Consider the following 287,738-nt stretch of genomic DNA (forward strand, 5'->3'; position numbering starts at 1 on the left):
TGACATGCTGAGGTGCCTGGGTTTTATAACCTTTCTTGGGATTTGAATTGGAGCTTGTATTCTGATTGGTTGTCAGACTCCCATGGGGCCATGCAGGGGCAACTTGTAGGCTGTCCTGAGTTCCAGGCTTGGTTGAGCCTTCTGGATGATGATGTGCTGAAAAGGGCTTTTGGGCAATTGCTATAGTTTTACCTGGATATCTTTGTTATGTAAAGTATTCTGGTCCAGGCCTTAATGGCCCACCCATTAACAAAAGTTGGGGAGAGCTTCTACTTCTGAGGTGAGTTTCTGCTTCTGAGTTTCTACTCTTTTTAGATGAAATATTCTGCCTTTTTAATATTTCCGAGGCTATTTCAATTTTCTAGGAGAGGGGTGGGTGATCTTCACCTTCCAAGGGAGGTATGCTTCACAGTTTGAGAGATATGCCTTATTGGGGTAGGTTGCCACATCTGAGTCATCCTAACATTTTGTTTGCCAAAGAAAAAGCTGCATTTCCATGTGTATCTAGTACATTTCCAATCTGTAACTATAATGCAGTAATATTTTTGACTAATAGCCCATAATGTAAATTGGATTTGTCATTTAAGGCTGTAGAAATTCAAAACTTCTGTTTCCTCATTTTCTGAGTAGCTTAGCATACTGAAGAAAGGACTTGAAAGTTCTCCCCAAATAGGTAAGTTTTCCAACAGAAAAATATTGTCATCTTTCCACAGTCAAATGTGATACAGCTCATACTACCGATAGTGCTCGATGAACTTCACTAAAATAGAATATCAATAAGAGATACTTGGATATTTGTCATCATCTTCAACAGTGGTCAGTTTAGCAGTCTGTGCTAAATCAAACATAGTGTACAAAATACAATTGTTTGGATTCACAACATGTGCTAAGCAAAGCCCAAACTACATCATGCACCAATAGATTCTATGGGCCCCAGTTGAAAAGTACCATAAATATTGTGTACAAAATACTGTTGGAAGAATTATCCTTCTGGGTTCAGTTCCAAATGGGGAAAAAGACACTGGAAACATGGTGGCTGTTTGGAAGGTTTAATAATGGACAGGACCACATGGCCTGGAGCTCTTAAAGTGAAAAGGAAGGATGATCAATCACATGCTTCAAGGTGAAGGAAGAGATCAAGAAAGGACTGATAATGCTGAGAGTGCCTGGGTTTTATAACCTTTGTTGGGATTTGAATTGGAGCTTGTATTCTGATTGGTTGTCAGACTCCCATGGGGCCATGCAGGGGCAACTTGTAAGCTGTCCTGAGTTCCAGGCTTGGTTGAGCCTTGCTGGATGATGATGCACTGAAAAGGGCTTTTGGCAATTGCTATAGCTTTACCTGGAGATCTTTGTTATGTAAAGTATTCTGGCCCAGGCCTTAATGCCCCACGCATTAACAAAGGTGGGGGTGAGTTTCTGCTTCTGAGGTGAGTTTCTGCTTCTGAGTTTCTACTCTTTTTAGATGAAATATTCTGCCTTTTTAATATTTCCTAGGATATTTCAATTTTCTAGGAGAAGGGTGGGTGCTAACTTCCTACAATACAATTTTTTACATTCATACGTGGTAAGTAAAACTAAGCAACATCCGGCACCAATAGGTTGTATGGACCCACTTAATAATGGAAAAGTACATTGGACTGCCTAGAAGAAGCTAGGTAAAGTGCAAATGTTTTAAACAATTTTAAAACCAAGACTTAGAAGTGCTACAATGGAACAAAAACACAGAGTAACCAAGTGCTTATATTTATATATTTCACCACCAGATGGCAGAACATACTTTAGTATCTTAGATCTTATGTGATAAGTGAGATTTTCATCATTTCCCTCTTTTCCCTACCAAATTGGTCAATATTTCATAGTACTTGACTCTCACTGGAACAGATGAAACCCTGCTTTTCTGCAGTCTGTGGTGAACTTAAGCAACTATGTTGTGATATATACTTCTTGTTTCCCCAAAAGAATCTGACATGATCAATCCCTTGGTCAACAGCTTGCTGAAAGGAAAGTAGCTTCATAGTATTGCTGGTACACACGTCTAGAGTGATTGAGGGTGGGTATTTCATAGGAAGAGTGGTGTAAAAATCAGCAAAAGAAGAGTCATCCTGGGGAAGTTTGAAAGTCCACCACTATTTATATTGCTTTGGATCCAATCTAGATAGAAAGGCACTGATGTATAGATGCCAAGTTGGTTGGGTTGAGCACAGCCTTCCCCCCAACTCACCACCCCAGCCAGTGTCCACACCCCATTGGATTTGCAAACTAAGGGTCCTCCAGAATCTCCCTGTGAAGAAAAAAGAGAACAAAGGGGTTACCTCCTGATAAAAAATATTCAGTGGAATAGGAATGAAGTTTTCAGCACATCTATTTCCTGTAGTTCCTATTTCAATATACAATCACTGCTTTATCCATGACTTTTACCCCTTGGTTCCTTCTAGACAAGGAACTGCCACAGTGCAATAAAATTTGCATGCAGAAAGACCTAGATTAAATCCCCTTAATGGTTAAGATGAGATAACAAGAACTTTATTGTCATTGTACAAGTACAACGAAACTGTGGATGTACCCCAGCAACTGTTCGCAATACAATAAAACCAGAGCACTTAAAAATGAAGATAAGAAAAATAGAGTACCCACGTCACTTAGGGTTAGACTCCCAATTTCTAAAGGAAGAAGTAAATCTGTCTCTTCTCTTGGCTTTGCTTCTGGACTGGCATAGAAACTTCTTCCGGTTACTGGGATGTGCTGAGGGATCTCTTTAAAAATAATGCAGAGTGTTGGCTCTCAATGAGATACATAGCACTAAAACTGCACCTCAGTGAAGGCAATCACATTTGTCTGATGTTAAAGCACCTTTAGGCAAAATATGGCAATCTTTCCCAGGCCTAATATTCATATCAGGGCTCTTGTTCATATGAGGAGTGCACTGGGCAGCAAACACAAAAGGAAACCTTAGCTAAAGCCTGGTGTTTGGCCAGCAAGTGACACACGGGGCCATGTGTAAAGAGAGAGAATTAAATGGCATCATTCTGAGAGTTTCTCCAACTCTGTCCACTTCATATGGACCTAATCCATGGAAAGAGCTGCTATGCAAAACACCCGTGACATTTTCAAGTGGTTTTTTTTTTTAGTTGCGGGTAGTCCTTGAAATTACAGTGGTAATTAGGACTGGAATCGCTGTCATTAAGTGATGTGTTTGTAAAGGGCGATGTCACAGGACTGTATCATTTAGTGATAGTAATCCAAGCAGTACCAGTTATTGTTGTAACCCCAAGACATGCAGGTTAAGTGAAAAGTGGTGGGAGTCCTAGGTAATGAGCACAGGGAGGTAGAGTGCTTTGTGGGGTAGGTGAATGAGGCTGGGGAAGGCCTTGAGAGGGTGCCTGCATGTGAGTTGCGGGAAGTGCGGGAGCGGGGGAGCCTTGGAGATCTGGTGATAGTGCAGGAAGGCTGGAGGATGGATGGCACTGTGAGTGCCAATGCAGGAAGTCTTAACAAAGAGACTTGCCATCTTCCCTGCCAAGGGAAATTGCCAAGAAACTACCAAGATTTTCCCATGAAGTCAGGAGGCAAGATGTAGTTTAATTTGAAGAATCTGAAGAATTTTATATAACTTGAAACAAATCATGTCCTTTTTTTCCTACTATATCCTAATTTTGTTGATGGTAGCATACCAGTTTTAATTTTAAAATATTTTTTAAAATAACTATCAACTTTGCTGATGGGAAATAATACCTTGTAAGATGAGAACCTGTATATATCATTGAAAGAGAACTTCAACTTCCTTAAAGCTAGCAAGTTTTCTTCATTTGAAAAAAAAGTGGAAAGAATTAGAGCAGAATTTTATGGTATATTCTACTGAAAAGGAATGGATTTATTGACATTTATTAGTTTTGGAAGATTGCAAAATTATTGGCATGTATTATATTTATTATATTTGTTTTTGCTCTCAGTGAAATTCCTGAGAAAAGATTAGTTAACTATTCATCTTCTGAGTAGATTAATAAACCCTATTGAACCCTGAGGGCATGAGTAAGTACATATCAAATCTTGATGTCAATCAGCAATTGACCTCCAGTGTACAGGAAGTGACCACATGCATGCTTTTGGATGTGGACTACACTTTTCATCTGTTTTAAACTTTTAGAAATCCAATCTCTGTTTACAGATGCTGTAAAAAATATAATTGAAAAATCTCAGGTCATTTTGTAAAAGTGCATCTCAACAATTCCAAAATTTGATAGTAAAAATGAATATTAAAATACTCACTTATGTAATTTCTGCATCTTCCTTCAACCTTGTTGCCAAAGTTGATTGGGAGGTGGAATGTGCCAGAGATTATATATATTGCTGTCCCTCAATTATGATGGGAATAATACAGACAACATGTTAAGCAGCACTGTGAATTTGAATCCTCCCAAATGCCTTGGAACATGAAGGCTGTGGATGTGGCCCATGTCTGCAATTTCTTAAAGCAGCTGTGGGAAGTGATGTACACCAAAACTACTTCCATCCTGTCATCCTTCTGAAATAGCCTAGACAAGATGCACACCCAGGAGGTCTAACTCTATTTTTATTATAAGGTTACATTAACAATCTATCAATCTGGAAGTACATCTCTTCTCCATGGTCCCTTCTGAGACACTTGTCATGCTCCATTTATTCAGAGGGTTTGGTGCCTCTTATCTGATTATTGCCTGGTCTGTGATTGTTCTTCCTGTCTCCCACATACCATTATATCCCCACTGTGCTCTTAAGCCTCTCATGGCCTTTACAAGGTCCTAATACTCCTAATATTTAAGCTTTTATAATAGTTTCCTAATTTCCTAATATTAAAACTTTTATATTGGCTGAGTGTTGTTGTGGCTTTGCATTCTGTATCATGCTAACCCAGCCCCTTTGATGTTTTTATGATTCAGTGTATTGTAAAAAAGGTTATTTCTTTAAACAGATTAAGCATATTGTATGATTACAGCAGGATGGCCTACTCATAAATTAACATAACCGAGTTTAATAAAGCTTTTTTCTAGGTATATGAAATTGAATGACTGACTGCCCCACACTCCCAAACTTACATGGTTATTGATTAAGATTTTTTTTCAATTGGTTGGAACCTGTTTTCCCTTTGCTCTTCCAGAGGGTAAAAGAGAACTGATCATTAGAGGATGGCTTCTCTAAGATAGGAAAGAAAGACTCCATGGGCCTCATACTTTCCATCAGGTTGAGGGTCACAGCAAGCTTTGCATTGCATTTCAAGGACCACTCTTGAAGTGGTTAAGGCCAAGCCCATTTTTGCTTTTCAAGATTGAAGTCATCCATTTTGCCTCAAGGCACCTGTTCTCTATGACCCCTCCTCCCCACAATTTCCTACTCAAAAAGAGGGAGATCCTGATGGATCATATTACTTAATATCACTTTGAATAGTGATCATTTCTCTCTTCATGTTCAGGAAAATCAGCATCCAAGAATAGATTACCAGTGGTGCAGATGTTTTTTTATGTATTTGAAAAAGTTTTATCATTGAAGAGAGGTAGACAGGTTACTTTTAGCCTGAAGAACCCCAAAGAAATTGTGGCCCATATTTTTGCACTCCTGGTCTTTTGAATCAGTTTAACAAATGCCTAATACATTTAACTCCTTCCAGAACCGTGAAGATACCTATACAACTTTCTTTTGGTTGTCCAGTATTTATCTTTGCGTGTCATTTTGACTTTCTAAAGAATAGATTTTAGAATATCCTACCTGGCAGGCATCCTTTCCACCTTCTTTGTACCCTGCACAGATCATATCAGCTTTGACAATATCAGTTTGTAACTGATATTTTTTGCTTATGTTATAGAGATTGTTGCAGGTCTTGCGATCTATGATTGGTACTTCCAGTTCCTGAAGGATTTGGGGTGATGCCAAGTTTACTGTAGAAGAGAAAAATGGGACAAGTTTCATTCCCAGAATGCAAAGACAACAGATTTATCTACAATACGTAGACTTCCAGATGTTGCTAAACCACAACTCCTAGCAGTCCCAACCAGGAAGATGACTGATTCTGGGAAATCTAATGTATTTCAGCAACATCTGGGCAGGTTTATAATGTGTACTTATGTGTGGAATATACCTTGCCACTTGTGTAATCTTGTTTGTTATTGTATATAGTTGGAGTCATGAAAAATTGTACTCCCCATTTTTTTAAACAGATGTATTTAAAAAAGACTTCCATTAGTTTGCCCTCAATGATACCTCAAAAAGCTTCTTCCAAACTAGTACTCTAACCATTTCCAGGTCAGTGCAAGCAATTCATCTGTACTTTGAAATCTACCATTCTCTTTACCACCTCTCCATGTATAGATTCATTTGATAGACACCACCTAAATTCTTTAGTTCTACAGTTCTATTAGGCTTCTTTATTCAAAACAAATTCAGTAAAACCAAACTTTTCATAGAGATGGACTTCCTCACTCAGTTTAGCAATAGCAATAGCACTTAGATTTACAGTATATACTGCTTCACAATGCTTTACAGCCTTCTCTAAATGGCTTACAGAGTCAGCATATTGCTCCCAACAATCTAGGTCCTCATTTTACTGACCTTGGAAGGACGGAAGGCTGATTCAATTTTGAGCCTATGAGAATCAAACTGCTGGCAGTCAGCAGAATTAGCCTGCAATACTGCATTCTAACCATTGCACCACCATGGATCACATTACTTTACTCCATGACAACTCTCATAAAGATTTTGCTGTCTATGATGCAACCAACACACATCAAGTCATGTTGAGGAAGACTATGGAAAGGCTTTAAAACCCACATAGGAAAAGCAACCTCGGCAGCTTTCTTTTCCTAAATAAAGATGTGTATGGCTGGGCACCAGGAAAGGAAAAAACAAGCAAGCAAGGAAGGAAGGAAGCAAGGAAGCAAGGAAACAAACAAACAAACAAACATCACACATAACCCAGCCTTCTGGGTCTCTTTGAGAACAATTAAACATGCTTCCTCCAGGTTTCCTCACCTGAAGACCCAATCTGTCCCCATCCAGTGACCCAGCACTTTGTATTTGCAGGAAACTCCACAGAAGATGCTGGCAAGCAGATGGGAAGGATATAGTTGTTGAAAGTCACTGGGGAATTCAGCTCCACTAAAGCAATGTCCCCACTGGAGGCCGCCTCTTTCGTGTAGTCAGGGTGGGAGATGATACGTTTAACATCCAATGTCACCATATTAGGAGAAGGGTCCAGGAGTTTATAAGCACCCAACTGTATTTCATAGGCTGCTTCAGGACTGAAAGTTGAGAATCAAAAGTGAAATATAAGCCTTTGCAAGAGTGTTTGCAGAATGTGGTTAAAAAACAACAACCAAGATCGTGACTGTGACAGATTGATCCAAATTCAATTCACTTTTTATATGCTTCCTTATATGGCCCATATAAAAAAACGAGAGGAATTTTCACTCTCAGAATTGCTATCTTGGTTTTTTGAAAACATATTTGTGAATAGCAACAGCACTTAGACATATACCACTTTACGGTGCTTTTACAGCCCTCTCTAAGCAGTTTTACAGTCAGCCTATTGCCCCCAACAATCTGGGTCCTCATTTTACCAACCTTGGAAGGATGGAAGGCTGAGTTAACCTTAAGCCTGGTGAGATTCAAACTGCCAAATTACAGGCAGCCAGCAAGCAGTAGAAGTAGCCTAAAGTACTGCACTCTAACCTGTGCCGCTACGGCTCATACCCTTGGAGCTAAAAACTCATCAACTCTTTAGTTAAAATTACTGTTGTACACAACTAAGATAGTGAATTAAGTTTCCTGGATCCAGTTGTGCATAGGGAATCTATTTCTCCCCCACTGCAAAGCCATGGATAGGTTATTGCTACTCAGGAAATAACTTTTCTTATGTATCATCAATGTCCATGATATTCCATTATTTCTTGCAAAGAGTCAATAAAGTTGTTCTCTCCCTGAATTCAAGCTATGATGTTGAATCCTTGTACATGAGAAATTATTGAGGGCCAATTTATGATTCTTTTCTCTTCAATGCAACCAAAGGAAAAAAGCTGTCTTCTGAAAGAAGTGAAATACTGCATGTTATATTTGTTAATATGTTTTATTTTTAAAAACCATAATAGTCTGAATCTGCTTTTCTCTGGGATATTTTCACTTTATTTATCAAATTTATTGGCTACCTAACTTACCACAGAGTAACTCTGGGAGACTTACAATATTAAAAGCTAAAACTATATAAATAAAATTCTATAAAAATATAAAAAATGCTCTTTAAGGTGCCTTTAGTTTTAACGAGTGTTTCTCAAATTTGACAACTTTAAGATATATGAAGTTTAATTTCAAAATTTCCCAGCTAGCATCAAGTTGATGCCAGGGTTGAGAAACACTGATTTAAACAGAAAGTATTGCATTTGGGTGGATTTTGCAAAGCATGACATTTTAGGTTTAAAAATGAAGAGAGGTTATTTTCTTCTACAGGTAGTCCTCAACTTACAACAGTTCACTTAGTGAAATTCAAAGTTACTCATTAGAAAAGTGAGTTATGACCATTTTTCATACTTTTGATCCCCATGGTCATGTGATTTACATTCAGAGGCTTGATAACTGATGCACATTTATAATGGGTGTAGTGTTCTGGGGTCATGTGATCATCTCTTGCAACCTTCTGACAAGCAAAGTCAATGGGGAAACCAGATTGACTTAACAACTTGTTAGCCATTTAACAACTGTAGTGATTCACTTAACAAATGTGGCAAGAAAAGTCATAAAATGGGGCAAAAACTCACTTAACAAATTTCTTACTGAACAATTTGTGTTCGGTTGTGGTCATAAGGTAAGGACTACCTGTATTCCTCTTTTCTGATACTCTGTCACTTTGCTTCCACATCAGTGTTTGAGGCCAAGCCCTCCACTTCCATTTACTGTATAGAAGATGGGTGTCAAACTTGATTGCGTCACGTGACCTATCACAACGTATCGTGACAATTTTTGCCTTTGCGGAGCCAGAGTGGGTGTCGCTTGCATGTAATGCAGCTGGACAGCAGGCCATCAGTTTGACAACCCTGGTATAGAAGCTGAATGGACTGGAAGATCTATCTTACCTCCATCTAGTTGGCTAATTTAGGGAGTTTCAGAAAGCCTGTGTGACTGACCCAGTTTATTTTTCTGGCATTATATGGTAGCTTCAGTATCTTTTGAGCAACTACTGCCTGAGGCAGTCTTGTTGCTCTGCCTGATGGGAAGACCATCAACCACCACACCCAACAATCTGCTTCTTTTGCCTTTCCTCAGTTGCTTGATTGCACTTCTTGAGACCCACAACTCTGATGACAGAATCATTCAGCCCAATTTCCAGCTTCCTCTGGAGCAAATCTCTGCAGTACCTGTGCCATAGTGTCTAATGTTCTAATGTCTACTCACAAATTGAAGCAGTGAGCGGCAGATATTACCCAGTTGGAGCTGATGAGGGAACCTCCACAAATGAGTTTGTTGGCTTGAAAAATGCTGACTTGCCAGGGCCATGTCCCCTCAAGAGCTGCTTGCCCTCCAACAATCCGTGATATCACAGGCTGCCCACAAGCTGGGAGGAAAGAAGATTTACAGCAAAAAGAATACTATGACCATCCAACAACATTTCTACTGGCAAACATTTCTACTATTTTCCCTTTTAATGTTAATTTGCTTTGAAATATTTCTATTAACATTCCACATTATGCATGAAAATCTTGGCTGAATGCTGTTAGAATCTAATGCCTATGCTACAGAACAGTGCTGGAAAACTTTGGAAAATGACACAGAGCTGCAAAAATAGGGCATTGGTGCAAAATAGCCAAAACTACATCAGGTATGGAGGCATGTGAGTGTTTCTCTATTCTTCCAGTTTTATCATTTGTTTATTAAAACAATCTCAAGTCTATTTTAGGGTGTCCAGTGATTTTGTTTTGGAATAACAAAATTGTTAATTTTCATTATTCATCCTAGAAGGGATTCTGAAGTCTGGAAAAATGGATTTGGGCTGGATGTAGCCTTGGAGCTATTGGTTGTCCACATTCAGATTTGATAAATAATCCCCTAATATGTTACTAACTTAAGCCTTTTTTCTGTGTTTGACAGTGAGTACCTTCAGTTACAGCTGGGGGTGATGAAGCTATACTCCAACGTGTTTAGTGGCTATCAGATTGGAGAAAGTGGTTTTATATTTGATAACCAGGATCATCAGTATCCAAAATTATATTTTTAAATTATATACTTTGGGATTCATCTAGTCCACAGGCAGAAATCTTGCTTGTTTCTGATTAATAACACGTCAATGTGATGTGTGGGCCCCAGTTAAAATTTAGATAGGAAACCACTAGCACATCCAATACTGTGAACTAGATTGGGAAGTTGAGAAAATGTCATGGAAAAAGTCAAAGACAAATCCCTTCCATGTTTCCATGGGAAAATCACATGGATGTATTTGTGTAGTCATCAGCAGTCAACCGTGGGTCATGAGAGTATATTGTATGTCAGCAGAATATCTGAGAAGAATAATTAGGGACATTAACAATGTCACTGAAGAAGATTGGTTGGATCTTTTAAGTCTGTACAATCTCTAATGTTTTATGCAATTTAATATCCATTTCTTCCTTTGCAGAAAGGTTTTCCACTGAAGGATAACACCTACCTGCTTCTACCTTAGCAGCACCTGAAGAAACAAAAACAAAGGAAAGTTATTTCAAAAATAGAATAGAAAACTACAAAAAGAGAAAGAACTGTATATGCAAGAGACTTTGATTGCAAACTCTTCTCAGTGGGTTATAAAATTAAATATGCCTGGCAATCATATTGCAGGTTTACATTTCTAGCAGAAATGTCAGAGTGCATGCAATGCCGAATTTCAACTTGGGTGTGTCAGAACTTGATCTTTAGGTACTTGATTTTAATTTTGGAAAATGACAATAGGAGTGTGTTCATTTGTAGACTGAATGGTGGTAATCCCATGTTGGCTTCTTCTAGGGACTTTAGGATCCCATCACTCTGGGAAAAAGCAAATGTATTTTATATTGATATAAAATATAAATATTTTATATCAATATAAAAGATAAATATAAAATATAAATTATATAAATATTTATATATTTATATGTATTTTATAGCCATATAAAAGTATTTTATTCCTATCTTCAAAAAGAGAGACTCCAGCCTAGTTGAAAATTATAGACCAATCTCATTATGATGTGTCATCTTCAAAGTCATGGAATCAATCATCAACCAATCCATTACCCTCCACTTAGAGACAAACAACTTACTCTATAACAAACAGTTTAATTTCAGGAAAACTTTGTCCTGTAATCTACAACTCCTACACTGCAAAAACATTTGGACTACACAACTCGACCAGGGTAAAACAATAGACCCAATTTACATAGACTTTTACAAAGCCTTTGATTCAGTGGTACACAACAAACTACTGTTAAAACTAAGTTCTTACAGCATTTCTGGATCACTGCACAAATGGATAGCTGCATTCCTGTCAAACAGGCAACAAGTAGTCAAAATAAGGAGTGCTCTATCAAACCTAGCACCAGTTAACAGTGGTATCCCCAAGATCACCACTGCCCCACTCTCATTCAGCATTCTAGGACACACACTTTCTAATTTACATAAATGACCTTTGCGATCATATTAAAAGCAACTGAGTCCTCTTAGCTGATGACATAAAACTATTTAACACCACTGACAATACTGCCCTACAAAGCGACCTTGATTATGTGTCAGAATGGTCGAACAATTGGTATCTTCAAATCTCAACCAACAAATGCTCTGTCTTACACATTGGCAACAAAAATTAGAACACTAAATACAAACTGGGAGGAAACAACTGCGTAGATGACCCTCACTCTGTCAAGGACCTAGGAGTACTCATTTCAAAAGATCTAAGCCCCAGTGTGATGACCTGGGGTGTGGCACAAAAGCAACACAGTCAAATAAAGAGTCCCTTTATTAGCTCCAACTTTGCCCCCAATGTCCAGGTTACCTTTGGCTGGAGAAAAACTCTCCCAGGAACAGTCTTTAAATGGAGGAAGTTCAATCTGAAAACAAAGTACATACAAACTATAACTAAAAATCCAAACAAACCAAGCTGCAGTAATTAATGTGACAGGACAGAAGAAGGAATTGCAGACTTGAAAGCACAGTAACACACACATAGTTGGGAAGATGCCAGGAACTCAGGTAAGCCTCAACGAAACCAGATAATTAACAATTTTGTTAGATATTTACAGAGTCACTCCTGATTGGTTGGTCCGTGATGGTGGGAATTTACAGAGCCATCACTGGTTGTAGCCGCGAGCAGCTCACCTGTAAAAGGAGCTGCCATGGCTGCCGGAACAGTCCTGGACAATGCAATAAAGAAGCTAAGCAATCTGAGCCTCCTGCGTGATCTCTCACCCACAACCTAACACGTGCGACGAGGATGGGATGCTGAGAGAAGCGGGACCATGAACACATGGCTAACCAACCAGACAAAGAACTCAACATGGCCAGGAACAATACGTCACCCACACCGTTCGACCCGACGACTGAGGACTGGGAATCCTACGTTGATAGATTCCAGATGTTCCTGGAAAGCAGCGACCTGAACATTACAGAACAGAGGAAATGAGCCATCTTCCTCACGCATTGTGGCCCTGCCGTTTTCAAGATGGCTAAAGCTCTTGCAGCCCCAAGAGATGTAAAAACAATGGCCTGGCTAGATTTAGAGACAATTCTGAGGGTCCATTACACACCACCGGTATCCAGTCTAATCAAGAGACACGAGTTCTACCAGAGAGACCAGAAGGATGGAGAGAGCATCAACGATTTTGTTGCAAGCCTGAGGGACCTTGCCAGAGCATGGGAATTCCTGAATGTGGACGAGATGATGAGGGATCGTGTAGTTCTCGGACTTAGGGACCTGACACTACAGAGCCACCTCCTAACAAAGCCTAAAATAAACTAAAGGAGGCCATCGAAGGAGCATCAGCCGTAGAAGCGTCCCAGAAGTCCGCCACAGGCATGAGGAAGATGAATAAGACTCCGAACCCCCCCCAGAAAGAGGCCGCCACCATTCACCATGAGGACCTTGAGTCTGAGTCAGGATCGGCCGACGATCAGGAAGTGAACCAACTACACCCAGAAAGGTGCCAGAAAAAACAAGAAAAGAAGTGGAAGGAATTTTGGTGTGCGGGCTGCGAGGGAAATCACCTCCAATCGGAATGCCGTTTCTGTGATGCCATCTGCCAATGATGCGAGCGAAGAGGACATTGTGAGGGCATGTCGAGCATTCAAGCCAAGCAGCAGAAGGCCAACACAAGGCACACCTCCAAGGAACTGAGAAAATCAACCCAAGAACCACCAGAGCCAATTCAGCCAGAACTGATGGAGCAACAAGTCAACCACAACGAGGAGCGAAATGCACCAGACCGTGACAGTGGGCCCCTCCAGTACGGCAAAGTCCACGTTCAAGTCACAATAGAAGGTAAACAATGTCAGATGGAAGTGGATTCTGGATCTCTTCTGTCAATGGTATCATGGGACACCATCAAAAGTCTAATTCCCAACCTGACAAAGGGCCAGTTGAGCAAACAAAGAATAACCCTAAAGGACTATCAAGGGAACAAGATTCCAGTCATTGGCATAGGTGAATTCCAAGTGACCTTCCAACACTACTCCGGAATCCTGCCATTAACCATGGTTGACTGGGACCGGCTAAGCCTGCTGGGACTCGCATGGTTCAAGCCGTTGGGGATCGATTTCACTGGAATCCACAGCATCACAGAAAGCAAGTGGGAAGACAACCTGATGGAGGAGTTCCGGGAAGTATTCGATGAAAAATTGGGCAAGTACTTGGAGTCCCCTATTTCTTTTAACCTAGACCCAAACATAGCCCCAGTTAGATTAAAGGCGAGGTGAGTTCCATTCGCGCTTAAACCAAAAATAGATGAGCAATTAGACAAGCTCATTTCCCAAGGAATCCTAGAACCCATAGACCATGCAAAATGGGAAACCCCCATCGTCATACCTATAAAGCCAGATGGATCTCTGCACATCTGTGCTGACTATGGGGCGACCCTTAACTGCGCACTAAAACAGAGTGCATACCCCGTCCCAGTGGTACAACACCTTTTATGCTCCCTGGGGCGGTGGAAGATCTTTGCAAAACTTGATCTCACACAAGCCTACCAGCAATTACTGGTAGATGCTGAGACGGCGGAAGCATAGACAATCGTAACACACCGAGGAGCTTTCAAATGTAACTGCCTACAATTTGGGGTTAGTGTTGCCCTGGGGCTATTCCAGAGCCTCATGGAACAATTATTGCATGGAATAAAATTACTTCGGTGATGTCCTCATATCAGCCGAGGACAAAGAACAATTATAAGAACATTTAAGGGAAGTCTTCAGCTGGTTCAAAGAGGTGAGGTTAAAAGTCAAAAAGGAAAAATGCCAGCTATCAGCCAACAAGGTAGAATTCCTGGGCTATTTAATAGACAGTGAAGGGAAGACAGTAAAATTAAAGCAATCAAAGAAGCCTCCAGGCCAACAAGCAAAACAGACTTGCAAGCCTTCCTTGGTCTCATTAACTTTTACCATGTATTCTTACCCCAGAAGGCAACAGTGGCAGAGCCACTCCACAGAGTGCTTGACAAGAAAGCAGCCTGGGTTTGGGGGCAAAAAGAAGAAGCAGCATTCCAAGAGATCAAGAGCATAATTACATCAGACCGCATACTAATCCAGTACAATGAGACTTTACCATTAATATTAACTTGCAACGCATCACCATTCGGGGTCGGCGTGATCAGTGACATCTTACTGAACAGAAAAGAAGCCCTAATAGCCTTCTACTCAAAGACATTATCCAAACAGGACTTATAGCCAACTAGACAAAGAAATGTTAGCTGCAGTCACCAGAATCAAGCAATTCCACGAATACGTATACGGAAGAAAGTTTACACTAGTCACAGACCACAAACCACTCTTGGGCATCATCGCAGGGGACAGAGCCACACCGACCATTTTGTCCCCCAGAATGACTTGTTGGATAGAATTCCTGGCTGCCTATGACTACAAATTAATCTACAGGCCAGGACGAGACATTGACCATGCAGACGCACTGAGTCAATGCCCCCTACCCATCCAGGAAGAGGATCCAGCGCCAGCGACAACCATACTCCAGATAGAAACATTTCATCAAACATATGCCCCCTACCCATCCAGGACATATGCCTACCCTACCCAGCGATGCCCCCTACCCATCCAGGAAGAGGATCCAGCGCCAGTGACAACCATACTCCTGATAGAAACATTTCACCGAACACCAGTAACAGGAACCGATATTGCGAGAGCAACACTAAAGACGGAACACTGGTGTGCGTTTTGGACTGGGTAGGGAGAGGGTGGCCTGAGAGGGAAAAAGCCGATGAAACTAAACCATTCCAGAATAGGCAAACGGAACTATCAATAAAGGGTGCGTACTGTGGGCGGATCGGGTAATAATTCCCGAGATTTTAAGGGATGATATAATGGAAATGTTGCATGTGGGGCATCCGGGGATAGTGAGAATGAAATCCCTGGCAAGGAGCAATGTATGGTGGTCAAGGATGGATAAAGAAATAGAGACACGGGTATCTGCCTGCAAGGTTTGCCAGGAACACAGGCCAGCATCACCCATGGCACCCAACCATGAGTGGGAAACACCAAGGGGGCCTTGGTCAAGGGTACATATTGATTTCGTGGGGCCAGTAAAGGGACACACATTTTTTTTATCATTGTGGATGTATATCCTAAATGGCTGGAAGTCAGCATCATGCAGTCCACAACAACAGAGGCAGTCATTAGAAACCTAAGGAAACTATTTGCCACACACAGCCTGCCAGACATACTTGTATCTGATAATGAGCCCCAGTTCATGGCCACCCATTTTGAGGGTTTTCTAGCACAGAACAGGATATGTCATTCCCTATCGGCACCTGGACATCCATCGACGAATGGTCAAGTGCAACGCATGGTCCAATACACGAAAGAGACTCTCCAGAAACTGGGGCCAGGGGACACACAAGTGAAAATAGATAAATTATTAAGCATACAGCACATAATACCCAGTGCAACAACAAATAAAAGCCCTGCCGAACTACTCATGGGAAGAAAGTTGAGATCACCATTAGACAGATTACACCCCACATACAACCAGACAGACCCCTAGATTTATCCAGCAAATGCCGGACGTTCCAAACAGGCGATCCAGCTTACGCTAAAAACCTAACGGGAACCTCTATGGTGCTGGTGAGGTGGGCCAAGTAACGGCCCCATTCTTACAGGGTCAACACAATGGATGTCCGAAGCTGGAGAAGAGACATAGATCAACTAGGAACCCGAGGGACATTGGGTAACACGGGCATAAATAGAGAGGAAGGGGGAGACCCTTCCCACAGACTCACTCAGAGAGGAAGGGGGAGACCCTGTCCAAACAAGAAATAACACAACAGGTTATAGTGGCTAGCGAGACACAATCTCAGCAGCTAAGAATAGCACCGAAAGCACTGAATGGAATTAGCAGACACTTACTGGCCACACTCTCACTCCCTGTCAACTGCTCAGCCTCCCCCTCTGAATCAGATTCTGATGGGCATGACACTCAGAGCTCATTGTAACAGCATTGCCAAAAAGGCATTAAGAATTGTTAACCTAATTTTGTGAAGCTTCTTCTCTGGTAAGATTAAACCACTAAGGGCATACAAAACCTTTGCCAGACCAATTCTTGAATATAGCTAATCTGCATGGAATCCAATGTACAATGGACATTAATAAAATTGAACGAGTCCAGTGGTATTTCTCGAGAAGAATACTCCACTCCTCAGCTCGCAATGGAATATCTTATGCCACCAGGCTGGAAATTTTGGACTGAGACAACTTAGAACTACACCGCCTACTGTCTGATCTAAGCTTAATATACAAAATTGTCTGCTACAACGTGCTACCTGTCAATGACTACTTCAGCTTCAGCCACAATAACACATCGGGAAACAATAGATACAAACTCAAAGTAAACTGTTCAAAACTCGATTGCAGAAAATACAACGTCAACAACAGAGTGGTCAATGCCTGGAACTCACTACCTGACTCATTTGTTACATCCTCAAACCCCCAAAACTTTAACCTTAAACTGTCTACCTCACTCGATTCCAAAGAGGTTTGTAAGGGGGCATGCATAAGTGCGCCAGCATGCCTACTGTCCCTGTCCTACTATTCCTATTTATTTGTACTCATTTATATGAGTACAAAAATTTAACATTTATATATTATGTTCATACTTATACTTGTTTTCTCATATGTGCTTGACAAACTAAATAAAATAAAATAAACTAAAAATATTTAACTTTTGGACTGAAATATTTTTGTTATGTTTGCATAAATGTGTGTAAGGTAGTTATTGATTTATTCATTTAACAAAAGTTCAAAGTTACAATGGCATTTGAAAAAGTGATGTACAACCTGTTCTTCAAGTTATTACTGTTGCACCACCCTGGCAGTTATATGATCACAATTTATGTGCTCGGCATATAGCTCACATTTATGACCAGTTGCAATGTTCTGTGTTCACATGATCGCAATTTGCAACCTTCTCAGCTGGTTTCCAACAATATCAATGGTAGAAACGATTTGCTTAACAGTCAAATGATTTCTTAATGATGATGATTCACAACTATGGAAAACTGGGCATAAAATTTGATTCAGTCTTGTGATGATTCACTTAAAGACTGCCTCACTTCATAACCAAAACTTGGGTCCCAATTTGGTCCTAAATCAAAGATCACCTGTACAAAATGTATGTAACTGGGCCGCAAAATCGATGTGTAATCTTGACCATGTTCCCCTTGGTGTTTCCCATTCGTGTTTTGGTGCTGTGGGGGGTGTTGGCCTAGATTCCTGGCAGCATATACCCAGTCCCCTATCTCCTTATCTATTCCTATTCCTGGCCACCATACATAACTCCTTGCCAGGGGTTTCATTTTTGCAATACTCAGGTGTCCCTCGTAGCATTTCTAGTATGCTTTTCCTTAAAACATCCGGTATGACCACCCGATCTCCCCATAGTATGCACCCCTTCAGCATTGAGAGTTCTGTTTGTCTATTCCGGAATGATTTGGCGATCTTGTCGATCTCAGTCTCTGGCCATCCTTTTCCTATCCAATTTAAAATTCGTGCCAGGGTTTTGTCTCTAGTCGTTTCTCTAGCGATGTCTGCTGCTGTTATGGGTAGGTTTTCTAATGTCTCTATTTGAAGGTTCAATGTGGTTGGTGCTGGGTTATCTTCAATGTCAGGTAGAGGGCAACAGCTAAGCGCGTCAGCATGATTTATGTCCTTTCTGGGCTGCTATGTTAAATTGTGGTTGTAGGCAGCCAAGAATTCCGACCACCATGTCATTCGGGGTAACAGTATGTAAGGTGTAGCTTTGTTTCCTGCAATGATGCCCAGGAGTAGTTTGTGGTTTGTGACTAGTGTGAAAGTTCTCCCATAGATATATTCGTGGAAACGCTTTATTCTGGTGACAGCGGCCAATGCCTCTTTGTCTAGTTGGCTGTAGTTTGCTCCAGCTTTGACAGGGTTTTGAATAGAATGCTATGGGTGCTTTTTTCCCATCTGGTAATACGTGGCTGAGGATAGTGCCGATGCCAAAAGGAGATGCGTCGCAGGTTAGGGTTATTGGGAGTGTCTCTCTGTATTGTATTAGTACGCGGTCGATGTGATAAGTTTTTTATTTCCTGGAGTGTCGTTTCTTCCTGTTGCCCCCAGGCCCAGGTTGCTTTCTTGTCAAGCAACCTGTGTATTGGTTCCGCAATGGTTGCTTTCTGTGGTAGGAATATATTATAAAAGTTAATGAGTCCTAAGAAAGCTTGCAGATCAGTTTTATTCGCGGGTCTGGGGGCTTCCTTGATTGCTCTGACTTTATTTTCTGTGGGGTGGATTCCTTCGTTGTCTATAAGGTATCCCAGGAATTCAACTTTGCTGGCAGCTAATTGGCATTTCTCCTTTTTTACTTTTAGTCCTGCCTCCTTGAATTTACTTAGGACTTCCCTTAGGCAGTCTTGCAATTGGTCTTTGTCCTTGGCTGATACGAGGACATCGTCAAAATATGGCACCACCCCTTTTATCCCCTGCAATAGGCATTCCATTAAGTTCTGGAACACCCCTAGGGCGACACTGACACCAAACTGTAATCTGTTGCATTTGAATGCCTCCCTGTGCATTATGATTGTCTGGGCTTCTGCTGTTTCGGGGTTGATGGGTAAGTTTTGGTAGGCTTGTGCAAGGTCTAGTTTCACAAAGATTCCCCCCCCAAGGGAATGTAATAGACGCTGTACCACTGGGACAGGGTATGCACTTTGTTGGAGCGCATGGTTAAGAGTTGCTTTGTAGTCTCCTCAGATGGGCACAGACCCATCTGATTTAATTGGCGTAACAATTGGTGTTTCCTACTTTGCATGGTCAGTTGGCTCTAGAACCCCTTGCGCGATGAATTTATCCAATTGCTCATCGATCTTTGGTTTGAGTGCGAAAGGAACCGCCTTGCCTTTAACCTTATGGGGGCTATGGTTGGGTTTAGATTAAAGGAAATTGGGGACCCCCGGTAATTGCCCAGCTCTCCATCGAACATGTCTTGGAATTCTTCCATCAGGTCCTCTTCCCACTCTGTCTCGGTGATACTGTTTATTCCTGTGACTTCGATTCCCAATGGTGCAAACCATTCGAGTCCCAGTAGGCTTGGCCGATTCTGGTCGACTATGGTTAGTGTGAGGACTTTGGTGTATTTTTTGAATGTTACCTTGAATTTTCCAGTACCCACTACGGGTATTTTGTTTACCTGGTAGTCTTTCAGTGTCAGTGTTTGTCTTTCGAATTCTTCCCAATTTGTTTGGTATCAGTCTTTTTATAGTGTCCCATGATACCATTGACAAATATGAGCCTGAATCCACTTCCATCCAACAGGGTTGGCCCTCTATGGTTACCTGGACATAGACTTTCCTGGCATTTGTCGTGTTGGAGTGTCCGATGGTCACCGTCTGGTGTGTTTCATCTCTTCCATTGCTTGTCTCTTTTCCTCGCCTGTTTCAATTGTCTTGGTTCCAACGGCTCCCTGTTTGCTTCTCCCTCTCTCTGGGGGGTGTTCCATCTTTGTCTAGGGCCGTAGTTTTTTCTTGCTCGGCATGTTCTAGCAATATATCCCCGCCATTCACAATGCTTGCAGATTGCATCTAGGAAACGGCACTCGGAATGTGGATGGTTCCCCTCGCAGCCGGCGCAACGAAATTCCTTTCTTTTTACATTCTGGTCCCTTCTGCCCTGTTCCGAATGGAGTTGATTTACCCCTTCACCTTCCTCATCATCTTCCGATGTGGACTCGATGTCCTTGTGGTGGATTGTGGTGGTGTTTTTAGGGGTTTCCGGTGGCACTTTATTCATTTTCCTCATGGCGGCTACTGATTTCTGTGTTGCTTCTGCTGCGGTAGCTTCTTCTATTGCTTCCTTGAGTGTTATTTTGGGTTTTGTTAATAGTCAACCTTGTAGTGTAAGATCTCTCAGTCCCAGGACCACTCGGTCTCTCATGGCTTCATCCATGTTTATGAATTCGCACGCTCTGACGATGTCCCTCAGAGTTGCAACAAAATCGCCAATGCTCTCGCCTTCTTTTTGGTCGTGCTGATAAAATTCGTGTTGTTTTATGAGGCAGGAAATGGTTGATGTGTAGTGAGCCCTCAGTATTCTTTCCAGGTCCGGCGAGGCCATCGTTTTTACGTCGCTGGGTGCTGCTAATGCTTTGTCCATCTTGAATATGAGGGACCGCAATGTGTGAGGAAGATGGCTCTCTTCCTGTGTTCAGATATATTATTGAGGTCGCTCCCTTTGAGGAACATGAGGAATCGGTTGATGTACGATTCCCAGTCTTCGGTTGCTGTATCAAACGGTGCGAGTGGCGTGTTGTTTCCAGCCATTTCATCTCAATGAGTTGCCAGTGTTTGTCGGTCACCATGTGCTCGCTGGTTGTCTCAGATTCCCACCTTCGTTGCCAGTGTTAGATTGCGGGAATGAGACTCAAGACACCAGCGTAGTAACCAGTTGTCTTTACTTCATTCTAGGACTGAGCACCGAAGAAACCGCAACAGCCCTTTTACAGTCGGGCTGCTCGCGGCTGTGGCCAATGACGGCTCTTCAAATTTCCTGCCGCCATGGATTGACCAATTGCAGGTGGGTATGTTAATACATAACAATTACAATATTATAGAATTTTGTTGACTTTAGCATGGGTGGAAAGCACTTCATCACTATAGTGGGAAAAGCCCCTGAAATTCATTCCCTATCCATAGCTCATGTTTTTTTATAGCTTCCAAAACAAGCTACTGCCTCTCAAAAAGAAATTTTCTAAAATAAATTTCCTGGCCACTAAGAGATCTCTCCCTTTTCCAGTGATTCTCCTGGTCTGAAGATATTCAATATTGGGTATGAGAATACCAAACAGGTCTCCAGTTCATGATTTCAAACTCATAGGAAAAAGGCAGGATATGAACACAGTAAAAGCAAATCTTCAGAATCTATGTTTCTCCTTCTCTGTTCTCTAATCTACCACAGACATGATTCACTTCTGAATATCACTGAGGTTGGGGTTTCAGTACAAAACTTCTGCTTTTTATTTCCCATGTCAATGAACTAAAATGACTAAAACAGGAACTAAACTCAATCTACATACACCACAGTTCTCAGCCACCATTTCTAAGCACCCAGATGGGATTTCAGTGAACAGTCTCTTTTTGAAAAACAAATGTTTTAAGTTGCCACAAATATGCAAGAAAACTTTTTCTGCTGCTCTGTAGGATAACTTTTTGCTAGCCTAATGGTTTGAGGCTTTGTTGGATTTTAATTCCCAAATCACCCCAAGCCTCATGACCATCCTGGCTAAGGAATAATGGGAATTATAAACAAAATTATCAAGATTCCAATTTGGGGAAGACTGCTGTGCGTAGCCCATCTCTTTTTACCTCTTGTTTCCAAAACATCTTTGAGATTGTAGAGCATCTACATTCCTACTCTGATGAAATTACATTGAACCAGCTCTCAAGGAATTTAGGATTAGGGAAAGAAACTGCTATTTTTTCCCCTTGGAAACATTAATTCCTGCTCTCTAGGACAGGTGAAAGAAGCTGCAGCTTTGCCCTAATTAGACATTATAGATCTGTTTTAATTCTTGTTGTCAAGACCAGAAACCCCTACTTTTCCTTCTCGCATCCCACCCACCATGACCCCATCCTTCACCTTGTAGCACGAACATCAGCAGTAGCCAAACCACCAGAGAAGGGGGAATGTGTGCCATGGTCCTTTTCCTCCTCATATATTTCTCTCTTGAAATGACCTGTGAATTATTCTCCTTCAGGGAAAGCTGTTTTATTTCATTTTCTGCTATCTGTGTCATAAAGTAATTGTAAAGGTGAAAGGGTATTGGCAGAAGCATTTCCTTCTCCTGCTTTCTTTGTTCTTTGTTCCTACACAGTTTTTTTATAAAGAGGAGGGAGGGAAAGGAAAAAAGAAGAAGAAAAATGCCCACAGAAACATAATTACCTGATGTAAATATATATTTAATATATAAAATAAATGTACTAGAAGGCGTTGCAGACATCATGTATTTACACTCAGAGACATTTTGTTTATTTAAAAAATTCACATCTGAATTGATTTACTTAACATATTTAACATAGAATATCAGAGTTGGAAGGGGCTTTGGAGGTCTTCTAGTTTAACTCCCTACTCAAGAAGGAGACCTTATACCATTTCAGACAAATGGCTGTCTAATTTCTTCTTAAAAGCCTTCAGTGATGGAGCACCCACAACTTTTGAGGGCAAACTGTTTCACATTGGACCACATTGATTCTCATTGCCAGGAAATGTCTCTTTAGTTCTAGTTGGCTTCTCTCCTTGGTTAATTTCTATCCATTGCTTCTTATGTTGCATTCTGCTGAAAGAATGCCCAGCTCATTAGGTAGCATGTAGCTAACCTTGGTTGATCTTTTAAAAGTGAAGCCAGGTCAAACCTGGGAGTATTTCTTAGGGAGACCACTTAGAAATGTATAGTCATGGACAAACACAAAGACAACAACAACAACAACAACAACAACAACAATAATAATAGACATTTCTCAATAAGACAAAAGCAAGCCATGTCTTTATCCCTGCCAGGGAAATAATATGGAATTAAAAATATTATATTAGCAATATGGAATTTTGTCTATGGAATTAACAGCAATAAAGCTCTACTCAAGACAAGTTTTTGTATACCTTACTTCACAATAGAATAAAAGGAACTTAAATATATGAATACCTCAAAACTATATTTCTACCAAACCTGAAAATGAGGCTTCCAATGGAGAAATTATTCAAATATAGAATGAAGGGTGATGGACATTGCATAATTTATGCAGAAATTGTGTCTTGTCAGCCTCACACTATCATTTTCAAAGGATAGTGAAATGTGATGTATAGATGTCCAAATACTATTCCATTGATAGGCATAATTCCTTATCTCTTGCCTCCTATAATCTTAAACATTTAATTATTCTAATTAATGTGTGTAGATGGATACTGGAATTATTAGCTTACTCCTTTGTACAGAACATGCCAAATTCTATGTATTCCCCCATGCTTGGGTTGAAAACGAAACCAAAAAGTTCTTGTTCTTTGAATTCTTCAGGTCCCATGTTCCCATTGGAAATCTTCTGGGTCTCTTTTTCCCAGATTCATTTCTAATTTCATTCTTAGATCACTAAAGCAGCTTACAAAGAGCAAAAATTCAAAACGTTTAGTTTTTTCACACCAGTAATGAAAAGCATAGAAATCAGAGCTGTTTATATCAGATAATTTTAGGTGCTGAATGCACATTTCCCCTGCTTCTCATCCTTTCCATCCTCCTATGTGGGCAGGTCTTCTTTCCTTTAACTCTACCATGTTTGCACAAATAGACATCTTGATCCTACCTCCTTTCCCTTCTCTTTTGACATGTATGTATGTCCTTCTTTTTCATTTTTTTCTGCTGTCATTGCCCTGGTGTTAGAAAAATCAACCCAAAGGAGAACAGTTTGTTTGTCCTTTATTTCTAGATTTCATTCTAGAGCTGTAGAAACTTTGTGGCAAGGAAGAAGGGATGGTTCCTTCATAAGAACAAACTAGCATTTTTTTTTTGCAGTGCTGTAGTTTTATTCCAAGATACTGAATCTGCAGCTTAAAGATCATGTAGTGGGGATGGGGGAAAAGGGAAGAGATAGAAAGCTTTTGCAGTTGGGTAGGTATGTGGTTGGGTGTGTAATGCAAAGAGAACATGTTTCACAAAGCCTGAGCCAAAACCTCCTGGAGAGATAATGAGGGTTGAATGAATTGATGAATTTCTAGTGGGGAAAAAAGGGCTGTGGAATGTCCCTCAGCTTAATGGACCATAGTTAAAAAGAGAGAAATAACAGCTGCTGACTAATGGAAAATATTGGAGGCTGATAGTCCAGGATGAAATGGACACGAAAGAGAAGAGTTGCTAGAGGAGAGAAGATAATGTCAGCTGCTAAAGCCAATCAGTGAGGGTCTGAAAAGCAGCACTGCAGACCAACTACTCAGAAGGGCTTAAGATAGTTTAGTACAGTAGGTAGCAATCTTGGAGCTGAGTTAACACAAACCAGGAAGTAGGGGCATACAGTATGTATGAATAGTAGGGAATGATGGAGGATGATGCCATCATTCCTAAACTCCAGAAGTGTGGTGTGTGTGTGTGTGTGTGTGTGTGAGGCAGGCCTATTGATAGGTGAGCAGAAAACATGGATTTTCCTTATGTCTAATATTCCTAGTAAGGACAATACAAATACAAGATTTCTATCTCCTTCCCCTGCTTAAAAATCAAAGTGACAACTCTTGAAAAAAGCCAGGGAAATCTGAGCTATAATCTAACATTGCGTAAAAATTCAGACAATTCATACCTAGTTCCCTTTTGACTTGGTCTGCCCATTTCTCAAATTCTTGCCTTTCTTTTGAAATGCTGAGTTTCATGCAAAACAAAAACAAAAAACCAACAACCTGTAGTTAAAGGAAACAATCCTTGACTGAGGCTGATGACAGATCATTACAATAACATATCAGGGTCAAAGTTCTGTTTCATGTGCCATCACCATGAGAGAAGGATTTAAGTTTATGAGAACCTAGAGAACCATGGACTGATTATCTGGGGTGGGGCAGAAAGTTCACAAAAGATCAAGAGGGCAGTTACAAATATGTAATCAAAGCCCATCCCTCTTTTTAAAGGATTGCGTATATGAAAAAGGCAAGGGTTCAGATTTACATAGTCGAAGTCTATTTCTAGCAATGCTGTGAGGTGGTGACAACAGGACAAATAAGGATTGGATAAGGGTTCAGCAAGGTATTTCAAAATGTTGGTCTTAGCAGTAATGGTGGTGATCTACTCTTTGTTCTCTTGTCCTGTCAAGAGACAAGACAAAATATGTGGACCAGATGTGCATATTATAGATCAAACATGATATATATAGCAACTATGGCAAAGGACAGGGAGCTTGTCAGACATGTGTCTTTGTGGGAATCATAAAGATTAAAGACAGTCAACATACATTATCAAAAATCATCTGTATATTTTGTGATTGCCAATTATTGCCATTTGTAACATCTGATCATTTATGTCAAAATATGAAAAGGATATAAACAGGCACAAAATAGAAATGCTTTCCCCTCCAAGAAAAGAGATAAGAAAACAGAAACTCTCCCTAGAGACAAAGGAAATTAAAAAGTTTTATGAGTCAGTTTTTCTAACTGCTGTATATTACTTCCTTCTTACAGTTAAGAAGAGTCTGTATTTCAGGTCCTATTTACTTCATATCCCCATATTTCTGTGAAATTTCTTTTTGGTCTCAGCTTTGTACATGTTTTGTGTTTGATGATAAAGGTAATGTTTAATCTTTATAGTACATTTATAACAGGCTTGGTTAGGCTCATTGTCTACTATTTCCCTTCATTAAATATTACTCACAACTCTGCAACTTTGCCAGACTTTCTGTTCTCTTTTCATTGCTAGCCATTAGGCTTCCTATCTGGCCTTTTCCAGATGCACATAAAGTTTCACCATCCTGAAGAGAAGTTGGTCCCACTTTCTATTAAAAACAAACACTCAGCTTTATTCCATCTGCCCTTGGTTTTTAGCACTCAGAATCAATTTATTCATTTCCTAGTTTGAATGAAGGGACATCATCTTTTCCTGCTCCCCCACAAAGGAAAATGAAGCACACTCCATTGCAGACCATTTTCCTTTACTCCCTCCAAAGGCAAATGCAGTGATAAAATATTAGTCCCCAAATACCTTCTAAGGGCAATTGAATGTGCAGATAATCAAGTTACTACAATATACTGAACCGCCTCTTCCTTGTTTCAGTTCATAACATAAGTTTATCCTTACTGCTATGGAAAAATCCTCAAATTTCAGAGTGGGCCCACTATGGGTCCTTAAAAAGTTAAAATCAAGTGATACATCAATTATGAGTACATTATTGAAAGGTAGGAATCTTCCTAGTATTATCTTTTACAAAGTTGATGGCATGGATACACAAGAGATAATGGCATTATGGAATTGACTTGGGTTTTAACTGGAATAGCGCTAAATCAAAGATCAAATGGAAATCAAAGAGGAAGCCATAATATGACCATCAAAGGCTGTACTGGAGAACTTTTGTTGTCCTAACGATGCCATAAAAGGTTTTAAGTTCAAAATCATCACCTTGAATTGGATCTGAAAGCAAACTGGTAGCCAATGCAGCTTACGAAGCAGAGATGTAAAGTGTGCTGTTGTAGGAGCACGCACAACTGTTTGTGCCATTACATTTTGCATCAGTGGAAGCTTCCAAACTCTTTTCAAAGGCAGACCCATATAGAGTGCATTAGAATGGTCCACTTAGAGGTAAACAGGGTATGAGTGACTATGACAGAATCTATTGATCCAGGAACAGTTGTTACATAGCAGAGAGGCTGGTAGAGAAGCAACAGTCCTAACTGATCCCTAGAGCATAGCTTAATGAAAAGTGTCTCACATCCGGCAACCATAATCAGGAGGACCAGTGAGGAGAAACAAAGAAGACTTCTATGTAGCTGAAGGAATTGGAATAAGGTTCAAATCTTATGCTACTCATATACAATATACCCTATTACTGCAGTATGTAGGGTGTGTGTGTGTGTGTGTGTGTGTGTGTGAGAGAGAGAGAGAGAGAGAGAGAGAGAGAGAGGAGTGTGCTTCAAAAATTTTAGCAAAGGGTTCTCTGCCTGGTTGCTGGGTGGGCATGGCCATGGTGGGCGTGGCCTAGTTGGCCTCCTGCACCATGGCCTCCCTGGGCTCTGAAAGCTTTCTTTGAGCCTACGGGAGGGTGAAAACGGACTCCCCGGGCTCCGGAGGCTCTCTGGAAGGTGGAAATGGGCCCATTTCCGGCCTTCCCAAACTCCCATTTTTCACCTTCCCCAGCCTCCACGCGTGCCCTGCACTTACCTGCATCCAAAACGGGTCATGTGGGGAGGGGCAGGGTGGGGTGGGCGAGGCCAGCCAGGAGTGGGATTTGGGGGTTCTCTGAACTGCCCAGAATCTTAGCTAGGGGCTCTCCCAGACCCCTGTGAACCCCCAGCAGCCCACCCTTGGTGTGTGTGTGTGTGTGTGTGTGTGTGTATGTAATCAAGAATTGCATTGATAAGCCATCTATTCTCTGTTCTAATGTGCACACCAACTTATCTGGTAGGTGTGTGATCTTTCTAAGTTGATGAGAAGCTCTAGTATGAAAAGAGCATTTCTGTATCAACACACTATTACCCAGGGGTAGGATTCAAATTTTTTAACAACAGGTTCTGTGGGCATGGCTTAGTTGGTGGGCATGGCTTGGTGGTCATGTGACTGGGTGGACGTGGCTTGGTGGTCATGTTATTGGCTGGGCGTGGCCAACTCAATATTACTCACATTGAGGCACACATCTCCTCGCCTGGCCTCTCATGACTGTGGGGATGCTGCAACAGTCGTAAATGTGAAAAATGGTCATGTCACTTTTTTCAGTGCCATTGTAACTTTGAATGGTCACTCTACACAAGCAAAGTACCAGCAAAGGAGGGGGAAAAAACTCCAGAGAAGTGCCTGAGACAGCAAGTCTAGTCCTGCCAAGAATGTAATAAGAATTAAAGGAGAGGCAGTTTCTGTAAGCAATACCAGAATGTTTCCTTCCTGCCTTCCTTACAGGATTAGGCCAGTAATTTCTTCTAACAACCGGTTCTCTGAACTGCTTAGAATGTTAACAACCGGTTCTAGAGAATACTGGTAGAATCCCACCCCTGCTATTACCCCACAGATGTTGTTCCTATCCTGTATGGATCCAGCACAGAGCACAATGGATTGGTTTATAGCTCATTTTTATTTAGGCTGCAGGAGACATTATTCAGGAGTGAAACTTGGAATTCCTGAAGAGTTTTTGAGTAAATCCTTTCTGTAAAAGAAATTCTGTAAAACACTCATGGAATTACAGGTGCACCAAGGGATTCCAATTTTAGTGTTTAGTGTTTAGCAATTTTTTCCTAATATAAAGAGCCCAAAATATTGTAATTTTTCTTCCCCAAGTAACTATATCTTTTGGATCATTTGTGATGCCTTGCTGTCCAGGAAATCAGGAACCAACTCTCAATTTATTGTACTGTATAAGTTTTTCAGAATCCTTATATCCTGCAGTTCAGGGGATAAGGAATAACTAAATGTTTCTTTCTGTGAGAAAACCATGCAATAGATGCAAGCAGAGCAAATGGGGAATTATTGAATCTCTAATCTTACATCTCAGATGGAAATGGACAGAAACCAACTGAAAAGATCTTATGTAACCCAGAAGCCTATAGTTCTCTGACATACTCTGGCTCCTCAGTTGGACAGGCTACTCCATAGCTTGATTACCCAAATTGTCTGAAAACACCTTAGTGTCTAAGATAAAGGATGATATTCCCTTCACGCCCTGCAACATTCACTATGCAGAGGCAGATATATCGAAGATGTTTTATTGCATTCAAATGCAAGAATCAAGTTTAAGGGGCTTTAGAGAAGGCTGTATGAGTCATGTAGCTCAGATTTCTTGCTGGTATGTCATACTCTTGTTATCTCTCAAAATAGTATATTCACTCCACTTTCTAATAGATTCTGTACATCACTTTCTGTAATAACCACTGAGCACCTGGACAGCTCTTAAAACAACTGTAGTCAAGCACAATGGTGGATGAGTCTAACTCTCAGGAATTCAGTTATATATGTCTAAGGATGCAACTGGTCATATACTTTCCCCTAGTGGTCAATGGAACCTCATCGCTTACTGTTTCAAAGAGCCACCCCCTTTTGCCCCAAAAGAGGGCAGTCTTCCCTGCAAACTTGCTTTCTCCCCATGCTTCTCACTTTCCCCTTCATAGTTCTGTTTGACTTTATGTGTTTCACATAAAATCTCCAGCAATATTTGCAGCTCTTTCAGTGGGGGAAAGTTACATAATACATTTCCAGAAACATCTATCAAATACAGTTTATCACTGAAACAGTGAGCAGCTGACACGATGTATGCTGAGTTTATGAGAACCTTCACAATCATGATCACCATCTTTTGAAACATTGACTTGCCAGGTCTACTTTGCTTCATGGACATGGTGCCCTCCAACAGTTCTTGAAAATACTCTTTGTTTCCTACTGGCTGTGAAGAAAAAGAAGGAAAAAAGAGTCCTGGTCTAGTCCAACAAAACAGATCCAAACTATGATACTTCCACCACAATCTTTCAGAGATGAGATAAGGTTCTTATGCTGAAATACAATATTCCCCTTTCACCAAACTAGCACTTCTAATTCAAGCCAAAAGTTCCATTTTGTTCTAATCCACCCACAAAACATTTTTCCAATAGCCTTTTTCTGGTACCTTATCCATTTGGGATTTTGCAACTTACAGTATATGCAGATTGCAATGTTCATTTTGGAGAGTAATGTCTTTCTCCTTGCAATTCTGTCATGCACACCACTGTTGTTCAGTATTCTTCTGATGGTGGTCTCATGAACACTGACTTTCCCCAGTGTAAGAGAAGCCCTCCCGCATCAAGTTTTACATGTTTGATCTTGGTGTGATCTTAGTTGTTCAACCATAACAACCATGTTGAATTGCTTCCATTTGTACATGATCTCTGACAGCTTTTCCAGCCTGGTGAGCATCAATAATTGTTTTTGGAATTCTTATTTGTTCAAATCAATACACACTTCCACATTCCTTGTTGTGAAGGTCAGACTTTGATAATGAATACCCAGAATTTTATTCTTACAATAAGGCAGGATCTCCCACATTCATATCTGATTCTCATCACATTGATTGAAATGCCTGACTCAAATTTCTCCTTTAAGCATACTGATAGAGGTTCGTATACTTTTGCCACTGAAAAATATGCATCTTTGGATCATTATCTTCAATAAATAAATGCACAAATATAATGCTTGTAACTCATTTGTTTAATTAGGTTGTCATTGTCTAGGTTTGGGAATTGTATAGAGGACAGATCTTGTTTTAGGTCATATTTATATTGAAATATTGTAAATTTAAAAAGGCTCACAAGTATTTAAGCACTATAATATTGTTACTGTGAACTCTCATCAACCCAGTAGTGCACAGAAATATTAAGATTAATATACAGTAAACCAATTTCAGTTTTCAAATTCAGACTGGTCTGAGATAGGTCAGGTCACTAAAGGAGAACATATCAAATCCAGTCAAAAATGGAGTAAACCTGTATGTACAAATATTGCACTTAATTATTTGACTTTCAGGCATAACTTAAGAAAATTGAAGATATATTGCATAGATGCCAATCTATCTTCTTTCTTTTATCATCTATTTATCTATTTGTCTCACCCCCCCCCACCCCACCTACCTACCTCCCATCTATCTATCTCCATCTCCAGGCTATCTATCATCTGCCTGCCTGCCTGCCTATCCATCCATCCATCCATCCATTAAACTTTCAAACATATCTTAAGAAAACAGAGATAGGTTGCATTTGATCATCTTCTATCTGGGGACTCAATGCAGATGTTTGGGGGTATTAATATGAGATTAGGCTGTCTGCTACTGTGCAAATAGGAGGATTACATGATGTACAACAAACCAAAATTGTATTTTTGTAATGGATCTGGGAGAGAAACGAGACATTCTCATATATACAATATGAAGACAAGCAAAGCAGATATTTCTTTATTCTAGTAAAATATGTTGAGCTGTATATTTTAGTTGTCTTTCATCTTCAGGTCAAAAGGTTGGGGAAAGATGAGGTAAAGCATAACTTTTTTTGTTACTGATTATTTCAATAATACATGTTCTTTCTAAATGATAAACTTTGTTCTTTCTCTATGTGAGCATATGTTTTTCTTCATTTCTTTGGGATTTATACTGGCAATTACTTCATTCCTTAATTATAATAATACTAGTACTTTTCTTTTTGTTTACTTCATGCTGAACTTCAGTGCCAAAGGATACAATCAACAGCAAAAAGTATGAAGGATATTATTATCATACCAGTTTATAGTACATTTCAAGCTGAAAGAAAGGGTGAAAACAGACACGAACCCTCCTGGGTGATATCTGAAAGATTCTTCCCTAAAGAGCTGGTTGCCAGGAGTTTTTATTACTAGACATTTAATATTTACTGTCTCCAAAAATGTCTTTAACTATCTTACTTCTAACACTACTTTCTCTCCAAATATAAGACTCATCAAATGAAATGTAAATTTCAAAGTCTTTGTGTGCCATATCATAGATACCATCAATCGGGAGATCTCACAGTAGGTGGAATAGGAACCTTAGCCAGTTTTCTGCCTGGTGCCCTAAGTTTTGATGAAGTTCCAACTCCACCATTATGTGAAGATATCATGTAAGGATTTTGCTTTAGTTTTGTTATGGGAATAATTACTCATAGAATTGAATTCAATTACTCAGTTTTGAATTGTTGTGGATATGCATAATTTCCTTTCTTAATTTTCTTGCCAACCAACATTTTTTTTTGAAACCTTCTCAAACAAATATTGCCTTTTTATTGATTTGATCTCTCCTCCTTCTATACGTAACTTAATATATTGGGTAGAATATTTAGTGAAAATGCAACATTAAAATTCTTCATTTAACCATTTATTCAGAATCTGATTAGCTTAATAAATAGTCTAAAGCCTTCCCTTTTTAAATTGCAGAGATTGTGTTAGGGATATACCCTAGCAGAATGTGCACAGCAGTCAGGCAGTCAGGCGAATATGAGAGAAAGCGTTTTTTAGTTTACACACAGTAAAAACGGATACACTGTCTTAGTTGAATAGTTTATTCCATTAAGAGTTTAGCAGGGTCAAACAGTCCAAATATCATTCACTAGTGTTCAGTCAGTTCAGTCCGGAGATTGTTCAATTGCAAAAATCCAGTGTCAAAAAAAAATCAGTTAACTTACAATGTCAATCCATAAATCAGTCCAGTAAATATCTTCTCACAGTAGATTAGATATGCAGCATTCAAAACTCTTTCCTCCTTCGACGTCAGCAACAGGGAACACACAGAACAATCAACCATCAATCCAGTAGCAATCCAGGTTCTCTAGCTCCCTCTTATGGCAGTTTCTCAACCGCACCCAAATTATATCATTTAGAGAAAACACATTTAAACTTTGCTATCATGGTTTATATATTATTTACCCAAACAACGTTAGGTAACTATGGTTATTCCTAACATACTCCCCTTTTGGGTAACATAAAATATATATACATCTCTTTACAATCTTAACCCATAATCATCACAACTTTCTTTGTGTTTGATTGAACCTTGGGCCTTCGTAAATTGATCAGCTATATTGTCTTCAGACATACAATATTCCAGTCTTATCAAATTACTTTGTACAGATTGCCTTACATTTAGATATCTAAGATCTGTATGCTTAGTTCTCGTTTTCACAACAATATTTGTAGCCATTTGTATGGCTACTTGATTGTCCTCATATACTACAATGGAATCATTTACATTTATTCTCATATCCATTAACAATTGTTTATAAAGAATCAAATCAGTACACAACAAAGATAGACATGAAAATTCTGCTTCCATTGTATTTAAATATGCTGCCAAAAATTTATAGTCACGCCTTTGTTCCCTTATTCTCCTCGGTATCTGTTTAAGAATCACAATTTCTTTCTCTTTGTAGGTTATTGTTTTATCTCTTGAGGTTCTATATATCATGTCTCGAACACCTCTTCTAGTGAATCGTATGTGTACTTCCCTGGAACATTTGTATGCGTCTTGCATAGTTTGTATTGACCCGGTAGACTTCATCAAACTCTTTTTGAATTTCATCTTTATCCATCTTCAATAAACCGGCCAGTATTTCTGCCATCAAGTATTCCAGGTCTTCTTTTGATTCTGCCACATTTTGGAATCTTAGGTAAGTTGCTGCCTTGTCCATTTCTAGGAGGACAAGGGAGTCCTCCATTTCTTTGCTCATGCTTTTGAGATCTTCATCCACCCTTTCTAATTCCCTTTCCGTTCGTTCGGTTCTTTTCTCTACTTCTTTTATTATAACTTCGTTTTTCTCCAAGGCCTGCTGCAACACCCCCACTTTATCCTCTACTTTATCCTCTACTATTTAAATGGCTTATTCCAGAAGGAATGTTAGTGTCGTGGAAAGAGAGGAAAATCAAAATAGATACTATGGAAAAAGCCCAGGATTTTTACGAACGGATGGTGGGCCCACAGGAGCAAAGTAGTAGGGAGAAATTGGACACAAAGTTTCAAGAAGAATACAGTGGACATAAAAATAGAACTGGAACGGTAGGAAACCAAGAAAATACCTATCCACAACAAAAGACAGAAGGAACTACATCAACACAAGCGCAAGAAGAGAGAGGAATTGTTACACGACAAAGAGTAAAACAAAACTAAATAGATGGGAGAAGAAAAAAAATTACTATCAATAAACATAAATGGTTTAAATTCAACAATTAAGAGAAAAAGGATATTATCTAAATTAATTAAACATAATGCAGATATAACGTGCCTGCAAGAAACCCATATAAAGAAGAAGGATGAAAAATATTTAGAATGCCCGAAATTAGGAAAGTTATTTACCACACCAGCAGATGAGGAGAAAAAGAAGGGAATCGCAGTATATGTGAAAGAGGATTTGAAATCTGAGCTAATATGGTCGGACTTAGAAGGAAGGACTCTGGGTTTGCAGATCTGGATTAATGATATTCCAATTCTTTTAGTAGTAATATATGCCCCAAATGGAGACCAAAAAGAGTTTTTAAACACCTATATGGAAAATTGGTTGAATTGCAAAAAGAAATATTTGTATGGTAGGGGACTTCAACTCCATTGCTGATTTCCAAAATGATCACAGTAATGCCGGGAAGAATAAAAAGGGGAAGAGAGAGCTCCCCAAGATTTGTAGGGAAATGATGAAAGAGCTAAACCTGACAGATATATGGAGAAGATTACATCCTGAAAAAAGACAATTTACATTTTATTCAAATCCCCACCAAACATGGACACGGATTGATATGGCATGGATGAGTGGGGAAATAGCAAATGAGACAAAAGAAGTGGAAATTTTGCCTAATGAATGGGCAGACCATAATCCAATACAGGTAATATGGAAGGGCAGGGTAAAACCAAAGAAAAGATGGACCTTAAACACTCAATTAATAAGAGAGAAAGAATACATTAATAAATTAAAGGAGGAATTGAATTTTTTTATTAAAGAAAATGATAATGGAGAAACCACGAAACAAAATGTCTGGGATACGATGAAGGCGGTTATAAGAGGCACAACAATCTCTTATAATGCCAAGAGAAACAAGGAAAAATATTCCCAACAAAACAAATTACAACAAAGAATTAAGGAGCTAGAAACCCTTCTACAAAATAACCCAAAAGAATCCAAACTGCAAAATCAGATAAGTATAGCCAAACACAAACTGAATTTAATTGATCAAGAGAAAATGACTATGAATTTGAACTTAACCAGACAAATCTATTTTGAACATGCCAACAAGCCAGGAAGATGGCTATCTTATAAATTGAAAAAAAGAAAGAGAAGAGATTGATATACCAGTTAATAGATAGCAAAGGAGATACATACCAGGAAATAGAACAGAAAAAAGAAATCATTCATAAATACTTTGAAGATTTATACAAAAGAGAGGATGTCAGTGAAGATAGAATAAGGAATTATCTAGATGAAGTAAAGGATAAGGCAATTGGGGAAGAAATGGCTGAACTATTAAATAAAGACATTACTGAATCGGAATTGAAATCAGCAATAGAGAGCCAGAAAAATAATAAAACCCCGAGCCCAGACGGGATCCCAGGGGAGCTGTACAAAGCAATAGCAGATCAAATCGGACCACTTATGGTGGAAGTTTTTAATGACGTTTTACTAGCAGCCAGGATGCCGGACTCATGGAGGGGGGCACTGATTTCGCTGATCCCGAAGGAGGATACAGATCCCAGATATATAAACAATTACAGGCCGATTTCACTCCTAAATACTGATTATAAAATATTCACTTCTATTATAGCAAACAGATTAAAAAGATTGCTAAACTTGTATATACATGAAGATCAAAACGGATTCCTTCCAACTAGGCAAATAAAGAATAATCTAAGAATAGTATTAGACGTACTAGAATTTTATGAAGCCCACCCAGAGAGATAAGTAGCACTCATGTTCCTAGATGCAGAAAAAGCTTTCGATAATTTGAATTGGCAATTTTTAATTCAAAAATTTATAATTTGAATCTGGGTACCAAATTTGAAAATATTATAACAACTATATATGATACACAACAAGCTAATATAATAGTGAATGGGGAATGCACCCGCCCAATAAAGATAGAAAAAGGAGTGAGACAGGGGTGCCCACTCTCTCCCTGCTCTTCATATTAGCATTAGAGACATTATTAACACAAATTAGGCGGAATTCAGATATAAAGGGATTAACAGTTAAGAAAGAGGAATATAAATTGCAAGCGTTTGCGGACGACATGATTTTCTTCCTTGAAGAACCAAAAGACAGGGGACCAAAATTGATGAGTGAATTAGAGAAATTTGGAGCAGTAGCGGGACTTAAAAAAAAAAAAAAAAAAACCAAATTAATGACCAAAAACCTAACAGAAAACCAGAAAATAGAACTAGAAGAAATAATGCATATACAAGTGACAAAGAAAGTGAAATACTTAGGAATTTGGCTAACCCCACACTGTAAGACACTTAAAGAAAACAATTATGATAAACTGATACACCAGGTAAAGAAAGATTTAGAATCGTGGGGGAAACTTCAAATTTCACTACTAGGCCGAATTGCTACTATTAAAATGAACATTCTCCCTAAATTCTTGTACCTATTCCAAATGATCCCAATTAAATTACATAAGAAGTTTTTTGAAGAACTCAATAGAACAACCCTGAAATTTATTTGGCAAGGGAAAAAAACCAGAATAAATGTAAAAGCAATGCAGGATATGAAGAGCAGGGGAGGGTTAGCATTTCCAAACTGGGAGTTATACCATATGGCCACCTCATTAGTTTGGTTGAAGGATTGGGTGAATTTAACCAATAAAAGAATACTATTTCTAGAAGGCCATGATTTACAAAGGGGGTGGCACGCTTTTCTATGGGACGTAGGGAAAACCAGTCAAAAATATTTCCATAGACATTTAATTAGAGACGCACTATTAACAATTTGGAGGAAAATAAGGAAAAAACATTATACAAAAGTACCAGTATGGATTTCAACAATGGAGGCAATGATTCACCCAAACAATTTGGAGCTTACCAAAATGATTAAATACAAAGACTTATTAGACCCACAAGGAAATTTGAAACCGAGGCTGGATCTTCAGGAACAAGGACATAAAATTGATTAGTGGGTTTACCTTCAGATTCAAAGCAGATATAAACAAGACAAAAAAGAATTCGGAATTAATAACAAACTGCAATAGTCAGATAAAATTTTATTAGGATCAAATAAAAAAAACATAACAAAAATTTTATAACTACTTATTAGAAACAGAACTAGAAGAAGAAATTGTAAAAGGAAATATGATTGCTTGGAGTAAGAACGTAGGGCGAGCATCACATTAGCGGAATGGGAGAAAGTTTGGGGCAGAAACAATAAGATTACCAAATCGGCAGCATACAAGGAAAATCTTTATAAAATGTTTTATAGATGGCATCTCCCCCTTCGAGGTTAGCGAAGATGCACCCCAACATGAGTCCGCATTGCTGGAAGTGTAGGAAAAAAAGAAGGAACCTTTTTCCATATGTGGTGGTCTTGTGCAGAAACCCAAAAGTATTGGAAGAAAATCAAAACTTGGTTGGAAGAAATCACCAAAGAGCAGATCGAATACAAACCAGAGTCCTTCCTACTAGGGATTTTTGATAAGCAAATTTCCAAAAAAAACCAAATACATAACAATACACATTTTAACAGCGGCCAGATTAGCCTTCGCTCAACACTGGAAAAAACATCAAATTCCATCAGAAGAAATGATTATTGAAAAATCTCAAAATGCGCAGAAATGGATAAATTGACTTTGGCGCTAAAAACAAAGACACTTCACTATATTACGATAGCTGGAATTGTTGGTATAATTGGATTGACCAAAGATAAATTATATATCATAAGGCATAAAAGAAAAGTATCAATACATAATAATGAGGTAGCTATATAAGTTAAAAACAGGTGTGGTTATATGACACAAGTTAAGGTGATGAAAACAAAAGAAGATCTTGCAAACTGTTAAAATAAGAATACTTTTTATCCTGTAACCTCTTTCTTTCTTTTCTTTTCTCAAAATTCTTTCCCTCTCTTCCTCTTCTCTCTTCTTTCTTTCTTTCTTTTTCTTTCTTTTGCTTATTTGTGTATGTATTGTGACTGGTTTTAATTGTAAAAATTAATAAACTATATTTAAAAAAAGAAAAGAAAATTCTGCTTCCATTGTAGACATACTTATGTGTTGCTGTCTAATTGACCTCCAACCAATCAGTGCTTTTCCTAACAGTATAGCCGTACCTGAAGTTGATTTCCTAGTGTTTATGTCTGTTGCAAAACTTGCATCAGCATATGCACTTAAAATCAGATCATCTTTTGGCTCCAAATACAATGCATAGTGCATTGTTCTTTTAAGATATCTTAAGATACGTTTTGTCGCTTGCCAGTGTCGTTCAGTAGGTTCAGCGTTGAATCGTGTCAATTGATTAACGCTGTACGCAATATCTGGCCTTGACCAATTACTAATGTACGATAGACTACCAATTAGCGATTGATAGATAGTTTTATCAAACTTTGGACTTTGAAAATCAGTGTGGCTAAATTCTTGACTCATTGGAGTTTTAGCCGGCTTACAAAGTTCCATCTTGTATGTTTTTAGTAATTGATAAATCTTATCCTCTTGAGATATCTTATAGCCAACTTTGGTTTTATTTATGGTTAATCCTAGATACTGCTTTATCTCTCCTAGTTGCTTTATTTTTATCTTCTTACCTAATAATGATATTATTTCAGTAGCTTCATTATTAGTTTTTGTGATCATTAGTGAATAATAATAACAATGATACTGTTCCATTAGTCTCTCTCTTAAATAAACATGAATCAGCTAAACCTGCTTTAAACCCTATATTGGTTAACTCCTTAACAATATATTGGTTCCATTCGTAACCAGATTGTTTTAATCCATAGAGACTCTTTTTAAGCTTCCAACAGTCATTATTTGTTCTATCGTTCTTAATTCCTACAGGTTTCTTTAGGTATATTGTGTGCTGCAATGGTGCATGCAGATAGGCAGTTTCTACATCTAAGTGATTTATGATATAGTTCTTAGCTGCCCACACTAAAGCTGCTCTCAAGGTTGTTGCTTTTAGACTCGGTGCAAATACTTCGTCATAATCACTTGCAGTTTGATTAAATCCTTGAGCTACCAACCTAGCCTTATGGGTAACAGTTCCATATTTACCTGTTTTCAATTTAAATATCCATTTACAGCCAATGGATTTTTTACCTGGAGGTAATTTAACGTTTTCATAAACTTCCATTTGTTTCAGTGAATTTAGTTCCTTCTCCATCGCTCTATGCCAATTTTCTTGATCCTTTGCAGGATACATTCTAAGTTCTTCAATAGTAGTTGGAACTTCACTAACTTGGCAAACTACACTTGCTTGGTACCTGTCAGGTGGTCTGGTTTCACATGTTGATCGTCCAGGTATTACAGGGCTTACAGGTGGACTTTCATGTACTACTTGTTCCTGTTTATCTACCTCATCCTGTTCATCTATTCTTTCCTGTTCTGGTTTTATGAGCTCTTCCTGTACTTCTTCTTTAATTGTACTCTTTTGCTTACTGATATATTGTTTTGATCTTCTATAGGTTTCTATGATTATATCCTTACTTGAATCTTGCTCCAGTTTTTCCCATCCTACATGTTCAAGGAATTGTGCACTAGCACTACAGTAAACTCTAGCTTCCTTTCTGCTTTCCTATTCATTGGTCGTCCTGAGAAGATGGTATGTCTCCTGCAACAAACAACTTTTGGGGTTGTCTTTACAGTGGCTGTTTCTTCAGTGTTGGCAAAAACTGTCACGGTGGTTCTAGCTTTCCAGGCCACTAAGCCAGGATCCAAGATGAGAATGTTTGTGGGAAAGAGACTCCAACTCCACTGTCATTTCCTGTTCTTTTATTCAAATAGGTATTTGCATGACATGGATAACAACTTATCCTCCTTTCCCAGACACAGATATGGATTCAGTAGTTGAAGAAATTATTCTGCAGTGCAATCAAGGCTCTGTGACTATGTTCTACAGTGTCCTAAGCTATTTGGGCCTCTTGGCTGTTGTTAGTTTCATAGTTGCCTTCATGGCCAGGAAATTACCTGATACTTTCAATGAAGCCAAGTTCATCACTTTCAGCATGTTGGACTTCTGCAGTGTTTGGATAGCTTTTGTTCCAACCTATTTGAGCACCAAGGGGAAGTACATGGTGGTGGTGGAGATATTTTCCATCTTGGCCTCTAGTGCTGGTTTGCTGGGCTGCATCTTTCTTCTCAAATGTTATATAATTGTTGTAAGGCCTGACTTGAACAACAGAGAAAATTTAATGAAGAGAAAACAATTCTGATTTTGATTCATAATGCCTTTTGCTGAGGTTTATAAAAACAGTATCATCTTTTTCTAGCTATATAATGCTGCTTTGTGAACTGCTGCACTCCTGGTTTCCATATGCAGGTATTGTTGCTTCAGTTCACTATGAGAGATCAGAGCAAAATGGAAGGACCTGCTGCTGGGCTGGCGTTCTCCCCTCGGGGTGGTGTCGGCTCTCTTCTCCGGCCATTCTCGGCTGGCCATGGAAGGTCTTCTGGTTGGTGTCGCTGGCTGGCCATGGAAGGTCTTCTCCGAATGCTGGCGAGCAGTCTCTGGTTGGTGTCGCGGCTTCTCCAGGTATGTCTTCCGCGACAGATCGCTGGTCGGGAGTCGGTCGGCTATGGGCCTTGGTTTTGCCCCATTCGTAGTCCATTGCCTCAGTTTCCCTCTGGGCTGGACCTGTTGGGGCACTCCAACGGCTTATTAGTTGGTTCACATGTAGGCGCCATAATCGTCTATCCAACAATCTCACCCTGTAGGATTTGGGGCCTGTTTTCTGCTCAACCCACCCGGGCAACCATAAGGGATTCCCTGCATAATTTCGGGAGTAGACCGGGTCCCAGGCCTAAATTCCCTTGTCTTGCTAGATGAGTCGAGGGGCACCCTGGGGGCATAATTAGGGTGCAGCCTGTCTAGGGTTGTCCGGAGTCTCCTTCCCATTAATAGTTCGGCAGGCGAGAGGTTGGTGGCTGCGCTTGGGGTGGTGTGTTGGGTAAGTAGGTACCAGGCTACCCTGGTAGACCAGTCCCCTTCCGTCATCCTTCTTTTTGCTGATCTTACAGCTTGTTCTGAAAGGCCATTGGAGTCTGGATGAAACAGGGAAACTAGGGCATGTCTGATTCCTCTTTGGGCCAGGAACAATTCAAAAGGGGATGAGGTGAATTGGGGCCCGTTATCAGAGACCAGGGTGTCAGGGTACCCATGGGAAGTGAAAATCTTGTCTAAAGCTCTGCTTACAGCATCTGAAGTGGTTGATTGGAGGAGAACCAGCTCTACCCACTTTGAAAACGCATCTACCACAATTAGGAAGTTTTTCCCTTGCATGGGACCTGCCAGGTCCATGTGTACTCTACTCCCCAGAAGAGGCAGCTGGTGAGCAGGCCTGGACATCTGGCAGATGGAGCAATTCTGAACTTTATTGGTGACTGCCTCATCCAGACCCGGCCACTACACATAGCTCCTAGCCAGAGCCTTCATCAGGTTGATCCCTGGGTGACCCTCATTCAGAACTTCAATAATGCGTGGTCTTAGTAGTTTGGGAATACTTACTCGGGGACCCCGCAATAAACACCCTTTTAGCATGGTCAGTTCGGTTTGGCGTGTTTTGAAAGGGCGGAATTCTACTGTAGTGGTTTCCCTGGGCCACCCACTTTGCACCCAGTCCATGACTTTAGACAGTTGTACATCTCTGCTGGTGGTGTAGGCGATGTCATCAGTTGTCAGAGGCAAACACAGATCTTCCAGCAGGAACACAGAGGCTGAAGGGGCAGGATCAACAGCCAGAAGGGGCAAAGGGCACTTGCTAAGGGCATCATCATGAGCTACACCCTTGCCAGGCCTGTAAGTCAACTTATAGCTGTAAGCAGCTAGAAAGATTATCCATCGGGTCATTCTAGGGGAGAGGATTTGTGGGCTGGGCTTGTCCCCTGCCAGGATGCCTAACAAAGGCTGGTGGTCCGTGATGAGCTCAAATTGGTGTCCATAGAGGTATTCATGGAACCTTTTGACTGAGGCCACAGCAGCCAATGCCTCTTTATCTATTTGGCTGTAGTTGCGCTCAGGCTTTGAGAGAGTCCTAGAAAAATAAGCTATGGGGGCTTCCTGGCCATTAGGTAACTTATGACCTAGGACTGCCCCAATTCCATAAGGGGAAGCATCGCAAACTAGGATAAGGGGGAGAGCATTGCTAAACTGAATGAGGACCTTGGTTGAGGTGAAGAGGGATTTCACTGCAGAGAAAGATGCCTGTTCCTTGGATCCCCAATGCTACTGCGTCTTAGAGTCTAATAGCCTAATAGTGCAATGGTTCTGCTAAAGTGGCCTTGTGGGGCAGGAAGGAGCTGTAGAAATTTAGAAGTCCTAAAAAGGTTTGCAACTCAGTCTTTTTCTTTTTAAACAAGTTTTATTGGTTTTTAAAGACAAACAAAAACAAACAAAACATAAAAATATCCAACTTTCTTTCATAAATATACAAGCAGTGTGTCGGTTGGTTTACAAATTTTTTTGTGCATCCATTTCATAGTCTCAATTACAATTACATTGCATAATAACTCATATTATCAATCAAAATTTGAATACCCTAGTATCGCTATTAATCAATCATTTGACTATAATTTTGTTCATTCATACTTTACGAGATAACTATAATTTACTTAGTTTATTTTATAACAATTCATATAATCGTCCCCAAATCTATCCTAAAAACATTTTATAAGTATAATAACAAAAAAAGAAATACATCTTTATCTATTCATTATTTTCTAAAATTCTAAGTATTCTATTATTGTATTTTATTATCTAACCATTGATAGAAAAGGTCCCAAATTTTATAAAATTGTTTATCCTCTTGTTCTCTAATTTCAAATGTCAATCTACTCATTTCAGCACATTCCAATATTTTCTTAATAATTTCCTCCTGTAATGGTATTTTCTCATTTTTCCAATTTTTAGCAAATACAATCCTAGCTGCTGTTAATACATTTACAATCAAATATTTTAAATCTTTACTGTATGTATCAGGTAAAATCCCCAATAAAAAAATCTCTGGTTTCAAGTCTATATGTTTCTTTATCATTTTTTCCAACCACATGCGTATTTTAGTCCAGTATTTTCTAGCGTCCTCACAAGTCCACCACATATGGTAATATGAGCCAGGTATCTGATGACATTGCCAGCATTTTTCGGATTTATTCTTGAACATTCTTGCTATTCTTGTCGGGGGGAAATGCCACCTGTAAAACATCTTATACAAATTTTTCTTTATATGCTGTTGACATTGTCATTTTATAATTTTGAGACCACAATTTTTGCCATTTCTGTAAATCAATCCCATATCCAAAATTCTTCCCCCAAGCAATTATAGTTTCTTTAACTTGTTCTTCCTCTAGTTTAGATTCCAATAAATAACCATACAATTTTTAAATCACCTTTTCATCAGTACCTGTCAAAATCTTATCTAAGTCAGTCAATTTGTCATAAAATCCTTCTGTTTTGAGATCTTCATCATACCTTGAATGTATTTGCGCATATGAAAACCAATTCATCTTTATACCTTGTTCCTCTAGATTTTGCATCGATTTAAGTTCACCCTTTTCATCCAATATTTCCCCATATCTAACTGTTTGTTCCTTCTTATATATTATAGGATAGGAAAATGCTTCAATAGTCGATAACCAGACTGGAATTTTCAAATAACATTGTCTTTTAATCTTCTCCCAATTTAACCATAGAGACTCCCGTATATGATGTCTTCTAAAATAGCCCTGTGTTTTAGTTCCCTTATACCATAGAAAAGCATGCCACCCCAACAGCAAATCATGTCCTTCTAATGTCAACAATCTAGTATTTCTTAATGTTATCTGTTCCTTAGCCCAAATCAAGTTTGTAGCTTGGTAGTGCAACTCCCAGTTAGGCAAACCAAATCCTCCTCTAATTCTAGCGTCTTGCAAAAGTTTTAACTTTATTCTCGCTTTCTTACCTTGCCATATATATTTCAAGACAATTTTATTTAAATCTTCAAAATAGTCCTTTCCAAGCCTAATTGGTATTGTTTGAAACAGGTATAAAATTCTGGGCAGGATATTCATCTTGATTGTTGAAATTCTCCCTACTAATGACAATTGTAGATTTTCCCATTTCGTCAAATCTAACGCTATCTGTAGTTTAAGTTTAATGTAATTGTTCTCTTTTAATGTACTACATCTTGCTGTCAAATGTATCCCCAAATACTTGACCTTGTTCGTGACTTGAATTTTCAATAGGTCTGCCAGTTCTTCTTTTTGTCTTAGTAGCATATTCTTTGTCAAGATCTTTGTTTTATCTTTATTTATTTTCAAACCAGCCACCTTACCATATGCCTCTATCTTTTCCAATAATTTTGGTGCTGTTTCTAAAGGATCTTCTAATATGAAAGCCAAATCATCCGCAAAGGCTTGCAATTTAAATTCTTCTTTTTTAATTTTCATTCCTTTTATACTCTTATCGTCTCTAATATTTCTATTCAACACTTCCAAAGTTAATACAAATAACAAAGGTGATAGTGGGCATCCTTGTCTTGTACCTTTTCTTATATTGATGGGATCTGTCAATTCTCCCTCTATCATTACCTTTGCCGTTTGCTTATGGTATATGGCTTCTATTGCTTGAATGAATTTTCTGGCAAAACCCATCTGTTCCAATAATTATAACATAAATCTCCAATTCACATTATCAAATGCCTTTTGTGCGTCTAAAAATATCAATGCCATTTGTTTTTCAGGGTGTACCTCATAATATTCCAAAGTATCCAAAATTACTCTCATATTATCTTTAATTTGTCTCTTTGGCAGAAATCCATTTTGGTCAGGATGAATAAAGTTATTTAAGTATTTTTTAAGTCTTTCTGCCAAAATTGAAGCAAAAATTTTATAGTCTGCATTTAGTAAAGAAATAGGTCTATAGTTCTTAATTTGCAGTGGATCAGCCTCTTCTTTTGGAATAAGTGTAATATAGGCTTCTGACCATGTTTTAGGTATCGTCTTCTTTAACATAACTTCATTCATGACTTCTAGCAGTGGAAGACTCAGCGGTTCTTGTAATGTTTTATAAAATTCTGCCGGAAGCCCATCTGGACCTGGTGCCTTTCCATTATTTTGCTTCTTAAGTGCTTCAGTTAATTCCATCATTGTTATATTGCTTTCTAACATTTTTTCAGTCTCTAAAAGGCTTGCAACTCAGTCTTGTTCTGAGGAATTGAGGCCTCCTGGGTGGCCCATACTTTGGATTCTATAGGATGAATTCCCTTGTGGTCAATATGATATCCAAAGAAATCTATCTGTGAAACTGCGAAGATGCATTTTTTTCCTGTTCAATTTTAGCCCAGCCTGTTTAAAACACTGGAGAACTTTTTGTAATCTGTGCAAATGGTCCTGTGGGTTGTCAGCAGCAATGAGGATGTCATCGAAATATGGAATGACACCCTGGATATTGTATAACAAACGTTCCATAATGGATTGGAATATGCCAGGGGCTACGCTGACACCGAATTGTAAACGCTTACATTTGAAAGCGCCTCTATGCATAATGATTGTTTGGGCCTCAGCAATCTCATTGTCCACTAGGAATTGCTGGTATACTTGAATCATATCCAGCTTGGTAAAAATGGAGCTTTTTCCCAGGGAATGGAGCAGGTGCGGTATGATAGGGACAGAATAAGCGTTTGGTTGGAGACCCTTGTTTCTTGTGGACTTGTAGTCCGAACAGATTCTTATGGAGCCATCTTTTTTTAAAGGTATTACAATGGGAGTTTCCCATGTAGAAAAGTCAGTTGGTTCCAAAACCCCTTGCGAAATCAAATTTGTCAAACTGGGCATCCACCTTAGCATGTAATGCCAATGGCACTCTGCGAGGTTTGAGGTGTATAGGCGCAACATTAGGATCCAAGTTAAGAGAAATAGGAGTGTCATTGTAGCACCCCAGTTTATCATAGAAAACTTCTGAATAGTCAGCAAGAAGTTACTGCATGTTGTGGGGGGTAACAGCATGTACTCCAGTTACTTGGAGACCCGAGGAATGGAACCAATCCAATCCCAGTAAGCTAGGTAAGTCCCCAGTTATGATAACTTGTGGAAGGTGACCCTGAAAATTGTTGTATTGAATATGGAACTTGCCTGTTCCGAGGACAGGAATGGATTGTCCTTGGTAGTCTTTCAGTGTCAGATTGCAGGGGCTCAGCTGATCCTTGTGGAAGTCTGGTAGCAGGTTCTGTAGAGTCTTCCATGAGATGAGAGATAGAGATGATCCAGTGTCTACCTCCATCTGACAGGGGTTGCCTTCTAAGAGAAGATCAACATTAATTTTATTAACATTAAAAGAATAAGTTGGTGACTCAGCTCTTGGGAATGCTTTGTTGATGGCATAGCATTCCTCTTTGGATTTGAGGTTTCTAGGTTGTTTGAGATGTTGAGATGGCAGGATTGTGATTTTAGGTGCCTGGCAGATTCTAGCTATGTGGCCTTTCCTCTGGCACTTTAGGCAGACAGCGTTTCGGAAACGGCAAGTGGCTCTCAGATGGCTTCCTCCACAGCTGAGGCAAATCAGCTGTGGTGTAAGTTGTTTCTTGTCAGCAGGAAAACTTTTTCTCTGCGTCGGCTGAGGTGCTTGGAGGAGATTGATTGCTTCTTCCTCTTCGAAGTCATCCTCTTCACCGTAGGTATCTTCGTAGTGGACCGCAGTGCTGGGTTTTACCCCGGGGAGACTGCTTGGTTTTTGTATTTTGGCCGCGGATAATTTAAGTGGCTTGGGCTTCTTCGATGGCTTGCTTCAAGGTGAGGTCACCTTTAGCCAGCAGCTGTCGTTGAAGTTGAAGGTCTCTCACCCCACAGATGAGCTGGTCCAGCAGCATATCGTCTAGATGATCTTGGAAACCACATTGCAGGGCGGCTGAACGAAGAGCCGCCATGTATTCACTTACAGACTCTCCTTCTGCTTGGCTTCTTCTCCTGAATGCATGGCGGCGGGCAATACGCGATGGTTTTGGGGCATAGTGGTTACTGAGAACCTCTTGTAGTTCTTCCCAGGGGACAGCCTTGACCATCTGAGGAGACAGCAGCGCGGTGGCAGTGTCAAAAACGGTGGCCCTGCAGAAACTTAGGAAATATGCTTTCTTCCTGTTAGGAGGGATGTCAGAAAGGTTCGTGGCATCCATGATGCATTCAAACCTATTGATGTATGATGTCCACGTCTTGGAGGTTGGCCGAAAAGGTGGAAAATTTGGCGCCGCCGCCATTTCTTCATTCAATAGTGACTGCTCTAGTGACAACTCTTTTTGAAGTGACTTCAGCCGTGTGGTGCTCTCTCTTTTGCCTCAGGAATTGCCTCAGTTCATCAGCATCCCATCCTTGTTGCCAGTTTTATATTTGGCGTGCTTAGAAGAAGAGGCGGAGGCAGTATAAAGCTCTAACAGGCTTTATTGTTAACTTGTAACTCAGCTGTGGCTAGCCGCGGCTCGCAGCAGCAGCTGAGAGAGAGAGACAGCTGATTCTGTTTGACAGCTTCTTTTATACCGGAGCTGTCAAATGGTCCAGCCAATCAGGGACTTTCCCAGCTCCCGCTTAAACAGTGGACTGGAGTGAGGACTTGCTGGTCGTAACACTAACCACTGCGCCACCATGGCTGTTAATAATTGGAATAATAGAAAAAGAAGTTTATCCATAGTCCAAAATATGTTACCCAAAGGATTTGCATAGACATACTGTAGTTATTTACATGCAGTGGGATATAATTTTTAAAATATTCTTTGTTAATTTAAAGAGACACATTTTTGTTTTCTTACAATACAATTAAGAATGTGGTATACTATAAAATTTGAATTGAACTGAATATTTTATTTGGACAAGTGTGATTAGACACACAAGGAATTTGTATAAAGAAACATAGAGAAAAATAAAACATATAGAGAAACGTTGGTATAAAAATTCTCAAAACTTTAAATTATAAAAAAAAGAATTTTGAAAAAAATGTGTATAAAGCAACTTTATTAGAGCAGCAAAAAGTATTTTTTACTTTGTAGTGATTTTAAACTCAATAATTGGTTTTTCTTCCATGAATCGATTTTGCTTTTCACTGGCAAGCATAGTAAAAAGGGAAGTGTTTTGCACATGTTTGTTTTTCTAGATCCATGATATAAATATTTTTAACATATACATATACATAAAAGTTTCTAAGGTTGGGAAATTCTGTTAATTGATAAACTGAATGCAAAGAGATATCAAATAACAGCCAGTCCAATGGACAATAAAAGCACAACTAGCATGGGTACTAGTAAGTTGGACCCATTTTGAGTGGATACTACTGGATCAGATACAGTTTGAGTGGTTATTACTAGATTGGTAACATTTTGAGAGGACACTCCTGGTGTGGATATATTTTGAGAGGACACTCCTGGTGTGGATATATTTTGAGAGGACACTCCTGGTGTGGATATAGTTTGAGAGGACACTCCTGGTGTGGATATAGTTTGAGTGGGTATATTGCTGGAGTTGGATTTGTTGCTCATGTTCTCCTCCATTACATATTTGATCCAGTCAGAATAGTAAGGTACTGAAGTGTAGACACCAGGGAATGTTGTACTGGCACATCCAATTCCCCAGCTCACAATCCCAGCCTGAGTCCACCTTCCTTGAAGTTGGCAAGTCAAGGGGCCTCCAGAGTCACCCTATGGAAGAAAGATATAAACCAAGAAGGAGGGACATTGGTATGTATGTGAATGAGCTGAAACGAGATCCGAGTTCATTCACATTCTCAGTCACTTATCTCCCCGGCTTATCACATTCTCATTAATTTTAGCCATTACAATTAATCCTCATTTAGTAATTGCCTCATTTAGCAACCATTTGCAGTTACATGGATGAGGAAAAAGTAACGGTGGGACTAACGCCCCACCTTGGCAGCAGTTCTGTCTCAGTCATACATTTGCCATTACAATTAGTTAGATTGCTTTTGTCCTGTGCAAAATTGAAAGGACAATCAAGATCACATGATTTTCGTTTAGTGACTGCTTCAGTTAACAATGGAATTGTTGGTACCAATTGCAATTGCTAAGCAAGGACTACCTGTATCTGCAATATTGGGGAAAACCCTTTAAGTTTATTTTATTTAAAGTTATTGTAATTTCGATTGCTGAGGGCTCTTGTCAATTTCTAGTAACAGTACATGGGCATAGACAGCCAGTTTGTTCTAGTGGGTTAAAGAACCAGGCCAGAAATCAGGAATGTGTAAGTTCTAGTTTCACCTTAGTCATGAAAAACAAGCTGGATGATCCTTGGCCTATCGCTGTATCTCAGCCCAACCCATCTCATATAGTTGTTATTGTGGGGAAAATAGGAGGAAGGAGGAAGATTGGATATATTTGCTTCCTTGAGTTATTTAAAAAAAGAAAAAAACAGAATAAAGGCAAAATATAATTAAACAAATAAATAAAATACAATTCCATACATGGAATTCTATGAGAAACAGACTATCAAAATAATTCATAAATTGTATTATAATCTGTAAAGTTGCACTGTTCTATCATTGGTTTTATTGTTACTTTCTCTTTCGTTCCTCCCCCAAAAATAAAATAAAATAAAAACAATTGAATGAGCAAATTCTTTGTAACAATCTTAGACTGGAATACAAGTAAACATACATAGTTAAAGTACTGATAAAATGATAGCAGTATCAGAAATAAAATAATAAGAAACCAATTTATGGAGACTCTAAAAAACTTAAATAACACATTACATCAATCCAGTTGGATATACAAGAATGCAGTCCATCCTTGTAGCTGTGAAAGAAAATATCTGTAACCCGAGTCAATTTTTGGATGGGCAAAACATTTGAGAGAAGGAATGCTGAATTTAATTTTGGAAAATCTGTATCAATAATTGAGATTAGTCAGTGAGAATAGCTAAACTGCCAGAAATAATTTGTGAAAGTCTCTGAAAAGCTCTTTAGCTCCAGTCTGCTGCTTGATGATTGCTTTTGCCTACTCAGCTCTTAATTATTATGGATAGCTACTCAGATGAGAAGCCATTAGAGAACAATTAGTTTATAGTGTCCTTATCTTGCTTTGACCCATTATTGTCATGTTATATGAATGACAATAGCCCAGTTGGAGCTAAGTCACCCTTTATCCAAGAAGTAAAGAGGCAACTAAAATCAACTATTGAACACTGAGCTGAACACCTATACAGATCAAAGCAATCTATTAGGAAAGACTGTTAATGCAGCCAATAGATGAAAATCTGATTTGAATAAAGGTGCTTTATGAAGGATGCTTTTAGGACTTTTTGAAAAGTGGGCAAAGATGTCAGGACCTTCACTTTAACAACACAAACAACACTTGGGTGCTAACAGAGAATGCTCAGCCCCAATTCACTAAAAAGAGAAACCCACAATAATGGTCAGTGATCCATCTCAGATATCTCAATGAGAAAGGGGCAGGCATCATACAGAAAAAAATGATCTCTCAGTAGTGTCTATCATTCATAGTGTTACTGACTAAGCTCAAATCATCATAAAAAGTATAACTATAACGCCATGATAATATGTTTTCCATACATCCTCATGTTACAGAAGAAAAGAGGTAATTGAATTTAACCCCCTGGATGTAAGAAATTTAAAAAAAAAAACATATGGAACATCTTACCTGGCAGGAATCTTTTCCACTGTTTGGATAACCTGCACAAATCATATCATCCTTGATAGCATCCTTGCCCAAAACTGGAAAGCTGTTGTAGATCTGGCTGCAGATGTTTTGGTTTATGAGAGACACTTGCACTTCCTGGAGGGTTAGTGGAAATGGCAAGGGGACTGTGGGAGAGAGGAAGGCGTTACAGTAGTGAACAAAAAAGCAGTCTGGAATCATTCCAATTAGATATGTATCATTTTAGCAATGGATATACCATGTAAATAAATACAGGGCTACATTTGCTCAGCAGCTTATGGTAAAGAAATATGCATTGCATTTTTGAGAGCCCAAGCATGTAATGATTGGGTTCTGACTGTTTTACTCCATCAAGATCTTTATTAAGTTCTGGTTTAATGCTGTGGGCAAACCTACTCAATATAGTGACTTACTATTGTGAATTGTGACTTACTATTTTGGTTACTGTACCAGTGGTGGGATTCAATTTTTTTTTACTACCGGTTCTGTGGGCATGGCCTGGTGGGTGTGACAGGGGAAGGATACTGTAAAACCTCCAGTCAAAGGTGGTATTTGCCGGTTCTCTGAACTCCTCAAAATTTCCACTACCGGTTCTCCAGAACTTGTCAGAACCTGCTGAATACCATCTCTGTATTGTACCTTTCCCAGGATTGTACCTCATAACGTGAAGAGATAATACCCATAAATTACTTATGTAACAAATTAGGATGTAAATATGTAATGGTGACACATGAATTATGATGCCACCATACAGAAGCTACAGCTTTGATCTGGATGTCAGTGGTTGTACCACAAATATGTGGCCACAAAGTGCCATTTTTCACAAAACAACAAAAGTGCATAAAGTATCCAATTTGTTTAACATTCTTGTTCTAGTAACTCAGTCAAATTCCAGCTTATACAAGTAAAATATTTTGTCTGAGTTTCATCTTAGGACATCTATGAACTACCAATTCACACCTGGGAGATTAACTAACAGCAATGATAGCCTAAAGAAATTAATCCATGATCAAAATGAAAAAGAATTAGAAGGAAAGGAAGAATATACTTCTGTTCAGTGGTGGGATTCAAATTTTTTACTACCAGTTCTGTGGGTGTGGCTTGGTGGGCATGGCAGGGTAAGGATAGTGTAAAATCTCCAGTCAGAGGTAGTATTTACCGGTTCTCTGAACTACTCAAAATTTCCGCTACTGGTTCCCCAGAACTGGTAAGAACCTGCTGAATACCACCTCTGCTTCTGTTCCATATTATGTTTTTTTTTTCTTTTCACATTTTAATGACTTATTCTAAGGAAATATTTTGCTAATCAGACTGTAGATTCCTTTTATATGTCTCACCTTCATATTTAATTGTTCCCCATCCAGTGACCCAACAATCTGTTTCTGTAGAGAAATTTTCAGAGGATGTCGGCAAACAGATGGGCATAATGGAGTTAGTGAAATCCACTGGTGTTTCCAATTGAATTAAAGCAATATCTCCAAGAGAGGCGGCTTTCCCATTAAAGTCTGGGTGGAGGATAATTTTTTTCACCATCACAAATACTACATCAGTTGAGAGATTGCGGAGCTGATGGGCGCCCAGCAGTGCCACATATGTATCACCAGGTGAACTGCTATAAACACAAAAGCAAACAAATAGTTATATTTCTGGAATTGCTTGGCTAAAATTGGCTAAATTTAAGTTGGCTTGGTTTATATAACATGATGCAACATAAATCATGGGTTGAAATTACTTGCTCTTTCTTTCTTTTTCTTTCTCTCCCTTCCTCTTCCTCTTTTCTTCCTATTTCTTCTTTCTTTCTTTCTTTCTTTCTTTCTTTCTTTCTTTCTTTCTTTCTTTCTTTCTTTCTTTCTTTCTTTCTTTCTTTCTTTCTTTCTCTCTCTCTCTCTCTCTCTCTCTCTTTCTCTCCCTCTTTTGTTTCTTGCCCTTCCTTTCTCTCTTTCTCTCTCTCTCTCTCTTTCTCTCTCTCTCTCTCTCTCTCTAACACACACACACACACACACACACACACACACACCTGGTTTGACTGGGATGGTGTGAGAAGGCAGAAATTGAGTGGCTAGGTGGCGGGGGCAGCAGCATTGCTGCGGGAGGCAGCCCTGGGAGTCCCCACCCTCCTTTCTGGAGCACCTCTTACCGTGGCGTCGGACAAGCGTTCCTCCTGCATGGAGTCAGCTTCAGCACAGCCCTGTCTCCCCAGAAGAGCAGTAAGAAGCCTGCTTGGGTGGGGAGGAAGGAAAGCCCTGGCCCACCTGTTCTGGCTGGCAGCTCTGCTCCCCTTGCTCTTCCAAGTTCTGACATACTGGCTAGCTTGGACATGGGGCAATTGACGCCCTGCCAGCAAACGCTGCCCCACCAGCTGCTCCTACCACTACTGGGAGCGAAAAGGCAACAGCAGTTCTTGCCTGTCTCTCGCTGCTGCTCTTTTAGAGAGGCAGGGCTGCACGTGTGAACTACTGCTGCCCTCTCATCTGCAATGGTGGCAGGAGCAGCGGGCAGGGCAAGAGCAGCGTTTGCTGGCAGGCTGGCCGGCGCACCAGAACCTGGAAGAGAGCAAGGGGAACAGAGGTGCTGGCACACAGGTCCACTCCATTGAGCCTGCTGCACCAGAGGGACTTGCCCACGTGCCTTCTCCTCGCAGAAAGTCCCAGCTCACGTGTGCACATGTGAGGTTCTGGGACTTTCTGATAGGAGACAGCGTGTCTCGATTCCGGCTAGCAAAGAGGCATCAGCTGGGAGACTTCTTCCACCAAAAAAGAGAGGCAGTGGCTGCAGGCATCTCACGACAAGTGGGGGGCGGGATGCGGGCTGGTGGGGAGCCCAGTGGCTCTCAGCCCTGGCTTGCCTTCCCTAGCAGCCAGCCACTGGAGGAAGGTAAGGTTGCGGCCACAAACGATAAAAGAGGAGGTTGTAGGGGAGGAAGCGAAGAGATTAAGGGCCAGGCCAAGGCCTCTGAAGGAGGGGAAAACAGGCAACGCATCGCACCTAAGGGAGAGCAAATGGCGAGCGGGTGGAGCCGAGGGCTGCGTTGAGAGCAAATGTACTGCGACGAAGATGGAATGCTGTTGCTGCGCAAAGGCAAGTACAGGGGTGCTTTGCTCCCACTCTGGTATATGGAGCAAGTCTCCATCCCCCGCTGTCACCCTTACCTTCTCAGACCAGGTGAGGAGTTACTGGGAGGGGAGGGATGGGGCCAGCCAGTGGTGGGATCAGCTGGCAAGGAGCTGCAACAGAGGGCTGAAAGAGCCAGAGGTTGCAGACCCCTGGCATTGACAAACCCAGGGCTGCACCTAAAAACTTAGTTGTAGGCTGCCCCTACAAACCATAAAAAAGTAACCAAAGTGTAAATTTAAATGTGATAGGTTAGCTTAATACTATCAAATTTAACTGAACTGAACTGAAGAAGCCTTTTGGGTGAGAAGTGAAATGTATTCAAGGAAAAAGCAAAATAAAGTCCAGTTTCTCTTGAAAAAGGAACTTTGCTGAGAATCTCCAGACACTTATCAAATTTAAGCTAAGTTTTATTTATTTTTCCTACTTGACATATTTCTTTTGAATTTAGTCTGATATTTGCATGCCATAGCAAATAATAACATTTGGCTGACCTTATTTGAGCTTGGTGATTAAGTAGGCCACAGCCTGGTTAATAGTTGAATGAGAAACATCAGAAAAGATTATTATTTATTTATAAAAAATATTGGCTGTCCATTTTACCACTGGGTAACTCTGGGTGGCTTGCAATCATAAAACATAACAATTGTATATGCTAAAAACATAACTAAATTAATACAAAACCAAATACTATGGTACTTAAACATTAGCTAAGCAGTCAAAAAATATCATGCCTCAAGGCTATGTATTGCTAAGATGGCTTATTGGTTATATAATGTTTTACCCCTAGTATTTTTTAAAGGGTTCTTTACCGCTTCTGGGAGTAGAAGACAAGACCTCACAATCCTAACTTTTTCTAAAGCCTTAGGCATAAAAGCCAACTGAGTGACTCTCTCTTAGTCCAACTCACCTTGATATGTTCACTGCCTTGACTTATGTACAGTATAAATATAATAAAGGTGATGCATAAATAAGTGGTTGCATTTGACTTTAGAACTGTACAACGTTTATCAGCAACAAAATCATATTAGGTCATGAAAACATTTTTTCCAGTTTTACAAAAATTACTATATATTGGTGGTTTTCAATGTCTATGGAGATTCTCAATCATCCAGGTCATGTGCTTTTTTCAAAAGGCAATTGGATTTTATTTTTCCTTAAAGATGTTACACTTCTCATCCAAGAAGCTTCTGAAGAAAGAAACATCTTCAAGCAAAAACAAGTCCAGTTGCCTTTTGAAAAAGCACCTTTGGGATAGTCTTCAGTTTGCAACCATTCCTTTTAAGCACTATAAAAATAACTTATAGCTGGTTTTCACACTTGCAACCATTGAGCCTCCCAACACAATTACCTATTCGCAATTTAGGTGCTCTGACAGTTGCAGCATTCTGAGTCATGTGATCACCATTTGTGAGCTTCCCATCTGGCTTCTGATAAAGTGTATGAGGGAAGCCAAATTCACTTAACAATCATGTGATTCTCTTAACTGCAGTGGTTTGCTTCACAACCATGTCAAAATGGGTCATAAAATGGAGGTGGTGACGACTCACTTAATGCTTGCCTTGCTTCAGTAGTGGGATTCAAATAATTTAACAATTGGTTTTCTGACCTAATGACCAGCTTGGTAGGCATGGCTGGGTAGTCACATGACTGGGTGGGTGTGGCCAACTCAGTGCCACTCACATCAAGGGGTACTTCGCCTTGCCTGGCCTCTCCTGACCGTGGGGATGCTGCAATGATTGTAAGTGTGAAAAATGGTCATAAGTCACTTTTTTCAGTGCTATTTTAACTTTGAATGGTCACTAAATGAACTGTTGTGAGTCAAGAATTACCTATATAAAAATACCAAAAGCGTTTTTGCTTGCAAAAAGTTGCCCTAAAAACCAATCATTAGAAATGGGGGAATACACCCTGAAGATCAATGATAGCCACAACTGTCATGGAAACCTAAACCATTCTGTCTGAATACCTTCCTTTTCATCAGCAATATCTGTAAGCTGGAGTTACAAATCAGGCAGGGTGCCAGAGCACCTTAAGGAATTAAAATAGTTAAAATGTAATGACAATTATCAACAGCCAACTCTTGCTCATAAAGTGAAATCCTTTAGCAGAGAGGTCATTTAAGCTCTCCAGAAAGTGGGTGGGCACACTTGGGCTACAAATGCTGAGATAAAGAAACAAATTACCAAAGTATATAAGGGGACCCAAGTTTGTCAGTATCACAGTAAAAATTAGTACATGCCACAGATATCTAAATAAACTTCAAGCCTGGTGCCATGTTACTAAGTCTTATAGAGAAAACTAAAATGAATTGGAGGATCCACACCCCTATCTCCTTTAAAAAAAACAAAAACATTACTATCAGTGAGCAATCATGTGCCTTGGCCACTCTGAAGCAGTGCAAGAGACTCCTGTCCTAAAGGTGCTTTTTCAAGAGGCAACTGGACTTTCTGGAAACCAAGGAAGTATAGTTGCCTCTTGAAAAAAAACATCTTTGGGACAACTATGACCTGGATGACTGAAGAATCCCCATAGACAAGACTCTTGTGCTCAGTGAACTGACAGAGCACGCTTTCCCACCCAAGAGAAGCAATTCTTAGATCCATTTGTACCACTTAGATACCACCTAGTCTCATTCACCTCACAAGATATCCTAAGGAAATCATCCAGATTTAAGGAAATGTCACATGCCCCCAGAAAGGCAGTAAAAAAAAAAATCAGACAGTGCCAAGCTTGCATCCTGCCTCTTGGAAGTACACCCCAAAAGGACAGTGCCCGGAGCCACTAAAGCAGTGTAAAAAGTGTAAAACAACTCTTCCCCTTTAAAAAAGTCAAGTCCCTCCAGAGAAGCAGCTCCAGCTAGTCTGGGTATACTGCCAAGGACCAACTGCTATTACAATGTAACAAGGCTTAACCAGAGAAGCAGTTTCTGAAAACACTTAAAGATAAACAGTATTAAGCTAGAAACAGAATGTTTCCTTCCTGTCAGAATTAGCCTTTTAAAGTGGGAAAAACAAAAGGCTTTTGGAAGCAGATTTCTTCCAACAACTGGTTCACTGAACTGCTCAGAAAGTTAACAAATGGTACAAACCAGCTGAATCCCACCTTGCTTAGCAACAAAAATTCTGATCCTAATTGTAGTCATACTTTCTATCCCACTGAACAAATGACAAGTTACTTTTGCCTGCCTGCTTCCTGACTCACTAATTAGTTCATCTGTTTTCTCCCATCTCTAACATGGCACTGCTGAAACTGTAGCTGACCGGTGGGCAGCTTTAGTTCAGTTTAGCAATTTAGCAGGAGCTTTCTTGAAGATTCCTAGCAACACACACAATATCTGATACTTACTTATAGAAGCAATGAGCTGCTGATAGTATCCATTGTTCACTTATAATTGAGGCTCCACAATAATGTCGCCCATTCCGGACAATGCTGACTTGCCAGGGCCATTTTCCTGGGGTGGCATCCTGACCTCCAACAATTCGCGAGTTTCTAGGCTGTCCACATTCTATACAGAGAAGAGAAGAAACGTCAGGCTTCTTAGTGACCTTTTGCTATGTTCAGCAAAATGGATCTCATAGGCTTGAATCACATACCTCATGAAACATCCATCATCTGAACCAGACAGATGGAATATAAAAGTTCTGTTCAGATAATATGCCATGTCAAAGTAATTAGACAAATATGTCATTGTTTTGGTTAAGTCAAGTAAGACCACAAATGATTTCCCACACAAAACAGATTGATAAGCATTTGATCCCAATTTTGCAGTGTATCAGAAATCAACATTTAATTTTTTTGTTAATATACTGTATGTGCACAAAGTCTGACACTTTAAATAGTCATTTATCCTGCATTTAGGATGGGATCGAGAACCTCAATCTCTGAGTTTCCTTCACTCTGCTAGAACTGATCTTTTGAGACTCAGGACACTATCTGAACTTTCTTTCCATCTTTCCAGTCTTTCTATCTGGCAAGTTTCTCAGTTAGCATATCTGCCAACATTATTTTTTCAGCTTCCTGAGCTTACTCCCAAAAGAAAAATTATATATAGTAATCAGGATCTCTAGAACTTTTCTACAGGTATTCCAGTAAAATATTTACTATGATGTTTTTACTCAACTGATTCATGCTTTCCCCAAAGGAGAAAAATAGGGCGATTGAGATAATTTAGAAAATTTTGACAATTTGACAATTCCAGAGCGCAACTGGAATACTTACAAGGGGGTCAATCAAATCTTTATTAAGTGAAATACAAACAATTAGTAATTTTAGGAGCTAAAAATGTAAAATACACAAGGTTAAATACATTAAAAAAAAAGTTAGTATGTGGCTAACTAATCTGTCACTTTAACTACTCGTTAAGGCAGGCTTAAGACAAGTCTACTGGAAGCTTCCTTGAGAATATTGTTTATTAGATAAGTCCAGAGACATCATATCAAATAAACATTGGATAGTGCTTTTGGAATGATTGGATTGATCACTTGTCACACTTAGATTGACATGCATTAGATTGACATGCAAATAGGTCTTACATCTATATAAGTTTATATTTGATCTTGATCCCTAATAGCTATCAAGAATGGATAACTTTTTGACTTTTGGTCAACTTTGACCTTCTCTTGTGAGATCCTAGAAAATTTTTGCATTCTCATGTGGAATCTTAAGAGATTTTCTACAAAATCCCTGATTCTCTGTATTGTGAAATTCCATGCATGGTCACTGAAAATCTCAAGATATGTTGCAGTCTCACCAAATTTTGGTAATTTTGATATATTAAATTTATGGGTGACTATGCATACTATATTTAGTGAATTTCTGCTTTTTGGACTGGTATGCTGAGATCTGTCACTCACTTTCCATTCTCCACTTGTTACATTCAGATTTTGGTTAGTGTGAAACCTCGAATAACTAAAGTATTTTGGATTTGGTTTTTTCTGAATCATAGTTGCCCTGAATCAGTTTTGGTAGTATCTCCATAACATAAGAGTTTATTCCAGGACTCAAAACTTCCCAGAATCACTCAGAATGGATGGACAGCTATATAAATTCCCTAAATAATAAATAAATAAAAAACAAGAAATACTCCCATTTTATATATACCTGCTATATATGTATATATGCATTTAGGACATTATTGTCACCCCATGGTGATTAAATGGTGTTGTTAGTTCAATTTCAAATAAGTACATATAGGATTAAAGTGAGAGTACATTTTAATTTCACTCTCAAACAGAAGATGTCCTTTTTTTCACTGGGCAATAACTCAGATTGTCATAGAAGTAAAAAGGAAAATCTTATTTATTTTAGCTCTTATTTAAACATTCCCATGTCCAGAACTCCCCCCACCCATCTTAGAAATAAAACTTTCAAACACAATTAGAACTTTAAGATGCATAGACTTCAAGTCCCAGAATGGACTAGTCAGCCAAGCAATCAGGGATACTTGGTTGAAGGTTAGATGGATCTGTGTCGTGGTGCTAAGGGGAGGGTTAAGAATTCTCCTTTAAATTTGTCCCGAAATTATTTGCTTCCTTGCACCAGTGCTCAAAATTTGCATTGCCAATCTGTCCCCACCCACTTCCATTTTTAACCCCCAAATCATGAAAACTGTAGAAAGATAGCTTTTCTAATGCTGATCTTGATTTCTGCTCATTCCATAGATATTCCATATAATTCAGTACAAATTAAAATGGAAAATATTCAGAACCCTCTGTTGCCTGGAAAACTTGAAAGAAACAGGTATCCTCACCAAGTAGATGACTTGTCCCACTTATTTGTATTTTCACTCTGCCCATTATGAACTTTAAGCCTTCAGAGAAAACAGTGGCTATCAAAAAACACATACCTTGAGCTATTGAAACATTTTAGCATGCAGAATGTTTTGCAATATAAAATAAGGACCTCAAACCTCAGATTGGAAATACTGATTATTTCCTCTTCTTTTCTGATATTTGCAAACCTGCCTTAAATCAGGCTTAGTAACATTAGAGTTAATAGATATGGACTGCTACAAACTACAAGATGGCAGCAAAAAGACACAGTAAACTGCCATCTACTGGTTTTTTAGTTCTGGTAGCCCTAACCAATATGTTGTACATTTTCCTTCTCAGTGGCTTAGCTATTTCTCTCAAGCTTTCAATACACCGAAAGCCTTTTAGTTGTATTTGGCCTACCAGCACCTGTGAGGGGAAAAAAAAAGATATTTCAGGTTAGAAGGAACATGGAGGAGGAACATAACAATATAGAAGTGTCAACAGGAGCAGAGACAAGGATTCTAGCTAATTCAGACTTGATTCAGAGGATCATATTTTAGTTTTAGTTGGGACTAGGCAGCTCATTATTTCAGTGGTATTTCTTTCCCAGATTCCTAAATGCCTTCAACAATAGCAGAGCTACTAATATACTGAAAAAGTTCTTGAAAATTCAGGGAAATACTCAGAGATTATCTGCCTTGTATGTAGCCCATGTATAATTCAGTCAAACAGCAGGTAACAGGAAAATGTTTGATTACATTTTTATTATGTCATAACAATATTTAATAATAATTTTTATATCATTTAAATGTTTTACAGGATTTGCCAAATTTCAGTTCTGTAGAAGTTACGGGTTCCAGATTTTGGACATATTCTGTAAGTTAGCTCATTGAAGTAGTTCAACCTTGGTTCAAAAACTGTTGCCCTAACATGCACTGTTTTGCCCAGGTAAAGGTTGCACACAGACAGACAGGAAAGATTTAGCATTATTACATGAATTTCAGGAAGTTCTGTCTACCATCAATTGTCAAGAACCAAGAAGATTGGATGCAAAGTTATAACATTCCTTGTTCTTTGGTGGGATTCAATTTTTTTTACTACTGATTCTATGGGTGTGGCTTGGTGGGCATGGTGTGGCTTGGTGGGCGTGACAGGGGAAGGATACTGTAAAATCTCCATTCCCTCCCCATTCCTGGGGGAAGGTTATGCCAGTTCTCCAAACTATTCTAAATTTCCATTACCGGTTCTTCAGAACTGGTCAGAACCTGCTGAATATCACCTCTGTCCTTGTTTCTCCCTAAGTGATACCTTTTACATAAAGGCTCGGTTCTTAATCCCCTTCTCTTTTCCTTCTTTCTCCTTGTCCTTCCTCTGCCTGATTGTACAAATTATGATTGTACAAATGCGGGATTTTCAGTCCCCCTTTTTGTTCTCCCTCCTTTTATTGAACTCCTAACTCCCCAAACAAAAGTGGATGTGCCAGTATCCTTACATGGCTTATCCAAAACATACACTATCTCAGGCTATTGACCAGGCAATTGGTAGAACAAGTTTAATATAGCTTATAATATATAGCATTATAATATAGCATAATAGAACATATATTATAATTAATGTAATTAATATATTAATAGAGCATAATAGAGCATATATTAATTTTGTTCTTATCCCTAAAGACCACATTGTGCATGAATGTCCAGGAATGTCCAGGATATTCCCTTAATACTATTTGCCACTGAATACCAATTCTACAGTGATTGCTTTTTCCTTTAGTACCATTTCTTTCATTGAGACCTTTGCATTTATTTTCCTTTTTGTTGCTTTTCTCTCAATGCAGATTATTACTTTAAAAACACATTCTTCTTTGAATACTTTCCCCTCTGTTTTGTCAATGCCCAAAGTTAGTGATCATGGTTTCCCAGGTTCTAGCATGGTTCCTTAACTACTACTGGCTTCTTACATTATATAATCTATTAATAAAATACAACCATTTTTTTTGACATGTGAGTGGTCACCATTTTTGAGATTTATATTTGCAGTGAGAAATAGAATTTCTAATGACACTTTTGGGGAAAGATCTTGCTTGGAGAATCCCTTCTGGATGGCCCCCGTCTAACAATCTTTATCTACAGCATTCTCAAAATATGCTAAGGAAGTTTTCAATTTTTTAAAAAAGAGGTATGTTAGTATAACAAGACTTATTTTTGAAAAGCTCCTGTTGATATCCAATAATCACTGGATTGCGTTCATGGTGCTTGGAAAAAATATTTTATGAACTGGTTCGGGTATTAATGTTCATTTGATGTATGGTGCTTCATGGACTCTATTTTCCCCAGAATTTTGAACATAGGAACAATATTTACTTTTCCCTTGTTCTCTAGGACTTCTAAAAAACAATACAGAAAGTAATCTTCTTTATCAGCATGGGAGCTCAAAAAGGTTAGCCACCACTGATATAGGATTTCCTGCCTGAGCAAGGTATTGGATTATAAGACTTCAAAGGTCCCTTCAAACCCTCTTATTCTGTTATAGATTGCATGCCCATGTTTCTACATATTTCAACCTCACATCGTCATGCTATTGACCTGATGGAAAGCACATTCTCTTCTCACAGAAGGTGGAAGTAAACAGTGGAGAACATGCAATCCAAAAAGACGAGAGTCCCTCCATAACAACTTTAAAACTTGCAAGATGAAGAGAATATTTATTTAACAATCTTGAAAGCTGCAGACAAAGAGCTGTCCTAAAGTTCAAAATTAAAAAAATAAGAGATTTCTTTGCTCACCTTAATTTATAACACCATTGTAAAGATCTCAAAGTAGGCCCATCCAGTTTGCAGAACTGATTTCCAGCTATCATGGGGGGAAGAAGAGATATTAAACATTGAATACCCAAACCTCCCCCTCATTCACCTTGTGCTGCAGACAGATACAATAGACAGAGTCCCAGCAAGATGGATGGAAAGCCCATGGTTGCCATTTCTTTGCCTTTTTTCTTCTAATGTGTTGCCTGAGTAGTTGTGCTCTAGGCAGTTTCAAACAAAACAGCTTGAGTCCACTCTTGGCATTTGTGCCACAAACTTTATTACCAACAGTGAAAAGGTGGAGCATAGGGCATTTCCTCCTTGCTGAATTGGAGAATGCAACTAAAAAGTTCTCATTTCCAGAAGTCTCTCGGCTTTAGAAATTCCCAAATCAACATCCTTGCCCACTCTCTTTTGTGATCTCCCCATCTCCTCCAACCTGCCCTAATCTTAGTACAACAATCAGTCATTCAGGTAGAGTTCCCTATTTTCACAATAGCAGAAAATATTTCACAGATCTAATATGAAGGATAAGAAATTTCTTTAATTGTGGCAGCTCTGCTTTGTTATACAGCACAAGCCACACAAAGGGACACTTTCAGTTAAAGAGATTTTGCCAACAGATGATCTCAGCTGAATCATTAAAACTGAATGTTTTTGCAATGGATGCAAAAGAGTTTCAAAAGTCACAGTCACTTGATGCTAATTGAAAATGCTTTTCTAGTGTGGACCTAGTGTGCAACCTCTAGTGACTCTCTAATACTTAGGGATATCTTTCCCTCTATTCTTGCCATTAGCTATGTTGTGTCTAAGTGACACTTTATTATCTGATCTTATTCTCAAACCAGAGCTGAAATCATAGAGAGCAGTTGGTGGAACAATTCCACTGTCTTTTGTTGCCCTTACTGCAGGATTTCTTACCAAACATAAAAAATAATTTCCTTCTTTTTGAATTTGTGGATACATCCTAAATGTTCTGCATCCCTGAATCCTATTACTGAATCCTCAGTAACATCTCAAATCCAGACTTTTTCTCCTGTCTAATTACAAAGTCAAACTTCAAGTAAGGCTTGGGTGATTTTAAAACAAGTTAAAAAATATTAAAAGATGTCAAAGTAATGAAACATCAATATTCATGGATGATTTCTAAAGAACAAAAAGAAAATAAACCAAGCACTTCTGCTTAGAGGAATGTACTACCTAAAAATCAGCACAGGTAGGACATGAAAGTGGTCTGGGAACAGAAATAGAAATAACTTTGAAAGAGGTTGTGACATGTTTCTTAGTTACTGAAGAAGTAGGAGCTTCTAAAGCACTGTTAGGGTTTTTATTTCCTTTAGAAGAAACTGGGAACTTCTATATAATTTATTTATATATACCTGTCTGATAGGATCATATCAAAAATCTTAACTTGACCAATATATTCTTCATAGGAAACTGTTTGGAACTTCACAATCTATTATCCTCAAAGTCCTACCACCACCCTAAACATTAGAAGCCATTTTTAGAAGGATTTTATCATATTATCCCAAAGCTTCTTTGAAAGCATTTTTCAGAACGTACAATTAGTTGTTCACATAAAGTCAACCAACATGACTAAAATAACTTAGTCCACTGGAGTTAGGTAGCCAACAAATTTAAACAAATGAACAAACGAACAAACAATAACAAACTGACTACTGCAACAACCTCTTTTCTTCTTCATTTTTTAAAGGTATTGTAACTTTCTTCTGTTTTTCCAGATTTTTGGTACCTTAGTAATTTTCTGCTAGAGTTCTTGAAGACGCTAAATGAGAACCCCATGACTTAAGATTAATTCAGTATTGCTTCTTAGAAGCTGGCCAGTTACCAGTAAAATACCACACCTGAGGAAAAATCAATTTGATGGCTCTGCTCACATGTTTTACCATGTAAAAATAGTACTTCTATAAAAGATGAATAAACATCACTCACACCCACTATTAATATTTTATTGTGAGCAACCAACAGTTTATGACATATATTTCTTCCTTTTTGATTATGTGACGTGTTAGTCTACATTTTGTCCTTTTTCGTTATGTGACATGTTATATTTCCTCCTTTTATATGACTGAAAACTTCGGTGGTGATGGTGGAGTGTGCACTTCACTTGAAACTTTGCCTCTCCTTGCTCACCAGGTTCAGTGAATGATGGTGGTGGTAACTCAAGGTTTTAGTTCTCAGATCTGTTGTCTCCACTCTGTCTTTTCCTTTCTATTTGTTGCCACTGATGAGGATGTGCCATTAAGTCAGTGACCACAAAGACAGATTCTCTTTATTAGTTGAAGAGTCTCAAGAAAAAATGACAGAAGAGAAATGAAGACAAAAAGCATGGTTAAGACTCTTCAAAAATTGTAATCATGAAACTGTCCAACAATTCATTTCCTGTACTGTATCTTTTCCTGCAGAGAATAATTCATATCATGCATCAGCTTCCTATTCAGGATTTCCTAGCATTAAAGATACCTGACTAGAATTAGTGCAGTTTTTGCTTACTTGGTCTTGCCAAATGCAGAGAACTGGGCATGCACAGTATCCATTCTGTTGGAATTTCAATTATTAAACTATTGCAAACCTGTGAAAGAATATTGATCTGACTAACAAATGGCCCAGGAAGAGTTCATGGCTCTGAGAATGTGACTTTATGCAGATACTGTTTTGTGAATTTAGACTTTTCCCAATCTTTATTTAGAAAAGTCACCCTTAGATTGAACCTATTATATTTAATTTAACCATAATTGATAAGAGATGGCATTAATAAACAAATGTCAATATTTGATCCAGGATGAACTATTTATAATTTTTGGAATGACTTCGGACAGATATGATGCTGTGGTAAATTTTCTACAAGTAGATTACAGTAATAGTTAACAGAGAATTTTGAAACTTTAATTTTGGTGATGATGATTGTTTGCTTTGTCATGAATACATAGAAGACAGGTCAATAATTTGCAAATAGATTTAGTAGTTTAAAATTTTGGGGACGGATTTTTTGCATGAGTTAGGAACTAATGTACACTGCTCAAAAAAAATAAAGGGAACACAAAAATAAGACATCCTAGATCTGAATGAATGAAATATTCTTATTAAATACATTGTTCATTACATAGTTGAATGTGCTGACAACAAACTCACACAAAAATTAACAATGGAAACCCATGGAGGTCTGGATTTGGAGTTACACTCAAAATTAAAGTGGAAAAAGACACTACAGGCTGATCCAACTTTGATGTCCTTAAAACAAGTCAAAAGGAGGCTCAGTAGTGTGTGTGGCCTCCACGTGCCTGTATGACCTCCCTACAACGCCTGGGCATGCTCCTGATGAGGTGGCGGATTAAACCACTGCTTGCAGCTTTCCCTTACTCCGCCGCCCCTCCAAGGCAGCTTCAGCCCCTAATCGTAATGATCGGGGCTCTCCAACAAAAGAGCACGGACCATAGCCGCAGAGTCGCGATCTACGGTCCGTCAGCGAGGAGGCTCCACCTTCTTCCAGGCAGGGGTGGGATTTAGACCCCTGATCTAAAGCTGTTAAAACTCCAAAAACAGGTCAAGTAGCTCTGGGAAGGCCAGTCATAAATTAGAACACTTGCGAAATAACCGGCCATTAAGTGAGGACCACTTGTATTTAGTTTGCCAGTCACCTGGCCATGCACACCCAGTCACATGACCAGCAAGCCATGCCCACCCAGTCACATGACCAGCAAGCCACACCTTCAAATTAGGCCATGCCCACAGAAATTTGAATCCCACCCCTGGGTGGGGGGCACCGAGGATGAGTTTGTAGCACCAAGGGGGGGGGTGGACTTAAAAAGTTTGGGAACCACTGCCTTAGAGTACCCAGAATAAAGGGAGACTTATTGCAGGCACACTGTTTTCTTCAAACTGAGATCCTTTTCTTTATGATACAGGTCTGTTAGTCCTCCCCCAATACATAATGCCAGCAACTTTATAATAGAGAGAAAATGTCCCTTCTAACAGTGTTTCTGACCTCATGACTTGACCCAATTTTAAGAACTGACCTGATTTTAACAGTTGGGGATTGCAATTAAGGGGAATAGAAATCAGGTATCACTTCCCTAAGTTCAGTTTCAAGTAACCTGTTACTTTCTGACTGAAAACATCAAATTAGAGGTAGACATTTTTTTAGCACTCCTTATCCTTGCTTGCATTATTTTACAGGGCTGTATGAGAAAAACAATGAAAGATGAAGTCAAAATAAATTCCAATATCCAAGAGACAATAATAAGAGTCTGAGTGAACAATGAACACTGCTCTGGTTAGTGGAGAAATATTCCATGGGTCAATGAATTCAAAGGCGAACTTTTGGAATGAAGTTGCTAAAATATTTCTGATGAAAGCAAAATTACACTGTGCTATATTCTATGAACTTGCAAGAGAAAGGATAACGAGAAACAAGTTTGGAATAACCAGTTCAAGTCTAGAGCTCAATTCGAAAGAAATGCAATAGGACTCGAATCAGCCAATTCATGCTAGAAAATCCTTAAATGTTTATGAGCTGTCATGGAGGAATGGCCAAAGTTCCTAAAGGGATGAGAGAGACTGGTCACCAGTGTCACAGAGTGTTTGACTGTGGATAATTTAACTGCTTGGAGGTAATTATTTTTTTTATATCAGTATATGAAAAAAGCTTAGAGGAGCTGTTTATTGGAGGTGATTGACTAATTAAAATTTAATCCCACCTCTCCCTGGGTCCCTCCTTTCCTATCTGGTGTAAATGATTTTATTTTTTAATGATTTTATCCTTTGCATTCTATGATTTCTGATTTTAATGTTTTTAAATGCTTTAATGTTTTTGTGCTGTAAGCTACCTAGAGTTATTGGATATGAGATGGACAGCAAATAAATTTCATAAATAAAAATAAAATAAATATATCACATGTTGGATGAAAGAAGTATTAAACCTGGATGGTAGACCTAGTCCTCATTTAACAACCACATAGTGATTATGCAAAATGGTTGCTAAGTGAAGAGACACATAACTGACTATGCTTAGGATTTTACTTCAGCTTTCCTTTGATTTGCAAAGTCAGAAGTATAGGACCCCAAATTTATTTATTTTTTTATTTTATTTGGTTTGTCAATTGCTTACAAGATAGTAAGTAAAAACATAGTTATGAATACATGGATACATATAAGAAAAATAAAAGAAAGAATAGGACAGGGACGGTAGGCACGTTGGTGCGCTTATGCATGCCCCCTACAGACCTCTTAGGAAAGGGGTGAGGTCAATAGTAGAAAGTCTTAAGTGAGCACAAACAGTAGAGAAGTTTTCTGGAATGCGATTCACATAGAAGTCATATAAAAAGGCAAATCTTGTAACTTTTTTTACCCTTACTCCCTTTGGAATGCTCATTCCAATTCTGGGATAATTAGTAAGAAGAGAATTGATTTAAAAAAAAAATTCATTGGAGAGGAAAGAGATTATAAGAGTGTAAGCAGGCATACAAGTACAAATAGATAGAATTCATAGAAAGGAATGAGCTAGCACCAGCTGTTTGCTTAGCACATCTGTTGCTGCAAGCTGTTTAGAAAGCAAGCAAAAATTGATTAGAGTCTTGTCAATTTCTGCAGCAGTGATCAGCTCGCTAATTAAGATTACATTATTGAGCTTATTAACATGCAGTCAGCACTTTTAGGGAGCTGTTATGCTGTGGAGAAAGCAGCTCAGTAAGAAATGTCTTATTTTAGACAATCTTTCTTCTGTGAGGAATAGAAAAAGAAAAAAGTAGATTTAACACGGGACAACATGTAGTAACTGGCTGTAATATTGAACATGTCACAGAGAGAGAGATGCTGAGAAAATTATAAATATAGACATTGGTCACAAAGTTACTTTTTATCAGTGTTGCAACTGCAATCACTAAATAAGGCAGTTATTAAATAAGGACTAGCTGTAGTTGTATGCTCATATTTCTTTTATGTATTGTTGGTACAAATATTATACAAATGTTATTCAGTGGCAAAATCAGAAAAAACTAAAAATTAACATTTCTCCCCAGAACTGAGGAGCATTATGGGACAGAAGCTCATTGTTAGATGACCTTCCTTAGCTACCATAGGTTTTTATTTTCATATGGTGGTTTATATAATTATGGAATATGAGTCATTGAATTATGAGAAAAAAGCTGCAAAGGTGAAACCTGTAATTTCTGGTTACCAGCCCAGCAAATTGAAGAGGAAAGGCACTCGGACATCTGATTTACGCTTGCTGCTTTCATCATAGAATTTTATTGATAGGCATATAAGATAGAAAGAACAGCATGAGTAAAGATTTAATTGATGCAAATAAGCCTAACACCCACTTCTATGTCCTTTTCATGGCATCCAGGCATAGGTTAAGGTTTTCCTCACAAACTTTGGCTTGGCTTGGGGTGGAAATATATAATCAAGTATCTTCATATACTGATGATATCTCCAGACCTGTAGATATCTGTCCCAATGTTTTCATAATAAATATTAAATAGAGGTGATCAAATCTTGTGGAACACTGCAGTGGAGCAACCCAAGGTTTCATTGCTCTCACGATTGGTTTAGCTTCAGCTTTTGGCTGTTGTTGCCAAGCAAGAGCACATTATATCAACCTCCATCAGCAGGTTACTTGCGCATATTAAACCAGGTTTCTTAGAAATTCCTGCTACTTCATTATATAACCTGCCACATTTGTGCATTCAATAGGAAGTGTAAGCAATATATACACTGAAGAACATTAACTTTCATTTCCTAATAGCTGACTGGAACAAAGACATAGAATCATAGAGCTGGAAAGGGGGCTTTGGAAGTTTCCTGGTCCAATTCCCTGCCTTGTCTGAGGCAGGAGATCTTATCTGAGATGGTATAAGACCTCCAGCCTTGAGGTGGAGGTTGGATTAGAAAACCTCCAAGTTCCCATCCAGCCTTATGATTCAATTTCTATGTTTATGAATAAAAGCTTTTTAAAGTTTTATTTAAAAAAACTTAAAATACAAAACATCAACAGTTTTTAAAAGAAACAAAAACACAAAGCAAACAAGACATTGAAAACAGTGCATTAATAAAACCCAGCACATATGCCCATATTATCCCCCTTAGTTGAATACTGATTAATACATTACTATATTAGTTTCCCACCCTCTGCAAAACAGGCCCCAACATTTTTTTAGCTAATAAATCTATCTGGAAATTAATAACAAAATAATTTGAATTGAATTGGCATCCTTCAGTCTCAAGAGACTATGGTATCATGCTATGAAACCAGTAACTGCCACTTCCTGTGTTGTTTCAATCAGAGGTGGTATTCATCAGGTTCTGACCAGTTCTGGAGAACCGGTAGCGGAAATTTTGAGTAGTTCAGAGAACCAGCAAATATCACCTCTGACTGGAGATTTTATAGTATCCTTCCCCTGCCACACCCACCAAGCCATGCCCACAGAACCAGTAGTAAAAAAAAATTGAATCCCACCATTGGTTTCAATGCTATTTGCAAAGCTGGAGTGTCCTCTCCAGAGCACGAGGCCTGGGTAATTTAATATGGCGGATTACTCAAGGAGCAGATACCCCTTCTCCACATCACTGAAATAGTCTAATGGAACAGCAGAGCCTATATGATTAGTTATCAGAACATGATTGTACACAGTCACGAACTGCTTCTGGGACTGTGCCTCAAGGTTGACTCCTGAAGCCTTTTCCAATAATAGATATAGCCACAAGGCATTGGAGGTTTGAAATCAGAGTTTCCCTTCTAGAAGATGGTTCTACTGTTTATCTGCCATTGGAGCATAAAGCCCTCTTCCGCCTTCAAAACTGTTGACCATCTTCTCCTGTAACCCTGGAAAGGGGCCCTTATGAGGTGCTACCAGCTGGGTCAGCTGGACCAAGGTTTTTAAAGGAGGTATTACTCCTCTGGCACTCCTCCTCATTCCAGGACACCTAGCTCGGTTCCATTTTCAGTGTCCATTATCTTCCAACTGTCACTTTCCGACCTTGAACTCCAGTCCCAAAAGAGCAGGGAGACCACCTCCCACAGAGTCCTGCATCACAGGAATTGTAGTCTCTATTTTTATTGATGGGAGGAAAGCAATTAAACCAACATGCAGAAGGTCCACAGCAGCACAGACCAGCTTTGGAAACTTTTTGTAATGCTGACCACCATGATGCGTTCCTATGATGAAGTACCTGGGTCCCAAATGACATCCCAGAACTAGCAGCAGAATCTGTTTCCCCTGTGAAGCTGCCCACTGAGGATAGAATGCATAGAATGCCATTGCTTTCTTAGATAATTTGGAAGAAACAGCAGAGCAACTAAAGGCACTTGGAAAAGGAAACCCCAAAACCTGCCCTCCATCATTCTTCCTCTGTCACAGAGCACCTGATGGTTTCCAGAACTGGGTTTTTAAAATAAAATAAAATAAGGGGAATGTAATTTGAACACATTCCTCTTCACAAGAAAAGAGTTAAATAACATAAATAAATCCTGGGCTGTGAGGGGGCTTCTCATAAAACAGGCTTATCCTCTTCTTAATCTGATGGAGGAACTGAAAGATGCAAATAATTTACAGGAACAACAACAACAATGATAATAATAATAATAAACAACCAGTGCAGGTGGTTCCAGTGGTACTCGGCATACTGGGTGCTATGCCTAAAGACCTAGGCAAGCATTTAAAACCAATTGGTGCTGACAAAATCACTATTGGTCAGCTGCAGAAGGCCACCTTTCTGGGATCTGCTTGCATAATTCGCTGATACATCACACAGTCCTAAACGCTTGGGAAGTGTTCGACTAGTGATTTGTGATACAAAACCCAGCATAGTTATCTCATTTGCTGTGTACACTGTCATTTTTTGTGGATAACAACAACAACAACAACAACAACAACAACAACAATAAAGCAAGGGTTACGGTTCAAAACCTGTTAACAAACTTGTAATCAATTGTTTAAACATAATCAATGCATGTTTGTTTTCTGAGGTTCTCGGCGGAATTTGTATGTGGATCTTTGGTTATTGGGTTTCTCCCACGTAAGATTGGAAGTATCTGGGCAACGTTTCGATGAAGTCTCATTCATCATCTTCAGGCTTCTGTCTTCAGCTCTGTGCTTCTCAGAGTGATCACTCTGAGAAGCACAGGCTGAAGACAGAAGCCTGAAGATGATGAATGAGACTTCATCGAAACGTTGCCCAGATACCTCCAATCTTACGCGGGAGAAAACCTGAATAACCAAAGATCCATAATCAATGCAATATCCACAATTGGTCTATCTTCCGAACAAAGTCCAGATAAAAATATTTTTTGATTAAAACCATTTGTGATAAATCCATTTTGCAATTGTATTCAATATTCCTAGGAAAACCGGTTTATCACTTCACTACTTAATTAAGCTTCTGCTGTTGTAAAAGAATGCAGACTTGAACTTCAGGGAGGCATATGCAATCAACCCAATTAGTTCTAAGCGCCTGCAACTTTCAAATCACATTCCTTTTGTGAATCCCAATTCATAGCTACATGCATCTGAATATCTTCCACAGTCATTATCATTAAATCAAACTTTTTTTTAAAAAAGCTTTCAACTAAAAATTGCATGTTACCAAACAATCCTTTTCCAGATATCAGCCACTATTGCTTGTCTGTAATCTGATACATTGTTGCTATGTGTAAGTTGTCCAGGAAACAAAGAATGATGAAGCAAGTGAATAAATATATAAAAAACATACTATGTGGATATTTTGACCCAAAATTAAAATAAAAAATAAGTAAGTAAAGCAATAATGTAACTGAAAGATAATATACTGTAGAAATTCACTCTTCATCTGTATTACTTTGCAGGTAGCTTCAAAGAATTTGGGCTTATTTTAGTCTCTTAGATGGAAATTTTGAAGACTTGCTTATTGATATGAAGATTATTTCATTGATTTCATTAAGGAGAGAGAGGAAGTCTTTCAGACTGCTAACCCAAAAGCATCCTAAATGTTTAGTTAAACATACTTGAAATCCCTTGCCTGAAACATTGTCAATTGATGGAACCCACAAGATATGGCTTTCTATTATGGTCTCTGTCTCTGTAACCATGCCACACAACCACCCAACAAATTCTGTTCCCAGTCTGATTGGCTGCAATTTAAGGAAACAAATAAGATAAAAATAATCCTTGGGAAATAGTTTCCTTTATTTGAAGGGTTTTTTATAAAAAAAATATGGAACATTTCCAATACAATATGAATATCTACTCATTTGTGCATATTTTCTATCTCCTGCTTACCCTAATGAGCTTATTTTCAGGGGGAACTTATTTTTTCATGTATGGGAGGCCCACTTCTTCTGCTTGCTTGCACTTGCAATGGAGGAGGCCAAGTGACGTGCCAGTGGTGTGGCCTTGAGGTGAGGCAGGGAGAGCTGCCCCACGTGCCCTGCACCAGCTTACTTCAGGGCCCCTGGAGCCAGGCCATCCATACTCCAAACCTGCCTTGCCTTGTGGCCATTGCACCAGCACACCACTCAGCCTCCTGCTCCATTATGGCCATGAGCAAGCAGAAGTGGGCCAGTGGCTATGGCTGCCGGTGATGCCACCACAAGGCAGGTGTCAGGGCCTGGATGGCCTGGATGCGGGGCCCTGAAGTAAACTGGTACAGGGCACATGGGGCAGCTCCACCACCACCCCACCACACCACTGCAAGCAACCAGACAGAATGGGTGGCTGGCTGGGTGCAGAGGCTTTTAAGTAGGGCTTATTTTGGGAGTAGGGATTATATTAGGAGCACATGCAGGAACGCTAGGTTTTATTTTTGGGATAGGTCTTATTTTGGGGGAAACAGGGTACCTAGTTGGCCACCATGGGAAACCACAATATAAAATAGATATTGAGACTCTGGAAAAAGTGCAGAGAAGAACAACAAAGATGATTAGGGTGCTGGAGACTAAAACATATGAAGAACAATTGCAGGATTTGGATCTGTTTAGACCCAAGACTAGGAATGAGATGATAGTAATGTTCCAAAATTTGCCACAAAAAGAGGGTGTCAACCTATTTTCCAAAGCACCAGAAGGCAAGACAAGAAACAATGGATGGGAAACTAATCAAAGAAAAAACAACAACCTAGAACTGCCTAACAGTGAGAACAATTAACCACTGGAATGGCTTGCTTTCAAGAGTTTTGGGTGCTCCATCACTGCAGGCTTTGAAGAAGAGACTGGACAGCCATTTCGCTGAAATGGTACAAGGTCTCCTGCTCAAGGAAGAATTGGACTAGAAGACCTCCAAGGTCCCTTCCAACTCTTATTATTTTATGTTATTATATTAAATACCTTATCTAAGAGAAGCTTTTGCTTAATCCAGCAACCATTATGATAAAATAAATATCACAGGACTTCAGCCAAAGCTAATAACCTAGCTTCTTCAAAATTATTTGGAAAATAGAGTTGTTTTAACCGATTTCCTTTTCCTGGGTGATCTGCTTCTTTGTAATTCACCAATAAATAAGAAAAGCAAGAATTTACATTCTGCTTCTAAATATCAAGGAACAATGAATAATTTCCTTAAATAAGGTATTCATGCAAATGATACTAAAAAATCAATAACAATAAAATTCCAACTACACTTCCAATAAAAATAGGTGCATGTTCAAACCTAAAAAATTCTGAGTATGTTTGGGTGTCTTATGAGTTTAATAATTTCTAATAAATTTTAACAATTTTAGATATTTATTCAATACCATGTGTGATTGCACAGTCATAGAAAAATGTGAACATTAGACCATGAAATTATAAATAGCAATGAAATTATAGTGCTCTGTTTTTGCAAAAACCAAACAAATAGCAATGGATGTAACCAAGAACAAAATAATTATTTTAGTTTCCACATCCAAAATATTGATGGGAATTTTAAAAAGCTGCTCATTATAATGTATCTTACATACTGAATGTATTAATTGGTGGTATTCAGCAGGTTCTGACAAGTTCTGGAGAACCGGTAGAGAAATTTTGAGTAGTTTGGACAACTGGCAAATACCACCTCTGACTGACCCCACCCCCATCTATTCTCTGCCTCCCAAGTTTCAGCTGATTGGCTGGATCTTCTTTTGTTGCCCTGCACAGGAGAACGGAGCTGGAAAGCAGGTTAGTGGGGTGGGGAGGGAATCGAGATTTTTCAATATCCTTCCCCTGGTAACCTTTCCCTGCCATGCCCACCAAGCCATGCCATGCCCACTAAGCCACGTCCACAGAACCGGTAGTATTTTTTTTTAAATCCCACCATTGGTCTGGCCCTAGACCTTTTAATCATTTGAATTAAATCTCTCAAGGGGTTTACAAATAGTAAATATTGCTTTTATTGTTAGGATACATCAGAGTAAAATTTTACAATGATAGATATACTTTGTTCCAGGAGCAACATAAAATTATATATAAAGAAAAATATCCAGTAATAATACAGCAACAAACAAAATCACCTATTAAAATAAGTTAAAGGAGAGAAAGAAAGGGATGGGGATTAAGTACAATAATTAAAGAAAATAATGTATTGCAAATTTTACAGTAAGGTGATTCCATTTAAATTCAGTGGCTTCTGATAGCAGTAACTCTAGCACTGTCACTCCTTTCCTGAAAACTTCACTTAGTAATAGAAGATTTTTACTTCTAAAACTAAGACTTTAGTTTTAGTTCAAGGGTAGAACAATTCTGAACTTTGGTCTATTCAACAGCTAGGAAGCATCTTTCTGGAGACTTCATAAATCTTCTTCCAATGAATGCCAAGTTGGGTGATCCAGTTAGTGAAAGGTTCTCACTCTTGCAGCCAATCAGACCTCGAGATGATGTCCAAAATCAGGACAGGAACTAGAAACATTCTCTGCTTTTATGAATTTATATTGATAAGAGGGCCACCTGTTAGCCAGTGTTGCCATACAAGGTTTATATCGGAACCCAGCACATAGTTGAGTGCCAAAGAAAACAAAACATGGAGAAAACAGTCCACCCTTCAGGTGGACATTGCAGCCTCTTCACTGTTTTAAAGATACATGTCTTTTCATAGTGATCTCAGAGATGATTTGTAAACAGTATGTTCCTTGAATCAAGCTTGTCTGGCAATCCAGAATTTTTGTTCTCTTTGTTGGCAGGTTAAGTGATGTTGGAAATACATTTTGGTGGGGAGAGTGGAAACTCTTGTGGGGAAAGAAGAGCAACAACATGCTACATGATATTAGGAGGAGGAAAAGTAGTACAATAGTCAGTAATCACAGCAGGAAAGGAAAGAGCCAGTTTAGCACTGGCAGGAGGCCTTTAAAGATTTTGGAAAACTCCTCTGAAGCTACCTGTGGATTTGATAGTGTGCAATTCTTATCGTGATTCCCAAACAAAGCCTGAAGCATGGTCAGCATTACCTTAATTCTGGTGGTGAGCCACACGACTTAAATCATTTTGTTATTAATTTAAAACTAATTAAAACTTCAATGCTGATCTTCCTCCAGTTTGGAGACTGTATAGATTTCTATGTAGAGCTGCACCAGCAGCAATTTGTGTAAAAAAGATTTCATCTGAGGAACATAGGTAAGCTGAAGGAGGAATGTCTAAGTATCTCAGAAGAAGATCAATTTCACAGATATCAGAAAAAGCACAATATTGTGCCCTACATTAAAAGCAGGGGTACTGTGCCCGACACTATTACTTTCATGTGTGCACTCTGAAAATTTTATGTGGGGTATGTGCAGCTGGATCCAATCAGCATAGTGTGCTACTGAAGTGTAGACACCAGGCACACCGGCCATGCCGCAACCTGCCCCCCAGCTCACAATCCCAGCCAAGAGCCAATTGTCACTTTCATCACATTTGCAAACCATAGGTCCTCCAGAATCACCCTGGAAAGAAAAAGATGTATGTTATCACATGTTTATAGGAAGGCTGCTTCATTCCAATTTTGAGAAATTGAAATGCAGATTTCCTCACAGCAAAGTATTCTTTTAACTAAACACCTCAACTTTAGCCTGAGAATCTTTAGTAACTGCCTGTTCACCAAACATATTTATCACAGTTTTGGGGCTGATTGATAATTCAGTAAAGTGGGTCTGGATTTGCACTATATTAAGTCTAACAACCTCCTTCCCCTCAAAAGCAAACCATATTTAACACTGTTAATAAACAGCAGGATGTTAACTGTCCTGCAAAACATAAGCACATCCATGCAAGATAATAATACTTCCTTTGCTATGTCATGAGACCAATCAATGGTATCATAATGCCATTTGGGAAATGGGGGAAACTACTATTGATACCCATCACTTTACTACTGTCTACTTGTAATTGTCATTTTTGATCACATCCTCTTGCGCAGAAATTGATTAAATATAATCTGAAGAACCAATATTTTAATTAAAAATGTGAAGGATGCATTTTACTGCTTCTAAATGGTAAATATGTGCAGCAATTTGAAATCAGTCTCCCAACTTTGGGACATTCTGGAGTATGAATTCATAGGAATTCATGTCCAAAATGTTTGGGCAACAACAAGTTGAGCCAGTAATGAATTTTAAAGGTTTGATAGCATATGGCTGAGCAAATTTGGTCTTATGCAGGGCAGTTGGATATGTTATTTTGGGCCATGTTCTTTACAAATACTGGAGATGGCAGATCAGAAAACGTCTGGCCTAATTTTTAAATAGTTTTTAAGTTTTGTGTAGTGGTTTCATTAAGTTTCTCAGAGGCTTACTTCCTCTGTTTTTTGTTTTAGTCAGCATAATTCAGCAGCAATCACTTCACTGATTGAAAATCTCCATGAAGCTTTCCATCAAATTTCAGGAGCCGAATCTGGAGGAGCTTTTCTGGACACTCTATAAGGCCTCTTTCTGATGATTGCCCATACCTATCTTGGGAGTTTGAAGAGCACTGAATGCATACTTCCCTGAGTGAAGGAGGCTCTGGGAGAACTTGGCATCCTTTATGAGCAGGTTCATAAATTTTCCATGTCAACAATGACAGGTTTGGTACAATAAACTTAATTTGATTAATTAATTAATTAATATTCATTGCTCAATACATGGAACCATAAACTAACATTAAGGGTTAATGTCATATACCTCATCAGGACCTTAGCAACCCCACTATCCAATCATGATTAAAACTAGTCCAGTTTAATACATTACACAAATACAATCACTACAATTTTAACTGTCTTGTAACATAGAAACTTAATTAAGTTTTTGAGCACCATACCTGACAGGAATCTTTGCCCCCATTTAAGCTACCTGCACAGATCATACTGGGCATGACAGGGGAATGGGGCAATATTGAAATATTGAGCAGGTTGTAGACTGAGTTGCATATATCTGTATTGATGATAGACAATTCCACTTCTTGAAGGGTTTGGAGAGGGTTCAGGCTTACTGCAAAGAAGGGAAAGGGTTAAATTATAAAGTGCAGAGAACAAGTAACTGAGTTTATGTTCACTGTAACTTTCGTGCCAAATCTTTAACATTCCTCAACTTCAATTTAGTTTTTCTTGTTGCGATTTGCTAGAAGACAGACTCGCTAGCCAGATTGATGATTTTAGGGTAGTAAAATTAGTGTTGTGGCAGACTGCCCCAGTTCAATCCCTTAGGAAAGACAGATCCTCAACTCCATTTGGTTGAAGTGAAAGGTTCTTTTATTAGAAGATGCTGGCTGCAGAAAAGTCAGGCTAGGGCTAAATTTCCTGTATTCAAAAGATACAGAAAGTTTCCCCACATCCCAGTTCTCTCCCCATGACCAGTCTATCTTCATCCAATAAGAGTCCACCTAGGTGTTTTGAGAACACTGAGATGTTTAGGGTAATTCACATTCTTTCTCAGGGTGAACAGGCTTGAGTGTTGGCAAAAATTGGTTCTGAGCTCTCCTGCTCTTTGACAAGCTGTCATTCCCCCCTTTCAATTTCCCATCACATATACATGCAGATTGAATGCCCATTTGTTCCCCCTCCCGTGTCCTGCTCCTCCCTCCTATCCTTTGATGGCAGAATGCCAGCAAGGTGCCAACTGAAGGTGGCAGATCTAACGGTTGTTTCCTATAGATTTTTACTTCTCTTGTCTCCCAAAACATAACAGGACAGGACAGGAAAGAAACATACCTATGTCACATAGGCACATTAGTTGTCTGTTGAAAGTAAATTATGATGGGACAAGGAAGACTAAACCTGTCCAACCACTATGTTTTACACATAGTTACATATACAACAATGTGAGATCACAACTGTCAGTTCTTAGTTGATGTGCTAGGATTTTGACTAAAGGATGAGTAAGATGCAGTCTTGTGATGATATCTGCTCTCAAGCTTTCTGGTTGAATGAAACCAACATAACTATTTTGAGCTGGAGAACATATGAAATATAAAGGGTAGTCCCTAAAATAATCTATATCTGACACTCCTCCTTCAAACCAGCCTAACCACTGTATGGTTTAAGCTGCTTTGTGGCTGTCCATCCCACACCATCCAACATATTATGCATAGATCTTTAGGATGAAAAGAATGCCAATTCAGAACCCAAAGGCATTACATTTTTACTTGCTCCCTGTTGTTTTGTAGCTACTGGTGAATGTATAAAATCAGAGAAAATTCAGTTCAAGTCAATGATTCAATTCTAGTTTGGGACCGGATTCAGATTTGCAGTTTGCTTTGATTCTGATTTGATTTGAAATCCAAACCTCTTTAAGGTAATCAGGCCTCTGTGAAGAAGCCTGAATTAATTAAAACTGAAGATTTGAAATTTGGTGTGATCTAGTTCAAATTTAGAAATTAAAGTTTGGGAGCAAACTGATTCAGTTTAGACCTCTGGAAGGATTTAAAAAAAACAATTGCAAATCACTTAATATGATTTGTTGCTTCCAATCAGATCCCAGATTTCTTTTGCAATTTTGCTTTGTGATTCAATTTATCTTGCTGGGATCAAAACAACCTTTCAAATATTTTAGTGCCATTTTCTGCCATTGGAAATAAGGGCTCCATTTGATGTCTGGGACCTGACTCAGATTAAGCTTTGCTGGTGCTATTATGGATTTTAGTGGCAATAGCTACTGTCACTATCCTGAGCTTGCTGCTGATTCTTGAACTTTAAAAAGAACCTTTATAAAAAGAAGAGTAAGCCAAAGTGATTTTAAAACCCACACGATACTCTGCTTTGCTTCTTCATCCCTGCTCCTAACCTGGTCTCATCCCAATTTAAATCCTACACCATTTTCAACTATTCCATGCTTCTAGTGAAATTTTATGCCATTTAATAACATTGACTATGTTAAAAGGGTCTTTTCAGATTCCTTCTGATTTATAACTCTATTTTTTTAACTTTATGCAGAGTTTTATGCAAAACTCTAGTTTGGCCTCAGTGTCAATGCAGAATAATGGTCTTGTCCTCTCAGGTTCATATCTGAATATTCTCCTGCAGAAGTGGTATTCAGCAGGTTCTGACCGGTTCTGGAGAACCAGTAGAGGATATTTTGAGTAGTTTGGAGAACCGGAAAATACCACCTCTGACTGGCCCTACCCCCATCTATTCTCTGCCTTCCAAGTCCCAGCTGATCGGCTGAGTCTTCTTTTGTTGCCTTGCACAGGAGAACGGCGCTGGAAAGCAGGTTAGTGGGGTGGAAACAGAATGAGATTTTGCAGTAGCCTTCCTCCAGGAGTGGGGAGGGAATGGGGATTTTACAGTATCTTTCCCTTGCCATGCCCACCAAGCCATGCCCACCAAGTCTCAACCACCAAGCCATACCATGCCCACCAAGCCATACCCACAGAACCAGTAGTAAAAATTTTTGAATCCCACCACTATTCTCCAGCATCTTTCTGGATTAAACAGTATCCCATTAGTCCTTAAAGTAACTTTAAGTTACTTTGGTGTAACAAGCAAATAAATGAATCTTTAAACATACCAAATCATATACATTAAAGATGTGAAAGGATGAAAAAGTGTCAGATCAAACACACATCCCATTTTCCTCACTTACCCTTAGATTTTTAAAAAAAAGTTTTTATTTTTTATTTTAAAACAAACATACACATATAAAACATAAAACCATCTTCCATTTTGTATACATACAGTGTGTCAGTTGGTTACGAATCTTTTGTGCTATCCTTTTGTAGTCATTACTCACAATTTATATCAATTTTCACATTGTCAAACTAAAATATGCTTATATATTTATCAGTTATTGATCATCCATGACTAAACTATTTATTCCATCATTTTATACGAGATATTCCAAATGTTATCTTAAAATTTATGTTATACTTTCAATCAATGGTTATATATATATCTATATTATGTTTTATATCAGTCTATTAAATTTCTATCACAGAATTATCTAGTCTATTACATTACCATGTCTTTTTATCCAACCATTGATAAAACAAATCCCATATCATATAAAATTGTTTATCTTCTTGCTCTCTAATTTCAAATGCCAATTTACTCATTTCAGCACAGTCCATAATTTTCTTAATAACTTCCTCCTGCATAGGTATTTTATAGTTTTTCCAATTCTTAGCAAATACAATCCTAGCCGCAGTTAAAACATTTATAATCAAATATTTCAACTCTTTGTTATATATTTCTGACTCACCCCTAGATGTTGTACTTCCCCATCCAGTGATCCAGCAGCTGGTATTGTCAGGGAACTTTACAGAGGACTCTGGGAGACACATAGGCAAGATATATTTGGTGAACTTCACAGTGCTGTTTAGCTCCACCAAAGCAATGTCAAACATATTGTCATTTCCTGTGTAGTTAGGATGAGGAATAATCTGTCGGATGGCAAATTTCTCTGAGTTATTTGAAGGGTTCATGAGTTGGTGGTCACCTAGACCCACAAAAACTCCGTCAATGGCTTCAGGGATCCTGTAAGTATTAACAATTAAAAAAAATGTTAACAGCAATTTATGGATGCGGACCTATTAAGAGTACTACAGGATTTTGACATTTGCTGAAAAAAATTCCTAAAGTCTGCATTGCCAGAGGCACCGGATTTTGTCTGCATTTAATTTCAACATGTTTCCTCATATCCAGCTCTGCCACATTTAAAGATGCCAATAGCCTTGTTGGAATTTGGCAGGAAAGAGCAATATTTACTGGTATTCATTTGTATACTATTTCCATCAGTGCTGGAGTACATGGTGTCCCTAGGCCACATTGACTGTGGCAGCTGAATTTCAAAGCTGACAGACTGATGGCTTCACTTCTTGCCATTGTGGATTTATGTATTTTTGGAATGATTTGGAAAAATTGACACTGGCACCCACAAACCAGTGCCTGTTTGGCCTTAATCTGAATCCAGCTCTGATTTTCCACATACAGTATCCACAATGTACATCGATTGATATGCAAAAAGGAAAGTACCTTCCATTGAAACTCTTCAGAATAATGCAATCTTGTATTAATATATAACTGAAGCAGGATCTGAAGTTTTGGTCAAAAAGAAAAGGCGTTGTTGTGTCCTTGTTGTATACAGGTAGTCCTCTACTTATAAACAGTTTGCTTAGTGACCGTTTCCATACCATACAATGGTATGGAAAAAATGTGACTTAGGACCTATTTTTTCACACTTATGACTGTTGCAGCATTCCTATGGTCATGTGATTTACATTTGGATGCTTGACAAGTGACTCACACTTATGATGTTTCAGGGTCCTGGAGTCCTGTGATCCCTTTTGCAATGTCAATAGGAAGCCAGATTTATTTAACAATTGTGTTACTAACTTAACTACTGCAGTGATTCACCTAACAAATGTGGCAAGAAAACTCAAAATGGGGCAAAACTGTTTCCTGGAAAGTCTAGTTTATTAAAAAGAACAGCCTCATAATAATAGTCCTCTGTCTATTTTTCTCGTAAGTCCAGTAACTTACCAAATGAAGCAATGAGCAGCCGTCAGCACCCAGTTCTCGTCTATGAGAGTGCCACCACAAAAAGTTACGTTGAGTAGTGAAAAGCCCGCTTGCCAGGGCCATGATCCCTCAGAGGCTGGTTGGCCTCCAACAATTCTTGTGGAGATTAGTGACTTCTTACAACCTGCCAAGAAAGAACAGAATAGAAGAGATGAGGGAGAGACAGAACGAGAGGGGGAAGGAGTTTGATGTAATGGTTAAGGCACCAGGCTAGAAACTGGGAGATATGAGTTCTAGTTGCATCTTAGACATGAAGCTACTAGATTAACTTGGCCGGTTATTGTCTTTCAGCCACTTTCAAAATATTGCCTAAACATTACAGGGACCTAAGCCAGGCAGTTGCCCAGAGTCAACCTTGACTTGAAAAGTAAAAAAAAAAAAAAAAAGTTTTAGATTTTGGCTTATAATAAGAACAAAAGGGACTTTCCCCCCATACATCTGAAGCTCAATATCTGATACCCTGCAAGAAACAAAATTTCTCTTTTTGAATGAATTTGTATGTTGACTTTCAGAAGAAAGTTTCCAACGATTTTGTGTCTCCTGAGAAACAAGTTAATATTTAAAATGCCTATTAAATATGCTATATAACTTGGCAACTCAGTATGTGATTCACTTCTGTGTTTAGATCAGCAATAGGCTTCATTCATATGTTGATTTTGACCCAGAGTCAAGAAAAAAGCCTGGTTTCTTTTTTTAACGTGGAAGAGGATAACTCAACCATGGTCAAATAATGACTTATTTGTCAAGGAATAAAGCATTATAAGATATTACAAGATAACCTTTGTTATTACTTTTTCTATGTACATATTAAAAATGAAATTCTGATGCCCACTCTCAAAAGGATATGCACACACAGACACACACACAGACACACACACACACACCATAGAAGGTACTGAACTTCCAATAATTTTTTCTGCTGTCCTTACCAATCTCTACACTACCTTGCTATCCAATACAGTAATACTTCCAAATCAAACGTTAATACAATATGAGAGGATGCTTTCAATTGTCCCTTTGTAGAAAGTGGTAAGGAGAAGGAACAGATGTGTTCTTCTCATATGATGTAGAAAAGGCAAGTGCTGTCATGCCTGCTTCACTAGTGTCTCGCTGTTGAGCGACTAAGCTAGCCTACTTGTTATTGCATATTATATCTTATTTATAACATTTTTTGTCTAAATTGCTAACAATAAGAAAGTGACAAAATGCAACTGGAGTTGCAGCAATGGTTCTGAAGATTATATTGTGCCAGAAGCAACATATCTAAGATTTTGTAAAAGGCAAGTGGGTTTTCTTTTCAGCATTCAGTGCCAATTTATGTGGAAAGTTTCTAGAGTACATAGAAATTCCTACCTACTTCCCAGTCAGCAGCACCTGTTGGAGAAAGAAAAGGCAAGTAACTTTAATTTTCCAAATAAGATTAAAAACAAACAAACAAGGGATTTAAAAAAGGGGGTAAAATATAATAAGAGATTCTAGTTACAATCAGTTCTGGTATATTGTAAAACTGATATATCTGACAAGTTATTGCAGATTGCCAATCGGTCAGAGATGAAGTCCAGGATCCCTACCATCTCAAGAAAAATGGCTGGCTAATGAGGACAAATAAGCTAAAATGGATTCTAGTCCTACCTAGTTTATGCTTCCTATTTCGGTATCTTTTCTTCTAACTTCACGAAGCATTTCAAAACCAGGGAAGAGCTGACCCTGCAGTTACTAGATAGATAGATAGATGGCTAGATAGATAGATAGATAGATAGATAGATAGATAGATAGATAGATAGATAGATAGATAGAGAAATAGATAGATAGATAGAGAAATAGAGAAATAGAGAAATAGATAGATAGAATTCTTTATTGGCCAAGTGTGATTGGACACCACGGAATTTGTCTTGGTGCAAATGCTCTCAGTGTACATAAAAGAAAAGATACATTCATCTAGAGTCAAGAATCATAAAGGTACAACACTTAATAATAGTCATAGGGTACAACAAGCAATCAAATCATATTAGGAAACAGTCAATAAAATCATTAGGATGCAAGCAGCAAGGTTACAGTCATACAGTCATAAGTGGGAGAAGATGGGTGAAAGGAAGGATGGGAGGATTAATAATAATAGTAATGCAGACTTAGTAAATAGTTTGGCAGTGTTGAGGGAATTATTTGTTTAGCAGAGTGATGGCATTCGGGGAAAAAACTGTTCTTGTGTCTAGTTGTTCTGCTGTGAGTGCTCCATAGTATTGTTTTGAGGGTAGGAGTTGAAACAGTTTATGTCCAAGATATGAGGGGTCTGTAAATATTTTCACATCCCTCTTTTTGACTCATGCAGCATACAGGTCCTCAGTGGAAGGCACGTTGGAAGCTTTCTGAGTTGGCGCAGAAATAACATTCTTTGTTGTGCTTTTTTGATGATATTTTTGATGTGAGGTGTCCATTTTAGATCTTGTGATATGATAGAACCTAGAAATTTGAAGGTCTCTACTGTTGATACTCTACTGTTGATAAAGTATTCCTCAAGTTATAACTACAATTGGGACCAGAATTTCTGTGTTATACAAGGGGGTTATTGTCCAATTTTACAACCTTTCTTGCCAGGATTATAAAGTGAATCACCGCAGATATTAAGTGGATCACATGATCATTAACTAAATCCAACTCCCCCACTGACATTGGTTGTCAGAATCTCTCTGGGAAGATCACAAATGGTGATCACATGACCCCAGTATGCACCAACTGTTACAAATACATGCTAGTTGCCAAGTGGCTAAATTTTAATTATTTGACTGTGAGGATGTGGTAACAGTTGTAAGCGTGAGGACTGGTTGCAAGCCACTTTTTAAAGTGCCATTGTAGCTTCAAATGGTCCCTAAATAACTATAAGCCCAACACAACCTGTATGTTTTCTCATTTTGTTATTTTTACTTGAAGACAGCTATTATTGTTTTCTGTTTGTTGATGGCTTTCATCAGTGGGTTAAGGGAGACTTGGATGGTTTGGCTTTATAGCATTTCACATTTTGTTAGATGGTGAAATATAGAATTCCACATGTTGGAAATGACTGTGAATAATTTCCAGTTCAGTTTGCATTCAGTACACTCTCACTTGTTCTCTGCCTCCTTATACAAGGAAGCACATCTGCCATTCAGATTGGCCGGTAAAAATATAGCTTAATGTTTATTAAAACATCAGCAAAAGTAAAATAAAATTGTTAACTAGGAAAATGGGACAAGGGGCAGGCTAAAGCACACAGAGAAACAAACATCTATATATTTATATAAAGGGCACAAGGTCACCCAGACCAATGCTGTGGATAATTAACATAAACTGTCCCATAAGGAGTGGCCTTGACTATTCTAGATGTAACTCTTTTACTGCAATAGATTTAGGGCTGAGATGGAAAGAGGAACCCTAAATGATCCTTCTATTTTGTACTATGAAAGAAATAATGTGGTAATTGGAGATAATGCCTCCAATACATTATTCCTTCTCAGAGACTCAACGAGGCCTGTGCTCAGTTACAAGAGGAGGGCCCTGTAGGGGAATGGAGTGGAATGGAGAGCAGAATGACCAAAGTAGCACTGTAGTCTTGTAACACAAGCCCTGCCTATTGCGTTCTGAGAGGACTGAGCTGAAGTCTTCACTCTGGTCCATACTTCCAGCGGGAATGCGGACTGCTCCGATTGGCTGATGCCATTTGACAGCTGGCTATAAAAGGGAGCTGTCAAACGGCATCAGCTGTTGCCCACCAGCTGGCTGCCCTGTTAGCGCAGCAGTTGCGGCAACCCTTTATTGTTCAATAAAGTTTAAAAGCTGAAGTTGCTCTCTGGGTTGCCTCTGTCATTCCGCTGCTCACTCTACACTGCCCATTTTGTATATGCATTGTGATGTCACACAAATGTACTGATCAGTGAAGAATGAGATATATTTTGAATTTTTATTTTATTTTATTGTTAATTGTTCACACACACATACACACACGAGTCCCTCAGATATTTACTTTATTTATTTAATTAAATTTTGAAATAAATGAATCAATAAATTCATATATATACACACACGCACACATACATGTTATATATATATATATATATATATATATATATATATATATATATATATATATATATATATATATATTTGTATGTATGTATGCGTGTGTGTGTGTGTGTGTGTGTGTATATATATATATATATATATATATATATATATATATATATATATATATATATATATATATATATATATGTATCTTTGGTTATTCGGGTTTTCTCCCGCGTAAAATTGGAAGTATCTAGGTGACGTTTCGATGAAGTCTTATTCATCATCTTCAGGCTTGTGTCTTCGGCTTTGTGCTTCTCGGAGTAATGTGAGCTTGCAGCTGCTTCTTCCTTTTAACTGCTAGTGGGGGTGTGACTTGATTGGGTGGGGCTTGGCTGTGTTCTGATTGGGTGGGGGGGTGTTCTCATTGGTTGGGGGTTTGGCTGTGTTCTGATTGGTTGGGGGTTTGGCTGTGTTCTGATTGGTAGGGGGTTTGGCTGTGTTCTGATTGGCTGGGGGTGTGTTCTGTTCAGGTGAGGGCTTGGTTGTGCTCAGGTTAGTCTTAGTTGCCGGGGGATTTGAGCTGGTGAGCTGTGATCCTGTTGTTTGGCTTCGCGTTCAATGGCACCAAAACCTTAGCCACCATAGAAAATTCCAGCCACAGAATCATCAGAGAAGCCATAGAGATTGAAAAAAGACCAGAAAGCATGAACAGAAGAGATGATTCCACCAGGCTGTCAATCATTTGGAAGCCTGCACTCACAAACAAAAAAATCTCCACACCACAAGCCAGGCAAACTCCTGGGCACAAACAGATCCCCCCTGATACCTCCAGCTCAAACACATCCCAACCAGGCACCCAGATGAAACCCAGCTTCCTAACTAATGATAGCCGTCCATTTACCCGAAGCCAAGCTGCACTAAAGACCTCCAATAAAGTAACACAATGCTGCCAGCCAATCAAGATACAAAAAGAGCCAAAAAAACAGACAGAAGATATTAGAGACACCAATCAAGCAGAACACAGCAAACTCCGAGACCAATAAACACAGACCAAGACTCCCAACCAATCAGGATGAAGAAAAAACCATTCTGGCACAGCAATAGGCTTCCCCAATTTTAAATCTGAAACCACTGTAAAAGTCTGACTCACAGACGGACACAATACAGAAGCCTGATGATGGCAGATGGTACTTACATGTATGGTATTCAGCTTTGGTCGGGTATTTTCCCACGTCATTGTAGTTGTGCTTTTAAAGTTGTAGCAACTTTATTTTTTTTCTGCCGAAACGTTGCTACAACTTTAAAAGCACAACTACAATGCTGTGGGAAAATACCCGAGCAAAGCTGAATACCATATATAAACACACACACACACAAATATATATATATTCACACAAATACACAACACACACACATAATTAATAAATAAAATTAAAATCTCCACAAATGAATATTGAATGGTTAAAAGTGATATAGTAATCAGAATAAATCTTGTTCAACATTAGAAGAAAGATACAATTGTGAAAATATCTGATTGGAAACTTAAACTAGGAGAATATACAGCAATCAAAAATCTAGCGGCATATAACTAGTGTCTCATTGGTTAAGAACATTGAGCTTGTCAGCTGTAAAGTTCGAGACCCGAAAACCATGCCACAGGGTGAGCTGAGCTCCCATTATTTTCCCCAGCTCCTGTCCAACTAGAAGTTTGAAAGCAAGCAAATACAAGTAGGTGGGAAGGTAACAGTGTTCCGTGCGAGTCGTGCTGGTCATATGGCCACAGAAGTATCTTTGAACAATGCTGTCTTCCTTGGCTAAGAAATGGAGATGAGCACCATCCCTAGAATTGGACACAACTGGATAGAGGAAACCTTTACCTAATTTAGTCTCATAAAATTTTATTGAGAATGGAAATAGGTGGTGCATTTTTAATGTAACTTTGTTGGTTTAATGGGAAAGACTGTCCAAATATTTATTGCTCTCTTTCCCAGTACAATTGAATCTAAAACCAGCTATCTTCATTCCTAACCCCCCCTCCCCCCGGGGAAATAGTAATTGTTTTTCCACATTTCTGTTTACAATACATATTGTCACAACATAGTAACCTTTCCTAAGTATGGTTTAATAGTATATGCTATGTCATTTTAGTTGAAGCTAATCAAACTTAGGTTTGATGAATGTGTAAAAGAGGAATTTCTAGGAAGAAATGCTGTAATGAAATTATACTATTTTATGCATTATTAAATTTGTATCCTGGTCTTTTGTTTGTAGAAGTGCTCATAATGCATTTTTATGTACAACAATAAAAGAACACGAATAAAGATATAATAACAGTAATACAATTAAAATGAAGTCCCTAAATTAAAATCAGGATCATTAAAATATTTAAGAATTAAAAGTATGTTAAAAAAGCAGGAGTGTCTGAGTTTGGAGAATCAAATAGTCAAGATTACAGGTATGGCAATATAGTCAAAGGCCCACTCTTCTTCTTCTTCTTCTTTTACACACTTCAATTGCACAGTTGCAGTTACCAACTTGACTTTGTTATTTTTCTCTGTGCACTTCTACCACACCATGTATTTAATACTTATCTCACACCCATCTTTATTTCCTTTGAAAGCCATGGGGGAATTAAAAGGGGAGGATTTACACATTCTTAAATACCTCCCCAACAGGGGTGGGATTCTACCAGTTCGCACCTATTCACTAGAACCGGTTGTTAACATTCTAAGCAGTTCAGAGAACTGGTTGTTAGAAGAAATTACTGGCCTAATCCTGTAAGGAAGGCAGGAAGGAAACAGTCTGGTGTTGCTTACAGAAACTGCCTCTCTGTTAACCCTTATTACATTCTTAGCAGGACTGGACTTCCTGTCTCAGGAACATCTCTGGAGTTTTTTTCCCCTCCTTTGCTGGTACTTTGCTTGTGTGGAGTGACCATTCAAAGTTACAATGGCACTGAAAAAAGTGACATATAACCATTTTTCACACTTATGTCTGTTGCAGCATCCTCACAGTCATGAGAGGCCAGGCAAGGAGATGCGTGCCTCGATGTGAGTGATATTGAGTTGGCCACGCCCAGCCAATAACATGACCACCAAGCCACATCCACCCGGTCTCATAACCACCAAGCCATACCCACCAACTAAGCCATGCCCACAGAACCGATTGTTAAAAAATTTGAATCCCACCCCTGCTCTCCAACATCTTTTCTCACCTTGCAATCTAGTCAGATGAAGAAACCAGACCATGAGTACAATAGGTGAAAAAGTCATAGTTGTCTTCTGCTGTGATCTGAAAGGCTTCCAAAGTAGTTCAGTTCCAGTCAGTTTCTCAATCTTTTGGTATTGGTTTAGTAAACTGTAACACAAAGAGTAAAGGTATTAAAATCTAGAAATGTCCATTCTTTACAGCTTCTAAATTAAGGCAGGGTCTCTAAGAGACAATCTGGTGATATCTGCATGGCAGCAGTGGGTACAATATTACCAAAATGAGTAGAGTTGTCAGGTACAGAAGACCAGGTCCACATATGAAAGTTCAATTAATTTGATTAATTGTTAAAAGCCTATGCACATAAATCTTTTCAACTAATGTTCAGCACCTGATTAGAGTTAGATAAGGGACAATGACACACAAATAGGCTGGGGTGGAGTGGACGTTGTTTGTGGGTATATAGGGATTCTAGGCTGATACTTCTTTTCGCCCCTTCTCCAGGCTCTGCCATTTCTTTCTCCTACATAATCAGAACAAATTATGGTGAAGTTTGCAAAATGGCTTGAAACCTACATGGACCTAGGCTGCAGACCACCTGAATGGCAAATCTTGAATCTTTTTGGGGGGATTTTGGAGCTATCTTTTCAATCACACAAGGACTAGTCTCTTACATACAATTTGGATAAACATAGCAGAAACACGATAGGAAAAAAGGACAATAATCTTAGATTTATTTTTCTTTAGATTTATGTCTAAAGAGAACATATTTTCTTGGAACAAAGAAAGGACAACCTGAAAAATTGACAAATCTGAAAAGGTTCATAAGGATTTAAAAAAAACTGTATATAACTGCTTCACAAAAGAAAATTCAAGAGCAAAACCAAGAAAATAAATAATTAAATGAAATAAATTTGAAGGCAGCTATGTGTAATAAAGGACAGAGCTTTATAAAAAGGACACAGGATTCCTATATTTATATCCTATTTTTTTCTCTAAGAGCTCTGTAAATCAATATCTTTCTATAAGAATTTGAGAAAGCTGTTGCTTTCAGATCAATCTGGCTTTCTCCAGAGCTATTATATCACACAGGATCTCAAACATATATCCCTTACTGTTAATTTTAGTGAAGTGATTTAAGACTGGCAGGGGGTTGTTACCACCAATGATCAGTGTCTTCCAGCTTTGCTTTTTGCAGTTTCATTATCTCTGATTGATGGTCATTCATCCTTTTCTTAAACGACTCCAGCAAAAAACAGCTCCTGACTCTTGAGGCTCTCTTACCATTGAACCACTCAATAATTAAAAGTTCTTTCCAAGATTTAGTTGAAGCTTACTTTCTTACCATTTTTCAACCAACGTTCTATCCTCTGGAGCAACAGCAAACAAGTTTGTTCCATTTTCTTGTATGTGATAACTTTTCAGTTATTTGATGACTGCTTTCATGGACCCCATTTGTTCTTTCGAGTATAAACATATCCAGATCTTTGGACTTTTGTCATCAACATTTGGTGCCTCAGGATAAGGCAGATATTGTCTAATTGCCCTAACTTGTTAACTAAATGGCTATGTTGTCACAAAATATATAACTCAATTGTTGAATCAACTATTTTCAGGATTTTCAAAACACACTGGCTGTATATTGACAAAATTAGTAGAAGGTCTAAGTTTGTGGTCAAAATGAACCAATAATCAATTTCTTTTGGAAGAGGGGGGATATTTTCAGATGACATTCTTTTTCTTTTATAACCTACCTCAGTTTTCATACAATTTCTTCTTTCTTTAATTTTTTTAAACTCAGAAACATGTAGTATACATTCTTGTACACAAAGATAGTGCTAAAGAATAGTGTGAGTTCCAAAAAACCAAAATAGCCAACAGATGGGAGACCCTTGATTTTCTTCTTTTAGAAATAGCTTCAGCATGTGAATCTAATCCTTCCCAGTAACATCAGTTACTACACAAAGATAGAATGGTGATAAAATATAGTCCTCTTTCTGTAAGAAATTTTCTACCCCTTTGTTTAAATATTCCCTCTTGAACTGATGTTACTGGGAACGATTAGATTCATATGCTGAAGCTATTTCTAAAAGAAGAAAATCAAGAGTCTCCCATCTGATGGCTATTTTGCTTTTTTGGAACTCTCACTATTCTTTAGCAATGTCACTCTTCCAATTCATCAATGGCTCTTCTTACCTGCTCCTTTCAGGATCTGCTGGAAATGAAGATACTTCCAGTGATTTGCTCTGGATTATAAATACTCAGCATCATCAGTACATACCAAAACTTATGGTACCATTACACGTTACTCATCCTAAAACAATGAACAATAACATATTTTGATATTGTTCAACTGGTTCAACATTGGAGATTTATTCTTCACAGCTGAATTAATGTGCTATCCACCATTTCTTGATTTGACAGAAAAATATGCAGGCATAGCTATGCTGCCCTGATAGCCGAAACCTATTCCGCCTTTGAGCTGTGACAAGTTAAGGAAAATCCTGTGTAAAAATATGTAATAGTTGAATATCACTTTGAGAAGAAGAAAGTCATAGTACCGACCACATTTTTCTCCCTTCATGCTAACTTCACACTTTAGTATTTGGTGGTGAAACTGTACCTGTAAAACTCTGACCAGGAAGGATCATGAAATAAGGGATTATTTAAATTATAGCTTCCTCCTTTGATTCTAAGGTATACAACACTTTTTGAAGGAAAATAAGGTTAATATGGAAATGACATGAGAAATTATACGGATTGAAAAGGAAGATGGTGTTTTAGTTTGCTCATGAATGTTTTTTAAACATTTGATATGACTATAAATACATGTTAGATTAGGATTAGGCAAAATATAAAAGAATTCTCGTTGAAGCTAGTATAGCTCTCTGAAATGGACAATTCTTGCTTATGGTTCAGATGGCTTAAATAGATGTTTCTTTCCTGCTCTGTTCAGAAAATCCCATTAAAGAAATAATGTGCAAGCCTTGACATGGAAATGTGTTAGTTACTCATTCTTTACCATGCTAAACTAACAATAGAATCTTTGGATATTGTTTTTGTCTGTAAAAGAAAAATATAATTTTCCCCTCAGAAACTGATTTAAAGAAAAATGATATGTATTTAAGATTCCAGAGTGTCATGTTCTCAGGGAAGATAATATGCTTTAAACATTAAGTATTTTGATGAAATAATTGCCAAAATAAAACCAAGACACACATGCAGAATTTTTAATACAGAGGGATCACTCATAGGACCTGGTTACTCTAGACTGGAAAGTAAAGAAGAAATGAATTTCAGAAGAAGGCAGTGACAAACAATTTCTCCATAATTGACAAGAAAACTACACCCAGATCTTTCCATAAAATCACAAAGATTACACTCAATTTAAAGGAGATTTTACTTTGTCCACATTAATTGAAATTAAAACAGAAAATAGTGAACTGATCACTATTCAACTCACGCTTTACTATTTGAAGGAATGCATTTTCCCATATGTATCTATTGTGACCTGCTCCAGATCTCCCCAACCCCAAAAGGGAGATGAGGTAGGTCTCTCCTAGAGAAAGAAATTTTTCGATGGTTGTACTTTAATTATGGAATCTCCAAAGAGAATCAATGAACCCATCATTTTTAACCAAACAGTTTCTCAGTTTTGTAGAGATACTGGAACAGATATCATGGTATTTGGTGGGAACCAGACCCACATTTCTGGAAGGACAAGTTTAGTAAGGTTATAATATTAAAGTATGCTTTGTATGAGTCCCCTGGCCAGAGAGAGAGGTTCTAATAAAGGTGAACTGAAGATCTAGTTCTCTGAAGAAGACTCTAATGATGAGAAAAATAGAAGGAAAGAGAAGAAGATAATAACTAGTAGCAAGGCAATGCATTTAGTTACAATGGTAATGGGTGTACTGTTGACAGGCTTGCAAGACCAGATTAGGGATAGATTGTTATGGAGAAAATCTTTATATATGGTTGCTAAGAATTGACAATGACTTGGTGGCACATAATCAATAAGATCTAAGATTCCTAAATGTACAGGAGTAGGCCCTTAGTATATTTAAAAATGGAACCTTGAGAAATCTTTATGTTGTTTGGTATACTACAACAAGGAGAATACCAGAATTTCTGAGTTCCATCGCTGAGGATTAGTTTGGGTTTACATGGTTTGAGAAATAGTTTTTTTAAAAATCTTTCCTGCATATTTAGCTGGATTCCTGATTTTTATCTGCCTTTAGATTAAGTCAGATTCTTTAATCTGTCTGTGACCTTGAGTGCCTTTCTATTGTATATATGACTGATCCTTTTTAATCACTGAAATTTCTGCATGTTAATGAAGAGACCAAGAAAGGAATTATCTTCTTGTTGCTTCTGATGTCAAGTCCAAAGAACTGTGAGTGTAAGTAATGCTTCCAGCATGTGTCATGCTGATTTTGTTTCTCTATGGTTGATCATTGCCCATTTTCCCCATATCTATAAATAAAACATGAAACAAAATTCAAATGAAGTAAAACATATTTAGAAAAAAATCAGATGATCCTGAGAGCAATTTTAAATGTTCTAATAATTTGCGCCCAATCAGATACACCTGTTTCTAATTTTAGATATTTGAGGAAGTGATATATATACACTGTTCAAAAAAATAAAGGGAACACTTAAACAACAAATGTAACTCCAAGTTAATCACACTTCTGTGAAATCAAACTGTCCACTTAGGTAGCAACACTGATTGACAATCAATTTCACATGCTGTTCAAATGGAATAGACAACAGGTGGAAAGCATAGACAGTTAGCAAGACATCCCCAATAAAGGAGTGGTTCTGCAGGTGGTGACCACTGACCACTTCTCAGTTCCTATGCTTTCTGGCTGATGGTTTGGTCACTTTTGAATGCTGGTGGTACTTTCACTCTAGTGGTAGCATGAGACGGAATCTACAACCCACACAAGCAGCTCAGGTAGTGCAGCTCATCCAGGATGGCACATCAATGCGAGCTGTGGCAAGAAGGTTTGCTGTGTCTGTCAGCGTAGTGTCCAGAGCATGGAGGCGCTACCAGGAGACAGGCCAGTACATCAGGAGACGTGGAGGAGGCCGTAGGAGGGCAACAACCCAGCATTAGGACCGCTACCTCCACCTTTGTGCAAGGAGGGACAGGAGGAACACTGCCAGAGCCCTGCAAAATGACCTCCAGCGGACCACATATGTGCATGTGGCTGCTCAAATGGTCAGAAACAGACTCCATGAGGGTGGCATGAGGGCCCGACGCCCACAAGTGGGGTTTGTGCTTACAGACCAACCCCGTGCAGGACGTTTGGCATTTGCCAGAGAACACCAAGATTGGCAAATTTGCCACTGGCGCCCTGTGCTCTTCTCAGATATAAGCAGGTTCACACTGAGCACATGACAGACATGACAGGGTCTGGAGACGTCGTGGAGAATGTTCTGCTGCCTGCAACATCCTCCAGCATGACCGGACTGCCATTAGGTACCGAGATGAGATCCTCAGACCCCTTGTGAGACCATATGCTGGTGCGGTTGGCCCTGGGTTCCTCCTAATGCAAGACAATGCTAGATCTCATGTGGATGGAGTGTGTCAGCAGTTCCTGCAAGACGAAGGCATTGATGCTATGGACTTGCCCGCCCATTCCCCAAACCTGAATCCAATTGAGCACATCTGGTACATCATGTCTCGCTCCATCCAACAATGCCACGTTGCACCACAGACTGTCCAGGAGTTGGGGGATGCTTTAGTGCAGTGTGGGAGGAGATCCCTCAGGAGACCACCCGCCACCTCATCAGGAGCATGCCCAGGCATTGTAGGGAGGTCATACAGGCATGTGGAGGCCACACACACTACTGAGCCTCATTTTGACTTGTTTAAGGACATTACATCAAAGTTGGATCAGCCTGTAGTGTTTTTTTCCAGTTTAATTTTGAGTGTAACTCCAAATCCAGACCTCCGTGGGTTGCTAAATTTGATTTCTATTGATAATTTTTGTGTGATTTTGTTGCCAGCACATTCAACTATGTAATGAACACAGTATTTCATAAGAATATTTCATTCATTCAGATCTAGGATGTCTTATTTTTGTGTTCCCTTTATTTTTTTGAGCAGTGTAGGTGTGTACCTACTTTTTAAACATTTGCATTTGCAAATTTGCAATTTGCATTTTTATTCAATTAAATTATATAATGGACTACAATAATGAAAACAGCGCATCACATGTGTTATATTGTATTCCTTTTATCTGTTTATATTGTTAAAATAAAAATCTTTGTGTCAACATATTTTGAAAAAGTTTTAAAAAATCAGTGAAGGAAATGGGAACCAAAGTGTCTAGATGTACAGAAGATGGACAGATGGATGGATAATGAGATCCTTGCTGGCTTTCCAGATAGACTAATGGAAATTTGGGTCTTTCAGAGTTTTGACTTTTATACAGTCTGTATCACTGGATAATCTTGAATTTCAATTCAGAAATTCTGTGAAGTTACATAAACTAATTAACTAGCTAACTAGCTATCACAAATTGTGATGGTTAATATGGAAAAGTCTATTTCTTCTCTCCATTTCATTTAAGTATCATTTTCTCTGAACTGCTGTACTGTATTCATTTTTTTAAAAAATTCCATCGGAACCAACTGAGTTTTTTTAAACCCCTTTTGTGCAAATTGTTCCTGGATACTAGATAACCAACACAAGGGCCTGGATCCTGCCCACTGTAAATGCATGGTAGTCTCTGCTTGGACTAGGTCATCTTGCATTTCCCCCGTTGCAAATTTAAGCAACATTATTTTTTGTTTGAAAATTTTTTAGTTATATTTTACAAAGCATATACATAACAAACAATACGAACTAATCATCAAAAGAAGTGATAAAGAGTAAAAAGAGAATAGGTATAGAAGTATGAAAAAGTATGTAAAAAAAAAGAAAGGAAAACACGAATACTGTATATACAAAGAATAATCCAACTTCTTCCGTGGATACAGAACGCTTGTTCTTAGTTTAAGACAATAATAACATGTTGATTCCCCACTCCCAAAAAAGGCGTTAGTAAAAAATTTGTTTTATCCTTTTTAAATTTTAACATTCATCAAATCTATATATTTAAATTTGATTTTTCTCTATCTCCTGCAAAAAGTCCATAAAGAATTTCCAAATATACATGAATTTCCTCAGTGATTTTTTTTCTCCCAAAGGCCATTAATTTAGCCATCATTGCCAGTTCTGTCATTTTTATTAATCATTTCTCTATTGTGGGTATTATAGGATTTCCCCAATTCTGAGCATATAAAAGTCATGCTGTGGTTATCATATATGACAAAGAACATATGATTTCCCACACTGTTTTATTCATAAATCCTAACAAAAAAGTTTCTGGTCTAAATTTGTACATTAATTTTAATTTGTTTTTTAATTACATTACTAATTTCCCTCCAATATATTTTAACTGTTTTTTCAAGTCTGCCAAAGGTGTTAAAGGGTTCATATCTGAGTCTTATATTTCCAGCAATAACTTGAGGATCCTTTATATATTTTAATCAATTTATCTGGGGATAAATATCATCTATGCATTATTTTATAGAAATTCTCTTTGAGATTAAAGCATAAAGTAAATTGCAGTCCCTTTATCACATGTTTTCACATAGATCAACTGATATGTTATATTGATTTTTTTTGCCCAGTTTATCATACTTTTTAACCAGTTCATCTTCTCTTTCCACAATTATACTTTTTAGCGATAAAGCATTCATTGTTTCTACACAGTTCCATTTCAAAAAATAGTTTTATATTTGAAATCATACAATTACTTATCAGTTTTAAATTTCTCTGTCAGCTGTGTCGGGAAATTCCAAATTTATTTATTTATTTTTTATTTATTTGATTTGCCAATTGTTTACAAGATAATAAGTATAAGTGTATACATAGTTGTGAATACATGAAATGGGTACATATAAGAAAAATAAAAGAATAAGAGAAACAATAGGACAGGGACGGTAGGCACGATGGTGCGCTTATGCACGCCCCCTACAGACCTCTTAGGAAAGGGGTGAGGTCAATAGTAAACAGTCTAAGGTTAAAGTTTTTGGGGTTTGGGGAAGAGACTACAGAGTCGGGTAGAGTATTCCAGACATTGACCACTCTATTGCTGAAGTCGTATTTCCTGCAATCAAGTTTGGTGCGGTTTACTTTGAGTTTGTATCTATTGTGTGCTCTTGTGTTGTTATGGTTGAAGCTGAAGTATTCATTGACAGGTAGGACATTGCAATGTATGATTTTATATACCATGCTTAAGTCAGACCAAAGACGGCGTAATTCAAGGTTTTCTAGTTTTAGAATTTCAAGTCTGGTGGCATAAGGTATTCTACAACGAGTAGAAGAGTGGAGAACTCTTCTTGTGAAATATTTCTGGACTTTTTCAATTGTGCTAATATCAGATACGAAATGAGGGTTCCAGGCTGATGAACTGTATTCGAGTATTGGTCTAGCAAATGTTTTGTATGCTCTGGTTAGTAGTGTGATATTACCAGAGAAAAACTACGTAGGATTAGGTTAACAACTCTTAATGCCTTTTGGCTATGTAGTTGCAGTGGGCTCTAGCACTTAGATCATTAGAGGTGAGTATTCCAAGGTCCTTTACAGAGCTTGGGTCATCAACAAGATCTTGACTATTCAGCTTGTATTTTATTTTCTGATTTTTTTTGCCAATATGTAAGACAGAGCATTTATTTGTTGAGATTTGAAGTTGCCATTTGTTTGACCATTCAGATACATAGTCAAGATCTTTTTGTAGGGTAGCAGTATTGTCTGTGGTATTGAACAGCTTTACATCATCAGCGAAGAGAACGCAATTGCTCTTAATATGATCACAGAGGTCGTTTATGTAGAGTATGAAGAGAGTTGGTCCTAGAACACTGCCCTGGGGGACACCACTATTGACAGGTACTGGATTTGATAGGACGCTCCCGATTTTGACCATTTGTTGTCTGTTTGCCAGGAATGCTTCTATCCAGTTATTCAGTTGTCCAAATTATGAGCATAGCTGCACTTATTAAAAAAATGAACATACAGCACCCCACAAAAGTCTCACTTTTGGACTAAGCATTAAAAATATAAAGCACATACATTAGTCACATTGCAATGAGGGTTAATCAGATAAGCACTCACAAGAGATGGCTTTCGACCAACTTGTCCCAACTTGTCCTGACTCACACTTCATCATTACCTTATATATCTTAAAACCATAAACACAAGACTTTGGGGGATTCTTTCCACATTGCCATAGCAACCTGCCCTCCAGCACACCACATTTCAACATTTTTATTTTTGTACATACCACCTAGTGTTACCACCTAGTTCCCCATTTCCCACAGCCAGAGCTCCTCTCATTCTGAAATATAAGGAACTTAATGCCAATATTAAACCCATCCTTGCCCCACCCAGACTTTACTGGCTAGAAGGGCAGATGAAGGGTACAACATCAACACCAAAAAATTGCAGGCCACCATTATATTTTCCCCACAGTTGCAAATATAAAAAGCGCTGACAATTGAAACCTTCTAATGCCAGGTGTTCTCTGGATTTTAATTTAAAATAATCTGTGGAGTATTCCAATAAATCTGCATATTTGAACCATTTCTGTCAACCCCTGATTTCCTTTCTATAATATGCTTAATGGGGAAAAGCCATAAAGGTATTTTTAGGCATAATCTCATTTTATATTTATAAATAATTATATTTATATATATTCCAAATTTTCAAAATAGTTCACCTAAATAAAGTGGCTTCTAAAATCAATATAAACTTTAAGTTTATCTTACCATAGGTATGCATGCCATCTGAATCATCTGAATCTCAAGTCATGGGGTTCTAGATCAGGCGTTGCCAACTTTTGAATCCCAGGGACCACCAAACTCATAATTTTAAATCCCATGGACCATTAATATGAATTTTGACTGATGTTGGGGGGAAAGTCAGTCCCATATTCCAGAACTGCAGTAGTCATAGAACTGGCCCTTTGGTTATCCCGGAGCAGCTGCTCCTTCACTTGGATGCACCGGCCTGCCATGGACTGGAGGAGCTACTCCGGGATGACCAAAGATTTGATAGGTGACTACTGCAGCTCTGGAATATGGGACCAACTTTTCCACCAACATCAGCAAGCCACCCCGGGGCGGATTTCCCTCCCCAACCATTGGTCTCACCTTCCAGTTCCAGCTTGCATGGCTTTACTCAAGGTAAGGTTTGTGCTCGGCTGAAGGGTGGGGCCAGTGGGTGGGCAGGCCACGTGGGCAGTACAGCCTTGTGTTCCCGCGCAGCCTGGATTAATTGCTTTGGGGGGAACATTTCTCTGTGGACCACCAAAATCCCTGGCCCACTTGTTGGCAACCACTGTTCTAGAGTTAGTAATCTTGTAATCTTTTAACCAAGCAAGGCAAATGGCTACAAAATACAGTGTCAAATCTGGCAGTACTAAACCTCCCCATGCTTTTGCATCACAAAGACCTTATGTTTAAGTCATGATTTCTTTCCCTTGCCAGATAAATCTGTATATCTCTATCTGCTAGTGTTTGAAGGGTAAATCCAAAGTCAAATCTGGAATTGCCTGAAATAGAAATAATATCTGTTAGGGATACACCCTAGCAGAATGTGCATGGCAGTCAGGCAGGCAGGCAAATATGTGAGATAAACGTTTTTTGTAGCTTACACTCAGTAAAACAGATACACTGTGCTAGTTAAATAGTTTATTCCAGTAAGAGTTTTAGCATAGTCAAACAGTCCATATATCATTCACTAGTTCAGTCCGTTCGAGGATTATTCAGTTGCAAAGTCCAGTGTCGAAAAAGAGGTTAGTAAACCTACAAATATCAGTCCAGTAATATATCTCCTCGCAGTAGAGATATAAAGAAATCAAACCTCCTTTCTTCCTTCGACGTTCAAAAATTCAGCAGCAGGGAACACGCAGCTAGCAAACCATCAATCCAGCATAGTCAGCAATCCAGCAGGTTCTCTTGCTCCCTCTTATGGCGGTTTTACAACCGCACCCAAAATTACATGCTTTGCAGTTTAAAGTGACACACACTTAAACTTACTATCATAGTTTATATATATTATTTTACCCAAACTACGTCAGGTAACCTTGTTATTCCTAACAATATCCTTGGTAATATGCTCATTTATATTACGAATATTCTTCCCATCAAAACAGTTGTAGCTGATTCCATCTTTAGGCAACAAAGGGCATATTTTATTGGGGAAAAGGTTTATTTATAATGTGCCATCAAATTGGTATTGACTTTCAGTGACCACATAGATAGATTTTCTCCATGATGACCTATCCCAAGTGCCCTGGTGGTACAATGGTTAGAATGCAGTATTGCCAGCAGTTTGGATCATCAAGGAGCCTTCCATCCTTCCGAGGTCACTAAAACGAGGATCCAGATTTTTGGCGGGAAATATGCTGACTCTGTAAACTGCTTAGAGATAGCTGTAATACACTATAAAATAGAATAGAATGGAATAGAATAGAACAGAGCTGGAAGGGACCTTCGAGGTCTTCTAATCCATCCCCCTGCTCAAGCAGGAGGACCTGTATACCCTTTGAGACAAGTGACTGTCTACTCTATTCTGAAAAACCTCCAGTGATGGAACACCTATGATTTCTGGAGGCAAGCTATTCCACTGGTTAATTGTCCTCACTCTTAGGAAGTTTTTCCTTAATTCCAGGTTGCTTCTCTCTCTCTCTCTCTCTCTCTCTCTCTCTCTCTCTCTCTCTCTCTCTCTCTCTCTCTCTTTTTGTAAATTTTATTTGAGTTTTCACAAAAAAAAAAATACAAATAAAAGATCTTTTTTTAAAGTAGCGTAATCCCGGGTTACATTTCTTCGTACAGACACAAATTCAATTTCATGCTCATTTTTATGTTCTATTCCATATCTTATTACTGTTTCACATTTTCTGCATAGCTTCTCCCCTCTTTTAATTTTCTCAATTTTATTTTAGTTATCTTGTCTCAATTCAAATCATTATATTTATATTTTTTGTTTGTCCTGTTTCAATTATCTATTATCTTTTCTCATTAAACAAAGTTTCTCCTGTAGTTACTGATTGGAGTATGACGCCTTTATATCTTTTAAGTTTATCCATTTAATTCTTATTTAGGCTTCAATATATACCCTAAAGTTATAACTTTCAATATAATACATAACTTCCATTTGGATTCTGCTTGGTATATTCTTAAAATACACACTATATTCTTAAAAAAAGAAAAAATTATAAATATATGTAATTAAAACAACACATTCCATTCCAGTTCAATTCTATCATTAATATTAATATTCATTAAAATCTTAACTTCTTTAACATTACTTTTCAATTAAATATCATACTTCTATGGGAACAATTATAAGCTTTCCATAATTAATCCCCCCCTTCACTTATATTTTATAAAACATTAATTAATTAAAATGTTCCTGTCCCTTCCTAATTCAATTTTCTCAATTATTTTATTTCACTTATTTTATTAACAAACATTTCACTAAATTACACTATTTTATCCCTCATTTTAATCATACATTGTTTCCAATTTTCTAAAGTTATTTCTATTACTAATATAACAATACAATCTTATGTACCTTTACAGAATCCCTTTTTCAGTTAAATTTTCACCCATTATCTCTAAATAGGTCCTGTTTCTCTATATCTTGTTCCGGTCCTTTGTAACTTCTTTTCCTTTCCATCTTCCCTCTCTTCTTGTCTCTCCCCTTCCCCCCCTTGTCTCTCTACCTCTATTTCTCTCTTCTGTATTCCCCTCTTCTGTTGCTTTCCAGTATTATACTTATTTTTCGAATTATTTTTCTTTTCTTTGATTGTTTTTTTAAGTCTTAAATTCTCCATTCTCTTACCCACCTGCTATCATGCCATCCCTAATTCTTCTTTTCTTTAGACTAGCCAGACCCAAAACCTGCATCCAATCTTCATATGGTTTAGTCTCCAGGCCTTTAATCATCTTAGTTGTTCTCTATGTAGTAGTATGTAAGTCTAAATGCTATTGCTATTCCTAACCTGGTCCTTCAAGTCATCCAATGGTATACTCTTCATTATTCTAATTGAGTCCATCCATCTTGCTGCTTCTCATCTTCCTCTTTCTTACCACCTTCTCTAACATTAAAGAGCTAGGTGTTCACATAATGTGCCTGATGTTGGATAGTTTGGTTATTGATATCTGTTGAGGAGAATGAGTGCACTCAGGGAAACGTAGTGAGCATGATGTTGAATAACACACAACCAACATACAGATACACTCAATAGTAAAATGTAGGTTTTACTTCCAGTAAATGGGTAAACAAAGTCCAACAAACGGTCCAAATCATACATGGTCAAAGCAGTTAGTATCAGTCCAGGGATAATCCAAAAATGAAGTCAAGTATCATAAACAGAGTTCAGTAAATGGAGTTTGCTAACAGTTTGCAAGACTCACAGCAATCCAAGCAGAACGACGTTCAGGCAAAAGGCAAAAGGGAAATGCAAGAAGAGAACAAACCAGGTTTCTGGCTCCATCTTATGGCCATTGGAGGAACCTCAGCCAATCACAATTACAGCATTCTCTTAAAGATACAACAGTATTAAATAACTGCCCTAGTTTATATATTGCCAACCCAACTTTTAGGTGACTATCATTCCTAACAATATCTCAAATGAGAACTCAGGTTGAACTCCTTGGTGATACATTTGTTTATTTTCTTGGCTATCCATAATCTCAGGAGCCTTTCCCAATATCAAAGGTCACAAGCATCAACTATAACTCTCAATCCCTCCACTCCATTAGTCATGCAAGGAATTCTAATTCAGCAATGTCTGGTGGGCCCCAGTTTCTCATTTCTTGCTCTTGTACTTGGAATTAAGAAAATTATTATAGTTCCATGGGAAAAATACTTTAAGAGCTATTAGAAATTTTAATATTGTTCTCATTTACAAATATTCTAGGTCAGTCCTTGCAATTCAATTTGAATTCTGTCAAACTCAAATTTATATTTTTATAGTTTAAGAAACACACTTTTTTTTTTGATAATGTTCAGTCACTGAACATTTCTTTTCTTATAATATATATATATATTTTTAAGCAAGTTTTATTAATTTCAAAAAACAAACAAATCATCATCAACCATTACATATTTGAACCTTTTTCCATTATAGATTTAACAAGTCAGATAAAACCTTATCTTATACAATACATTTCTATATTATTTCATCAATTTCTTTCTGACTTGATTATCATCACTCTCTTTCTATGTTTCTACAAGGTTTCACCAATACTCTCAAAGACATAAACAAACACAAACATACATATAAAAAATCTTTTAGTAAAGTAACTTGGCCCCAGGTACCTCTCTTTATATGGGCTTTAATTATATTCATGCTCATCTTACAGATCATTACTTATTTTATTTACCATTCTATATCTTCCATATAAACTTCTCCATACATTTCACTCTTCATAATCTCTCTTATTCAATCCATCTTAATTTAAATCATTATATTTATATCTTTTGCCCAACCTTTATTATCCCTCTATCTCATTCCTTATAATGAAAAAAAAAAAGAATTTCTCCTGAAATCTCTAATCAGAGTATGATGCCTTTCTATCCTTCCCCTAAATTAATTAAATTAACATTTAAAATAACACCTAATACCCAATTTGATTCTGCTTGGTACATTCTATCTACTAATTTTTACTTTTAGTAACAATAAAAACAGAGTAAAAAATCAAAAATGTTTAAAAACATAATATCCTCCTAAATACGTAGTTAAATAATAAATCTAGATAATAAATCTTATAGCATTCTCATTGCCTTTCCCTTCAATATTTTATTACATTTTAAAAATCAATCATTATTAAACATTTCAACATTTTAATTTCTTATTAACTCTTAAGCCATTCTAATTTTCTATTTCTAATACGAATGTTACAGTACCATCTTGTGTACCTTGCAGAATCTTTTTAAAAAAAATTTATGCTTTACCCATTATCCCTAAAAAGGATTCCTCTTTTCCCATCTAATTTTAAAACTTTGTGGCTTTTCTCCGCCTTTCCCCTTTCTTTCTTCCCCCACCCAGTCTTCCTACCCGCCCTTCTTCTAACCTCTGTCTTGCCGGCATCTCTTCTCTGTTGTATTCCCTTTTTCTCTTGTTTGCTATCATTGTATTTATTTTGCATCATATTTTTCTCTTTCTTAAATGTTTTTTTAGATCTTAAGTCCTTCATTTTCCTCGCTTTCTTCCTTCCTTCTTTCTTAGATGAATTTTGGGATTCATTGAAGATGGCGTCTTCATCTTCTTCTTGTTGCTCTTCAGCTTCCATCTGTATTGTCTGTTCATAGTTAACCAACGCCATTTTTAAAAAAAGAAAAGCTTTTTCCATACCATCTTTACAGGCTGCTTTTGTTTGCTCATATTCATCTCTCAGTTCCTCCAAAGAAAAAGCCATTATAGATCTTTTCTTTTCTTTTTCACACCAACCAAAATATTCCAAAAGAAAAAACAAGACAACCCCAAAGTCCACAATCCTCAATCAATCCAAACCAAGCCAGAATTCCCCCTTTCTCTTTCTCAGGGGTAGTATCAGACAAAGAAAAAGAAAGTTCAAATCTGTGTTTTGAAGCCTTATTAAGATTTTATTTCTGTTTTCAAATCCTTAAGGCATCTCCTCCAACAAAATCCAACCAGATAAATATATTTTTTGTCCTCTCCCTTCCGACTTATCCCAAAAAGCTAGTTTTACCTGAAAAAAAAAACAGGTTTCTCAATATCCATTTATTAATTCCGTCGGGGGAGAGTAAACTTTCCTTTCAGCACCTCAGAATTGCCGCTTATTTCCTCTTGTGGAAAGAATCATCCAAAAAGCCATCATTTTCAGGAATTAAACTAAATATATCTTAGAGTCCTGGGTCAACCAAGAAGACTTTCACTTTTTAAAAACTTTCTCCTCTTCCTCCAGCGCATACTTGCCCAGCTGCCGGCTTCTTTGTGGCGGCCATCACGGACCGCCGCTGCACCGTCTTGGTAAAAGGAGGTTCTGCCGGCTAGGGAGGGGGTCTGCAGCACCCCAAACCCTTTCCCGGATCCCCCTACCTTCAGCTGCCCCTGCAGGGCAGCCTTGCTCCACACCCTTTCGGGTCGGAGCCCCAAAAACGGCTAGCGCGGCAGGGATCGCGCAGCTTCGCGAATCCCTACCGCTCGCAAAGCCGACAAACCGGAAATCCCCGGAGTCCCTCTTTTCTTATAATATATTGACCTTGGTGGTATGTAATGGAATAATGCTTCTAAAATAATTACAATTCAGTCAACCAAACCAGTTTAAAATCAAATTAGAAATTAAATGAAAACCAGGCTTTAATGAATTAATAATGGATTATTTACTTTTTTAGAATAGATATTTCTATATTAAAATTGCAGAACATGTCTGGGTCATGATCTGATCCTTAATTTGTAGCTAGCGTTATGCAGTACTTATGAGAAACTATAAAAAGATTGAGCATCTAAGGATCCTCAACTGATAGTAAGGCCAGTAGCATCTCATGAGGAATCAATTCTATGCAGATGGATCTACGGTATATGAGGAGGGTAACTTTGGATGGATGAGGATCATCCAAGGTATTGCTGCCATTGTCATCATATCTAGTGATACATTTTAAATAAATCCACTTGGATTTGTATTTCTAAGGTAGTAGATTAGATCTAGATTAGATTAACAGAGTTGGAGGGACCTTGTAGGTAATCTAGTCCAACCTCCTGCCCAAGCAGGAGACCCTACACCATTTCTGACAAATGTCAACCCAATCTCTTCTTGAAAGTCTCAAGTGATGAAGCTCCCACAACTTCTGAAGGCAAGCAGTTCTATTGATTGATTGTTCTCACTGTCAGAAAATTTCTCCTTATTTCCAGGTTAAATCTCCCCTTGTTCAGTTTCCATCCATTATTCCTTGTCTGGCCTTTGGGTGCTTTTAGAAAATAGCTTGATTCCTTCCTCTCTGTGGCAGCCCCTCAAATATTGGAACACTGCTATCATGTCTCCCGTGATCCTTCTCTTCACTAGACTAGCCATGCGCAGTTCCTGCAACCCTTCATCGTATGTTTTAGTCTCCAGTCCCCTAATCATCCTGGTTGCTGTCCTCTGCACATTTTCTAGAGTTTCACCATATTTTTTTATAATGTGGTGACCAAAACTAGATTCAATACTCTAGGGGTGGTCTTACTAAGGCTTTATAGAGTGGTATTAGTATCTCACTTGATCTCGATTGTATCCCTCTGTTAATGCAATTCAGGATTGCATTGGCTTTTTTGGCTGCCACTGCACACTGCTGGCTCATATTTAGTTGGTTGTCCACTAAGACTCCAAGCCCTCTCACAGTTATTGCTGTTAAGCTTGGTTTCACCCAATCTATATGTGTGCTTTTGGTTTTTCTTGCCTAAGTATAGGACTTTACTTTTCTCTACATTGAATTTCATTTTGTTAGATAGGGCCCAGTGTTCAAGTCTGTCAAAATCCATCTGGATCTTGAGCCTATCTTTTAGGGTGTTAGCTATTCCTGCCAGTTTAGTATCATCTGAAAATTTGGTAAGTTCCCCTTTTATTCCCTCATCTAAGTCATTTGTGAAGATATTGAAGAGTACTGGGCATAAGACGGTATCTTGTGGCATCCCACTGCTTCCTTCCTTCCATGTAGACTTAGACCCATTAAGGACTGCTTGTTGAGTACAGTTTGTCAGCCAGCTACAAATCCATCTGGAGGAGATTCTATCTATCCTGCTTTTTCTAGCTTCCCAAGAAGTAGATTGTGGTTTACTTTGTTGAATACCTTGCTGAAGTCTAAGTATATTATGCACACAGTATTTTGCTGGTCTACTAATTTATTCACTACGTTGATAGTACTTGGCAGGATGACTGCCAGAGTTGGAGAAGTATCAGTTGTGGAATATTCTCCCTCCAGCAAGTATATTCTTAAAATCAGATATTGTCTGGCTTGAAATCATCCAACTTTTGTACATTGTGACTGTGTAAATTGTCTGCTTCTTTCTTTCCCTAATCCATTAATAGTCTCAATAGCCTAGATTAGGCTCTATCATTTATTTTCTAATTCCAGCCCTCAACCTCAATCCAGTCCCTTTAAATCAATGATCATTGTAGTCTGTAGAACACATGACTCATCGTATTTTGCTATATAGAAAACACATTGTTGTTGATTCTACATGATCATTGGCACATATTCTTAAAAATAAAAATTTGTGGAAAAATATTGTGATTGAAAAACCAGACTTTTTGATGCTGGAGAATCGGTAGTGGAAATTTTGAGTAGTTCGGAGAACCGGCAAATACCACCTCTGACTGGAGATTTTACAGTATCCTTCTCCTGCCATGCCCATCAAGCCATGCCCACAGAACCAGTAGTAAAGAAATATGAATCCCACCACTGCTCTGGTTCAAACCTCATCCACCTGCAAAACTCACAAGATGGCTTTGGAATTAGTTTTAAGTCCCATCTTGATATTTAAAAAAAAAAAAACACTTCTAAATGACTCTGTATACTCCTTAATGGGAACAAAGAGTTAAATTAATATAAAGAAATATATGCTAATACTAATATATTTGAGGTTTGAATTAGCACTTAAATAACTAATTTCCCTGCTGAAGTGATATACTAATTTCTAATTTAGAAAAGTAACTTGGCCTACATTATATAGAAAGAGCAAAATTAGGGCCAAACATATGGGTTATAAAAGAATTTCTAGCTATAATGTTGGTTTTTTTCTCTTCAGTGCAATTATGAAGAACTTGGCAATCAAATACTTATTACAGTTGTAAGCAACCATAAGGAAGGTGGGTACACACACACACACACACACACACACACACACACACACACTGTCTCTCCCAGTGGAGAATTTTTCTGTATCAGTCTTCAAGGGCAGGGCATATACCAGAGTAAAGGTGGTTAGGTACTTTCAAGATTAATTAGGTATGTGATGGTGAGACTGGTAACTGTTGGATTCCCTGGAATAAATGTGGGGATTCTATTTTTTTTTCTACTGAGGCTAAGATCCAGATATTTTTGGAATATTCCAGAGGTTTTCAACAGATTTGTTGAAAACTATTGGTACTTCCTCAGGGGTGGGATTCTACCAATTCGCACCTATTCGCTAGAACCGGTTGTTAACATTCTAAGCAGTTCAGAGAACCAGTTGTTAGAAGAAATTACTGGCCTAATCCTGTAAGGAAGGCAGGAAGGAAACATTCTGGTGTTGCTTACAGAAACTGCCTCTCCGTTAACCCTTATTACATTCTTGGAAGGACTAGACTTCCTGTCTCAGGAACTTCTCTGGAGTTTTTTCCCCCTCCTTTGCTGGTACTTTGCTTGTGTTGAGTGACCATTCAAAGTTACAATGGCACTGAAAAAAGTGACTTATGACCATTTTTCACACTTACGACTGTTGCAGCATCCCCACAATCATGAAAGGCCAGGCGAGGAGATGCGTGCCTCGATGTGAGTGATAGTGAGTTGGCCATGCCCAGCCAATAACATGACCACCAAGCCACGCCCACAGAACCAGTTGTTAAAAAAGTTGGAATCCCACCCCTGTAATTCCTGCTGGAACTACTTTTAGTTTATATACATTTTTGTATATGCGTGTACTGTATATTACAATTTTTAAAAAAATATGTTTTGAGGTGTTTGATTTCAAATCACTTTGGGGATTAAATTGGTAAACCTGAAAGGAAATTGTATTATCTGAATATTCACTAACTCTGTATGCAGATGCATGTGAATATGAAGGTGTTCTGCCCAGAACTCTGATTTGGGGGAAGTAAAGGACCTTTGATCTGATCTTGAGAGAGCCAGAATAGTGGTGCAGAAGAGTATATTCTGTCTCAGTATTTCTTTTCTTTTTTTTTACATCATTTTTAAAATTACATTTTATAATATAAAATACAAAGGAAAATAAATGGAAGGGAAATGAGGAAGGGAAAAAGTGAAAAGAAAAGTGTGAGTAGGGGAAAGAGGAGGGAAAATATTAATGTCCAACTTTTTTCAGTGTAGGAGAAAAAAATACTACTCAACCTTTACATACTTAGTACACTAGACATTTCTATAACAATAGACTTACCTAATCTCATTTCTTTTTGTCTTGAGCACAGACTAGATGTAGTTTCCAAGTAGAAACAAACCTAGTTGTATTCTTTTCATTGATTCAAGCAGTTAATCTGACCAATGTAAATTTGTATAACTTACATCAGTTGTTTGGACTGCTCAGAAAACAACACTTTGTTGTTTCTACCTGAAGTCTGAGCTAAAATTTAGTCAAGCAAAGAAGACAGTTCAGTCAAAGGAACATCCAAATGTTAAATACTGCATGATTAGGACCGGAAATGGTTGTGGTTGACATTTGAACTAAATGTAGAGATTCTTCTGTAGTCAGTATCAATTAGTTGCCACTGACATACGAAGGACATTTATATGTTGAAAATAGTAGGAGGGGTAGGAAACAGTGCCCTGCTGAAGAAACATGTTCTTGCCATTATATAAATGTGACAACCCCATAAAATTAAGTGGATTACAGGTACATTTACATACATATCTATGGAAATATGAATATGCCTAAAATTGGGGGAAAAACCTGCTGTGACTTCGTTTCGAAGTGTGTTGATTGGGAAGGGTAGATGCAAATGCTTTGTTTGGTCATTAGGTGTTTCTGTTCTTGACCATGTCAGCAATAAAACATTAGGGCAGTAAATGGGCATTGTGCCAATATGAATGAAGGCAAATAAATGCATCCCAGTATAATGTTGCAGGATCCAATCTGGGTCGGTCACTGGGGCCAGAGGTTGAGTTTTCTGAGCCTTGGGACTCATGCTGGAGCCAATCCTCAAGGAACTTATCTCTCACCAGAATGTGTGCTTTGGGCCAATACTTGAGAAAATGCAGGAGAAACACCTACTGTGGTGTGGCCATGTCTTAAGAACAGAACCATGCACCATTGCCTGCATCTCCTTCCACTTTAACAGAGATGGCAAATGTCCACATGGAAGATCGAAGTAAAGATGGCAAGACACAATAAATGCAGACATGCAAGTTATCCAGTTGGACCTGGATGCTGCGTTTGATCATGCAAGATGGCATTCATCAATCCGAAAGGTGGATACTGCATTTGCGGGAATAATGCTAGTAAGATGATGATGATGAGGAGGAGGAGGAGGATGATTAGGTGAAATAGGTTATAGAAAGAAGGATAATATGCAGTGGTTGGATTAATTTTTTTTTTTACTACTGGTTCTATGGGCATAACTTGGTGGGCATGGTGTGGCTGGGTGGGCGTGGCAGGCGAAAGATACTGTAAAATGTCCAATCTCACTCCAGGGGAAGTTACTGCAAAATCCCATTCCTTCTCCACCCCACTAACCTGCTTTCCAGCTACATTCTCCTGTGCAGGGCAACAAAAGAGCTGATTAGCTGGGACTTGGAAGGCAGAGAATAGATGGGGATGAGCCAGTCAGAGGTGGTATTTGCTGGTTCTCCAAACTACTCAAAATTTCCATTACCGGTTCTCCAGAACTGGTCAGAACCTGCTGAATACCACCTCTGGTAATATGTTATAACTAAAGAGGTTAAAATATATTTGAACTTATAATGGGTATGAAGAACACCAGAAGCTTTTCCCTTTATTTTCTATTTTAACTTTTCCTTAACCTTTCTCCTTTTCATGTACCTCTTCCTTTTTCTTTGATTCCTTTTTTTACTTTCTATTAGTGTGTGTTAACTTGCTTAAAGTTTTAATAAAATTACACAGACACACACACACACAAATAAAAGAAATGGGAATATGGTCCCATTCATATGCATATCCCTTTTGAGCTGCACAACAGCTAGTTATTATACAGAGTCTGGCTGCAAATAAAATCCAGTTCTATGAAAGGATAATGAGCTGGCAGCTCGCAGCTTCTATTCAGTCCAAGTCTAATCATGTTATTTACACAAAACACCCTCAATGCATTGGCTCTGGAGTCTGCTTTGAAGATGGTTCCTGTACACCAGAAATGGAAGTACTAATACTATTACTAATTATTCATACAAGAACACCTACCTATTTCAGGTTCTTAGGAAGGACTCAAGAGGTGAATAAATATGCCAAATCCAATTAAATATCAGACTGATTATGCAACCACCCATAATAATAATACCTATTAAATTAAAACCACTAGAAATCTCATAAAGTTACCAAGTTGTATAAGACTTTAGTAATCTTTCCATGTGGGATTTCATATAAGAATGAAATTTCATGAGATTCGAGAGGGTTTTTTAATTTTAAATGTTTAAAATGTGAATATTTCTATCTATCTATCTATCTATCTATCTATCTATCTATCTATCTATCTATCTATCTATCTATCTATCTATCTATCTATCTATCTATCTATCTATTTGATTTGTTAAATGTTTACAGTATAATAGAAATAAGAATAAATCCCCAAACCCCCAAAACTTTAACCTTAAACTTTCTACTATTGATCTCACCCCTTTTCTAAGAGATCTGTAGGGGGCGTGCATAAGTGCACCAACGTGCCTATCGTCCCTGTCCTATTGTTTCTTTTATTTATCTTATATATATCCATTTATTCATAACTATGTTTTTACTTATACCTATTATCTTGTAAGCAATTGACAAACCAAATAAAATAAAATAAATAAAATAAAGAATAAATATAAGTATAAATGCATACAAATAATTGGGGACAATAGGACAGGGACAGCAGGCATGATTGTGCGCTTATGCATGCCCCTTAATATTGCAGTGCTGCAACTTTGCCATTTTTATTTGTTGATTTATTTATGCTTTATGATAGAAGGACAAGCTCACAAGTGCATGGGAATCCTACATCTAATTAAAGGCATATTAAAATTAGGGAACCCTTATCCAGCTTGGTGCCTCCAAAAGTACTGGAGCACAGCTGTGGATTGTGGAAGTTTCCAGTGCCTCTGGAGAATATCAGATTGAGAATGCTGAACAAGGAGACAGCATTTGGAAGACAGGGCAATGGCTTTTCTTCAATTAATTTACCATATCATCCTTTCATTGGTTTCTTTTTGTTATTTGTATTTTGTTCTGAGAACTTCCTTTGCTCTATATTCCAACATTTTTCTGAATTCATTCATTGGAACGCTTACACTTTCTGCAGTGGTAGTCCAACTTGATGATTTAAATGCAGCCATTTTAATTACCTTAGAATATGACACATTAGTGGTTTTTGAATCTGGGTAGGAAAAATGTGGACATTAAAAAAATACAGCAAATGCCTCCTTGAGTAATTCTTGGAAAATGAACTGTTGAATTGAGAAAGTAAACTGTAATAACTGCTGAAATCTGCTCTATACTGGTAGTGCTGCTGGAGAAAAGTAAATTTCCCTTTATGAACTAGACAAATATAAAACACTCTTATTCATTGTTTGTGGTAGTTATACAAAGTTTCTCATTGATTCTACAATGAATGGCACGGCAAACATTCTATACTGCCATTCTATGCCTTTTCTTGTCTTGCATCGGAGACCACCCGATAGGGGAAGGTTGATAATCCAGGCATCATATTTCTGCATCCAGACTAGCACTAATTTATTTTTTCTTGCCTCCTTGGAAACAGCACCTTGTTCTGAGAAATGATACATAATTCTTGCTCAATCTTAGATGAGTGTGACGCCAAAGACTGACCAGTCTAGCAAGGGACGAAAGGCCAGTAAGGTGTGGTTATTGGAGGGGACGGCAGAGAACGGATCAGGTGGGCAGACCTGTTGGATCACATTCTTCCAGGAAGCTGCCAGGAAGTGGCTGCCTTGTTAAAAATTTATTTTGCACGCTCATAGGTTTTCACTGAAGCAAAACTGGATGGTTACAGGCTGGAAACAACCTTCTTCCTTGGAGTTGAGGCAGGGGCCCTGTTTCGGTATGAGAACTGCCTCTATTTTCTGTTGCTTTGTCATGCTTTCTCTAACACAGGGTAAGTAAGTTGGCCCTTGGTGTGTTTGTGTATTGGAATATTCTTTATTGTCCAAGAATGATTGGGCATCCAAAGAATTTGTCTGTGATGCATAAACTCTCAGTATGTGTGTATAAGATCCTGTTTCTCTGAATTAAACAAGGAGGTTGCTGATTTACAGTGGATATCTCAGAAAAGGCCTTCTCATGAGAAGGGACTCGGACTACAACAGTGTAAATCCAATACTTGAATTTTATTCTTAGGACTAAGAAGATGGAGTGAGAGCTAGTGATCAGACAATCACTTCCACATCAGACAGTATTTCTTTATGAATACTTTGCATTTGCACATATATTATTAGGATGATCACAAACCAGCTCAGGAAAGTGGTCTAGCAGTTGAAAGACAAAGAAGGGATATTGGTGGCCTTTCTTTTCTCTTTTCCAGGGGTAGGTCCATGAATATTTTAAGGAAGGTTGACTTAACAGCATATAATTTTTTTTATCTTTTTGTATTTTTATTTGGCATGTGATTGAAATAAAAATAGGCAATGGAGGTGTCTCATTGTTTGCAAAATCTGTTCCACCAACGTATATAACCAAAGTTTCAGAGCAGCATGGGTTTCTTTGATGTGAAATAAGGTATATTTATGCATGCATGTTGAAAAAGGTAAGATTGAGGAGGAAAATTGATGATGGCAACATTCTTGGGTTCCAATTTGTAAGCTCTTGATCTAGAATTTTTATCTCCATAAATAGCCTGGCACAGCATGCCTGGTAATGGTTGCCAGTTGTCCTTTCAATGGTTGGCTTACCTTGCATACTGGAAATAAATGGTTTTAAAATGGGAACAGCCAACTCTTTTGTTTCTCTTTCACCCTGTCCATTTCATTGGAAAACTTATTTTGCGCTTGCAGGCAAGGACATCTAAATTTATGAACATATGTATGTAATAATTGCCTTTTTTGTTATAAAACTCATTGAAATCTTCTAATCTAGAAAGGTGAGGCTACCTTCAATTTCAATAAAGTTTCATATTGACCTTTCATTTCTCAATTAAGTCAAATGATCCAATGACTTTTATGAGATCCTCAGCTGTAATAGAATTGAATACCCTGGACTTTGACAATGAGAAATCAACGAGTATCTGTGATTAGTGCAGATTAGGGGTGCTTTCTTATTTTTTCACATCTGAAATGAGCATATCTACTTTTTGCAAAAAAAAGCTTCATGTGGAGTTTATTGGATCCTGACCATTTACTCAGATTAATTGCTTTTTAAAATATACTGCATTCTTTTATATCTTCTTGCTTCTCTATTTTAGCTACCAAGAAAAAAGCAACAGCTCTCATCATTCTTGCAAAAGCTATCAGCCATGGTTGTTGTATAAAACTTAAAATAAATCAAGGATATTACAAATTGTAGGAAAAGTAATTAATTTGTGGATGTGAGAGTTCCCATGACTGAATGTGCTATTATGTCAAGTTAAATACATGACCCATGGAAAGGTAGTATGTTAGTGAAAATGATTGTGCCTTAGTTTTTTCTCTAATACTGTACCTTAGTTAACAATTTTTTGAAATATAAGACATAGAAGTGAACATTATTATCCTCCAATTGCAAATTTTTCAGATATCATAATTTATTATGGAAACCATTTATTTATCCCTGAAAAAAAATGCCTTGGGTTGAGATTAAGTGTAGTTCATCCCTAATCTTGCAAAAACTAATGTCACATATATTAATGAGATTTACTTTTACACATCCCTGTATGGATTTATATTACTAATTGCATTAAAATCCATAGAATTGATGTTATGATGACTTGAATTAAGTTAATTCTAATTTTCATTTTTTCTTACATTTGGGTGTTTTTGCTTGAAAGCACCTTGTTTGCTATGTTTTCTTTTGTTGGTGGTTGTTGAATTGACAAAAAACCCTTTCTGGAGTTTGTGAATAAAATTTTTGGGTCACGGGGAAGGGAATGCAGATTATAAATAAAAGCGAAAGCAGAATCAAGAAGTTCAAATTCCACACCTGATCAAATTTACCAGACCTAGGTCCAGATCAAAATCATGTGTATACATATCTGCATGTATATAAGCATATCTTGATTTTAATGCATATGTGAACAAGTGGGTACACATTTTTTTTAAATAAAAGTTTTATTTAAGTTTTCACAAAACATATAAATACAAATAAAATATCTTTTTTTGAGAACAGCGTGACCCTGGGTTATCACTTATCCATACAGACATAAACTCAATACATATTTATCTTATACATTCTTATAACATATCTTATAACTATTTTTGCAATTTTTTCAATAGCTTTTCTCTTTCTTTACTTCCTATAGCCTTATTTTAAATTATCTTATTCCTTTCTTAATTCAATTACATATCTTTTTCTAATTTTTAAAATCTAAAAATTATTTATAATCAATGTTTTTATACTTTCGTCTGTCCTGTTTACAATTTCATATTATCTTTTCTCATAAAACAAATTTTCCCTGTAATTACTAGACTGGAGTGCAACACTTTTGTATCTTTTTTCAAATCTTGTTTAAAAATTTAAGTTACACCTTTACAGTTATAACATTCATTTTTTAACCTCTGTTTTATAACACATACCTATTTTTAATCGAATTCTGCTCGGTACATTCCCTTAAAAATACACACTAAATTCTTAAAAGAAAGAAGTATATATATCTCATGTATAACAATAGTAAATGGAATAATTATTCTATTCAAGTACAGCTCTGCCATTAATATTAATAACAATCTTTTACATTTCTATTTCTTTTAACAAACATTATCTAGTAATATCAGTTGTCTTTCACTTTAATCATCTATATTTCATATTTTACTTATTACTGTCTTTAAATAAAAAAACAAAACAATAGTTAACGGTAGTCAATAAAATTATTATTCTTATTCAAATTCATCTTGTCAACTGATAAAAATCTTCCATGTTTCTTTTCAGTTTTTTTTACTTTCTTTTTAAATCATTGAGAGCCTTATTCTCTTTACAAACAAATATTCCATTACACATCAATATAATTTATTTCTATCACTTTAATATCGAAACATATTTTCTAACCCTTTTCTATTTCTAATATAACAATGCTATCCCATGCATCCTTGCAGAATTCTCTCCTTAAGTTAAATTTTAACCATTGTCTCTGTGTCTTTTAAATAGGTTTATACCTTTAATTCTTGTATGCTTTTCCTGTACCTTTATATCTTGTTTCTGTCCTTTGTAGCTTCTTTTCCTTTCCCTCTTCCCTCTCTTCTTCTCCCTCCCCCTTTTATTCCCTTCTCTATCTGATTCTTCCTTCTGTGATCCTCCCTTCTGCTTCTTCCTGATATTATGATTGCTTTTCAAATTACTCTTTTTTTTGGTTGTTGCTTCAATGCTTAAGTTTTTAACTCCCTTCCCCCCCCCTTTCCCTTTTTTTAACCATGCTTAAAGTTGCTTGGCCATTAAAGATGGCTTCTTCTTTATCCCACCCTTCTTGTTCTGCCAGCATTTCTTGTTGTTTTTCATAGTTCAAAATCTCCATTTCTAAAAAATGAAATATGAAGCCAAAAGATCCTCTTTCCTCTTGTGCTTCTTCTTTTTGTTCTTAAAGTCTCATTTTTAACTCTTCAAGGACTGATGCCATTTTAAAAAAATTTAAACAACCCCCAATTGATTTTATTTTGTTTCATTAGGATTCACCACCCAAAATTCCAGGAATCATCCAATAATCCAAAACTGTTTCTTGCTTCTTTTCTGACTTTCTCTTTCCAGGGGCTTTGTTATCTTGTAACAAAGTTTCAGTTACAATGTATCTTTTGCAAGCTTTATTAAAATTCCACTATCAATTTTTTTTAAGTTCCAGGTGGTCTCCTCCATTTCCAGATTCTACCCTCTTGTTTCCTTTTTCCCTCCTCTGCTTTCTTTCTTTTTTAAAGAATTTTTTAAAATTACCCAAGAATCTTTATCCGTTTGACACTTTATTTTCAGCTAGAAATAGCCTATTAATGTCAAAGTGGATTAGTATCAATTTCTTATTTGAATCTCTTCTTAATGTTCCAAGTCAATTAAACCTGTCAATATGAGAGGAAAAAAAGCCAATTCTGTTTCCTTTCCCTTTCTCTTTTGCCGCTTAAGATCTTTTTTAGGAATAGTATTAGTCTTTAAAATTCAGGTTCCAGGTACTTTAAATAAATATTCTCCATTCAATCCAGTCAGTCAAAATTTCTCCTTTAAATTTCCTCCTGCACAATCTTGTCTGGTCGGATTCTTCTTTGAGGTGGCCATTTCTGACCACCGCTGCAACTGCCTTTGGGAAAGGGAGTAATGGCTAGACGGGGAGGAGTGATGTGGCTCTCCTCAACCCCACTGATGGCTCCCCCTTCTTCACCACCTCTATGGGGTGGCTTCAGCCCCGAATCTGGGCGGCTCGGGGTGCTCCAGTGGCGAGCATGGATCAAAACCTCGCATGATTCCAGATTTCAGTCCATCGCTGAAGAAGCTTGAACCGGAAGTTCACACATTTTTGAAGTAAGCAAGATGCTTCCCTGTACCCATTTTATACTGTTATTCCATGTACCAGCAAGGCTGGTTCTGAAATGCTGACTTAGTAGCTGCCAGCTCAAGCATGCTTTGTTTTCAGTGTATTTAAAAAGTGCTCAAGCCTATTCAATTTCAGATGAAGAGCTATTTGTAGAAGAAGAACCATACTGATTTGGAAGGAGGAAGATTCTGCTAATCTTTCCTGTTATTCTGGAGAATTATAGAAACTATAGAAATGCTCCAGGCTAGAAATGTAAGTTAGAAAGGTTGAGGAGGAAGAACAGGTAATCTAAAAGGATTAATTATATATTTACAAGGCAAATTTTCCATCAACAGCACAGACAGGTTTTTCAGAACTCTACAAATGCGAACAGAATTAATGAAGAGCAGAGGAGCATCTGCAAAGAAAAACAACAAACAATCCCACAATCCTTCTTCAAAGGATTGATGAACTATTTCTTGTTAATGGATAAGCTGCTGTCCAATCTGTCTCCTTCATTCTAGCCTAGATTAAAAGAAGTGGAACTTTCTGGGCCCCAAGACAAATCTCCCAGATAAGGTACCCAATTGTGAAAGAATTTATGTCTAGATGTCCTTGAGTTAAGTGGAACAACTGAGGAAGGTCAGAAGAAAAGAAAGAATTTAACGTGGCAACTTCTTTTCTGGTGTCATCATTGTAACAGCAGGTTTAGTCCTTCAGAAAATTGTTGCTGTTGGACTATTAGACGTGGGAGATTTCTCTTTCCCTCCCATTTAAGATATGGCCTGTAGTATATACAATATATCCCTTCATTTTAGTAGCAGTTTCCTCTTCTGAATCATTTTTTGACATGGAAGTGATTTAGTATGCTTGGTTGACAGCCTGATTGAGGATACAATCAAGGCTGGGTTCTGCTCAGCTCTGATTGGTCACCTTTACTATTTCAAGAATTTCTCCTACACTCTGGTGTCTTTGTTTTGCTTTATTTCTAGGAAAGACTTCACACCTGCCTTCATTTGCCAGATATTATTCATGCTTGTTAGATACATGAGTTTAGTTCTCCTTTAAGAGAGGGTAATATCTGCATGAAAAAAGGTACTCTTAAAAGTGGTACTTTTGTGCTGTGTTTGATCTAAACCAGGAAGGAGAACCAGGATCTGTCAAAGAAGTTTCCTAACAGTGAGAACTATTAACCAGTGGAATGGCTTGCCTTCAGAAGTTGTGGGTGCTCTATCACTGGAGACTTTTAAGAAGAGATTGGACAGCCATTTGTTCTGGAATGGTATAGGATCATGATGGCGAACCTATGGCATGCGTGCCACAGGTGGCATGCAGAGCCCTCTCTGTGGGCACACAAGCCGTTGCCCCAGCTCAGTTCCACTGTGCATGTGCCTCCTGCAGGCCAGCTGATTTTTGGATCTTTGTGCGCATATGCGGGGTGCATGTGGGAGATGTGCAGTGAGGCTCCCTTGCACTCCCTGTTTTGGGCTGAGTAGGCATCTCTGTAGCCTCCTGGGAACAAAAACTGGGGCGGGGCATGCCGCACCCCCTTCGTGGTACTTTCGGTACTCAATGACAAAAAGGTTAGCCATCACTGGTATAGGATCTCCTGTGTGAGCAAGGGGCTGGACTAGAAGACCTCCAATTCCCTTTCAAATCTGTTATTATGTTATTTTTAACTGCATGTTACTGGTTTGGTCAACTATATGTGCAATTGCAGGTTTTTCATTATTTCTGCACATAAGATTGTTTTGTCTGGTTGAATAGGCAGCGCTATTTTCCTATTCCAACAGCTACTGTACTTCAGGGTGTGTCTACCACACCACTTGCTGCCAACGCTGCTGTTCTCTTTCAGAACAAGCTGAGGACAAAGCTCGGTTTTTAATATTTCTCTTCCTGCTTCACCCTGTGCCCCACCTCCATGTTTGTGGCTGTCAGCCAGGCTACAGGGGACTTTGGGACAATAGCAGCAGCACTTAGACTTATATACTTTATAGACTTTATAGCTCTCTCTACATGGTTTATGGTTTACAGAGTCAGCATGTTGACCCCAACAATCTGGGTCCTCATTTTACTGATTTTGGATGGAAGGCTGAGTCAACCTTGAGCCAGTCAGGATTGAACTCCTGCCAGTAGAATGCAGAGTTATCCTGCAATACTGCATACTAACCACTGGCCATCACTGCTCTTTCTAGAAAAGCACTATATCTTTATCCAGGGATAAGGTGATTGTCTGATACTTGGTTCAGATTACTAATGTCCCTGTGAAGGTTAATTGTGCAATTTGTGCTAAAAGGAATAGCTAAAATGCTGTCCTGTGTATCCACCCTTCTTTATTCTGATCTCACTATAAATCAGGGAGAACAATTAGGGTTTTCCCCACTCTCCTCCTGATGATCAAATGGAACGAAAACAAAATTTGATGAAGCTGTCAATAGAAAATATAGGGCTTGGCAATTAGGACCAGGAAACTTCCCACCTCCCAGGACATTTCTGGTTGTACAAGTAATCCTTGATTAATAATGGCAATTGGGACCAGACTTTCCATCACATACATAAGGTTGTAAAACTCAACGTGACATGACAATATCACTTAATGAAGGAAATTTGGGGATTTCTGACTGCTGCCCTAAGTGACTGCCATAATGTCATTAAGCATGATGTCACATGGTCATAATTTCTGACTTCCTGCTGGTTTCCCCATTGACCTTGCTTGCCAGAAACTGGGAAGGTCACAAATAGTAATCACATGATTGTGGGATGGTGCGACCATTGTAAATATGAGTTGGTTGCTGAGTATCTTGACTATAATCAGAGAGATACTGCAACACTTGGAATGTGAATGATCATGTGTCCTCATTCAGTGCTATCCTTTCTGTGAGAAGAGCAGGCAACACTGGCCTCCATAGACCTCTTTCCTATCACTAATTCTGCCTTTTTTTTTTTAAGAAAAAAATTCTTCTGGAAAGAACATTGTTCTATAAATGTATGAGACTACTCTGAACTATATATAACATATATTTTTCTAGCCAGCTGTAATATATATTGCAAATATTCCAACTACTAAAGTTGCCAACTCATTTTGGGTTGTTGTTTTGTTCTTAATTTTCAGGATACAGATTCAACAAAACCCAGTAAGCATCAATGATAACAAGCTGAATGCATGATCCCTCATCCTTTTTTTGACGTCAGTTCTCAGGCAGATGGGTATTAACTGTTGACATCTAAAAGTTACATTGTACAATATTTTTTTCATAACAGTTTTGATTTTCTTCCTGGTTCTTTTACCTAATTGACTGGTTTTCCAGCTTAACAAATGTTTTTATTTTCCTTCTTTGTACAGGTGCTCTGAAAAATGAAATTCAAAACAGTGAGTATTGACTTAACCTAAATAGCTGTTTGCTGTTCACCTTGCAACAAACATGCACTTTTTTGATTGTAACTGCTATGAAAATAACATGCTTTCTCTGTGATATGATTGCTTCTGTTGCTATAATTAAAAGTTTTGGGAAGATCAAATTGAACTAATCAGTTCAATTTTGTAGATAACTATTGGCATAGCCAAGCCTTTCTTATGAAGCCTATTAGCTTTTGGGGTGAAGGTGGATGAATTCAGAGAAACCATTCAAAAATGTTGAAAGAGATCATGGAAAGCTAATTGTAAGTTATTGGTTTGTTTGGTTTTCTGTGTATTATTTTTATAATCTGCAGTCCAAGCTCAGAGACAGCAGTTAGCTAATCTTAAAAAAGCAAAGCAGGTCCTGACTTTCTTTGAACTTGGTTTGGGGAGGTGTAGGATGGACAGCGAAGAAAGGCAAAACTTATCCTAGAAGAAGAAAATTAGTCTACTTTGTTCCAATGCTAAGAAAATGACATGGATGTGTGATCCAAGTCAAGGAAGATTTTATCTATTCTGTTTTTCACTTTACTTAAGGTTGTCGTGCTATACATTTCAGCCCCACTAAATAGACTATGCCAAAAAATCTACTCCACAGGAACAGAAGAACTAATTTTACTGAGATTGGTTAATATAACATAATCTTGCAACCCTGGTTTTGCAGTGTCTCCCTTTTTATATCCCAGTGAATCACAGAGGTGTTTGCATACCGACTTTCTAATACTATCTTTTTTCCCCAAGGATTAAAAAAAATCTTTCAGCCTCCTTTGCCTAGGTAATGGTCCTGCATATTTTTATCAAGATCACCTCCCTCTCTTTCTCATATCTGCAACTCTGAGACTTAAACAATAAAGGAACAAACTAGATGCAAAGCTAAGAATGGCATGAAACAGGAAAAGGCATAGCTAAACACAGAGCATTAAATGCACAGAAGTATAGATTTTCTGGACTTCTGAAAGCAAATGAAGGAGGATCTAAGCCTGTGTGTTGATCTCTCAACTTGCCAATGACAAAGTCAGTGCCAATGAAAGTAGGGTTAAGGTGGTCACTAATATCAAGTATGGGCAACCAACAGCTGGTTGGTCTGTGTGTGGCCCTCAGTCCCCCTTTTGGCCCCCCATAAGGCCCTTAAATATTGCTACTGAAATTTGGTGGTAAAATCTTACAGCATATTATGTTGGAATTGAAATAACATTTAATACTTAACAAACTGGTTGAAACTTTAGCTAGATCACCAGGACACCTTCTCAGATCCTTAGAGGCCAATCTGTTTAGATGGGAGCCATTTCCTTAATACATAGAAAATGAGTTAAAGTTTAAATCCTGTTTGGAACCCTTTGAAAATGTAGAGCCTTTGTTTTGTCACTGTTTCTATATGTTTACCTTTAATATTAGACATCTTTATTATGTATATCTAGGACCATTCTGGAAGAGGCAGCATGTAGCTACATTATATAAATTAATTAAATAAAGTTAAATAAAAATGAAATAAAATATACTGCTTGCCTGCCCTGGCACCAAAAATGGCAAAAAAAAGAAAGAAATACTTCTATTTTTTAAAATTGGAATTGGGAAAAAAACCCATACAACGTGATTGCCTTTTGACCCACTACTTTTAATTTTCTAAAGCTTTCCCTTAGCATACCATAAACATATTTTGCTAGGAAGCAAAGCCTGTTGGCCTGATTAGGAGCTTCTAGATGTCAGACTGATAAAACTTGAAGCAAGTCCAGCAGGTTTTCTCATTTTATTTTCTGCTTCTAATACTACTGTTGACTACTGCTACTGTAGGGTAGAAGTGAGAAACATTTTGTAACTGACACTGACTCGAAGGCACACAAAAGAAGTGACAGTTAAATTTTACATCTATTTAATTTTTGGGGTCCCAAAAAACTGCAAGGAATGAAGCCATCGATATCATCAAGGCAATTCATTAAACCTGTTTTGGGTAGATGGGTGTAAAGACTAAATAATCCAACATTTTTTGCTCTTATACTCATCAACCTAACCTTTTCTTTAAAAATATGGAAGAGATATTTTAATCCGCTGTAGGACATTTTATTCCTTAACATATTTCAACCCCCGCCCTCCATATACCCCTAAAATGACTAAGAGTTTTGAGCCTTCCCTTTTATTTGCATATTGTTCCCATTACTACTTTATGTACAGTATAATTGGGACTGGAATGTGGAAATACAGCCTTGCCCCTGCCTGTGTATTAGTGATGTGGAGCAGGTATTAGTGACATGGAATTTGTGATAGTGCAGAGCATAGTGGTGACACGTGACATCAACAGATGGGTACAGCCAGGGTTTTTTCTTTTCTTTTTTGCTGTCTTCCGTGTTTAGAATTTTCAAACAGCAAAGTGGGTATGATATTTTAAATGGGACTCAAATGCTCCTATCTTGGTGGAAGGTTCAAAATTTAAAAAGTTGTCCCTTGCTGTTCAATTTCAATGCAGATATTTGAGAAATTTGGGGGCTACAACACATGCACACACATTTATGAATTCTGTGTTTAGCCCTAAGAGCTTTCCACCCCTATTAATCTGGCACCTTACTTACAAATTGATTAACAGAGGACACTCACAGGGGCGACAGCAATGACTGCATGATTGGAGTTCTGTTCTTTATTTTTATACTGTATATGTCATACATGCAGCCCATGTAGAAAAAGACCCAGAGCTTTAGTAATGTGGCTGTAGTCACTATCTGGTCTTTTTTGACTTCTCATGATTAACAAACAAATAATCAAACTGAAACATTTGGCAGATTTGTAATTGGTTATATAAGCTTTACAGACAAAGTCACAGCCTTCGGTTTAAGATTAAAAAACAGGTTGTTTATCTGGGTGTTGTTGTTGTTTTTTGGTTCATTTTAATCTCAGATTTACTTAATCAGAGAATTACATGCCAGTTTCTTTTGCTTCCTCCATTTTTTCTAGGAGATGACAAAAATGGTATTCAAACAGGTAAGTGACAGTCAAACGGGCAACAAGGGGGGGGGGGGGACTTCCTGAATCATACTTGTGTTTCCTATAACTGAATACTATCAAAGACAAGGAACATTCAGCAGCTCCACGAGGAAGACATTGTAGGAATGATTTCATTGGAAACAATTTAACATAAAACCTTTCCTAAATTGGCATATCTGGGCCCTCTCAGGTTTAAGATCTGTGGTTGCTTCCCTTCTTCACACTCCTGGTTTTTGGCAAGTATAAATTGCAGTTTCATGTTAGGAAAGACTTGTGCTCTTTTCTGCCAGACAAAAGAACAAATGTCTGCCGTATCTTCTTCATTAAAGGCCCACCTTTTGTTTCAAGAGTTGGTAAATTGTGTTTTCTCCAGCCATGTAGTCATGTGTTAATCTTTAACATTTTGCAGCTTCTAAAGCTGAGAGAGAAGGAGGAGCAAATAATGTGATTACATCATAGGGGGATTAGGGCCGGAAAAAAATGAACACTTTTTTGTTGTCAGGAATTGTCAAGTGGTAACAACGAAACCTACACGTGCAGAGTTCAAACTAACACCTTTATTATGTTCAGCCTATAATACAGGAATCTCCTCAGTCTGGCAGCCTATTCTTGGGAATAAATAGATAAGGCTCCAAACAATGTAAGTTAATTCATTGCAATAACTCAAGCCAATTTTATAAATTCCAATTTCCTTCTTACTCTCTCTGGTCACCGCCTCTACACACTTTCCTCCAAAATAGTCCTTTTATTTCTTAATACCAGGGTACCTTAAAGTCCATGTATTTTGCCTGGTTCACACTCCGCTCGCTGCTTCACCATTCAAGCACAGTCTTAGTTCCCAGACTGCCACAGTCTTAGTTCCTTGTTTTTGTGGTGGCCATTTTAGACCATCACTGCAACTTGCCTTTGGAAGGGAGGGGAGTTGCAACTCCGCTCAACCCACTAAGCAATTCCCCCTTTCTTTACCACCCCTCCAGGGTGGTTCCAGTCCCAGTTGGGACCCTCCAACAAGTGAGCTCAGAGCAAAACTGCGCACAACTGCGGATTCTGCTCTGACTCTGATGATGAGCAACCAGAAGTTCCAGAATATAAATTTTTAACAAAACATCTCATTAAGAATGGAATAAATTTTAGATGGCTGATACCAGAGGGAATATTGGTGACCTGGATAGAAGAAAGACATAGATTGGACTCCATAGAAAAAGCAGACTAATTTTATGATTTATTTATTTTGGACCATAAGAGGTAATGAGAGTAAGAGAGGAAAAAGAGGATAGACAATAAGAGGAAGCCGTAGGAGAGAGAGATTCACAAAAAAGGATGAAAGACAGTCAGAGGAAATAGCAAAAAGAGAAGGAGCAAAGGCAAAAGAACAGAGAGAGACAAGAGTGACTTGAACAACAAAAACCTATCTTTAAGTAAAACCATGGAAGAAAAATAAAATTACTGTCAATTAATATAACTGGACTGAATTCTGCTATAAAAAGGGAAAGAATCTTTAGAAAAATTAAAGTTGGATATAATTTGCCTGAAAGAGCAAAAAAACAACACAATAAATTATTGAATACCGCAAAATTGGGAAACTATACACCTCCCTATCACAACTTAAGAAGAGAGGAGTAGCTCTTTATATAAAAGAAACAATAAATGCTAAGCAAATATTTATGGGTGAAGAAGGGAGGATTTTGATGGTAGGGATAACAATGAATTACAAACAAATACTCCTGGTAGCAATTTAATGCACCAAATAGTAAATAGGACTTTTATAGTAAACTTCATAAGAAAATAATAGAATTGGAGTACAAAAAATATGTGTAGTAGGAGACTTTAATGCAATTGTAGATGTAGAATTAGATTATAAAACCAGGAAAGTGAATAAAAAAGCTAGGAAAACACTTCCAAAGGCTTTATTTAAAAGGGCGGAAGAACTAGGTATCCAAGATATGTGGTGAGAGATACATCCTAAGGAAAATCAATACTCATTCTATTCAAATAGGCATATGTGTTGGTCAAGAATAGATATGATATGGATGTCAGCTGAATTAAAATCTAATGTACAAGAACTGAATATAGAAACAAGTAATTGGGCAGACCATAAGTCAATAAAAGTCAAGTGGAAAGGACAAAAAGAAAATTAAGATGGATATTGAACCAATTTATATTAAAAGACAAGGAATTTATTCAATTAATGGAAAAAGGACTAGACTTTTTATCTAAAGAGAATAGAAAAGTAGAGACCTCGTTACAAAATGTATGGGATATAGCTAAGGCATATATTAGAAGTTTAGTCATAACTTATATAGGAAAGAAGAATAATATAAAGAAATAAAACCAAAAGATATTAGAAGAATACAAGAGGCTAGAGATAGAACTACAAAAAGAAACATAAAACAAAACAGAATCTAAATAGTCATGTGGAATTAATAAAACACAAGTTGAATATAATAGATAAAGAAGAATTAGCACAAATTATTGAACACTGAGCTAAAATACCTGAAACAGTGAAAGCCATATTAGATGAACATATAACAATGATGGAATTAACAGAAGCAATTAAGAGACCAAAGAATGATAAAACACTGAGCCCAGATGGTCTACCAGCAGAACTTTACAAAGACTTACAAAATATTCTAAGTATGCCAATGTTGGAAGTGTTCAATGAAGTATTGTTAGAAGTGAAAGTACCAAATTCATGGATGGAAGCATATATCTCCTCACACCAAAAGAAGATTCAGACTTACAACAGATTATATATATATATATATATATATATATATATATATATATATATATATATATATATATATATATATATATATATATATATATATATATATATACGTGTGTGTGTGTGTGTGTGTGTATGTGTGTGTATATATATATATATATATATATATATATATATATATATATATATATATATATATATATATGGATCTTTGGTTATTCGGGTTTTCTCCCACGTAAAATTGGAAGTATCTAGGCGACGTTTCGATGAAGTCTCATTCATCATCTTCAGGCTTGTGTCTTCGGCATTGTGCTTCTCAGAGTAATGTGAGCTTGCAGCTGCTTCTTCCTTTTAACTAAACTGATTTAGTTTCCATTCTGGAAGACCCACAAGAAACAGGGCCTAAACTAATAAAAAAAAATTAGAGGAATATGGCGAAGTGGTAGGATTGAAAATAAACAAAGAGAAAACTGATATTAGTTTTAAATCTCACAGATATGCAGAAAAAAGAGTTAATGAAGAGAATGGATATTCAGATTGCTAAGAAAGTAAAATACTTAGGGATCTATTTGACAACAAGAGGAAACAAGGAAGATAATTATTATAAACTAATGCAACAAATTAAAGCGGATTTGGAGAAATGGAAAAACCTGCAATTATCATTGATAGGAAGGATAGCCACAATAAAATTGAATATATTACCGAGACTATTATATCTATTTCAAACAATTCCGATAAAATTGAAAAAAATATTTTGAGGAATTCAATAAAGTAATATTAAAATATATTTGACAAGGGAAAAAAGCAAGAATAAGCCTAAAAATGCTGCAGGATTCGAGAAACAGAGAAGGCTTTGGGCTATTGAATTGGGAATTGTATTATTAGGCTAAGGTGAGTGAAAGAATGGATTGTATTGAGGAACAAAAGACTGTTGACCTTGGAGGGACATGATTTGCAATTGGCTGGCATGCCTTCTTGTGGTATGGGAAAAATAAAATACATAGTTACTTTCAAAGACATTATATTAGGAATGCATTATTAGTGTGGGAGAAAGTCAGAGAACTTGAGGATACCAGTTTGGCTTTCAGTAATGGAAGCACTGATTCACCCAAATGTGATCAACATGGAAAATATTATTAGATACAAAAATGTTTTGAATGAAAAGGGGGAACTCAAAACTAAGCAAGAATTGAGCGATCAAGGGATTGATATGACACAGTACTCAAGGTGCAGATACATTCTAGATATGAGAAAGATGTTAAACTATATGTGTTTTTATAAAGAACTAACAGAACTAGACAAGATAGTAACAGGAGTAGAAGAAAAATTGATAAAGAAAACATACAGCTACCTATTAGGCATTAAATTGGAAGATGAACAAGTGAAGACAATAATAATATGGGCAAAAATTTTTGGTTAGACAATTGAGTTAGAGATAACCAAATTTGTCTTGCATACCAAACAATAAAGCAAGAAAGGACAACTTTTCTGCAGCTGGGTTAGGTGCCACTTATTTACAATTTGAGGGGAGATGATGATGATGATTACACCATAGGAAGTCCTCAACTTACAACCATAATTGAGTCCAGAATTATGGTTGTAAGTCATTGCAGTTATAAATCAAGGCATCATAATACTGGTTCTGATTTTTCAGCATTTGTTTGCATAATTTTAAAAATATTCATAATTTTAAATATTAATATTAATAATATTTAATATTAAAATTGAACAGTGTGTCATCCTGGTACAAATATCTTTATAAAATAATAATCAAAAATTACAGCTTTATTCATTACATTGATATTAATTCTACAATATTAAAATAATATCCAACTTACTAATTATAATATTTGCTTATCTCTCTTAGCATATCTTCTTTATTTCACTAATCTTTTGTTTCCCTGTTTCTAACTTCCATTTTTTTATTTAACGATTGATAAAATAAATCCCATATCATATAATATTCAGTTTGCTCTTTCTCATTAATTGCAAGCATTAATCTGTTCATTTCTGCACATTCTAATATTTTCCTGATCACATCTGTGGGTATCTCTTCAGTTTTCCAGTTTTGTGCATATACAATTCTAGTTACAGTTAATATATGAATAATTAATTACTATATTTTTCAGGTAAAAACCTCAATAGAAATATTTCTGGCTTTAAATCAATATTCTGCTTTATCTTTTTTTCCAGCCATGTATGTATTTTTTCATTTGAGCAAGTCCACCACATATGATAATATGGTATCTGGGGGCACTTCCATCATTTAGCTGACTTATCTTTAAACATATTTGCTAACCTCATTGGCACAAAATACGATCTATAAAACATCTTATGCAAATTTTCTTTGTATGCAGTTGACATTGTTAATTTATAATTCCTGTCCCACAATTTTTGCTATTTGGCCTTTATTCCTTATTCTGATAATTTACAATCCAGAAACCCTATAATTGTGAGGTCATCTTCCATTTTCTACAACTTTATGTTTTTTCTCCCTCTTACAAACATTTGTGTTTTGCTAGTGTGTGGACAGGTGGTGAAGCAGAACCGTATTGTGGGGGGAGAAGATGCCTCTCTGAATGCTTGGCCATGGCAAGCCAGCCTCCAGTACCAAGGAAAGCATGTCTGTGGAGCGACCCTCATCAGCTCTGAATGGATACTGACAGCAGCCCATTGCTTCCCTAAGTGAGTAAGTGTGAGAAGGACCAGTTTTGGAATTGCACAGGCTTCAGGTCTAGCTGCCTAAACAGCCATTTACTGGAGGCACATAAAAACAGCATATGCATGTGTGTTAAAACTTCGGTTTAAAAAAGCTGGTGGTTTTCTTCATTATTTATGCCATCCTGCTCCAGCCTGAACTCTCCAGAAGTGCTGGATCCAATTCCTGGGAGATCTGAAAATTGTGGGCCATATCTTAAAGATAGCCTGTTTAGCAAAATCTGAGGTGGAAAATCTGAGGTGCACAAAACAAGCAAACAACCGAGCTCAGAGCACCAAGGATTCCACCATTCAACCCTTAGCTACATATATTTGCTTTTATAGGTACAATGACAGGGAAACCCTGGATAACCAGGTGGGATGGGAAATGGGTGGAATGGCTGGATTTCTCAAATGAAACTTTCCACTGTCAAATGTTGAAAGAGATAGCTAAAAGGGATAATTGAAGACACTGGCTGCATAATTTTTCCGAAGGGTCTAATTCTTAATTGTGGTTCCCAACAGGAATGCAGTACTCTCTAATTACCAGGCCAACTTGGGAAACTACCAGCTCTTGAATCCAGACCCAAATGCTGTGTGGCGGAGACTGTCTCAAGTGGCTGTGCATGAGAACTACACCGGAGATGGATCCAGTGGAGACATAGCTCTAGCTCAGCTAGAGCAACCTGTCCGTTTCACCCAAGGGATCCTTCCAGCCTGTCTCCCAGATGCCAAAATCCAGTTTCCAAAGGGCTCCCTTTGCTGGGTGACAGGGTGGGGATCACCTACATATGGAGGTGAGGAAAGTTGTGGGATGAAGACCTGAGGAAGAGAGAGTGATTCTTCTTTAGCATAGAGAGGTCTTAGACTCTGATGAGATGAACCAAGAAACAAAATGTGAACAAAATGGTTACATTGCATAGTATTTAAGAAACTAGTTAAGAGTCTTTCTAAAATTTAATGTTGTTTGTGTTTCCTTCAGGGGTGGGATTTTATTGGTTGTGACCGGTTCTATAGAACCCCTTGTTAACTTTCTAAGCTGTTCGGAGAACCAGTTGTTAGAAGAAATCTCCTTTTGTTTTTTTCCACCCTTATTACATTCTTGGCAGTATGCCTAGACTTACTGTTTCAGAAGGAGGTTTTTTCTTTCTTTCCTGGTACTTTCTTAAAGGGGAAGGGTTGTTATAAGCTTTTCACACTGCTGTTGGGCAGAGCTGTGGAAAAAAGCTTTGTAATGTCAAGGAACCAAGATATCTGACATTCAGCAAGGCTTCTTGGCTTGCTAAAAAGATTGACATTCAAACGTGAGTTTACATACCCTTTCTGAGTTTTGGTCTAAAACTGTTTTTTGGTGAAGTTTAATTCTGTCCTTGGTGACATTTAATCCTGTGTTTATTGATGGGATAATTTTCCCTATCCAGCTTTGTTTGGAAGGAAAAAGGTTAATCTTTGTTCCTGAAAAGAAACTTGGTTGAGAAATCTGCTAGTTCCTTTGTCTATTTGTTTTGGTAATTGGTTTAACAATCAAGAGCTACTGTTGTGATTTAATTATTTGTATTGTGTTTGAATTTTTTCCTGCCTCATGGTTTCTTTTTCTATCTGGGGAGGAGGGTCCTCCTTCACTGCTTTAGTATTATTGGGCACTGTCCTTTTGGAGTGTACTTCCAAGAGGCAGGATGCAAGCTTGGCACTGATTTTTTACTGCCTTTCTGGGGGGCATGTGATCTTTCCTTAAATCTGGATGATTTCCTTAGGATATCTTGTGAGGTGAGTGAGACCAGCTGGTATCTTTAAGTGATACAAATGGATCTAAGGATTGCTTTTCCTGGGTGTGCTCTTTCTGGAAAGCTTAAATGACCTCTCTGCTAAAGAGTTTCACTTTTAATCTAATGATTGGTATTTAGGGCAGCTTTTTGCAAGCAAAGAAACTTTCTATTTTTGTACAGGTAATCCTTGACTTACAACAGTTCATTTAGTGACCATTCAAAGTTACAATGGCACTGAAAAAAGTGATTTATGACCATTTTTCATGCTTACGACCATTGCAGCATCCCCACTGTCATCAGAGGCCAGGCAAGGAGAAGTTCCCCTTGACGTGAGTGACGTTGAGTTGGCCACGCCCACTCAGTCACATGACCACCAAGCCACACCCACCAACTAAGCCACGCCCACAGTACCGGTTGTTAAAATTTTTGAATCCTATCCCTTGTTTCCTTTGTACCAAGACCACTCAGCATTTCAAAGTACAGTACAGCAATATAGGTAGTTAAATAGGATCATAAGCAGCATGTGGTTAAAAGGAAGGTTTTTGGTTTAAAATAATTTAATAGGATTTCAATATTTAGAAAGTGGAAATAAACACAAAGCTTATGTAGATATGCTTTAAAAACAATAATCAAATTACCACACAAACATGGTATCACTGTAATGTGGCAAATACATACGCAGATATTGGCATTCATCATATTTAATGTGAAGGCTTCCTTAAATTGAACTTGGTTTGTAGTCACTACTTAATGGGCTAATAGAAATGTTGATATTTTAGATAATTTAATTGCTAATCCACTTTTTAAACCATGTTGTTGCAAGAGGAATTCAGTTTTTCTAAAACTTCAGAATGGCAAAATAGTCAACAGATCTTTTCATTTCACATTTTGAACTAAACACATTAATAGAATCTGAAATGCTTGAATTTATATTACCACTGAAATGTATTTGTGGTAATATAAGTTTACATTTTGTGGGCTGTTAAAGATACTGTATTGTTAAGAGGGATATTAATTATTTGCAAGAAATTTGGAATAAAGAATTGGAATATCCCATTTTGTAATCAGTGGTTAAGTAACTTAATGAACATTAAATGTTTCTTATGATTTTAAGATGAAATCAACATTTTTGTTTATGATTATTGGCTGCTTCCAACAATCTTGAAATAGACTTAATTGCCAAATTCATTACATAGGCTAGATGTCTCAAATGACAGAGAAAAAACTAAATTTACATTTTTTGTGGGAAGTTAAAGAGCACTGCACTGTTAAGAGAGATATTAGTTATTTGCAAGAAATGTGGAATTATTCTATGTTTGCTTAATAATCATGATTTTATTAATAGATTTGGAAAAAGTATTATGTACTATGATTCACATATTTGGAATTTATTGCTGTATGGAGAGCTATGGGTTAAAAAAGCCTGAGGTAACAGACAGTGTAACCCTAGATTTACATTCTTGGATTGGTGACATGTGCTTATACAGCAGCGATATCCTGCTTATGAACTAGTTCTTTATTGATGTAATGGAAAAACTCACCAATATTTAAACATTAAAATATCACATTTAAAAATGGAACTTTTTAGATATGATATATTGCATATTTTTGCTCTTAATTTTGTTTTCTCATTTCTGCTTGTTTTGATTTGGGATATCTTCTTTTTTTAATCTATATTAAGCAATGAACTAAAAAAAAAAAATAGATGTCCCTTTCATAGCAGCAATAGAAATTTCTTAGTCTAATTCAGTGTTTCTCAACCCTGGCAACTTTAAAGTGGTTGTCAGAATTCCCTAAGCAGAATGCAACTACAGAATGCAACTAAACTGAGTGAAGGTTTTTTTTTGTTTTGTTTTTGTGGCTCTGTGCCTGGACAGTGCCCTTGTTATGATGCCCAAAGACCAGGTGGGATCCTCATTCCATATGAAAAAGGTGAATTTATGGCAAGAATTTAAAACAATGGCTGCAGGAGGGCAAATGACAAGAGTAACATTGCATCAACATGACAGAATGTATCAGGATGCCATCTACATAAATAAAAAGGATAGAACTTTCATCATGATGAGGCTTTTGTCATTTTGATGAAGGTGGTGGATCCTGTAGATGCTTTTGCTTTGAAAGGTGAGTTTGATGAGGTGGTAGCCAGGATCTGGTTTGGGGAGAGTATAAAGAAGTGTGGCCATTCTTTGAAATTAAAAGAACATCCTTTCTTGGCAGTATATCACTTATTGTAAACTGCTTAATTTTTCAAACTTATTTTTGATTAGTTGCTATTCTATAAGAGCTGTGGTGGCTCAATGGTTAGAATGCAGCACTGCAGGCTAATTCTGCTGACTGCTAGCAGTTCGATTCTCACCAGCTCAAAGTTGACTCAGCCTTCCATCCTTCTGAGGTCGGTAAAACTGTTGAGGGCAATATGCTGACTCTCTAGTTAGAGAGCACAGTAAAATACTGTGAAGTGATATATAAGTCTAAGTGCTACTGCTATCCTATGGGAAACATGCCTTTGACTAAGAAACCCTCTCAGCTATATTGCAGCCTATACCCACATAGAACCATTGCCACCAACCTTTCAGTGGAATGGATGTTTATTGCTTTTTTATTTATATATAAACCTCTTTGGGAAGCTGGTTATACTGAAAGCAGGGAACATTTTATTGTAATAATAACCATCAGAGCAATCAATTAAGTCCTTGACAAGAAAAGGGGACCCTGTGCATTCTAGTCCTGCCTTAGGCACAAAGCCAGCTGGGTGATCTTGTGCCAGTCATTTTCTCACAGCCCTAGGAAGGAGGCAATGGCAAATCATTTCGGGCAAATTTTGGCAAAAAAAAACTGCAGGGACTTGCAGTTGAGAATTGGATGTGACTGAGCAGAGGAAAATAATAGTAATAATATTAACAATAATGATGTATTTTTTTCTTCAAGCCAATCTGGGAGGTCTTAAAACATTGCAGCAGGTCCAGTTGCCATTGATTGACACCATGACCTGTGATGACCTCTTTCACATTGGTACAAATATCAGTCCCACCACCAGAGAGATCCAGGATGACATGTTCTGTGCTGGCTATGCAGAGGGAAAAAAGGATGCTTGTTTGGTAAGAGAAGATGTTGATGGACGTACCATGGAATGGCATTTTCAAAGAACACTCAAGGATGGAAATATCCTAAAAGTGAACTAAAGTGCTTAATCAAGTTGTCCTAGTTGTCATGGTATAAAATCGTTTTTGAGTAAAGAGGGATGCAAAAGATCTTGGCTTTCTCTTTCTTTTCTCGGCACTGTGGCATTCTTAACAGAGATTGCTGCTTCTTTCCTGCACTTCTTGAAATGGCTGTGTGGCTCTGTGATGTTATGTGACACACGGCTATTCCAGGAAGTATCAGAACTGGCATTTTAGCAAATGTATTTAAGAGTAGAACAAGAATGTTCTGGTTGCATTCTCCAATAGGAATTTTAGTTCAGCCTCTTTTAGGTCTTTCCCCTTGATTTCTTTCCCACATACTTTTTTTTAATTATTATTTTTATTAAACATATTTCATCATTTTATATCACCTTTACAGTCTTTGCAGCGCTCCAATATCAATAATACTCATATATACATATCAATTACATCTCTTTTTCTTCCGTTAACTATATACATTGTTATTAAGTTTAATATACCTCTTAAATTACCTTTATATTTAATTTTTACTTCTATTTTCTAACCATTCATACCATGTGTCCCAGAGCAAATAATATTCCGTTTCCCCTCTTTCTTTTAATTCTAATGTTAGCCTGTCCATCTCCGCACAATCTAACACCTTTTTTAAATCACCATTCCCTCAGAAGGCGTGCTGTCTTGTTTCCAGTTTTGCGCATACGCCATTCTGGCAGCAGTCATTATGTGCAATATAATATATTGAATTTTCTTACTGTAGTTTCCTCTTATTATCCCTAGTAGAAATAGTTCAGATTTTAATTCAATTTGTTGACTTGTGATTTCCTCTAGCCGTTTTCTTATTTTGGTCCAGTACTTCCTAGCTTCCGGACAAGACCACCACATATGAAAAAATGTGCCTTAGTTGTGTTTACATTTTCAACATTCCGCATATCTATTTGGAAACATTTCTGCCAATCTAGCTGGGGGTAAATGCCAATGATAAAACATTAATTGTTAATTTATAGTTTTTTCCCCATAGTTTTTCCCAATGTTCTAATTCAATATTATAGCCAAAATTCTTTGCCCAGGCTATCATGATTTCTTTGACCATTTCTTCTTCCATTTTAAATTTCAGGAAATAGTTATATGCTTTTGTTATTTTCTCCTTTGATTGCTAATAGGGGTATTGTTGTGGTTTTTCGAGAGCTGAGGAGAGGGCAGTCTTCAAATCCTTGTATGCAATATTGAAAAGGTTCCTTAATGTTCTCTTTATGAGTTCCTCCTGGCAGAGAATCCTCCAGAAAGATGGTAGATTGTATTGGTAAAATTGTAGTATTATAGTGGTTTCACACTGGTCCATGCTATGCATAAAAGGGGACAAATAATCTGTTATGGATAGAGGAATAACATACACTCTTATTGTTTACTTTTCTCAACCAGGGTGACTCCGGAGGTCCATTAGTCTGCCAAGCGGATGGTGCCTGGTTTGTTGCAGGCATTGTGAGCTGGGGTGATCTGTGTGGTCTCTCCAATCGGCCAGGAGTTTACACCCGTGTTAGTTTTTACCAAGACTGGATTCAGAGTCACTTCTCTGGGGTGCAATTTGGTCTTATGAATGTCACCTATTATCGAGTTGCTTCACCACAAGCTGCCTCAAGCCAAGTCCTCAAACATTTCAATTTTGTCCTCCAGTTTCTGATCTCCTGCTTTATCATCATTTTCTGAAATAGATCGGGAATAAGACATTCTAGTGCTTTTATTTACCAAGTTGAATTTTTATGGAAAAATAAATCTTAACTGAAGTCTCCTTGCAACACCAGCATCTTCCACTAAAAAAGACATTTATGGAATTTTATGGAAACACCACCAGCTTCTATCCTTGATGTGGCATTAGAAGTCCATTTCTCCCCAAAAGAATGGATTGTGGAATGTGAAGTTTATTTTTTTTATCTTCCATCATGTTCGACAATAGAATATTGTGGATTTTTAAGGCATTAGAGATGTGGAGAAATCTTTTACTGGTGGGAGAGTCATATTTCTTCATTTTGTTCTGTTCATCTAACTCTCTGAAGGAGAACAAGAGTTCTTATGTTTGTTTCTCAAAGGTGCTTTTCATGTCACTTCATATATATATACCATCTCACTTACCAAAGGGCTACTTTTTATCAAGAGGTTCTTTCCAAAGGTAACAGGAAAAGGAAATATGGAAGAGCCACCCTATTCAAGTCATATTGAACTTTCATCAACATTTCTGGATAGCATTTGGCTGGCACTGCTCTAACCCAACAGTTCCTGATCTGAATTTGAAATGGTGAGAAAAGTGGCATATAAAACAGCTAAATGAAACCTTGTTCCTTTAGCAGACTAGAGCTCATCATCTCAGGAATCTCATTTTGCCATAGTGTCTACCTCTGACTTAGCCTTAGACTTGATCTACCCATACACTTGAATGAAATTGTAGAATCTTGAAGTTGTAGAATGGTAGGTAGATCATACCATTTGAAAATGCAGACAGGGAAGTAGTTATCTTCCAACATTTCCCCCCAAATAATACATTAAGAGGGGAAAAAAAGAAATACAGTGGAATCTTGGGTCGCGAACATAATCCATTCCAGGACTATGGTCACAACCCAATTTGGTCATGGCTGGAAGCAAGACCATCTGTGCATGCGCAGACAACACCCCCCCGCCCAAATAGCACTGAAGGGGAAATAGCTGTGGCAGGAAAAATTGCCATGGCGATTTTCAGGTTTGCAAGGTCTCTACCCAAAGATCTGTTCATGACCAGAAGCAAAACAGAAGCAAAACAGAAACAAAAATTCTGGTTGTCACCTGATTTGGTTGGTTTTTTTAATAAAAGTTTTTTATTTTTACGCATCTCTTCACATGAGCAACGTGATTCCAGATTACAACATTTATACATAGTGATACTTACATTTTCAACTTTCTTATTTAATAATACATCAAATTATTATCCACTCCACTAATCTTCAAATAAATTTCCATTTCATATTTCAGTTCATTAATCCAATATCAAAATCATTTCCTCACATATATTTTCAAATTTTTATCCCCTATTATTTCCATTTTCAGCTTACCACCTATTTTATTTTACATTATGCATTATTATCTTCATTAATTAACTCAAGACCAATATATAGTAAACACAAAGAAAAAGCAAGCTTAAAGGAAAATTAATATATTAATTTATATACCACATGGTATATTCCTCAATCTACATCTTATATTTATCCCAACACTATTCATATAACCATTTCATATTTTTTCTTTATTTCCACATAGCCAAATTTTATCTGTAATTTAAATAAAATTTCATTCCCCTATTTTTAATTATAACATAATATTCTCATTATAAAATTCCAATATGATCCATATTTTTTATTTTCTCATATCCTTTGTTTAGTCAATTATATTTTCTATTTCATTTTATATATGGCTAGGTGTGTTCGGGTCTTTTCCCATGTAAGAGTATCTTGGCGACATTTTGGCGAGCTCCCACTCTGGTTCTGGTTCTTTTATTATTCTTTTTCCTCATAACAATTATAAGACCAGTAATTTTCCATAAAATCATGTAGGAAAAAAGTCTTTAACCATTAGGTGGCGCTCTATATCACTTTCCACTTTTCAAAGTTCTTTTCTCTTTTCAATTATATTAATGTTAATTTTGAATCATTTGCACTAATAGCTTTCTAAAATATAGTCAATTCCAGGCAAGTCCAGCATTTGTCCAATGCCTAAATTGATGCCAAATTATATATATATTGTTTCCAAATTTAGTCTCTAATTTCATTGTAGCTTTTTATAATCCAATTTTATTTACCTTATATTTTCCTCTTATATTCTTTTCACTGATGTCATACTCTTAAGCAAGGGCTCTTTCTTTCTGCTTCTTGGGGTTATTTTTAAAAAAAATCAAGTTCTTTATTCTGGTTACACATTGCTCACCACTTCACATACTTAGGTCCCAGCAGTTTTCCATCTTTAGGGCAGCCATTAAACTGACATTTCTCCCTGTCTTCCAGGGGAGTTAATACCTAGCCAGGGAGGGGAGATGTGGCTCCCCTCGACCCAGCTGGTGGTCTCCCCCTCTTCCCCCACCCTTCCGAGGTGGGTCAGGTGGTTCTGGTCCCACAGGGACCCTTCCAACAAGGTAAACACGGATCAAAGCTGTGCATGATCTCAGTCTCTAATCCATCTCTGATGGAAACACCACCGGAAGTCGATTTAGTTGTGAACAGAAGTGTTTGCGACCTGAGGTTCCACTGTAGATTCATAGTGGCTTTTAGTTGGCAACATATTGACATCTCTGGGAGTATTAGAAATATTGGAAAATATGTGGTGTGTATCAATTGGAAAGAAAGCTGAGCCAAGAATACTTTTTAAAATCTATGCCTGGGATTGGGAGAGACTTTCCCTTATCTCCTCTTTATATAGCATCCTTGTTAGGAATAATTTAAATAATAATGGGAGAAAATACTACAAAGACCCACAGAACCAAATCTTATTGGACTTTTGATCAACACATCCGGCTAAGTATTTCAGGTATGTTTTCTGACCACTAGGTTAGGTTTTATGGGGAAAAAAATATGATTTTGATGTGGAAATGTATTTTTAAGGAGAAAGTGCAGATGAATATAAATTTTGCCAGGTTCCTGATACATTCATGGTATAATTTCTTTGTGAAAAAAATAAATAATTTATAATTAGGTATGTGCAATTTTCTTGGCAGATTTATGGAAATGGTTAGCTATTTCTTTCTGGATTTTCTTTTCAACTTCCCACTTTACCCAACAAGCTTGGGACTTCCTGGTAGCCTTAATTCCAAGTAATATCTTGGTTGTCTTTTCAGATCAACAATGTATTTTCCTCAAGAAAGCTGGAGATGGGAAGGCTTCCAAAGCAGGTTTTTACATGAACAATACATGCCAAATCCCACAATCTGATAAATGAATGAAAAGTGTGCTGAGATTTTATCCCCCCCGCCAATCATGTGCAGGTTTTAAAACCAAAGTTTAAGTTTACAATTGGACTGTAAGTAGATTCAAGCCAAACAATGTAACTAAAAGTATTTATAGGATACAAACTTCAGCATTTGCAAATCCAGAATATGATTTGAGGATGAAATGATAGTATAAGCTTCAGTTTTTGGCCAAAGGGACATTTGTTCACTAGATGTTTGGATTTAGTGTGTCATGCAGACACACCCTGTGAAAGAACACGGTTAAAACTGAAAGGATTGTTTTGTTTCTAAAAATGTCTGGAATGATAATAAAATCAATTCAATGTCTATATAAGGCTGGGATGGGTAGCTCACAATACACATAGGGAATGTAGATCACTTCTTTTGCTTGGTGTCAGAACACTAACACCAAGCTAAAATTTATGATAGAACATTAACTTTTGACAGTAGAACTTAATCCCGCCATCCCAGCAGGAAAATACTAATCTTCTGATAGATATTTTACAAATGTTCCTTGAATCTCAAAATTATTTTATTAAAAATAATAAAAAGACATACAATACCAAGAGAAGAGTATATATGTATCTCAAAGTTGAACTGTGGAGTCTTGGTGCTACCTGAGCTTGGGTGTTTACAGGGCAGGGCAGGACAAGAAACAATAGATAGAAACTAAGCAAGAATACAAGCAACCTAGAACTAAGGAGAAATTTCCTGACAGAACAATTAATCAGTGGAACAACTTGCCTCAAGAAGCTGTGAATGTTCCAACACTAGAAGTTTTTAAGAAGAGATTGGACAACCATTTGTCTGAAATGGTATTGGGTTTCCTGCCCAAGCAGTGGGTTGGACTAGAAGACCTTCAAGGTCCCTTCCAAGTCTATTATTTTGTTATTCTATTTGCTTGTAGACTAGGTAACATCTTTCATGCTTCAGTGCACTCATTTGTCTGAAATGGTATTGGGTTTCCTGCCCAAGCAATGGGTTGGACTAGAAGACCTTCAAGGTCCCTTCCAAGTCTATTATTATGTTATTCTATTTGCTTGTAGACGTTTTGTTACTAGACTAGGTAACATCTTTCATGCTTCAGTGCACTCAAAATGTTACCTAATCTGACATCACAAAAAGGAGGACCAAACATTCCAGCCTTGTTCCTTTAGAGCAGTGGTCCCCAACCTTTTTTGTACCAGGGACCAGTTTCACACAGAAACACCTTTTCAAGGACCGGGTAGGGGCGTGAAGGTTCCAATAACAGTAAATAAATAAGCAATGAACCCGTAACTTACCCTTTCCAAAAAAACTCTCCAGTGAACTCTGTTTCTGGCTCATTTTGCGAGGGCTAGCTTACATTGCTGATGCAGGATAAATACGCGCCAAAGATTCAAGCGCGGAAGTTAGGCGAGGGCGGAAGTGGTTGTCTTTCAAAATAAAACACCCAGAAGCAAAAACACATTTTTATATATATTTTAATCATGATTATTCATTCTTTGCGGCCTGGTATGATGCACGGACCGGTCCCAGTCCGGGGCCCGGTGGTTGGGGACTCCTGCTTTAGAGGATATAATGATACCATCATTATCCTCTTTCCGCTGCTCAGAGGCTGAAATAAACAACTCTGGGTAAAATGATTAGTCCTTAAGAGAAAAGACCGACAATTTAAATTTTGTGTCATTTTCCAAGGACTGCAAATTATGGCAGAATGATAGATATTATTCATATGTCAGTCTAGAGCAGTCAGCAGCTTCAGATGAGTGGCTTTGCATTGAAAAATGACAGAGGAGTCATGAACAACCATTGAATTTAATCCGGTTAGACCAGTTTCAACTTTACACCCAGAAGCTTTACACCCATCAACTTTACACCCAACTTTACACCCATCGGAACCAAATCTGAAGATTAATGACTCTTTTTGTAAGACTATAAAGGGCACTAGTTGGATTGAGTGAAAGAGAGAAAGAGTGAGGAAGTGAGAAGGGGCAGGTATTGAAGCTATATGGATGGCTGATGAGCTTAACTTTCTGTATATTTAAGCACAGAATAACAAACACAATATTTTCCAGGAGATTGTCACAAGCCTGTTTTCAACTCTCCCCATTTGAAACTATTAGGTAATAATAGCTAACAGAATGGCATTATTCCCATTCCAACATCTTTGGGTCACCCCAAAGGAGAGTTATCTCAAATCAGAGAGAACTTATGTTCTATCTGGGTGTCCAAGTATTATGGGAAGGAACTGGAGAGGTACGAAGGTAGGTAGGTAAGAAGAAAAGGAAGGAAGGAAAGAAGGGGAAGAACATGGCTGAGAAACAATATAAGTCCTAGAAAAACTCATCTACCTTTTATACTGCAAATACCTTCTCATATACCTTCTATCCCAGGGCGGTAACTCTATTGAATTCTACTGTATAGTGCAATATTAATGCAATTCAATGTATAGAATGTAAAGGATGTGTGTTTGTGTTTATTTTCATAATCATAATGTATACTGAAGATGGTATTTAATTTTGTTGTACGAGGTGCAATGACAATAAAGTAAACTAAACTAAACAATAAATACCGGTAAATTTTAAATATGTAGCACCATGACGTGCATTCAAGTCATTTCATGAAACAACCCTGCTAAGAGTGTTTGTGCCAGCAGCAAGTTTGCTTTAAAAGAAGCAATCTCTCCCTCTCCATTTTCTAAGGTACAGAACAGTAAATACATATTTAAGCAGGACTAGGCAAGCTGTCATTCAAGCAAAGTGTGAATTGTAATGCCTAATAACTGTAGCTTGGAGGTTCAAGATAAGGGATGCTAACTGTGCCTTGTTATTTGCGTAGGATTTTTTTTTTTTTGGGGGGGGGGCATCCATCCAAACTCCATCAATTTATTTTGTCCTATAATAAGCCAGAATAAGATGTGATATTGGCTATCAACTTGGGTGCTTCAAAAAGGGCTTGGATGAATTTCATAAGAGTCATGGGAATCAGTGGCTGTTAGCCTTGATGGCAGTGGGGCTGCTTTGAAGATTATCTGTGGGAAACTACTGAGCTTCCTTATTGGAAGGCCATTGTGAGAACAGACTGATGTATTGGATGGACCAGCCGTTCTATCCAGCAAGGCACTGTTTCTGTTCTTATGTTCTAAGGCAGCATTTCTCAACCTTGGCAATTTGAATATGTGACACTTGCTGAATGTTTGGAATTCTGGGAGGTGAAGCCCACACACATCTTCCAGCTGCCAAGGTGGAGAAACATTGTTCTAAGGACTTCACTTCTTTCTTTCCCTTCTAATTTAATGCTCAAGATGCACAGCCCCAAGAAAATTTGGAATTCAGGTTTTTTTTTAACTAGCACTTTTTAATGGAAACATCCTAAGGATTCTGGGAAGGGCAAAAATGAGGTAGGTGGACAAACATAATGAATGGCCGTACCTGGCATAAAGTGTTGGAATAAAAATTTCATAAGCACATTTAGATCAATCCTTTCACAGATTAAAGTCTGCTTCTGTCTCACTCTGAACATTCTTGATTCCAGAAATACAATTTAATTTTGTTTTAAAGGAAAACAACTGTGTGTGCTACCAGTATGTTGATCAATCTTCTGCCTAGTAGATTTTAAGTCACTAACAATGTTGGGAAATTTCTGAATGGAATTTTCTGTTTGATTTCTCCTATTTTCAAATGTGCCTTGGCATTTATCATTTTCTTCTGCATTGACTTTGTGATCTAAATTTCCTCCCCAAGATATTGGGTGACCCTCACAGGAAAACAAAGGTACTGCAGCACCTTTGGCCATAAGTTAGCTTATTTCACTGCCACAACTGCCAAGCAAAGCCATCTCTACCGGTGGGAGAAATGAAATATCTGCTCTTGAATGCTGTTTGGGGTAGCCCAATGTAGAGTGCATTGCAATAGTCCAAACAAAAGGTTACAAGGACATGAGTCACGATGAGCAAGGAAGGGGCGCAACTGGCACACCACCTGTAAGTGTGCAAAGGCTCTCCTAATCTCCTAGCCAGTGCTATCATTAGCACTGATGATGTTATCTAGTCTAGATAATGAATCATCTAAAAAACAACAACAATCCAACCAAGCTCAGAGAGCATCAAGGACCCCTCATTTCAATCTTGATCTACAAATATTCTCCTTTATTAGTTCCTGTTAGGTGTGCAGCTGCACAGGCAGTAGCTATGGACCTCTCACAAGAAGGTCCACAATAAGTGTGATGCTCATAGTTTGCCTGGTCATCTAGCCTTTGGAGAGTGACTAGGTAGAACTGTTACATGAGGCAAAAGGTATGCAAAACAGAACAATGGAGGAAAATATTGCTTTTCTTGCTACAGTTATCAGATCCTCTTGAGTTGCAATATATATGTATCTGTTTTCAAGTGTGCTCTCAAGAGGATTAGTCTGGCTAGTATTTACTTGTTTATTTATTTATCCATCTCAGTCAATGATTTTGGATGGTTTACAATTAAAAAAAATATTACAATTAAAAAAATAAAAACATTCTAAAATAAAAACAATAAAAAATAAATACAATGAATGTGCAGCAGCTGAGATACTTGGTCAATTAACAATTAAGCCAGGAAACAGGATCCTTAACACATTCAGTGCCCCATACAACCAGGTTTTTAAAGTCTAACAAAAGACTAGCAGGGTTGGGGGCATTCCAAGGGAAGAGGCTAAGCAGAAAAGGCCCATCTTCTAATCCCTGCCAACCGACACTTTCTGGCTGACAGGACCTGCAGTGTGCCCAATCTACTAGATGGAATTCGATAGGTAGAGACCATTGGAAAAAGTTTCTGAGTGCTCTTTGGGACAATCCCATATTGAGTGCACTGCAGTACTCTAAACAAAATGTTACAAGGACATGAGTAATTGTGAAAAGGACCTCCTATAGCAACTGGTACACAACTTGAAGTTGTGCAAAGGCTCTTCTAACCATAGCTACCACCTGCTCTTTGAACAGAAGTCTTGTGTCAGGAAGGAGCCCTAGGTTGTAGATCTGTTTGGACGAGTGCAACTCCATCCAGAACTAAAGATGGAAGAACCTTTTCTCCAGAGGTTTATACCCACTGCCCACTTGCTAGGGTTGAGTCAGAGTCTGTTTTACCTCTTCCATTTCCCCCAAACTTCCAGACACTGAGATAGGATGTCCATGCATCACTCAAAGGGCTTGAGGTAGAGATATAAATCTGGATGTCTTCTGCATAATGATGATATCTCAACCCCCAAACTGATGGACCACCACACTTAGTGGGCCCATGTAAATGTTAAACAGAAGGGGAGAGAGAACCAAACCCTGAAGCACCCTACAAAGTATGGGCAGTAGGCGGGATCTCATTCCCTGCAGCAATTACAGCAATTATGATAACAAAACCATTTATTAAGTTGCCTAAGTATGAAATGCATTTCTTGGATGGATATAAACCAAACAAATGAGCCAAAATACAACCTGGGGCTGTTGCATACCACACATGCTGCCATGTCCACTACTGAATCTGTTCCAGGAACTGGAAAAGTACTCAGTTGTGGGTTCCTCTGTTCCATTTCCATACTTAAGTACTATTTCTGGAATGGAGAATCCAATCCATGAAAAATGGAGGCGGTGATAGCAAATACGGTATGGAAATACTCCTGGAGATCTGTCAATTCTTCATCACATTAAAGAAGGGAAAAAAATGAAATCGTTTGTTTCCCCACTGATAATTCTGACAATTTCTGTTTTCTTTCAAAACAGAGTATTAAAAAAAAAATCAAAACAAACATTTTCCCAGAAGAAAGAATTGCTTTTCCTTTAAAATGTCTGCTGAGATAATAGCAGCAAAACAATAGTGGCAGCAAAGAAGGAGATGAAACTGAAACTTCCAATAGAGGCACTGCCACTGATACTGTTGTTGTTCACCCTGGACCAATGGGTGTCTCTGAGCTCTGGTATTTGTCTGTGGATCCATTGCTGGTAGTATGCCACTCTTGCATAAACTCCAGGACGATTCTTCTGGGCACATCCATCTCCCCAGCTCACTACTCCTGCAATAAACCAAAAATCTTCCATCCGGCAGGCCAGAGGGCCACCTGAATCACCCTGTGCAGAAAGAGCAGCGCTTAAGGAAAAACATTGGCAATGATGGAAGCAAATGCTTATTATTAATGCTGCATGTGTTACATAGGATGACGAACATAGATGGGTGTGTTACTGAAAAACAGCAAATTTTGAGTGCTACTTTGAGAGGTAGGGTTACCTGAAGTTGAAGAAGTCTATAGCAGATCAATTAATCTACAGGAGTTCACATTTCTATTTTCCAAAATGTAATAAAACCAGAAATTCCATTTTAATGGTCCTGGTAACTGCTGAAAAGCATGGCGCCAACTTCAAAAAGATGCTACAGAAACATAGTAGCAGGGATCTATGGAGATTCTCAGTCATCCAGGTCATGGTTGTCCCAAAGAGGCTTTTTCAAAAGGCAATTGGACTTTGTTTTTCTTTGAAGATATTTTGCTTTTCATCCATGAAGCTTCTTCAGTTTTGACTGAATGGTTGAGGATGGAAGGATTTATATTTCTTGCAGTCATCTGGTCATTAGCACCAGTGATGGGATTCAAATTTTTTTACTACTGGTTCTGTGGGCGTGACTTGGTGGGTGCGGCTATGTGGTCATGTGACTAGGTGGGCATGGTTATGTGGTCATGTGACTGGGTGGGCATGGCTATGTGGTCATGTGACTGAGGGGGTTCAAAAGACAGAAATTCACTTTCTGGAGCAGGGAGTTGGACTAGATGACCTCCAGGTACCTTCGAGCCTAGATTGCTATGCTGCTTCAAAGCGCCCTCTGGCGCTGCGTTAATGCCAAGGTTTGTGATCCTTCCTCTCTCCTTTTTCCCTCCCTCCCTTTCTTTCTTTCTTTTACTTTTTTCTTTCTCTTTTTCTTTCTCCCCTCCCTCCTCTTTCTCTCCTATCCCTCCCTCTTTCTTATTCTTTCTTTTTTTCTTTTGCAGCACCCCCACATGCCCCATTTTTGGCCTGGTGGACCTCAGGAAAGTGCTGAAAAAAGAAGCATTTTGAAGCGAGGGGGGGGGGGATCAGCTGTGCAGCATGATTTAGATTAGCTAGAAAGCACGAAATCTGACTATTTCCTGCTTTCTAGCTAATCTAAATTGCACAGCACAGCTGATGGTCACCCAGCTGATAGTCAGAAATATCAGTTGAGTCAAACCTGTAGTAATACCACCACTGATTAGCACTCTTTCTAAGAATCTTGGAAGTTTATTTATGTCCTCAGGGTAACCTGAATAGTGCAGCCACATAGTCCTTTCAGCAGTTCCAAGAAAGTTCCACTCCCATTTGCATTATTCAGGTGGTCCTGAGGACACAGATAAAGCTCGAAGTGGCCTCAATGACTCTCTGAAGTAGTGCTAATGACCAGATATGTGCAAGGGATATAAATCATTCCATCCTCCACCATTCAGTCAGAACGGAAGAAGCTTCTTGGGTGAGAAGTGAAATGTCAAAATCTAGTTGCCTTTTGAAAAAGCACCTTTGGTACATACTAACCAAGGATGACCCAACTATTATTGGTCTACACCTTATCATTAGCATGGAATATGGACCATTATGCATCATTAGCATGTAATATAGTATGGAATATGGAATATGGACATGGATATGGACCAAAGTTTAATCCAGTTTTCATCTTCACTATCCTACTAAAAAGACACATAAGAGTGAGATGAAAATTTTCTTTTTATATTTGTATATGTGTGTGTGCCTTTCAGATAATTAGGAACAGTAAAGATACCATATTTAGGCTTCAAAAATCAGGATACTCACCTGTAGGCAACAAAGATAATGCTAACATTTGTCTATTATATGGTGATTACACAGAGTTTTACAGTCCAACTATCCTTACTAAAATTATTGTGGAATTAAATCTCGACAGCAAATGAAGAAACCTCATGAACTGTATGTGTATATTCTAATATTTGAGTAAAACCCAGCAAAATTTTACCTGACAAGCATCCCGTTGTCCAGCTGCAAAGCCAGCACATATCATATCTTCTTTAATTTCTCTTGAGGCCCTGGGCTGTCTAGAGTCTTGGCGGTAGAGTGTGTTGCATTTTTTGGTGCTGATTATGGGAACTTCTAGCTTTTGTAGTATATCAGAGTTTTCCCGTCCTTCTGCAGAGAGAATAAATTAAAACATTTCATTTAAAGGAACACAATAAGGTCTAAAAACCACCTGAAAATTTTTACAGTCTTTCTAGGGATTAAGGTTTGCACATGGAATTTCACGTTTGATTCTTATATAACTTAAACTGACCTTAATTCTTCACCTAAAAAAAAATCATTTTTCAATTTACTACCCTCTCTATACAGTAGCTCTGGATAAATAAAAAAGATTTTTGCAACACAATTTTGCATATGCCACCTTTGGGCCTTTATCAGATAGTAGGGGAAGATAGTATGTTGTTAGATAATGGCTACTCCATAACTTTATGTGATGCTCTACATGCACAATACATATACACATGCACATACACACATATGTATAAAATTATTGTACAACATAAAGTTAAATTCATTTCATATGTGTAAAAATGCACATATATAAAAATGCAACTATCTTTAAAACAAAAATAATGCCCTTGTTTGCTCTTTTGCACTTCAGTCAATTTTACGCCTTCTCTTTAACGCTGCTAAAATAAAAGATTACTAAAAATTGCTTTATATAAAAGATACTGAATGATAAAGCAGTGGAATCCATTGCTTTGATTTTTTTTTAAACAAAAGCCCTCAGCTAAATAGGGAAAGCTAGATAGATAAGGAAGACAATAATTCAGACAATACTATAGTTATCATGAAGGATCCTAGGTGCGTTCCGAACTTGATTTTTTTCTTGCAGATGTTTTATTCTCCGAACTAGGTAACATTACCAGTGCTATAGTTAGCATGATAATGAAAAGTTTCTGTTGGTGTCCTCCAAACGTGTTAGACTTAGCTATTTCTGAACCATGGAGACTAGGGACACTACAGGTGATGAAATCATATCACATATCAGAAAGTTGCCCAAACAGACCAAATGTGAATATTATATATAGTAGAAATTCTGTACGTCCACTTGTCTTTCCACACTTACCTTTGCTTCTAATGTTCCCCCAGCCAGTGACCCAACACTTCTGTCCTGGGAGGAATTTGACGTTGGCATTGGGGATACAGATGGGACTGATCTGTTGGTTGAGAGGAAGTCGCTGCTCCAGCTGGATGAGTGCAATGTCTCCAATCCTTGAATCCCCTTCATAGGTGGGATTGAGAATAATGTGCTTCACAGAGGCTATGATTGAATGAGGCCCTGGGTCGGAAAGCTTCAGTGCTCCAACTAGTACAGTAAAATTAGAAGGATTGTTGATCCTGAGAGGCACAAAGTAAGACAAAAAAAAACCCCTATATGTGACAAATGGAATTATTTTTGGTGCAAAACAAGATGAGTGTTGAGCCAAAAGTCCAAAAGAGATTCTTCATTGGTTTTTTTTTTAATGTACTCTCCCTCCTCTCTGAGAATTGGCTGATTCTTTCTGATTCTACTGGCTGAGTCTTTCTCTGTATCTGCCAGTTCTGCAGTTTTGACTGGGATGAAGGGAAAAATAGCTAGAAAATGAAGACAAATGCAATATCCCATTGGGGAGGAGGGCATGTATTGGGAAACACAAGATACATACACTTTACTAATGTAGGAGGGAGACTGGCTGAACCAGGGGGAGGTATCAAATGGGATAGTCTATATTGGTACAACAGGACAATCTCTCCCTCTTTCCCTCCCTCTCCCTCCCTCTCTCTCTCTCATGTAATCCACACATAAACATATACAATTATATCAAGATAAAATTAAATTTATATGTTTATGCACATATATGAAAATGCATGCAACCATCAAAACAAAAACACTGTTCTTGTCTGAAGTATACATTTAATAGCCTTTCAAATATCCTAAAGGAATTTTCTACTATTGATCAATTGGATTTATGCTTTTATAATTAATATTTTGTTAATTTTTTAAAAAATCCTAGTTGTATAGAAAAAAAACATAATGAAAAAGAACAACAAAATCAGTGAGGAAAATGAAAATGTAATTTGAAAGATAAGCAAAAGATTGCAAAAATAAGAAGTAAAAGTCTTTATTGAGATGCTTCTTCAACTATGAAATTTAAATTAGTCATTATCAAATTTTCAGTTTCATCTCAAACTGATTCAAATGCAGGTTGAAATCAAGTGTTTTAATTTTGCAAGTTCACCATGTGGCTGAATTTTTCTGGGCTTAGAAGCTAATCTTGATTGATAGTATTTGGATGAAAGACTACATGAAATCTCAAATTATTCTGAGAAGTTGAAAAAAACCAGAAGACAACAATGGCTAACCGCTTATTAAAAAACCTACAGGAATCAAGTTCAGTTTGAGGGCATTTTTATCTTTATAGTTAATATTATTGCTCTAATAATATATGGAAAGTGCAAGAACTTGTCCAGAAGGTCATTAAGTATGAAGACTGACTTGAAGCCCATCCCTGCATGATATAAGAAGAAATGCCTTCTTTGTTTTCCTTAATAGCTGCGATTGTAGTGAATATAAAGAATGGTCTTGAAGAACAGAGAAAAGTTCCATTACCAATGCAGTGATCAGATAAATAAGCTTGAGCCCAGGCCAAAAAAGTAGCTTATGAAAATATATCATATAGCCCCCATCATTTACCTGAAGGTAAAAGAGGGAAGAAGAGGAGCACATTCAGAACTGATAACATTCTGTTAGTATAGTTCTACTAAAAATAGTTTTAGATCTACATGGTGTCTATATATACTACCGCATATTGCTTACAGCCATTAATCAATAAGGACTGTGGTTTAGAAGACTGTCTGTGAACTCCACACTGGCTGGGAAGGCACTGGGAGACTTTAGAAGGCTGCGTTGAAACTCTGCCAAGGATTTTGTTTCCCCAAGAAACAGGATTGAAAGATGGCCAGCAGGTTGTAGAGGCCGTACTTACAGACTAAAACAATGTGAGGCTGTGATGATCCACTGATCTGTGACAAGAGAACCGCCACAGTGATGTTCCCCATTCAACTTGATGCTCACTTGCCAAGGCCACTCTCCATCCCGAGAATCTGTACCCCCTACAATCCGGTCCAGATAGCCCTGTTTTCCACAAACTGAGCAAAAAAGAAACATTTACTGTTCCCGGTATTTCCTAATTCTGGATTTTAGATTCTTATTCTTCTATCATCTTAAAATTGCAAACAAAAAAAAATCTGAAATTTAAAAGATATGAATCTATATATTCTTAAGTGTTTTGCTGCCCTATGGCCAACTTCCTGACCATAAGCCCTATTTCCCCTTACTCCATATTTCCATTTTTTCTGTTTTAGTTTTTACTTCCCCTTTGGGCCCTCTCCTCTAGCTATGCTTAACCAAAGACCATTATCCCTGGTGTGTTTTTTATTTAACCACCCATCCACTTTTTCTTCATATTCCATATTGCCAATTCAGGAACCAGGTGTTCTCTTCCAATCTTGATCCCTTTCCAACCTCCTTCACATTTCTTAGAATCCTTTAGGTTCTTCCAACTTTTTGATGCATTTTTGGATTTTTTTTCATGTACCTCTTGAGCCTGGTGATGATCGACTAGGGTGCACGTGGAACATGTGACTAACAACATTCCATAAATGACTTTGACACTAGTAAAGGCAATATTCATTTTTTTTCAGCTTTAATTGAAACTTAACTATAGATATCAATGCCACGATTTCTATTATATAGTTTCTACATGGCTATTCTTCAAAGAACATTATAGTAAAATTGAATATGTTCACATTCCCTATATTTTAGTATTTAGTGGGACAATCTTTCTAATCAATAGCATGCTAACAAGTCAATATGCAAACAGATATAACTGATGCTCACCTCTGGTGGCATAGTTTGGTTCAACATCTAAAAAGAAAGATATATAAAATAATGAGAGTTACAGCTTAGATTGCTATTTTAATACAGTAGAAGTAATTTGGCAACTGCAGTCTAAGTATCACTTATATTTAATCTACTTATTTTATTTATTTCATTTACTTATCACATTTATCTACCTGACATAATTTTGGGTTATGTACAATTAAAACAAAAAAGCAGAGTTTTAAAAACCATTTTAAAAACTCACTAAAACATAAATATAAACAACACCATGAGAGAGTACATTCAAGGTCTTCGATACATTTCACAAAGTCCCGATTTCTATGGGTCATCTAAACCTGCTGACAAAACCAGGTTTTAAGGGATTTCCAGAAAAATCAATGAGTCAGGGCCAATTTTACTGGGTGTGTGTGTGTGTGTGTGTGTGTGTGTGTGAACCCAAAGGGGTGAGTGCCAGGGCACAAAAGGTTCATCCTGTGGGTCCCATCAAATGAAACTTCATAACATAAAGGACCCATAATATTCCCATTCAGCTGAAATTGATGCAATGGGTGTATGCAACTGCAGAGAAGTAATCCCTCAAATAACCATGCCACACAGGGATTTAAAGGTCAAAATCAATGTCTTGAATCGAACCCAGAAGCAAACTAGCAACTGATATAGCCCATGGAACAGAAATGTAATGTCCACTGAAGAGTGCGTATAACTGCTCACACTGTGACCAGGGCATTAATAACAGAGTACAGGTAGTCCTTGACTTATGATCATAATTGAGCCCAGAATTACTTTTGTAAGTCTTGCTGGTCATGAATGGGACACCATATGTCCATGCGCATATAACCTTTCTTGCTTGTTAACCAAATGCCATGACCATTAAGCAGACCCATTATCCACAAGCAGGCTTTTTGCTGGAAACTGGAAATAAACACCAGTTTACAGCAAAAAATGTTGTAAATATAATGAAAAATTGTCATTAATGTGGGTTGATTGATAAGTGCCCAAAATGTAGTCAGGTAATCGCAGAAGGGCTATAGCCATTAGAATTTTGAATCCAGGTCATACATAGCCCTGGAGAAGTCCAGTTGCTAAGTGATTGGTTGTAAGTTGAGGATTACCTGTAGAGCCTACAGGAATAGACACAATTGGTGACCAACACAAAGTTGTGCAAAAGCCCTTCAAGCCACCCCGACACATACTCTTTAAGCAAGAATTGTGAGTCCATAAATATCCCAGAGTGCTCATAGAGTCTTTTTGGAGTAGTGCAAATCCATCCAGTAAAAAATATGGTAAAATATCAGATCTGGAATGCCCTCAAATCCGAGTTATTCAGTTTTGCCAGGGTTAAGCTGAAAATTGCTCTTCTCCATCCAGACTCCCATAGTCTTCAGACAGAGAGGGTATCAACAGCATTGTTTAGTTCTCCAGAGGCAGAGATGTATAATTTGATACCATCAGCATACAAATCATATGTCATCACACAGTGATTGATGCTTTCACAAAGAGGCTTAAATCAGAACTACCAAGAAGTTTGGATTTTGGATGGTTCAAACATGGTTTTGTCAATGACAATGAAAATAAAATATTTCAGAACAATAAGAAGGTCCACAAATGTTGAATACTGTCACAAATTCATTAATTGAGTGCCAGGCTGACTCACTAGGTGAAATACTTTCTTTTTAAAGTTTTCTCTTTTTGGACAGCAGACGTAGAACATAGACATACCTGGCAAACCTAACCCAACAGACAACATAACGCAGTAATACCTCATTTGTGCCCTAGGCCTGTCCCTGCATGACCCAAAGTCTGCTCCTCCCAGGCAAAGTTTCTTCTAAGATATCGTTGAGCTTCCTCTTAAAATGGGGGTGCCATCTGATGGCTATCTCCCAAATTAGGTTCCCTGCTTATTAAGTCTTGATGGTGACAGTAGGAAGCTCTGAGTTGCCCTAATATCCCTTAAAGGTTTGGCGTGGGGACTCCTAAAGTCAATTCTAATTAAAGTGTTGACTGTGAAAATTAAAATAATGATTAAAACATGCCCATAGAATAATTATATGTCCCACATGAAAGTACAAACATAACTGTAATGAAATCAAATTTAGTTGTTGTGCTGTTCGTCTCAGTTACCCAAGCCTGCTAGCCAAATTTCCCCCTCATCTTCCCAAAACAGAGAAAAGAAATTGTACACTTTGTTTTTAAACATGTTTCATATTAGTGCCTTTGAAAATTTAGTAAACCTTTCAGAAGCTTAGTACTGCATTTTGCTAGGGAAAGGAGAGGAGAGAAAAGGAAAGGAAAAGAAAACAAAAACCAGAAAGTCTAGTTGCCTCTTGAAAAAAAAAGCACAAAGGAGAGGAGAGGAGAGCCCTGGTGGAATTTTGGCATTTAATCTAGGATATTGCATATTGCTTGTCCCATCTCTCATTAGTGAGAAACATTTGTTTCTACAGGAAGTCCATCAATACTTACTTGTCATCATTTGCAGAAGCATCAGTAGCAACAGTCTTCTCCCTAGCCTTTGCTGGTGGTGGCCCATAACACCACTGCTGATTTCTTTGTTTTCTTCCTTCGTTTTCCTCATACACAAAAAGGTAAGATGTGGTACTCTTACAAAATAAGAAGATTAATTTAGGCTACTCAGACTTTGGATGCTTATATATATATGCACGCGCACACACACACACACACACACACACCCCAGAAGGGCGTATTCATCCTAGGAATCCTGCCAGATCTTGGTATTTGCCTGCTGGGATAGTTACAAAACCTGCTGAGTAAATGTATCTTACTACTGCTTCCTTCCTTTCAAGTTACCCATTTCCCTATTTCTAGGTCTATTGTTCTATCAAGTCAGTCCAACTACTAGAATTTTTTCTTTGCCAATCATCTTCCTTATGATCCATAATACGACCCGTTTTAAGCCCAAATATACAATACAATATACAGTGCAATCTGTATGTGTATGTTTTTCTTACTCTGACTGCAGCTAGGAGTTCCTCTATTAACCAGTCAGTTGATATCCTTTCAGCTTGTCCAACCTTCCTTTTCTTCCAAAGCTTTCATGGCTCTAGTATTACATTTAGGGTTATTTGAAAAGTAGCTGAGATGGGTGATCATTTTTTTTTAAAGAAATTGATCTATAATCAAATGACACAAAAATATCTATTTTAAAAATCTATTTTGCAATGATCAGTAATGACCTTACTGATCATTACAATCTTGTATCAAGATTGTATCCTGGAGTAGGTCCCATTGGATTCTAGTAGACTTTGCTTCGAAGCAAAACGGGGGGCGATATATAGGGAATATCCTGTTAACCAAAACTTTATAAGTTGCTTTCGATATGTGGAATAAATGATGAGACAAGTGGTTTAAAAACAATATAATGATTACTTGTCTGCAGCTTTGAGCTCTACTAATCAATATCATATCATCTATGGCTATCTACAATACTTAAGCTTTAGTGATAAGGAACGTTTTCAATCTCAGCCCTTGAAGATGGGATGATTGCTTACCCAATTTAATGTCTTTTAGCAAATCTAATTTGAAGATTTGATCTGAATTAGGATGATTTTCTAAACCAAATTAATGATTCGAATATGATTTTGCCTTATTTACATGCCTCTAAAATAATCAATATGTATTTATATTTTTCATTCCTATGGTGTGAAAAATGAAACAATAGTCAGCATTCCATTCGTTTTTGAAGCAAATCTTTATTTATATTACATTAAGCATTCCAGTAAACTTTTAGTAGATTGATTTTTCTGCTACTAATGTTTTTTTGTAGGGCAATGCAAAGGCTGATGGCAGAATTTTTTTTATTGGGATAGAATTCTTATGGAGGAAGGAAAAATGAGTTAGTCCTACCTAGCAACAATTTTAAAATAATGTCCCTCAAATTGGTGCTTCCCAGAAGTGTTGTGACTAAAACTCACATGGATATGATGACTAATAACTGTGTTGGTTAGGAATTCAGAGAAAAGTTGTTACAACATTTCTGGGGAAAACATATTTCACTTCATAGGATTTTTATATGGTCTGCAAAAAATCCTAATAGCCCCTGGAAAAAAAGTTATTTAATTGGTCATCTGATATTTTGCAACCCAAAATGAATACAAATAAATCTATGATTCAATTCTACATAATCATGATTAGTAATATTCTTATGTACATGTGTGCATACATAATTAATAATTATTGAACTATATCATTAATGGGAAGCCAGCTAGAGAGACAGTTGAGTTAATGGATGATAAGATAATGAAAATATTAAGGATGTACTATATATTGACCATACAAGGAATCTGAATGGATTTTCTCTCTCTCTTTTTCACATGAAAAACAAGTCTGAAGTGATATTTTTAGAAGTAGAGTAGGAGGGATTGTGTAAAATATGCTCATAAAAAATGGGCATTCTCTCCAACATTTTCCTAAATTTCTGGAGGAAAAGATTTTAAATTCTGTGGAGGAAAGAAAGCATGGCCAGAATGGCTACATTTAAAAAAAGCTAAGAATCTTTGCTAAAAAAAAATCAGCCTAGAAAACCTTTTGAAAACAATAGACTGAAGGTTGAATATAGAAAAGAAACAATTCAAAACTGATTTTTTAATTGGAAGAATAAGCCAATGCATGGTCAATATTTGAATAATGTAGAAGGAAAAACTGATAAACCCTACACAGAGTGTTAAAGAAAAAAAACCTGAAAGCTTTATTTTAGTGGCACAAAAACAAAAGCCTTGCCAATTAACTGCATGAAAGTAAGCATGTAGTAAACAACTGCAAATGTCACTTTTGTAGTGAAAAGAATGATAAGCAGTTGCAGCAAAATTTTTCAAACTGACTATAAGCAGCATGATGATCAAGTTGGCAAAATTATTTGTTAGAAACTTTGCCAAAAGTTTGCATTCAAATGTAGTAAAGCCTACTAAGAAGATAGTTTAGTTGAGAAGGTTTTGGAAAATGAACAGGTTAAGGATTTATGGGACTAAGACAGTGGTGGCAAACCTTTTCGGCACTGAGTGCCGAAATGGGAGCATGTGCATGTGTGTTGGAAACCAAATGTGCAGGAGTACCAGAAACCAGAAGTTTAGCAGGCCATTTGGTCTTCCGGATTCTAACACAGATGCACGCATGAAGACCAGCTGGCTGGTGCGTGCATGTGCAGCGGGGAGCTGCTCTTCCAGTTTCCTGCACTTCTGCATGTGTGAAGACTAGCTGGCTGATACTTCCATTTTTGTGAAGATCTGCACGTCAGAACCCAAAAGAGCAACGGGTGACAGCTGGCATGCCCAGAGAGATGGCTCTGCACGCCACTTCCGGCACATATGGCATAGGTTCGCCATCACGGGACTAAGATCTTGCCATCTTGTTTATAACATGCTTGATATAACTAATTATAAAGATGTTATTCCTAACAATGTCTACTTCACTAATGTTGCTATTCTGGGTGATGATAGGCCTAGGGAAAAACAATTGGAAAACAAATTACAAAATACTGGGACTTGCAGATAGAATTCCACTTTTATCTGTGATCATCCACCATTTCTTAATATTAATCAGTGGAATGATTTGCCTCCAGAAGTTGGGGGCACACCAACACCACAGATTTTTAAGAAGAGATTGGACAACCACTTGTCTGAGATAGTATAGGGTTTCCTACTTGAGCAGAGGGTTGGATTAAAAGACCTCCAAGGTCTTTTCCAACTCTGTTATTCTGTTCTGTTAAATTGAATAACCATAAGAAAAGAAATCTGTGGTAATTCCAATTGTAATTGGCGCTCTTGGAGCAACACTAAAGGACTCCCTTGATTCTGGAAATATTGAATTTATCAGACCAGAACACTCTACTTTTACAAAACCAAAACCAAACCTTTACGTTCTTGGTTAGGATTTGAATTACTAACTTTCCACCAGTCTCAGATTGAGAATCTAAAAATAGATTACCCATACATTGATGGCCATACTATCAGGAATCACCAGGATGAAGCCTACAAGTACCTGTGCATTTTACAGTTGGACAACATCAAGGAAGGACAAGTTAAAAATATGATTATTAAAAAAGATATCCAAAAAGTGGGAAAATTGATGAAAACATAATTAAACAGTGGAACACCATCAAGGCCATCAATATCTGGGCCCTACTTCTGCTGGAATTATTAAATGGACAGTTTGGCCTGAAAAACAAGAAAACTTAGGACTGTTCACTATGTATTATGTTGATAAGAGTACACTTGCCCCATAGAAATAAAGGCAGTGACTCACGTCAAGTCAAACAAACTGTCAAAGAAGAAAAGCAGGGATTAGCTGATTACATAAAAGGCAGTTAAGAATAAGCATTAATGCTGGTTAAAAATTAGAATTAACTGAATGTACAGGAAAGAAAACACAAATATAAAAAAGTAATAACATAGACTTCTGGCAAGGAAAATATTACGCGTTCAATTTCTACAAAAAATTGAAAGGAAAATGAATAAAGATATGAATGAATGAATGGATCATTAAAAAAGAAATGGAAGGCTTGGTTTTGGTTGCTCAAGACCAAGCTATTTGAACTAATGGAATCAAGGCTGGAATAGAAAAGTCATCAAATGATTCAAAGTGAAGACTGTGCAAAAAAGCAGAATAAAGAATACATCTATACTTAACTAATGCAAAAAGATCATACAAATTGATATAATGCAGTTGCCAAAATAATTCAGTGGATTATCTATAAATATTATTATGTGGCAGTGATGAAACATTGTAGGAAGATATAGTTGAAAAAAATAGATGAAAATGAGCAGATTAAAATATTTTCAAATGCAAACTGATAAAATCTTGGCATACCTTATATTTAACTGTGGCTGATATGATAATAACAATAGAAGATAACAAATGGGAGAAGTTCAGAAAATATCAAGATCTGAAAATTCTAGTTAAAATATTATGGCAAAAACTGGCAATGGTAGTGCCACTGGTTAATGGCACATTGGATGCCAGACCCCTTCCCCCAAATATTCGATGGTACTTAAAAAATCTGCTCATTGACAAAATTTCCATCTGTTAGTTACAAAAGGCCACATTGCTTGGTTCTGCACATGAAGCCCAATACCAGCTAAAGAACTGACAATTGTAATTTCACATTGTTTTGAATATATTATAATAATACAGATAAAATTGCCTAATCCAGTGGACATCTGGCTGACTTTATGATGAACCATAATAATAACAATAATTTGCATTTTTTACAAGAATGTTGATGTAGGCTAATATGAAAGAGGAGAGTGGGAGACACGATGCAAATGTAGGAATTATGCACAATCGGGCATTTGTGGCAAGCTGAGATGTTAAAATGAAGAAAGACATAAGATGATATCATGCTACAAGCTTCTCCCTTATGTGCTTGTTTACAACAATGTGACACAAGAACCAAAGGAGTGAAGTTTGCAGTGTGATGCTGTGATGCTGTGACATTTTGTCATTAGTTCCTCTTTCCTCTTCGAAGGACACTCATGTGCATGGCAGAAATAATGCAATAAATTTATGACATTCCTTGAATCATTATTTCTTTTTTTTTTTGAAAATTTTATTGATTTTTAAAAACAAACATAAACAAACAAAACATAAAAACATAAAACATCTTTTTTGAAAGCAGCTTGATCCCGGGTTACATCTCTTTGTACAAACACAAATTCAAGTTCATGCTCATTTTTATATACCATTCCATATCTTATTACCATTCTACATTTTCTATATAGCTTCTCCCCTCTTTTAACTTTCTTAATTTTATTTTATTTATTTCATCTCAATTCAGATCATTATACTTATATTCTTTGTCTGTCCTGTTTCAGCTGTCTATTATCTTTTCTCATTAAACACAATTTCTCCTGTAATCAGTGATTGGAGTATGACGCCTTTATATCTTTCCCCTAAAATTATAACACTTAGTATAATACATAACTTTCGTTCAGATTCTGCTTGGTACATTCTAAAACTACACACTGTATTTTAAAAAAAGAAAAAATTATGAATATATAATATAATTAAAACAACAATCCATACCAATTCAATTCTATCGTTAATATTAATATTTATTTAAATCTTAAACATTTTACACATTACTTTTCAAATAGGTATCATACTTCTATGGGAACACTTATAAACTTTCCATAGTTATTTCCCCCCCACTTCACTTATATTTTATAAAACATTGAGTAATTAAAATGTTCCCATTCCTTCCTAATTCAATTCTCTCATTTATTTCTTTTCATTTATTTTGTTCACAAAAGTTTCACTGAATTATACTGACTGTTTTATCCCACTTTTTAATCATATGTTATTTCCAATTTTCTAACATTATTTCTAATACAAATATAACAATACAATCTTATGTACCTTTGCAGAATCGCTTTTTCAGTTAAATTTTCACCCATTATCTCTGAATAAGTCCTGTTTCTTTACATCTTGCTCCAAACCTTTGTAACTTCTCTTCCCATCCTTCCTCCCTTACTTCTTCTCTCTCCCCTTTTTACCCCCTTGTCTCTCCACCTCCATTTCCCTCTTCTGTATTCCCCCTTTCTGTTGCTTTCTAACATTATATCCACTTTTCACATTATTTTCCCCTTTTTTGGTTGTTTTTTTAGGTCTTAAATTCTCCATTCTCTTTCCCCCCTTTCCCCTTTCTTTCCCAGATAAAGTTACTTGTTCATTAAAGATGGCTTCTTCTTTGTCCCAATCTTCTTGTTGCGCAGTCTTTTCTTGTAGTTTCTCGTAAGTACAGATCGCCATTTCTAAGAATTGAAAAACAGAGGCAAAAGAGCCCTTCCCTTCTTGTTTCTCTTCTTTATATTTTTTTAAATTAAATTTTCAGTTCATCCACAAGTGATGCCATTGTAAAAAATTGTAAACAGCCACCCATTGTTTTTTAGTCATTCAAATATAATTTCCAGAAGTCCCAAAGTCACCAAGCAATCCAAATACACACAAGCTGTTTCTTTTAACATTTTCTTCTTTTTTCACTTTCTCTTCCTGGGGTTACTATTTAGTTGCAAAGTTCCAGTTAAAATGTATCTTTTAGAAGTCTTATTAAGATTTAACTTTAAATTCTTTTGAATTCCAGGCAAACTCCTCCTTCCAAATCCTGCCCTTATTCTTTTCCTCTCCCTTCCCACTTATAGCAAAAAAAGAATTTTTTAGTGTTCAGAAATCTTTATTGTCCCCTTGGCATTTAATTATATTTCCAGTTTAATTACCTATTGGTGCCAAAGTGGATTTTTCCGATTTCTCATTCATCTCTCTTCGCTGTCAACATAAGGAAGGAGAGTGAAAAAAAAGAAACTTTCCCTTTTCACTTTCATTCGCTGCTTCCGAGTCTTCTTTGGGAGCGATGTATCTTTTATAAAATTTAAATTCCAGGATACCTTAGTTGTTGCTTCTTATCCCGGTCAGCCAAAACTTTCACTTCTTAACTTCCTCCTCCACTTTCTTTTCCGGATGAGTGCTTCTTTGAGGCGGCCATTTCTGACCGCCGCTCTTACCGCCTTCGGGAAAGGGAGTTTAGCCAGCTGAGGAGGAAAGATGCAGCTTTCCTCGACCCTGCTGGGATCTCCCCCCTCTTCACCACCTCTACGGGGTGGCTTAGCCCCGAAGCCAGCTGACTCGGGGTGCTCCAGCGGCGAGCCCAGGCAGAAACTGCACACGATCACAGATTCCTGCGTGCCACCGAAGCCCTGCAAACCGGAAGTCCCTTTGAATCATTATTTCTAACACATTGATTTTATTCCTATGCTTTATAGTTTGGATTTTATTTTTTGCAATTATTGTAGCATCTTAGGTGGAGCAAACATTAGTAATAACATAAATGTAAGGAAATTTAGATGATGAGAAGGAAACAGGTTTTCACACAATATGCTAAACTGTGAAATTGAAGTTCTACTAAAAGAAACTGATGTAGAAGTTTTGAAAAGTGGACTAATCAGTTTATTTAGGATTAGGTTATCAATTACTGCTAATATTGATGGCTCTTATTATTTCCTAGACCAGGGGTCTCCAACCTTGGCAACTTTAAGACTTATGGACTTCAACTCCCAGAGCTCCTCAGCCAGCTTTGCTCTCTACCAGCTTTAAACTCTTGGAGTTGAAGTCCACAAGTCTTAAAGTTGCTAAGTTTGCAGAACCCTGTCCCAGACCATAATGGCATACCTTAAATACTGGTTCCTAAAGGCGGCAATAGAATAGTTATGAACTTCCCAGATGAATCAAGTTGTCCATTTTGTGTAATAAAGTCAGAACTAGATGAGCTGACGACAAATCCAGCAGAGATTTTATATTTTTATAGTAGTCATTGACAATATGAATTATGGACCCAACATTTAATTATACTAGTCTTTCATGCAGTATATAGATCATCATCTAATGCATCTTCCTTCTACTGTATATTGAATGAATCTCTATCATTTAAACAACACAGTTGTCTGGTTCAGTGTATCTTTCCACATTGCTTCCAGATGGGCTTCAGAAAGCTTTGGAGTGGAGCAAAGAGAAAAAACCATGGTTTAGATAAGGATTACATAGATCAGTGAGAGGACGATCAAGTGGCAATTCTGGGAAGGAGAGACTGAGGAAGATCAATAGAACCAAGTTTAGCAAGTGGATTCCTGAAAGCAGCAGCACCATCTTTCTTTCAAAGTGGCATGCTTGAATAGAAAGCTGGAAAATATTGAGCTGCTTTAACAAATAGCACAGAGATCCTGTATTCTTATAAGATCCAAAACATATCTTCCAATTTATTTTCAAAGCATGCAGACCCCCTATATAATGCTATTTAATTGTTGTGCTTTTGGTAATAGATAGTATTATTGTTGGAAGCCAGAAGGGTGAGGTTTTGTCCTAAAATAAATGTTATGACTGACTTAGTACAGGTACTAAGATTTCCTGCAATTGAGTTCTAAAAGATACTCCTGATTTTTCAATTATATGTAATTTTAACTCTCAACCTTGATGTTTATTTGAAAAGGCAGAGCATACTGCTTTTTAATAAACCAAACTAACAAGTTAAATATTAAAAAAGATAACAATATGGCAGAAGGGGCAGGAGGAATATTCAGAATCTGGATGTAATAGATTCAGATGTTTGAGCTGGAAAAGATGGTGCCAAATATTAACATGTGAGACTGACCTATTTTGCTGTTAATTATCTACTATTCCATGGAAAGTCTAGTGTCCATGTAAAGACATTGGACATTTCCACTAAACAATGAAATGTCTCTTACATCATAGTAACTGTCATAATATTGTTAAGAGTTTTGCTAGGGCAGAACAGCTATTTTAATATTTAACATTCATTCATTCAAACATTCTAGGTACAGTAATTCAGGGAAGATGTCATGGGGCATTTTAAAGTAAACATGCATATGATTGTGCAATAAATGATAAAAATAACATGAAAACACCTGAAGAATCCTTTCAGTATCTTGTTTGAGTTTTTGTTTTTCTACCTGAAAGAAAAATGTAAAATAATAATGCCAGCCAGATTACTCAGTTTTGAATTACTCATTCATATTTTGACTATTTCCACCTGCTTAGCTGGGAAATGGTACACGGACAGAGATGAGTGTACAAAAATTTGGGTGTGGAAATGTATTAAGAATGATATTTTTGTGACTCTCCTCCAGTAAGCAATGGTGGATGATTCAAAGAAAGAAGCATCTACCACCACAATAGAGTTACTTACTTGTACGTAACTGGAGCAAAGGTAATGTCAACTATTTTGTGAATCACTCCCCTCCCCCTCTACACACACACACACATGCACACACACACAGAGTCTTGTTCTGATTTTAAAAAAAGGAAAGAAAGAAAAAAAAAAAAATCCCCCATGACAACTGAAATCAGAAACTTATACTGCAACACTAACACAGGCTACACACAAGCAACTTGGTTTATCTGTGTTGTTCATTCAGAAAAAAAACCCATTCAACTCCAGCATTTCAGGGAAGAACAAAATAATACTGAATGATTTTTAGAAATTCTCTCTATTGTGCTGATCTAACACTGAAATTGAAAATTAAAAATACTTTTTTAATTAAAAAAACTAGATTAAAACATTTTTCATATGCCATCAAATCAGGACTTCCCTTTACAGTATTTGTTTTTGAGTGGCTTCTTCAAATTTTTTAAAAATATTATGACACCTAGTTAAAATAGTGCATTAAAATATTTATCTTTTGCTATATGATAATATATCATAAATATATAATAATGTTTCTGTGTTTTTCCCAATTTGTAATTATATTCACAGTTATCAAGAAAAACACTGAGTTATAGTTTTAAAGAACATTGTCTACATCCAATTCTTGTTGTGATGTCAAAATTACTGCTTGTGAAGAATTTTTAATTCAAATCTATCTCATTTATACTTTCAAATCTATATTTCAGCCAATATATTCCTCAAATAAACATGATTACAATAAATGTGTTTGTATTTGCGGAGCATATATAAAAATCTCTGAATGTTGATGCAAAGTAATGCACTGAACACACACAGAAAACAAAATTACTCATAGCCAATGTATATATTAGAAATAAGATGTACTTGGAGAAACACATATGTCATTGTCTGTATATATCTTGATCAGAGTAAAGCCAAATTAGAAAAGTAAGAAATGGAAGAACTCAAGAACACAATTTCAGATTCCTGTTAGCAAATTCCTGACATCTATTGTGTAAAGATAGGGTATAATTTCCAGAATGAAACAATAAAGAATAATACATTTCCTTGTGTGTAACCCAAACAAAGAATCCTGTTACCTTTAATATGAATAATTTTTTTGCAATTTTTTTCCAGACCACATGTAGATATATGTGTGGGTGCGTGAACATCTATTTTCCTCTCTCTGTCTTTGGCTAGTCATTTCATTGCTTTCCATTTCCTGTGGTGTGCCAACTGTGTCATTTATTGTTATTTTCTCTGTCTTGATTTCCTAATCTGGATTTCCTTGTCTTGGCTGAATGACAAATACAGAAACAAATACTTGCTGAGTGATACAAAACAATTTGTGATTGATGTTCACTTCCATCTTCATGTACATGTTTCTTCGACTTTAGGGTTAGAAAAAAATTCCCCAAGCTCCAATATAGGTTCCTGATGAACATGAGATTGTCTGTATAGTGTTGTAAGACAGGAATCCCATTCTGGGAATTTTTTTTTCAGAAGCTGCCCAGTCTGAAGAATATCTCAAGACACAACCCAGGGATAATAAGTTCCACTGGTTCCCTTCCTACATATCTTTGCCAATACTAAAGGATCAGTAACTACTAGAATTATTGTGTGGTCCCCAGACTTTTTCCTTTCAGAATGGACTCAAAAATATGGGTCAATTTTATATTGTTGCAAGGGCTAGGACAACATGGATGCTTTAATCTTTACAGATATTTTAAGTATCTGCACAGCTTAACTGATCCATAAAATACTGATTGTATTTTATAATGCTAGAAGCCCATTCTCAAAACAGACCCGCCTTTTGTAACCCTCTGTCAACCACACTATGTAGACCAGACCAGGAGATCAATTCCTAAGGAAGGACATTTGCTATAATAACAGAATCTTGCAAGTCTGATTGGCTGTATTTGAGAGATGTGGGGGCTCATTGGTTAGAATGCAGCACTGCAGGCTAACTCTACTCACTGCCAGGAGTTTGATTCTGACCAGCTCAAGGTTGACTCAGCTTTCCATCTTTCCGAGGTCGGTAAAACGAGGACTCAGATTTTGGGGGGCAATTTGTTGACTTTGTAAATTGTTTAGAGAGGGCTGTAAAGTACTATGAAGCAGTATATAAGTCTAACTGGTATTGCTATTGCTATTTCCATGCCATGAACTAGGAAGGCCCGAGTTGCTTCCATATGTTATTGCATTGTTCTGGACTTAAATATATATTTTTATCCATTGGCCTAGGAACTGTTTCTGTATCTTTTCTTCATGGCCATCTTCCTTACTTTCTACATTCTCTATGTGCCCCCGAAAACTCATAAAGCTTTGAGCACATTTTTTACTATTTCATATGCCAATGTTTCTTTTTCTTCTATTTTTCATCCATTGAAATCAATGCTAAAAATCTGACTATGTGGGGAAATACATAATATTGAATTCCTCCCCCCATTGACATTGCATTGGAAGATATTAGTTTACTTCCTTAAATAAAAAACATTGATCTTTAAAATACCGAATAATTTTGTGGCTAGACCCTCTCATTTTTTTCTTTGTTAGATATACTTCCTGCCTCTAAGGTGATGTACATAGCATTCTCTGCTCTCTTTCTTGCCCATAACAACAGTCTTGTGAAGTAGGCTGGGTTAAGAGAGAATGGTTGGCCCTGAATCACCCAGTGAGCTTCCATAGTTGATGGTGGATTTGGACCTGGGTCCCTCAATGCCATCCTATGATACTTAACCATCACATCATGCTAGCTTGGTTTCTTAATCCAAGTGTAGCTCCCTAACTAAACTTCATTGTATTTCAGATGGTCAAGAAAAACCCTCCTCTTATTGTTCTGTTCACTCTTATTTGTTCAAAGTCCTCGCTTTCCTATCTGGTAAGCAATGGGGTGAATTGTCCTGGAAGATGTCAAATATGATTGTTGGAGTTCTCATATATGATTTTGCGTCTTGCAGGTGTCTCAATATCTACTAGCTAATATTATCAATGCAGGAATTTTGAAGTCATGCCAAAACTGATGATGTCATGTAGCAGATAATGTAGTACAAATGCTAATATCTGTAGGGTAATAAAATGTCTGCAACCCTCAAAACGGGTTCAAAGAATGTCATGCCCTTCTGAGCTATATGTATTGACCATCATCACAATATTAATATATTCTCTCATTTGTTTGTTCTTTTCATTACACTTGGTGACCTCAGTCAGGTAAAATATGGCCTTGTGTAGAAAAAACAAGCAATCAGCCAGCAGCTCATCTGATCTATCACTTTATGCCACACAATGGGCCACTAAATGTTTTAAGGAAGCTTACGAAGAATAATCAGGAAGACAAAATACAATAGAACAACAGAGTTGAAGGGGACCTTGGAGGTCTTCCAGTCCAATCCCTGCTCAGGCAGGACTGCCTGCATGATGACTATTTGCAACAACTGTTGCTTCCAAGTAGCAACTATTTAATAAATGTTGTCTGTGATTTAACAGACAGTATACCGTGGGTAAAACAAAGAATTCCCTTTTAAAACCATTGAGTCCATCTAAATTGGGTATTTTATTCTATCTGATATAAGCAAATTCTTATTCAGTTATGGTTAAAATTACACAGCATGATAAATGCTAAAACCAGCCTAAGAAAATAATAGTTATTCTGATCACATGTGATGATCTGGTTCACACATTGGCTGGCTTTCACAATACATTGAAGTACAATCAGGGGTGGGATTCTACCGGTTTTGACTGGTTCTATAGAATCCCTTGTTAACTTTCTAAGCAGTTCGGAGACCCGGTAATTAGAAACAATCTCCTTTTGTTTTTTTCCACCCTTATTACATTCTTGGCAGTATGGCTAGACTTCCTGTCTCCAAAGCTTTTGGGGCTTGACTTTCTTAAAGGGGAAGGGTTGTTTTAAGATTTTTACACTGCTGTTGGGAGGAAATACTTCCCTGGACAATCAGCACTTTGAAGAAATAATTGAATAATGAAGCAGAGCTGTCAGAAAGAAGCTTTTAACGACAGGGAACCAAGATGAGTGACATTCAGCAAGGCTTCTTGACTAGCTAGAAAGATTGACATTCAAACATGAGTTTACATACCCTTTCTGAGTTTTGATCTAAAACTGGTTTTTGGTGAAAGTTAATTCTGTGCTTGGTGACATTTAATCCTGTGTTTATTGATGGGATAATTTTCCCTATTCAGCTTCAACAAGCAACAGCTACTATTGTGATTTAATTATTTGTATTGTGTTTGAATTTTTTCCTGCCTCATGGTTTCTTTTTCTATCTGGGGAGGAGGGTCCTCCTTCACTGCTTTAGTATTATTGGGCACTGTCCTTTTGGAGTGTACTTCCAAGAGGCATGATGCAAGCTTGGCATTGATTTTTTACTGCCTTTCTGGGGGGCATGTGACTTTTTCTTAAATCTGGATGATTTCCTTAGGATATCTTGTGAGGTGAGTGAGACTAGCTGGTATCTTTAAGTGATGCAAATGGATCTAAGGATTGCTTTTCCTGGGTGTGCTTTTTCTGGAGAGCTTAAATGATCTCTCTGCTAAAGGGTTTCACTTTATGAGCAAGAGTTGGCTGCTGATAGTTATCACTGCATTTTAACTATTTTAATTCCTCAAGGTGCTCTGACATGCTTCCTGATTTGTAACTCCGGCTTGCAGATATTTTTAATCTAATGATTGGTATTTAGGGCAGCTTTTTGCAAGCAAAAAAACTTTTTGTATTTTTGTACAGGTAATCCTTGACTTACAACAGTTCATTTAGTGACCATTCAAAGTTACAATGGCACTGAAAAAAGTGATTTATGACCATTTTTCATGCTTACGACCATTGCAGCATCCCCACTGTCATCAGAGGCCAGGCAAGGAGAAGTTCCCCTTGACGTGAGTGACGTCGAGTTGGTCACGCCCACCCAGTCACATGACCACCAAGCCACACCTACCAACTAAGCCATGCCCACAGAACTAGTTGTTGAAAAAATTGAATCTTATGTTAGGGTTGTTTATTTGGTTGTTTGAAATCAAATCAGTGAATTCTACCAAGAAGTATTTTTCAGTGTTATTCAGAGTTATACTATGTGACTACTGCATGCAAATGACAAGGAAGTGACAACAAAACACACCATGGGTGAACTATAATTCAACTGGGATCTTTGAAGATCAGCAGATTGGCATCCTAATTGTGATTTCTTGCTAAGCTTGAGTGTGGGTTTTCAGCTGAAAGTATCTTAAACAGGCTTATTGTTTAATGACCTGTCCATTAGGAGGCAGCAAAACAACACAGATGGGGAAGCATTTCTGTCTATTTCATGAATAAAGTTCATGAGTATTGAAATAAGTATACATGCCTGCCTGGCTTCAGTGTTTTCATCTACTAATGGATAGAAGAAAAAGGGAAAGAGAGGAAGAAGGACAAGAACAGGGTGGAAATAAATAAATAAATTTGGATTGTATGAAAGTGATAGTAAATGGACAAAAACTTTAACCTTAAATTGTCTACTATTGACCTCACCCCTTTCCTAAGAGGTCTGTAGGGGGCGTGCATAAGTGCACCAATGTGCCTACCGTCCCTGTCCTATTGTTTCTTTTATTTTTTATTTTTCTTATATGTATCCATGTATTCATAACTATGTTTTTACTTATACTTATTATCTTGTAAGCAATTGACAAAAATAAATAAATAAAATAAAATAAAAAGGACTTGGATGGAGACTTCTCCAACGTGACAATTTAGTTCTCCCAAAATTCACTGGCTAGACATTGCCACTGTAACTTCTTGTACTTACAGAACTCAGGTTCAAGCAAATTGCTAAAACTTGCCTTTTAGAGAGTGACTCACCTAGTTTGGTATGAATTGGCAGTGCTCCTTGGGTTTGCAGAGAAACCTCTGTCCTAGACTTAATAAAAGATGACATGGGTTGGACCAGTGACTTTTTGTTCAAAGCAGCCACACCCCAGCTGTACCTTCTCTGGAACTTTTGTTGCTATGTCTTCTGCCTTGTTATATTCAGAGCTGTTGATACCTGCAAAGGATTGGGAATCTAAAACTCCTTAGTCTCACTAAATCACAACATTACTTTTTATTTGTTTGTTTTTGGAAGGCCCTTTGTCACCAGGCTTGAATTTATATAGCTAGCATACCAATATTGGTACTCTAGCTATATAAAATCAAACCTAGAGACAAAGGGCCTTCCAGCAATGTTGGAAGGCTTTGACTTATCTCCTTTTAAATTTCATGCAAAGCCTACATTGACACCAAGCCAAGAACATTGTTGAAAATGGAACAGATGGCTTGATTCACCCATCTAAAGTACTCAGCCATCTAGGAAACATACTGTATGCTTATGGTGTTTCCGCTTGCTCTTCAGAATTGCATCTGTCTCCATAACTGCATGGCTGCTCTCATTTAGGAAAGGCTTACAAATGAGGGACAAGATAATTTGTGAACCTGAATACACTGATGTTGAGATTTTTTTTCTTCTGTTCATTTGTATCAGATCTTGGAGACTGCCCAAACAAGTACTGAAATTTTCTTGGCAAGGTTTTTCGGAAGTGCTTTGCCATTGCCTCCTTCTTAGGGTTAAGAGAAAGTGACTGGTTCAAGATTATCCAGCTGCTTTGTGCCTAAGACAGAACTAGAATCTCCCAGTTTTTAGACTGAACCTTTAGCCAAGATATTATTATCTCAGTTTTTATGGTCTATTCCATAAATATAATATGGATTTTGGTATGGTTTATCTTTTCTCTGGTTTGTTTTAATTGTTTTAATGTGTGGCATATTGCCTAATGTCACTTTATCATTTAAGACAACTTGACTAAACAAATAAATAAAATCATGCCATGCTGGGCTAGAAACACAGTTTAAGTTTTAAACAAATGATCCTTGAATTTTCTAATTTGTAAATGTTCTAGATTTTGAAAGCAGCTCATATTTGATTGCACTTTGAAATTTCCTAAAGCATCAACTGTATGAAGTTTAGGGACTAGATAAACCTGTGGAGATCTTTCAAAGCAAAGAGGATTAAATCATGAATTATTCATGTGAGACAATTGAAACTGAACATGTGCAAAAGGCCTTTTAAGGTTCTGCCTGTATATGTAGAATAAAGAGAAAGGGGCTTAACTATAGGTGGCAGAAGTAAAAATGCTATTTCTTCATATCACTTCATGAAAGGAACCATACTATGATTGAGGAAATTGGATTTTATTTATTACATTTATGAAATGATTTATTATCTGACTGAGGAAGAATAATTCCCCATGACTCAATCTACGAGTGAAAATCACATACAATTCTGCTTGAGTCAAGTTTATTTGAAAAGCCCTTGGGAAAGATCACTGCCCGCTAAAGAGGAAGTTTCACTGAAGGTTTATGTGGTTCCTCCTTCCTGGTTCCTATTTAAAATATAAGTGTTTGTTTAAAATAACTTGTGAGCCAGAATCTACAAATGTGTGGACAAATTATAAAGGAGGCTACTTGAATTGAGGGCTCCTTGGTAATTTGAAAGCCTTGCTTTAGACATTTTCCATCACACTTTATATTCTCCCTCTCTCTCTTTGTATGTATGTGTATGTGTGTGTATATGTATGTGTGTATGTATAGATAGATAGAGATAGGTGATAGACACACACACACATCTATGTACATACTGTACATACATGTATCTATATATACATACATATACACACATATGTATAGATACATGTATGTATGTATCATCTGTCTATCTATCTATCTATCTATCTATCTATCTATCTATCTATCTATCTATCTATCTAAGATCTATCTAGTATGATGGCCCCATGATTGTATTTTTTATTGTATAGGTATGTATGCACAATTTCTTCCACCATGCAAAAAAACCTTTTCTTTTTTAAAATAAACAATAACTTGTATTTTACAACTCTGCTTTAAAAGAGAAACTGGGTGTATTTATGTGCCAATAGTTGTACATTGCAATTGCTACACTTTTATTGCCAGTAATGTCAATTGGAGGTTATTTAAGGTGAAGAGTGTGAACTCAAGACTCTGGTTTTCTTCCCAGCTTTTAAAACCATAAACATTTTGAAGAAATCTTACATTTTTTCTTTATATTTGGAACTGCAGACTTCTTTTGGCTGAAGTAGGCAATGGGGATTGGAAATGTGTTCTTTATTTAATCTTGAGTATTTATCTAGATTAAACACTGCATTCTCTCCAGACTTTTAAATAAACATTGCCTTCTAGCATTTGAATTGCTTACAGTTAGGCAAGGCATACAAATAAAAAAAATTGTGACACAAATTGTTAAGAAATATTGAGTGACTTCTTTCTGCATGAATTGTGGCACAAACAATGGTGCAATTAGCAAAGGTCACGGAGGAATATAACTTACAATGTTTTGTTAGTGACATTTTTAATGGAAAGATCAAATTCATCAGTGGCAAATAAAACTGCACATAAAATATGCTATGCACAGAACAGCACAATTTTTCTGGGGATCCATCCTCCTCTGCTCTGGTTTCACAACACAGGACTATTCCTCTGATACACTAAAGAAAATCAATACCATTTAATTCCATGTTGTCAGCCTTATGAGGCAGTCCAAAGAGGAAGCATGCCCAGATGAATTAATTCTACTTCGTTGTAAGATTAGAATTTTGCAAGTCTGAAAGTACATTTCTCCCCTGTTGCTTTTAAAGCCCAAGAAGCTAAGAAGACTTGCTTCCGAAACATTTGCCCATCTGCAATTCCTGCTTTGGGCTAAGCTGCTATTTGATTGGCTGTGGCTGTTTCACCTGCCTCCCAAGATTATTTCTATACAGAGGTACCTCAGTACACAACTTTTTCAAAACTTGTCAAATTTGGTAGTCAATACATTTTGATGCGAAAATGTTGTCCCAGTAATTGGCATTTATTTAGTACTTGACATGCTGTAATAGGATGAGGGGGATAGCTGGGAAGAACAGACAGGAAGTTGGTCATGCTGGGAAAGTCACTGACATAGGAAAAGGGTTTATGAAGAAAACGAATATGTAAATAATTGTATTGTTGGACATGCAACAATAGCTCTGTGTTAAATTATATGTCTTTGCAATATCCTAAAGTTATGATGTTCTGGGAAATAGTCATTTGACTTTGATCAGATATATAAAATGTTGAGAGCTGAGTTTTTCTTCCAGCTGTGTAGGCTACTCCAATGTAGAATTGTAACACAAGAGAAAGCAAAGGTAAGGCTCATAGTTGGACACATATATACTTTTAGAAATGATAAATAAAAGCCAAAGTTACATTAGTCTTGCTTTACCCAAAGAGGCCTTTTATATGAGGTGAGATAATAATAACTCTCATTGATGGACTGCTCATGCCAACGTTAGAGTACCTACCACTCAGATCCCTCTATTTTTCTCCATATATGGAACTGATCTCATTCTCTCTCTCTCTCTTCCTCCTCTCCTGCTCTCTCTCTCTTTCATTTCTGGAGAGGGGGAGAGAGGAAGAGGGAGAGAGAGGGAGGGAGGGAGAGAGAGAGGAAGGGAGAAAGAGAGAGGGGGAGAGAGAGAAACTGAATCTTTGTCAAACTGAATCATTCATTGAAACTTGTCAGAACCTGAATGATAAATCTATATGTCTAAAATCAGGGAGACATAGATTTATATCTATTACCAACTACGGTATATCTCTAGTTTACTTTAGAACAATTATTCAGTTCAATTTATCTTACAGAGGTTTTGTGATACAGAGATTTCAGGTAGATCCTGTTTGAAAGAAATGTCATGACCTTAATTTAATAGTTCAATAGATCATTCTCTTTTTACTGTAGACAGTGAGTAGCATACAATGAACTTGTTACATCCAAGTTTTTTCTGGTCAAAAAATATATATTGCTGTTGTTTGTCTTTAAATGAGATTGTGCTATCACGCACATGTTCTCAACAATTGAACTTTCTTTGTCAACAGTAATCCAGCTAGAAGAATTCAATGCCCAAATTAAAAGAACAATAGCATATGAGATTTATTAAGAGTTTCTGAAAATAAGCAAGGAAAAAATTCCTTTCTCTGTTTTCTTTTGGCAAATCTTTATTCAGTTTTCAACTAGAGAAGATATTGAAAGTCCTAGAAGTGTCTACTTGAGGATATTTTAAGAAACCACTGAGACAATTCAAGACTAAAAAGAAGGGTAGCTTCTGATAAGGGATAGGATTAAATTCTTCAACATTTTTTCCTCATTATTTGCACTTTGTTCAATTTAGGCCTTAACACAATGATATAACATTTTGGAAAAAAAATAGATCCTAAGAGTCCAACACCAGAGGCTAAGATAGAAAAGATCTCCACAGCAACTGTATATTTTCCCTTGGAACTCAGGTAGGTTGGAACAAAAGAGAGCCAAACACTACAAAAGACCAACATACTGAAAGTGATAAACTTGGCTTCATTAAAAGTATCTGGTAATTTCCTGGCAAGGAAAGCCACAGCAAAACTGATAATGGCCAGGAAACCCAGATAGCCCAACACAGAGTAAAACATAACCATAGAACCTGCACTGCATTGCAGTACAATTTCTTCAGTCATCGAATACATATCCATGCCTGGAAATGGGGGAGAAATTGACAACCATCCAACACAGATGCTTGCTTGAATAAGGAAGCAGGAAAGAACAATAGAGCTGGCTAGTCTTTTCCCCACCCACTTCCTCATCCTGGATCCTGGTTTGGTGGCCATGAAAGCCAGAACCACTGTGATGGTTTTGGCCAGCACACAAGAAACAGCCACTGAAAAGTTGATGCCCAGTGCTGTTTGTTGGAGAAGACAGACCACTTTTCCTGGTTTGCCAATGAATAGCAATGTGCAAAGGAAGCAGAACAGGAGGGAGATGAGGAGAGTATAGGTGAGACTCTGGTTGTTGGCTCTGACAATTGGAGTGTGGTGATGTGTTATAAATATGCCAAGCACCAGAGCTGTCAATGAAAAAAAGAAAAAAGCCAGGAAAGTAAAAGTGATTCCCAAAGGTTCTTTGTAAGACAGAAAAGTTATAATCTTAGGGTAACAGAAATCTTGATTCTTATTTGCGTACTCTTTGTCTGAACATTTCTTACACTCATTCATATCTGAAAAAAAAGAGAAAAGACAGCATTTAAGTTCTGCACTTGTCATAATTCTCTGCCCTAATTACAGGCTGTCCTCCAGCTATGATCACAACTGAGCCTAAAATTATGTTGCTAAATGAAACATTTGGTAAGTGAGTTTTGCTTTGTTTTACAACCTTCCTTGCCATAGTTGTTAAGAGAATCATTGCAGTTGTTAAGTCAGTAATATGGTTGTTAAGTGAATCTTCATTCCCATTGACTTTGCTTGCAAAAGGGGATTGCATGACTTCAGAACACTGCAACCATCATAAATATAAACCAATTGCCAAGCATCTGAATTTTGATCACATAACCATGGGGATGCTGCAAACTGTTGTGGTTTGCCAGCAACTGGTGCAGACGGCAGAGATATCGGACAGTGAGGAAGAAAGGAGACCAGTCAGGGAGTCTGGCGAGGACTTGGACGAGGGTCCTGCATCCAATGCAGGGATGGGGCCAGGACCATCTGAGAGAGGGGTGCTGCCTTCGGAGCTTTCGGAGTCTGGAAGCAGCGAAGCAGAGGACCCTGTTCCTAGTGCGCATGTGTGCAGAGCTGTTAGAAGGCGAGAGTAGCTGAAGCAGAAGGGATGATTTGGGAGTAAGGCTGGGAGGTGATTGCCCCTTGCATAAGGGATAAAAGTCAGTCCTCAATGACAAAGAGCTTTTCAGGAAGCAAAGCAGTTCAGTAATCTCCGAGTCCTTTGTGAAGCTCTGTACTCTGGTCAGTTTTTTCTAGGTTTTTGGGTTGGTTTATGTTAGCCTTAATTGGACTTCTGTTTCTTGGCAGCATTCGACAGCACTGAAAAGTATGCTCTTATCTGGAGGAACTGTGTATAATGAGTTTTGGCTGGAAATGCAAGTAATTCACAGCATTGCATTAAAAAGGTTTTACTTTTAAATTCAGTTTGTGTTTTATTCAGTTTGACGAAGCCTGGGTCAGAACACAAAGGTTGTAACTGTGAAAAATTGTGAAAAGTCATGAGCCACTTTTTTCAGTGCCATTGTAACTTTGAACGGTCACTAAATTAATTATTGTAAGTTGAGGATTATCTATGTTTCTCTCAGACAGCTGAGTTTATTCACCCCATTAAGTCTTGATGTACTTCCTTTCATATTGGATTAGCCTAGTTACTTTGGTTGAGTATAGAATATATACCACACCACATTACACCCCACCCACACCACTCATTCTTTATTTTTCTATCATATTTTCATCAGTCTGCTAATATATTTAAGAAAGGGACATTTAGACATCCTTTTGCAGAATTTTTTCTCTGCAAATTCCTTTGGTAGCAGTATAAATTCCACTGGATATTTCATTTGAACTATTTGAAAAAGTTACTACACTTTTTAAGAAAACAGAAAAGCATAGGCAGAAAGCAATTCTGTGACAGTGGGTGTCAGCCTCAAGATATCTTCCTAATAACTATATTCTGTCTTTTAACTATTGCATATTTGCTGCTATGCTAATTTACTTCTTTCGGCTGTCATGAAACGGTGGGAGGGGGGAATCTTGGAGGGGAAGAAGGCAGGAGGTGTTTTGCATTCCTTTGCTGGGTTAGCAAGGGGAGGGGGGATTCTTTTCTTTAACTTTCCATTTCTTCGCTAGCCTTTATCCCTTTTTGCGCAACTGCGAACTTTTATCAAAATATGTCAAGGTCAACGGACAATAGCCTCATCACCACCTGGAGATGACCACATGATCACATTCAGAAGATTTAATTGGAAGAATCATTTGAACTTTGGGGGGTGGGAGCAATTCTATTCCTTTGTATATGTGTTCTACCCGCCAATTCCTTAGTTTCGGAATTGGCTCTGTCAGTTCCACTTTACTTTCCAGTAAAAGAATAATTCTGCTCTACACCATGGAGTCTGAGTATTTCTTTCTTGGGATTTAGAGGGACCACGGTCTGACATTATTCCGAAACTCCCACATCAACCCACCCGGAGAAAACAGCAATTTTTCTTCCGAGGGGGTTTCATCTTATGTCGTCTCCAGCCAGCGATGAAGATGACCAGGAGCTGCGGGGGGGCAGCTGATGCTGCTACCAGAGATGCCGGCTGCTGACCTACTGGCCGACTTGACTCTGGAAGAAACCCCAGCTGAGATGCCCAGATGGTCGTTGGGGGTTGGTTGGAGAGACCTTGAAGACCCCCTCCTCCCAGAATCACTGTAAGACGAAGAGGTGCGAGGGACCGGCTGTGGCAAGAGGGGGAGGAGATGGAATGCAGGCTGGAGCAAGGCGGCAGATTCCTTATGGACGTTTCTGAAAAGCCCGGCACGGCTTCAAGGTATGAGGGGAAGAGGGAGCGAGGTCAGCCCGGGAAGTCGAGCTACCCCACCCCCTAGCCCAGCCTACACCGGCGCAGCCGCCCGCTACCGCTCGGGAGCCCCAGCAATAGGGGTGCTTCCTGGAAGACGCCACCTGCCTCCCTTAGATGTGAAATTTGGAGGAAATCCCAGAGACTTGGGGTTTTTCCTGGTACAAGTTGGAAGCTATATGGCAGAATTTGAAAGGGAGTTCATTTCTGAAGCAGCCAAAGTGAGATGTGTTACCAGAACCCTGGAAGGGTGGCAGCAGATTGGGTGGTGACTTTGTTCAATGATAACTCCCCCCAATTGCGAAGCCTTGATGTTTTCATGACTGCATTGAGGAGAAGATTTGAGGACCCCCTGGCAGAGAGAAGGGCTAGAATCAGAATGAAAACTTTAACCCAAGGGGGAAGATCAGTTGCAGACTACACCCAGGAGTTCAGGCAGCTGGCATACCATATCCGACTTTGGCCTCAAGAGGCCCTGGTTGAAGCCTACAAAGATGGCTTAAATGAAGATGTATACCACCTATGCTTCTCCCGAAGGGACCCACGTGATTTGCAGTCGTGGTACTTGCTGGCGGAAGAGGTGGATATTGATCTAGCTCGAAGCAGACGCAGAGGAGGCCCGGCTGGAGAAAACCACTCCCCCACGTCTCCGAGAGACCTCCACCCCCCAAAGAGGAGGGATGGCGGCAAGAGCCAAGACCACAGCTTGTTTCCATTGCAGGAAGGAGGGCCACCGGATGGCGGACTGCCGGGTCAAGTTGGACCCCCCGAAAACACGGGGCCCAGGGAGGAAGCCCAAAAACCCCTCAACCAAGCCTCATGAAACCGGGCTGAAAACGAGAGAGGTTGTAGAGGTCGCCCTTCAGGCGGGAGAGGAGCTGGGACCTCCAACCCCACTCGACGAGAGCGAGACCGACTCGGAAGATGACGTCTCGGTAAGTCCTAACCAAGGGCCCATGACCATCCCCATAAAGTTAAGGGATCCTACCTCTGGGGCCGAGGGAGAGATGTTGGCCTTATTGGACTCGGGGTGCACGAGGTGCGTAATAAACATGAAAGTAGTTAAAGGTCTGGGCATTGGACTGAGAACTTTAAGAACGCCCATAGCTTTCTGTCAACTGGATGGATCTGTGGCGGGAGGTTGCCCAGCACGTTTTATAATGGAATCCTTAGAGATGACCATGGGAACTCACCGTGAGATCCTATGCTTTATTGTGGCCCCTGGGATGGAACAGCCTCTAATATTGGGATTTCCTGGCTTCGAAGTGGAATCCCCAGGTGAACTGGAGAGAGGGGTGGATACGCATCTGCACCGATCGGCCACCGGAAGGGGAGGAGCAACAATATCCGGAAGGGGAGGATAAATCCCCTCTGAAGCCGCAAGTTCTGGCCGAGGCAGCTTCTGCAGGTGTCGAACGCATGGAGGGGGAGGAGAAAATCCCGAAGGAGTACTGGGACTTAAGAGAAGTGTTTAGTGAAGAGGCTTCCGACGAGCTCCCTCCCCATCGGTCAACCGATTGCAGTATTGAATTTCTACGGGGTGAAGCTCCAAACCGAAGCTGTATTCGATGACACCAGGGAGCTGGAAGAATTGAGGGAGTTTATCGACAAGAACCTGAAGCGTGGTTTCATCACACCTGCCAGACCTCGAGTGGCGGCCCCTGTGATGTTCCGCGAGAAGAAAGATGGCTCCAAACGTCTGGTGGTTGATTATAGAAACCTGAACGCAGTGTCTGTGGAGAACGTGTACCCCTTCCCTCTGATGAAGGACATGTTAGCCCACTTGGCAAAGGGGAAGATTTTCACAAAGTTGGACTTGCGGAGGCGTACTACCGAATCCGGATTAAAGAGGGGGACGAGTGGAAGACTGCGTTCAACTGTCCGATGGGTTGTTTCCAGTTCAATGTTCTTCCTTTTGGCCTACAGGGGGCGCCTGCTGTTTTCATGCAAATGATCAATCAAGTGCTTCACGAACATTTATACAAGGGGGTTCTAGTCTACCTTGATGATATTCTCATCTACACGGAGACTAGAGACGAACATGTGAAATTGGTACGCTCTGTGTTGCACAAGCTGAGGGCAGCCAAATTGTACGCCAAACTGTCCAAGTATGAGTTCCATCAAGAGAAAATAGACTATTTGGGATATCGTATCTCCCCGTGGGCATTGAGATGGACCCAGAGAAAGTGCGAGCTGTATTGGACTGGGCCCCACCAAGAACCCGTAAACAACTTCAAAGTTTTCTTGGATTTGCCAACTTCTATCGGCAATTCATCCCGTCTTTTGCTAAAATAGCCATGCCCATCACCAACCTCCTGAAAACCAAGGGGGAGTTAAAACCAAAGCCCAGCCAACCGTTGAATTGGACCATGGAGTGCCAAGCTGCATTTGAAAAGCTTAAAAGACTTTTTGCTGCAGAACCAGTACTGAAACACCCAGACATGGACGCCCCATTCGTGATCCAGGCTGATGCGAGCAATGTGGTGGTGGGGGCGGTCTTACTTCAGTTAAATGAGAAAGGGACACTACAACCATGCGCTTACACCTCTCGTAAATTGACTGACACTGAAAGGAGATGGGCCGTTTGGGAGAAGGAAGCGTTTGCAGTCCGCTGGGCTTTACTAGCGTGGAGGCATTTTCTGAAGGAGCGAAGCACCCATTCGAGGTATGGACTGACCATAAAATCTGGAAGCTTTAAAAACTCGCGGAAGCTATCTCCTAAGCAAGTTAGGTGGGCTCAGTTTTTCAAGCGATTCAATTTCTCCTTGAAATATATTCCAGGGGGAAAATTTTTATGGCAGATGCTTTGTCTAGAATGCCTCAATACAACAGTATTCGTAAAGAAGAGATAAGGCCAATTGTGTCCACTACACAGCTGGCTGCCCCTGTAGTTACCCGCGTGCAAAAGAGAAAACAGGAGAGAGATTTGTCCACTGACCTGATGGAACAATTTAAGGAGGCTTTGAAAACGGATGAGTGGTTCCTGGCAAATTCGAATAACTGCACCGTTCGAGATGGTCTAGCCTGGATAGGTGCGAAATTGTATGTACCTCAAAACCTGAGACGCCAAGTGTTACAACAAACTCATGATTCCAAAGTGGCTGGTCATTTTGGGTTTGTAAAGACTCTACATTTGGTCAAACGGCAGTTCTGGTGGCCCTCGTTAAAAAAGGACATCGAGACTTATGTGGCGAGTTGTCCAGTTTGCGCTTCAGCCAAAAGACCTCCTGGTAAACCACCAGGTTTGCTGCAAAATGTGGCTCGGCCAACTGCTCCTTGGAAGGAAATTTCCATGGACTTTATAGTAGACCTATCCGAAAGCAGTGGACACACAGTCATTTGGGTAGTGACTGACTTGTTCTCCAAACAAGCCCACTTCATCCCTTGCTCAAAAATCCCTTCGGCAAAGACATTGGCCAGACTGTTCATTATTCATGTCTACAGGTTGCATGGTGTACCCGAGTGTGTGGTTTCTGACCGAGGAGTCCAATTTACCTCGAATTTCTGGAGGGAATTTTTGAAGTTAATAGGCTCCACCCAGAGTTTAAGCTCCACCCACCATCCTCAAACTAATGGGGCTTGCGAGAGAACTAACGGGGTGCTAGAGCAGTACCTCAGATGTTACCTAAATTATCAGCAAGACAACTGGGTGGAGTTACTGCCTTTTGCGGAGGTGGCATACAATAACTCTGTTCACAGCAGTACGGGGTTTACTCCTTTCAAAATAGCAACAGGGCAAGATTTTGTGCCCATGCCTGAACTGCCTGGTGAAAACCCCAGTGTTCAATCGTTGAACGACTGGATATCTCAACTTCAACTTAATTGGCCGGTTGCACGTAAAGCTTTAGATCAGGGGTGTCCAACCTTTCACCTTCCCTGGGCCACATTAGAAGATGAAAATTTGGTTTGGGCCGCACATATAATAAATTATTATAAAATAATTATATTATAAAATTATATAATAAATTATAAATTGTTTTTATTATTTATTATTAATTATTTATTAAAACTTATTTATTGTTTATAAAAATTATTATTTATAAAAATGATTAATTATTTATTTTGCCGGGTTGGGGGGTGGCGGCAGGGTGGGGTGGCGGCGGTGGTGGCGGCGGCGTGCGGGGGCGGCGGCGGCGGCAGAAGCGGCGGCGGCGGGGTAAGCTGGTCCTGGCCATGGCCTCCAACTTTAACAACATAGTCAAGCAAGGCTACGTGAAAATCCGCAGCAGGAAGCTCAGGGTGAGTGAGAAGAGGGAGCCCAGCGCTTTGTTTCTCCTCTCCCCCCTGCCCGCCCCTCTCCGTCATCTCCCGGGCTGGGTGGCGGCGATGGAAGCGGGCAATCTTCGGGACTAGGAGACGTTGGGTCTGACTTGGCCGGGCATGGAGGGAGGGTGGTTGTCAGGCTGGTCTGGTGCGGGAGCCGAGGCTCGCGCTTGCCTTAGGTTCCCCGGATCGCTCGCCTCGGAGCTGCTCGCTCTTGACTTCGGCGTGCCTGGTTTCTCTCTCTCTCTCTCCCCCCACCTCATCCCTTGCGCGCCTGCCTTGCCCGTTTCCTGCGAGGAAGGCAGCGTGCAGTGTTGGCCATCTTGCGTGCGGGCAGGCATCGGGGTTTGCTCGGGGAGGAAGCACCACGGATGTCAGTCGGAATTGAGCTCAAAGTGTGGCTAGGACTGCGGCTCAATTGCGGGCATGAGACGCCGCTGGGCTGTGTTTTGCCTAGAAATCTGACTCAATTCATCCGGGAGGATTGTCCTTTTCACTCAACCTGTTTTTTTTTGCGGGGGCAGAAGCAGCAGCGGCGGTGGCGGGGTGGGGGTGGGGCGGCAGAAGCGGCAGCGGCAGCGGGGCAGAAGCGGCGGCGGTGGCGGCAGGGTGGGGGCGGTGGCGGTGGCAGAAGCGGCGGCGGCGGGGGGTAGAAGCGGCGGCGGTGGGGTGGGGGTGGCAGCAGGGGCAGAAGCAGCAGCGGCGGCGGCGGGGTGGGGGGGGTGGCGGCGGGTGCAGAAGCGGCGGCAGCGGTGGGGGGTGCAGAAGCAGCAAAGGCCTTTTCTGCTGCTGCTTGGCGTGGTGCTCGCCTCACCCCACCTCGCGCCTGCCTCTCCTCCTCCTCCTCGCTGGCTCTTGCCAGAAGGTTGGGGTGGGCACTGGGCCGCATTACAAGGCGACCTGGGCCGCATGCGGCCCGTGGGCCGCGGGTTGGACAAGCCTGCTTTAGATGAAGCGCATCAGTCTCATAAAAAATTTGCTGACAGGAAGCGAGCTCCGCAGATGTTGTATAAGGTGGGGGATAAAGTATTCCTCTCGACCAAATATTTGCAGACCACCCAGAAATCGAAGAAGTTGGGTCCTAAGTATGTGGGGCCTTTTCCCATTGAAAGGATTGTAAATCCGGTGACTGTTTAACTGACTTTAAAAAAGACTCTTCGTCGTATTCATCCAGTTTTCCACGTCAGTTTGTTGAAACCCGAACATACCTGTACATTGAGACCGACCCAGTCTGATCCCCCCGTACCACTGTTGATTGAGGGTGAACAACATTTCGAGGTTAAAGAAATTCTAGACTCTAGGAAATGGAGGGGTCGTATTCAATATCTTGTAGCTTGGAAACATTTTCCTCCGTCCTATGCTAAATGGGTTAATGAGAAAGACATTAGGGCTCCTGAACTGCTTAAGAAATTTTATGCCAAATACCCTGATAAACCATAGAGATGTATGCCAATGTTAACATATGATTATTTTTTCTTACAGGGACAAATGTCCTTCTTCTAGGGGGTCCGAATGTCAGCCTCAAGATATCTTCCTAATAACTATATTCTGTCTTCTAACTATTGCATATCTGCTGCTATGCTAATTTACTTCTTTCGGCTGTCATGAAACGGTGGGAGGGGGGAATCTTGGAGGGGAAGAAGGCAGGAGGTGTTTTGCATTCCTTTGCTGGGTTAGCAAGGGCAGGGGGATTCTTTTCTTTAACTTTCCATTTCTTCGCTAGCCTTTATCCCTTTTTGCGCAACTGCGAACTTTTATCAAAATATGTCAAGGTCAACGGACAATAGCCTCATCACCACCTGGAGATGACCACATGATCATATTCAGAAGATTTAATTGGAAGAATCATTTGAACTTTGGGGGGTGGGAGCAATTCTATTCCTTTGTATATGTGTTCTACCCGCCAATTCCTTAGTTTCGGAATTGGCTCTGTCGGTTCCACTTTACTTTCCAGTAAAAGAATAATTCTGCTCTACACCATGGAGTCTGAGTATTTCTTTCTTGGGATTTAGAGGGACCATGGTCTGACAGTGGGCTTTGTGTCCTTAAAAAGCTCTAGCATACCTTGCAAGCTTCTTTCATTTGGGCTGAAAATATAAATATGACAGCACCTTGGATTTTTTTTCCATAATAGAGCAACACTTTTTAAAATGAATCATATCCCAAATCTCTCCATGAAGTTCTGCTGTGCTGTCTTATCATGGCAAGGGAGGAGCAGGCAGATGTTTCTGGAAGGGATGAGTGAGGAAAGCTGGAATTGTGTGCCAAGAGTTTAAACTCCCACCCAAAGTGTGAAGATCATCCAGCTGCCCAGCCAAAAATGCAGGGACCTACATTGGGCAACTGCAATGAATGAAAATGCTGGAGGTGGCAAACTGATCACTGGAGAAGAAAATGGTAAACCACTCCAAGAAAACTGCATGGACAGAAAATCATCTTGGAGAAAATGTACCTATGAGATTGCTAAGGGTTGACACAGAATAACAATGTTCAAATACTTGAGTGGCTACCACAAAGATGAGAGAATCAACCTATTTTCCAAAGCACTAGAAGGCAAGACAAAAAACAATGGATGGAAACTAATTAAGGAGAGAAGCAACCAAGAACGGAGGAGAAATTTCCTAACAGTGAGAACAACTAATTAATGGAATGCTTTGAAGTGCTCTATCACTGGAGGTTTTTAAGAAGAGACTGGACAGTTACTTGTCTGAAATGGTATAGGGTCTCCTGCTTGAGTGAGGGGTTGGATTAGAAGACTTCCCAATTTTATTATTCTATGTTCTAACATTGACTTGTTGGCACATGACCATTATCTAAACATACAGCGAGTCCTCAAGTTACTATCTTAATGGAGATTGCCCATCATGGTAATAAGTTGTGATGGTTATAAAATGGATCATCACATGACCAGATTACTCTTTTTGTGGTGGTTATTAAGTGAACATCCCAGTTGTTGAGGAAACCAATGATTCACTATGAGGGTATTTTTTTGGAAAATCAGAAGTGAATTCCAGTTTTCAGCAATAAAATAAAATAAAATTGTAAAACATGGTCATGTGAATGTGGGATATCACAAACAGCCATAAATGTTGGACAGCTGCTGAGCACCTAAAATGTGGTCATGTGACCATGGGAGAGCATGGAAGTTGGCTTGTAGAACTTCAGAAATGAGTCATAAATACTCCAGGGAGGTCCTTCATAATTTTGTAACTGGATTGTAAGTACCCTGAGGATGGTCCTCCATAACTTTGAACACTTGCTACCTGCCTGGTGATAAATTGAGGATTATCTATAAAATCCAAAGTAAGCTTGGAGCAGATCTGACCATTTCATGCAATCAAACTTGGTTCTCAAAATGAAGTCATCTATCTCCTATCTGCAAACTAATATTCCTTACCTTCTTTGTCTGAAATCTTCCCTTTGGGACACAGGACACAGTCATAACAGCAAAATGGCTCCCCTTCCCTTACTTTTTTGCTAGAGCCAGGATGGCAGTGCTCACTACATAGTGATAAAGGCCGAGTCTAAAATAAAAGAGAAGGATGTTCATACTGAAAATAGGACAGAAAAGCTTAGTTCCTGGCCTTTTCTGTATGTTTTTAAATTGGTAAAACATGTTTCAATAATATATGGGTAAGGTAGGTTGAATTAAGAGATCTTTATTTGGGAGTTGCTTGACAGCAGAAGGTTGGACATAATGGAAAGTAATTTGAAGTAGCTTGACTCTTAAGATATTATCATTGCTAAGAAAACTCATGATTGATTTCCTTAACTTATGGAGAGGAAATTATTTTGCTAGACAATAAGTTTGAATGTATTTTAACCTGACATATAACTTCATCCACTGCCTCATTTTAAGCTTAAAATGATACTTTGGTTCTTTGGTTTTAAAGCATCTTTTTGCTCTTCATTAAAGCATGTTTATCTGCAGAACAGTAAGAGGATGAGGGGCAGATGATGACATTATTACATAATTATGCCATTTGTGTGATGATGTCATGCATTGTCCTTTTGACATCATTTTGGCTTGTTATGAACATTTTTGGTCCAAAAGTTTTCTAAACAGCATTAATTCTTGCTTACTTGATTTTCCCCTCCTCTCTCTCTCTCCTTCCTTCCTTCCTCCCTCCCTTCCTTCCTTCCTTTCCTCCCTCCCTTTTTCTTCTTTCTTTCTTTCTTTCTTTCTTTCTTTCTTTCTTTCTTTCTTTCTTTCTTTCTTTCTTTCTTTCTTTCTTTCTTTCTTTCTTTCTTTCTTTCTTTCTTTCTTTCTTTCTTTCTTTCCGTCCTTCCTTCCTTCCTTCCTTCCTTCCTTCCTTCCTTCCTTCCTTCCTTCCTTCCTTCCTTCCTTCCTTCCTTCCCTCCCCCCCTCCCTCCCTTTCTTCTCTTTCCTATCTTTCCAGCTTTCTATTTTAAATTCCTAATTACATTTCCTTACTGAATAAATTTGCTGGCAAAATTACCAGGGTAGAAACCTCTGTGCTGTCCCATTTCTTTACCTGTACTCATACCTATACCTGTATCTGTACAGGTAGCCCTCTACTTACAACTGTTCATTTAGTGACTATTCAAAGTTACAACACCACTGAAAAAAGTGACATGACCATTTTTCATACTTATGACATCCCCATAGTCATGTGATCAAAATTCAAATACCCGGTAACTGTTTCATATTAATGATGGTTACAGTTGGGTCATGTGATCACCTTTTGCAACCTTCTGACAAGCAAAGTCAATGCGGAAGCTTAACAAACATATTACTAACTTAATAACTGCAGCGATTCACTTAATAATTGTGGCAAGAAAGGTTGTAAAATGGGAAAAAAATCAGCAACATAAATTTGGGTTCAGTTGTGATCGTAAATCGAAGGTTATCTGTATTTGTATCCATCTACATAAATGTACGGTATATGTACATATATACATACATACATACACACATACATACATACATACATACATACCTACCGTGTTTCTCACATAATAAGGCCGGGCCTTATTTTTTTTTTGAGCCCCAAAAAAACGGCTAGGCCATCTTTTCGGGGGTGACTTAATTCCCCCCCTTGCATCCTCATCTAGAGCACCCTGCGGGCAGCCTCACCACCAGCCGCTCCTAACGGGTGATCATGGTGAAGCACAGAGAGCTCCCTACTCCCACCAAACACCTTTGCTGCAGACCCAAGACCTTTGGCACCTGCCGCTGTTGCTTTCCCTTCTGCCCGTTCTGCCGCCACGTTTGGAGCTGCCGCTTCCGTGTTTAGAGTGCTGCTGCCATTTGGAGCACTGCCATCATGTTTGGAGCTGCTACTTCCGTGTTTCGAGCTGCCGCCATGTTTGGAGTGGCAGCGGCGCTCCAAATGGCGGTGGTGCTCCAAACAGTGGCAGTGCTCCAAACGCGGAAGTGGCAGCTCCAAATGTGGACATGGCAACTCCAAACAGCGGCAGTGCTCCAAACAGCGGTGGGGTTCCAAATGCGGAAGTGGCAGCTCCAAACGTGGCGGCAGCTCCAAATGCGGAAGCGACAGCTCCAAATGGCGGCGGCACTCCAAATGGCAGCGACACTTTAAACACGGAAGCGGCAGCTCCAAACGTGGTGGTGGTGGTCCAAATGGCGGCGGCACTCCAAATGGCAGCCGCACTCCAAACATGGAAGCGGCAGCTCCAAACGTGGCGGCGGAATGGGCAGAAGGGAAAGCAACAGCAGTGCTCTAAACAGTGGCAGCGCTCCAAACGTGGAAGTGGCAGCTCCAAACGCAGCGGCAGCTCCAAATGCAGAAGCAGCAGCTCCAAATGGCAGCGGTGCTCCAAACAGCAGTGATGCTCCAAACGTGGAAGTGGCAGCTCCAAACACGGTGGCGGCATGGGCAGAAGGGAAATCAACAGCGGCGGGTGCTGAAGGTCTTGGGTCTGCCGCAAAGGTGCTTGGCAGGAGTAGTGAGCTCTCCGCGCTCTGCCATGATTGCCCATTAGGAGCAGCTGGTGGCAAGGAATTGCTGCCCGTGGGGCGCTCCTAATGTCAAGTCCCCCTGCCCTTCCCCCTTATTTTGCATGTTTTAAAATAGGCCTAAATTTGGGGGGAGGGGCTTAATTTGATTTTATGCCAATAAAACATGCTGGGCCTTCCTATTGGTGGAGGCCGTATTGTTGGAGAAACATGGTACATACATACATACATACACACACACACACACACACACACACACACATAAAATGTACAATTCTCCAGTGGAATTCATTCTAGAATTCAGTGCTAATCACTGTACCCATCTGCTGTTGTTTCCTACCTGGTTAAACCAACTGTGCCAGGTAATGGCATCATCATTAATGGTGAACATTTGATCTGGAGGTGCCAGGGGATCTACACTCCCAACTTTCACTCTCTGTAAAGAGAGGTTGGAAAAAATAATCCAGTTGAAGATATCAAATCCAGTCACCAGCTCTCCTTTCTGGTTGAAGGTTATCCTATCTTGAGCAGTATTGTTAAATGAGACATATCTCAGAAAGTGGTGGAGCTACATTAGAAACAGAAACATGACATTTAAGAGAAAAAATAAATTTTTACAATTTAACTGATGGTTGGAGCAAAATAATAGCATTTGATGCCGTTAGGGAGGGAGAAGCATATTGGAATAAATTATTCAAATATAACAAGAGGGGAACCAACTCAAATTACAACAATCAATTCTGTTCCTTCTAGTAATTTTCCTAGTCAGAAGCATCTTAAAGTAACATCTTTTCTTGGGCTCATATAACTATGAGCCTTGGCTATATTCCTGAGCCTGGGGCATTGAATGTGTCAAAGACCCCATTTCCTGGATACATAGCTAATTGGCCAACTATCTTTAATGTGGATGTTTTTAGTGTTTTTATTGGTTGTACTGTTTTTATTGGTTTTAAAATAAAATATTAAAATGGGTTTTCATATTTTTAATTCTAATATATTTTTTGAACTGTAAACTGCTCAGAATTATTGAACGAGATGGGTGACCACAGAAATTGATTGCTTGATTAAATGAATAAAAAACTGCTGTCTACCATACAACAAAAGACAGCAGTATTTTTTAATGTTTGCCATAGATACTGTGCACGTCTGAACCCCTTTTGGCCCTCCAAATCCAGATTGACTGTGCATTCCTAATAGTCACTCATTGTATAGTGCTGTGCTTTGGAAATGATACCATGGTCAATATATGTGGTTCTATGATTTTTTCATGGAAAAAATAGGAGCATGTGATTAGGACACTGGGTTGGAGGTTAGGAAGCCTGGGACCCGAGTGCTGCCATGGGGCAGGCTGGGCTTTTGTCATTAGCTCAAGCTCCTGACAGGAACAATTGGGTGATTCCTGGGCAACAATTCTGTTGTTGGCTAATCCTTTCAAACAGGAAGTGCCTTGGTGCTTCTGACATGAGTGCGATGAGATAGGAATATCCATGGTCACCAAGAACGTAATGACAGAATAGAAGAAGCTCTGCATACTGTAACCAATAGAGCAACCTTTATCATAGTATAACATACTACCTGGAGCCAAAAACAGCAGAAGTGCCTTACAAACTATGGCACAACAACAGAAATTTTAAATATCATCTGATCTTTTAAATTCCATGCTACTTTGCTTTATTCTTTTCTCTTTTCTCTTTATTATAGTTTGGTTTTCTTTATTTTAATCATCGAGTGCTCTGTAAAAATTAATATAAGCATAAGTGATATTAACCCCACTTTTTGTGTAAATGAAGGTCACAGATATCCAAAGGACACCAGGAAACAAATGAAATACAGGATGTTTCATTTAATTGGCAGAGAGAAGAAGGTAAAGAAATGTCAGGTAATGAAAAAGTTGTGATATGCACATGTTTTGTAGGATACAAATTATAGTTCACTGTTCTGTGAAGATTTTTGGAACATTACCTGCCAGTGTTCTTGAGTTTGCAGCTTCTGTCCTTGAGCATCCCTCTTTGTTCTGCATTTGATCTTAGAAAAAGTCATGTCATGGATAGCATGGGCCACTGCTTGAACAGCATTGTAGATGCTATAGCTGGGGGTAGTCATAGCCATTTCAAAAAATGCCCCAGGAAGACTCTCCAACTTCTCTTTCCCAGTGCAAATACTCACAACATCTTCTTCCATCAGGTTCGAGAGTGCACAAGTGAAAACTTGTTGCCAAAAGTCACCAATGAAACCATCTTTTGAGTTGTAAGGACTTATGCTTTCAAGAAACCACCTAAATCCTGATATATCATTGGAGTGAATTTTGAATGATAATGCCCCGTGGAACACTTCTGCTTCCCAATTTCTTTGCAAAGCAAGTGATAAAAACTCTAGCTGAGTTGTTGCTATCCATACTTTACCTTTAACCCTTTCCATCTGTGATTCATAAAAATATGGAAGCCAACCATAAAGTGCCATAGAATATGATTCTCCATGAACTAGTACTGCATTAGCTCTGCTGCCCATCAATTTATAATATATTTTTGTTCCCTGTTGCAGCATGTAACTGATATGAAGGAAATAAATAAATACTCTTTCTATGAAGGCCAAGCAGATATCACTCTGGGAAAAAATCAGTGAGATTGCTTGCAAAAATCTTTCTCCATTAACATTATCAATAGCAATGACTCCAACCCAAAACCACTTGAAATGCAGCATCAAAGAGAGAATTCCTGGATATTGGAGAGATTCTTGAGGAATGGTCTGGTAGAAGAAAAGGCCTGGAGTTTTGTCATTCATGACTGGAGAAGAGCCATAGGTGAGCTAAGGAGAGATAACAACTGGTAAAGGAAACATTGTCTATGTATCCTAATCAATCATGTCAGAAATTCTGCACTACTCTTCCTAAAATTAATGTACACATGATGAAATGGACATTTATGTTATTAATAAATTTTTCCTACTAAATATCAGGATATTGTCTTTTAACTTCCAGTGGAATTTAGATGGCTGAAATTATTGGATGAGAAGAGAAGCGTCTTCAAAGAAAAAGCAAAGAAGTCCAGTTGCCTCTTGAAAAATTGCCTTTGGGACAACCTGGATTACAATTTCCTGTTTCTGAAAAAGTGGAATATAAATTAGCTTCACCCAATAATTTGGTAGAGAAGAAAAAGTTGCTGATACAATTTTCATCTAGAATATGATTTTAAATTTAAATGCCTTAATTCTCTTGAATATCCAGTGTGGGAAAATGAGTTCTTTTCACAGACAGGGGTTTGAGGTAGATACTAAATAGTATTTACTAAATGAAGTTTATGAACAGAGCCAGAAATAATTTGGCAAAAAATTAATTGTTGCAATTGAATGCAAGACTTAAATGCAGTATCCTATTAATTATAGTTGACATGTATGATCATGGAAACTATTGGTCTTGGTGTTGGAAAGTTATACAGAAGGAGAGCTTTCTAACAGGAACCAAAGGAAAGCTTTATCAACTGGCAGCAAAGCCATGCCACATGTGGAGCCAAGCTCTTGGCTCAGCTGGTACTCTATCAAGAAATAAAATGGATTGAAAAGGATCTTTCTGAATATGGAGTGGTATTCAGAAAGTGGTTCATGGAAAGAAGTAGAATTTTGATCTAGAAATATAGCATAAGTCCCAGAAGAAAGTATATAGGTAACACCGAGTAAGTATTATGCAGACCATAACCTGTAGACTTTCTTAAAGCAAGCTCTAGAGAATACAGGATGATATGTAGAATTTTTGCCAACTAAAAAAATCCTATGGTTATAAATTCCATTGGATAAAGACTTTAAAATATTTAAATGAACCTTGTTATGCCTTGGATAGGTTAGAATGGAATGTTAAACTTAGTGCACAGTAAAAAGCAGAAGGTTTAAAAAAATACCTCAAATGTATTCTTTATGATTCTGTTAATGCCATGTACTTTGACATCAATTAAGAATTAATTGTGCATTGTTGCTTCTGATATATTACAAATAAAATGAGAAAACTTGAAAATATACATCTTATGTTATAAAAACAGTGGTATGAAAAAATGTTACAACCCCAACTTTCTCATGCATAACTATCCTACCTGTGGAATTTTATAGATATCCAAAATAGTTGCTATATGACAAGAAACAGTGGAATCAATACCCCCAATAACTGCTATCAGATTGTGTTGGTTGTCACATGTATAGTTGGGAATCAACCTCTCTTCTGATGATAGAAGGAGCATGGTAGTCTGATAAGTTCTCTGGGCATTGTCATAGCTGTCATAGATATGGAAGCCCAAGGTGAAATTGGATAAAATCTGTGGGTTTTCATTGATCTCCTTTACTGCAAATACCAAGGCCAGGATGTGCTGGTAATTCTTAGGTATCAGGCTATAACAGGAGTTGCATTTGATATCAGAAAGATGACTAGCATTTACAGAAAAATCTTATGCATACCATATATATTCAATTGTTTGCATTGCTTGTTTCTATAATTGTCAGTGTGATTTGGATAGTATTACAACATGTAATTATTACAACATCTTTTCTGAGGCAGTGAGGAAAGTAACAATATTAGAATTGTAGCCACCATCTCCTTAAAATAAAAAGAGGGCATGTTATGCATATGCATGGTCAAGATAAGTGATCTCTAGGTAAAACCTTAGTCTCACGATCTGTTCCCATAAGTAATAGATATTTGTAGTGATCCCATATAAAACCAAAACAAATTTATTAATTCATTAAATCCACTAAAGACAATTTCTTTCTCACAGATTATGTGGTTTTGTTTTTTAAAATGCTGATTCAGTTGCTGAGAAATGTTTTGTTCTTCAAAGGAGAAGAAAATTAAGAAGATTTTCTCAGGGCTGTGTGAAGCTCTTATTTCTGCTTTAGATACAGTGGGGCTAAGGGGTATGTATGTGCAGCACATCTTTCTTATTTTCTCCTGGGCATCTGCCTTATTCTTGATTTCCTATAATTTCATTCAATCTCAACTTTTCATTTCAAGGTGTCTTTAGGTAAGAAAACATGAATAGCCAGGAAGCTCTAAATGGAGAAATAGGCAGTTAAAAAAAAAACCTATTATCAACTTTGCTATCTGGCATCAATAAGCTCAAAATTATCACCAGAAGACTTGCCTCCAAAACGACATTTCAAGAAGAGCTTGGCCAATATTTGTCTGAAATGACATAGAGTTACCTGATCAGGGTGGATTAGAAGACTTCCAGGTCCCTCCTAACTCTCTTATTCTTTTAAGAAATTTTAAAATGCCCAGAAAATTAAGTAGATTTAATTTTATAAAATGGAGGATGTCAATAGATTATATTTAAGCATGACAGTACACTACTTAAGAGCTATGTTCATAGGGAACACTCTTATGAGACTGAAGAGAAAATAATGATTGTGCAATATTATTTATAGTAGAAATAGCTGATAATATGAATTGTTCAATGCAATCTAAAAATGAGCCACAAGTTGAGCGGAACAGACAAAATGGGAGTCTGTGATGTAAAAGAATGAAGTATGGAAAGGAACAAACTGAAGAATATTCAGTTACAAGTTACACAAATGTCCTAAAATACGTTCCCTTTAGTGTTTCATTTCCTCCCCTGCTCTTCAATATTACTTTAATACTAAAAACGTTATCTGCAGCCTGAGTTAAAATAGCCAAATTTGATGAATATATCTTTTAGGGACATATCTTGCATGGAATGTTTTTCAGCCCTAGTCTTTATTTGGATCTCTAAAATGGATTCCTCCAAGGACATAAGAAAGCCAAATACATATATCTGAAAATTTAAATCCTTACAGAATTTCTTCAGACAATGCCACAGGAGGTTGTTTTCTGAAGTCTATTGACACTGGGACCAAACCAGAAAGAGTAGGAACACCACCAATGATAAAATCTCCTTGCTTATGATATTTATGAAGTGGAGGGTGAAGATCATGGACATTGCATTTTACAATGTGAGCTTTGCCTACCATATTTGGAAAAAAACCCACCAGCAAAATCACTAAAATTAACATCCTCAGTGCAAATACAAAACCTCTTTCAATACATAGATCCATCTATTTTCATCTGCAATGTTCTTAGTTCGCACGCTTATATCAGTCAAATCTGTATTTCTCAGGGGACTGAAAAATGCAATTAACATAGTAAGAGCAACATACAAGTACACCTTCATAATCATTCTTTTTAAACTCTAAACTGTGTGGATTATATTAAGAACATCCTTATCTTTGTTTATAATCTTGATACTGTTCACTGAAATTCAATAGAGGTTTGGAGAAGCAGGAAAATTACTTGCCTTTATATAATTATAGACCAAGATAATCAGCAATCCATAGTTGCAATTTCTCTATAGGACAATTGAAAATTAACAGGGCTTTGTCACATATAAAGTGACCTTTCCTCTAATCATTAAGCAAAAGTATTTGATCAGTTTCTGTTCAGTTTAACTTATTGAAACATTCAATCTGACTAATAGTGCCTAAATATTTACATGTACCTGCATAGTAAAATATGTACTGCAAGTTCATTTCTACATTTTGGCAGAAGATACTAATGTATCTTCAAATGCAGTAGCCTTTGTTCTCAAGACTTGGGGGAAAAAGCATTGTCCAAAGAGATGAGAATTGAGTGAATCCAATTTCAGTTCTCCCTTTTCTAACAGTGATTTTTTTTAAAAAAATAGGATGTATCAACTTGATGCACTAATGGAGATTCAACCCTAATACAAAACGAATTGTTTTTGGACTATTCAATAAGAAAGTAAGATCTAAACACAGGATGAGATGATGAGCAGGAGCATAGAATTAAGGACAAATTGGGGGACAACCCTTTTAATTCTCAACCTTAGAACAGATGTTCACATTTCTGGAGTTGATTTTACACTATCTGACAACTTATATGCATTATTCTGAAAAGATCCTTGGAATGGAGTTCATAAGGTAGCCAGGCTTATGGCCACCCTCAAAATGTGTCACTTGAGGACTTGAGTCTATAAGCAACCAGCTTGCTGGTGGAATAGTAAAAATTTTTGAATCTCACCACTGCTCCAGAGACCTATGAACCTGGAAATGCACCTGGAAAATCCATGGTACTGAAAGAGCCAGAAATGCAGTGAATCTTGCCATGGTTGCATTTTAGGCAGATCTTATCTAACTCAATCTCAATGGCTTTCAGGCACTGGGACAAGATCTCATAAATATCACATGGTCAGCCCAGGATTGAGATATAAAAACTAATTTCATCAACATAATAATGACATCTGATCCCATGTTGATGGATGATCCATTTCATGGGAGTATTAAACAGAAGGGATGAGAATGTTGAACTCTGTGTAAAGCCATAGCAGTTGCATGAGAATATTAAACAGAAGGGATGAGAATGTTGAACTCTGTTTACACAGAGGCGTCAGACAGAACTTCTCCATCCCATCAACACTGATTAGAACTGTCTCTGGAGAAAGGTGACTTACCACAACAATATGTCTCATATTCCTAATCCTAGCAGTAAGTCCATAATGTTGCCATGATAGAAAAAAATTATAGAAAGTAATAGTGAATTTTGGTGTAAACTACTTTTAATTACATGAAATGTGTTCCATCTTGAATTTGTTTAAAATATATTATTATTTGCATAGATTTACTCAGAAAAAGGTGGTTCTGAGCAAATAAACATTTAATTACACACATAATATTTATCCACCTTTCCTGACATTAGGTTACAGAACCCTCAGCATCTGAGTTTCCCCTCAGAACCCCATTCAGCTCTTATCTTAATGTAGTGGAATTTTATTTACTAGTTTAATTCCAATTTTGTTTATTAATTACTGTTCTATGATAGCTAAGGAATGTGCTATCATAGAAAGATATCAATCTTCCTCACTCCCTGAAGATATCATTACTGCTGAATTAAACATATTAAAATATGTGCACTTTTGCAATTATTTCATAATTTCCCAAATGGTTAAATTCAATAGAAAACTTTTTTGTTTTGTATTGACAAATAATCAGGAAACTGTGTTTATTTTTTAATTAATAAACTATGTGTCAGGATTCCTGCAGTTAGTCCAATTAAATCATGAGCCTTGATCCACACTCCCAAAACTAAAAAGGATTTATTTGAAGTTGACATTCCAGCACTAGCCTGGGCGTAGCCAACTCTGAGACATGTAATTCACTGTCACCCTTGATCCTGCTCCACCCCGCTTCTGAGTGTATCATCCAACAAAACACATCCATAGTCAAGAGTCATCAATCATGTTCTCCAATTAGATTTTTGCGTGGCAGAAGCTTCAGTCATCTAATCAGTCCTGAAGAAAATATGAATGAAATGCACTTTCGATTCCACTCTGCTGCCTGCTCTTTGAAACTACCCCTTCTTTCTGTTGACAACTATAAAACGTGCATACAAAATGTTTTATGAGTTGACATTGGCTCCCCTCATTTCTTGAAGGTGACCTGTACAACAACACACACAAACAAATTGATTGCAGATATGGAAGCTTATGTTCATGAAACCCCCGCCCTCCCCAAAGGCTTGGTTGGATTTTCTGCATGGAACCTTGCTACAAGGCGATCAGCTTGGACATTCCTGCTCTTTACACATGATGCCTCTTATCATTGTCACTATGCTTGAATACTGCACTGTCCAGAGCTACCATTTACTAGCTTTGAAAGGTGCTCTCTCAAAATATCAGAGCCTCCTACTACTTTGAATTACTCAAGATGTAGTAAAGATTGTTAAGATGGGAGCATAGGAATACTTTCCTACCTTTCTCAGTTGAAACTCTCCCTTCTGGGCATGCAATCATAGCAGCAAAACATCTGTCCTTCTTTCACCTGCTTGTTGAAACCAGGATAACAACTCTCACTGCAGACAGAAATAGGTTGGACCTAGGAATTAAGGAAAAGTGTGGAAAAGAAATATTTTTTGTCCAAACAGTAAGTGTTTGCTTATTTCCAAATTTTCTAGTCTGAGAAAATTTATATTCTGGAATAGGTATAATGAAGCTTTTTGAGCCAATGAACACATAAGTATGCAATGATGAAGCTTTGTCATAGGCATCTTCTAAATTTAATAATAGAAATAATAACTTGGAAATCATTTTTCAAGCATAATCATAATAATATAATGCTCAGTCAATCTCACTTTTTTTTTAAATTAAACATCTTGAATCTAATAGCATTTCCAATGAGTAGCTTTTTCTATTAATTGTGACCATCTATTAGAATTGGAAAAAACCCGAAATCTCTGCTTAAAAATCAGAATAACTAAGAAAGAGTGCAGCCTGAGTCCATGGTTTTATTTATTTTATTTATTTATTTTTTATTGATGGTGGCTTGGAACTGAGGCAGATTGCATCAAGAGGACATGATGGCTTACTATTTCTACCCAAATACTCTTAAATGATCATTTTTATTTCACAGTTAATTGGGCCTAATGATGAGCTCTAAAATTACTTATGGGGAAATAACTTTATATAAATAAGTTTATATTGGACATTAGTAAAAATTTATGTTTGCTTGTAACCTTCAACAGGGCAAAATATGAAAGTATAGGACAACAATTATTGAATCAAAGTAACTCAGATAGCTTAATGTACAGAATGCTGGAATGGCTCCTGTCAAAATGCTGGTGAGATACAGCTGGCTGGGGGCCACCAGTGGTTGCTGGGCAAGTCTATTTTCTCTCTAGGGGAAGGGGCCTCTGGGGATATACTTAATTGGGGAATGAAGATGTAGTTTTCCTCATGATTTGTGGTTCCCATAGCTCTCTTTTCCCCTAGCAAAATGAATGTCAGGATTCCAAGTAACACACCTGGGATTTCCGGTTTGGTCCTCATCGGTGTCGTGCAGAATCCGCGATCGTGCATGGTTTCGCCTGAGCTCTCTTGCTGGAGGGTCCCAACTGGGACCGGAACCACCCTGGTGGGGTGGTGAAGAAGGGGGAAATTGCCTGGAGGGTTGAGGGGAGTGCGACTCCCCTCCCTGACAGGAAAATCCCTCCCGAAGGCAAGCTGCAGTGGTGGTCTTAAAATGGCCACCACGAAGACAAAGAATATTCCGGGAAACTAAGTTTTGTGCTGGAGAGAGAAGTAGTGGGCAGAGTGTGAAACAGGCAAAGGACATCACTTTTGAAGTACCCTGGTATCAAATTAAAGGGCTATTTTGGAGGAAAGTGTGTTCAAGTGGCGACCAGAGAAAGTGAGAAAGAAATGGTTTTTAAATTTGTATTTGATTATTTTACTGGACTAATCTGAAGGAGAAATTTAAAGGAAAATACATTAACACAACAAAGGTTTAAAAATTAAACTGGACAGATATTGAATTGTGGGCACTTAAAGGGCATAACTAAATGCTGGAATTGAGTGTGTTGAAAAGAATAGCTAATGATTGAAATTAGTGAACTTAATAAAAACATCATATTTAACAAGAAAGTTACAAAGAAAAAGACTCAAGAGTGCCACCTGATGGTACAGGAAAACTTTAATGTGTTTTAAAACAAGCGTCTGGTCCTTTTGAGACTTTGGATCTTGGAACTTGAAAGAAAATAAAATTATTTTCATAATATTGTCATAGAACCACCCGGTTATTTGGGCAACAGTTGGGAGGCCAATGAGAAGATTTGGAATAAAGATTCAAGAGTATGAATTGTTGAAAATAAATTCAAAAGATATTGGCTGAAATAAGATACTGGACTCTGGATTGAATATATCTATCAAAGAAGAAGATTTCAACTATTAAGGAAGAGGAAAGAAAAAGAAAAAAGAAGATATAATGGAGGAGCTACTTGTTGATATAAGACTGGACTTACAAGACATAAGATCAGATATGCAAGATACAGGGGACACGATAAAAATTAAACTTGAAATGTGTAATTATGTATTACAGAAATTAGAAATGGTGACTCAGCATACACAAGAACACAATAAACCAGAGGGGGAGGAGTTCTATAAAGAAGAAGACAACTTAGAAGAACAAAACGAATAACAATTATTCAAGCAGGGGGGAAAAGGAATTAGAATTAAAAATTTGTGGTCTGATGGGATGATAAAAGGGAGAATAGTTCAGAAAATAGTTAAAGAGAGAAAGGAAAAGCAGAAAAAAAGAAGTGCAAAGGAAAAATAAAAATCTGGAGACAGAAAAGTTTAATAACTGGAATGAGAAAAGGAGGGGAATAAGAATTGGGAAAAAGGGAATTAAGAGAAAGGACCAGAAAATAAAGAGATTTCAGTTATTTTCATATGAATTTTTTTTGTAAAATTCTTCTTGTTTGTTATTCAGTTTGCTATGAACAACATTTGTTCTTGATTTATTATTACCTCCACCATCAATATTCTTCCTTCTTCATCTGTATAGATTTGCTTAGCATTTATTGTTTCCTTTATACATGAGAAACTTGAAAAAATAGAATATCGTGCAAAAGTTCATTTATTTGAGTAATGCAACTTAAAGGGTGAAACTAATATATGAGATAGATTCATTACATGCAAAGCAAGATAGTTCAAGCTGTGATTTGTCATAATTGTGATGATGATGGCTTACAGCTCATGAAAACCCCAAATCCACAATCTCAGAAAATTAGAATATTACATGCAATCAATAAAACAAGGGTTGTACATAGAACAATATCGAACCTCTGAAAAGTATAAGCATGCATATGTACTCAGTACTTGGTTTGGGCACCTTTTGCAGCAATTACTGCCTCAATGTGGCGTGGCATGGAAGCTATCAGCCTGTGGCACTGCTGAGGTGTTATGGAAGACCAGGATGCTTCAATAGCGGCCTTCAGCTCTTCTGCATTGTTCGGTCTCATGTCTCTCATATTTCTCTTGGCAATGCCCCATAGATTCTCTATGGGGTTCAGGTCAGGCAAGTTTGTTGGCCAATCAAGCACAGTAATCCCATGGTCATTGAACCAGGTTTTGGTGCTTTTGGCAGTGTGGAAAGGTGCCAAGTCCTGCTGAAAAATGAAGTCAGCATCCCCATAAAGCTCATCTGTGGAAGGAAGCATGAAGTGCTCCAAAATCTCCTGGTAGACGGCTGGGTTGACCCTCCACTTAATGAAGCAGAGTGGACCAACACCAGCAGATGACATGAGTCCCCAAATCAACACAGACTGTGGAAACTTCACACTGGACTTCAAGCATCTTGCAGTGTGTGCCTCTCCATTCTTCCTCCAGACTCTGGGTCCTGGGTTTCCAAATGAGATGCAAAAGTTGCTCTCATCAGAAAAGAGGACTTTGGACCACTGAGCAACAGACTAGTTCTGTTTTTCTTTAGCCCAGGTAAGACACTTGTGACGTTATTCAGGAGTGGCTTAACAAGAGGAATATGACATTTAAAGCCCATGTCCAGGATCCGTCTGTGTGTGGTGGCTCTTGATACACTGACTCCAGCCTCAGTCCACTCTTTGTGAAAGTCCCCAACACTTTTGAATGGCCTTTTCCTGACAATTCTCTCCAGGCTGCGGTCATCCCTGCTGCTTGTGCACCTTTTTCTTCCACGCTTTTCCCTTCCACATAACTTTCTATTAATGTGCTTTGATACAGCACTTTGGGAATATCCAACATCATTTGCAATTACCTTTGGAGGCTTTCCCTCCTTATGGAGGGTGTCAATGATGGTTTTCTGCACAACTGTCAGGTCAGCAGTCTTTCCCATGATTGTGATTCCTACTGAACCTGACTGAGAGACCATTTAAAGGCTCAGGAACCGTTTGCAGGTGTTATGGCTTAATTAGCTGATTAGAATGGGACACTTTGAGCCTAGAATATTGAACCTTTTCACAATATTCTAATTTTCTGAGATTGTGGATTTGGGGTTTTCATGAGCTGTAAGCCATAATCATCTCAATTATGACACATCATGGCTTGAACTATCTTGCTTTGCATGTAATGAGTCTATCTCATATATTAGTTTCACCCTTTAAGTTGTATTACTGAAATAAATGAACTTTTGCACGATATTCTAATTTTTTGAGTTTCACCTGTATATGTAACCACCATCCCTTCCTTTTGTTGTGCTAATGGAAAATATGCTTTTGTAATTTTGGAGTATTCTAAAAGCTTACTATGTTGTTTTTTTGATATGAACTTCTTGTAAAAAAATTAAATTAAGATTTAGTTTTTGTAGTTTTGTGAAGGTTTTTTTCCTTTTCTTTGGTGAATTCAGTCCATTTATATTAACTGATAACATCTTTAATTCTTCTTCCATCTTCTCACTTATATATAGGTCAGGTTGTCCTAATTGTCTTATTTCTCTCTGTTCCTTTGCTTTTGTTCTTTCTCCTCTACTCACTCTATTTTCTCAGCCTCACTTTCTTCTTGCCATATAGTCTTTTTCTCATGTATTGTTTTTTCCCCTTTATGTTCTGTTCCCTCTCTCCCTTCCTGTTCTTCAGTGGTGCCAAATTGATATTCATACCATCTGTACAATTGGGTTAAATCTGTTCAGGAATATAGTGCTATATGGCATGGATCCAGGTAGCTGAAGAATTGCTTTTATCCATTGGGATTAAATAATTCCATCAGAAAGTGCGTAGTTCCAATCTTGTCAGCCAAAGAATTTTGGCTGGGAGGGTCCAAAAAAAAAGAATCTTTTCTGCTCTGGCCCCTGTCTTCCTGAATATTGTTCCATCAGAGGTGAGATTCATCCCCATACCTCTGGCCTTCTGGAAAAGCAGAGACTGGACCAACTTGAGATGAAATTCCACTAACCATAGATCTTCTGGATGATGGTACTTATGATATAGAGCAGTGGTTGCCAACCAGTGGGCCGCAAGAAAATTTTGGTGGGCTGCAGAGAAATCTTATCCCTAGAGCACCCCTGCAAAGGAATTAATCCAGGCTGCACAGAAACACAAGGCTGCGCTGCCCACATGGCCCACGGGAATCCTCCCCGCCCACTCATTCCTTACCCGGCAAACTTGCCTGTTAAATTGCTTTTTTCCTTTTTCCGACCATCATCTGTTCTGCTGTGCTGGGAGAATTATATTAGCTAGGAAGCAGGAAATGGTTGGATTTCTTGCTTTCTAGCTAGTCTTTAGATATTGGGCTCAGCACAGCCGAACCTCCTTTAGAACTGAAGGTTTGCTTGCAAGCAAATTCAGTGCAGACTCACGGCAAGCAAATTTGAGAGACTGAGCTAGCTGATGGCAGATAGATACCGTGTTTCTCATAAAATAAGGCCGAGTTTTATATTTTTTTGAGCCCCGAAAAAACGGCTAGGCCGTCTTTTCGGGGTTGACTTAATTCCCCCCCTTGCATCCTCATCTAGAGCACCCCGCGGGCAGCCTCGCCACCAGCCGCTCCTAACGGGTGATCATGGTGAAGCACAGAGAGCTCCCTACTCCCACCAAATACCTTTGCTGCAGACCCAAGACCTTTGGCACCCGCCGCTGTTGCTTTTCCTTCTGCCCATTCCGCTGCTATGTTTGGAGCTGCTGCTTCCGTGTTTAGAGTGCCGCTACCATTTGGGCTGCCACCGCCATTTGGAGCACTGCTGTCATGTTTGGAGCTGCCACTTCCGTGTTTGGAGCTGCTGCCATGTTTGGAGCGGCGGCAGTGCTCCAAATGGCGGTGGTGCTCCAAACAGCAGCAGTGCTCCAAACATGGAAGTGGCAGCTCCAAACGTGGTGGCAGCTCCAAATGCGGACATGGCAACTCCAAACAGCGGCAGTGCTCCAAACAGCGGTGAGGTTCCAAATGCGGAAGCGGCAGCTCCAAATGCGGCAGCAGTTCCAAATGCGGAAGTGGCAGCTCCAAACAGCAGCAGTGCTCCAAACAGCGGCAGCGCTCCAAACGTGGAAGCGGCAGCTCCAAACGCAGTGGCAGCTCCAAATGCAGAAACAGCAGCTCCAAACGGCAGCGGTGCTCCAAACAGCAGTGGTGCTCCAAACGTGGAAGTGGCAGCTCTAAATGCGGCGGCAGCATGGGCAGAAGGGAAATCAACAGCGGCGGGTGCTGAAGGTCTTGGGTCTGCCACAAAGGTGCTTGGCAGGAGTAGGGAGCTCTCCGTGCTCTATCATGATCGCCCATTAGGAGCAGCTGGTGGCGAGGAATTGCTGCCGCGGGCGCTCCTAACGGCAAGTCCCCTGCCCTTCCCCCATTTTGCATGTTTTAAAATAGGCCTAAATTTGGGTGGAGGGGCTTAATTTGATTTTATGCCTAGAAAACATGCTGGGTCTTCCTATTGGGGGAGGTCGTATTATTGGAGAAACACGGTAGATCACTGAATGATTCTGTGAGCAACTCAATCTGCCTGCTTTGCCTGATTTTGAATAAAACTTGTTCTTTTTTTAAATAAAAAATTCAATATTTACATGCATGGTGTGTTGTGAGTTAATTTTGTGAGTTTGCTTGCAAGCAAATTTTATGTGACAGAATGAGCTAGCCAATGGCAGATAGATAGATCTCTGAATGAATCTGTGATTCTGTGAGCCACTCAATCTGCCTGCCTGCTTTGCCTGATTTTGGGTAAAAATTGCTCTTTTTTTAATAAAAAATTCAATATTTATATAAATATTTATAATATTTACATACAAGCCATGCCCAGCCAGTCACATGACCACCAAGCCACACCCACAAATTAGGCTATGCCGACAGAACTGGTTAGTGGTCCCTGGGATCTAAAATTATGAGTTTGGTGGTCCCTGAGGTCCAAAAGGCTGGCGACCCCTGATATAGAGGATATGGATGAAGGATGCTGCATCTGTAAGTCATGCACACAACATGAGGACTCAGCACTAGCATTAAGATTAGTAAAAATGTTTTCCCATTACAAGGGCAAGTCACAAAGAACCCCCTTTATTCCTAGGATAAAGCCATTAGCTGTTTTGCAGTTAACACCTCCTGACATGTAGCTGAATTTTGGTCTAACTAGGATCAGATTTGGGGATGTTCATCCATCCATAAACCTGCCATGTTTCTCTTGAGCTCTAAAAGGAGCTGATATTTTAAGAGGAAGAAGAAGAACCAACATCCTATGTCAGTACTTTTGTAGTCTTTCTAACAGGCACTTTTAGAGGGATTTGAGGAAGTAACAGAATTAATAATAGTATTTTAGATGTAGAAAAAAGAAGGTAATTATTAAATCAGAGTTCAGTTCTCTAGGGATGATCTGAAGAAATTATGTTTTTCAGAATTGGACTGTTGTTTTCTCTCCTATTATTATACGGAATACTAGGATATTGGGCAAGATCAAGAATAGGGAATATCTGAGTGATTAAAAGCCATATACATATTTTGGGGGATAATGGTAATAATCAGCAATTGATAACACCAAGAGAGGTGCTTGAAATTTTCATCAGTTTGTTTGAGATGTTATTCTTGCTCACTATTCTCACTTGCTAATAATATGAGCTAATCTTGCATGGCCACATTTTTTTCATAAATTTTATGCAAATGGGGGTTACCAAATGATGTATTGAAATATCAATAAGAAGCATTTCTATTTAAACAAATGTGCAGTTTGAGATGACTCTTCTTGCTCATAACAAACACCCCAAATGCCTAGGGTTTACTCTCAACAAGACATTGTCCTTCAAAGAACATTCCACCAAGAATGAACTGCCCACAGTCTCACAGGAAAATCTGAAAATGCTCAGGATCCATCAAGGTGAACTTTGTTAATAGGTGCTTTGTCACTAGGCAGAGAAGTCACATCTCAAAATTCCACAGAAGTCAGAAATGATCTGTATGTCAAAGTTCATGAAACATAGGCCCAAGAAAAACTTCCCAACTTCAAGTAAGAATGGACACACATATTGCAATCAAAAGTATTGTATTGTATCCATTGCCATGAACTAACATCTTTTAGAATGACAGTACAAATAGCATTAAGTGCTATGGATTTTTAAGAAGACATCCATTTGGACAGCCCAAAATGAAACTTCAATTAACATTCAATCTATAGAATTTATTAAATAATTGTTGAAGTTGCTGCTATAAGTGACATCCAAATCATAATTTCCTGCTCAATACCTACAATAAGCTTACAAGTAATGTGGATGCTTTAAGGAATTAACAGTCTAACGGTTAACGCAGAGCTCCTAGGCTACAATGGCTAACGTCCCAGATTGTGATTCCTGCGGTTTCAAGTGCAGCTCATTCTCCTACTGAGAGCATGTGGAAGGGGGAGTGGAACTGTATAGGCAACTGACATTGTTCTGTTAGTACAGCTAGGTGATATACAGTTTTAGGCAAGAAATTCATCTGAATTTGTGTTTATTTCTGAAGTTGTAACAAGGGTAAGGTCAGATCAGAGAGGAAAATACACCGAGATAAACTAATTCTATTTTATTATACGACTATATTAATGAAACTTTGCAAGCCTGAAAATACAATTCTTCCACTATCAATTAAGGAGGATCACTTCTGAACCTCTTGCTCCATCCACTGTGTAGCTATGAGCTATGCTGTCTCTTATCTGGCCATTTCCTAGGCAGCATATCTTTGCCACATCTGTCTTTATACATTCCAATAGAGTTGTAACTAACTAACTAACTAATAATGATTAGCAGCCTTTTTGAATCTGAGAGCAAGATGTCAAGCCATTCCAACTACTACATACAGAGATAAGACACTGTTGTTGCTGAGAAATTATCCAACTGTGAGCTGTCACTCATACAGGGAGAATCTTGAATTGATTATATTCTAGGCAATAGGCATGATAGCTATACTTCATAGTTGATCATTATAGAATAAGTAAAAATGATACGTTAGACTTTAGATTCAGAATTTAAACTACTTGCAATTCTTTTGCACTTCTCACTAAACTTCCAGACAGATACTTCTTCACAGTTCTCCTGTTCAAATGGCCCCACCAAACTGAGGTATAATCTTCCAGGCACTAACTGACCCCTGAATATATTAAACCACTTATCCACTAGTCTCATTCAAGGTTTACTAAACCATGTGTCCATCTCAGCAATTGGTTTCTGACAAATTCCAGAAAAGTGATACATGATTTTATACTAGCAATACAGTCACTGAAATTCCTTTGCATCAGTAAATAAATAATAATGGGACAAAAATGATTGTTCTTCTGAAAAGATGTTGAAAACAAAATAAAGCATTAAGAACAAATAAAAAACATTGGATGCATCAATCTCCTTTAATTAAGTGTTAGAATATTTTGAAAGTGCAGAAAAATTATGTAAGTCACTGACAGGCAGTTTATGAATATTCTATATTGTATAAGAATGAAATATTTATATTAAAAATTGAAAGAGAATAAAAGAGTGATTGTATTAATCAGTCCTTTCTATAACCAAGGAGGTTATAGTGGACTATAGGAAAAAAAGAGCAGACATTCAGCCACTGTATATAGAGGGAGTTCGTGTGGAACAGGTGGTGGAATGTAAGTTTCTCGGGACCATCATTACAAATGACTTGACTTGGAGCGCAAACACCGCTGCTTTAATTAAGAAGGCACAACAACGGTTGTATTTACTAAGGATTCTTAGGAAACAACAACTGGCTGAGAGTCTACTGACTACCTTCTATCGGAGTTCAATTGAGAGTGTATTATCCTACTGTCTCTGTGTATGGTTCTCGAGCTGCACAGTGGCAGAGAAAAAGGCAATTCAGAGGGTGATCAAGACGGCCCAAAACATCATTGGCTGCTCACTCCCCTCTTTGGAAGAACTGTATAGGAATAGATGTAAGAGGAAGATACATAATATATTGAATGACTCCTCTCATCCGGGACATCAGCTCTTTGAACTATTACCATCGAGAAGGAGATTTAGGGTATTAAGAACAAGGATGACCAGATTTAAGAACAGTTTTTATCCAAGTGCAGTTTTGAGTTTGAATGCAGGGTCATAAGATTTTTGTGGAATTTAAATGGCTGAGAGTAATGGGGTATTTACATTTTTAAATTGCATAGAGATTATTGTATGGTTGGTTGTGTTTAGTTCAATTTTTTTTTCTTTTAGTGGTGTTTGTCCAGTTTTACTTTGTGGAAGAGCATCTCATTTCGTTGTACCCGCTAGCGAGTGTAATGACAAATAAATTCTTATGTCTTATGTCTTTCTTCTCATTAGTTGTTCCCTGATGTTTAGGTCAGGTCGAAATACAATGATATAACATTTGGGGAAAAAGATACAACCCAAAAGCCCGACACCAGAGGTTAAGATGGAAAAGATCTCCACAGCTACCATGTATTTCCCCTTGGAGCTCAGGTATGCTGGGACAAAAGACAACCAAACACTGCAAAAGACCAACATGCTGAAGGTGATGAACTTGGCTTCATTGAAAGTGTCAGGTAATTTCCTAGCAAGAAAAGCTGTGATGAAGCTGATAAGAGCCAGGAAACCCATATAGCCAAGAACACAATAAAACATAGTCACAGACCCTTCATTACACTGCAGGATAATTTCTTCAGTCACTGAGAACATATCAATGTCTGGGAATGGAGGAGCGAATATTAGCCAGAGAGTACAAATGCCTGCTTGGATCAGGGAGCAGGAAATAATAATGCAATTAGTTAATTTTTTCCCCACCCATTTCCTCATCCTGGATCCTGGTTTGGTGGCCATAAAAGCCAAAACCACTGTGATGGTTTTTGCCAAAACAGAAGAAACAGCCACTGAGAAGACCACACCAAAAGTTGTTTGTCTTAGGAGACAGGTAAACTTTCCTGGTTTGCCAATGAATAGCAGTGCTGAAAGGAAGCAGAGCAGGAGGGTGATAAGAAGAGTATAGGTCAGATCTCGGTTGTTGGCTACCACAATGGGAGTGTCATGGTGCCTTATAAATGCTCCAAGCACAAGAACAGTAGTCAAAGAAAAAGAATGTGTAAGACAGGCTAAACTGATTCCCAATGGTTCTTTGTATGTCAAGAAACTAATACTTTTGGGAATACAAAAATCGTGTTTCTTATTTGGATAGAATTTGTCTTCGCATCTGGAACATTCATTTCTGTCTGAAAAAGAAGAAATAATATGACATTTTCTTATAGATGTTCTATATATCTATCCAAGGTTGCATAATAATCAAGTTAATTTATAATTATAATGATATAATCTTTATCTTTAGACATCTGTATAATATTAAGATTGTCAAGATATCAAGTAAATATAATTGGCATACAAGTTTTGTAGTATTCTCATAAAATAGGGACTCTAATCTTTCTGGTGTAACACCTGGGGATAAGCCAGATCTTTACTACTTATTTGAAGCATGCAATATCCTGTGTCTGTCATATGCTGGGGGAAATGGTTCAAAGCTCCATCTGAAATATTCACCAAAGTCTCATTTTCTTTAACCATCCCTTGATTTTGATCATCAGGGAGAAGAGTTCACTTTGCTTCCTGCCAAATAGTCTTGTGTCCAGACTATCCACTTCCCCAGAACCTTCTGAAGTTGTAATCTAACATCTTCACAAAAAACTTTCCTCTAAAAGAGATGACAGGAGAGTGACTTCAAATAGTCCAGACACTTTTACAGCCTTTTATATATTTTTGGTGAACAAGAACAACTGAGTGGGATGGTATTGACTGCCGCTGACTGACTATGGACAAAATAGACAATTGAGTGATAAATAAGAAAGAAGAGCCTTGAGATGATTTGGTTATATAGAGGAAAGAATGAGGCATGGTCCAAAACAAACATATGAAATAAATGTGAATGGACACAGAAGTCTGAGATGTTTAAAGAGCAAAAGAAAATTAATGAAACGTGCAATCATATAATGAATTATTTGAGCATAAAAACAAAACAAATAAAGGAGCTCAAGGTTCTCTGTGCTTGTCCTGAGCAGGATTCCTATCTGAAAATTCCACAAAATGAAACCCATTTTGGTGTGGAGAGAGAAGCTGTGAAAAGGAAGGCTGAATTTTAAAGGGACTGGATCAGGCATGGGGGCTGCAGAAAAAAGGTTTTCTCCAAATTCATCCAATGTATCACTAAGGGAAATGCAGTGGGGTAGCAAGTCAACATGTAGGTGAGTCCTTCATTCTAAGCTGCTTCCCTTCTTGTAACTTGGAGATAGTCTTAAAGGATTGGAAAAAATTCTGGAAGTCATCAGCTAAATTCTGGTATTCAGCAGGTTCTGACCAGTTCTGGAGAACCAGTAGTGAAACTTTGAGAACTGGCAAATTCCACCTCTGACTGGAGATTTTAGTGTATCCTTCCCCAACCACGCCCACCAAGCCACACCCACAGAACCGGTAGTAAAAAAATTTGAATCCCACCACTGGAAGTCATGCTCTCTATACTTTCCCTAGTTTGCTTTACAGATTAGGTAATTTATGAAACCAAGATGAATAACATTCTGCTGTAATTTTGCTTGAAATTTGTTGCAAGTTTTATAGGAACAGCAGATCAAGATACATTATCCCTCTATTAGAGAGATTTCTAGTGAGATTTGATAATTTCTATGTGAACCATCTCCTTTAGTATTCAAATCCAGCCACTACTCTTGCAGTAGCAAAAATTTTAATGAATTGTATTATATTAGTATTAGATTAATCAGGGTATTATTGTAGTAAGTTGCTCAGAGTGTACCATATTCGATTTATTTTATAATTGCTAATATATAGCTGCAACCATGTCTCTTTCTTGATCTACTGGACTTCAGTTATTTTCACAATATTAATTACATATGACTATAATTATAGTCCAGCAGATCAGGACTGTAAAAGATGTGGAAAAATGATCTAAAATGGGTTCAGAGATTAATACACAATTGCAGTAATGTTTCACAATTGCAGTGATGACAGCCCACAATGCATAAATGAAAAGCTGGCAACATAATTTAGTCATGATTATTATCATACTTACTAAAATTAAAATCTATGAAAATTATAAAATCACTTTATAATTGAATATTCCCAAGGGCTGAAATGATGAACCCCCAGGTTTACGAAAATATCTTGTGCATATTACACAGGCTCATGCCATGTTCAATTTTATCAAAATTTATTCTTTTCTTTTTTTAGAAAAAAAATCAGGAGGTGATGAACATCTCTCACCATTCTCAGTTGAAACTCTCCCTTCTGGGCATGGTATGCAGTCATAACAGCAAAACTGCTCTCCTTCCTTCTTTTTTTTGCTGAAACCAGGATAACAGCTCTTGCTGCAGACAGAGATGGGTATCACCTAGAAATTAAATAAGAAATTTATATGTCTGGAAGCTTTTTATTCCAATGTCCACATTTGAAATGATGAAATCATATCATGGGCATCATCCCAGGTTAGCGATAAGAGTAATAATTTGGAAAACATTTTTCTATTGCACAAGCTCAGTGGAACATACTTGTTTCTAGATTAAGCAAGTGCAATCATGAGCTGGGAAAAGACAAAAAACAACAACCCTGGACTCCTAAATTACTCCTAAAACTAAAATCTTATGGTATCTCTGGACACTTGCATAACTGGATAGAAGCATTCCTGTGAATCAGACAACAAATGGTCAAAATTGGGAGAGTCCTATCAAATTCTGTACCTGTCAATAGTGGTGTCCCACAAGGCAGTGTTCTAGGACCAACTCTCTTCATACTCTACATAAATGACCTCTGTGATCATATTAAGAGCAACTGTGTTCTTTTCATTGATGATGTAAAGCTATTCAACACCAGACAATACTGCTATCCTTCAAAAAGACCTTGACTATGTATCAGAATGGTCAAACAAATGGCAACTTCAAATCTCAACAAATAAATGCTCTGTCTTACATATTGGCAAAAAATAAATAAATCAGAAAATAAAATACAAGCTGAATAGTCAAGACCTTGTTGATGATCCAAACTCTGTCAAGGACCTTGGAGTACTCATCTCTAATGATCTAAATGCTAGAGCCCTCTGTAACTACATAGCCAAAAAGGCATTAAGAGTTATTAACCTAATCCTGCATAGCTTTTTCTCTGGTAATATCACACTACTAACTAGATCATACAAACATTTGCTAGACCAATACTTCAATACAGCACGTCAGTCTGGAACCTGCATTATGTATCTGATGTTAATACAGTTAAAAAAGTCCAGAAATATTTCACAAGAAGAATTCTCCACTCCACTACTTGTTGCAGAGCACCTTATGCTATCACTTGAAATTCTAGACCTAGACAACCTAGAACTACGCCACCTTCAGTCTGATCTAAGTATAGTACATAAAATTATATGTTGCAATGTCCTACCTGTCAATGAATACTTCAGCTTCAACCATAACAGTACAAGAGCACACAATAGATACAAACTCAAGGTAAACTGCACCAACAGACTTCAGCAACAGAGTGGTCAATGTCTGGAATACTCTACCTGACTCTGTGATTTTGTCCCCAAATCCCAAAAACTTTAACCTTAAACTATCTACTTTTGACCACACCCCTTTCCTAAGAGGTCTGTAGGGGGCGTGCATGAGCGCACCAATGTGCCTACTGTCCCTGTCCTATTGTTTCTTTTTTTCTTATATGTATCCATTTCATGTATTCATAACCATGCTTATACCTGTTATCTTATAATCACTTGACAAAATAAAATAAATTAAAATAAATGTAGAATAGGCACAAGTGAGCTGGGATGAGACATTATTGCCTTATTATTACATCATGAAATATGATGTTCTACAAACTAACACCTAAAACTGTTAAATCTTTATTTCACAGATAAGCACATATGATAATGAGACCTAGAAGTTGCTTATATGAAAACTTTATATAAGGATTTCCTTTTGTCCAGTAATATGAATTTATGAATCAAATTAAAAAAGCATGTTTATTCAGAATCAAGAACAATAATTAAATCCTACCTGGTTAAACCAGCTGTGCCATTTAATCATCTCATCATTGATGGTTAATATTTTATCTGGAGGAGCTGAATGATCCACATTTCCAACTTTCATGTGAAGAAATGAATTGTTTGGGAAAGCTATTAAGTTTAGAATATCAAATCCAGTTGCTACAATTCCATTCTGATCAAAGAACACTGGTTCCCCAGCACCATTGTTAAAAGCACCATTTCTCAAAAAATAGTGGAACTAAATTGAAAGGAAAAATGCAAGTATTTGGAAATACTAAATTATCAGTCTCTGTGCTGATAAGTTTCACAACAGAAAAGATTTAATTATATTCTAGGCCCTTTCCCCCGTTATATTGGAATCGAAGAGAAAATAGAATCAAAGATATGAATGAAAAGGATCAATAAGAGAGCCCAAATTATTTTTGTTCAAAAATGAGACAGAGGGTTATAATTAATGCTCCCCTGACTTTTCCCTAATATTTATCACACTAGAGTGATTTTTACTTATAGAGTCAGAGAATCATAAAGACACATAGAAAACAGATATATTTTCAAGTCAGAATCATGGAAACTGGAAAATAAGCTTTCTAAAATCTCATATAATTATGAAATAACTATCAGAAAAACAGTCCCAAAATAATTCAGTAGAAAATAGTTATATAGTAATCAATACTTAAGATAGAAAAAATAAAAAAGTTCAGTATGATGAAAAAAGCATACTTTTTATTTTTTAATTGTAATACATGGGACATAAGTCAAAATAGAATTTCAAGGTTCCCATCAATCATAGTATTTTTCCTAATGAGAATATTACCTTCCAGAAATCTTGACCATGAATCTTCCTTCCTACTCTATCCACCACTGATCTCTCAGTATCTCTAGAAGAGGACAGGGCATGTAAAGCATGAGCTATGGCATGAACAGCATTGTAGACACTGTAACTGTGGCCAGTCATGTCCATTTGAAAAAGAGTCCCAAGAAGGCTCTCCAAATTCTCTTTACCATTGCAAGTATTCTCCTCTACATCACTCATAGTTGTATCTGGGAATATACAGTCAAAGGCTTCTTGCCAGAACTGTCTAATAAATGTATCTTTATTTGTGCTGAAGGGGTTTTGTTTCTTAGCAAATGATCTAAACTCTGGCAGAGCAGTGGAATGCATTGTGAAGGAAAGGGTACCATCGATTATTTTGAGATCCCAAGCACGTTGAACAGGAATTAAACTGAATTCCATCTGTGCTGTCATAATCCAAACAATACCTTTTGGTTTACTTTTCACCTCTTCTATATTTGGAATATACTGCAGCCACAACAAATTTCCCATTGCAAAAGATTCTCCATTATACACCACCGCATTCGCCTTATTATTCATGATAACATCATAGATTTTTGCCCCCTTTTGAAGCACGCCCTCAAATTTAGTGAAATCAGTTGCTTTAGGGAATCGGTGAATGAAAGGAACACAGACTCCATTTTTGAAAAAAAGAGGAACAATTGTTTCTACAAATTTTTCCCCCTGGTCATTGTCCATGATAAGAATCCCAGTCCATGTCCAATTAAAATGCAGGAGCAGTGAGATAATCCCTTTATGCTGAAGTTCTTCTTGGGGAACCATCTGATAAAAGGAAAGACCAGGGGTTTTATCATGCATTATTGGAGCAGAGCCATAAATAAGCTAGAGAGAAACAGGAAAAGGAGATAAGAGCAGCATCTACAGATCGTTTTCAAGAGTTCAATCAACATACAGTCTATTGAATTAATAATCCTTATACCAATCCTTTTAAAGAGCCTTGCCTGCCTTGCTGAGATGAAAATTCCCTGAATTTTTATTCCTGAAATTTGTAGATATGGAAAGCATAACTGCATGGAAGGTGTTGGAAGTCTGTTGATTGCCATTCAGTGATGCTTCAGATCTGGAGGAATTGCTGATATGAATATATCTAAAACCAAGCAGTAGATTTGTATGTGATGTGTAATTGCTCTTCCATATTTACAAAGTATCAAAGAGGATATACTGTTATAATCCTTGTTTGTACATATACACAGGTATACCTGGTAGTCACAAGTGGACAAAGGAATTTGTATATTGATGTAAATTTTTAAAAGTGTAAATTTCTGTAGCTGACAGTGAATCAAAACAGTTCAAGTTAGAGAAGTTTTTTTTTACAATATCTTTTGCTATATAAGAATAAAATTTTAATTTCACAAAGAAATGTCTAGCCACAGTCAATAAGAGTACAGTAACTACAAAAAAAGGCTGTCATACATTGAAAACGTTTAAGAAACAATCAAAAGTTTACTAAAACCTTCTGGCATCTCTGTAGTGCACAAGATAACAATACATTTTCAAAGCCTCCTATACATTCCCAAAGATTCTTTAGCTAAGCATTTATTCACAACATATAATGGCCTATGAATGTAATAAAGCTTTGATCTGATTGATTTGACTTGACCATGTATGATAAAGTATGACAAAGTATAAGATTTATAGAACATATTAATGACTTTCAGCTTATAGTCAAAAGACATGAAATTCTTTAAATTTCACAACAGATAGTTTCATCTGGGAAGTAGTATACAATTTATATTATGCCAAGTATAAGAAAGCAACAAATCTTCTAGAAGAAATTAGTGATAAATAGACATATAGAAATAAATTCTACTTATATACCATTCAAAAACAACAATGGAAAGTTAGACAGAAAATCAGCTTTAAGAATATCTTCTCTTCTCTTCTGTTAACCAACATCCAGATAAACAGCACAGATGAGCAAGGACAATCAATACTGAAAACTGATAGGTCAAACTGTTATATATAAATATCCACTAACCTTCCCTTAATATCAATACACTGTTGTTTCTGCAAGTTCATGTATGTGTGTACTTGAATTACTGAAATGAGAATGATGGCTCTTGCTGCACATAAAACAGATATTATCTGGAAATTAGAGGAAAATGCTTTTTCTAAAGTTTTTTTAAAATATGATTCCTGAACCACTCTTTAGTCCAGGATCCATGTTTGAAAGGATGAGAGCAAATCATAGGGATTTTTCAAATTTAGGAATAATAGTTTAGAAAAAGCTTTCACATTGTAGCAGCTTAGCTAAATAGCTTAGCTTGTAGGTTAAACAATATGATAATCAGTTGGGAAAATAGAAAAAAGTGTGAATTGAATCATGACAGATCTCTTATTCTCCCTTAACTGTTATAATGGATATTTGGAATTGGGAATCATTTATTTAGTTATTTATTATTTATTTATTTGGCAAGCATGTATTAGATAACAGATATAAATATAAACATGATTATTAATACATGAAATGGATAAGAGTAAAAGGGAGTATTAGGACAGGGAGGGTAGGCACTTTGGTGTGCTTATGCATGCCCCTTAAAGACCTCTTAGGAATGGGGTGAGGTCGACAGTAGACAGTCTAAGGTTTAAGTTTTTGGGGTTTTCGGAAGAAACCACAGTCAGGTAGAGTATTTCAGGCATTGACCACTTTGTTGCTGAAATCGTATTTCCTGCAATCGAGTTTGGTGCAATTTACCTTGACTTTGTATCTATTATGTGCTCGTGTATTATGGTTGAAGTTGAAGTTGTCATTGACGAGTAGGAAATTGCAATGGATAATTTTGTGTGCTACGCTTAGGTCAAACCGAAGTTAGCATAGTTCTAAGTTGTCTAAGCCTAAAATTTAAAGTCTGGTGGCATAAGGTATACTGTTGTGAGTTAGAAGAATGGAGGACATTTCTCATAAAATATCTCTGGACTCTCTCGATTGTGTTAATGTCTGATATGCAATGTGGGTTCCAGACAGATGAGCTGTATTAAAGAATTGGTCTAGCAAATGTTTTGCATGCTCTAGTTAGTAGTACAATATTACCAGAGAAGAAGCTATGCAAGATTAAGTTAACAACTCTTAATGCCTTTTTGGCAATGTTGTTACAGTGGGCTCTGGCACGTAAATCATTAGAGATGAATATTCCAAAGTCCTTGACAGAGTGAGGGTTGTCTACAAGGTCATTTCTGTCCAGCTTGTATTTTATTTTCTGAATTCTTTTGCCAATATGTAAGACAGAGCATTAGTTTGTTGAATCATGTCCACCAAACAAAAACCTTGACATTATTCTGGGTATTTTGTACTTAACTGGAAACAATAATTATTTATTAATGTGAAATTAAATTTTACAGATAATGAAAACACTGATAGTTTTCCAAAACTTTTGTCTTTAACCATATTAATCAGAAAAATATTATTGAACATCTTTCTATATGCAGAGCTTGATTCATCTTGTTTGAAGGAAATTTCTCTTTTAGTTATCACTGAAAACATTGCAGGTTATGCTAACCACTTGAATGTTGGTCCCTTTGGTAACAATAGTTCTTAATTTATTAAAGATTAATTTCTGAGATTGATTGTGATTGAATCTTATTGCAACTTAAAGCCTTAACACTAAGACCAGGCTGAAAAGACTGCTATACTGTTTGTGAAATAAGGGGCATCGAAATAAATGAACCAACTATTTATAGTATGCTTCATGCAGTTTGCTAAGAAAATGACAGATATTGAATCACAAAAAATTGCATATCATTGTAGTCTAATCCATGAAGTTATTTAGAAACAGAAAAGCCAAACTTTTTTCAATAATTAGCAAAAATGAAATAATTAATGAAATAATTGGGCACTAAACTTAGTACAAAAACGAATCTGTTTTTAAATCAAAATTTTCAAATCCTGAACTATTTACTTGAATATACCTAATGCTGCAAAACAAAATTACATTGTGAAAGTAGATCATCATAAGTAGCATGACATTTGCATGCAAGGTCGTCCAACCTACCTGTGGAATCTTATAGATATCCAAGAAAGTTGCCACATGAAGGGAGACTTCAGCATCCAGTCCTCCAATAACAGCTATGACTTTATTCTGGATGTTACATAAGTAGTTGGGGACCAGTCTCTCAGTTGCTGATAGAAGTAGCATGGTGGCTTGATAGGTCCTTTGAGCATTGTCATAGCTATCATAAATATGGAAGCCCAGGGTAAAATTGGGCAAGATTTGTGGGTTTTCATTGATCTCCTTTACTGCATAAGCCAAAGCCAGGATGTGCTGGTAATTCTTAGGAACTCCACTACAATTAGAGCAGTATTGAACATCAAAAGGATATTCTGTTATTATATTCTTATCAGTATTTAGACTATAGCAGGCAAACCCCATCAAGTAATTCTGTCTTTCTGATATAGTAAATTAAACAGCAATCAGGATCTAGAATTAATATACTGTATGTACAAGTATACATTGAAAAAGAAGTCAATGTTTATTGTTGGAACTCAGATGTTTCTGCAGAAAAAATATGCAAATAATTTCAGACATAAACACAGAGAGTGTCTGGAATCCATATATATAATGTCACTTTGTAAAAAAAAGAATACTCAGTCCTCTTGCAGACACTCTTGCATTGTTAAATGAAGATGTGTTCAAAAGAGTTATTTGGTACAAGACTAATATTTTTTAAGAAGGAGTATGTAGAAAAATGCAAAAGAGCTTTAAATCAGCCTCTCACAAGCTGTCTGCCCCACAATATTGCCCAGAAGGTGGCTGAGAATTATAGGTGTAGAAACTCACCTATTTGGAGGTATTCCATTTTGGAAGTTTGCTTTAAACATCTGATTATATTCCACACTCTATTTTGCCTGATTGAGAAAAGAATGCTGTTCTGAGGATCTCCTTAATTTCAACCAAGTCAATTAATTATTATTTTGTGATGGCAATGCTATTATTTCAGCAAATACAAATGCAGTAAAATAGAAACAAATAACAATAACATTCCTTACATAAAGTGTCCAGGCAATACTGGTGAGAGACGATCTTTAAAGGTAATGTCTTCAGAGACTGGACTAACTTGAGATGAAATTCCACCTACCATAAGGTCTCCTGGATGATAGTACTTGTGATATGGACTATATGGATGAAACATGTTGCAACTATAAATCAGGCACACTACATGGGCACTCAACACTATCATTAAGATCAATAAAATTTCCATCCCCATTACAAGGGCAAACTCAAAGAATCCCGCTTATTCCTAGAACAAAGCCATTAATATTTCTGAAATTTATGTGTCTTGAGTCTTTAATTTACTTGTCTGAATCTTGATCTATCTAGGATCAAACCAGTGGTGGTATTCAGCAGGTTCTGACCAGTTCTGGAGAACCAGTAGCAGAAATTTTGAATAGTTCAGAGAACCGGCAAATACTACCTCTGACTGGAGATTTTACAGTATATTTCCCCTGCCATGCCCACCAAGCCACGCCCACAGAACCGGCAGTAAAAATTTTTGAATCCCACCACTGGATCAAACCTAGGGATCCTTACCCATCCAGAAGCCAGTTGTATTTCTCTTGATCTCTAATAGTATTGTTATTTTAAGAGAAAGTGAGAGAAGCAACAATCTACATCAGTCTTTTTTTGTTGGTGTAGGGCACTGAATTTCCCTGGGATTTTGATTTAGTTGCACAAACAAGAAGGTAATTTTTAAGTCAGTGTTCAGTTCCTTAGGGAAGACCTGAAGAAAGCATTTTTTTTAGAGTTCAACTATTGTCTTCACTTGAATTCTTAAAGGAACCAGGTCATATGGCAAGGATGAATGATGAGGAATATTTTAGTGATTTTATAACACAGCTTTTTAGCCATTAAAATTTTTAAAAAACAAAAATAAATCCTCACCTACTTTAATGTTTCTTTTCTTTTTAAATGGGAAAGAGTTCATCTATTGTTTCTTTTAAAATATCAGTTATATGCATTAACATTGTTACCATGCTCTATTCCAGTTCATGAATATACTCTGACACTCCTCCCTGCATAACTGGAATAGACATAAATTCAATTACCTTTATTGAGTGAGAATATAACCACCTTTCTCGCTTTTATGTATCCCTACACCTAGATAATTTTTCATTTCTTCTAAATTTTTTAATTCAAATTTCTTCTTCAACTTATTTGAAAATTCGTTTACCTGTGATTGATCCTTTGCAATGAAGCAAAGATCATCCACAAATGCTAATAGTTGACAATCCCTACCTTTTAACTTTCCAGTGTATATGCAACTATCAGCCTTGCAATTCTTGAGCCCAAGACCCATTAATGTAGTATCTAAACAGATATTCCAATTCCAGGCTGATTGCTTCAGCCCATAAATGGCCTTTTTCAATTTATATACTGTGTTAGGCTTTTTACTATCATACCCTGATGCTTGAATCATGTAAATTTCTTCCTCTAATTCTGCATTGAGAAATGCAGTGGTTATGTCAAAATACCAGATTTTATGGCCATGTGCAACTGCCAATGCTAGTGCCAGCCTGATGCTCTCACTCTTTACAGTTGGTGCGAATACCTCATCATAGTGCACATTTTTCTTCTGTGAAAACCACTAACCTTGATTTATATTGTACTTCATTATTGGGCAGTACCTTTTTCTTGTATATCCACTTGCATCCTACAGCTTTGCTACCCTGTAGAAAAGTCATAGATGTGAACACTTCATGTTCTCCATGGATTTCATTTCCTTGTCCATGGCTTCTTTCACTTTACTTGTTCAATTATAGGTAATGCCAATACTTTTTTTGTAGTTCCTTGGCTCATACACTTTAACTTCACTAGCAGAATACTTCTCAGGTGGAATCCCCTTGTTCCATCGCTTTGACCTGCATGGCACTGACTGCTCCTGTGTGTCAACCCTCTCTTGCTTCATATCTTGTTCAGCTTCTCCTCCCCGAACACTGACACAGTCACTAAGTGAGTCACTGTCACTAAGTGAGTTACCATAACTAAGTGAAACATTCCAAAAGTTTGCATCAATTCTGTTCCAATTTTGCTCTGCAAAGCTTGCAGACCTTGAAAATACTATTCTTTTGCTCCCATCACTAAAGCGATAGCTCTTTGAGCCTGGCTCATAGCCCACAAACCTGAGCTTTCTAGCCTTTATTTATTTTTATTTTATTTATTTATTTATTTTATTTATTTGATTTGTCAATTGTTTACAAGATAATAAGTACAGGTGTATACATAGTTGTGAATATATGAAATGGGTACATATAAGAAAAATAAAAGAATAAGAGAAACAATAGGACAGGGACGGTAGGCACGTTGGTGCGCTTATGCACGCCCCCTACAGACCTCTTAGGAAAGGGGTGAGGTCAATAGTAGACAGTCTAAGGTTAAAGTTTTTGGGGTTTGGGGAAGAGACTACAGAGTCGGGTAGAGTATTCCAGACATTGACCACTCTATTGCTGAAGTCGTATTTCCTGCAATCAAGTTTGGTGCGGTTTACTTTGAGTTTGTATCTGTTGTGTGCTCTTGTGTTGTTATGGTTAAAGCTGAAGTATTCATTGACAGGTAGGACATTGCAATGTATGATTTTATATACCATGCTTAAGTCGGACCGAAGACGGCGTAATTCGAGGTTTTCTAGTTTTAGAATTTCGAGTCTGGTGGCATAAGGTATTCTACAACGGGTAGAAGAGTGGAGAACTCTTCTTGTGAAATACTTCTGGACTTTCTCAATTGTGTTAATATCACATACGTGATAAGGATTCCAGACTGATGAACTGTATTCGAGTATTGGTCTAGCAAATGTTTTGTATGCTCTGGTTAGTAGTGAGATATTACCAGAGAAAAAGCAACGTAGGATTAGGTTAACAACTCTTAATGCCTTTTTGGCTATGTAGTTGCAGTGAGCTCTAGCACTTAGATCATTAGAGGTGAGTATTCCCAGGTCCTTTACAGAGCTTGGGTCATCAACAAGATCTTGACTATTCAGCTTGTATTTCATTTTCTGATTTTTTTTACCAATATGTAAGACAGAGCATTTATTTGTTGAGATTTGGAGTTGCCATATGTTAGACCATTCAGATACATAGTCTAGATCTTTTTGTAGGGTAGTAGTATTGTCTGTGGTATTGAACAGCTTTACATCATCAGCGAAGAGAACGCAATTGCTCTTGATATGATCACAAAGGTCGTTTATGTAGATTATGAAGAGAGTTGGTCCTAGAACACTGCCTTGGGGAACACCACTATTGACAGGTACTGGATTTGATAGGGCGTTCCCAATTTTGACCATTTGTTGTCTGTTTGACAGGAATGCTTCTATCCAGTTATTCAGTTGTCCAGAGATACCATAAGATTTTATTTTTAGGAGTAGTTTGTCGTGTACCACTGAATCAAAGGCTTTGCAGAAGTCTATGTAGATTGCGTCTATTGCTTTGCCCTGATCGAGTTGTGTAGTCCATATGTTTTTGCAGTGTAAGAGTTGCAGATTACAGGATAGTTTTTTTCTGAAACCAAATTGTTTATTGGAGAGTAGGTTGTTTGTCTCTAAATGGAGGATGATGGATTGGTTAATAATTGATTCCATGACTTTACAGGTGACGCAGCATAAGGAGATTGGTCTGTAATTTTCAACTAGGCTTGGGTCTCCCTTTTTGAAGATGGGGATGACTGTGGCTTGTAACCATAGGTTGGGCAAGGAGCTGGTTCTGAAAGATTTTTCAAAGATTATGCTTAGAGGTTTGGCTATGGCAGCGGATAGTTTTCTTAAGAAGTAGGCACATATTCCATCCGGTCCAATAGATGGAGATGGTTTTAGGTTGCGTAGTGCTTTTTCAACGTTGTCTACTGTAAAATCGATATGTATTAGATCATTATTGTTGTCTGTGGTACGGCTAGGAAACATTGGGCATGATCCATTACTGTTTACAAACACTGAGCGAAGAATGTGTTAAAGATGTTGGCTTTAATGGTGTCGTCGCTGCAGTCTTTACCATCAGGTCCTATCAAGGGAGGGATGGACCTTGAGTCTTTTAGTTTGTTGTTTACAAAATTGTAAAAAGCACGGGTGGAATTGGTGCTTAGAAGGTTTTCCTCTTGTTTAATGTGGTAATTGGTGCATTCGGTCTTTATCTGGTGGCATAAATTTTTGTATCGGTTTTTGAAATTAGCAACGTGACCAGATTTGTTTTTCCGCCAGAGTGATCTCTTTTTGGATTGAAGTTTCCTTATTGATATGGGTAATCTGCTTTTTCGTTTTGTTTTTGGAGTTGTTGTTGGAACATATAGTTTGATGACTCTTTTGACTTCAAGTAAAAATATGTTGTAATGGTCTTCAACAGTATTGCATCCAGTGAATAGAGATTGCCAATCGAGGGATGAGAGATCGTTATCTATAAGATCATAGTTGCCTTTTTGAAGTTACAACTAGGGATGACATCGTTGTGGTGATTTTTGTGTGGACGTATGTTGAGGCAAAAGTCAATCATATTGTGGTCACTACTGGAAAAGGGTTCTTTGGTTTGTATTCGTAAATTAAATTCAAACTATTGCAGAAGATGAGATCGAGGCAGTTGTTCAGTCTAGTGTTGTTGGTTACTAGTTGTTCAAGACCTAGATTTGTAATAGCATTGTAGAAGGTTGTGTGTATGATTTCAGTTGTACAATTATTTAGGGTCCAGTCAATATGAGGTAGATTGAAATCTCCAAGAAAGATAAAAGGGTATGGGCAGGATGTAGCCCATGTTAGTAGTGTATTTAGCTTGTTTACATGTTCGATGTCATAATCAGGTGCTCTGTAACATAGTAAGAATCGAATTGTGATATTTAAGGATAGTTCACAGATGATGGTTTCAGGAAGGGCAAGCTCCTGGGTAACTTGGATATTTTTAGATGTAAGGATTTTTTATAGAATATAGCAACACCACCTCCTCGACGATTTTCACGATCTGATCGGTAAACATGATAGTCTCTTACTGTGGTAATGGAGTCGGGGAGAGATGCATTGAGCCATGTTTCACAGACAAATATAATGTCGAAGTTAGCCATATTTAAGAGGATGAGAAATTCAGGTATTTTATTCACGAGGCTTCTTGCATTGAGTAGTTTGCATTTAAGTCCGGCAGCAGTTGGGATTGAGGTAGTTGGGGGCGTGCGTGCCTAGTCTTGGGTGATGGTGGGTGGTGGGTAGTTTTGGGTGATGGTGGGTGGTGGTAGGTGGTTGAGGTAGGGTGGTGGTTGAGGGTAAAAGTTGGGTATTGGGTTGCGTGTCTTACTTTTGATACAGTCAGCATGGTAGTCAATGTACAGGTCCTTCTCTCCATTGTCTAGACGGGTTTTGAGTTCGATGCGGAGTGCACGGGAGCGGGCACGTTGCTGTATGGTTAAGTCAGGGCGGCAACGGAGGTTTTTGTGGTTGGTGTTGGTTTTGGCGAGTGAGTTTATAGTGTAAATGAGTTTACGTTTGCTTGATTCATTTTGCAAATGATCCTGCACAAGCGTGGGGCCACAGAGCCGTCTCTATTTTTGAGCTCTCGGTCAATGCGGGAAATGTCAAGTATTTCATCACCGGAGATGGTTGATGCTTGGTAATCTCTGATGATGTTTCGGACAGTTGTGATGTCATCATTGACAATGCTGTCTTCTAATTCTAATTGCTTTTGGAATATGCACCCATGCGTTGCTTCCAAACACCCTTAAATGTGCTAGAGATGGTTTTCTCCTATATAGCACTGCATATGGAGTATCATTAATGGAGGAACTCCATAACCTATTAACTAATTAATGAGCAGTCAATAAGGCTTCACCCCAATACGACCTGCTTAGACCAGAATACTCTAGCAGTGAGTCCTTCATGATTTGCAGGATTCCATTCCATCTCTCAGCAATACCATTCTCAGCTGCTGTGTAAGGATTTGTGTGTCTGTTTTATTCCTAACTGTGCCAACCACTGTTGAAAATTTGTTGACATGAATTCTGAACCTCTGTCAGTTTGCAACTGACATAACTGTTGTTTATACCTTTTTTTATACAAAGCTTACCCATTGCTTGAATTTGTGTAGCACCTCTGTTTTACTCTTTAGTAAATGGCAGAACCCAAACCTACCATAGTCATCTATAATGACCAGCACATACTCAGCTCCTCCCAAACTGGCTTGCATTGGGCCCACTAAATCTGCATGTACCAGCTTTAGAGCTCTTCTTGTCTACTTTGTGCTACTCTTGCTTACTGGGAATGCCTTGGACTTTGATGTTTTGCATATTGCACAATCCAAATATGACTTACACCACTTTACATGCAATCCTTCTGCATACTGGTCCACTTAATAACTGTGGCAAGAAAGGTTGTAAAATGGAGCAAAATTCACTTAAAAAAAGTCTCATTCAACAACAAAATTTTGGGCTCAACTGAAGTCAAAGACTATACCAGAGGTGGTATTCAGCAGGTTCTGATCAGTTCTGGAGAACCGGTAGCGTAAATTTTGACTAGTTCAGAGAACTGGCAAATACCACATCTGACTGGAGATTTTACAGTATCTTTCCCCTGCCATGCCCACCAAGCCATGCCCACAGAACTGGTAGTAAAATTTTTTGAATCCCATCACTGGACTGTATGCTACACTTTGGTATATTTTATTTATTTATTTTATTTGGTTTGTCAATTGCTTACAAGATAATAGGTATAAGTAAAAACATAGTTATGAATACATGGATACATATAAGAAAAATAAAAAAATAAAAGAAACAATAGGACAGAAACGGTAGGCACGATTGGTGCACTTATGCACGCCCCCATAGACCTCTTAGGAAAGGGGTGAGGTCAATAGTAGACAGTCTAAGGTTAAAGTTTTTGGGGTTTGGGGAAGAAACCACAGAGTCAGGTAGAGTATTTCAGACATTGACCACTCTGTTGCTGAAGTCGTATTTCCTGCAATCAAGTTTGGTGCGATTAACCTTGAGTTTGTATCTATTGTTTGCTCTTGTGTTGTTATGGTTGAAGCTGAAGTATTTATTGACAGGTAGAACATTGCAATGTATGATTTTATATACTATACTTAGATCGGACTGAAGGCAGCGTAGTTCTAGGTTTTCTAGGTCTAGAATTTCGAGTCTGGTGGCATAAGGTATTCTTCAATGAGTAGAGGAGAACTGTTCTTGTGAAATATTTCTGGACTTTCTCAACTGTGTTAATATCAGATATCTACAGGATACTTTCAGATGCTTTAGAGATGTGAGCAAAAGTATTTATGAGTTTCACTTTCAATTTCTAAGATGTTATCTCCTGATTCCTTTGTCCTAGCCTCTTTTCTATGGGCATTGGGAATCCAGCTGATGGACAGGCTGCTGAGAGCAACACTTATTTATGGATTTGTTTATTTATTTGCTGAAAATTAAATGCTGCTCAATTTCTGGCAGCTTATCCCCCTTCCCCAAAATTGGGTAAAAAACAAACCAGCAAAAATGAAATCATATCCTAACTAAGATTTATTTATTTATTATTATTATTTATTTGGTTTGTCAATTGCTTACAAGATAATAGGTATAAGTAAAAACATAGTTATGAATACATGGATACATATAAGAAAAATAAAAGAAACATCAGGACAGGGACAGTAGACATGTTGGTGCGCTTATGCACACTCCCTACAGACCTCTTAGGAAAGGGGTGAGGTCAATAGTAGAAACCTGAGCTTTTTAGCCTTTGGTTGTCTCTTTCTTATAATTGCTTTTGGAATATGCACCCACGCATTGCTTCCAAACACCCTTAAATGTGCTAGCGATGGTTTTTTCCTATATAGCACTGCACATAGAGTATCATTAATGGAAGAACTCTACAACCTATTAACTAAATAGTTAGCAGTCAATAAGGCTTCACCCCAATATGACCTGCTTAGACCAGAATCCTCTAGCAGTGAGTCCTTCATGGTTTGCAGGACTCCATTCCATCTCTCAGCAATACCATTCTCAGCTGCTGTGTAAGGATTTGTGCATCTGTGTTTTATTCCTAACTGTGCCAACCACTGTTGAAAACTTGTTGACATGAATTCTGAACCTCTGTCAGTTTGCAGCTGACATACCTGTTGTTTATACCTTCTTTCTACAAAGCTTACCCACTGTTTAAATTTCTGTAACATCTCTATTTTACTCTTTAGGAAATAGCAGAACCCAAATCTACTATAATCATCTAAAATGACCAGCGCATACTTAGCTCCTCCCAAACTGGCTTGCATTGGGCCTACCAAATCTGCATGTACCAGCTCTAGAGCTCTTGTTGTCTGCCTTGTGTTACTCTTGCTTACTGGGAATGTCTTTAAAGTTGGCATGGCCAAGTTTTCTGTGCAAAAGATGAACACATGAATTATGTTTTGCAACATTGCCAAATGTTTGTGCACATTGAACTTTTGGTCTCTGTAACATATAAAGGTTATCATGCTTTATGCCCTTTGCACAGACAATCCAATTTTTCTTTATAAGAAAGTAAACAGGCAAGAATACTGATGCAAAGAATACTGAGCCCATTTACAAATGTGGTCTCAAATCCTTGCTTGTCTAAACTTGAGACACTCAGCAAATTATGTTCCATTTCTGGCACACATAAAACATTATTAAACCTTGCTTCCAAATATGGAATTTGCATATTTGCATTAGTTGTGTTAATTCAGCACCAGAAAAATAAACTCAGATGACTGATGCTTCATTTAACATCTTTATAAACATAATAAATAGATTGTACAAACCAGTTGTAGATTTCTCCAACATGGAGCAAACTTAGACAGAAACATGTTGCAAGTAACTTCAGCAGGCAAGCAAGCAAGTTAATTTCATTTTCAGTAGACAGACTCAGAGATCAATATAGCTTCAGAGCTGCAGAGCTTAATATAGAGTTATGCCTAGGCTACATCTAGTTTCAGTTTCCAAACTGTCCTCATTGGATGATTTAGTTGCTCTGCCTATTCATTGGCTGACCTTGTTGCCATGCTCTATTCCAATTCATGAATATATTCTGACATTGACAGACTCTATCTACCAAGGCAAATAGGTGAGTGTGGAATGTTTCAAGTACATCAGATAGCTGAAGAACAAAAAAGGGCATTAGAAGAATATCTGAAGGACAATGAAGAAGATACAGTGAAGTTTATATGCCAGGAAGGCTTGCTGACTACCAGAGAGACCAAACTGGCCTACAAGAAAGATCAAATGAAGAACAGAATGGAGGCCTGGGAAGACAAAGCACATGACCAGTACATTAAAAAAAATAGCAGGGAAAGCAGATAATAACAAGTCCTGACAATGACTAAGGGCAGGAAAGTTAAAGAAAGAGACCGAGGGATTAATTTTGGCTGCTCAAGACCAAGCCTTAAGGACAAATGTGTACAAAGCCAGAATTGAGAAGACTGAAACAGACAGTAAGTGCCGACTATGCAAAGAAGCTGAAGAAACAGTGGACTAACTGGTCAGTTGCTGCAAGAAGATTGCACAAACTGACTACAAGCAGTGACATGACAAAGTAGCAACAATGATGCATGGAAGATCTGCAAGAAATATCATTTGCCTGTAAGCAAGAACAGGTGGGACCATAAAATAGAAAAAGTCATAGAAAATGAAAAAGCTAAATTGCTCTGGGGCTTCAGAATCCAGACAGACAGGCACCTGCCACATAACACCCCAGACTTAACAGTTGTCGATATGAAAGACAAAAAAGTCTGGATAGTGGATGTGGCAGTGCCTGGAGACAGCAGAATAGAAGAGAAAGAACTGGAGAAGATAACAAAATACAAAGACCTACAAATAGGAATAGAACGACTATGGCAAAGGCAAGCAAGATTAGTATCAATAGTAATAGGTGCCTTGGGTGCAGTCCCAAAACAACTGTAGCACCACTTGAACACCATAGGCATTGACAAATTTGTCATTGATCAATTGCAGAAGGCAGCTTTACTTGGAACAGCTTCCACCCTGTGGTGATATCTGTAACTTCAGTACATGATTCAAATTTCATGCCAGGTTGAATGTTGCCCAAATTAATAAGTGTCACATTGGATATGATGTCTTCTGGGCATTCAATGGAAAATGTGCTATAGGGCTCAGTTCCTTCTGTAAGGCAACCAGGACATGGAGCTGACATGGAGCATGGAGGCTACTGGAAGGCAATTGAAAGGATAAATTTGGTCAAAGGAAGAAAAATATTTAATTTTGGAATCCTTTCCACCAGTCAAAACCACTGAAGTGAAGATTTTAAAATTAAATGTACCAGCTTTGGAAAGAAAGACATCTAGATTTAAAATTAATGGACAGAGAGTCCAAGGTTTGCAATTTTGAAATAAAGGTTCCATTGCTGAATTGAAGCAATTGGAAAACAAAATTAAGTTTATTTAGAATTGTCCTTAAAATTAGATTGCCACCATTTTCCTTGCTGAACCAAGCAGCACATTTCTTACCTTCCTTCTCTGAAATCTTGCCCTCAGGGCAAGGGACACAATCATAGCAGCAAAAGGGTTCCCTTTTCTTCACCTTCTTGCTGGAACCAGGACGACAATTGTCACTGCATACTGAAAGAGGCTGAGACTAATTTATAAATGAGAAAAAAGAATGGCAATATTGAGTGTTTGGCTTTGATATATCTTTTGAGATATTTCTATTAATGTTCTCAATTGCATGCACTTTAAAAGGTGCTAGTATTTTTATTTATTGAAAAAATTAATAATGTTCACAGATTTTTAGAAACCTTTTTTCATGTAAGAAGGGCAGTGTTTCATTGGTCAAGACTGAAAAACTACATTTTTATTCTGAGATACAATAAATAGAATAAAGCCTTACAACACAGGTTTAAAGTTATATGTTTATATGTACAGGAAGTGAGGAAGAAACTTGAGAAGCCTTATCTTACTTGAACTACTATAATTACTATTTGTTCCAATTCTTTAGGTGGTGTTGGCCTTAAAATGCTTGCTTTATGTTATCAACTTGAAGGATGTATTTGTAGTAATCATCTTCATCCAGATTCTTGATATCATTTGCACAGGGCATCTTGATTTCTTTAATTTTCAATATTTACTCTCTTGATGAAGTGGGTGGCACACTTGCCCAGTCCAAACCATATTGCAATATCTTATGTGAATACATAAGACATAAGAATTTATTTGTCATTACACTCGCTAGCGGGTGCAACGAAATGAGGTGCTCTTCCACAAAGTAAAACTGGACAAACACCACTAAAAGAAAAAAAAATTGAACTAAACGCAACCAACCATACAATAATCTCTATGCAATTTAAAAATGTAAATACCCCATTACTCTCAGCCATTTAAATTCCACAAAAATCTTATGACCCTGCATTCAAACTCAAAACTGCACTTGGATAAAAACTGTTCTTAAATCTGGTCGTCCTTGTTCTTAATACCCTAAATCTCCTTCTCGATGGTAATAGTTCAAAGAGCTGATGTCCCGGATGAGAGCAGTCATTCAATATATTAAGTATCTTCCTCTTACATCTATTCCTATACAGTTCTTCCAAAGAGGGGAGTGAGCAGCCAATGATGTTTTGGGCCGTCTTGATCACCCTCTGAATTGCCTTTTTCTCTGCCACTGTGCAGCTCGAGAACCATACACAGAGACAGTAGGATAATACACTCTCAATTGAACTCCGATAGAAGGTAGTCAGTAGACTCTCAGCCAGTTGTTGTTTCCTAAGAATCCTTAGTAAATACAACCGTTGTTGTGCCTTCTTAATTAAAGCAGCGGTGTTTGCGCTCCAAGTCAGGTCATTTGTAATGATGGTCCCGAGAAACTTACATTCCACCACCTGTTCCACACGAACTCCCTCTATATACAGTGGCTGAATGTCTGCTCTTTTTTTATACATGGAATACATGGAAGTTTTCAGCAGGAATTCCACCAGTTCCAGTGGCCTAGAGGTGGAGCTCTGGCCTCACAATTGGAAGGCTGTGAGTTCGATCCTAGACAGAGACTAATGTTTGGAATAGACTCTCCTGCTCGAACAGGGCGGTGGACTAGATGACCTCCAAGGTCCTTTCCAACTCTGTTATTCTATGATTCAATCAGTGTTTTTTCATACAGGTTCAGGCATAATAAAGGCATACGCGTATTAGGGGCATGCACATGCATGCGTAATCACTGAACCAGTGGTGGAACAGGTAGGATCCCACTGCCAATGCGGTCCAGTGTCTGTCTGTCTGTCTGTCTGTCTGTCTATCTATCTATCTATCTATCTATCTATCTATCTATCTATCTATCTATCTATCTATCTATCTATGTTATGTTTCACCTTTCCAATGAGGATGGGAAGTCCACAACTCTGACAAAATACAGGCAGGCAAGAAGATTCAGTAGTTATAGAGTTAATTCTTTGAAGCAGGCAATGTTCTTGGCAGTATCACACTCGCTGCCTGCCAAGTCCGACAAGATAACAGAGACATAAATCACGAAGGCTTTCAATAAACAGGATACACCGAAGCTCCACAGAAAAACTCAACACTTTGTCCCAGACGGAGCTCTCAGAGAAAACACACCCACTTTTATCCCCTGAGGGTGTGTCAGTCACTCAGCTCAGTCTCTGATTCGCCCCGCCTCCTGCATTGCAGCTCACACACTTTTCCTGCGACGTTGTCTAGCATCAAGCCAGCATTCGTCTACTTGATTCTCTGTCAGAGGCTGCTCCGATGTCCCTCCTCCTTCTCCTGATTAGCCTCAGGCTTTCCCTCTTGGTTATCTGCCGACACCTGAGGCACAATCAGGAAGGAAGGCATTGCCGAAGAGGAAGGTCCTTGGGAGGAAGGCATTCCCAATTCCTCCTGTTCCCCATCGTCCGAGTCTTCTTCCTCTAACAATGCAGGCTCAAGCCTCAGAGCCACAACATATATACATACATACATACATACATACATACATACATACATACATACATACATAATATTTAACAGTCAAATTTACAGCAGACTTTATCATCATCCAGAAAGAAAAATCATGAGGTAAATGAAATAGTACAGTGGAACCTCACGTCACAAATGCTTCTGTTCATGACCAAATCAGGTGACAACCAAAAAATCCACTCAATTTTTGAATCTGGTCACGATTCAAAAACCGGGTGGTGAACAAAATCAGCACAGAAAGATTCCCTTTCTGTGCCTATTTCCCCTTCCACACCATATTTTGTGTGCCTGGGCATGTGCAATCAGTCGTGCTTCCAGTCACAACCAAATTGGGTTGCGACAGTAGTCCTTGAATGGATTACAGTTGTGACCCAAGGTTCCACTGTATACAGAAAACATAGAAGAAAAAAAGGAGGGAAAAAAGGGAAACTCCCTCTTTATACTGACAGCAATCAATCATAGCATAGATTGCATCATGCATGAGTCAGCACTCTCTAACTCTGTGTTCTGGCCTATTGCACACTTTACTGTTCCAGCTACTAAATTCAATATCCTAACAGACATATTTGCCACCTTGAACAGATATGTTTGTCACCTTTTCTAACAATTCATGTGGTGAACTGAGACTAGAACAATTCTGTAGCTGATGTATGAAAAAGTGTTGCTCAGGGCACAATAATTTTTTATTATGGTTTTAATTGTTTGGGGTTTTTGTTTGTTTGTTTTCAATATTTTGTGAAGCAGCCAGGGTTGTGGTTCATGATATTTTTTACAGCTGTCATGTATTATTAAGAACATGGATTGAAATTAATTATCCCATAAACCAGAAATGGGAGGAGCTTTAGGGCTGGTTTGGTTATACTTTCTCCCCAGTTGTTATGTCCTTTTGTTGAATCTCAACATGAACAACAGGAAACAACTAATGAAGAGAAAGAAATTACATTAACAAATGACTTTCTTGTACATTGTGATGTGGCCATTGAGTTCCTTCAGAAGGGTTCTTTTAACGTTTAGCATATATGAAAGTCATCTTTTCTATCATTAGGGTTATATAGTTGCTTTGTAAAACACCTGTACATTTCTTTCTGTTTGTTTGTGCGTGATTAGGAGTTTCATTTTGCTTTGCAAAATACAGAGAAAAGTGAGTGTTCTTGCACAAAAATAATGTGAAAGTCTTCAGAAGTTTCATAAACTCTCAGTAGTTTATGGATATAGATATACTGAAACTGATAACAAGCCTTATCAAGCCGTATCTCAGTATTGCTTTTCCTACTCTTTAGTTTTAGTTTACTTTATTGTCATTGCACCTTGTACAATGAAATCAAACACCATCTTCAGTGCACATCATGACCATGAAAATAAACACAAACACACATCCTTCACACTACCACACACTGAACCGAAAACCTTGACACTGCACCAACACTGCACTATAAAGTAGAATTCAAAAGAGCTACTGCCCTGGGATAGAAGCTCTTTTTCAGCCTATTTGTGCTTGTTTTTATTATTCTGTACAATCTGCCAGATGGTAATAGTTCAAAAAAAGGATGCCCAGGATGAGATGGATCTTTGAGAATGTTTTGAACTTTCTTAAGACAGTGGGAGCTATACAGTTCTTCCAAAGAGGGGAGAGGGCAACCAATGATCTTCTGGACAATGACATTAACTCTCTGGAGTGCTTTCCTATCTGCCACTGTGCAATTGGCAAACCATACAGAGGTACAGTAAGTTAAGATACTCTCTATGGTGCAGTGGTAGGACACCAGCAATTTTTCATTCAGTTGTTGTTTCCTGTTTTCTTTTATTGACTATGAAGGCTACTCCATTTCTTCTTAGGGATTCTTGCCCGCAGTAGTACACCTGATGGTCATCTGAATTAAGTTCACTCATTCCTGTCCATTTTAGTTTGCTGATTCCTAAGATGTCAATGTTCAATCTTGTCATCACTTGCTTGACCATGTCCAGCTTGACTTGATTCGTGGATCTTACATTCTAGGTTCCTATGGAGTATAGATCTTTACAGCATCAGACTTTCCTTTCACCACCAGATGCATCCACAGCTGAGCATCATTTCGGCTTTGGCCCAGTCGCTTTACTCTTTCTGGCACTACTAGTATCCTCTGCTCTTCTCCAGTAGCATATTGTACACCTTCCGACCTGAGGGACCCATCTTCCAGTGTAATATCTTTTTATCTTTTAGTACTGTTCATGGGGTTTTCATGGCAAAGATACTGGAGTGGGTTGCCATTTCCTTCTCCAGTGGATCACATTTTGTCAGAACTCTCTACTATGACCTGTCCATCTTGGATGGCCCTGCACAGCATAGCTCATAGCTTCATTGAGCTATGCGAGCCCCTTTGCCACAACAAGGCATTAACCCATGAAGGGGAAGATATCTATTAGCATTTAAATAAAAATTCAGGTGTTTTACATGTGAAAATTTAACATATATAAGAAGTACACCAGTACACTATACAGAAATCCTACGATGGCTGTCAACCATGGTAGCCATAATACATCCAAATAGATTAGACCTACGGAAAATGGTAAGCTATGAAGAATTATTAGATAGTCAAGGGAAATTAAAATCGAATCAAGAACTGAAGGAAAATGGAATTATAATCAATTGGTGGCCATATTTGCAAATTCAAAATAAATATAAAAAAAGACTCAAAAGATTTTGGATTTGATAAAGGGCAGAACCAATTAGATAAAATATTAATGGGACTGGAACAAAAACTTATAACTAAAATATATAAATATTTATTAGATTTTAAAATGGAAGAAGAAATAGTCAAAAGTACAATGATTGCATGGAAACAGAACCTTGGATACACTATAGAATTAGAGGAATGGGAGAAAATATGGAACATAAATTATAAGTTAATGGTATCTGCAGCATACAAAGAAAACATATATAAAAGATTTCATAGATGGTATTTAGCTCCAACAAGATTGGCAAAAATCTACTCCAACATGAGTCTCAAATGTTGGAAGAGAAAAAAAGTTGATGGTACATTTTATCACATGTGGTGGATGTGCCCCGAGGCCAGGACATACTGGATTCAAATTAAAAATTGGTTAAAAGAGATCACTGGCTATCAGATTGAGCTCAGACTAGAATCCTTCCTTTTAGGAATCATCAAAGAAAGATTACCAAAAGAAGTAAAATACTTAGTGTTACATATTACAACAGCCACCAGAATAGCCTTTAATACACAAAGTAACACAGGGGTCCTCAACCACCGGTCCGCGGACCAGTCCCGTCCGTGGAGCACTCTGTACCGGGCCGCAAAGAAAAAAAATAAAAATGGCGGCTTTCTTCGCCTTCGGTGAATGCTGCTGGGATCGGGGATCAAGGACACAAATGAGAGAAGGGAGGGAGGAAGCAACCAAAGCCTGTCCTGCTCTCTGGCTCAGCGGCTTCGGTTTCCTCCCACCTCGTTCCTCTCTCAGTCGCTCTCGCTGCTCCACCAGCCCAGGAAGAAACTGCTTCAAAGAAGCCGGGGTGTGTGTGTGGCTTTTCCTGTCGCCACAGCTTCTCCGAGCGCCCGTTCACCCCACCCGCCCGCCCGCGCGCTCAATCCACAGTGCTCCGTTCTGCCTGCCTGCCTGCCTTCTTCGTTTTCTGGTGAGAATAATAACTATTCGCCTCTTTTTATCAGCCGAACCTGCTCCGAAATGAAGAAGGCAGGCAGGCAGGCAGAACGGAGCACTGTGGATTGAACTGCGTGCGGGCGGGCGGGTGGGTGAACGGCGCTCGGAGAAGCTGCGGCGACAGGAAAAGCCACCCCGGCTTCTTTGAAGCAGTTTCTTCCTGGGCTGGTGGAGCAGCGAGAGAGCGACTGAGAGAGGAACGAGGCAGACACCTGAGGGAGGGAGGGAGACACCTGAGGGAGGGAGACACCTGAGGGATGGGGCTGAGGGAGGCAGGGCCGAGGCACTCCCTGAACTTGGTGGTTTGCTGGCAGACGTTTATTACCCGACTCAGGTAACAACATCAGATGTTACCTAGTCAGGTAATGAAACGTCTGCAAGCAAACCACCAAACTCAGATTCTTCCCCGGTCCTTGAAAAAGTGTTTGTGCTTGAAACTGGTCCCTGGTACAAAAGGTTGGGGACCACTGAAGTAACAGAAAGTGCTGAGATGAATATGCTAACAATGAAATTGAAAGAAAAAGATGATTCTGGATTCTTTACAATTTGGAACAATTGATATAAATGGCTAACAAACAGAACCAAGAAGTGAGAAAAATGTTAATTGAAACAACCCTTAAGAAAGTAAAATAAAATTTTGTAAACTATATAAAGATATAAGAATAGTAATTATAGCTAAAGATATTATTTAATAGTAGACAAATGCAATATAATGTATTATATTTAAACCAAAATCCTGTATAGATGCCAAGAACGTTGTTGATACCATGATGTTTTACGATGTAAAAAAGAGAAAATTAATAAAAATATATTTTTTTAAAAAGTACACCAGATTATAATTTATTACTATTAAAACAAATCATAAAATCCAACAATGTTTGATAAAGTGTGGTTCCTGTTTCTGAAATTCTTTTAACTTTCTCTGTAATTTTTCCCCCTAATATGGCAATTGAGGATGCTTTGCTGATTTCCAATTTAGCTGTTGTATTTGATACATAGCTGTATGTTTCTAAAGTTTTCCAGTGTTGCACAATTATTATTTTGGCTGCTAGAATTAAATAAATAATAATTTTGTTATTTTTAAGCTTAAGAAAGATAGTAAAAACTATAGTATTTGTAAGAATGTGCATACATAGCATTAATAAGTCTTATATGAATCCTGTAATGCACATAAGCATCTGTCAGAAACAAAAGAACAGATTAAGATAAACATTGGTCAGGAGTTCTGTTATTTCCCTAAGATCCTTAACCTTAAAGAAGTTTGGTAAGTTTTTTTTCCTTTACAGACAAGGCTAATTAAAATTATGTTTGAAATGTCACTAGATTTTCCACATCTTTTATTTCTACATAAAACCTACGAGGTATCACTGCTTTGAACAGAATCTCTGAATTTAATCTGAGATGTCATCAAGACCATGCATAAAGAGTAAGGAAGGTTGCCAAGGATGAAACTGGCTTAATGAAAAGATTTGGCAGGAAAAAAAACACTGAAAGGAAGATAGCGAAAGCAAAATAGAAAGAAGGTGATCTTGAAACCAGATTTCTCCAGCCTGGGTTCCCTGCAGAAATGGGTTCAATTCCTAGGGTCTCTCAGCTGGTTAGATATTTCAAAGAATTATGACAGTCAAAGGCTACACTTTGGAGGGAGTGGGTTCCTGAATTTGAGGAATACTTATTTAAAATTCTGAATATCTGCCATAATACATTCTTGCTCATGTGATCTTTCCTCAGCATTTTATTATCACCCATGCAAACTATTGTATTGAGATGATATTGCTCATTTTGCTTAGACAAGTGACCAAAATGATTAAAAATTGAAGCAATTATCTAGTTTCTTACACAAACTCTCCTGGTAAAACTGGTGAAGGGGTTTCATTGAAAAGGACTTCTTTTGGTAGGATGCCAGTCTGAGAAGCAATGCCGCCAACAACGATATCTCCCAGTTGTTGGTATTTATGATATGAAGAGTATGGATCGGTGATGCTGCACCTACGAGACTTGCAGACTATGTGAGGAAGCAGCACTAGCAGAAAGACCAGTAAAATGATATCTATGCTCTGGGATAGCAAATAATTATTTTACTTCTGTGGCCCATCTATTAGCATTTCTGCGATTAATAGTATCTGGTCTTGAATGGTGGTTGCTAAAATCTGAATCTTGGTCTTTGGAAATGATATGGGAAAATAACACTCTCCATCAGTCTTTATTATAAGGTTCACTGAAACCCACAGGGATTTGGAAAATCAGCAGAATTAAAAACAGTCATTAAGATAGACGAACAGGAATCTAATTATTAAACTAAAGTTTGGTTCCTTAGGGAACTGCTGGAAAAGCAGTGTTTTCCTGAATTGAAAAGTTTTTTTTTCTCTTACTCAGATAGAAAGTGACATTTGGGCTTAGATCTGTAATGATGAAACTTTTGATGAATGAAAGCCACATTCATAATTTGGGAGTAGCTTGATGGTGACAACTGATCATGCAAATGATGGTTGGGATTTTCATGGACTAGCCATTCTCAAAGCATTTAGGGGGTCAGATATGAACATAACATGAATAAAAGCTAAAATTCTCACTGATATGACATTAATTGAGTGAAAGATATCTCAAATGAGCTAACTTACAAAATGTGTCCAAATTCTGTGCCATGACTCCCAAGGGAATGAAATTTGGGGATGCTGTGATTATTACTGTTGTGTCCCTGACTAGCTAAGTCTTCAACCTGGTCCGCATTTTGAGCGGGACCATCTTACTGTTCCCATTGGTTGGTGCCGTTTGACAGCAGACTATATAAGGAGCTGTCAAACGGCATCAGCTGTGGGCAGTTGGGGCTCCGGCTCCAGCCAGCCGGCTGCCAGCCCAGCTGGGCAGCCACGTTAATCTGTTACTGCTTCAAATAAAGAACGTTATTCTTCAGCTCCTGTGTCTGCCTGGTGTGTCCGTCAAGACAAATACAACACTGGCGACGAGGGTGGGATGTCAGAAGAGACACCCAGGCAAGAAGCTAAGTCACTGAAGAAAGAGCTGAAGCCACAGAATGTCTGGAGCCGCAGACAGTCTCTGCGCGCGCCAAATTTAAAGAGCCTCCTCAGCTGAGGAAAAGAAAGTCTCTCTGAGCTGAGGATAAAAGTCTCTCTGAGCTGAGGAAAAGAAGTCTCCTTGAGCTGAGGAAAAGAAAGTCTCCCTGAGCTGAGGAAAAGAAAGTCTCTCTGAGCTGAGGAGAAAAAGTCTCTCTGAGCTGAGGAAAAGTCTCTCTGAGCTGAGGAAAAGGAAGTCTCCCTGAGCTGAGGAGAAAGTCTCCCTGAGCTGAGAAGAAAGTCACTGCCTGACAGGCACTCTAGCCTCCCGTGAAAGGCACTCCTGTTGGCGCTACCAAAAGCGCAGAAGTCTGAAAAGCCTCCCCAGCCGAGGAACAGACGTCGCCTCAAGGCCCGTGAAGGCTGGCGAAACCCCCGTTGGCGCTACCAAAAGCGCAGAAGTCTGAAAAGCCTCCCCAGTCGAGGAACAGACGTCGCCTCAAGGCCCGTGAAGGCTGGCGAAAAAACCCCCACCCGTGGGCGCTACAAGAGCGCAAAAGCCTGCAGCCTCTAGCAGAGGTCCAGACTTCGCCTCAAGGCCGTGAAGGCCGGCGAGTCCACGCTTCCACCCCCCACCGATCCGCCGCCGTTACCGTCGCTGCCGCCGCCCCGCGACTAACCCGACAGCCGCTCCCGCCAAGGACGCGAGCGCCTTCCGCTGCAGCCGCTCCCGCCGAGGACGCCGCTGCAGCCTCCGCTCTTCAGCCGCCGCCGCGCTGCCTCCGCTCTTCTGCCGCCGCCGCCTCCGCTCTTCTGCCGCCGCCGCGCCTCCGCTCAGCGCCGCCTCCGCCGCGGCCTCCCGCTCTTCAGCCGCCCGCTCTGCGCCTCCGCTGCCGCCGCGGCCTCCGCTCTTCAGCCGCCGCTGCGCCTCCGCTGCGCCGCCGCGCGCCTCCGCTCTTCAGCCGCCGCCGCGGCCTCCGCTCTTCTGCCGCCGCCGCGCCTCCGCTTTCAGCCGCCGCCGCTGCCTCCGCTCTTCAGCCGCCGCTGCGGCCTCCGCTGCCACCGCCGCGGCCTCCGCTCTTCAGCCGCGCTGCGTGCCTCCGCTGCCGCCGCCGCGCCTCCGCTCTTCAGCCGCCGGCGCGCCTCCGCTTCTTCAGCCGCCGCCGCTGCCTCCGCTCTTCAGCCGCCGCGCGCCTCCGCTGCCGCCGCTGCGACCTCTGCTCTTCAGCCACCGCTGCGCCTCGCCTGCCGCCGCCGCGGCCTCCGCTTCTTCTGCCGCCGCCGCCGCCTCCGCTGCCGCCCGCCGGCCTCCGCTCTTCAGCCACCACCGCGGCCTCCGCTGCCGCCGCCGTGGCCTCCGCTCTTCAGCCGCCGCCGTGGCCTCCGCTCTTCAGCGCCGCCGCTGCCTCCGCTCTTCAGCCGCCGCTGCGCGGCCTCCGCTGCCGCCGCGGCCTCCGTTTCTTCTGCCGCCGCTGCAGCCTTCGCTGCCGCCGCCGCGGCCTCCGTTTCTTCTGCCGCGCGGCCGCGCGGCCTCCGCAGCTGTCGCTCTCTCCGCAGCCGCCGCCTCTCTCCGCCGCCCGGCCTCCGTTTCTTCTGCCGCTGCGTGGCCGCGCGGCCTCCGCAGCTGTCGCTCTCTCCGCAGCCGCCGCCTCTCTCCGCCGCCGCCGCGCGACCTCCGCTGCAGTCGCCTCCCGTCCCGGCCGTCGCCGCCGCTGCCGCCTCCGCCGGGCCGCCGACAGCCCGAGCGCCTCCTCAACGCCCACCGGCTGCCGAGCGATGGGCCACTGCCGGTGCAGCTTTTCACCATTGTGGACTGGGTGCAGCCATTGGCTCTGCAGAGATGCAGCCCCCTCCGGGGTTGAGCATGGCTGGTGTGCGTTTCCATGATTCACTGAACTGTTTGAGACCTTTTCTTCGTTCTCTCAGGTTGTTAAATAAAAATTCTCTCTGCCCCCCTTCCCAATGACGCTGGGGGATGGATCCGGTATTTAGGGGGTGGTGGGTGTCAGGCGTTGAACAAGGAGGTGCGCACCCACCATTAGAGTCCTTCCATGCACCCACCTCCAGGGTCTCTCCCACCTGGGCTTGTCTCCCTTGTCATTAGCACTACACTCCCCGGGGGGGGGCGAAAGCTAGGTAGGTGGGAGGTTGGATGTTCTTGTCCCAAGGGGGGCCAGGTTGGATGTTCTTGTCCCAAGGGGGGCCAGGAGAGCACAACGAGCCTCCAGCCTTAGGGTTCAGGCACCTCTGCCCTACCCCATGCAGGCAGTCACCAGACAGGTTTATTCACCATCTTATCTGGTTCCCCTTCTCAGGCTCCTGCCTTGTGACAGGTGGGGTGCCATTTTTTGTGTAAGCCTAGTGGTTAGGTGTGCAAGCAGATACTAGTTCAATTTCCTTGTTATACCATTGTGTTTCCAAAAGGCTGGGCAGCGCATGCCCTTAGCTAGGGAAAGGGGTGTTGTGTCCTGACTAGCTAAGTCTTCAACCTGGTCCGCATTTTGAGCGGGACCATCTTACTGTTCCCATTGGTTGGTGCCGTTTGACAGCAGACTATATAAGGAGCTGTCAAACGGCATCAGCTGTGGGCAGTTGGGGCTCCGGCTCCAGCCAGCCGGCTGCCAGCCCAGCTGGGCAGCCACGTTAATCTGTTACTGCTTCAAATAAAGAACGTTATTCTTCAGCTCCTGTGTCTGCCTGGTGTGTCCGTCAAGACAAATACAACAATTACATTGCTACTGATTGCTGTTGAGTTGTTGTTACTATTACATGATTTTTATTTTCAATGTTCCATGACAGTTTCTCAGCCACTCTTGCAATCCTTCACTCCCTCCTCTACCCAGCAACAGCCACTTACCTGTCTGCTGAGAAAGAAGGAGGAAGGAAGGGTGGTGGAGGGGAGAAGGAAGGAAAGGAATAAAGGAAAAATCGGTGTGAAAGAAAGGAGGAGTGTGAAAGAAAGTGAAAAAGAATGAAGGAAAGAAAAAAGGAAAGAAAAAACAAAGGGGGGAAGGAAGGAAGGGAAAGTGAGAGGGAGGGAGGAAGATTTGTGATACTCCCTGACAGCTTCCCACAAGGAGGAAAGCTGGCAGGTAGTCCAAAGCCGACTGGTTAGAGTCATCCAATAGGCCTGGTTTGTCTGTTTATTTATAACATTGAAGAATAAATCCAGGGACAGGATCTGACCAGCATAACTACTGGTTCTGTTGCTCTGTGTTGCGTGTGCATGCACGAGTCGCAGGAGTTGCGTGACTGCAATTTACGACCTGCTGAGCTGCCCGGACAGCTGAGCAGCACTGCGTGCAAGTGTGCAGCGGTTGGAAAAGCCTTTTTTTCTGCTTTTTCAACCGCAGCTGTGTCACGCAAAGCAGCTGCAGTTGAAAAAGCATGAAATAAAGGTCAGGTAAGAGCCCGGGCTGGTGGATGGGACAAAACAGCAGCAGACATAGAACTAATTCTATGCATGCTCTCTGTCTGCTGCTCTTCAGACCTACCGGTTCTACAGAGGTGGACAGAACCGATAGAATCCCATCCCTGAATAAATCTATCCCTGTTTTAGAATGGTAGATTTCCAGTGTGTGCTGTTTTTAACATGTGGATTGACCAGTAGAAAAAAGATGGGGATTTATAAATACTTTGGTCAAATGATTTGATGCTATTTTATTTATGATACAATTGTCTAAGTGCTTTAATATTTTAATATCATTGTTCACTTCATTCTATAATACATACTGTAGAAACATTTCTCTATGAACTAGTTTGATCTAAAAAAAATCAAGATAAGAATTAAGGGAATGAAGTCGCACACAATTCAGTAAGAATCACTGCTTAGAGCAAGGGTGTCAAACTCATGGCCCCTGGGCCAGATGCATCATGCATTGGCCACGCCCACCCTGGGTTTAGCAAATGGGAAAAAGTCACAATACAACATGTGATGCTGCCATGACGACATGAGTTTGACACCCCTGGCTTAGAGTTTGACTAAAAATTCACTCACACATGGATGCATCCATGTTCCACAAGACTCATTTTGTACTGAGCATTCATTTTCATTCTCCATTAGAAATTAATTCTTTCCCCTACATTGGCACTGCTTTCTCTCTTTTTTTTTTTTTAAAAAAGAAGTTTTTATTTTTTAATGACATAGACAAACACAAATATAAACACAAAACCATCTTTCCATCGTACAGTGTTTCAGTTGGTACATATCTCTTGTGCACAATATTAACAGTCTTTCCTTCCTAATCTTAACTTGAAATTCATATTATATAGATCAACAATCAATTTCATATTATATTATTATCACACCATTATTAGACTTTGATTATAAATTCATATCATTCTTTTCGAGCAAATTTCAGCTTTTACAATGTCTAGTTCATAATATCATTCATTTCACCATCATCAATATACAGCATATTATATAATATATTATTGCAATGTATCATCTTTACTATTATATCAATATTATAATGTATTTTGTTTCTCTATTTTCTTATTTAGCCATAGATAATATAAATCCCAAATTTTATAGTATTCCTTTTCTTCTTGCTCTCTAATAGCATATGTCAGTCTGCTCATTTCTGTACTTTCCTTTTTTTATCACCTCTTCTTCTATTGGAGTTTTTTCATTTTTCCAATTTTGAGCAAATAGGCACTGCTTTCTTAAGTCCAGATTCTACAAACCCAAGCAAGAGGATTTGTAAATCATAGCAAGGCCACTGTCTGCAGTAACCCAAGTGCAGACAAACCAACTCCAGAAACAAAGCATGGAGAGAGGAATAGGGCAGAGAATAGCTTATTCGCCTGTCGATAGAGGAATGGAAAGGGTTTGTACGGGGGGGCTGCTGCCAGTTCGCACCAGTTCAGGCAAACAAGTTGTTAATTTTATTGCCATTTCAGCAAACCAGCAAATCCCACCCTGGGTGGACTCGCACAGCACCGCCCAACCTGGTCCTCCTCTGCCCCAACCCCGTCCTGTTCCACTCAACCCTGTCCCGCCCCGCCTCATAGATCTACCCACTCCTTGCCTCATCTCCTTTGACCACTCATGTCTCTCCCTCACTCACTTGCCAGGCTTTGCCAGTAAGTGTGGCAGTCCCGCGCAGCCCAGCTTCAGTTCCTTTGCTACTTTCCAGCTTCCTTGCTCCCTAGTTTTAGGTAAGTTGTCATGGCCCACAGAGTGGGGGAGGTGACGAGGCTCCGATGGCTGCCTTTCGGCCTTTACAGGCCAGGCCCAACTCTCAGGTTCTGTGTGTACCTGCTGCATGAGGCCCAAGGCCCAGGGAATCAGTTGCCTTTCGGCCTTTTGGGCCAGGCCCAACTCTTGGGTTCTGTGCATGCCTGCTGCACCAGGGCCAAAGCCTGGGGATTGGCCATCTTTCAGCCTTTATGGACCAGGCATAACTCTTGGGTTCTGTGCTTGCCTGCCGCCAAGGCCTGAGGCCTGGGGTAAGTTTCCACAACTTCTGAAGGCAAGCTGTTCCATTGGTTGAATGTTCTCACTGTCAGAAATAATAATAAACATTTTGGTGTGTGTGTGTGTGTGTGTGTGTGTGTGTGTGTGTGTGTGTGTGTGTGTACACTGTTAGGAATCTGTCCACCAATTAGTTGGGTTGGCAATATATAAACCAAAAATGTATGTTTGTAGCTTTAAGACAAAATCACTGTATTGATTTATACTATATTCCGATTTGTTGATTATATTGCAAATTACCATAAGAGGGAGCTAGAGATCATAGATTGCTCTCTCTGACATTCTGTCTCTCTGACATTCTGTTGCTATCTAAGGTTCTCTGCTGTGCTTATACTTTGATATCTTTGTTTACTGTAAATGACAAAGGCAACCGGTAAGAAGATTTTGAAATTGGATATTCTTTGGACTGTTAAACGTATATGACCTGGACCATTTATTGGACTGTGCTATTTCTTAAAGTAAACTTTAACTCAATTTAGTGTATCTGTGTGTGGCTGGATAATTATTCATAACTATTCTCATAAACGTTTCCATGTGCATATCCTTGTTACTCAAGGGTTATTCTGTACATATCATAATATTGGTTATGGGCCCAGAGAGATATTGAGAATCAGTGTGAATATACAATTTCATATTCAGACAGCTGATTGCAGTTTATTGTTAAACTACCAATGGCACAAGAACAGTCAACCAGTATATCCCAGTTGGATGGAACAAACTATATTTCCTGGTCTATGAAGTGCAGCCTACTTCTGCATGAAGATGGATTATGGACTGTAGTTAATAGTCCACCAGATGTAACAGCTTGGGACCCATTGAATGATTAAGATAAAAAGAAAATAGCTGACTTTAAGTGGGATAATGAAAAGGCTCTTAGTATAATTGGACTGACACTGAGTGATCAGCAGTTAGTCCATATTTGTGGTGAAGAATCTGCTGCTAGGTGTTGGAACATTTTGAAGAGGATTTATGTTCGAGATTGTGTGTGCACACATACACCTTACACGTAAACTGTTTAGAGCCTGTCTTATAAAAGGTGGTGATATGTTAGCTCATTTGGAGTTTATGAAAAGGACTTTACAAGAGCTACAAGAAAAGGAGCTGATTTTCTCGGAGTTGCATCACGTTTACATCATTCTTTCTTCTTTGGATGAAACTTATGATGATTATGTGTCTTCACTGGAAGTTTTAAACAGAGATGAACTTACGTTGACTGACATAACTGGAGAAGACTCTCAGAATGCCTCCATGAGTACCAACTAGCACTCAGAAAACATGATGAAAACTTTTTAATTTCACAACAAATAGACAGATGTAACTATAGTTTAAATTGAAACTTTTTAATTTCACAACAAATAGACAGATGTAACTATAGTTTAAATTGAAAAAATGCGACCATTCTAGACCAAAGCCAAGTCCAAAAACTCTAGGGAATTTTTAGAAGCCTGGTACTCTGACAAATTACCCAAAGACTCAACCACCTCTTCACCAACAACCAGCACCCAGATCAGCATAGATTAACCCCAAGATTAACACCAGACCAACAATCAAGTAAGCAGTATCCCAATAGAGAAACTGCCAAAGAAGCCAATAGTAAACAGCCCAACCAACAAATCTCTAAGACCATTCCCACAAACACTGACAGGGAAAGCCATTAAAATATAAACTGACAGCAAACTGTACACCTTACTTGCATTGATGATGTTACCTTGTTTAAGTGATGAAAGGTTTGCAAGAAAACAAGCAGCTCAGAGAGCACCAAGGACCCCTCACAAATACTTATCAGGGAGGTACTAATTCCTATACAAAAAGGCAAGCTGTTCTGTAGGAGAGTAATACCACGAGAAGGCCTTACTAAAATAATAATCTGCAAAAACAATTATCTGCAAATATTTAATCTAATTAATTTAATCTTTTAATTAATTTAATCTTTTAATCTAATAAAAATATTTTATTAGGGCATATTTAATGTTGATACAATATTAGACTTATTTCAATTTTTGTATACTGAAAGTATAGTATTTGCCATATTACTATACCATTTCCACAAATCTGGGTAAAGATTTTGATGGTAAAAAAGAATAAGATATTGTCTGTGTATGGAAACAATCTATGTTCAATTTTGCAGCACAAACAACCTAAAGCAACCTAAAAAGCAAAGCAGATGAGGGATATTCTTAACATATTAAGATGACATACTGATTACATACTTATTTTAAGAGAGAGACAGGTAGTCCTTGACTTACAGTTGAGCCCAAAATATCTGTTGCTAAGTGAGACAGTGAAGTTAAGTGAAATTTGTCCCATTTTATGGCCTTTCTTGCCATAGTTGATAAGAGAATTACTGTAGTTGTTAAATTAGTAACATGGTTATTTAGTGAATTTGGCTTCCCCTTGACTTTGCTTGTCTGAAGGTTGCAAAGATGATCACATGACCCTGGGACACTGTAACTGTCTTAAATATGAGCCTAGAAGCTGTGGTGGAGCACGGTTAGAATGCAGTACGCAGCATTACAGGTTAACTGTGTCCACTGCCCGGAGTTCAATCCTGATTGGCTTTAAGATTGACTCAGTCTTCCATCCTTGCAAGATCAGTAAAATGAAGATTCAGATTGTTGAGCACAATATGATGACTCTGTAAACCACTTAGAGAGTGCTATAAAGCACTATAAAGCAATATATAAATCTAAGTGCCATTGCTATTGCTATGAGTCAGTTGCCAAGCATCTAAATTTGATCAAGAAACCATGAGGATGCTACAACAGTCATAAGTCACTTTTTCAGTGCTTGAACAATCACTAAATGAACTGTTGTAATTTGAGAATTACCTGTAATATAATTGATAGTTCTGCGGGCAGAGGATTCAATTTTTTTTAAAAAAAATCAATTTTTCTTCATAACTTATTGTAAAAACTTAATCTATACCATATCAAAGGCTTGCATCTAATGAAATCACAATGATTGTTTCATTTTTAGAGTATCATGCTGTTATATCTACATATGCAATGATGAAGGCCTAACATCTTTTTATGAAACCAGATTGTTCTGGATTTATAGCAATAATACATGTAATGTTCATGATAGAGTAGCTGTTCAAATCTTAACATCAAAATTTATTAAGAATATTGAGCAATTACACAACTTTTTTTTTATTTTCAAGATAATGATTATACAAGACTTATAGTGTTCTACAGATAGTAAAATGATAGTCAGATCCAATGGAATTACGACCATGTATGATATATGGTGGTTAATAAAAAAAACCTATACTCCTACTTTTTTAACTATCACAAAACGTCCACTAAAATAAATTCCTGCATATTTGAATGAAGAATACTCCAAGTCTAGGAATTTTAAAAAATACCTTATAATAATTTTAATTTAGTTTCAATAACCAAATTAAAGTCCCTAGCTAAAATAATCCAGCTCTCCTATCAACCAAAAGGTTTGTAAAACAATTCTCTAAGATTTATTTTTATTTGGATGATAATATTTTATTTAAGTTATTTGACCTTCTTAATTGTAAGTGATCCAAATTTTATAATATGCTTTAGTATCCAAAATGTCATGTTCAGTTATGAAATTAGATTTCTTAATTTTGAATATCTGCTTTTGTAACCACCACATTCTGCCCAAAATATATCAACAAGTACAATATAAAGGCTGTTTCACAATGAAATAATTTTACAACTGAAAGCTACAGAATTCAACACCTCCAGCTTATTTTTTAAAATCCCCTAATTATACTTTTCATACCCAGATAAACATATTTTTATTAAAATGCATACTTTCCTGGAGTAGAGACTGAATTTAATTTAAAACACACACATGTGCACACATACCCACAGCTGGGTCAGGTGCTTTTGATCAGTCCAATAATCAATTTAAGAAATCCCCACCTCATTTTGTTTCATCCTGGAAACCACTTTGTACTCAAAACTGAAAAGAATGAAACTTTGATTTTTGGTTTGATTATGAGAATGTAATTGTTGTTATAGAAATGGCTTGAAACACTTAGAAATTTAAAGCAGAAGGTTGAGGCTTGCACTACTGCACTGAAAGAAGTCAGAATTCACCACTATTTTCTTTCTTGCACTTCTTTCTTTAATTTTTATTTCTGTTTGTTTTTTATCTTATAGTAACTTTTAATTTAAAAACCTATCCCAAATAAAATGCATTAAAAGAATATATTACTACTGCACTGAAAAAGTCAGAATTCACCACTTTTTCTTTCTTCTTGTACTTCTTTTTTAAATTTTGTTTCTGTTTTTATTTTAACTTATAATAAATTTTAATTAAAAAACCCATTCCATACTTCATAAATAAAATGCATTAAAAGAATATAAAATGTATATGAGAAAATAATCTCCCATACTTGTATTAAAATGCACTATTTTGAGACCTGCAATACCTTGAAACTTTTTGATCTATGTGAAGTCAACAACCTCTTACTCAATTGTGCTGTTAAAGTTTGTTTCTATAATAGAATGTCCATGGATTTGATACTAGGTTGTCCTTGTTTCTGAGTCTTGATTTTTATGCCCATTCATTCTTTTGTGCAGAGTTTGGCCTGTTCATCTTCATAGCATTTAGAGAGGCATATCTGGCAAATGATGGCATATATCACATTAGGGGAAACAATGTAAAGATGCATCTAATCTTTTATATGTACTTTTGGAGTCTGTAATGGTGCTGCTGGTGGAGACATAGGGCAAAGTAATCTGTGTGATTCTTACTTCCTTGATCTTGCCTGCCTGCACATTTGAGACCAAAGTAACCACATCACCTTTGCTTCATGTTGTTTATTTTCTAGAGAAGTGTGTTCTCTTCTAAACATAGCATAAGACAGCAAACCTGTGTTGCTGCAAGCCCCTTTATTACATTGATTAGGGAACCAGAGAGTGGTGAGTTCTCACTCTTGGCACAAAGTTGGGCTATCTTGGATAGAATATTTCTCTCAGCTACAGAAAGAAGGAATTGGCAAGCCACTTTCTGAAAATGCTTCTAAGAAGTTTTTATTTTATTTATTTATTTGTCAAGCATGTATTAGATAACAGATATAAGAATAAACATGATTATTAATACATGAAATGGAAACAAATAAAAAGGAAACATTAGGACAGGGATGGTAGGCATGTTGGTGCGCTTATGCACACTCCTTACAGACCTCTTAGGAATTGGATGAGGTCAATAGTAGACAGTCTAAGGTTAAAGTTTTTGGGGTTTGGGGAAGAAACCACAGAGTCAGGTAGAGTATTCCAGACATTGACCACTCTGTTGCTGAAGTTGTATTTTCTGCAATTGAGTTTGTTACATCGAGTTTGTATCTATTATGTGCTCTTGTATTGTTGTGGTTGAAGCTGAAGTAGTCATTGATGGGTAGGACATTGCAAAAGACAATTTTATGTACTATGCTTAGGTTGGACCAAAGGTGGTGTAGTACAGAATACTATAGGGGACTACCATCAAATGTCAAAATGGATTTAAAAGAGGTTTTTAAAGAGGTTTTTCTTCTGTTGTTGTGTTGCACCACTGACGGGTTCACAGGCAGCTATGTTGTGTTGCACCACTGAAGGGTTCACAGGCAGCTATGATTTAACTCCACACCCATTGGTAGCCTTCTCATTTTTCCCATCCCCACCAGTTTGCACTCTAGTGTCTTTTTCTCTTATTTCAAAGATATGCCCTATGATCTACATCTGATGCTTGTTCACAATGATTGCTGAGAGTTTGTTTTTATTAGCTATAACTAGCAAGAAATAAATTTAAATAACAATGTGCTTTAAGAAAAGGGTGCTAGACAAAAATAAAATTGAACAAGCATAGTTTACAGCAGTGGTCCCCAACCTTTTTTGTACCAGGGACCGGTTTCAAGCAGAAAATTTTTGCAAGGACTGGGGGAGCGGGGGGAGAGGGAGAAGAGAAGGAGAGCTTCGCTCTCTCGCTGCTCCACCATCCAAGGAAGAAACTGCTTCAAAGAAGCGGGGCTTTTCCTGTCGCCGCAGCTATTAGCGCCGCTTCACCCCCACTCCCACCCCGCGCGCGCGCTCAATCCACAGTGTCCCGTTCTGCCTGCCTGCCTGCCTGCCTTAGTTTCTGGTTGTTTGGGAGCAGCTTGGCTGAGAATAATAACTATTCACCTCTTTTACTCAGCCGAAGCTGTTCCGATTCAACCATTAACGAAGGCAGGCAGGCAGGCAGAGCGGGCGAGTGGACGGGGTGGGGGTGGGGGAGAAACGGGCGCTTTGGGGAAGCTGCGGTGACAGGAAAAGCCCCCGGCTTCTTTGAAGCAGTTTCTTCCTGTGCTGGTGGAGGAGCGAGAGAGCGACTGAGAGAGCTGACCCAGAGAGAAGGACAGGCTCGGTTGCTTCCTCCCTCCTCTTCTTTCATTTGTGTCCTTGATCCCGATCCAGCAGCATTCACCGAAGGTGAAGAAAGCCGCCATTTTTTTTTAAAAAAATCTTTGCGGCCCGGTAGAGAGTGCTCATGCGCCCGGGCCGGTCCGCGGCCCGGTGGTTGAGGACCCCTGGTTTACAGGATCGTTATCTGTTGCTTAAAATTTGATTCAGTTTTTTAAATAAAAAATGAAAGGTTTTGGAGAATAGAGGAAATTTATATAAACCAGAAGCTAAAAGAGTCATTTTGTAAATAATTTACAGTGCCTACAAAGAAATCTAGAGACAAAGAAATGTTGAAAAAGGAGATAGACACTTATTTTTTATCAGTCTTTTCTTCTTATTAGTTGTTCCCTCTTATTCAGTTCAGCCCTGAACACAATGATATAACATTTTGGGGAAAAGATGCAGCCTAGAAGCCCAGCACCAGATGCTAAAATGGAGAAGATCTCCACAGATACTATGTATTTCCCCTTGGAACTCAGGTATGCTGGGATAAAGGACAACCAAACACTGCAAAAGACCAACATGCTGAAGGTGATGAACTTGGCTTCATTGAAACTGTCTGGTAACTTCCTGGCAAGGAAAGCTGTTGTGAAGCTGATAAGAGCCAGGAAACCCATATAGCCAAGAACACAATAAAACATGGCCACAGAGCCTTCATTACATTGCAGTACAATTTCTTCAGTCACCGAGACCATATCAATATCAGGGAATGGGGGAGCAATTGCCAGCCACAAAATACAGATGGTTGCTTGGATGAGAGAGCAGGAAACAACAATGGAATTAGTTAACTTTTTTCCCACCCATTTTCTCATGCTAGATCCTGGCTTGGTAGCCATGAAAGCAAGAACCACTGTGATGGTTTTGGCTAAAATAGAAGAAACAGCCACTGAGAAAACCATTCCAAAAGTTGTTTGTCGGAGAAGACAAGTCACCTTTCCAGGCTGGCCAATGAATAGGAGCAATGAAAGGAAGCAGAGCAGGAGGGAGATGAGGAGAGTGTAGGTCAAGTCCCGGTTATTAGCTCTGACTATGGGAGTGTTGTGATTTTTTATAAATACACTTAGCACAAGAACTGTGGTCAAAGAAAAGGAAAGGGCAAAAGAGGCCAAACTGATCCCTAAAGGTTCTTCATAAGACAAGAAACTAATTATTTTGGGTATACAGAAGTCCCTTTTATTGTTGGGATAGGTTTTCTCATTGCATTTGGAACATTTAATTCTGTCTGAAAGAAAAAGATAGGAATGTTAATTTAATATGCAAATCATAAATTCATCAATATGCTATTATCTAATGGAATATGCTCGTGATGGCGAACCTATGGCACATGTGCTGGAAGTGGCATGCAGAGCTATCTTTGCCAGCATATGAGCTGTCGCCCCAGCTCAGTTCCACTGCGCATGTGCCTCCCACCAGCCAGCTGATTGTTGGGTATCTGCTGTGCATGCACGGGGGGCAGGGAAACACATGTGCATGTGCAGGGGCACAGGGCATGTATGGGGGCTCACGTATGCATGCGCAGGGTTGTGGGGGGTCACGTGTGCATTGCATGGGTGCAGGTATGTGTGCGCATGCACATACAAGCACGCACATGCTTTTGGCACGCAACAATGAAAAGATTAGCCGTCACTGGAATATGCTATTATCTAATGGAAGCTTAGATTTTTAAGATTTTGAAATGGAAAACCTCAGAAATTACATGAGTCACCTTCATTTAGCTGATATCAAAATGTCCATTTTTAAAATATTTTATTAAGAATTAATAAATAGTAGATTTTATGTAAGTAAATAAACAAGAGATAGAAAATATGAAACCAAAGGCATTCTAAATCTATAATAATATTGTAATTATAATAGTAATTATTCCTATTATGTCCCTTTGCTTTATTAAAGTTAAAATATTTAGTTTTAACCTATAATTAACCTGTATATTCTAACTATTAAAATTGATATTTCTTATTTTTTCTTTTTGGTTGCCTCAGTAAACAATGCTGTCTTATTCCTTGATGTTTCCAATATGAACCTCCTTTATTCCTCTTCATTTGGATGCATGTAATTGTGGAATGAGTTAGTTTAAGGTATATGGTGAATAAATCTATTAGTTTACCTCATAAAATTGGTAATTTCTCTATATCATATTTAGATAGCACTAGCAAAAGCACTTTGATTTCACAGTTCTGTAAAGCACTCTCTAAGCAATTTATAGAGTCAGCATATTACCCCCAACAATCTGGATCCTCATTTTACCCGACCTTGGAAGGATGGAATGCTGAGTTAACCTTGAGTCAGTCAGGATCAAAGGAATTGAACTTCTGGCAATGTGAGCAGAATTAGTAGCCTGAAGTACTGCATTCTAACCACTGAGCCACTAAGGCTCATATGAACCATGGCTCAGATGAAAGTAGATTTATGTAAATTTAGGTTATAATAATGAAGAATTTAGATTACCAATCTCAGTTGAAATTCTCCCTTCTGGACAAGGGATGCAGTCATAGCAGCAAAATGGCTTCCCTTCCTTCACTTTTTTGCTAAAACCAGGAAAACAACTCTGACTGCATGCAGAAATAGGTTGCACCTAAAAATAAAAAAAAGGGAAAAGAATGTTCTAGAGTTGGGGTTTTGAAACTGCTTGTCCAATGGACCCATTAGAAATTTTGAAAACAAATTGTAGGCATTTTCAGAGCAAGTATAGAATGTTTAAAGTTATGTAGTCAATTAAACATCTGATGATAAAGTAGTAAAGGCAGATCAGGATAGCTTACTTGACATGCCAAAAGCTTACAGATAGTCAAATTAGTTTATTTCTCAATCATATTATTATAACATGTGTTGCGTCATAAACTCATAGTGTCCTCTTTCAGTCCTTAAAAGAGCCCGGAGAATATTATTGCATTTCACATAATGGATTTGGTTGAGATTATTGAAATAGCAAGAAATTTCAATGAGTTTTGTTGCAGTATTTCCTTTGTTATGTGGGTAATAATGCTCAATTTGGCATTTAATTTATTCCCCTTTAAGTTCTACTTTATGTAATGCATCAGATAGATAGGTAGGTAGGTAGGTAGGTAGATAGATAGATAGATAGATAGATAGATAGATAGATAGATAGATAGATAGAATTCTTTATTGGCCAAGTGTGATTGGCCACACAAGGAATTTGTCTTGGTAGGCCAATGAAAGTGATCTCTTATATTTGGGTACCATAATCATTTTGCTAGTTTAAAAATATAGATCTGACTTCTCAAAAAGGGGGAAAAGTTTAGTTAAGAGATTTCTATTTATCAATCCATATCCCATTCTTAGAACTTATTTACCTTTGCCTATTCCATTAAAACAATGAACTGACCATAGGAATGTAGTTACTTCTGCAATCAGCATTTACTTCTAGATGGAAAATTATCCAACTGTACAGAAATTTCTAAGAGAATACATTGTCTGTGATTGGTCTACAGGGAGAAAATAAATGAAGACTTCATTTCAAACACCTAAAGAAATAATGAATTAAAGGAAAGCATCTGGATAATGGAAAACTTATATTGGATAGGATTGATGAGATGCTTAGAAAGAGGGAGATGAGAAAACTAAAGAAGAAAAAACAGTACATGAATTGGTCTATGTATGTGGTAGAAGCAAATGCAAAAAGCAAAAAGAAAGAAATAGAAAAATAAAGTGAATGGTATAGGTGAGAACCATATTTAGATACTCAGAATTTTGTTTCCTCTTAAGTTATGCTTTTAATTTCTTTTGTTTATTGATTGTCAACTCTTTTGATATGCTATTACCTGAAAGAAATAATCTGATAGAATCTATAGAATTGTATGCAAATTAAGGCCTAGTGATGCAAAAGTGTAACCTTGTCTGGGTTTTCTATTGATTGAGATTTATGCAGCTACAAGATCCGATCTAGGACAATTCATTTTAATCTGGAATTATTAATTAAAAGGCAGCCAACTGAAAGTTACAAGAAAAGTTCACATACCCAGCTTGCTTAACTTTCCTAATATTTACCAAATACAATAGTCAAATTTTTGAATAGTGAAAAATATAATTCATACTATGAATTCAAATAAATAAATAAATAAATATTGATAATATTTTTACTTTACGTCAATGAAGTCATTAAATCATTCAACTAATAAATAAAATTCAGTTTTACCTGATTAAACCATGTGTGCCATGTAATGTTTTCATTATTGATGGTTAACATTTCCTCTGGAGGACTTAAGTGATCTATATTTCCAATTTTCGCTCGAATAAATGATTGGTTTGGGAAAACAATCCAGTTGATAACCTCAAATCCACCACTTACTACCCCATTCTGATCAAATGAAACAAGTTTTCCAGCACTGTTGTTAAAAGATACAGTTCTCAGAAAGTTATGGAGCTAAAACAAAAGAAAAATGCAAGAGTATTGGAAGGGTTAAATTATTCCTCTCCATGATGGTAATTTTCAGAAGAGAAAATTGGATATATAGTTGCATTCTATGTAGATTACTTCTCTTTTTACTAGAAGTAAAAGAAGAAGAATTGAGAGTATAAGGATTATTGGAAGAAAATTAGAAAAATGTATGATAGGAGAGATAATGGATTTCACTAACCTCTTTGTTTTGCTAACCACTCTTTTATCATTTGAATGCAACAATATAAAATCAACAAGATTCAATAAATTAATATCTGTATGCTCTTCAGAGTCAAACAGTTATACATACAAATACAGATACATGTGAGATTTGCAAGGGACAGAAATTAAGGAAATGGAGACCAGCCTTGCCATATACAAGCACTGTTGCTCCTCAACCAAATAAGGACATTGCATCCATTACCTGCCAGAAGTCTTTTTTATGGATCTTCCCTCCTATTCTGTCTGTCAGACCTCTTCTTTTATGTTTTGAGGAGGACATGGCATGTAAAGCATGAGCTAAAGAATGAATAGCATTATAGATGCTGTAGCTGTGACCAGTCATTTTCATTTCAAAAAGAGGTCCAGCAAGAGTCTCTAGATTCTCTTCCCCATTACAAATTTTCTCAGACACATCACTCGGAACTGCATCAGGCAAAATACAGGCAAAAACATCTTGCCAGAACAGATTGATGAATCCATCTTCCTTGGTGATGAAGGGATTTTTCTTCTTAAGAAATGATTTAAACTTTGGCAGATCAACAGATTGCATTGTGAAAGAAAGAGCACCATGGATTATTTCTGTACTCCAATTGCGTTGAAATGCTGATGAAGCAAATTCAATCTGGGCATTCAGTATCCATGCAACTCCTTTAGGTTTCACAACTGAGGACTCTGATAGATATGTGAACCATCTCAAAGTCCCCATGGTGGTAGATTCTCCAAAGACAACTATCACATTAGCTTTATTGCCCATGATAAGATCATATAATTTTACTCCCTGTTCATACATACCATCCAATCCATCCATATCACTATATTTTGGGAGTTTTTCAATAAAAGAAGAACATATTCCTCTTTTGGAAAAAAGTGGAACCACATTTCGAATAATTTCTTCTCCATGTTCACTATCTGTTGCCAGGAGCCCAACCCAGGTCCAGTTAAAATGCAGGAGCAGTGAGACCATCCCTGCATGTTGAAGAGCTTCTGGTGGAACCAACTGGTAAAAAGAAAGCCCTGGAGTTTTATCATTCATTAGTGGAGTGGAGCCAAAAATGAGCTGATGAGACATGGAAGAAAAAACAGCATTTTCAGATTGTCATAACAAGCTACAAAATGTAGATGATAATAACAGTTACATTAGTCATACAAAGCAATCTTCAACATTGCTAATACAAATACTGTTTGAAGATCCTCTACATTTCCATATTACTATTTCTATGTGAAATCGGGGGAGTGCTTTAGATTTAATAATTGCTTAAAATTAAATACTGGGCATTCAGTCAAAATTGGGCATAGCTAGTCTAGTGAAGAGAAGGATCAGGTGTGACTTGATAGCAATTTTCCAAAATTTGAGGGTCTGTCACAGAGCGAAAGGGAACAACCTATTTTCCAAAGCACCTGAAGGCCAGACAAGGAACAATAGATGGAAACTGATCGAGGAGAAATTCAATCTAGAAAATAAGGAGAAATTTTCTGACTGTGAGAACAATCAATTATTGGAACAACTTGCTTCAGAAGTTGTGGGTACTTCATCACTGGAGGCTTTCAAGAAGAGACTGGACAATCACTTGTCAGAAATTGTATAGGGTCTCCTGCCTGATCAGAGGATTGGACTACATGACCTTCAAGGTCCATTCCAACTCTGCTATTCTGTTATCTGAATATTTGGGTAATTCAAGATGATACATTGAATCAAGTGCCATGAAATGATTATGATTTGAACCTACAGAGGTTTCCAGATTCCTACTGGCTCAAGCATTATTTCCAATGTCTTTCCATACAGTATATTAAAATGTATGGGAAATACTTTTTGGTGCCACTGATTTTTATAGGATTTGTTTAAGAAAAATCAATTGAAGGAAAAGAAAAACATTTATCCTGTAACATTCCCCCCAAATAATATATGTGCTGTCAAAACAGGCACCTTTCTAAATAAATAATATTGATATTTTTGTGTGGATGATCTGTTCCTTTTTAAATCTACATCCTTTTATTACTTATCTTTCTTTATTTCTCAATCTATTGTTTGGTCTTTAGCTTGTCCTGTTGACTCTGTCCAATCTATAGACTCATTACATCTCACATTCACTTTCTGTGGTCCCCTCTCAAAGAAAAAAAATGTTTTCTTTCTTTTATTTGTCTATTTCTGTTTTGTCTTATTATGGCCCAAGTAACCCTTCATCATTCTGTGTGTAGATTTGAACTTATGGGCTTGCTATAATTGCATATAACCCAGGCTGTTTCTTTACATGGGGCACACCATTCCCAAATATGGTAAAATAATAATAATAATAATAATAATAATAATAATAATAATAATAATAATAATAATAATAATAATAATAGTTTCAGGACATTACAGGAGAAGATCTTCTATTTCTTAATTGTATCAAAATACAGCATACATACACATATGTATGTGAAGGATGGAACTTATGTGGTGATGTTTGATCCATATTTCATTACTTGCCAGCTTTATACCTTCAGCCGATGCCTATATGCAACAGTGATTGGGGTGAGCTTCCAAATTTTTTTTTTAGTTGATACACAAGCAGCAGATAAAGAATTATTTCAGAACAGCCTTTCTATACAGATGTCAGGAAGTGATTGGAAGATGGCAGATTGTTCAATCTTTAATACAATTTTACTTTTTCAAATGCTTATTTATTTACTTTCTCAGTTTGAAAATATTTCTGCTATGCTGTCCTTTCCTAATTTATACTATTTCTGTCTTAAAAGGGTAAATAGTTCCAAAAATATTTTGCCATGTAATAATTGAGGATACTTGATTAAAAATTGCAGGTTTATTGTTTTATAAAAGATCTAGTATCCTTGTCATTTTTCCACATTCTGCTTGAAAATAAAACAAACGTAGCTGTGTCTACACCAAATTTTTTTTTGAACTGAATCTCAATTTGCATCTCTGCTTATCAATTTAGAGGTAAATATCATGAACAAGTACATAAAACAACCTACTGTAATATCAATATTATATAAACAAGATATACTGGCTACATATGTTATTTATATACACAGTGTATGCCTATAGTATATTGTGTACAGGATTTTAAGGATTTTTCTTAAATTATAAACTTGATTCATAGAGGAAAAATATTTTCATTTGGGTCAGATGAATTTATTGATTGAGAATAACCTTGTAATCTGCATACTATTAGACTGGTCTAGATTCATTTTCAATTCATTCTACCACATCCAGACCACAATCCAATCCAAGTAGGACCAAAACATAGAGTTTAATATTCCTGATGATCTGGTTAGAAGGACAAGGGGCAATATGAAAGCAGTGTTCAACTCAGGGGGGTCAACTCCAAAGCACTTGAAAGCAGGACAAGAAGCAATGGATGGAAACTAATCAAGGAGAGAACCAACTTAGAACTAAAGAGTAATTTCCTGGCAGAACAATTAATGAGTGGAGTGGTTTGCCTCTAGAAATTGTGAGTGCTCCAACAGTGGAGGTTTTTCGGAAGAGATTGGACAAACTATTTGTCTGAAATGGTATAGAGTTTCCTGCTTCAGCAGAGGGTTGGACTAGAAGCCCTGCAAGGTCCCTTTCAATTCTGTTATCCTGGAACCTACATTAAGACACTTCCACCATAGTACTTGATGATCATACCTAGTGGCTTCATAAATAGTATAGAGAGCAAGATTGATTCTTACAGCCCTCTATATCTAATCATATGAAATAGAACAAAAATCTCCCAATAATGTTTTCTGAAACACATCCTTGAGGTAGGAGCAATATCATAAAAGTATTATGCAGTCTATCTTGCATTCTCAAAGGCATTCCAAAAAGAAACTCTACTTGGTGGTACTAATCGCCACTGAGATATCGACAAGCCTGAGTAGGACAATTTGCCCATCTTCTGCTTCCTTCAAATGTTACTTTCAATGTACCAAGCCGTCTCTCTCTGCTATTGTCCAGTCCAAATCTGAACTGAAATATATTTAAACAATTACCTTCTGAAGCACTTGTAGTTATGTGTAAAAATAGCACTATCTGTAGGCTTATTTGGAAGTTTGTTTACTCTTGCCTCAATTTCTTATGGATCTTATTGAAACTAAAAGACTGAGTTAACACAATTAAGCAATAGTTAGCTTGGTAAAATTGCTGTGCTCATGCAACATGCTTTATCCAAAGCAATAAACCATATTATTATTTAATGTAATAACTTGGCCAACACAGTATGCTTTGCTAACATTTGGCTTTCCCATTATACATTGAACTATGAAACTACCCATCTGGTTTTAGTTTAATCTGGCAGGTTCTGTGAAAATAGCTACCTAGTTTATATCCAGTGCATAAAATATAGCCATTGAGCCTGAAATTCAGAAAGAGTAGGAATCAGAATCAGAATAATTCTTATTAAATAATTCTGTTCATTGACTTACAATAAATAGAGTAGGGTTGTTTTATAGAAATTAAATGCAACAAAAAGCAATTAATGTCATGCAGTAATTAAAAGTCTAGTTCTAGTTCTCTTTACAGGTAGATATGCCATGTACTCAGTGTGCATAACTGCAAATAAATATATGAAAGATTTCAATTCAAATGGACTACTTATGATACTATGACTGATGGAAATACAGAAATACTCAACTATATTTTGGAGTGCAATACAACATTCAGAATAATCAAGGAACTGGAAACATTATTAAATTAGCATAGAGATAAAAGTATCTTACCTGTGGAATCTTATAGATATCCAAGATAGTGGCCACATGAAGGGAGATATGGGCATCTAGTCCCCCAACAACAGCTATTACGCTGTTCTGAATGTTACATACGTAGTTGGGGATCAACTTCTCCATAGATGATAGAAGAAGCATGGTGGCATGATAGGTCCTCTGACCATTGTCATAGCTGTCATAGATGTGGAAGCCCAAGGTAAGATTGGGTAAGATCTGTGGGTTTTCATTGATCTCCTTCACAGCAAATTCCAAAGCCAGGATGTGCTGGTAGTTCTTAGGAATTAAGCTACAATGAGATTTGTGCTCCATATGAGAGTGCTATTCCATATTGAACTACTTCTGGTTTCTAGACAGGAATTATTGAGGTAAAAAAAATTGAGCAGGCTAGTTGTACCATTTGTCTGATATCATAAACTAGTAGCCACAGGCATATACTGTTAAGATGCAGTGAAGTGACTTTCATATCAGTGTAACATTTGTAGCATTTTGACTCTGAAGTCCAAATATGTACAGTATGAAATGACAGAGCCTCTCCCATCTAAATTAGTAATGGACAAATATTAATTTGGGGTTCTCTGAGATTTTCATGTGTAAGGTTTGGTCACCCATTATCGTATTACTAAGTTGTTTTATTTATTTTTTTAAAAAAACGCATACACACATTCTCTGAATGTTTGTAAAAAAATGCACATTTAAAATATATTTGTCAAAAATTGTCATTTTGCAATGTGTTTGCAATGTTGGCCAGTGCACATAATTTTGTAAAGAATTTGTAATTCACTTTTGCATTTATATTCACATTTCAGTTATACAGATATCCATTATTTAAATGTCTATACTATATAGATTCTTTTTTTTTAATCTAACATGTCACTAACATTGATAGATATGGAGTTATGCCTAATAAATGTACTTACTTAAAAAATATTCACATTCATGATACAGAATTCCCCATTTCTGGTAATAGGTCTTTTTGAAATATGGCAACTCAAAATTAACACCCTGATCCAGCATAGTTCAACATATGTGAACACACATAGATGTGCACTCAAGCATGTAACACTGGGAACCTTCATGAAACTTGGTTACCAAGTATTTATATTTCAGTATTGTAATATTAAAAAAGGCACAGTTAGGATAACAAACATCAACTTTTTTAAAAAAAAAATCAAAAATATAAGCAATGAATGTGGTCATACAGAAAGTATTTTTTTAAAATATTTTAAATCAAAAGAAACTGGACAACATTGAGAGTACTGTAAGAAGTTTCTGAAGGAAAAAATGAGACAGAGAGAGACAGAGAAGTCTGAAAAGAATTCAAAATTCAACAATAGTGGCATTTTCAGGGATAGATACTCATATGTGTGTGATTTTATTATGAAAGAGGATTAAATTCTAAATTATCACCTAATATTTTCCAAAAGGAAAACAGTGATGAAGAACAATATTTGGAAAATAATTCTAATCAATAATAAAAATTCTAGTCCAACCTTTCCCAGACAGGCACTAAAGTGATGAATTTCAGCTCTGGGTTTCGACTCACCAAATAGCAGAGAGTTGCAGGAAGGAAATGGTAGAAGTTAACGTATACATAAGAGTGTATTCCATTAGAAAAGGGCTACTATAAATTCAGTTCCTGGAAATACCCATGTCATTATAATAAAAACTTACAATGATCTAAGTGGGGGTGTCCTCTGAGTGATAAAGGAATGTCCCTATCTGGCTGGGTCTTAGGAACATTTGTGTCAATTTTACTCACCAAGGCAAGTTTAAAGACAGTGTTACATCAAAGTAATAACATTTACAATCTTTTATTAAGAGTTATGCAGGATCTGAGAAATGGATTTATTTATCCTATAAGTGAAATTTCAATTTCATTTTTTTTAAAATTAGAAATGAGGAAAATTATATGGATAATTGTAACTAGAAGACATAGGTGAGTAGACAAAGTCCAAAGCATGAAGAGGAGAGAAACTGTCATGATGAGAGAATTGGTAGGAGAAAGCATTGAAAGAGGAACATAGAAGAGTAAAAGAACTTTAAACTAGTCCTCAATCTGGGAATTTTCAAGCTGCATAAACTGCATTTCCTAGCATTCCCAATCAGAATGGGCTTTGTTGATAATTCTGGAAATGACACTTTGGGTGGCCTTTAGTTTGGGGAATGCTGCTTTCAATATTGGAATATATATTATCCTATTTTTTTTCTTTTTTCTTTGTATTCAGAAAGACAGCTTTCCTAAGCCTCTCCATAACGATGCTCAAGTTAGTCAGGGATTATTCTATATAATCAGTGCTACATTTGATTATTCTAGAGATCAAAAGCAAGAAATATTAGCAAGCAGTGATTTAATTCCTTACACAAAGTTGCCAGACAATGCTGGTGGGGGCAATTCAGTGAAAGTGATTGGCTCGGTGTGGATGCTAGCTTGAAAAACAATGCCACCAATCATAAGGTCTCCTAGCTGATGGTACTTGTGATTTGGCAAGTGTGGATTACTGATGCTGCATCTGTCAGTCTTGCACACCATATGAGGAAGCAATGCTAGTAGTAGGACCAATAAAATTGCCATTCTCAGGATAATGCATTAGTCAAGAATCCTGTTTTTTTTCCCTATCTCCTAAGGCATAGCTTTTAACATTCTTGTGATTTACACTGCTTCACTTGAAAGACTCTCATCTGCTAGAAACATCTGAACCTTAGACTATCTTTATAGATACAGTTGATCTTACCTGACTGTACTCCCACCCTCTCCCCCCCTAAATGATATTGTTATTTGTATATATACATATATATCTCGATATATTTCAAAGGTGAAGAAGCAATTATCTCACAATTAGAAGTTTTGTAACTGGGCAGTGAAATCCACAGGGATTTGAAAAAGGATAATTAAATGTAGTCATTTAGACTCCCGAATAGGAAGATAAGTATATTATAACTTGGCTTGATTCCCTAAAGAATTGCTAGAGAAGCTGTATTTCTTATAATTTAGCAAGTATTATCTTTTCTAGTCAGATAGGAAAGGCTATTTTGGCCTAATTCAAAATGGCATATTTATGCCAGTTGAAGGACCACAAATAAGCATCTTTGAGAAGGTTGAGGGCCACATCATGAAAGTTGGTAGATAGATGGTTGGGATTGGAGTTTGTCTTGATGTTTTTCCCTTCATTTGGAGAAGGTGTTTAGGTATGGTTACATCAAAGTGCCGGCAGATCTTGTTTTGGGTTGTTTTAAAATTGTTTTGTTTTCTTATGATTGGCTTTGTCTTTGCTGTCTTGTGAAGATATGTATAACAAGAGGAGAATCATTTAAATGTAAAAACCAAACAAATAAAACTGAAATATATTATTCTTGGCCACAATAGGAACATAGAGCATAGAATTATAGAGTTGGAAGGGACCTTGGAGGTCAGTCCAACCTAAGGAGAGTGGGTTATCATTTTCTTCCACAACTATTTCTTTAAAATCCCAATGTTCTATCAGCTGTGATCTTCCTTAGAGTTCCTCTTTTAGATATGAACAAAATTTGAACATGCATAATTAAAAGACACAGGCAAATCTGAGAAAGTGCTGCTACTACACAGACTTTCTTATATGAGCATTTTTGATAAAGGATAAATATTTATTTACATGAATCTATTCTTCTTTATTCATGTCATATCATAATGCATAATTTAGGTAGAAGAGCAGCCAACTATCTCTGACCTTGACGTTGAGATGGACAAAATAGCAATCATGTATTTTCCACTTGCTCTTCCAATAGGTTAGAACAAAGCATAAGTAAGCTTTGCAAAGTATCCAAATATTGCCTTCATTGAAAGTGTCAGATAGTTTTCTGACAGAAAAAGGTAGAGTATTGCACTGACATTTGGGATCGAAAGAAAAATGGAAAAACATGCTGTAGAATTACTTGAGGAAACAGGAAAGAACAATATAAATTGTCAATTTTTTCCATTATCTACTGCCTCATTATAGATCCTGGTTTGATGGCTATGAATGCTAGGATCATCATGATAATTTTTGCCACAAAATAAATAGGAAAAGAAGATGATGCAAAGGAAATCTTTCAGATGACATAATTTTCAGAAGAAGCAGAGAGGAAGAAAAACAAGAATTCAAGGAGGGTTTTGGTTATTAAATAAAATGCTAAGAGTATTGTATTGTACCCAGAACTAAAGCAGCGATTAAACAATAGGAACAAGAAAAGAAAGTCAAACCATTCACTAAAAGTGGAAACAAAATCTTATCACTTTGGCAATATAGAAATCGTACTTGGATTTCTACTTGGTTAGTTTCTACTAGAACATTTATGAGAGTTATTTTATGTGTCATTTATTGGATTTTTTGGAAATTCAGAATTTGGTAGTGATTATTATACTAAGGTACTACATTTTTCAATTGAAGATTGCAGTGTGTTGTTGTCCTTAACTGTTGGCTCCTGAAGGGCTTTTTCTAACCTACCATTAGCCATTATATCTTCTGCAGTTAAGTTGGTAGAAAAGTAGAACAAAAGTGTGGAGATCTTAAAGTTGATAAGTTTAAGTACAACTTAGGGTCTATGGGGACACTTTACTGATATATTTCATTAGCCAAACATACAATAGTTTTTTCATTTCCTTGTGAAAAAGGCATTTGTGTTATTACAAATAAGTTGTAATTCTGTTGCACATGTTGCTTGCCATTACTTCCTGCCAGTAATTCTCGTTTCTTTTGGACTTTGTATTCATCATTTCTGGTGTTGCCAATACAGTAGATGGTGAGTTAACCATCCCAATACCAACCAGGAGTGACTGCCTCTTTTGTTTTTCTTTCTGTTAGACAGTGTTAGAACTACAAAATACATTTAAGACCAATACTTTTTTTATTATCTAAGTTTATTGCATATTAATTGGGGGTTTTCAGAACAATACATAAGACTGAAAAGGAGGAGACCATGTCAATACTACAATAGGGACCAGACCATGAAATGCATTACAATTTAACAGATATTAGAGCACCTATCAGAATTTTCTCTCTAATCTTGGTCCATTCCTAGATCATTTTAGAGAACTGGTCCACAACTTAAGTTTAATAATTTAGACACAGAAATCAAAATTTCAGTGAATGAATAGGGATAGAGTTGGCAAAATATATATAGAGAAATAGTTAAAAGTACTATTTTCCAAAATCTTCTACTATGAATACAGAAACAGAATTCTATTCCTAGAAGATTGATCAAGAATATAACAAATGATTTTTATCATTCTTTTCTTCTAATTAATTGTTCCCTGTTATTCAATTCTGGTCGCAACACAATGACATAGCATTTTGGCAAAAAGATGCAACTGAGAAGCCCAGCACCGGAGGCTAAGATGGAAAAGATCTCAACAGCCACCGTGTATTTTCCCTTGGAGCTTAAATATGCTGGGACAAAGGACAACCAAACACTGCAAAAGACCAACATGCTGAATGTGATGAACTTAGCTTCATTGAAACTGTCTGGTAACTTCCTAGCAAGGAAAGCTGTTGTGAAGCTGATAAGAGCCAGGAAACCCATATAGCCAAGGACACAATAAAACATGGCCACAGAGCCTTCATTACATTGTAGTATAATTTTTTCAGGCACTGAGACCATATCAACATCTGGGAAAGGGGGAGCCATTGATAACCACAAAATACAGATGCTTGCTTGGATCAGGGAGCAGGAAACAACAATGGAATTGGTTAATTTCTTCCCCACCCATTTTCTCATGCTAGATCCTGGCTTGGTAGCCATGAAAGCAAGAACCACTGTGATGGTTTTGGCTAAAATAGAAGAAACAGCCACTGAGAAAATCATTCCAAAAGTTGTTTGTCGGAGAAGACAGGTCACCTTTCCAGGCTGGCCAATGAATAGTAGCAATGAAAGGAAGCAGAGCAGGAGGGAGATGAGGAGAATATAGGTCAGATCCCGGTTGTTGGCTATGACAATGGGAGTGTTATGGTTCTTTACAAATATTCCTAGCACCAGAACTGTGACTAGGGAAAAAGAATGTGCAAGACAGGCTAAACTCAACCCTAAAGGTTCTTTGTAAGTCAAGAAACTGACAATTTTTGGAACACAGAAGTCTTTTCTTGTGTTGGGATAACAGTCGTCTTTGCATTTAAAGCATTCATTTTTGTCTAAAAAAAGAAGAAAAGATTTTATGTTTATTTTGCAAGCATGTCATGAATATGAATCCTATCATAGTGATAAACCAACTTTTAAAACAAAAATTAGGTTTCTAGAAAGTCTTCAAACTCACTGATTTTTGATAAATTTTGAACAACTTAACTATCTTTTTATCTTTTTTTTTGAAAATTTTATTGATTTTTAAAAACAAACATAAACAAACAAAACATAGAACATAAAAACATAAAACATCTTTTTTGAAAGCAGCCTGATCCTGGGTTACGTCTCTTCGTGCAGACACAAATTCCAATTCATGCTCATTTTTATATTCCATTCCATATCTTATTAGCATTCTACATTTTCTATATAACTTCTCCCCTCTTTCAACTTTTAAAATTTTATTTTATTTATTTCATCTCATTTCAAATCATCATACTTATATTCTTTGTCTGTCCTGTTTCAGCTGTCTATTATCTTTTCTCATTAATCAAAATTTCTCCTGTGATCACTGATTGGAGTATGACGCCTTTATATCTTTCCCCTAAAATTATAACACTTAATATAATACATAACTTTCGTTCAGATTCTGCTTGGTACATTCTAAAACTACACACTGTATTTTAAAAAAAGAAAAAATTATGAATATATAATATAATTAAAACAACAATCCATACCAATTCAATTCTATCGTTAATATTAATATTTATTTAAATCTTAAACATTTTACACATTACTTTTCAAATAGGTATCATACTTCTATGGGAACACTTATAAACTTTCCATAGTTATTTTCCCCCCACTTCACTTATATTTTATAAAACATTGAGTAATTAAAATGTTCCCATTCCTTCCTAATTCAATTCTCTCATTTATTTCTTTTCATTTATTTTGTTCACAAAAGTTTCACTGAATTACACTGACTGTTTTATCCCACTTTTTAATCATATGTTATTTCCAATTTTCTAACATTATTTCTAATACAAATATAACAATACAATCTTATGTACCTTTGCAGAATAGCTTTTTCAGTTAAATTTTCACCCATTATCTCTGAATAAGTCCTGTTTCTTTTACATCTTGCTCCAAACCTTGTAACTTCTCTTCCCATCCTTCCTCCCTTGCTTCATCTCTCTCCCCTTTTTACCCCCTTGTCTCTCCACCTCTATTTCCCTCTTCTGTATTCCCCTTTTCTGTTGCTTTCTAACATTATATTCACTTTTCACATTATTTCCCCCCTTTTTGGTTGTTTTTTAGGTCTTAAATTCTCCATTCTCTTTCCCCCCTTTCCCCTTTCTTTCCCTGATAAAGTTACTTGTTCATTAAAGATGGCTTCTTCTTTGTCCCAATCTTCTTGTTGCGCAGTCTTTTCTTATTGTTTCTTGTAGACACCAATCACCATTTCTAAGAATTGAAAAATGGAACCAAAGGAGCCCTTCCCTTCTTGTTCCTCTTCTTTATATTTTTTAAATTCGATTTTCAGTTCATCCAGTTCATTCAGTTCATCCAGAGGTGATGCCATTGTAGAGGGTTTTTTTTGAACAAGCACCCAATTGTTTTTAGTCATTCAAATATGATTTCCAAAAGTCCCAAAGTCACCAAACAATCCAAATACACACAAGCTGTTTCTTTTAACACTTTCTTCTTTTTTCACTTTCTTCTTGGGGTTACTATTTAGTTGCAAAGTTCCAGTTAAAATGTATCCTTTAGAAGTCTTGTTAATATTTAACTTTAAATTCTTTTGAATTCCAAGCAGTCTCCTCCTTCCAAGTCCTGCCCTTATTCTTTTCCTCTCCCTTCCCACTTATAGCAAAAAAGGATTTTTTAGTGTTCAGAAATCTTTATTGTCCCTTTGGCATTTAATTATATTTCCAGTTTAATTACCTGTTGGTGCCAAAGCGGATTTTTCCGATTTCTTTATTCAGATCTTCTCGTTGTCAGCGTGAGGAAGGAGAGTGAAGAAAAAAAAACTTTCCCTTTTCACTTTCGTTTGCTGCTTCCGACTCTTCTTTGGGAGCGATGTATCTTTTGTAAAATTTAAATTCCAGGGTACCTTAGTTGTTACTTTTTGTCCCGGTCAGCCAAAAACTTTCACTTCTTAACTTCCTCCTGCACTTTCTTTTCTGGCTGAGTGCTTCTTTGAGGTGGCCATTTCTGACCACTTACCACTCTTACTGCCTTCGGGATAGGGAGTTTAGCCAGCTGAGGAGGAGAGGTGCAGCTCCCCTCGACCCTGCTGGGTCTCCCCCATCTTCACCACCTCTACGGGGTGGCTTAGCCCTGAAGCCAGCTGGCTCGGGGCGCTCCAGCAGCGAGCCCAGGCAGAAACCACGCACGATCGCTGATTCCTGCCTGCCGCTGAAGCCCTGCAAACCGGAAGAACTATCTTTTTATCTTTTGAATTTTATTTAAAATGAAGAATCTGTCTACATTAAGAATAGAAGCACAGGCATATTACAACAACACCAGAAGAGTGAAACAGTGTTCAAATTCAGTGAAAGAGAAATCAACAAGGCAATTAACACCTCAGCAATTTCAGATATTAAATACACAGCTGGATATGTGGACTAAATTAGATATGAACTAGAAGCCCTGGATAGCGAGTCCAGAAAAATAATGACCCTGTCAGAAGAGAATATTTGTAGCTCAGGGTTGAACCATGGGGTTCTTGGTATTCTCTAAATTTGGTTGTTTTATTGTAGACATTTTATTATCAAACTAGGTAACAGCAACAATATTACAATGCTGTTGATTACTGTTTGATTGTCAGAGTTGGTAGTTCCTGGCTTGGGATATTGCTTCCTGCTTAATTGTTTGTATAATATTAATATTGGTGTTAATCTCTTCTGGATGTTGATTGATAGCACAGAGATGGTATGGTCTTTTAGCTTTTTGATTATTCCTTTTGAAATGATACACAGATGTTGTGTATCTCTATGTGCCTGTTAATGGCTGATTTATCTGAATGTCAGTTTTCAGGAATGTCCAGGAATTCTCTATCATTTTTGGACTTGGCTTGTTCTAGGATGTTCATGGTTTCCTAGTTAAAACTACAGTGAAGTCTGTATATGTCTTATGCAATTAAGAAGTTTTCATCATGTCTTCTGATTTCTAGTTGGTCTCCATGGATATGCTCTGCTAGTCTTCTGCCTGATTGTCCTATATAGGATTGTCTTACAAACCTTACACTGAATGGAGATACAATGTCAGGATTGTATGTATATACCTCCTGTATTCTTTTCTTAGTCTATTGGTTCTTTTGGTTTACTAAAGATGTTTTGGAGGGCTTTAGTTTGTTTGTGTACTACCATGATGCCATGTGGTTGTAATCATCTATCGGTTGTTTCTGAAATGTTTTCATGTATGGTAGTGTTACCTTTTTCACGGATTGTATTCATTATGCTGTAGTGTGTTAAATGGTCAGGCAGCTTTTGATAAAGTTGCATGAGTCTACATCTTGTTGAAAGATGTAGAAATGATCTGTTTTTTCATGATGTTTAGGGTTGCTACAATGTATTTGGGTTCATCTAAATAGTTCTTACACAGGTTGTCTTGTGGTAGTTTTGGGTTGTGATTTTAGTTGTGGAGCATTTGATTAGTGTAGCAGGTTTTATGATAGATTTGTGTTTCTGATTGCATTTCAAATTCCCAGAGATTGTGGAAGGAGCTGCTGGCTGCTTGTGAAGGAAGCAGAGGGTGAGTAGAAAGGAGAAAGATAGCGGCCAAGAATAATATAACTACTGTATAAACCAAGAATACCAATAAGACATTTAGGGTAAGCACACTTGAGATTGTGATTTTATTTTATTTCAAAATGACCGGCTTAGTTTAGTGCAATACTTGTTTTACAGTGTCTTTCGCAGGACTCTTTTCAAACTTGGATACTGTCCTCTTTGTAAAAAAATTACCAGTCTACATGGACAGATTACCTATCTAGAATCTCTAATCTGTGCTCTCCAAGCAGAAATTTGGTGCCCAAGCCAGCCATCTATTGAGCTGCCGTGCTACCAGCCCCCACTACCACAAAGATCCTACAGGAAAAGGGCAGGACAACCATGGGATCTGGCAGGGTGAGAGCTGTGGACCATATACACAAAACTTTTGCTGTGTCCCAGCATAACAGATACAATGCCCTTGCTGACCTTAATAGGGATACTAAAGTGACAGGTCAAGGTAGTTGTGATAATGATAACTCAAGTAAGCCAGAGATCATGGTCCTAGAAGAAGAACTTACTTTGGAAAGGAGAAAGTGTGAATCAGGTATTACGCACCAGTCACACAAGAAGAGAAAGATATCCAAAAAGAGAAGCCACCTTCTGGTTGGGGACTCAATTGTAAGGGATGTAAATTTAGGAAAGGATACTGAGGTTTTGGAAGAGATCGGGTGTCTACCAGGTGCGACTGCCAGCAGAGACAAGAAGCGTATTCTTAAGATAGTCATAATGCCAGCAAGGACTGTGATGTTGATGCTATTATCCATCTTGGTACAAATGATCTGTCCCAGAAGGATGTACTTTCTGTTCAGAAAGACTTCCAGAGCTTGGGGTATGAACTTCTGGGGCTGTAGGCTTATCTTTTCAGAGGTTCTACCAGTATACAAGGAACAAAAAGGGAAAGGCCAGCATGTAGCAGAGTTTAATGTGTGGCTAAAGGAGTGGTGTAAAGGGGAAGGCTTTGGTTTTATTAGTCATGATGTCTGCAGCTGGTCCAATGAAAAACTGTACAAAAGAGATGAGTTACTTGGCATTAAATTCACAGATTTCCTGGATAAACATTTAAACTGAACAGTGGGGACAGAGAATTAATGGATTCAGAACATTTCTGTCCCCAGCAACCTAAAACTAATAAGGATACCAGTGCATGCAAAATAGATGTTTGTGCAGGTAAGATGATCAACCTTGATGCCAACCAAAACCAAGCATTTAATAGGGAGTGCCATACCATGTGCACTAATCAAACAGGTGGCAAGAAAGTAGGGACAGGCAGGCACAACACAGGTTATGTAGACAGTAAACACAGTGTCAGACATAAAGATCTCAAGTGCTTATATACAATTGTGCAAAGTCTGGGGAACAAACAGGGTGAACTCGAACTATGAATACATGAAGGTAAATATGATATATTTGGAATAACAGAAACTTGGTGGGACGAAACCCATGATTGGAACATACTGGTAGAAGGATACAAACTATTCAAAAAAAACCAGATAAGTGGAGGTGGAGTTGCACTGTATGTAAGGGACCACTATATTGCTACAGAAATGCATGAAACTAAAGATGAAAACCTCCTAGAATGCATATGGGTCAATATAAAAGAAAAAAAAGAATGACATGGTCATAGGTGTACATTATAGGCCACCCAATCAAGCAGAAAATATAGATGTCCTTTTTGCCAGCCAACTAACAAACATATGCAGGAAACACACAACAATAGTAATGGGAGACTTCAATTATCCTGATATCAATTGGAAAAATAATTCTACACCAAGTGAGAAATCAAATAAGTTCCTAACCAACCTAGCTGACAACTTTGTTGTCCAAAAGGTAGAGGGTGAAACTAGAGGGACAGCCATACTGGACTTAATTCTTACAAACAGAGAAGAAGTGATAGAGGGAGTTGAAACTGCAGGAACCTTGGGTGAGAGTGACCATGTCATACTAGAATTCAACATAACACAAACACAAGCAATAGAACAGGGGTCCCCAACCACCGGGCCTCGGACCGGTACCAGGCTGCGGAGCACTCTCTACCGGGCCGCAAAGATTTTTTTTTTTAAAAATGGCGGCTTTCTTCACCTTCGGTGAATGCTGCTGGGATCGGGATCAAGGACACAAATGAAAGAAGGGGAGGAGGAAGCAACCGAAGCCTGTCCTTCTCTCTGGGTCAGCTCTCTCAGTCACTCTCGCTCCTCCACCAGCCCAGGAAGAAACTGCTTCAAAGAAGCGGGGGGCTTTCCTGTCGCCCAGCGCCTCCGAGCGCCCGTTTCCCCACCCCACCCCCGTCCGCCCGCCCGCCCCGTCTGCACGCGCGGGTTCAACCCAGTGCTCCGTTCTGCCTGCCTGCCTGCCTCGTTAATGGTTGAATCGGAACAGCTTCGGCTGAGTAAAAGAGGCAAATAGTTATTATTCTCAGCCGAAGCTGCTCCCAAACAACCAGAAACTAAGGCAGGCAGGCAGGCAGGCAGAACGGGACACTGTGGATTGAAGCGCGCACACGGGCGGGCGGGCGGGCGGGGTGGGGATGGGGGTGAAACGGGCGCTCGGAATAGCTGCGGCAAAGGAAAGCCCCCGCTTCTTTGAAGCAGTTTCTTCCTGGGCTGGTGGAGCAGCGAGAGAGCGAAGCCTCCTTCTCTTCTCTCCCCCCCCCGGTCCTTGCAAAAATTTTCTGCTTGAAACCGGTCCCTGGTACAAAAAAGGTTGGGGACCACTGCAATAGAACATAATGACACCAGAGTCTTGGATTTTAAAAGAGCTGATTTCAATAAACTCAGAGAGAACTTGGGAAAGATTACATGGATGAAAATCCTAAAGGAGAAAACAACTCAAGAATCTTGGGAAACTCTAAAAAGTATGATCATAGAAGCCCAGACCAGCACAATACCACTGAGAAAGAAAAACAAGAAATCCAAGAAGAAACCAGCATGGTTGCACAAAGATCTCTCTGGCAAATTGAAAGAAAAAAAGGACAAGTACAAAAAATGGAAAGAAGGACATACAACTAAGGCAGAATATCAGCAGATAGCCAGAATCTGCAAAGACGAAGTCAGGATAGCAAAGGCTCAAAACGAACAAAGACTTGCAACAAAAGCCAAAGATAATAAAAAAAGTTTCTTCCAACAAATAAATAACAAGAAAAAAAATCAAGGAAACAATCGGTCCACTAAAGAGAGAAGATGGCAAGGAAGTAACAGGCAACAGAGAGAAAGCAGAACTGCTTAACTCATTCTTTGCATCTGTTTTCACGCAAAAAGAAACTATAGTTCAACCCACCAAAAACATAACTGTAAAAGACAGACCAGAAATAAAAGTTAAAATAAGCAAAAAAATAGTAAGAGAACACCTGTCTGATCTTGATGAACACAAATCACCGGGGCCTGATGGATTACATCCCAGAGTTTTAAAGGAGCTGGCAGAGGTCATATCAGAACCACTGCTCCATATCTTTCAAAAATTCTGGAGTACTGGGAGGACTGGAAAAGAGCTGATGTGGTTCCCATCTTCAAAAAAGCAAAAAACAAAAAACCAGACCCAGGAAACTATAGAGTCTAGACCAATCAGCCTAACATCAATACCTGGAAAAGATAATAAAAAAACAGATCTGCCAACATCTAGAAACAAGTAAAGTAATAACTAGCAGTCAGCACCAGTTTCTTAAGAACAGATCATGCCAAACCAATCTTATTTCATTCTTCAACACAGTGACGAAATTGGTAGACCAGCAAAATACTGTGGATATAATATATTTAGATTTCAGCAAGGCATTCAACAAAGTAGACCACAACCTACTTCTTAGTAAGCTAGAAAAAAGTGAATAGATAGCACCATCACTAGATGAACTCGCAACTGGCTGGCAAACCGTACTCAACATGTAGTCCTTAATGGGTCTACATGGGTCTTATGGGTCTACATGGAGGGAAGTTAGCAGTGGGGTGCCACAAGGTTCTGTTTTAGACCCAGTACTCTTCAATATCTTCATTAACGACTTAGATGAGGGAATAGAAGGGGAACTTACCAAATTTGCAGATGATACTAAGCTGGCAGGAATAGCTAACACCCAAGAAGATAGACTCAAGATCCAGATGGATCTTGACAGACTAGAACACTGGGCCATATCTAACAAAATGAAATTCAATGTAGAGAAAAGTAAAGTCCTACACTTAGGCAAGAAAAACCAAAAGTACACATATAGACTGGGTGAAACCAGGCTCAATAGCAGTAACTGTGAGAGGGATCTTGGAGTCTTAGTGGACAACCAGCTAAATATGAGCCAGCAGTGTGCAGCAGCTGCCAAAAAAGCTAATGCAATCCTAAGTTATATTAACAGAGGGATACAATTAAGATCAAGGGAAGTACTAATACCACTCTATAAAGCCTTAGTAAGACCACACCTAGAGTACTGCATCCAGTTTTGGTCACCACATTATAAAAAAGATGTTGAGACTAGAAAAAGTACAGAGAAGAGCAACCAGGATGATTAGGGGACTGGAGGCTAAAACTTACAATGAAGAGTTGCAGGAACTGGGCTTGGCTAGTCTAGTAAAGAGAAGGACCATGATGTCAGTCTTCCAATATTTGAGGGTCTGCCACAGGGAGGGAGGAGTCAAGCTATTTTCTAAAGCACCCAAAGACCAGACAAGGAATAATGGATGGAAACTGAACAAGGAGAGATTTAACCTGGAAATAAGGAGAAACTTTCTGACAGTGAGAACAATCAACCAATGGAACAGCTTGCCCTTGGAAGTTGTGGGAGCGCCATCACTTGAGACTTTCAAGAAGAGATTGGACTGCCATTTGTCAGAAATGGTGTAGGGTCTCCCGCTTGGGCGGGTGGTTGGACTAGATGACCTACAAGGTCCCTTCCAACTCTGATTATCTGTTATCTGATTTGATACTCCCTCTGCTGATGACAATATCCTTTGAAGATGTTGATAGTTTCATGTGTCCAAATATACCAAATACACTAAGATGTAAATCCCCAGTATCATGGATTTTATCAACCTTTGCCTCACCACCTGCTTTCAGTTTGATGGAAATATATACCAACAAATTGTAGGATCACACACGAGATCACCATTCTCAAGACTCATAGCAGAGATCATAATGCAATGTCTAGAAATTCCCATGCAAACAACCCAAAATATGGATCCAGTATGTAGATAATATATCTATCATGATAAAAAAGGAATAATTTGAAAAAACACATGAAAATATCAACAACACCTTCAAAGGAATATTTTCAAGAAATATCTTTTGCTTGCAAACAAGAACTGGTGGGAACAACAATATAGACAAAGTATTAGAAAATAAAGACACCAAACTCTGGGACTTTAGAATGCAAACAGATAAGCACCTGCCACAAAGCACCCCACAGTTAACTGTCAAGAAGAAAGACAACAAAAAATGATCTAAATAGTCTTTACAGAGAGGAGCATATATGCAAGAATATTTCATAAATTCCTCAATGACAGATGTTAATTTTAAAAAAGACAGATTGATTCTCTAAAGCAGGAAATAGCTACTGATAATTCATGAGCAAATTATGTTTGAACTTCTATTGAACACTTTGAGAAATGCCTTATCAATGTATCACAGCTTCTTACTATCTGGAGTAACTCAAAACATAATATACAGGTAGTCCTTGACTTACGAACATTTGTTTAGTGACCGTTCAAAGTTACAACTGCATTGAAAAAACTGATTTATGACCATTTTTCACATTCACAATTATTGCGGCATACCTGTGGTTACATGATCAAAATTCAAATGCTCAGCAACTGACATGCATTCATGACAGTTACAATATTCTGAGATCATGTGATCAGCTTTTCTAAGCTTCTGACAAGTAAAGCCAGATTCACTTAACAATCTTGTTACTGACTTAACTGCAGTGATTCGTTTAACAATTGTGGCAAGAAATGTCATAAAATTGGGCAAAGTTCATTTAACAACTGTCTTGCTTAGCAATGGAAATTTTGGGCTCATAAGTTGAGCACTTTTAAGTTGTGATCATAAGTTGAAGACTACATGTACTTCAATTTTAGGCAATTTTGTTTCAGGTAATCTAGATCAAATGATTATTTTTTTACCATTCTCAGTTGAAATGCTCCCATCTGGGCATGGAATGCAATCATAGCAGCAAAATGGCTTCCCTTCCTTGACTTTCTTGTTGAAACCTGGATAACAGCTCTCAGTACAGATAGAAATAGGCTGCACCTAGAAATGAAAGAAGATAACAATAGAAGGCATTCATTTTTGTCAATTTAATGCACACATTAATCTCTTTCTGGTCCATAACACTTTTGCTTATATTCATACATTAATAAACTTTGAACCCGCCCCCCATTAATTTGTTTGAAGCAGAAAAGGCAATAAAATATAGTAAAATAGCTCTTTAACAAAATTATTGTCTTCCAACAAAAGAGTTAACTTCCATTTCTCAAACAGTAACTTGCAGAACGTTTAGGAGGCCATAAAATATTGTACTCCAAAAGGTAGAAACAAAAATATTGCTATTGTAAATAAAATAGAAGAGGCTACCATCTTGCAGGTGCTTACTTTAAGAAAGTTGGATAAAATAAATAAGAGAATTACCTGCCTCAATTTAGCTAAGAGCATCCAAACACTTTATCATATACTGCCAGACATCTTAAATGTTGTAAGTGATACTAATGGATGTCCTCTTATTTTAATATTCCCCCAATGGTCACTCCTGAAGTCAACTGTGCTATTATGAAGATTTGGGTATTAATGCTGAAATATAGTAATTGTTATACCTCACTAGAGTATTTAGGGTTCATGTAATAATATGCTAATATGGTGTCTTTTACAGCGAGTTCATCTAATTCAAGCCACATGCATCTAGTATTATTTATTATGTCCTAACCTCTTCAATCTTTTTAATCTGGTAATTTCATTTAAAATTGGACTATGACTAAGAGTGGCCACTTGCTGCTATTACTTTATTGGGGTTCTAATCCACACTCAACTTCCTTGGCCAGTATGATTTGGGTTAGGAATAATGACATAGGTATTAAAATTCTTAGATTTCTATGATCAGTAAAGGCCACAAAAGTGACACAATTATTTCTTATTTAGACAGAATTGTTTCTTATATAGGCAATCACTTGATCTATATGATCTCATTTAGAATCCACATCCTGGAAAGAATTTAGATACATAAATTTCACTATATAAATTTTACTAGTTCTCTATCAGTTTATCAGCATGTCATAACTAACTCTACTTGTATCAAGCAAAAACTCTGGTTTGACCAATGCTGCATACAAGCTCAACCTTTACTTACAACCACAGCTGAGAACAAAATTTCTATTTCTGAATAAGGCAGAAATAACTGTTGCTACAGTTGTTAAGTGAATCACTTCAGTTGATTCCAGAATAAAAGTCAGAATTGAGAACCAGGTGTGATAACTGGAGCTTACCTGGTTGAACAAATTGTGCCATGTAATGAGGTCATCATTGATAGTTAAACCTTGATCTGGAGGAGCTAGGTGATCCATCTTCCCAACTTTTACACGAAGAAATGATTTGTTTGGAAAAGCAATCCAGTTGATAATATCAAACCCAGCTCTTATTATGCCATTTTGGTCAAAGGAGATCTGGTCCCCAGCACTATTGTTAAAAGAGACTCTTCTTAGAAAGTAATGAAGCTGAGCAAATAAATAAATAATTAAACCATATAAATAAAAATGCAAGAGTTTTTGGCAGATTAAATTACTCATTCCCATGATGATAGTTTTCATAGAAGAAAAAAAAGATATACAACTTCATTCTTTGTTCATATCTTTTACCGTAATTTATTGTAATTGAATCTCGCATACACATAGAGGCAATAGAGTTGGAAGGGACCTTGCCAGTCTTCTATGCAAGCCAAAGATCCTATACTATTTCAGATAAATGATTTTCCAGGCTCTTTTTTAAAGCCTCCAGTGATGGAGCACCTACAACTTCTGAAGGCAAGTTGTTCCACTGGTTGGTTGTTCTCTTTTATTTCTCTTCAGTTCTAGGTTGCTTCTCTCCTTGGTTAGCTTCCATCCATTGATTCTCAACTTGCCTATTGGTGCTTTTGAAAATAGTTTGACCCCCTCATCTTTTTAGGAGACCTTCAAATATTGGAGCACTGCTATCATATTTCTCTGTTTCTTTCTCTCACACACACAGAGTCAGAGAGACAAACAGACAGATACAAAAACAGGTGTAAGAGATAAACACAGTTCCATGAGAGATTCAGAAGGAAAACAAGAGGATTTTCCATTATTATGCTCACAAATATATAACTTTATATATAACTTTAAGTGCCCAAACTTCATACCAAGGAACTTAATAGAATTCATCACATTCAGATGGAAAGGAAATATTCTGATAAAGCTATGAGCTTTTATTTCATATTCAGGAGATGGGAAAGCAGATGAAATGCAGATGCAGGCTTACCAACATACTTAGATGCATGGTGCTCTGGCAAATGAGGATATTGATTACCTGTAATACCTGTATTACCTGTAGGATATCTTGTTTACGATTTTTTCCTCCTCTTCTGACCCCCATTGCTCTGTGTTTATATCTAGATGTGGATATGGCATGGAAAGCATGAGCTATTGCATAAATACCATTGTAGATGCTATAGCTATGGCCAGTCATGTCTATTTCAAAAATAGGGGCAGGAAGGCTCTTCAGATCCTCTGTCCCAGTACAAATGTCTTCAAGCACATCACTCACAACCTCATCTGAGAATACACAGTTAAAGGCATCTTGCCAAAATTGACTGATAAATCCATTTTCCTTTCTACTTAAGATAGGGTTTTGCTTTGCAACAAATGACCGAAACTCTGGTAGATAAGCAGAGGGCATTGAGAAGGAAAGGGCACCATGGATTATTTCTGTACTCCAGGAACGTTGAAATGCTGAGGCAGTCAGCTCTATCTGGGCTGTCATTATCCACACAATACCTTTTGCTTTAGTTCTTATATTTTCTATACTTGGTATATATTGCAACCATCTCAAAAATATCATGGTGAAGGATTCCCCATAGATCACAAATGCATTGGTGTTACTACCCATGACTTGATTATAGATTTTTACTCCTTTCTGAAGCATACCATAAAGTCCGTCTATATCACTAAATTTGGCAATTTTTTCAATGAAAGAGTAGCAAATCTCTCTTTTGGAAAAAACAGGAATCATAGTTTGTACAAATTTTTCACTTTGGTCATCATCCATGGTCAGGATCCCAATCCATGTCCACCTAAAATGTAGGAGCAGTGAGACAATTCCTGTATATTGAAGTGGATCTGGGGGAACCATCTGGTAAAAAGTGAATTCTGCAGATTGTTCATTCATCAATGGAGCTGAGCCATAAATAAGCTAGAGAGAAGTGGGGAAAAATAACAACAGCATGCATAGAACCCTTACAATGTAGATAAAATATTTTAAGAACCCTACCAGTGCTTACATAAAGCAACCTTCAACCTTAGTCGAAATTCTATTTCAGTTCCTGCTGTATTTAATGTATGAATTGTTTTATCATAAATCCTATGGTGGTGCTTCAATGTAGAATTCATTGGAACATCCTTTCAAACATCACAATGATGTTAAATTGCATTAGGAAATTCTGAAATGTTTTTGGAATTAAAAATGATTTAGAGAGATTCAGTATATTTTTGAGCTCATGATCCATGAAAGAACATGGATCCTTCTTCCTTATTTTGATAGAATTTGTAGATATTCCCTGACAGGCAAGGAATGATGCATTCTGCTTTCATTTTCTATTTGGCTTTTACCCAAATTAAAACCAGCAATATTTTGTTGCTACCTCATTTTAAGTTTTAGCTGCTTTGTCTGACTTGTTGAATGTTCCTTTCAGCCTTCCTGTTCTGAGTATTTACAGATCTGTTCCCGTTGATTCCCAATTTCCTGCATTTTGTTCCCCAAAAAGCCAGTATTTCCTTTCTGTCACTTTCTCCTTTCTGCTTACCTTGCACTCCAGAAATATAAAGTGTAGTGTGGAACCAATATGTCATGTAAGGATGTAATTTAGACTATTTATTAACATAATATGTCCAAAGCACATGGTCAGATATTTTTTATAATATTGTAGAAATAGAATGTAAGAGTTCATTTTAAGAAGGATCAAACCTTAACAATAAAGCATGCAAAAGGTGAGCTATGTGTGAATGAGACATTAGAGGTGACACTGTCTTGAAAGGGATGTTAAGAAATTATTCAACAATATTTTGTTCTGTAGCAATTAAAACTACCTAACAGGATTTATGTATGTTAAATTTCATGTACATAATAAAAAATACCTGTGGAACTTTATAGATATCCAAGATGGTAGAGACATGAAGAGAGATTTCAGCATCCAATCCTCCAACAACAGATAGTAAATTATTATGGATGTTGCAGCTGTAATTGGGAATCAGTCTCTCCACTGATGAGAGAAACAGCATTGTAGCCTGATATGTCCTTTGAGCATTGTCATAGCTGTCATAAATATAGAAGCCCAAGGTGAGATTGTGTAAGATTTGAGGGTTTTCATTTATCTCTTTTATAGCAAATGCCATAGCTAGGATGTGTTGGTAATTCTTAGCAACGGGGCTGCAATGAGAGAATATAAATAGAGATAAAAAATACCAATGTTTAGCTTCAGAACACTTCATTCTCTGCACAATTGACAGCAGTGTATAACTTTTTCCCAGATACACACTCAGGTATATATAAATACTACATATAAATGGACATCATCCATGCAAATTTAGGCAAAGTTAGGCACCAACAGGCAAAAGAATTGGGATAAAAGCATTCATATATGTGAAAGTTTTTATAATTATTTAGTCTGATTATATAAATGAATTTAATATATTTAAAATAAGGAACTAAAGGAATCTGGAAAGTACTTAGAACTCAGAATAAATGGTTTTTAAAGGTATAGCTATTTAAAGTTCTGCAAATAGCTAGGCGTACACACTTTAGCATTTCTATAAAAGTTTCTTACTTGAAAGAAGATTGCATTTCTAGATGATTTTTCAAATTATGATTAAATATTTCCCAGTCAAAAAAACTACTGAAATTGGAAGGGCAAAATCTTGAAAAAATGTATGTAAAAAGGGAGCATTATAAGAGACTGATCAGGATAAAGCAATGAAGACAAGTGAAATATTACAGGAAGAAAAAGAAGATATTTAAATTAAACTTCTAGTAGATACTATCTTGCTTCAATTCCCACCCATCTTCAGAAAACTGGTAAAGAAACAAATATGAAGGAGCCCAAGATTTGGGAATGTTGATTAAATGTATGAATATTTTCCAAACAAAATTTCTCAGTATCTTCTTAGTGTTACCAGATGTAATTAGCTTATGTTGTAAGATATCAGGGTCACATATTACTATTTCAGTGACTGATATCTCTAAAAGGTAATTAAAAGTAAAATTCCTCACATAAAATCTCCAGGCATTGCTGATGGGGGAGGTTCATTTAATCTGAGTTGTTTGAAGACAATTGCAGCCTGTGAAACAATGCCACCAACCATAAGGTCTCCCAGATAATGGTATTTGTGATATGGAGTGTGTGGATTATAGGTGCTGCACCTGTCACTCTTGCACACCATGTGAGGAAGTAGTACTAGCAGGAAAACTAATAAAAATGCCATCCGCTGTACAAAGGCAAATGATAAGATTCTTCTTCTTCTAGGGCCCAGCCATTACTGTATCTATGGTTAATATTGCCTGACTTGAATGGTGTCTCAATCTCCTGGTATAGTCTGAATCTTGGACTGCCTAGCATTAGAATCATGGGTTCTTACTTGTCCATAATCTTGTCTCTTCTCTATGGTTCTAAATGGCATATATCTCAAGAGAGGAAAAGAAGAAAGCAACAATCTTAGTTGTGAATTTTGTTAGTGAGCAGTGAACTGCATGGTGAAGGAGCAAAATAAAATGCAAATCTTTAGATTCAAAACAGAAAGGCTATTATTAAGTCAATTCCCAAAGGATTTGCTGTTGAAATAGCATTCCCTATAGGTTAGCAAAGAGGAATATGTTAATAGTATACAAGTTCAGAGCTATAGTTAAAGATTTAGATAATTGGGTCAAATTGCAGTTATCGTTATTGGGACGTATTTCGATAGTAAAAATGAATATTTTGCCAAAATTGTTGTTCTTGTTTCAGACAGTGCCAGTCAAGTTGGAAAATAATTTTTTTGTAGAATTACACAAATGTATATCAAAATTTATATGGCAGAGGAAAAAACCCAGAGTGAAATATAAATTATTACAGGATGCCAAGAAAAAAGGAGGATTTGACCTTCCAAATTTTGAATTATATTATGATGCTGTTATAGTAAACTGGCTTAAGGATTGGGTTAAATTAGAAAATAGAAGGTTATTAGTATTAGAAGGTTTTGATCTCCAACTTGGCTGGCACGCTTTCATGTGGGATGGAAAATCTAAACAACATTCATATTTCCAAAGGAACCATGTAAGAAATGTGTTGTTTAATATCTGGGGAAAGATTAAAAAAAACCACTACCCAAAGGTTCCATTGTGGCTATCTACATTGGAAGCAGTTACACATCCAAATGTATTGTATTATGAAAATATTGTCAGGTATAAAGATTTATTATAAGACACTGGAAGTTACGGAGGTGGTTCCCCCACCTGAGAAGTGGCTAAAATGCTTCCATGGTTCCCGCTGCTGCTGCCGCTGTTATTGGAGACGGTGCTGGCGAGAGAGGGACAGCTGCAGCTTGGCCTGGGCACTTGGAATGCAGGAATGGGCTGTGCACCGGGACTTTTGCAAACTTGCAGAGCCCGAGGCTGGAGCACAAGGGTAGCAGCAGCAGAGATGCTCGCTCAGCTCTTCTCACGCCCACCCATCCACTCGGGATTAAACCAAAACGCAGTGTGCGGCGCTCCCAGGTACCTCAAAATGTTTTTTTTTCCTGTTGTTATGGGGACGGGGGAAAAACAGGAGCAACTCAGACGCTGTTGATGGAGACAGTGCTGGCGAGACATACTAACAGCCAATGGATTCCAAAGAAAGATTACCCACCTAATCCAAAAAGAAACCCCAACCAAAATCCAAGACAGAGAACAAGAGAACGGCAAAGCCCTCCTCCCATATATAAAAGGCACTACAGACAAAATCAGCAGGATCCTCCAAAAACACAACATTAAAACAGCATTCTGCACAAACAGAAAAATATCCACCATCCTAAGAACCCCTAAAGACAAAATCGAGTTAGAAAACAAAGGAGTATATGAAATCCCTTGCACCGCGTGTCCCACCACATACATTGGACAAACTAACAGAATAATAAGTGCATGCGTTGAAGAACATAAGAACTCAATCAAAAAAGAAGAACCGACCTCTTCCCTGGTCCAACACCTCAAAGCCACAGGACATGAGATTGACTTTAAAAATACCAGAACTATCGCCAAAACCGAACACTTCAACAACAGAATAATCAGAGAAGCCATAGAGATAGAAAAACGCCCACACAGCATGAATAAAAGAGATGACACCTCCCGCTTACCAGCCATTTGGAAACGCGCCCTCATGAACAGGCAGTACCTAACATGATGAATGACACCAGACCCACACCCACGAGGGCCACACAAGATGCCACCACCACACTTCCACGTAAAAAGCAGACTCACATCCACACAGAAGATGAGACACTACCACAGACCAGAAGCTGCACTGCAGCTGCATCACTACCCACTTCAAACCCCTCTGAGCCATACATGAAGCAAACTGACCCCCACCATGAAGATGCAGCACGACCATGAACTCGAAGCCAAACAGCAAGATCACAGCTCACCAGCTCAAATCCCCCAGTAACTAAGACCAACCTGAGCACAACCAAGCCCCCACCTGAACAGAACACACCTCCTGCCAATCAGAACATGGCCAACCCCCAACCAATCAGAACACAGCCAAACCCCAACCAATGAGAACACACCCCACCCAATCAGAACACAGCCAAGCCCCCACCCAATCAAGTCACACCCCACTAGCAGTTAAAGGAAGAAGCAGCTGCAAGCTCACATCACTCTGAGAAGCACAGAGCTGAAGACAGAAGCCTGAATATGATGAATGAGACTTCATCGAAACATTGCCTAGATACTTCCAATCTTACGCGGGAGAAAACCCGAATAACCAAAGATCCACATACAAATACCCGAGAAGCTCAGAATATATATATATATGTTTTCTTAAGTTTCGCGGGTACTTACATGTATGGTGTTCGGCTTGGTTTGGGTATTTTCCCACGTCATTGTAGTTCTTTTTAAAGTTGTAGCAACGTTTCAGCAGAATCTCATCTGCCATCATCAGGCTTCTGTATTGTGTCGTCTGTGGGTCAGACTTTTACAGTGGTTTCAGATTTAAATTTGGGGCAGCCTATTGCTGTGCCAGAATGGTTTTTCCATTCTGGCACAGCAATAGGCTGCCAAATTTAAATCTGAAACCACTGTAAAAGTCTGACCCACAGACGGAACAATACAGAAGCCTGATGATGGCAGATGAGATTCCTGCTGAAACGTTTTAAAAAAAATGACGATGAAATACCTGAACCAATTCGAACACCTATATATATATATATATATATATATATATATATATATATATGTTTTCTTAAGTTTTCGGGTACTTACATGTATGGTGTTCGGCTTGGTTGGGTATTTTCCACGTCATTGTAGTTCTTTTAATATATATATTTTTTTCTGAGGTTCTCGCGGGTATTTGTATGTGGATCTTTGGTTATTCGGGTTTTCTCCCGCGTAAGATTGGAAGTATCTAGGCAACGTTTCGATGAAGTCTCATTCATCATCTTCAGGCTTCTGTCTTCAGCTCTGTGCTTCTCAGAATGATGTGGGGGCTTGGTTGTGCTCAGGTTGGTCTTAGTTACTGGGGGATTTGAGCTGGTGAGCTGTGATCTTGCTGTTTGGCTTCGAGTTCGTGGTCGTGCTGCATCTTCATGGTGGGGGTCAGTTCGCTTCATGTATGGCTCAGAGGGGTTTGAAGTGGGTAGTGATGCAGCTGCAGTGCGGCTTCTGGTCTGTGGTCGTGTCTCATCTTCTGTGTGGGTGGGAGTCTGCTTTTTACATGGAAGTGTGGTGGTGGCATCTTGTGTGGCCCTGGAGATGATGAATGAGACTTCATCGAAACGTTGCCTAGATACTTCCCATCTTACGCGGGAGAAAACCCGAATAACCAAAGATCCACATACAAATACCATGAGAACCTCAGAATATATATATATATATATATATATATATATATATATATATATATATATATATATATATATATATATATATATATATATATATATATGTGTGTGTGTGTGTGTGTGTGTGTGTGTGTGTGTGTGTGTGTGTGTGTGTATATATATATATATATGTGTGTGTGTGTGTATATATATATATACATACATACATACATACATACACACACACACACACACACACATATACACACATATAAAAATTATATAGTATAATTTATTTTATTGTAAAGATATCAGTAGAAAAAAGTAGGTGTTAATCATTCAACTGTTTGGAACCATGTACCCTGCCCTTCATATTTAGTACTTACTTTGACCATTTATACCTGCATTTGATCTTAATAATGCACGACAATATTATCAATCAAGCAGCCTTTAACTTGCAAAATAAGCCATGATGGCAGATATATTGAAACCACAATGATAATGATAGCCTTGAGTTCTGGAAGTTGAAATACTGACTTCTGTAGAGGGCACCAGATTGGAAATGTAATTGTACTGTAAATACCAGCTCATCATTCTTTTTAGAAAAGTAGTTCTATACCTGTACATATGAATATAAATCAGAGTAATATAATATTCATACTGGAATGTATGTATTTGTGCCTGTGATTCAAAGTGAGAATTTTACTTGACTACTGAATTAATATAACGAGAAGAGAAGAGGGGAGGGGGGAGTAAGAGAAGAGAAGATGATAGCATCCTCATGGAATACTGATACATAATATAAATATATTCCAATATATTCACGTTACATCCTTCCATTATGTAACAGAGGGGAAAATAAAATTAAAACAAAAACAAAAGCACCCCAACCTTTGTTTTCCTCCCAACTACTCCCCTGCCCTTTAGAATGCTCACACCAGTATTGGATACATAACAAGAAGAGAATTTATGTTTGTATTTACATTTATTGGAGAGGAAGGGATAAAAATAAAATATGTAGGGGTACAATGGGGAATACACATTGGAAACAATGCAGTGACACTGGTATTCATGAGCATATTTGGCAAACAACTGGTGTATTCTTCATTGTGGCCTAGTTTCAACTAAACATCTTTGAGATTTTTATCAAAAGGCATTTATAAAATCATACCCCTGATTATGGGATGCAGAGCAAAAATTGGGAATAATTGACCTAGGTTTTTCTGAAAGAGAAGAAAGTTCTATAGCCTACACCAAACCAAACTAACTAACAAACAAGTCATTCTTTGATTCAGTTTTCTGGGATAGAAAGTTTGGAATTTCCATTAGCATAAAACACAGGAATACACAAACAGAAACAAAGAAGGAGACATGAAATCATTGAGAAAAAGTGTAACTATTTACAATGTGAGAAAACTCTTCCGAAAACCTCAGAAGAGTTCTTCACCAGCTGGGAGGTTAAAGGGTATATGAAACTGACCTCCCTCAGAAGAGTCTTTTTTTAAAATACATTTTTTATTTTTTGTTTCTATAAACACATCATTGGTTCGAGGGTATTTTACATTTTAAAACAAACATGATAATAGTTTCACATTGATATTGTTAACCTTGTTACATCATTTGATATTAATACATATTATCAGTCTTAATTATTCAATATTCTCATGTACTATTTTATATCATTCTCTACATTCTTAATGTCACTTCTTCTATAATGAATTCTATATTAATAGTGATTTTGCAATGTTCAACAAATTATATATACACATCATTTCATGAGCAGTATGGTTCCAGGTTATTTTACATTTTAGAATAAACATGACAATAGTTTCACATTGATATTATTAGCTTTCTTACATGATTTGATATTAATACATATTGTCAATCACAATTATTCAATATTCTCATATACTGTTTTGTATCAATCTCTATATTCTTAACATCCCTTATTTTGTTATAAATTCTATATTAATAGTCATATTTGCAATATTTAACTATTTGAACTGTATATTTCTAATAGCCATTGATAAATTCATGTTAATTTGTGTTTTCAATTTATTTATGCCCTTTTTAGTTTTTGGTTATGCCACCATTACACCTAAAACAAAATTTCTTGCTTCTCCCAATTATAATAAAACAGACAGTGTACAGCCTATTGACATTTGACATATTATACCATTCTAGTTATACTATACTCCCCTTTATTTATTAGCATATTTAGTGAATTATGCTAACAAATAAAGAGGAATATAGTATAACTAGAATGGTATAATATGTCAAATGTCAATCTTATTTTCAAATCTGTCTGATTTCACATGTTATTTCTTTTCCTACATCAGAATATTAGTTTTCTTATTTGTTACAGTTCAATTGTATACCTTTAATGCTAATCCCCTAATATCATATTAATTTTAATGTTTCTTATTATTAACAATTATACATCTTAAATATCAGTCCATACATTCATGTGGAATCCTTATCTTTTCTTTTTCTTTTCTTGTTCTCACTAGAGAACTAATTTGCCAAAAAGAAGAGTCTTTTTGAGGGTACCATACCAGGTTTGGAATGACTAATACTATAATGTCCTTCTACAGGATGATTTTTTTTCTGTCTTGCAATGCTGACTTTGGTGAGGTGACAGAATGATTGCTAAGGACATTCTTGATTTTTGATAGGCTTTAGTTCCTTTAGGATTGTGGCTTCTTGACAATATTTATGCAATTTAGTTATAGTTTATATAAACTACAGTTATTTATAACTATAATTTAATTATAGTAATAGGATGGCATGATGCTCAGTGGTTAACATACTGCACTTGTTGGCTGGAAGGCCATCAGCTTAGGTTCGAGATTCAAGCATTGTGTTATGGGGATGAGCGCTTGTCTTTGCCTAGCTCCCACCTACTTAGCAGTTTGAAAGCATGCAAATGTGAGTAGCTAAATAGGTACCATTTTGATGTGGATGAAACAGTGCTCCATGATTTCATGCTGGCCACATGACTGCAGAAATGTCTTCGGACAGCACTGGCTCACAGGCTTGAAATGGAGATGAGTGCTGTCCCCTATAGTCAGCAATGACTAACGGAGTAAAATCTGCAAGGACTCCTTTCCTTTTCCTTCCTTAGTTTTGTTGCTACTTGCAAAGTCATGTCCGACTCATCTTAATTATAGTTCCTTCATTATAGTTAATTAATTAGAAAAGGCCAGCACATGAAAATAGACTGCTATGGAACCAGCATGCTACGTTCACTGGTTGACTGATGAAATTGGTGCTTGAAAGTCCTTTGTATGGTAGGGGAGCTTTTGTCTTCCATACTTTTACATTTTCCCACAAACCTTTTTAAAATTAGACAATTGATGCCAGGAGAAAGTGTATTTTTATTAGTCATACTGAGGAATGAGCTTAAGAGAATGAAGAGTATTTCTGTGTGTAGATAGAACAAAATAGGACTTGGAATGCAAAAACACAGACCAAATCAGACCATTATGAGATAAAGCAACATTTCCTTACATTGTTTCAAGTATATTGATATTTTTCTCTATCAGGAACATTTTTTGAAACTTTTCTAATTTAAAGTGCAGTTAGGAAAATGATTTTTTAATTTTTCACATTTTTGACTTCAATATTTACTTTAATTATCATTTTAGCCTGAAAATGGAATTGCAAAATTCATCTTACTTGGGGTCCCAAATTGAAAGTTGTTGTTTAGAATGACTGCATTTTTGTCCAAAATTGGAAATTCAATTTTCTTAGAGGTTAGTTTCAAGTGTTTGCCCTGATATCAAAATATTAGAAAATAGAAAATGTAGAAGGGCGGAGCTGGCGTCATGACGATGTGGCATGCGATCTTGGAGATCTGAGATCGCAGCCGATATCTTTGCTCCTGGACGGTCCAAGTGGATCTAAACCATCCTGAAGAGATGGTGAATGTAAAGAGCGCATCCTGTTGATTCCAGGGATATCACAAAGTCCCTGGTAGATCCAGGAGAAGCTCCTTTTGCCAGCGGCAAAGAGGCAGCCATTAAAGCTGCTGAAGTTGGGACAGCTCTGAAACGAAAGAGAACGGAAAGAGAGAGTGTGCCGCTTTGGTGAGAACTTTTTCTTTATTTTAAGACTTGAAAGGACACCCTAAGGGAAAGAAAGAATCTGTAAAAGTTTTGACAGAAGTGATTAAGCGGTGATTTTAAACAGGAATGTCAAAGTAATATATTTTTTTTTGCTGGATTTTCTACACATGCTTATATTTTGAAACTGGACTGTTTTTTTCCTTCTTCTCTCCTTTTTGATTTTATAATATTCTAAGCCAGAGACTCCCTTTTAGTTATTTTTTTAAATATCTTTTTCTTTTTTTAAAAATAATTCTTATTATATTTTGCTTGGAAAAAGAGGGGGAAAGCGAAAGGTAAAGAAACTTTGCAACACTGCCAACTAGAGGCTTGGAAATATTCTATTTTTCTTTTGACCAGACAAAGCTGAAAAAGAACTGAGACTTTGTTTCAAGGACATTGCCTGTTTGATAAGATAGAGGGAAGAGCACGGGAGAGTATTATTACAGGTGCTCTTCTGGGTTTCTATCAACAGCTGGAGTCTGGTGTTGAAGCTTAGGGAAAAAAAAGGTGATAAGTCTTTGGAGAAGAAAGTTTTTACAAGAGCCTTGGATAATTAAACAAAGTGCAGTGTGCTCTTTTTATTCTTTTTAGGCTGTGCCTCCTCATCAGTTTTTACTTTTTTTTTTGCAATAGCTATTTGGATTTTTGGCTCTCGGGAATTTGTCTTTGTTTTTTTCTTCTTCTTGTCTTTGGAAGTTAAATTTCTTCCCTCCCTTTTCTTTTTAAGGGAGTAGCCTTTTTCTTCTCTTTCCCTTCTTGGTATTTTTGTCTTTCCATCTACCTTCCATATTGTTTTTTTTTTCTTTTTGGTTTATTTTTATGCATACTTTTATATTTGAGACATCTTAATTGGATTAAGGTGTTGAAGAACCTGAAGAATTTTTCCTTTCTTTTTTAGCCTTTTTCTTCACTTTTTCGCCTTTTTTAGGATTTTACAACTTTTTCTTTTTGTGTGTGTGTTCATGGTGTGTTTATGGTCTTTTCCATCATTTTTGAATTTTTACTGTCATCTAACCAACCGATTGGATTAAGGTATACAAGAACCTGAAGAAATTTTTTCTTCTTTTTCTATTATTATTACTATTTGGCTTCTCTTTTCTTACTACTCTCCTACTTTTTTCCTACTATTTTTATTTGGAACTGCAATTGGTTATTTTACAACTGGATTAAGGTCTAGAAGAACCTGAAGATCTTGAACTCCTCAAAA

The 287,738-nt window shown here is 38.1% G+C and overlaps 9 protein-coding genes across 14 annotated transcripts; 1 reads left to right on the forward strand and 8 right to left on the reverse strand.

Moving 5' to 3' along the window:
• Window positions 1-762: 762 nt before the first annotated feature.
• Window positions 763-22,429, reverse strand: LOC113418507 (prostasin-like). The gene is made up of 6 exons (XM_087948199.1): window positions 22,324-22,429; window positions 10,661-10,681; window positions 9,415-9,574; window positions 7,003-7,271; window positions 5,743-5,912; window positions 763-2,284 (listed from the first exon to the last, which is right to left on the reverse strand). The coding sequence occupies exons 1-6, from the start codon at window positions 22,397-22,399 to the stop codon at window positions 2,063-2,065; spliced, it is 918 nt and encodes a 305-aa protein (XP_087804325.1). The 5' UTR covers window positions 22,400-22,429; the 3' UTR covers window positions 763-2,062.
• Window positions 22,430-48,255: 25,826 nt separating this feature from the next.
• LOC113418508 (transmembrane protease serine 9-like) lies at window positions 48,256-91,823 on the reverse strand. The gene is made up of 12 exons (XM_087947276.1): window positions 91,716-91,823; window positions 89,527-89,669; window positions 83,625-83,645; window positions 82,233-82,395; window positions 80,953-81,227; window positions 77,579-77,748; window positions 75,954-76,227; window positions 59,982-59,987; window positions 57,154-57,313; window positions 52,032-52,306; window positions 50,677-50,840; window positions 48,256-48,702 (listed from the first exon to the last, which is right to left on the reverse strand). The coding sequence occupies exons 2-12, from the start codon at window positions 89,582-89,584 to the stop codon at window positions 48,256-48,258; spliced, it is 2,013 nt and encodes a 670-aa protein (XP_087803402.1). The 5' UTR covers window positions 89,585-89,669; window positions 91,716-91,823.
• Window positions 91,824-113,360: 21,537 nt separating this feature from the next.
• Window positions 113,361-142,315, forward strand: LOC113418599 (serine protease 27-like). 6 transcript variants are annotated; one of them, XR_015746102.1, is made up of 9 exons: window positions 113,361-113,564; window positions 121,426-121,452; window positions 124,423-124,449; window positions 124,743-124,805; window positions 129,703-129,865; window positions 130,403-130,674; window positions 134,572-134,741; window positions 136,224-137,094; window positions 139,654-142,315. XR_015746102.1 is itself a non-coding variant. In XM_087948197.1 (9 exons), exons 2-9 carry the CDS (start codon window positions 121,286-121,288, stop codon window positions 136,506-136,508), a joined length of 1,011 nt encoding a protein of 336 aa, XP_087804323.1. In that variant the 5' UTR covers window positions 113,361-113,564; window positions 121,195-121,285; the 3' UTR covers window positions 136,509-137,960. The 6 variants fall into 6 exon arrangements, 4 of the variants coding, with proteins under 4 accessions (XP_087804323.1, XP_087804322.1, XP_026533366.1 ...); XM_087948197.1 differs by lacking the exon at window positions 139,654-142,315 and adding an exon at window positions 121,195-121,289 and having other exon boundaries at window positions 136,224-137,960; XM_087948196.1 differs by lacking the exon at window positions 139,654-142,315 and having other exon boundaries at window positions 136,224-137,960.
• LOC113418600 (serine protease 27-like) lies at window positions 139,783-195,905 on the reverse strand. The gene is made up of 7 exons (XM_026677582.2): window positions 195,782-195,905; window positions 154,163-154,299; window positions 151,697-151,723; window positions 150,783-150,945; window positions 148,883-149,154; window positions 147,755-147,924; window positions 139,783-145,833 (listed from the first exon to the last, which is right to left on the reverse strand). Exons 2-7 carry the CDS (start codon window positions 154,272-154,274, stop codon window positions 145,546-145,548), a joined length of 1,032 nt encoding a protein of 343 aa, XP_026533367.1. The 5' UTR covers window positions 154,275-154,299; window positions 195,782-195,905; the 3' UTR covers window positions 139,783-145,545.
• LOC113418509 (vomeronasal type-2 receptor 26-like) lies at window positions 173,578-192,987 on the reverse strand. Its single transcript, XM_087947277.1, has 4 exons — window positions 192,812-192,987; window positions 191,100-191,391; window positions 184,477-184,603; window positions 173,578-174,476 (listed from the first exon to the last, which is right to left on the reverse strand). Exons 1-4 carry the CDS (start codon window positions 192,985-192,987, stop codon window positions 173,578-173,580), a joined length of 1,494 nt encoding a protein of 497 aa, XP_087803403.1.
• LOC148129336 (vomeronasal type-2 receptor 26-like) lies at window positions 187,331-189,801 on the reverse strand. The gene is made up of 2 exons (XM_087947279.1): window positions 188,983-189,801; window positions 187,331-187,456 (listed from the first exon to the last, which is right to left on the reverse strand). Exons 1-2 carry the CDS (start codon window positions 189,799-189,801, stop codon window positions 187,331-187,333), a joined length of 945 nt encoding a protein of 314 aa, XP_087803405.1.
• A 10,133-nt stretch (window positions 195,906-206,038) lies between the features above and the next one.
• On the reverse strand, window positions 206,039-241,486 carry LOC113418510 (vomeronasal type-2 receptor 26-like). Its single transcript, XM_087947280.1, has 11 exons — window positions 241,215-241,486; window positions 231,496-231,631; window positions 227,024-227,150; window positions 224,663-224,919; window positions 218,193-218,269; window positions 216,593-216,742; window positions 215,598-215,889; window positions 211,570-212,430; window positions 210,766-210,993; window positions 208,991-209,117; window positions 206,039-206,940 (listed from the first exon to the last, which is right to left on the reverse strand). The coding sequence occupies exons 1-11, from the start codon at window positions 241,484-241,486 to the stop codon at window positions 206,039-206,041; spliced, it is 3,429 nt and encodes a 1,142-aa protein (XP_087803406.1).
• Window positions 241,487-248,295: 6,809 nt separating this feature from the next.
• LOC148129337 (vomeronasal type-2 receptor 26-like) lies at window positions 248,296-257,666 on the reverse strand. The gene is made up of 5 exons (XM_087947735.1): window positions 257,345-257,666; window positions 252,843-253,697; window positions 252,176-252,403; window positions 250,468-250,594; window positions 248,296-249,244 (listed from the first exon to the last, which is right to left on the reverse strand). The coding sequence occupies exons 1-5, from the start codon at window positions 257,657-257,659 to the stop codon at window positions 248,343-248,345; spliced, it is 2,427 nt and encodes an 808-aa protein (XP_087803861.1). The 5' UTR covers window positions 257,660-257,666; the 3' UTR covers window positions 248,296-248,342.
• A 4,922-nt stretch (window positions 257,667-262,588) lies between these two features.
• LOC113418511 (vomeronasal type-2 receptor 26-like) lies at window positions 262,589-277,544 on the reverse strand. The gene is made up of 4 exons (XM_026677412.2): window positions 277,515-277,544; window positions 274,635-274,862; window positions 273,282-273,408; window positions 262,589-263,490 (listed from the first exon to the last, which is right to left on the reverse strand). The coding sequence occupies exons 2-4, from the start codon at window positions 274,710-274,712 to the stop codon at window positions 262,589-262,591; spliced, it is 1,107 nt and encodes a 368-aa protein (XP_026533197.2). The 5' UTR covers window positions 274,713-274,862; window positions 277,515-277,544.
• Between the last annotated feature and the right edge of the window lie 10,194 nt (window positions 277,545-287,738).

Source organism: Notechis scutatus, chromosome Z (genome assembly GCF_049901735.1).
Source record: "Notechis scutatus isolate UNSWTSFEM ecotype Mainland chromosome Z, rNotScu1.2, whole genome shotgun sequence".
NCBI classification, from domain to species: Eukaryota; Metazoa; Chordata; class Lepidosauria; order Squamata; family Elapidae; genus Notechis; species Notechis scutatus.

Coding starts and splice junctions, on each gene's coding strand:
- LOC113418507 (XM_087948199.1), bottom strand. CDS start 22,399: ATGAGGAGGAAAAGGACCATGGCACACATTCCCCCTTCTCTGGTGGTT. Junction 9,575..10,660: donor TGCTGCTAAGGTAGAAGCAG/GTAGGTGTTATC, acceptor CTTTCCTCCCAG/CTTGTGGGCAGCCTGTGATA. Junction 2,285..5,742: donor GTGGAAAGGATGCCTGCCAG/GTAGGATATTCT, acceptor TTTTCTTCACAG/GGAGATTCTGGAGGACCCTT.
- LOC113418508 (XM_087947276.1), bottom strand. CDS start 89,584: ATGACTTTTTCACCTATTGTACTCATGGTCTGGTTTCTTCATCTGACT. Junction 76,228..77,578: donor GGGGCAAAGATTCCTGTCAG/GTATGGTGCTCA, acceptor TTTTCTTTCCAG/GGTGATTCTGGAGGACCTAT. Junction 48,703..50,676: donor GTGGAAAAGATTCCTGCCAG/GTAAGATGTTCC, acceptor TTTCTTCCATAG/GGTGACTCTGGAGGCCCCTT.
- LOC113418599 (XM_087948196.1), top strand. CDS start 113,453: ATGGTTACAGGCTGGAAACAACCTTCTTCCTTGGAGTTGAGGCAGGGG. Junction 124,806..129,702: donor ACCTTTTGTTTCAAGAGTTG/GTAAATTGTGTT, acceptor GTGTTTTGCTAG/TGTGTGGACAGGTGGTGAAG. Junction 129,866..130,402: donor GCAGCCCATTGCTTCCCTAA/GTGAGTAAGTGT, acceptor GGTTCCCAACAG/GAATGCAGTACTCTCTAATT.
- LOC113418600 (XM_026677582.2), bottom strand. CDS start 154,274: ATGAGGAAAACGAAGGAAGAAAACAAAGAAATCAGCAGTGGTGTTATG. Junction 150,946..151,696: donor ACCAAACTATGCCACCAGAG/GTGAGCATCAGT, acceptor TTTTTTGCTCAG/TTTGTGGAAAACAGGGCTAT. Junction 147,925..148,882: donor GGGGAACATTAGAAGCAAAG/GTAAGTGTGGAA, acceptor TTCTCTCTGCAG/AAGGACGGGAAAACTCTGAT.
- LOC148129336 (XM_087947279.1), bottom strand. CDS start 189,801: ATGAATGACAAAACTCCAGGCCTTTTCTTCTACCAGACCATTCCTCAA. Junction 187,457..188,982: donor AAACTCAAGAACACTGGCAG/GTAATGTTCCAA, acceptor CTCTCTTTACAG/AGAGTGAAAGTTGGGAGTGT.
- LOC113418509 (XM_087947277.1), bottom strand. CDS start 192,987: ATGGTAGGCAAAGCTCACATTGTAAAATGCAATGTCCATGATCTTCAC. Junction 191,392..192,811: donor GCATTGTCTGAAGAAATTCT/GTAAGGATTTAA, acceptor CTCCTGTTATAG/CCTGATACCTAAGAATTACC. Junction 174,477..184,476: donor GAAGATTTCAGACAAAGAAG/GTAAGGAATATT, acceptor CTTTTTTTTCAG/ATATGAATGAGTGTAAGAAA.
- LOC113418510 (XM_087947280.1), bottom strand. CDS start 241,486: ATGCACAGAACCCAAGAGTTGGGCCTGGCCCAAAAGGCCGAAAGGCAA. Junction 212,431..215,597: donor ATATCTATAAGATTCCACAG/GTAGGTTGGACG, acceptor GTTTCTCTCTAG/CTTATTTATGGCTCTGCTCC. Junction 210,994..211,569: donor ATGGTCAAGATTTCTGGAAG/GTAATATTCTCA, acceptor CTTTCAATTTAG/TTCCACTATTTTTTGAGAAA.
- LOC148129337 (XM_087947735.1), bottom strand. CDS start 257,659: ATGGAGCACAAATCTCATTGTAGCTTAATTCCTAAGAACTACCAGCAC. Junction 253,698..257,344: donor ATATCTATAAGATTCCACAG/GTAAGATACTTT, acceptor ATGTCTCATCAG/CTCATTTTTGGCTCCACTCC. Junction 252,404..252,842: donor ATAAAAAAGACTTCTGGCAG/GTAATGGATGCA, acceptor CTTTTGTTTTAG/CTCCATAACTTTCTGAGAAC.
- LOC113418511 (XM_026677412.2), bottom strand. CDS start 274,712: ATGGATCACCTAGCTCCTCCAGATCAAGGTTTAACTATCAATGATGAC. Junction 273,409..274,634: donor GGCACAATTTGTTCAACCAG/GTAAGCTCCAGT, acceptor TTTCATTTCTAG/GTGCAGCCTATTTCTATCTG. Junction 263,491..273,281: donor GAGCATTTCAACTGAGAATG/GTAAAAAAATAA, acceptor TTCTTTTTTTAG/ACAAAAATGAATGCTTTAAA.